At 38.7% G+C, this 288,358-nt stretch overlaps 2 protein-coding genes across 6 annotated transcripts in view; both read right to left on the reverse strand.

Moving 5' to 3' along the window:
- LOC117416550 (UDP-glucose:glycoprotein glucosyltransferase 1-like) overlaps window positions 1-4,041 on the reverse strand; it is a 51,387-nt gene extending 47,346 nt beyond the window's left edge. Inside the window, exons 1-3 of one of the 5 annotated variants that reach the window (XM_034027693.3) lie at window positions 3,858-4,039; window positions 2,791-2,929; window positions 2,064-2,146 (exon numbers count right to left, since the gene is read on the reverse strand). In XM_034027693.3, coding sequence (XP_033883584.3) covers window positions 2,064-2,146; window positions 2,791-2,929; window positions 3,858-3,891 — 256 coding nt within the window. In that variant the 5' untranslated portion in view covers window positions 3,892-4,039. Of the gene's footprint in view, window positions 1-2,063; window positions 2,147-2,790; window positions 2,930-3,250; window positions 3,535-3,592; window positions 3,831-3,857 lie in introns of those variants that run through there. The other 4 variants (XM_034027692.3, XM_059034592.1, XM_059034590.1 and 1 more) reach the window with 4 other exon arrangements.
- Window positions 4,042-17,034: 12,993 nt separating this feature from the next.
- LOC117417269 (heparan-sulfate 6-O-sulfotransferase 1) lies at window positions 17,035-183,485 on the reverse strand. The gene is made up of 2 exons (XM_034029271.3): window positions 182,652-183,485; window positions 17,035-20,340 (listed from the first exon to the last, which is right to left on the reverse strand). Exons 1-2 carry the CDS (start codon window positions 183,167-183,169, stop codon window positions 19,635-19,637), a joined length of 1,224 nt encoding a protein of 407 aa, XP_033885162.1. The 5' UTR covers window positions 183,170-183,485; the 3' UTR covers window positions 17,035-19,634.
- Between the last annotated feature and the right edge of the window lie 104,873 nt (window positions 183,486-288,358).

The following is a 288,358-nucleotide window of genomic DNA, read 5'->3' on the forward strand; positions in this document are numbered from 1 at the left end:
CCCAAAACATACCTCCAGGCTATGTCAGAACTACCTTAGAAGAAAAGAACAAGACGGTAGGCTTCAAATCATGGAATGGCCAGCAGTGTCTCCAGACTTAAACCCCATCGAGCTGGTTTGGGATGAACTGGACAGAAGGGTGAAAGCAAAGGAACCTACAAGTGCAACGCATTTGTGGGAACTTCTGCAACAGTGTTGGGAAGAATTTTCCGAACAATATTTGATTTCCATTGTAGAAAGAATGCCACGAGTGTGTTCGGCTGTTATATCTGCAAAAGGTGGCTACTTTGATGAGTCAAAAATGTAGATTACATTTTGTTAAACAAAATGATTCCATGATTTCTTTTTTATCTCCAATTGTTTATTTGTTCTGTTTTTTGTTTTAATTTCTACATTGAGATATTAAACTGCGTACATTTCAATAAAAACTGGAAAAATTGAGGTGTTCTAAAACTTTTGTATATATATATATATATATATATATATATATTACGGCTAGTTGGGCAGTCCTTCATTCTTCAGCAAGATAATGACCCGAAACACACCTCAAAGTTGTGCAAGAGCTATCTGGCGAAGAAGGAAAGTGAAGGACAACTCAATCTAATGACCTGGCCTGCCCAGTCTCCAGACCTCAATCCCATAGAACTTGTATGGGACGAACTGGACAGAAGAGTTAAAGCAAAGCTACCCACAAGTGCCCTACATCTCTGGGAATTGCTGCAGAAGAGCTGGGAAGACATGTCGGGCGATTTCCTGCTGAAACTTGTTAACCGAATGCCTCGTGTTTGTGAGGCTGTTATTAAGGCAAAAGGTGGCTATTTTGAGGAATCCAAGATTTAGAGACAATTTTCAATTTTCTTGAACATTGCTTTGATACTCCTTATGTTTTGTTTTGTATATTGTAACGTGTTTTCATTTTCAAGTATTTACAGAAACGTATACAACATAAAACATTGTCATTTATGAAAAAAACCTAGTTTCCAGCAAGTGTACTCAAACATTTGACTGGTACTGTATGTATGTATGTATATATATATATATATATATATATATATATATATATATATATAGTACCATTATCCATGCTTTCATTAAATTGGGCAGGTAGTTTCATATAGCCTTACTGGCTGAGGAATATGTGACACATGATCAATTTTTCCAGTTTCTACAAAATAAAACTACCCATAATCACAACAAAGTAAGAAATAAAATCATATTTATTATACAGTAAATGTGTTTTAATCATTCTCAGATACTGAATTGTAAGGCTGGGGTGATGCATTGATTCATTGTATTGTTTAATCGCCATCAATGGTCAAGCACGTGCATAATTGTATTTATTTTACAATTTTTTGTTACATTTGACACCGTTTCCCACATTTTCACCCCTTTCATAAAACATAAAGTAATTGTATTTGGGCTCATTTTACACCACTACACATAAATGAATGGTGGATAAACAATCAAGGTCGCTTTCCAAAAGTAGCCCGCTTGGCTGGAAGCATCTTAAGGATCCCAAGAACTTCAGTCTCCAGTGACGGGTTTTCGGCTAAGCTGGGCAGATTGTAAACAAGCTCCATTCGTCTTTAAAAGCAAAGTATACGGATGCTAGCCTGTTTCTTAAATACAAAATATAATATTTGGACACTAACATACAAGGCTGTTGTTGCCTAAGATGAATATGGGTTTACTTGTTTAAGTATTCAACTGATTATTTTCGTGCTTTTGCTACTAGTTGGCACCAACTGATTAAAATAAGGTAAGACATTTAACTGATGTAATAGTTTGATCATTTAATAGTATATTATCAGTAGCTCTAAATGTATTACTTCTGTTAGTTTTGGTGAAATTCTTTAAGGAACATGATGCATCAATGGTATAAAAAAGGAGGCATCTTCCCAGCCTTACTGAATTGATCATAACTCTTGTCTAGCATGTCTGAAACAATATGGCACAACAGCTCACAACCCAGTAATTGTACTTCAAATTGGCTAAATAAATAAAAGGAAAATGGGTGAATAAAAAAAATACAGTATATGTTTAGGTGTTTAGGAAAACAGTACCTCCATGTTCATTGGGACCAATTTCTTGATTAACTTCCACAAAATCCCAGAAAATATCCTGGCTTTCTTCTGCTAAAAATTCACTGTAGTGTGGGGAAAAAGGATGTCATTGTGGTTGCTCGTACTTTTCATTAACAAAGAGAGAACCGACTTTACTGCTCAGTAAATCCAGAGACTTGAGAGAAGGTAGATTCTAAGTGTTTCTAAAGTGTATCAAAACTTGAGAAGTCTTGTAATAATCGATTTTGGTTCCAAACTGTTGCAGACAGACACCATGCAATCATGGCCGTAACTAGCTATGAGGACACTGAGGTCATGTCCTTGATTGTTTTTTTGCATTATCACTACTGATGCTTATGTAAAAATTCTGGTAAAGGACAAAAGACTCCTAATTTTCTCTGTTGGTTTGACGTACAACATAGAATAGTAAATACCATGCAGTCTTATACATACTGCCAGCTATAGCTTGAAACCCATTTGAGCTCAGTACAATGTCAGCTCTGGTTATGACGCTGCATGCAATGGCCCACCAGTTGTGTTGGAAACAAAATTATTTTTATTATTATTTTTATTATTATTATTATTAGTTTATTTAGCAGAAGCCTTTAAAAGCCAATGAGCAGCACTTGCAAAATACAACCAGATCCATTACTTCTTGTTTTCTGTAGCCAGCAGAAATCAGTTAACTGGAAGCAGATGGAAACTGTTTTTGACAAGACAATCTTACCTTGCTTCAAGCAACAACGGAGTTGATGGCCATTTTGCGGTTAGACTAGTTGTTACACCTTTGGAGTCACCCATTACAGGGGCAGCACAGAGCCAAGTCAGTACCGAAGCCGTAAGGATCCCTATTTTAGAAAACATACCTAGAAATGAAATAGCAAACATTTAAATAACCGGTTTGCCGATACATTTTTATAGTTCATCCTGACGTGTGTGTTTTCTGGCTCTTGGATGTTACTCCTGATCTGCAGATTAATATAAAGAAGCTCCGTCTCTCTCATACAGCACCATTCACGAGCTATCATGCAGTTTTTATATAACCCAGCAAATAGAATGCCGCCAACGGTCACTGAGATGAGACGTTGAGAGTTGCAACTTTGAAAAATTAATGCAAAAAGAGGACGTTACTCTATTTCTACTTTCAAATACTTGTTGTGCATTAAAAGTCCCAGTCAGCCACTCACTCTCTCATTCTTTCAATCTGCACGGGAAAAAACAAACAGAGCTCCAAAACCAATCAACGCAGCAATCGTGGCTGTCATGTTTATCCAATAAGCGTCAAGCTGCTGTACATCCTGTATTGCGAATTAAGCTATGATAGACTATGAAGTTTCAACGATTTTTGCAGGTGTATTGAATCCTGAATGAGCAATTGGACATAAGAGGAATCCCACAATCTACAAAGTATGTTAAATCTAAATATTTTGTTAAAACGTCACAGTGAAAGAAACATTGTTGTACTTTCCAGACATACACGGTGATGTTTGTAAAAAATAAATAAATACATAAATAAAATAAAATGTAACCTTGTTGTTGTTTCTAAATTAAATCGTTATCTCTGCTGTAAAACTCTCTCTCTCTCTCTCTCTCTCTCTCTCTCTCTCTCTCTCTCTCAATAATTGCACGATGTCTGTAGAACATAAAAACCAGTGTAATGTAAATATTTAAGTGAAACTAAATCTACGATGTTTGAAAGGTTTAAGCTTGATTTCTTTTTGAAAAGCATTCTTTATTCGCTTTACTTTACCGAATAAAACTTGCATAGCTTAGTTTTAAATCTAATTTACTCACCGAACCCGGCTTTTACTCCTTTTAAAGCCGCCATGTTTGGTATGTATTAACGGGGTCCTGCGGTGCTAGAGTGGCTCAATATTTGCCATTTAATACATCATTTTCTAAGGCTGTATGAAATGTAGTCTTTAAAACGTTAATTTTATTGTTGATATGGTATTTATTGTCAGATAGAATCATATCAAAATGTAACCCGGATTTCTGGCATTATCTATAGCCACCCTGTGAGTGGAGCTAAGCAAAGAAAGGAAATTGCATGTTCCAGACAGTTGCAGCTGCGTGCATGATTTATTAAAGACTGCTGTCTCTATGACAGAGCCAAAATGGCGCCAGATGTACTGAAGCAGCATTAACCCATTTTAGCTACTTAATTTCTGTTATATGTTATGTATACATTATATATATATATATATATATATATATATATATATATATATATATATATATATATATATATATGTGTGTGTGTGTGTGTGTGTGTGTGTGTCTACATTCCCTCTTGAAACCTGCTTGACAGAATGACACTGACTGACAAATTGGCAAGCTACTAAATTGCAGAAGTGGTTACAAATTATTTCAAAAAGCTCTGTTGTAGATTAGGAAGAAAAACAGAAGCAGGGAGCCACTGTCTCACTGAGGTACTTACTGTTTATTCCTAAAGTAATACATAGAGGGTTCAGTCAGTTATGAGCTGTGCTGCTTCTGCTCTGATTCAGTCATTTGCCTTTGTTTATCAAAACAGCAGTGTGTCCAGTTATCGTGGGATAAAGTGAATATTAAATACCTTTCACTTTCCACTGTTAAACATGCAAACATTTGTTTCCAAAACCTCATTGTATTGTGATAATTTTCTGTTTACAACTATAGCCTACTCATTCTTTCTATAAATATGTATATGTATGTGGGTCACAGTTGAAATTAATGTTTAGGACTATCCAAGACCCTTTGATTAGATGAGGAATTTTAACAGGAATAGGTGTGCTTTATTAGTATTGAACAGCCATTTCAACTATAAAAGAACAGCGTGGAGTGATGTGACCTACAATATCCATCCGATTTCACCACAAAGCAGGCAATGCTTTGCACAGTGAAACATCTTTGGACCTGGGTAAACGATTTCCACATATGAAAGTGGGTATGGATTTTCTTTTTATTGCCTTCTGTGACTTAAAATAGGACCAAAAAACTGCTCCTTTAATTATCCTATCAGTTTTGACCTTCATTCAGGGAACAGGTGAAATTGTTTGTCCATTTGAGTGATGTCAACTACAGGAAAGGTTGCCAGTCTTGAGCTGATATATGGGGCAAACACATAGAAGTAATTCACAGTGTGTCATTACAGAGCTCAGTCATTGCGGGTTACACGCAACACACTCAGATGAATTTCAAATAAAGCCCTGCATTTGAACTATGAATACATTATTTGTACATGCTTAGATATGAGAGTAGATACATTTTAAACATAGCCTATATTTTATAACACTTTGAATCACATTTTAAAGGTGTTACAAAACTTAGGAACACAATAACTGGAGAGGGCTTAAGAGGCCTTGAATCATACTAGCTACTTTATTGTTTGGTTAGTTTTATAAAATTACCAGATTTTAATTACAGACTGCAGCAAAAATGCTCTAATGTACCATGTGTCAGCTGTAAAATACTGCAATAATAATAATAATAATAATTGTTGCTCTTTGGTGCATGAGCCAATGTTGGCTGTACGTCTCCGGAGGGCGCCAAACGATTAAAACACATGCAGTTATTCTAACCTAATGTTTTTCACATGTTTTTAGTGCTGCATATAGAGTGTGCATTCAAATAACCAGTAGACAACCATGCATTCTTATTGTATAAAGAAAAATACTTAAATGGTGACGTATAGTATGGCATTCTACCACTTTGTTAATAATACCCTTATCAAAGTTTACCATATTAAAATCATTGCAAAGTGTAATAAAGTACAGTTAAAGCATGATAAAACATAGGTAAGCATGGTAAAGCCCAGAGAGGTATGGTAAAACATATAAACCGAATTTCACTCTCAAATGTAATTATTTACTGTATTTTTAATTTTCTCTCATTTGAATTTGCTCTTATTTACTACTTATTTTATTGTATTTTAAAACTGCTCTTATTTTTAATGTGATATTTTGTAATGTGATACTTTGTAACAACGGTAAGTCGCCCTGGATAAGGATGTCTGCTAAGAAAGAAAGAAAGAAAGAAAGAAAGAAAGAAAGAAAGAAAGAAAGAAAGAAAGAAAGAAAGAAAGAAAGAAAGAATAAATATGACCAACCATGGTAAAGTATGTAAATGCATAGTATTGTAATGGGGAAAAACATGGAAAAATGGCAAAATGACTGTGGTAAACTGTTATAAGGGTATAGCCAGTAAGCAATGCAACTGCTATGATTTTGACCAGACCAGCTGAGCTCATTAGTCCTATACAAACTAATTTGAATTGACTTCCAATTAAGTTCTGCATTATATTTAAGGTACCAGTTCCTTTACCTCTTGGCATCTGATGCTGGTTGTCTTGTTTCACCTGTGAGCAGGTGTCTCTTTGGGTTGTCACTTTCTTAGCCATCTTGTGGCAACCATTTGGAGTGCCCTACCAAAATCTATTTGTGATGCAAACTCCTCATCAATTCTAAAACCATTCTGTTATGTTTGATACCTTCTTATTAAATAGAAACCTGTTGTTTCTGTGGTGCAAATCTTTGTAAATGCAGTGAATGCGTGTAATTCAACTGTGCAATAAGTTGTGAATGTATTGCATGCTCCTGGTTGGTTGCAGGGATTTTTGCCCATGCTAAGCGAAGGTTATAAATAGGGCAGCATGTTCTTTTAGCGCTAGACTACTCCAGAATACAGAAGCGTGGAGATCCTACCATTTACCATGAAGTGCCAAAATAAATGTGGATTGCTGATTTCTTATTTACCTTGTTGACTTGTTATACAACGCACAAACATTTGGTAAATCCATGACACATTATTTTCTCTCAGAAATTTTAACTGTGATTTTTTTTTAACTTTATTAGTATGGTGGACCAGCGAGAACGAGGCTAAGTTGCTTACAGTTTGTAATCTATGTTTTGTTTTTGTTTTGTATTTATTTAAATTATCTGTGAATACAAATGTATCTGCATTTGCAACACCCAAACCATAATGAATTATAGTCAAAATAGGGGGCTATGTCATAAATGGGAACTCCAGGGATTAAATAGCACTTCCATTCAAAGTTATATTAAGATAATTACTGGGGCAGCAGTGTGGAGTAGTGGTTAGGGCTCTGGACTCTTGACCAGAGGGTCGTGGGTTCAATCCCTGGTAAGGGACACTGCTGCTGTACCCTTGAGCAAGGCACTTTACCTAGATTGCTCCAGTAAAAACCCAACTGTATAAATGGGTAATTGTATGTAAAAATAATGTGATATCTTGTAACAATTGTAAGTCGCCCTGGATAAGGGCGTCTGCTAAGAAATAAATAATAATAATAATAATAATAATTAAGACAGTCATGCAGATTTACACCTTTACAGGTCCATTATCAAGGATATCAAAACATGGGATTTAAAAAAACTGCTATACAATGGGAGTCTAATCTCTGGGCTTTTACAAGAGTGTATCTGATACTTTCTATACGCAAAGGCAGTCTTAAAACAGAAAACATTTTACAATGAAGTTGATTAAACTAAGCCCACCCATGTCAAACTGGGTTCTTAACTTAGTTCACAGAAGCTACAACTAATGAGCAGTACTTAATGTGATCCTGGTAAAGTTTAGGATGACAGCAGAGGCAAAGTATATCAGCTGGCTAGAGCGTACTACAGTAAATCAAATCCAAGCACTTACATTTCTTTTTTTTTTTTTTACATTTGAATAAAATGGCTATAAATTGTAACTGGAGATTTTGTGGTGAAAGGAGGTTTAAAATCGAAACCCTTTCAGATGTCCCATGAGGTTAGCAATCCTGGTAATGCTAATGAGACCCCTCCAGTCTGGCACAATACATTTTGAAGGAGTAATGTTTCTAATGCTCTTCTATGGAATAGGGAACAATTGTTTATATAAATATTAACTTAGTATGGTTATTGTTTTATGAAAACCTCTGGAGGTGCAAAAATACTGTAGGCTATACCAGATCTCTATTGTAACATCTGCATGTAGGGTTTGAAAGAAGAAAAAAAAAACAGAACCAACATTTAATTTGAACATGGTGATGCTCTTAAATGATGTCAAGGTTATGCAGAGTGCGTTCGGTTCAAAGGGAATTGTCAGCTTTTAACTGGCCAATTATCATCATGTATGTTTTGCTGCATCTCAATTTAAAACTTTTGAACCTCAACATCAATATTGTAACTAGAGGGATTTTTTAAAAACCCTACCTGAAGACGTTACACTCTATTGTTATGCTTGTGTGTCTATAATGTGGATCTGCATCGACGACGCAAAAGTCACCTGTTTACAGATTAAAAGGCGACAATTTGTTTTTAATTGAAAGCACTTTGGAGATTATACACACAGCACAACCTAATTGTGTAATTTAAAAGTTTAACCGGCTTTGAATTGAAATTCGGTTCAATGAGACCTTAAAGGAAAATTATTTGGAACCGCTGTATTCGTCCCATCCCTATAATATAAATTGATTTCCATTACACGAGAGTAGATGTTAAAACTTCATGCTGATTTGAACTCGGCTCTCGCCAAGATAAGCACCAACTAAGACGTAGCTTTACAGTAAACTAATGTGATCCATATGCGTCTCCATCCATTTACGTTTCCTTCCATGTGATGATGTAGATATCCTTCTGTCTGGTGTTAATGGCTGAAGTGTAATGCTGGCTCCAGGGATCAGCTTATTTTGCCTCCCTGGCGCATCAGCACACACAACGGCTGCGATGCTGGCTCCGGGGATCAACCAAAGTGCGGCCTCCCCAGCGCATCAGCATGACAACTGTCTGGATTGAGCTAAGTAGGGTACATCTCTGGGGTTTTCAAGTGGGCACCTTCCATCCTCAGTGTTTCGTCGACTAGCCCACGACACCTCAAGAGGGCTCGACGGTGATTCTGGCGTCCCAGCGTCACCCCCCTCCGTCCCCCACTCAACTCAGCCCAGCTTACTTACCTGTCCCCAGCCAGAATCTTTCCGTCTCAACCACAGCCAGTTGCTGCTCCTCTCTGCTGCTTCAGATAAGTTCTTCACTGTGCGACGCAACTCTTGGCCACTGAATATATATATATATATAGGACAGTAAAACCTGTAAGAGCACATGTAAGCTACGCAAATATATTTGTAAAGATAACAATGAAATCACAAATAGAGAAAACAAGTACTCAATCTTAAAAAATCCCTCATGCAAAACTAGCAACCTTGTTTATGGTAATAAAATTTAATATGTAGGAGAGACAGGTACAACATTGTACAAATGCATACAGAATACAGAATCACCTATCAAACATAAGAAATACAAAAGTAAATGAACCAGTGGTTCAGCACTTTACAAAGAACAAGGATGACCTAAAATTCATAGTTTTAGAAAAAATTTAGACAATGTACAATATAGAAGACTAAAAGAAAATAAATGGATACATAAACTCAGTACCATGATGCCTGAAGGTTTAAACAGAAAGGAATAGTAGATCATTACATCATCAACTACAGTATGTGGTGAATGACATCACAATCACATTAATAGATTTAAATGTTAGCCTTTAGGCGTAATTCGGGAGATGACGTAGAGGTCTCTCTCCCGCTTTGCGCTGCTTTTTTCTTATCCTAAATCCTTTTCTTTAGCCAGTCTTACCTTCCCTCCGTGGCGTCCTGCCCGGTAAGCGTCCGTCGATCTCTTCCGGGTGGAAGCTGATCCCAGTTCAGCCTCATTTAGCATTTCCAGCCAACCACACAATGCAGCACTTGCCTCGTCAATTATTAGGGCATGGCCAGCGCTGCTCCACGTATGTTATTGGCTTCCCCTCCTGTCTATCTCTCTCTTTTTCTACTTTAACCCAGCACTATTTCCGCTTCCTTGTCTGTGTTTGTTTTTTGTTCTTCCTCCTCCTTCCCACCTCTGCTCCTTTCTATATCGCACTGTCCGCACAGGGCTCCCTCAGGGGGGGAAGTGAGTCTCACTCCCCTTGTTGTCCGGGTCAGCCTCTCGTCAACCACTGCCGCCCGGCTGTTCCTCGCCGGCCTGAGGGGACACCCGGCCACATCCTATTCTTCTGCTGCTTATGCGCTAAGTCTTCCACGCCTCAACCTTGCTGTCCCATCTCCTGTCTCCCATTTCAGCCCCCTCATGCAGTAGGCCAAGCCTCCACCTGCTGAGCGGGCCCCAACCGAGGGGGGGGGGGGGGGGGTTCTCTGTTTTCGTCTCTCCTAAACGGACCCGAGACACTTTTCCTAAGCTCTCCACTCCGCCCAGCTGCCAGCTTAGCTGCCTGAGGATGCTGCACTAATGTTGCGAAGGATCTTTTGTCCTGTTCGTCCCCTTCCTGTCTCTTGCTCCACTAAATGCCCAGCAGCCAGAGGATGCTGCCTGACCCGACGAGAAGGAAAAACTCTTCGTCCACCCTATCTCGTCCTGCTATCAGTATCTAACCTCAATGTTACTAAGCACCATTCCCAACTCCATCCCTTAATCTCGCCATCCCTCTCAAACTCGTCTCACTCTTAAACTCTCAAATATCACCACCCTCTCAAGCGTCATAAGCAACCAGAGAAATCCTCTCATTTTGTCTCACTCTCAATATCTCACTCCCAATTTCGCCTCCTCTCAAGCTAACATAGGCAACCAGTGAAATAGAAATAAATGAGTGTTGTTGCCATGACATCCAAAGCCTATAAGTACCTCCACTGTTTGTTTTCAAACACACTTTCCCTTGTCAAAGGTATGTAAACATTCCGAAACTTTGGGAAGTTGGGGATATATTTAATATCCCCAATTTAGAATGTCCAAACACAGCAGCTCAGTAGAACTGAAGGTCCGTGGGCGTCCTTCCATCCCTCGACTCAGTGAAGTGCAGGTGTCCACGTTGAGCTCACAGGGTGTCTGGCCAGTAGAGTCCGCTGTAGGACATTGAGGAGAAACAGTCCCTGCCAATTTTGCCTTACTAACCTGCATCATCTAATTCCTGTTGTGTGTGTGTGATTAACCAGCTACTGTAAGAGCTACTGTGTAAGAAGAGGTTTCACAAAGGCAAAGATCTATTACATTTTGTAACCTATGAAAGTAAGATGGGAGTTTTTGCTAGAGAGAAGTAGCCTCCCACATTCCAAATTAAAAAGGCATACAAATGTATGTTGTTGATGTTGTTAGGTTTTTTATGTTCTAGCAGTCACATGCAATCACTAATTGTGGATCGAATTCCAGCAACAACATAAAATTGTATGGTTTTCATTGTTATTTTGGTATTTCACCGTGCACCTATCTGTAAAGGATGAAGCTCAGGGCTTGTGGCGCTCTCAGAAACTGCTGATGAATCACAGACAAAGCCAAAGGGATCCCTGTTGCAGTTTATGACCTAGAGCCAAAGCCTGGATCCGAGCATCATCAAGGTCATCCCTGTTATTTATAACACAGCACTCAGTATGGAACAGGACAACCTTTTAACATTGATGGTGAGGCGGAAGGCTCTATTCCAGGGTTGAATTGAACTATATATCAACTGGGTTGGATATTGCCATTTTGGGGAAGGGGAGCTTTATATGATCATGGGTATAAATACTGTAGATAAGGCACGAGGACAGGATTTAGAATTCTAACCCTACATCAAGGAACTATTCATCTGATTCCACTAATCTTGGATTACTGCAAAACCAGATATTAGGAGTGCTGTATTGCTATATATGACTATATGACTGCTCTAGCAGATTCTGCTAAAGGCTTTGGGATGCCTGTACTCTCCTAGCTGATTCTGTAATACTCTGTATCTTCAGTCTCTGTGTCTTGTGCGTTGCTGAGTATAGGTGTTTTGGAAAAGCCTAAATTAGATTCATCCCATAGGCTGTTGGCAGCAATGCCATAACTTCTCATCCCTCTAATAAATTTCACAGCATTTCAAGTTGACAAGTTGGCAAGATGGCTAAAGAAAACATTGAGGTAGATAAAATATTCAAAATACTGTTAATTGCATTTATGGAATTTGGTATTAGGACATACTTATAAGGTAAACTGGGCAGCTAATGAAGTTCCTTTCTTAAAAACCTGTCTGAATATGTTTTATTATAATTCTCCTAAGCATGAAATTAATCCGGTCATGCCAAGTCAATAACAATACCACATTGGAGGAACCACAGACAGACTAATTGCAAAGGTAATAACCTGGATTTGTTTCTTTTTCCAGTTAATACATTTTAGTAAGGGTTAAGTGGGGGCCTATGAGTAAGGCAATCCAATTAATTATTCCTAAATGACCTGGTAATGCTTTATAAGGGTGTAATTATTCCCTATTATTGTCTAGTTAATATAAATATAAAGCATGGCTGTTCATTCCTCTACACATTTTCTGTGACGTTCGCTATACTTTCCACTCTAAATTCACAATTATGTAATTAAAAAGTTATTATAATCCACATAAATTAAGGGTCCTACTGCATTTTAAAGCAAGTTCAGAGGCAAAGGCAAGTTTTCAAAGAGAAAAACAATAATATGTAGCAGTACATATAAATCTAAACCACGCAGAGCTGCTTTTTCCTGTGTTAGATTTTCTGCTAGTTTTATGCTGTTACTTTGTTTTTATTCCTCTCAGAAAATGTTATTTGACTTTGTACTTGCTTAACACCCACAACACACCCCATAGACCCTCCTTAGGACTAATCTTGGACTACCTAATGTCTTACAGGGATTGCTGTTGGTATGTGCCAAAGATTGCGCAAGACAGAAGAACTGACAAAAACAGACTGTCTGAACATAGGAAGGTGACAGACATACAGCAGTGCGCAAACCACCTACGAGATTCAGTATTATGGCCTTTTCTCATTATAAAAATGTTATAAAAAAATAAGGTGAACACAAGTAGTGGTAGTGACACTAAAAGAAGAAAACTGTAAAGTTAGACAGCAGGATTTCAAAGAAAATGGAGCTAACAGATTCTGTAGAAAACAAGGAAATCCTTGGACGATAACACACCTTTTTTAGGACTGATGTTAGTATATTAGGTACCTGCCAGTAATTAGCACGATAAAGTGACTTCTCTCAAAAAAGACAATTTTAAGTTTTTTAAGAGTGGGCCATATTTCTAAACAACAACAATAAATGAGTGTGCATTCATTTAATTAGTCGCAGCTAATTCTCTCAGGGGCTGCAGTTTTAGACACATTTGTTAATTTCATAAAGGCTGGTCACTAATCGCTACAAAAATGAATTGAAATGAGTATGATAAAATACGTTCATGTTTTCAGATTACTGTCTGTGGCAATGTGCCCCGTCCCTGTGTGCATTTGTGTGTTGCGTGCGTGTGTTAATGTTGGTGTATAGTCATTGGTACACGGGATATAAACGGGTCTGTGTTTCACGTGTATTTAAAAAGTGTATATTTGTATTTAGGCACGGGATGGCACATCACGCACGTGCATTTAAAATGTAATATGTGAGCACGGGGTTGCACAGAATTAATTCACGTGCTGGGATTCAAGTGAATAATTAATTAGTAATTGAATCCCAGCACAACAGTATATATAGATGCACATTTTCACTCAGTGGGGGTTGGTGTTCGGTGAGTGGAGAACGGGTGTGGAGAGGTAAAAGTAATAACAAGAAGAAGAAGAAGAAGAAGAAGAATATTAGTTGTATCTGCTCACCGTGTTTTGTTCGTCTGTCTGTGCACTGTTTAGTTCGTTTCGTTTGTCTATTTATTTTGGCGCAAGTGCCGTGTCCCGTGTTTTCTGTTTAAACCTTTTATTTTGTCATTAAACGCTGAGTGCAGCCATTGCACTCAGCATTTCTCATCACCATCACCGTCTCTGTGTATTCCTTTTCTGGTCTGACGCCACCCACTCTGGCCGTCTTTGTGACACGTGGTGTCTTCGTGGGATAGCCGCGCCTCCAAGCGTCAGACCAGGAGGGGTCTGGATTAAAAAAAAAAAAAGATTACAAATATTGTTTTGGGGGAAAAAAACAAACAAAAAAAAATCAATGGCAGAAGACGCCATCAAACTGCGGGGCTGGTTCCTGGAGAATGCTGGGCTGGAGGCCCAGTCTCTGCCCATAGTCGTCCGGGCCCTGTGGATGATGGACAGTGAGAGATGGGAGGCCTATCAGCAGGAACACACCCCAAACACCTTGGAGGAAGGTGTGGAGTTTCTCCTCAGCTACCTGGAGGCAACCATAAACGAAACAGCAGCCCAGGTAGCAGGACCACCAGCAGAGGAGTACCTGCTGTCCCCAACTCCACCAGCAGAGGGTGAGTACCTGCTGTCCCCATCTCCACCAGCAGAGGGTGAATGCCTGCTAGTTGAGCGTCCACAGCCCAAGCGGAAGGAGCCTGAACGTCCTACGCCTGAGTGGAAGGAGCCCGAACATCCTATGCCTGAGTGGGAGGAGCCCGAACGTCCTACGCCTGAGTGGGAGGAGCCCGAACGTCCTACGCCTGAGTGGGAGGAGCCCGAACGTCCTACGCCTGAGTGGGGGGAGCCCGAACGTCCACAGCCCAAGAGGGGGGAGTCGGTGCGTCCACAGCCCAAAAGGGAGGAGTCGGTGCGTCCACAGCCCAAAAGGGAGGAGTCGGTGCGTCCACAGCCCAAAAGGGAGGAGTCGGTGCGTCCACAGCCCAAAGGGAGGCAAGTCGGGGCTTCCACAGCTCTGGGACCCAAGCCACCAGCAGAGGGAAAATGCCTGCTGGTTCAGCCCCAAGAGCCGGAAGGGGAGGAGTTACAGGCCCAACCCCCTGAAAATTTTTGGGGGGGAGAGGGGCAGGAGGCTGGTGTCCCCCAGCAGCCTCTCGCTATGCTGCTGAAGGCAGCACGGCGCGCACATGCCCAGCCGCCACAGCAGAGGGAGCCAGCACCGCCAGGAGCAGAGGAGCTGGAGCTGCCTCTGCCTCCACCACCGCCAGGAGCAGAGGAGCTGGAGCTGCCTCTGCCTCCACCACCGCCAGGAGCAGAGGAGCTGGAGCTGCCTCTGCCTCCACCACCGCCAGGAGCAGAGGAGCTGGAGCTGCCTCTACCTCCACCACTGCCAGGAGCAGAGGAGCTGGAGCTGCCTCTGCCTCCACCACCGCCAGGAGCAGAGGAGCTGGAGCTGCCTCTGCCTCCACCACCGCCAGGAGCAGAGGAGCTGGAGCTGCCTCTGCCTCCACCACCGCCAGGAGCAGAGGAGCTGGAGCTGCCTCTGCCTCCGCCACCGCCCGGAGCAGAGGAGCAGGAGCTGCCTCTGCTGCCCGTACCTCCGCAGGGAGTACGGTGGCCGGAGCCCCAGAAAGGGGAGCTGCCGGCCACGAAGAAGGGGGAGGAGGTCTGGAGACCACTTTCCCCAGCAGCAGTTTCGCTGCAGGAGTTCTTGTGGCCGGAGCCCCACAGGAGGGAGCTGCCGGCTACGAAGAAGGGGGAGGTCGGGGGACCACCTGCCCCCGCAGCTTTTTCGCTGCAGGACGGGACCAGCATGCTTTCAGCCGTGCCACTACCGGCAGGGGAGCTGACAGCATTGCCAGCCATGGGCCTACTGAAGCCTCCCTTCCCAGCCCGAGACTTTGTCCTGGACTGCTGGATTTTTAAAGGGGGAGGTGGCCGTTGAGGCCATGTGTGCTGCGCACAAGGGGGGGTATATGTGGCAATGTGCCCCATCCCTGTGTGCATTTGTGTGTTGCGTGCGTGTGTTAATGTTGGTGTATAGTCATTGGTACACGGGATATAAACGGGTCTGTGTTTCACGTGTATTTAAAAAGTGTATATTTGTATTTAGGCACGGGATGGCACATCACGCACGTGCATTTAAAATGTAATATGTGAGCACGGGGTTGCACAGAATTAATTCACGTGCTGGGATTCAAGTAAATAATTAATTAGTAATTGAATCCCAGCACAACAGTATATATAGATGCACATTTTCACTCAGTGGGGGTTGGTGTTCGGTGAGTGGAGAACGGGTGTGGAGAGGTAAAAGTAATAACAAGAATAATAATAATAATAATAATATTAGTTGTATCTGCTCACCGTGTTTTGTTCGTCTGTCTGTGCACTGTTTAGTTCGTTTCGTTTGTCTATTTATTTTGGCGCAAGTGCCGTGTCCCGTGTTTTCTGTTTAAACCTTTTATTTTGTCATTAAACGCTGAGTGCAGCCATTGCACTCAGCATTTCTCATCACCATCACCGTCTCTGTGTATTCCTTTTCTGGTCTGACGCCACCCACTCTGGCCGTCTTTGTGACACTGTCCTGTTCTTTTTCTTGATCAAATTGCCCAGATTTGTGGGTAACCGTCTTGAGGAGTGCATCACATGTGTTAAATAATTGCCCTTTTGTTTTTAAATAGATTTTCTCATACATATTGCCAAACAATGTTCAACACATACATACAACTGAAAAGCAACAGTCCTCCTATATGTAACATTTGAAAAGGAAACTGTCATGCACACATGCCAATAGTCCCTATATGGTCGGGACAGTCCCGATTTCCTAGCAAATGCCCCACTTACTGATGCATAGGAAGAAAGTCCCGATATTTACCCATAGAAAAAAAATCACTTATTCTGCACAGTAAAGTTAGTGAAAACCACACGCTGTGCTCTTCGTGGCAGCTGACACATCTACTGATCACTAACTTATACAAAGTTAAGAACGCTTTATTGTGTCTATTTTAACTGTCATGATGGTTGTGTCGTGTTGAGTTGGGGGGGGATATGTCTATTATACGATATTGAGTGTTTTTTACGTGTGACTCCTCCCATGTGTATGATGCATATGACCCCCCCCCCCCCCCCACTGCCCTGCCCCCACCCCGAGACGAGTGTCCCGCTAAACAGTTTCCAAATGTTGGCAAGTATGGTCATGGGTGAATACAAATTTTAGGGTTATGAATGTCAGAAATCAGTTCGGCTATTCCAACAGGCCATGATATTTCCTCTTTTCTTCACCAGTGATTGTTGTTCCCTATATTATAATGAGATTCTGTGAACCAGTGTTGGATTTCCATATTAATACTCTCCAATGGCACTGAATAACAGAGAGACATGCACATCCCATTAAAAATGAAATCTCTTTATTGATGGCTTGATGATCCATTCTGCATGAATAACAAAAATACTTGGAGCAAGTACACTAAGAGCAGTACACGATTAGGAACACTTGCTTGCTTTCACCTAGGGCTTTCACCAACAAACCCCACCCATAAACCCATCTCCTCCCATAAAAGTTCTGAAGCACATAAATATGTGCTTGAAGCCAGACAACACATGTTGAAATATAGCAAAATGTCTGTCTGACTGGTTATATGACTGTTGAACTGAAGTACAGAGACTGGTCCTTGGTAACAGCACTTTTCTATAATCCTACTAAAGGACTTTTGGTGAAAAAGTTGGTTTAGGCCCTGTTCAGTCAAATCTATCAAAAATAGACTCTTAAAGAAAGGCTTTTCAACGTGGCAATATTGATATATGGTAGTTGATTAGAAAATGTGTTTTTGTTTCTAAGAAACATTTGCAGTGTATTTATGAACCTTACAAAATATGTTATATGCCTCTCAGCAAGTGTCTGTTTATGCAGATCTTACTGTCTACAGATTATATTCAGTTTTCATGAGCATTGGCCTTCCTTTACCAAATCTGTATAGAAATGCAAGCAGCATTCAGATTTATACTAGCTTCAGCTAAATCAGTGTTGTAATGCCCATCATTGCTTTTGTTTTAAGGTACATGGATCTGGTTAGGTGGTCAAATATTAACATTGACAATCTGTAAGACACAACAGTTTGTACTGGCAAGAAGGATGAGAGAAACATCTATACTCAGTCACAGTCAAGGTTTGGCTCCAGTGACCTGGGCTGAATAACCTGTGTTGAATGGCACAGGGGCATCCTCCAATAACTTTTCACTGGAATGTTCTTTACAAGCTATAATAAATAACAACAAGGACATGCCTTATCAGCCCTGCCACTTAGTCTGCCTTGACCATTCTCTCTTTGTTGTTGATAATGAAAGCTCTGCTGACCATCCATGACATGGCCCAATCGGTATACTTCCCATGCAGACATCACTGTATTTCTATGGGAAATGGGAATGGGACGAAAAGCATTCGAGGAAAAACATGGAATCACATTAGCTGACAGCGATTGTAAAAACCTCTGTAAGACATAATTCAACCCTGAGAATGACACAGTCCAGGATTCTGTCTAGAACAAGCATCAAGGAGATTTTACACATTTATAAAAAGGCAAAGAAGTACATTCCCCACAAACGACTGCAGCTGTTCCACATCCCACCTTGAAACTGTATCACCCTCCATCAGTAGAAATAAAAGGATGATGCAGAGCATGTTATACAATTGTGACAAGACCATTAAGGTCAAATCATTGTCTGGAGATGAATGGCAGTTCTGATGTTCAGAAGGGAAAAATTTAAGTGCTGTTAAAAACACAAGACAAGGAGATGATGGATTCATTTTTTCTAATCTGCTCCAGATTGTCCCACTGTAGCTCGATGGAAGGGCAATGGGGTCAACCTCCCAATGAAAGTCAGCGAGAGTTGAAATTGTATTTTTCATTACGGATGGTTTCCTTATGATGTGTGCAAGGTCATCTTGCAGATAAATACTCCTAAAAGTATGAGCATCAGATTTCAATTAAAATAGTTTAAAAAGTTCCCAAGGTTCTTTGGGCCAGCAGTTAGAATGGCTTGTTTCTCTGCCTTCAAAATACATGGCGAGTGTCACAGCCAGAGCTCCCTGCAATCTTCATACTGGTTACCGGAGGGGCATCTGTTAAGTGCCTGTACTGATAATGGGGCATAATCCACAATGATCTGCACCACAATCCACTGTTCAAACCTCCGACAACACTGCAAGATTTGACCCTAATTACAGTAGGTTACAGACGGAATGGTGTGGTCATCACACAGCTGCAAAAGAAATTCATAAAAACAGAAATGTCCATAATCTGTTAGTACAACGCAGAGTATAACTTAAGTGGATTCAGAAAGTCGTAACATTTTATACAACTATGGTCAATCAAGTTCACGACCTCTATCCATACACCATTTAAAAAAAAAAAAAAACTGTTCTAAAACAAAACAATTAAAGTGATTACGATTCTGCCCCAATGATTGGAGAGCACTAATAAATGCATTTAAAGAGCTTTGAACAAACTGCCTTAGCAGTTCTCTTGGTATGCTATGATTTATTTTTTGTTTTATGTTATTAAGATCAAGTGGTCCTGTTGAAAACATTGTGTTTTATCTATTTATTTTTTAAGCAAATCAGTTCTGTTTTACAGAAAATGTTCTTAAATAATGTTTTTTATTCAACTTCCTTGGTATTTCCTAACCTGGAAGACTAAATGAAGTAATTGTGGGCCCATAGTCTTAAAAAACACATTTGATGGATAGAGGTGATCCTCTTTCACATTAGAGTCTTGAGTAAGTTGCTCATGTAGTTCTGATGGCATTGCGAGGAACTCAGGTGGCAACCACAGCCAACACACTTCTCAACTAAGCAGTGACTTCTGTAGTCCTTTATACACAGAGAAGATGGCCAGAGATGAACACCTCCACCTCCAATACCAGTTCTCAATAATGTATTTTATTATACTTTAAGGACATTGTACTTGAAAGGGGTAAAAACATCACGTTGGCTACCATTTTTCAATTATGTGACTCATGTAGTCCTCTGTGGGCAGGCGCCCTTGCTCCTCTGTTTCTTCCCTTGGTGATTCGTTAGACCGTTGGAGTCGCCGCTCCTCCCTATTCTTGATCCTCTGCTCCATACGTTCCAGCTGCCGTTTGTACTGATACCGCTGTTGAAAGAGGTCCTTGGCATAGTCATAGAGCTGCATGTCAAGGTCGTTGAGTTCTTCGATGCGCAGGATAGTGTCGTTGTCAACGTCCACTCCGGCCGCTCGTGTGCTGTTATACTGCATGAAAGGCCGGATGAACTTGAGGTTGAAGGTCCGCTCGAACAAGTATTGGGTCTTACGCTGGAACTCAGTTAGCCCGAAGAAGGCCATGTCCCTTAGGTTCTTTTTGGCGCTCTCCAAGAGGACCTGGGCCCGCTTCTTCTCAGGGATGAAGGACATGTTGTAGCAGCCTACCAGGCTAAGGTCGGCCAGCATCCTCACTTGTCGATTGTTGGCCAGGTTGTAAGGGCAGTCTGTGAACTGCTGTAGGCTGCAGCCAGACCAGTCCGTGCCCTCATAGCAGGAGGGGAGCTCCTCTGGGGTGGGAGTGCGTCCATCGCACATGTGCAGGGAGGTTTTCCAGGTGGCCCCCCTCTGAACGTGCCTCCACTCGCTCAGGTATCGTGACACCGGGTCTCTCAGAAGGGTGATGTAGTAAAATTTCCTACAGAAACAAAACAGAGATTTGTTGTTAGAAGATGACCTGAACCGCACTAACCAATCTCTCACTCTTTTGCAATATACCATATGCCGTTTACATCAGACTGAAACATTGGAGAATTGTTAATGAGTGTGCTATTAGAATCTACTTAAAAAAAAAAATACATCCTATGGAAACTGACCAGGTACACATGTAGACCAATACATCACACACTAAATCAACTCACACAAGAGACTAATAAACCATTTCTGTGGTTTCTGGCATTCACATACTGACACACCACACATCCTTCTCCAGACAGGGATTGATAAGGAAAACCAAGCTCTCTATAGGGAGAGGGGAACTTGTTTGAGACTGCGAATAATCATCAGCATTTTTTTTTTAATACAGTAGCCCATATTTCCTGAGCATATTCTTTTTGTGCAGTTCCAGCTGCTGTATAAATCTGGTTCACACAAGCTATTTGGCTCTTGGTGCAGGAAGACTAGAGGCTGCTCATATTTTCATTTAATTTATTATGAACATGATAAAGCTGTAAAATATTTGGTTGACATTTGTATTATGCATTGCATTAATACAGTACTTACAAGCTAAACTTTCAATGACTTTGAACAGATCTGTCAGCACATAACTTTGAAGATAAACTACTGGTGCCTATAATATAGTTCAAAACATGAACTAACAAGTATGCTACTAACATATAGTACACACCTAAAATTCAAAGTATCAAGACAAAGTGGACCACTATCTACTTCTAAGTGTGACATATGTACTATAGTGGGGTGACCCTGGTCGTGTCAGGCTGGTCTTATAAGGAAGGCGCTTTCCAGACAATAATTCCAGTTTTCAAAGTTTTATTTACAATTCTACAATTATTTACAATTGAAAACACAAAAGAAAACCTAACTCTACACAGAGATCTAAAATAACACTCTTGTCTGGTTTTCCATTTCTAACCGGGACTGCTAAGCTGTTTTTCTGTAATGTTTTTAGTTTTGTATAGTTTCTCACTGACCATCACATTCAAATCTCACTTCTCCCCAATACCCCAAACACAGCTCAAACTGGTGTTTTTATACCCACACATGCAAACCAATTATAACATTACTGTCCTTCTAATTAAGTAATAATATAATTCTAATTTGCAACAGGCGTGCTGTTGAGAGCTTGGATTCACTGCGCAGCAGCGACTCCCCAGCGGTCATCTCGCTGGAACTGCAGGCTAGCACCCAGAAAGTTATCCAATATGGGAATAATGTTCTGCTCAAGCAAAGACTAATGTATCTGCCCTCTGTTACCTTACCACAGTACATACAGACAGACAGACTCATACATATAGCCCCATATGTTCTCAATAGTTTTAAAGATTCTGATATCCTCAATAACTTTCACTAAAGAATGTCTATACCAAGTCTTATCACAACTGAATAAGTGGTTCTCAAGATACTGTATACACTTGACAACATACCAAATGATAAAAAGGTGTCTACAAATTAAGCAGTCATATGAGGGACAGCCCATTTATGCTAAAGTGGATGCTGCATTTGTTGTCCAATCCCTAGACATCGAGTCTAAAGCTCGCTATATCGAGTAGGAGATCTGTAGCACTTTCAGCAAGCTTCCAATACAATACTCTATGTGCCCACCCTGGAGCTTTCCTTTCTGAGCATGTTACTAAATTCAATTCCCCACTGAATCCTAAGCAGCCTAATAAGTTTAAGATACATCATAATAACTTTATGCCCGTATTTCATAATTTAATCAGGGAGGGAATTTAATCGGGGCCTGCACAATATGCCAATTCATAAGAGTGAGAAAACTAATAGGATAAACCTAAACAGTTTGCTGCTTGATTGATGCAGTTTTATCTCACTGCACACAGAAGCTTTTATAAAAAGAACACGGTCAGATGAAAGCCAGGCTCTGGCAGCTTCTGTACCTCATTAGTTTAAATACACACTGCGTAGAGATGACAGAGCAGCTTCACTCGTCCTGCTAACTTCACCGAAGGACACCGTTTTCATAGAGGAATACAGAAGAAACAGGGCCCACTGCTGGTTGCTGTAAAATGATAATATTTCAACTTCCAATGCTACTTTGGTGAACACATTATTATAAATACACAAGGAGTAGTGGGCTGAACTCACTGTGATCGTGTGTCAAATTTCTCTGAAGGCAAAAACTGCTTTGATACTTCATGAAAACGTCAACAAAATATACAGGTAACAAAAAAATATATACAGACGTGCTCAAATTTGTTGGTACCCCTCCACAAAAAACGAAGAATGCACAATTTTCTCTGAAATAACTTGAAACTGACAAAAGTAATTAGCATTCACCATTGTTTATTCCATATTTAATAGAAATCAGACTTTGCTTTTGATTTTTTATTCAACATAATTTTGTAAATAAGAAAACAAATGAAAATGGCATGGACAAAAATGATGGGACCGCTAACCTAATATTTTGTTGCACAACCTTTAGAGGCAATCACTGCAATCAAACGTTTTCTGTAGCTCTCAATGAGACTTCTGCACCTGTTAACAGGTAGTTTGGCCCACTCTTCCTGAGCAAACTGCACCAGCTGTCTCAGGGTGCCTTCTCCAGACTGCAAGTTTCAGCTCTTTCCATAGATGTTCGATAGGATTCAGATCAGGACTCATAGAAGGCCACTTCAGAATAGTCCAATGTTTTGTTCTTATCCATTCTTGGGTGCTTTTAGCTGTGTGTTTTGGGTCATTATCCTGTTGGAGGACCAATGACCTGCGACTGAGACAGAGCTTTCTGACACTGGGCAGTACGTTTTGCTCCAGAATGCCTTGATAGTCTTGAGATTTCATTGTGCCCTGCACAGATTCAAGGCACCCTGTGCCAGGTGCAGCAAAGCAGCCCCAGATCATCACCGATCCTCCACCACATTTCACAGTGGGTGCGAGACACTGTGGCTTGTAGGCCTCTCCAGGTCTCCGTCTAACCATCAGACGACCAGGTGTTGGGCAAAGCTGAAAATTGGGGGTGGGGGTGCTTCAGCAAGGCTGGAATCGGGCAGATTTGTCTTTGTGAAGGATGCATGAATCAAGCCAAGTACAAGGTTGTCCTGGAAGAAAACTTGCTTCCTTCTGCTCTGACAATGTTCCCCAACTCTGAGGATTGGTTTTTCCAGCAGGACAATGCTCCATGTCACACAGCCAGGTCAATCAAGGTGTGGATGGAGGACCCTGAACCCCATTGAAAACCTCTGGAATGTGATCAAGAGGAAGATGGATGGTCACAAGCCATCAAACAAAGCCGAGCTGCTTGACTTTTTGCGCCAGGAGTGGCATAAAGTCACCCAACATCAATGTGAAAGACTGGTGGAGAGCATGCCAAGATGCATGAAAGCTGTGCTTGAAAATCAGGGTTATTCCACCAAATATTGATTTCTGAACTCTTCCTAAGTTAAAACATTAGTATTGTGTTGTTTAAAAATGAATATGAACTTATTTCCTTTGCATTATTCGAGGTCTGACAACACTGCATCTTTTTTGTTATTTTGACCAGTTGTCATTTTCTGCAAATAAATGCTCTAAATGACTATATTTTTATTTGGAATTTGGGAGAAATGTTGTCAGTAGTTTATAGAATAAAACAAAAATGTTCATTTTACCCAAACACATACCTATAAATAGTAAAACCAGAGAAAATGATAATTTTGCAGTGGTCTCTTAATTTTTTCCAGAGCTGTATATATATATATATATTCCACCCGTGAGCCCAGCAGTGATTTCTAATCTTGATTTACCCTGGGAATAATGTTAATAATGTTAAGATTTATAAGCAGGACAGAGAAAATTGTAACAGAGATATCAAATTACAGTGAGCAGACTTGTAAAGCAGTGATGGATACCATATGCTCTCTTAATAGACATTGATAGTAAACATAACGCAGCTTTTAATCCCAATCCTGTGAACCATTTCTGCTCCAGCCCAGTCATAAAGAAATGAGACAGACCAGTCTATGTACTCTCTGCGGCAGGCAGGACCCTCTCCTTGACAAGGAAAGCACCTGTTCCAAGACTATTTCAGTAACCCCAACTGTTGTAGATGTTAAAAGCCCATCTAATGGCTTCATCCTATCCGACCGATGACTGTTACAGACAATACGTTTCTCTGCTTGACTTGAGTTCCGTAAGTTTTACCTCAAAATGTTTTTTTTTTGTTTTTTTTTGCATTTGTACTGAAAACCACAAAACTATTATAGAAGCCTGTGGTGCTGTTGTCTTTGGCAAACCAACACCCCCCTTAACCCTTTGCGGTCCTATTATTCCTATCCGGTCCAATGTCGGACCCTGTCCGACATCATCAAAAAGACGCAAAAATGGGTTTCGAGTTGTTTTTTCTCTGGAAAAAGCCGAGAAAACCATTCAATGGCCGAGTGGGAGCGACAGGAGCCGAGACAAGCCGAAAAAAAGGGTGTATCTCATGAACAGTCATACTTGCCCCTGGCATCAGATAGGGGCGGCAATAAGGAAACAAACTGGCTGCCACTGCATCAGCGCTCAGAGAATACCACGGACATTTGCAGAGCTTTTTTGAGATGTTATAGTAATAAAATAATGACTTGGATCGCATTATTGAGTCATTTGGTGATAAAACGAGTGATCAGGAGATGATTGATCGGTATGTACGACTATTATTATTATTATTATTATTTATTTATTAGCATATGTGAAAGCTATAGCGAACGAAAGGGTGGGGCAGGGCTGGAGATGCTTAGTGAGTGCTTTGTTGATATGCAGGGCCTTTTAAACCCGTTTGACTGTGGAAAAAAAATACTTTTAAACAGCGCGTCTAAAATTAACTGCGCGTGTGAAAATAAATTGGACCGGACGCGCCGTCACGCACTTAATAAATGAACTGCAAAGGGTTGAAGACAGAAAAACATGGGTTCAAATATGAACTTTTTAAAATCACATGATGGCTTTCCCAGTTTTCCAAGTAAGGGGTCCCTAGGGCAGGTAGGGCACATTAGGGAATCACTGGGGAAAAAACAACAGGGAAAATTAGACTAATCCACTAATCTCGTTCCATTACCGTATTCCACATATACAGTCTATCTGTCTGATAAGGAATAAAAAGAGAATCGGGACCAGGTCAGAATCTGAAAAGGGGAAAATCACCCCTTGATACCAAAAGAACAAAAGGGACTAGCTGCCTTAAGCATCTGCCAATTCCAATAAATGAGTTGTTCCCCAGAATGAATATGGAGATGCAGTTAGGATGCAGTAGCAATCCTTGGAACACAATTATAATTGATATATCAGTAGAATTATTTTGATCTGAGGTAATCGTTTATTTGTAATTTTTTTATATCCAATGGTAATAATAATAATAATAATAATAATAATAATAATAATAATAATAATAATAATAATAATTGATTGTAGGAAAAATTCTGCAGGAAAGTTACAGTACATATAGGAAGGCTTCCAGAAAAGTCTGAAAACAGTACCATTGTGATATCATTATAATACCAGTGTGCTACTCTGAAGATACCCAAGCAGAACCATTACCATACTGTAACACTACCAGCAATGGAAACCACATTGATTTGGTACTGCACAGCAGGACATTGTTTCTTATATGGTACTGCAATGGATAAGCAGGGTACACTGTATAGGTAAGTCCATAATGCTGTGATACTACTGGTAATGTATGTGAAAATATAGTAAGGATACCCCTGCAACATCTTTGTGGCTGCCCATGTACTACCATTGTAGCATAAATGAATTTCCATAGAAGACCATCGGGTAAGGGACTGCAGAAGCCCAATCAGGTGAACTGTACCTGGTAAAGGAAGGAAATGACTTCAAATGACTTCAAACTGATACCGATGATCAGTCAAGCTTTCTGCTTATGACCACATCTCCTTGTCAGTAAACTACACCTCCCCCACCACCCCGCCCTCAAAACAAGAACCTAGCAGTAGGTAAAGCCGCCCCCCAGAATCACTGCCTACCCATTGGGTCATGGCTTCAACTACATACCCTTCCAAGCAGACCCCTGCTTAGCTCACAAACCCAGTACTTGCTTGCCTTGCCACCTGATGGCTTTAAAAAAAAAAAAGATGAATAGGTGACTGCCTTTGAAAAATCTGAAAGGAAAACTGATCTGATTACAACAATCATGCATAATTCATTCAATGTCAGGGCCAATCTCTGGTGCTATCTGACTATTTCCAGCAGCCACCCTTTCCTGCAGTCTGCTTAGAAGGATGAGATATTGCATCTCTAATCCAGTGAGGCAACTTTAAGGTTCCATCAAGCTGAACCATAAATAACAAAAAAGGTATGCGGCACACTGTAATATATTCTGAAGCAGACTCTTTTTTTTCTTCCTACAAACTGTAATTTCTGAAGACGGAAGGATTTTGCATTAATCAGTAAAATGCTGGAACTTATGAGAGGTAAAAAGGAACCTGACAGGAATGCAGGAGGTAGATGATTTAAACAGCGATAGAGGATAACATGTGAGCAATTAAGTAAAGGTTGTGAATTCCGGTGTATATTTTTGGCGGATGCACTAAAGAAAAAAAAAAAAAAAAAAACTATAAAAGGTTATTGATTTTATACAGTATTTTGTGCACTCTTTTAAACAAACTTCTGTGAAATAGTACACCACAAAACAGGGTCTGCACAGCTAGGCACAGGGTGACTGTGGTTTAATGGCCCAGGAAAAGTCCCTTGAAGAGTAGAATAAGACAGGGAAAAAAGCAGCAGTCCTCAATCTTGTGGGTTCAATGAGGAGTCACTCAGGGTAAAACAGACTCGCTCCTTGTTTCAATTACCTGTTCTGTTCTCTGTGAATTATTGTTTGGAACACAGCCTGCTCACTGCCACAGATGTTACTGATAATGAATGAAGTGATAAAAAGCTGGCATTTATAAGAAAGCATGATGTCTCACTCCACAAAGCATGCTGCTTTACTTAAAGAAACACAACCCTTTCCCAGACATAACAAGCTGTGGTTTCTATCCATAACAGCCTAAGTATTGCCATAGGGCACCGGTAAATATTTTCAAAACATTTGCAAAAAAAAAAAAAAATGCATCAAAAACATTCATCCATCCACCATCCATCCATCCATCCATCCATCCATCCATCCATCCATCCACCAATCTATTAAATTGCCTTACTGACTGAATGGTACAACCAGGCTTTTTTGTGGCCTGTTCTGGGCCCCATTTTGAATGAAGCAAGTTGATAGCAAAGCTAGATTTGCAGGGAAGAGTGAAATATGTTTAATGAAATAAAACAATCAGAAAACAACTTAATTGCAGGAAGAAACAGTTGGACTATTGTTCTCAGTAGTTTCTTGACATTTTTCTCTGAAAAACGGCCTGTGCACCTGCTTCAAAAAATTGGACTCTCTGTATTTAAAATATTAAAACAAAACATATGAATAAAAACATTTTTTGTGGTAGAGCACCTGCATTCCCTTGCAAATACAATTCCCTAAGTCATACATGCCAACAGTCCCTATATGGTCGGGACAGTCCCGATTTCCTAGCAAATGTCCCGCGTCCCGAAGCATAGGAAGAAAGTCCCGATATTTACCCATAGAAAAAAATAATTTATTCTGCACAGTAGAGTTAGTGAAAACCACACGCTGTGCTCTTCGTGCGGCTGACACATCTGCTGATCACTAACTTATACAAAGGTAAGAACGCTTCATTGTGTGTATTTTTACTGTCATGATGGTCGTGTGGTGTTGAGTTGGGGGGGATACGTCTATTATATGATAATGAGTGTATTTTGCGTATGACCCCTCTCATGTGTATTTATGCGTATAAAGTAGGTCAATTATCCACCAATTAACTAAATACACCTTTAGAGAAAACAAACTGCTGTGTAAATGAACAGTTACATAATTGCCTGCAAAAACCCACACATCACCACTCACAAAAACATTGCATTTAAAACACTCCCTGTCTACAGGCTGAATTCAAATGTGTTCTGATGTTTATTTATTTATTTATTTTAAATTGTATTCACTGGAAAAGCCATGAGAGCTGCAAACAGCTCTTTTACAAAGACGTCCCAAGGGAAGACAGTCAGCAAGTTACATTCAAGCATACAGCAAGCATACAGTTTAACAACTCATGCATTATTGTAGCAAGCGCAATCACTAGGCAGGTTCAAACATGGACGAGAACAAGACAAAAGTTATTGCTGATTGTGAATAAAAACAGAAACACTGAAAAACCCATGAGCAAAAAACGATGACAGCTTGTTTATTTAAAATGTATTACAGCATTTCATAAGGGCACAGGGCAGCGAGCAGCACGTTCATTCAGCAATTTCTGCCCTAAAGTAACCAAGAACAGCCACTAGGGGGAGCCCCATCCCAAGCATACCTGTTGTCTTCAGAATACCTAGTCTTGACATGTGGAATTCTTGCAGCTTACAATTGATATAGTTACTGTGGTCAGGGACTATGTTTACAACTTCTGGTTGACCCTGCTTTTTTCATTCCCTTATACATTTGCCTAATTATTTCTGTTCCAACTATAGTACAGCACTTTGTGATCTTGCCAAAATTGTAATCCACATTATAGCCCACATATCAAACCAATGGACTTGCTGCTGTAGCAGCCTTGTAAAACCATATAAATAGTACCTATTTCCTTTTAAACGATAATCCATGACTTATTTTTCACCAAGTCACATAAACCGCCAGTCTATGACTGCTGGGTGCTTGAGGCACTGTTAAACCACGCTCGTTTACGAGTGCCAAATTGAATACTTTCATTTAAATGGGCTGGAAATATCATGGAGTTACCAAACAGACAACAGAACTACTTCAGTGAAGGTCCTTTTAAAGACTCAGGAGGGTCCATATGGTGTTTGTTGCTAGTTCTGTAATGGAATGGGGCTTATTTTAACAATGATGCATGTTGGGGTTTGAATTTGTATTACAGGATAAGTCCATGTGCTGGAACTTGTACAATATCAGCTATGTTAATAAGATTCACCAAAGATTTAATATATCAATCAATCAATCATTCAATCAAGCTTTATTTTATATAGCGCCTTTCATATATAATTTTTTCTGCCGTTTTTGATACTGCATCTTTTTTTCCCCACTGCTTTCAAAAGGAAAATACACATGTGCAGCATCTGTTAAAAAGAATAGATCAGCAGGAAGCTGGTAGTAAATCTAAAAAAAAAAAAAAAAAAAAAAAGCATAAATAGTGACAAGGAGCTACTAGTACTACAAGGTCCTATAAAAACACACACAAAGGAGCCACTGTGATGCAGTGCAGGACTGCTGGTTAGAGAATGCTGGCATAAGCACATCTGAGAGAAAAGTAGATTTGCAGGGCTGTCTGACACAACATAAAACAAGGCCATTAGAGTGAAAGATTTCTCCGCAGTAAGGTAATCACTCGGCTTGAAGATGATGAATTTGAACAAGTGGCTGAAATGGTCCTCAAAGCTCCTGCTTGAAATTCCAGCACAGGCAGTCACCCTTTCGGAACAGCATTTCTGACTGAGAGCTTTGGCCCATGACTTTGCAATAAGTCATAAAGGATGTATTGATTCAAATATATCGTGAAATAGTTAATACAGTATCACTTCAAAGCAAGGGTTAATTTGTAAAGAAAAAGGTACCAGATCTTATAATTGAGGAAGAGGGATAGCATTTTTATTTCTAGACCTGATGTACTGAAATTGATTTACAGTAGCTTCTATGTATGCTTGGTGTCGGTAGCTGTATGCTGACCTTTGCCTTGCCACATTTGAGCAATCTTAAGGTTTGAACAATACCAGTGGCAGTCCGTCTGATCTGATGAACAGGAGCCACGACACTGATGTTGTTAGGGTGCTAGTTTTGGGGCATTTTGCTATTTGGGTTGTTAAAAAAAAACAAAAAAAAAACAGTAATTTTCTTACACATAGATGTTGCATCCTAAGTGTTACAGAACACTTTCAATTCATGGAACAGGAAAGCATTTTTTATTGTACATGTTATGTATATGGAGTTTATTTTTGCAACAACACATTATTATTATAATTATTTTTTTTCAAACAGTTTAAGAACTGTTTACATCTTGCCTGTCAGACAGAAAAGTACAGGATCTTCAAAATATGGGTTTGTTTTGCTGTGGAACCTTACCGGTAAATATACTACAATGTATTACTTGGATTTCAATACATTTTCATTCGGTATTGTAATGTATATGTACATGTTCAACACATTGTAACAATTCAACACAAACAGGCTGTGAACACATACTGTACAGTGCACAGTGTTCTCAAATGCGCTTTTAAAATCAAGCTAGCAATGGCAGTTTGGCATTAGATAGTTGAACAGCATTAATTTAAGCTTGGGCTGCTGCACTTAACATTAGTTTTACTGCAGAAAGTTCACAAAAAAAAAAAAAAAAAGACATGACAAGTCTGCCAGGGCACACACAGTAAGACCAAATCCTGCTGCTTGATTTCAGTTCATTTTAAAAGCTGACTTGAGCCAAAAAAAAGCCCACCTTTTAACTGTTATTATCTAATGTGCCTTATCTATTCAAACCCAAAGCTTAATCCTCGCAGTTCAGCCCCCCGAGATCCGGGGATTTTCAGTCCTGAGGAAAACAACAGACAAAAAATCCAAACTGCTGCAGTGCCGAAAACATTACTAATGAACCACCTTCAAATGAAACACACAGCAATTTCAATTCTGCCTCAAGGATTACCCATTAAAAACACTGTGCATGGAGGGTAACAACTGTTTCTGAAAAGCACTTGCTTTGTGAATTATTTTTAAATCGCCCAACTCTACAAAGAACTTGAAAGCAGAGGCAGGAAAGGACACAGAAAAGGTTCACCGAAGACTCGGAATGCATAAACCTTTGGAGAAATGTAGCTTTAGTCTTATTTTTAAAACAGTACATATCTATTGATTTTAGAAAATAGCTGTTGATATAGATGCTTAACCAAACCTGTAGGGTCTTTTTGAGAATGTGGAGAAAAAAATAACTTGAGGTGAAGGTTTCTATGATTTTTTCATATGGTACTACATAATGTGCACATTAAATGACAGCTTCTCTGTTTTCTACATGGACTTGTTTTGTATTAAATTTCCAAATATTTGTAACAACTTCTGCGATTATGTTTTATTAACCCTTTATGCTTCACCAACAATGGCAACCAGTCATTTGACAAAACGGTCAAGATGTACTTCTTAGTGACAGGTAATTCATAAGTGGAGTGGGGGAGTTCTCCACAAGGAGAAAAGCCCTGAAATTAGGTTACAAAAAATCCACTCCATGAGAGATCTGACACTGAGTGGGCACAAATATGCTTGTACTGCATCTAAAACACCCAATATTATATTATTTAATGCAAGTTTATTTCCATATGAAACTATCTCCAAAGTAAATATACTGCAACACTGAAAAAAAGTCAGCAAACTAAATCTGAGGTATGCTTTTAATGATACTCTACATATAAAAAACATATTTACAGTATTTAGTTATTTAAACAAATTCATTTAGTAATATACTGCAGTAATTAGGCTGTTAGTGAAATAGTGTATGCAGCGAGGCATACAGTCAGACACATGTAATGCTGTAAAGGAATTACTAGTATACTGATATTTCCAACGGTATAGGGCAAATACAACAATAAACAACACAGGCATGTGCTATTTTACTGGCAATTACTTATGAATGTCTGCTCATAAGGTCAGCCTAATGAAAGACTGTGGTATTAATTGCAGTATATTGAGGCATGAGACACTGGAGAGTACACTGAAGGCAGCAACAGCAGAAAATGACAGAAAAGTCAGGGGGTGTGCAATAATTTTACGAATCAAAATACGCTTTTCCAAAGTTAATTCCAGCAGTGATAAATGTCAAAGCTAAAGGCACAATCAAGAATGAGCCAAGAGTAGAATTAAACCACTAGAAAGTAATCCTTTAATTAGTCTTAATTACCGGCCTGTATTTTAAATGTGATTCAAACTCCTGCTTGGTGTGTGTCAAGGGGATTTTATTGTTAGACAGTGATGCATTACTGTTGAGAAAAAGAAAGATATAAAAATACCAGTGTCTGCAGTGTATGGCATGCATTTAAACATGTATTGACTTTTATAAATTAAGCTTTGGCAAGAGGTACTGGAAGGCACTCATGGGTAACCCACTGCAATAACACAGACGAACCAACCAAAACTAAAAAATGTGGCCATTAATAAAGGCAAAAAGAATGTTTGGTTCCATTGGCAAAGTGTGGAATACAAGTCTAAGTCGATTATGCTAAGGCTATATAATGCTCTAGTTAGACCCCACACAGAATACCATGTCCAGTTCTAAACTAAACATGCATGGACTACCAGGTGAAGTCGTAACATATAAAAACACTATGAACATGAATTAAAAAATAAATAAATAAATAAATAAATAAATAAAATGTGATTCTGTCCTATTAAATCAGATCCCCTTAATAGGACCAAATCAAGTTTGAGTTTAATAAAATTGTTCAGTCAACATGTTGTAGTCAGATCGTTCCCATCAGGGTTCAGGCACTGATCAGGCACCTTCCCTCTTCCCTACATGCTGAACTCTATTTGGGTTGCTGCTGCCATTGCTTGCATTGTACTGCCATCTGCATATACCTGCTAAGTTTCATAATATTTACTCTGACATATAGTAAGCACATATACAGTTTACAGGTTAAAAACAGGTTAAAACAAATCACCCTACATTTATTTATTTCTTACCCTTTTTCCTTTTGGTTGCAAAAATATGGTCTTTTATTTCCTCCCCCAGCCAAAATGATTGTGGTTTTTATCTACTTAGACCCTGGTCTCTCTTTTCAGTTCAATCCAGTGGCCTTGTTCAGTAACCTAAATGCGTTGTAATTAACGTGAGTCTCATTTCAAACCAACTGCAATGAATCTGAGTAATAGCATTTTTGCTATAGAGAAAACTGGTTTACACTGAAGAGGCCATTGAACATCACCACAGTCTTCAAATTAGTCTTTTCAGAAGGGTGTTAAAACTAACCACTGTATAGCAATATTTAAAACTAGAATTTATTTCACCTTTAAACGTAACAGCATATTTATAGACAGACCTGGGGTTAATTATAATTACAATTAGAGCAAAATTGTTTTGTTGAAATTGCAATTGCAATGTTAATTATAAATTACAGTTACAATTGTGCTACAGTAATTACAATTATTAACACAATTACACTCAGAAACCATACAAGAAAAGGGTCCTCAGAGAGTACACACTCCCCAATGGAAATACTGTACAGTATGCTTCTTCTCACCTTGAAAACTACTTTCCACTACAGCATGACCCACTGTGAGCCAAATGTCCATTTGTTATACTGGACATATTTTCCATGAAACATACGGCTATACTAACAATTTCACCTTTATAACTCCAAAAAGTTTAGTTTCTATCAACATCCTCTGCACATTACTGCACCTTCGCTGCACAGCACTGTGATCCCTTAACATATTAGGAACTCCAATGTGTGTTTACTGATATTACATACAAGCATTAAATGTGTAAAAGCTACACCTTTAAATTTGTCACAGCCCTATTAAGGAAGACTGCTGAACTAGGAGTCATGCTATAAAATGATCCTAATAAAAACAACACCCATCTGATCTTTTTAAGACATCGATATCCTGGCAGGGAAAGTGTATTTGATTTTGCAGTTCTGGTAGCAGAACACTTTGGATTAGTGCAGTGGTTTTCCTTCCTGGATTGAGATGGGGAATAATCAATTTGAAATGATGGCCCAATTAATTTACATTACAAAGCTAATTACTGCAAACTAATCAATCACCACAGACTAATTCGCTTTGGGATCTTCACTTAACTTCCCTATATGAAGCCTGGCTCAGCAAGGTGACCGAGAAAGGTCTGCAGAGTGTGGTCATCCTGTTTTTAATTAAAGCCCCTCATCTGAATCTCTTTGAATTGATCTGAGGAACACACAACTTCTTTTTTTAGCTTTATATTTGTATTGAATGTAATGCAAGTTTCAACAGAAACAAGAGTAACTCACAAATTGAAAAAAAAATTGGTCCAAAAGAAAACCCCAAAACAAGTTCCCACAAGGGGATCAAAAGTTAACAAGTACCTAATATCCAGGGAATGAAAAAAAAAAGGCCCACACTAATAAAGAAACCTCATGACTGCGGGGAAATATCTAGTGCTTGATTTCCCAAGCCAACTGAGTTTATAACGATGTCAAACTCTGGTTACTTGTTGCTGGCTTGCTTTTAGTTGCTGGGGGCAACAGCACGAGTCGTCTCATCTGCCAGGTTCATCAGGTACAGGATTGTCTGACCCTGCTTAATGGGTACTTGTGGGGCTGAATTAACCTTTGTTTTCTGAGGCATGAAGGCAAGACTGTAGTCGCTTCCATCCTGCCACGGTGCGCTCCTAAATTAGGCTAAAAAAAGGGTTTGTTGTGTGACATTGGAGAGGGACCACCTGCAAAGTGTGTTGTTTTTGTAGATAGAAAGCCTTAACTGGATTAAAAACAACACATACAGCTGTAGTCAAATGTTTACATACCCCAATGGAAATGTATAATTTCTAGAAATTGCTCATAAACAAAGAATTTTAGGAAAAATCTTTTGTAGCAAAGGTTTTGCTTTTGTGTACAAGGAAAAAAAAGTTACAAGAAATAGGTGTCTACAATAATTTATTTCAGCAATTGAGTCTTTTTCCTTTGAGACCTTCACCAGGCAATACTCAACCTATGGTTGAAATGGAAACCCCTGTCCCACTTGCAGCCAATTCACTTTGAATATCTTTGACAGTCAATCTCGGATTGTTAATAGAAACAGTAGTTGAAATTGGGAAACTCAAATGCTTGGAAATCTTGCATCTTTCTCCAGCTTTATGACAATAAGTAATTTTCTGCCTAAGGTTTTTACTTTTTCCCATATTGACTTATTGGTAATGACAGTAGTCATCCTATGGCTAACCCTTTTATACTCTCTAAGAATGTTCACCTACAATTCAGCATTTTTTAGACTTTTCTAGAATTAGGTTCTGCATTATCATATTGACATTTCTAGCACCTTGTAGACAATATTATCATAACATCAAAGGGTATGAATTAGCATTTTTGGAATTTTGTAAAATATAATTGCTGAAATAAATAAATTGTAGACATCTATTTTTTGTAACTTTTTTTCCTCATCCACAAAAGCAATGTTTTCTATGAAAGATTTATCCTATAATTATTTGTTTTCAAGACTTTTCAAGAAATTATACATTTCCACTGGGGTATGTAAACTTTTGACTACAACTGTATATGTCAGTGATAGTAACAAAATGTAAGCTACAAGTAAGATAAAAAATCCCCATGAACTACTATATAAAACAAAATGCAGTTGCTTCCATATACTGTAAACCCAGATTCTGATTAATAATTTGTGGACAAGCGGTTCTCTAGCAATACCGTAGAGCGCGACATACAGACAGGAGCAAGAATACCCTCAATAACAGCTACATTTCAATTTTTCAAAATGTAAATCTGATATGTATGCAGATACTACACATATATTCTTCACTTGGGAGATTTTATTGTAACCACGTATGTTTGTTTGCTAGAAGTTTACAGTGTGGCTCATTGTGCTGTAACTGGCCACATCCCAATGCTAAGGTGGGGAAGGTAGGCTTTTAAGGTATATCCTGGCAACACCCAAGCTCTGGGCATTATAACACATGCAATACAGGATGCACCTCAAACAGCTTACCAGGCTGGGTATGCCAAGTTGAATCTTGGGAAGTTTAAGATTTAACCTCAATGCTAGAATACATGTGAAACCCACTCATTGGCCCTCCAAGAGCTTTAGCTCAGGAAATGTTTTCTTTGTATGCCACTTTAAACAAATACTTCAACAACATGAAGACAGCTAAAGCTTTAAAGAAAAAAAATCATGAAGATGTTGCATATCTAGCTTGAAGAAAAAGTTTCCTTTACATAATTTATACAGATGCATGTTTGACATAATTGGCAAATTCTCCAGTTCAAAATAATCATATTCCTCATTAAAAAAGAAACCACTATCGGAACAGTGAGGAAACATCAGGATTTTTTTTTTTTTTTACTGTAAAAATGATACTTTAATGCTTACATTTTTCATGTCTAATAAAATCACTGTTTTATTACTCAGGTATGCCGTATGGTTCAATCTCTGAACAACCTGATAAAGTAAAGCTTGCCCTAAAGGAAAGTTTATTCAATACCCTTCAGTTCTTCTTAACCAGGAAAAGACGGCAACAGAGAAATTCAATAAGATCTGAGAAATATAACGCAGAACCATTGCAAATATCATAAAGAATGTAACATAAAATAATTAGGGGTCAGAAGTATCATTGATCTGGGGCGACTGGAGAAAGCAAGCAGGAAGCTGGATGTGATCTTCATAGTAAGACAAGAAATCCAAACACACCTCACAATGGACTGTATGACATAATTGCATCTTCTGATACAGCTACATATACATCAGAACCAGGGAAATAAACTGACTGTGGATTTGTGACTCCATCGAGTCAGCTTCTGACACTGCAGGAACGATTACCCTGCAGAGCCCTGCAGTAATGTTATATAATTTTATCTGTACAGAAATAATCCCAATTTGTAGATGCTTTCCAGCATTGTCCAAAAGCAGCAGAAAGATTTTTCGTAAGAGAAAGAAACACACTTTACAATACACAGCTGTCAGGGATAAACCTACACTTGATGCCAAGGTTATAGTAACTCTGGCTCCAGAAGAGATTTGTCATACAACACTTCAACTTTACAGTATTAAAATACAGCATACTTTATAGATGAAAGACTAACATTCAATAAAGCACCTACTGGAATTAGTTTAGAAGAGAATACCATTTTACAGCTTTTCTGTCTTGTGCCACGTATCTGTTGAGAGACTATACTAAACCATATTTGAAAGAACATATCAATCACTTCCTAGCTGAGTAAGCTAAGAATCTGTGTTATTGAATAAAGACACCTGACCCTGCACACCCCAATGGAATAATCCTTGCCCTGCCAAAACTGCGCAAGAGCTCAGTCCTGCATACGACACAAACAAAACTCACAGACTACAATACAGCATTGAAAATGACATGAAGGACTGTCACAAAGCCACACATTACTTTACCTTGCAGTTACTGTGAAGCTATGTGCTCAGCAAACTTCCTCTCACGAAAGCATACATTTATTTTCACGGGATAGTTTACAGCACTGTACTATTCAATTAACTGCAATACATGTTTATACTGATCTGAACCAACTGCATGCTTTTCATGATAAAAAAGGTATAAAAAAAACTGAGCACCCTCGTTGCTTTTATGAAAAATGCTTTTCTGTTAAATATGTACTGACGGTATGCCTTTGCGTCTTAAAGAACAATATGGAACACATCGTGATCTCTATGGAATGCCCATCTGGGTCAAAAACGCATTGTGCTGCTTTACAGCGAGTCAGAATCTCATGGGACAGAAAAAAGGCAAGCACGTCATTCTGAAATGCCTCGCTTAAAATAGTGCCCAACTTGCTGGAAATGTTGTGTAGTGATTTTTATATAGATTGTATATATTATATATTTTTTGTTGTGACTTTGTTATGTGGAATGTAATAAACGAGAAACAAAATGGTGATCTTTTCCCCCTTCATTTTACAACGCCATTTCCACGTTTGTTTTATTTTAAGTGTTTCAAGTTAAATTTCAGCTTTCGTTTGCTTGGTCAGCTACAAAGAGGCCCAAGTAAACCTCAACTTTATGTACTATTTATTTTGGGAATAAACAAAACAACGTTTTGAACTGCTATTTGGCATCCTTTGTTTTGTTGTTAATTCACTGGGGTAATGTAAGGCCTACACAACGTATCCTCTACTCCTCCAGTTTAACGTGTTACATTTTGTAACGTCTTGCTGCAAAATAAAGGCACATACACATAGGCCATGTCCCCTGCCCCTGCTTCTATGCGGTCTCTGCCTGCGTTCTGAGCAATATAATGGCTTTTATTACTTTCTGAAAACAAACAAATATCCAAACAAATATTTAAATCATGAGCAAATATCTGAACATGAACATCCGAACATGAAAATCCTATGCTTAACAACTAAGCACAGGGAATATACAGTATAACCTGAAATGACCCAACAAAGATATTTCTTGTCCTAATGGTAAGATTCAGGAAACAAAAAAAACAAGTATTGTATGGGAAAAAAGGAAGCCAAGCATTGTATTTCCATTATAAAAGAAGCAGCAACCCCCTTAATTGCAACACATTTTATTAATGTGTTGCTTAATATATTCCGTCTCAAAGGAGAACTGCAGACACTATCTCTGTAGTTAATGTGGATGAATGGATGAGCTGGCTGAAAACTAACTGTAAAAAAGGCACTTTAAAAAGATATGAGGTTTCCAGTACTGGGTACAAAACACAGGATCAAACAAATGTACATAAGTTTACTAAATGCAGTTGTGGACACCACAATTTCAGTCTCAGCTTCTGGTTCAGTTAACTAAGTAATATGACATTGTTTTTGGCCTTAAAGCATGACTTAGTGGTCCTAAAGGCAATGCATTTTGGTATTAGATGTATTTGAACATATTTCTTACCTTTTGTGCATCAATTGGGGTGTAGGAATTGGGGTAACACAGCATGCAGAAATTCCAAGGCATCAGGAAGATAGCGTGGGAAGAAAAGAGAGAGACAGAGAAAAAAAATCAATTAGATTTATAATTGTGGAAGAGGAGCCGATAGGAGTCAGCAAAATTTATCAAAGTTATTGCTTCTGCCAGTAATGAGAAAAGATGTCACACGCATCTTCAGAAAAGCGACCCTTGGAATTTCACATGACTCGCTTTTACTAAATTAGCCATTTCTGGAAAGCTCTTGTGTTATCTACTTCTCTATCCATGCTGAACTATTAGTGGCACTGCTGAGCGAGGATGGGCTGCAGCATAACCCTATGCCTACACCCTTACCTAATTGTGTTTTACTGCTAAGTTGTTATTAGTTGTACTAAACTTTCATCAAGACGTGTTAGAGAGAGAAATGTACAACAAAAGAAGTACAAAAATAAACTAAACACTGAAATTCAGGCAACATTTGCATATTTATGTACACCTGTTTAATATATATATATATATATATATATATATATATATATATATATATATATATATATATATATATATATATATATACACAGTGCCTATAGAAAGTCTACACCCCCTTGAACTTTTTTCACATTTTGTTGTGTCAGTGCCTCAAGAGTTTCATGCATTTAAATGAGGATTTTTTCCCACTTATCTACACAACATACTCCACACTGTTAATGGGAAAAAAAGTTTTTACTGAGACAAAAATTAAAAATACAAAACTGAAAGATCATAATTGGATAAGTCTCAACCCTCCTGAGTTAATACTTGGTGGAAGCATCTTTGGCAGCAATTACAGCTGTGAGTCTGTTGGGATAGGTCTCTACCAACTGCACACCTAGACTTGGCAATATTTGACCATTCTTCTTTACAAAACTGTTCAAGCTCTGTCAAGTTCCTTGGGGAGCGTTGATGGACAGCAATCTTCAAGTCATGCCACAAATTTTCGATTGGATTTAGGTCAGGGCTCTGACTGGGCCACTCAAGGACATTTATCTTTTTGTTCCTTAGCCACTCCAGTGCTCCAGTAGCTTTGGCTGTGTGCTTTGGGTCGTTGTCATGCTGAAAGGTAAACTTCCGTCCCAGTTTCAGCTTTCTTGCAGGGGGCAGCAGGTTTTCCTCAAGGACTTCTATGTACTTTGCTCCATTAATTTTCCCTTCTATCCTGACAAGTGCCCCGGTCCCTGTCGACGAGAAACATCCCCATAACATGATGCTGCCACCACCATGCTTCACAGTAGGGATGGTGTTCTTTGGGTGAAGCGCTGTGTTGGGTTTGCGCCAAACATAATACTATGTAACACAATTTTTGTTCCTGGGTAGTAAGTGTTATTTCCTAATTGCTTATGCCTCAAAAGTATAGAAAATGGCTATTATACCCACAAACTTTGCTTTTGTGACCAGACAGTGATATTTTGAAATTTACCTATTTCCAATGAGAAAATGGGCGAATTTGTGTCTTTTCGTTCACATAAAGTCAGAAAAAAACAACATATGAATCCAAATTAACATGTATTTATACTAAAGTAATACAAAAATGACTACAAAAGATTTAGAAGTGAGTAGTTTTTCGAGATTTACGATTATACTGTAAATCACTTTCACGAATCAGCCCCCAAATGTAGTCTCCCATCATGTTCTCGTTATACTGTCCTTGGTAGCGGCGTTCAAAGTCCAATATATCCTGGTGGAAGCGCTCGCCTTGCTCCTCCGAGTACGCTCCCATGTTCTCCTTGAATTTATCAAGATGAGCATCAAGGATATGGATTTTGAGGGACATCCTACAGCCCATTGTGCCGTAGTTCTTCACCAGAGTCTCAACCAGCTCCACATAGTTTTCGGCCTTGTGATTGCCCAGGAAGCCCCGAACCACTGCGACAAAGCTGTTCCAAGCCGCTTTCTCCTTACTAGTGAGCTTCTTGGGGAATTCATTGCACTCCAGGATCTGCTTTATATGTGGTCCGATGAAGACACCGGCTTTGACCTTTGCCTCAGACAGCTTAGGGAAGAAGTCATGAAGGTACTTGAAGGCTGCCGACTCCTTATCTAGAGCTCTGACAAATGGTTTCATAAGGCCCAATTTGATGTGCAGTGGTGGCATCAGCACCTTCCGGGGGTCCCAGCCGTACTCATCATACTTCAAGGCGTCCAGCAAGGTCTTGATGCTGTTGTAATCCTCTTTGAGGTGCACCGAGTGAGCCAGGGGAAGAGACGGGTACTTGTTACCATTATGGAGCAGCACGGATTTGAGGCTCCTGGATGAGCTGTCAATGAAGGACAGTATAACATTTGGGGGCTGATTCGTGAAAGTGATTTACAGTATAATCGTAAATCACGAAAAACTACTCACTTCTAAATCTTTTGTAGTCATTTTTGTATTACTTTAGTATAAATACATGTTAATTTGGATTCATATGTTGTTTTTTTCTGACTTTATGTGAACGAAAAGACACAAATTCGCCCGTTTTCTCATTGGAAATAGGTAAATTTCAAAATATCACTGTCCTGGTCACAAAAGCAAAGTTTGTGGGGAATAATAGCCATTTTCTATACTTTTGAGGCATAAGCAATTAGGAAATAACACTTACTACCCAGGAACAAAAATTGTGTTACATAGTGTAATCATTATGTTTGGAGAAAGTCTTGTGAGGCATACAAAGAAAAGGTTCCCTGAAAGAGAAGACGACCACTAAAACATACTTATGGGATATGCCTGCCTTAGGTAGGTATTCACTGAGCTCTCTATACCAGAGCTGCCGATAAGCCCATTCCTGGATGACATCCTCTGTCCCGCCTACCGAGGGATTAAAACCGTCATTCCACGGAACCCATGAGGGCGACTGATGCGACCTCGCGGTTGGTGGTCGTCTTCTCTTTCAGGGAACCAGGGTTATGATAAGAAACCTAACGTTCCCTTTCAATTCGAAGACGACCACCAAAACATTACGTATGGGAAATGTATACCAGAGCCGTCGCGAGGGAGAAGGAACAGCAGCATACGAGGGGCGTGTCAGAACCGCTTAACCCTAGGTTAGCAGTACTAGCGTGCAACCTCAAGGACCCTTGTGACTATTGAAGGCAAAGAAGGATCTACCGCATTCAAACGGTAAAACCTGGAGAATGTATGCGGCGTAGCCCAGCTAACTGTCGTACATATATCGGACAGTGAGGCCCCTCTGAAGTGGGCCCAAGATGTAGCCAACCCTCTAAGAGTGCGCAGCTACTCTCCCAGGTGGGGGTAAGCCAGCACTGTCAATGCTGCAGAGACTGTCCGCAATCCAACTGCTTTGAGAGGGGCTGTCCTAGGGTCCATATACCGTGACAGACAAAGAGCTGGTCAGTATGATGCGGAGCTCTTGTCCTATTCACGTAGTACCTCAATGCCCGCACCAGGCACAGGAAATTCAATCTCCTATCCTCCCCCGAAGCAAACGGAGGTGGATGGAAAGACTCCAATTCACAGACTGATTAATGTGGAAGGCTGTGATTACCTTAGGGAGGAAAGCAGGGTTTGTATAAAGTGACACCCTGCTGCCATCATCCCAAATATGCATACAGGAGCTGTGCACCGACAGCAGCTCATTGACCCGCTTTGCGGAGGTGATAGCCAAGAGGAAGGCTGTCTTCATAGACAGTTGCTTCAACTCTATGGAGTGTATAGGCTCAAAAGGGGCCTTCGTGAGAGCCTCCAGTACAACATCAAGGCTCCATTTGGGAAGAACCGCCCTCCTGGGAGGGCATAACTGCCGAGTGCCTTTGAGAAACCGGGCAGCCAAAAAATGCACACCCGTAGATACCGAATCTACGGGGGCATGGCATGCAGAAATAGCCGCTAAATACACCTTCAATGTGGAAGGTGACAAACCAGCATCAAGCAGTTCTTGCAGAAACTGCAAGATAACTGGCATGGAGCAAGAAACTGGGTCATGACTTCTAGTCAGACACCAATTCTGAAAATACTTCCACTTACAGGCGTACAGTGATCTAGTGGAGTCTGCCCTAGCGATCTTCAGAGTACCCACAATAGCCCCAGGGTTGTCCAGCGGTCCCGTTCAGGGGCCAGACCCCTAATTGGAACCTGCCCGGTTCCGGATGCCAGAGAGTGCCTCTCGTCTGACTGAGGAGATCCAGGCGAAGCAGGATCTCCCAGGGCTGGTCTTGTATGAGCTGGCATAGGGTCAAGAACCAGATTCTCCTGGGTCACCGAGGGGCCACTAGGAGAACTGTCGCTTTCTCTAACCAGACCTTCTCCAAGAAGGCCGCACTGGCAGGAATGCGTAAAGGAGCGTCCTGGGCAACGCGTAAAGGAGCGTCCTGGGCAATGCGTCATCTCTGCTGAGGCGAAGAGATCGACCTGCGCCTTCCCAAACCGTTCCCTAATGCGCTCCACCACTTGCGGGTGGAGTCGCCACTCTGACGGATGCGCACCCTCCCTCAACAGGAGGTCCGCTGCTCAGTTTGCCACTCCTGGAAGATTCGTTGCCCGTAGGGACAGCAGGTTCCATTGTGCCCAAGTCAGGAGCCGGAAGACTATGCGATGCAACCCCAGGGACCGGAGGCCGCCGTGGTGGTTGACATACGCCACCAATAATGTGTTGTCAGTTTGGACCAGCACATGTTTTCCGTGCAGCTCCGGAAGAAAGTGCTGGAGAGCCAGGAAAACAGCCTGCAGCTCCAGTATGTGCAGGGCTATCCAACAGCCCGACCAGGTGCCGCCTTCCCAGTCCACCCCCCCAACCCAAGTTGGAGGCATTGCCCCCCCAATCCGTCATCACCACTTGGCGAGATAACACCACTCCCATTTTCACGCCCTCATGCAGGTGAGAGGGCATCCTCCACCAATCGCAGGGCCGCGGAGCACGTGTGAGACACTGCCAGCCGATGGTGTCTGTTGCGCTTGGGGTGTAAATGGAACGCATTGAGCCACGCTTGGAGTGGGCGCATGCGTAATAGACCCAGCTCGATGGCTGATACGGCTGCGGCCATCAGACCTAACAGTTTTTGGAACAGCACCCTTCGATCCCTGTTGGAACAGGGAGAGGCAACCCTGAATAGCTGATACTGTTGTCCGACAGGTATGCGCACATCGTACTGTACAGGCGTGGAACCGCGGAATGCTCGTCATGGCTTGCTATGTGCACCGAGTGTTGCGTGCACCAATCGTCGAGTTGTAAACGCATTGAGTGCATCAAGCACTGTGCGCACTAATTACACTGCCTTGCACAGAGTAGCGTGTCTACTGGAGTGCTATGTGCACCGAATGCGCTATGCACACCTAGTGAACCAGCACTGTGCGCACCGAGCACCGTGTACTGTACTCACCAAATGCACCGAGGTGCCATGCACCGTGCGCACAGAGCACTGGGCACACCGAGGCACCGAAGCACCAGGGGGCAGCTAATCCAGCTCTGTGGAGGACAAGGCCTGAAAAAACGCTCAGATACCTGCACAGAGTGTCTTACCTTACCGTCTTTAAAGGCAAAAAGAGAAATGGCTTCTGTGGAATGACGGTTTTAACTCCTCGGTAGGCGGGGCCGAGGATGTCATCCAGTAAGGGGCCTATCGGCAGCTCTGGTATAGAGAGCTAGTGAATACCTACCAATAGGCAGGCATATCACATACGTAATGTTTTGGTGGGCGTCTTCGAATTGAAATGGAAAAACACCATAGCTACTGTCAAGCATGGAAGTGGCAATATCCTTCTATGGGGCTGTTTTTGCTTTAATGGCACAGGAAATGTAGTTCTAATACATGGTAAAATGGATTCCATAGCATACCACAAGATATTGGCCAATCATCTGAAACCCTCTGTTACAAAACTTGGTTTATAGCGCAACTGGATGGTCCAACATGACAAAGATCCAAAGTACACATCAAAATCTACTTCAGAATGGTTAAAGAAAAATAAAATCAACGTTCTGGAATGGCCTAGTCAAAGTCCTGATCTAAATCCAATTGAGAATCTTTGGTATGAGTTGAAGAAGGCTGTGCACAAGAGATGTTCTCGGAATTTCAATGAAATTGAACAATTTTGCGTTGAAGAATGGTCAAAAATCACTAAAGAATCATGCCAAAAGCTCATTGACAAATATCCTTGTCAGGGTATGTATAATTTTGAATTAGCATTTTTAGAGTTTTGCAAAAAAATTGCTGAAATAAATAATCTATTTCTTGTAACTTTTTCCTCATCCACAAAAGCAAATCTTTTGCTATAAAATATCTTTCCTATATTACAACAAAGGGTTACAAAGACCAAATTACAATAAAAAATTAAGAGAAAAGTACATTGTAACATTAAAATACACAGGCCTAAACAGTTGCAAATGCTAAAGTATAAACATCTTCAAATTGATTTTGAAGGACTGAACAAAATATATTCTGGAACTGAGTTTAGGCATGTAGTTTGAAAAAAGCTCCCTGAACTCTACCAAAAAACCAAGCTCTACAGACTGCAGGGCACGACTGGGGACATATGGAATGAGCAGGAATAAGCAACCAGATCATGAAGATATTAGACACATTTATTTCTATTTAAAGGTTTTTTTAAAAACACATATCCGTACTCAACCCTGTAGCAGTCCTGGGTAATCTGATATGCATTATTAGGTCAAACATTTGTGGCAATGCTAGTTTGTTTTCAGGTATGGGGTAAAAAAAAATGTCAAAAGACATGTTGTACTGTACAGTATTGCAAGTGTAGTCATTTTTAAAGAGTGTGTATGTGCTCTACCTGACCTGTGAATAATCAGACTTTCAGTGTCTTCGTGCTGCCAAATCTTTTCCCAAACACGTACAACAATACATGACAGGAAAAAGAAAAATAGCTGGGAACCGTGGCCAGATTATTTAAATCCCATTGCCTCCAGTTGCTCACAGACATTCTCCACAATGATATAAACACTTAAACATATTCTCAGAAGGCCGGAGAATTAGCTTACTTGTCAATAAATTCCCATTAAAAACCACATTGCACTGCAGGGAGGTCAAGTCTTGTCAGGTTGTTTACTGTCTCCTGAGCAGTAATTATGAAAAAAAAAGGGGGGGACTGGTTTAACGCTCAACAGCAAGGAGCCTCAATAATCAGTTTCCAGGAATCACTCATAATGTGTCAAGGAGGCTGCAGACTGTGAAGGTAATGTTTCAGGAGAGCTTTGGTGGCTGGCTTCAAGCATCAGTGTTTTTTTGTTTGTTTGTTTCTCTTAAGGACAAACCAAGTGGAATTTTGGTTGGCAGTTGCACCTTTTCTTTGGCTGAGGTTTAAGAAGCATGCATTTAAGTATATAATGCGTTGCTCTTTGGATTGGTCCTTGCATACTTAAAGAACCTCCGAGACTTGGTCTGAATCGAGTCTCATTTAGACACACACACAAAAATAGTACAAGAGGCTGAAAGTGAAATTTCTACTTATGCCTAAGCGCTCCTTCCATCCAGCATCTACACTTTTTTCAAGTGAAAACGTATATTTATTTATATCCACGATAGTATAAATAAAGAATAGTGTAAAACTATAAAAATAGAAAAACACTGTTGAATCATGTAAGCTCTGTGCTGCATCAGATTGGATTCCTGAGGGGTGTATGCAGCCTGCTAAGATTATATTTAAAAGCTAGACCACGAGAGGCTTTTTGATTTACATAGTTTTATGTAGGGTTTAAATTTAGAAAACACATATCTTGTTTTAAATCAAGTCTGAATGTTGTTTTTTTTTTGTTTCTTTTTGTAAAACCTATTTGACAGGTAATAAGATCACTGTGTGACTGCCAGGGCAGTACATTTGACACCTTTGCGTTGCATGGCAGACTTTGTTGCCATAAAAAGATGTAATAAAAGGCACTGAAGGGTTACAAATGTATCTCAGAAACATTTAAACCAGACAAAAGAACACCAGTCACAACCTGTGCCATGGCATTGCTTATATAACATCTAAACAGCACTTTGAGCAGGTAGACTGGAGAGCCTGTGAATGATAGGAATGCTAACATTTAAAAAAATATCCGCAGTTAAGCTGAATTATGATTGTGTGCAACGCTCTGACTTGCCACCTTTTGCTCGAGGACGTCACTGAAAGGCAACGGCATATCTCAATTGTGCATTATTTTCTGGATAAAGAGTTTTGAGATTAGCAAATAAATATGTGAACTCCTATAGCTCTGGAAGCTTCAGCAATGTAGATGATCAACATGGAATTGCAAGGGATCATCCAATGTTCACCATTTTTGCACTGGGAGAGTTTGAAGGCTGGGCAACAGTTTTTCAGCCTTTTAATGCTAACCAGAGTATTGTACGTTGTGAGCGAGCTTGCCACTCACTCAGGTTTGTTGCCCCTTTAAGAACTGAGACCCAGCACACAGAAATGGATTTTCAAAGCGCGGTTGCGCTATTTTTAATAATACACAAATCAAAACACAAACAAACTCCTAACTCCGTTTTTGGAGCGCTTACTATACACACTGGAACCTGACTCACTCGCAGGACGGCTAAGCCGTTTTCCTGCCCCCAAACCTTAACAGGTTTAAACTGTACCTCTTTCTCCAGACTGCTCAGAAGCAGAGCACCTCTCCTGCTTCCTTCTACTCAGCAGCCCGGAAGCACACTGGCTTCACTCCTTAAATACCCTGCACCTGGTCCTAATTTAACAACAACACCACCAGGTGCAGGGGATAATTAAACAATAAAACAATTAACCAATTTAAATTAACAATAAACAAATACAATTAAACTAAAACCAGTGTGCATTTTCACATGTTTTCTGCGCAGGGAGGTTTTAACCCCCTCCCTGCTGTCTCACAACGTTCTTTAATTATTTATGCCTCTTAACCTAGATTATTTCCAGTCTTGTATATACTTAGGTCAAAGATTAAGAGCAGAAATAAAAAAAAAAATTTAAAAAAAGATCTGGAAAAACCCAATGATGATGAACATGCTAGCCTGCTGCAGCACTGAAAATGAAAACACAACGCACTGTAGGAGTGCATTGCAGTATAAACCAGTAAATGCAATTCTTCTAAGCAGGTTCTTGACAGTTATGACCTTTATAGCCATTTCATCCCTACCACAAAAACAGCTGATCCCTGTCAAAAAACTTTCTGTGCTGCCTTTCCGATTGCAGCTCTGCACAAACAGCTGCCACTGTAAGCCCTGGGGGCAAACACGGCCATTCTGTCGGGGTGCTCAGAAATGCCTTTGTCAAGGCTAATGTCTGCTGAAGCTATCAAGCTGCACTCAGGGCCCAACTTGCTCGCGCCCAGTATGTGTCTTGCATGTACCTTGTGTAGGCTTAGCCAACCGCTTGATTCAGCTGTTTATTTAGCCAGTGAACCATGCCCATACACAAGTTCTCCGTATTACAAAATGCCAGCTTGTCATATCGATCTTATAGCAGACAGCAGCTCTCTCCAGCGACTGCCAAGCCTCTGCGAACAACCCAGTTTGGCCAGAGTGTGAGGCTTTTAAAAAGGAGAAAGATATTCCATTTTTCAGTCCTTGCAGTTATTGAAGTTGCCAACCTGCGAAATACCACAGATTTCTTTTAGACTGTGCTCTGTGAATGCGGCAAGATGGAAAGGCACTCTTTTAACCTTTCTGTTAGAAATACAACTAAGCAGCATAATTACAAACAGAAAACGCAGTTATATAACAGATCTATTATTTGTCATGCTGGTTCACTTATTTAAAAGGACAGGTTTCTGATTTATATATACATATATATATATATATATATATATATATATATATATATATATATATATAATGTGGAAGGTAATTCACTGACACACGGGAGACACGGATGATTTTGACAACACCGCACTGGTGCCCAGTTTTATTATTAGTGGGGCAGTTCCACGTTTTGGCCCGCAGAGGGTGCTGTTGTCTGTGGTCTGCCTATCAACAATGATAAACAGAGCCACAGAGATACCAGGGGCGGTACCATTGTAAAGTATAGGCGCACTTGCAGGTGCTCAAACCAAAAATAAGCAAAAGGAGAAAAGAAAGTAAAATAAAACACAGTAATCAAAAACTACAAATAAAAGGTGCTGCACTCGGCAGCTTCACCCCGACCGTCGCTACCCGCACGGTCCGGGTCTCCATCCTACCCTCGCCGCTCCCTCAGACTGCTAAAACAAATACTGATGGGGTCTGCCCACGGTTTTCCCCGCTAACCCTGTTTTCTTTCTTTTCTCTTATTTCTCTTGGGGTTTTCCTCCCCGGCCGTGTTCTGGATCGGGACCAGTGCGTCTGCACGTTTTTTTTCTCTCAAAGGGGCAGACCTGAGGTAACAGCAGAATGTTATTTTATAGGGCCAGCAATCCCCCCAAGACCCGCCTCTCAGCCATTCAGAGGGAAGGAAAGCCCGCATACCCACTCTCCCACCTCTCCGTGTCACTGCCATGACTGCCAGGCGAATATTGACGGGCTGCTGCCCTCTTCCTGCAGCACTTCAAACACATCAGAAGAGTCAGTACAGGTCTCCCCCTGTTACAATATATATACAGTATATATACACACACACACACACATACACACACACACACTTCTTATTTGACTGTGGATTCATCTGATTAGGTGTGTCATGTTTCAGCATCCAAAACACAGTCACTAGGAGAAAGTTTTGTGGCTCTGGCAGAATTGTCTCTATAAGCTTTGGGATGCTTCATGTGAGGTTTAAAATGAGCTTAAGCACCCAAAACACTGCTAACCTTCAACCGCCATACATGAATGTACATCTGAGAATTAGACTAGGCTGCCAACTCACAGAGCTAAAATCATGTTTTCTTAACTTTACGTACAGATTTCGTGCAAATGTAAGTAGTGTTTGACTGCTAGCTGTCAAAAACTACATTATAAATTACTTCTTTAAAATTGTATACAGGCATTTCTTAAAAAGACCTTCTTTGATCCTGAAATTCTGTAGGCGCCATTATAAACTAAACTATTGTTTGTGCTCCTTTAAGATACTCACAAACATCCCAACACACCACTTCATCCAAACATTTGACAGGCCTAGCACATGCTGGGTCTGCTTGAGTCGCCGGTAAAGAATGTCTGGTTCCCTAACATTGAAAAATATCTAGAAGCATTGATTTTAGAATCTAAACTCAGGACACAAGTAACACTTTGCATACACAACCTTTTAGCCAGAGAATGAGAGAAGATTTCCATTTAAATGTGTTTACTTAATGCAAATTGCAACCATACACAACATGTTCAATGGGCCAAAGTGTACGGCTGAAAAAGTTTGGTTCCTGCTGGTTTTTGGCACAGCCAGCTATCCCTGTCCCATAACTGCTACTTGATGTCATTGTCCTGGCCAATTTACAGCCTCTTTGAAGTGCCTTTAAACATAACTTTAAACAATTTTCTGAAATGCTCTCAGGACCTGATAAACTGCAGAAAAGTCCTCGAGACCTTGTCAGGCAATTAGGATGGTTGAAAGAGAGAGTAAATCTTGAAAATGAACCCTGAGAAGTGTATTCACCTATTAATTCTTGGACCTTGGTTGTTTTTCAGCGCTGGTGGAACAAAGTCAACTTGGGAGTGCTGGCATCTTTAGATAACGTAATTTATATTCTCCTACCTCTAATGCAAACCACACTGTGGGTTCTTACATTTTTCCATATGTATTGAGAAACCTAAGTAAGTATGTCCAAATAAAATAATTCAAAGAGCTTCACTGGTTATACGTATTCAGCTGCCTCAATGATCCCATGATCTAAAACAGGCGAACTTTGTGGTTCAATCTCTCACATTTCTTTAACATCACTTTAAAATGACTTGTCAGCTAGTTAAGGGAAACTGCAGTACACAACAGTGATTTCTCTTAATGAACCAGTAATCCAGAATTACAAAGAATATTAATATTTATCCATGTCAGGTACCCCAGGGAAAGATGATCTATTTCAGGAGATTCAAACCAAGAAACTTTATTAAAGCTTCAGCTATTGGCATGCTTTAAAACAAACCACAATACATTTGATATTTGTGATGCTTATTCACACTTAAATATAAGCCTGAACCAGCATTGATTGTGTTCAAGGTAAGAGATAATTAAATACGTAAGCTTGTAAAGAGATAGAACATTGACCTTTTGACCTAGAGGTTTCAGGATCAAACTCTGCACAGTGTAGACTGGAGGTACTCAAGGATCGATCAACACACTCCCATAAGATGGCCTTGGTTCCCTCTACATTTCAGCCACATATTTTGTACACATAAAGGGATAGATTCCAGCAAAAGTTGAAAATCTTTTTTAAATGGTGTTTTATGTGAATGTATTGCTTGTGAAAAAAAGTCAAGGCTATGGCACTGACTTAAGCACTGTGTCAGCAGCTAAAGACAGCTGCTCCTCACAGCTCTGCAAATGAACCTCAATCACGACCTGAACACTCAAGTGGTTCAGTCTTGAGCAGCTCTCCAGAGCAATGACCAACTGTGCAGTACTTCAAAGAGCTATCTTGAACTCACCCAACTCATTTTGGTTGAACAGCACAATAGGCAAATTAATAAGCCCACTATGCCACCAAGCTCCATTTATTTTCTTTTTCCTTTTTTAAAAGTTCCTTACGGTTTGTCTCAGACCAAACTTCAACTCACTTGCCAAGTGGGCCCCCCCTTGAGAATCTTTACTTGAGTTTTATTCAATAAAATAAAAACTAAATATATTTTTGCAGAGAGAATAACCAATACAGTTGCAAGATATTACTTCAGCAGCAGTACACTGCCGGTCTTATTTCCCTAGTGTGATAGAGCCAATAAGTAACGATGAGCAACACAAACTAGAGTTTATTGAAAGGTATCTACATGGAGCTAGCAAGATGGCTGGCTTCAGGGGAGCCAGAACTCATATTCAATTCAAACCTTGTCCTACCTTCTGTTCCACTGGCTGTCTTCTGGCCCTGCTGCCTGCTGCAATCCGCGCTACCTACGGAGTCCCAGGCGGCAAGTGAACCTCATCAGCCCTGTCTGCGTGTTCATTGAACCGACCCTGCCCTGCCGGTCTGCTGTTTCCTGAGCTCCTGCTCGCCGTGGCGCCTCGTTGGTCCTTTTGCCAACTTCCTGATTCACAGTCTACCTGCAGCCGCCAGATTGTCCGGCATTGCCCGGCCGTTTCACAGAGCTATTGCCTGCATGTTTCATTGATCTGACCGTCGATCCCTATCATCTGCTTCACTGGATCGACCCTGCTCCCAGCAGTCCGTTGTTCAGCTCTGCCTTCCTGTGGCGCCCACTGATTTGTTGCCAGCTTCTCCATCGGTGGGCCGCCTGCAGACAGCGGCTGATTGTTCCAGTCTGTCCTGTTGAGCCCCTCTGCTGTTTGGGATTTTTTTTTGTTAAATGCCCAGACAACCAAAAAAATAAGTTGAAAGCAAACTGCTGTGCAAGCGACTGTTGATGTATCATGGAGGCACATCCAATCTCTGGGGTCACTTTACAATCGTAAGTTCATATTATTATTATTAGTAGTAGTAGTCGTAGTCGTAGTAGTAGTTGTAGTAGTAAAATGTGACTGTGACCGATAACCTGCTTGGAATGGTGACTGTTAAAATTAAGTTTGTTTTTCCTAATTGATGCAAGCAGCATCAATTACATGTAAATAAACAATGTGTATTTTTATTTTTATTTAAATTATAAAAACATGATTAGTGTTCTACATGATGTATTTTTAAACTACATATGAATGTTTTATTCCATTTATATGGCTTACCTGTAAAATAGGATTTTCAATCAAATAAACAAGTAGCTATAGTGATGTCACCAGTAAATTATGCAAATTAGTACCATCGAAGGTTCGAACCTTTGAAGGTCAAAATGTACCCTTTGTTGCAGCCCTACTTGACGCAGATATTCTTTGTAATTATAGGCCCATCTATAATCTGCCCTTTATGTCTAAAATCCTAGAAAGCGTTGTGGCTCAGCAACTGCAGAGTCATCTTCTGGAATGCAACATTTATGAACCTTTGCAGTCAGGTTTTAGATCAAGACACAGCACAGCACCTTGTTAAGGTTGTTAATGATCTGTTCATGGCCGCTGACTCGGGTGCACTGACCATTTTGGTCCTATTAGACCTTAGTGCTGCATTCAATACCGTACACCACACCATTCTAATGGAATGCTGTATGGGTATTACTGGCATTGTCTTACAGTGGTTCCGATCATACTTGTCAGATTGTAGGCAGTGTGTTTCTATGGGCGGCTATACATCTGACCCTAGGCCAGTATCTACAGGTGTGCCACAGGGCTCTATTTTAGGACCCTTACTTTTTAATATCTATATGCTGCCGCTTGGACAGATAATACGTCGTCATGGTGTGAGTTTTCACTCATATGCAGATGACACACAATTATATTTTAAGACACCTGATACAAATGTGGCCATTTCGGCTCTTGATAGTTGTCTGACTGAGATTAAAACTTGAATGTGGCAAAACTTCCTACAATTAAATAGCGATAAAACCAAAGTAATGCTGTTTGACTCTCCTCGACAACTTAGAGATTTTGACTCTTTTAGCATAGTGATCGATGGGCTTGAAGTTAAATCTAGCTCTGTAGTTAGGAATCTTGGTGTGGTCTTTGACCCTAGCCTTACTTTTGAGTCACATATCCGCAATGTCACTAAGGTTTCCTTTTTTCACCTTCGTAACATTGCTCGTCTGCACCCTATGTTGTCTGTGCCTGATGCAGACAGGCTAGTTCATGCCTTTGTTTCTTCCTGGCTCGATTATTGCAAGGCTGCTGTCAGCAGGCTACAATATATTCAGAACTCCGCTGCTCGCATTTTAACTGGCACTAAACTGGATGCCCATATTACACCGGTTCTTGCTTCTCTGCACTGGTTGCCATTTGAGAGCAGGATTGATTTTAAAATGCTGTTGTTAACCTACAAGGCTTTGAACGGTTTAGCTCCATGTTACATTGCTGAATTGCTTACACTTTACACACCCGTACTTAATGTACGTTCTTCATCTTTGGGTTTATTGGCAATACCCAAAACTAAGCATCGCTCCATGGGCAATAGGGCTTTTTGCCCTATGCGCCCAAACTTTGGAACAACCTTCCTCAATCTATCAGGGATGCTAAGACCATTGATGCTTTTAAAAAACAGTTAAAGATACACTTTTACGTTCAGGCATTTTTTATCATGATTTGATTTTTGATTTGTGTAATTTCTTTTTATGTTATGCTGTATGTATATATGGTTTGCTGTGTTTTTTTTGTTGTTGTTGTTTGTACAGCGCTTTGAGATGCGTGCATTTAGACGCTTTATAAAATAAAGATTATTATTATTATTATTATTATATTTAGTAGGATACAGGTTAAAATACTGTCTGCCTTTACAATACAGATGATACATGATTAATATACAGAAAGTACAAAAGCTATCTTATTGTTATTAAACTGTTTTATAACACCATAAGCATGTCCAGAGCTTGAAACTTGCCCAAACACTAGGTTTCAGAACGACCTACAGTTTAGAATGTTATTTAAATTAGCTGCATGAACAACTCTTAGTAAACCTACAGACTCAGGTGTGACTTATTCATGTTGAGAAAAGAGTGATCAGTCCAATAACATACCAACCCACACAAAGGAAGTTCTGAAACCCAGGACTGCGTTTAGATCTAAAGAATAATTTAAGTTAGCATAATTAGGTAAGGGACTAGTTGAGCAACCTACACATTGATTAATGTATATCCCTAACCATGCTACTTAATATTAGCCTTCTCCCAGATAGAAAATGTGATAAAATCTGTGGACACCAACCTATTTCACAAGCAACCCTGGGATGTGCTTGGTGTATTTTCCTCAGTGTTCTGATTAACACCAATGCACAATGTTCTTTGCAGTTTTATTTTGGATTTTAAGAACATGGTTAAGGTTACTACTGTTGACAAGTCACAAACAGGATATTGTGTGTAAGTGTCATACTCCACTATGTATGCAATCATGGTATAAATGAACAAACAACACTTTACAGCCTGCTTTACAACACTGCTTTTGTTATTCGGTTTACACAAGGTAATCAGACAAAGGGGTTTAAATTGTGCTTTGCTGTGAAGACAGTATTATTTAGTTCATCTGTTTATATCAGCAGCTGTAACAACGAATATAACAAAATAAAAAATGCATTCACATAATTCCAGCAAATAACATGTATCACAATTTCAATATGATAAAAAGACCCCCCTTTATGAAATCAGACACCTTGATTTTCATGCAGTCCAACTTGTATACCAAATACAATGGCCTGTATTCAGCGCCAGTAAGTTAAATCACTGCCTTGCACATTTAGCAGTTGGCAAACATTTTAAGAATACAACTTGATAAAGCTTTTAAAAGGTAACAGTATCCTACATTTTACCTACACATAACCCACATCTGCAACACTGCTTTGAACAAGCTCAGAATTAATTCATTATTCCATTTTGTATTCCCTTATATTACAAAGATAGGGGGTAGCATATTCCAAAATTACATCCATAAATCTCATAGAATATAATTGTGTTTAGCCCTGGTGACTTGACCTATGACTTATAGGACTCTCTCTGCCGGGATAATAAGGGCACCAACGCCACCCCCTGGCTCTCAAGCCCCCTGACCCCATCTGATCTACGGAGGAAGAATGCTGGCCTGAGCACTTTTTTTGCACATCCAAACATAGGTTGCCATAACTCACAGCGAGGTGAAGGGTGCCTCTTGCTGTAGAGGAGGTCATCCTTGAGGGGGAACAGACAGTCTCTTCCTAGCATCCATCACATCACCAGTAAATTAAACCAGTTGACTGCCTTCCAATCTGAAGGGCAAAGCTGAAGTCCCAGTCACATAGTTAGTCATTAGAGCAATGGTTCCCACCTCCATAAGGAGGATTACGTACTTGTTGGATTGTTTAAACATTTGTATACATAATGGTGGCAAAATGAAAATTAAAACTTTGCGTTCTAGCAAAACACTGGCTGTCACAATATCTTTGACCATAATAATTTGCGAGCAATGTTTTGATTCAAAGATTGACATTTTATTACCTTTTTATTGTTGTTTATACAGCGTAAACTATATTTCACTAAAAAATATTGCTTAATGATTTGCGAGCACACATTGGAGTGATTTGCTGTGTTAAAAACACCCTTCTATACTAGTTCTCTTATCTTTACCTCCCCCCCCCCATTTACCATGATGTCCTTTATTGAAGAATACAAATGTTTTGTATTACCTTTTTTATAATGGTTATAAAAGAGCCTACACTTTATATCATACAGTATTCAATATGAAGTGCTTTATAAGGTTGATTCATTGATTTATATTTTCACTTTTTAATTTTTCACTGTCTGTTTTCACACATAGTGTTAAAGCACAACAGGGTACAATATAACAAGATAAAAAAGAAAATGTGTGTGTGTGTGTTTTATTTTAATAGGTGATAACTACTGTAAACGCGTGTAATGTGTGGATTCTACATTAAAAAGCACCTTCAGCATAAACAAAAGTTGGAGGTATTAGCTAAACTTAGCTATTAATAAGAATATAACATAATTCTTTCAATGAACAGTATTCTCTGCCAAAACCTGGTTTTACAACTTGTATGCCCCAAATAGACATTAAAAACGTATATAGTATTATAGTGTAATGAAAAGCATGTCCTAACATTTAACAAAATAGCCTGTGTTCGGCAATGATAAAAAAAACACACAATAGTAATCATTTTTTCTATCTCCCACAACCAGTAAATGGTCAATTTGAGTTCCTCCAGTTACTTGTCAAATGGCTTGTTTTCTATACCCCATTAACTTGACATTAAATTGGCCATTTTGTGCCACCTATCTAGTCTATTTACCTCTTGTTACAGCAAAAGAGGCCATTTTCGTTCTTTTCTCACTAGAAAAAGGACAGTTTTCTATTTTCTTTAATTACAGTTATCCAAAATGGGATGTAAACAAGATTGTTATTGTAAATAGCACTTATCAAGCATTCAATTTCCCAACACATCATTATTTGTCATTATTAAATGCAATACATTGTGTAGATTATGCATTTCTCAGAGGTGAGGCTTTACACTATAATGATGAATATCCCTTTCTGGTCTTAACAAAACAAACCTATTTCCGTAACCCATAGGTTAATCCATGCAGCACAGGCCCCCATCTCAGTATCTGTAGTATTATCACTTTCAAAGCGGAAGAATTGGTTCTGTGTGTTCCCAGACTGCTCATTCTCTCCCAAGTGTTTTTTTTTTTCCTTCATTCGTTTGCATGCTATGCAAAAAACAGTCCCTATGAAAATGCCACCACAATTTTTTAGTGACATTTAAACAGCCTTGTATGGGACTTTTCAGCACCAAAATGTTGACAACACAATTCATCAAACACTAGCATTAGCAAGATAATATACTTTACATTAAAAAGCCATTATGGTACACATTAAAGCATAAACATTGGTATTATGCAAGTGCTCTTTATATTTAAGTGAACACACCAAAGTTTCACACTTGTTAGGAGAGAAATCTTTAAGCCTTGTGAAAATATGAAATAATGTGAGTCGATATTGTCAAGCTAGAAATAGGCAGTGAAAACGGGCCTAGGGGGTTATTTTATATTATGCTTGTTAAAAGAAGCAGTTGTGCTTTAGAAGACCACTGTAGGATACAATTAAAATGTATAAAGCAGAACACTTTAAAAAAAGAAAGAAAAAAAATCCAAACATACAGTACTTAAATTAATATTCTCCTGATTCATAGTGACAGTTTTTAATTCAACCAACAGTGCCAATGCTGGTTTACTGTAGCATGGTATTTCAGTAATGTGTGGTGCGCTACTGCAGGAAACATTGCTTATCAGCTGGTAACCACTTCTGAGTTTGGCCCTGACAACACTATGGCTTTAACCCATATTAGTTGCATTTAAACCAGCTTAAAAGTGCAAAATACGGTTAGCGTCCACACTGCGCAGTGTTTACTACTGTACTCGAGACCAGACTCCAGACCACCTCAGGGGGTAGTCTCGAGTCTGGTTTGTAATACCAAACTAAATTTTGTGTATCCTCCAATATCCCAAAATGCTTTGTGGTATGTTTGGCGGAATACTCAGAGCAGGCGCCTGAAGGACTTGCTGTAAGTGTGCAGCACAAATGAATATCTACTAGAAAGTGTCCTGAGGGCATCAGATGATTTTTAATGGTTAGGTATTCGGTTAGTGTTCGGTTAGTGTCTGCAGCTGATGCATAGTTCACACACCTTAGTCTCTGTAAATCGCCTTGGATAAAAGCGTCTGCTAAATAAACAAATAATAATAGTAATAATAGTGTTAGGTTTTAGGGCTGGGGTTGCTTAAGGTTAGGGTTGGGGTAGGTTAGAAGTAAAAGGTGGGCGTGCTTGGCAAATGCCTTAGAATCATCTGATGCCGTGGCAGGATAACCACAGAGGGAAGACTCAGAGTCAGAAAATGCAGTGAAATAAAATACTTTAATTGACCAAAAACACAAATAAACAGGCACGAGGGCCGAAAAAAAGGTATTAACACTAAACAAAAGGTTTCAAACAAAGCACTGGAACAAAATAAATCATTCTACAGACAACAGTTACTCTGTGTCTCTTCAAAACAAAAACACTCCAAACCACCCTTCTAACAAAGGGTTTCAGCTATCTTTTATACTCTGTGGCTGGAGCCCAATTAACTAATAATTAACAATTAAACACTTAAGGCTCCAGCCACATTCTCGCATGTATTTTTATAGGGAGGAATTTAACCCCCTCCCTGCCAATCCAAAACAAACAAGAATTATAATAAAAACAACAGTAAAAATAACAATAATACACACAAATTATAGGGGCGAGCTGGCACCCCATCACATGCCCTCAGAACACTTTCAAGTGGATATTCCTTTACGCTGCTGTCAGTGTACACTCTGCACTACGTATTCCTTTTTATGCTTAAAAAAAAAATCTGTCAGGACATCTCTCTATTGAACTAGTTGGGAAAATAAAAAAGCACAATGTTAAATTATAGGCGACTGCAAAAATGAAATGCAAGTTAAAAGTAGGATCGGGGATGTAAAATTCACGTAATTTGTCAGCTCTGTTTGAAATAAATTTAAGGGCACCTTAAAGGGAATTGGGCTCAGGCAAGATACGAAGGTAAAAACAAAGATCGTTTTAATTAACAGCTTTTTCCTGAGTTTAATTATGAAAACAGAATCAACTCAATTTGTTTGAAGGTCACCTGATTAAAAATATAACCCCAAAACTTCACGCCCTACTTGTGTGTGTTCGCATTTCCACATGAGAATGAGAATGAATTTCTGCATCTTAATCATGTTTCCGGGCAACTGGGAGGAGACTCAGCTGGTAGTGGATAAAGATGAACCAGAAGCTACTCTACTTTCGCGTCCCTTTTGGCTACAGCTAAACCAGTATCACAGCATGTGTTAAGGGCTTTATGCTGGGAAGTTCTGTACATGACAATGAACAGAGGTCTGGTCTACATTCTGTACATTATAAAAGTCCCCGTGACAAAAAGATAAAACGTGGAAACTTCTTGTAAATATGCAATATGTACAGCAATGAAACAAAACGATACAAGTCTAGGCAAAATACTTTTTGTCCAATCAGTGCAGAGGTTTAAATGGGAAAGGATATTGTTTTAGATGTTTGCAAAAGTAATTATGGATGAAGTGCATTCCAAGAGGAGCTGGAGTCAAATGGCTATATATGGGTGCAAACTGTAAAAACAAGCTTTTATGTGGAAAAGCCAAAAATGCATATAAACACATTTACCCAGAAGTGAAAGAGACAGATTACCAGTACGCTGTAAAAAAACAAAACAAGACTTCCTGTTTATGAAATTAACTCAAGAGCCTGCTGCAGGTTGCACTGATTTCTCTCCCCTTTTGTACTGCTTTTCAGAAAATAGTAAGCACTATGCCTTTTGAGGAATAACTCAGCGTCATAGTCATGGAATTAATGCCCACTATGGTATGACCTTGGAATATCTGGCTTTATGTACTACACCAAAAGCCTGTGTTTAAGAGCCTTTCAAGGAAGCAATGAACATCAGAATCATCTATTTACAAAACATGAAAACAGACTTTGTTATACTCCAAATTAAGCTTCAGTCCCACACAAAACATGAGGTTTGAGAAAGCAGGGGGTGTGGATTTGAGCTTTAAATTCACAAAGACTGTAAGGTCTTGAAATCCATTGCTTTAACCACCCAGCTGCCCATTTATTTTGTGAATATATATGTCAAAAATTGGTATATTAGTTTTTGCAGATTTTTCATCCGTAGCCCTCAAATAAGCAATTTGGACAGTTTTCAAAACAAGTTTTGCCTTATTTTTTTAAAAACACGCTTTTTTATTATTATGAAAACCAGAAATATATTATTTCAAATAACAAAACAACAACTTGTTTACAACTGTAACATTATAACAATATAAATAAGAAAATAACATACTTTTTTCCCCCAATGGCAGCATTATGCAAATATAAATAACTTATATTTTGTATTTTTTTCTATTAATAGTGAAAAGCAGGCGCCAGCGGCAGCTGTAATGTAGAAAAAATAAAGTGTAGCAAGCGAGTATTGGCGGACTGTCAATCAAAGCAGAAATTCACAAATCACAGCTAACAGATTGCCTACCTGTAGGCGGGATGTAAAGCGAGAGCTCTGACAATAGGGCAGTGTTAAGGTCATGTGATCGCTCTGCTGGCAGATGTAAACAGTGTGTTCAGTATTTTATAAAATTACAGTATGTCGAATCTGCTACCAAAGAATATGTTTTGCAGAGTATAAAGAACATAAAAGGCAGCTACAGGGGTTTGGGTGCATTTGTACCGTAGGCTCAGCTTTGAGGTGCTAAAATGTTTTTTTTTTCTTTTGTAGAAACGTTTTCATACTAACTTTTGTACTTGATAACATTAATTTAAAAATTCAATTGATGCCTATGATGAATATGTTTTTGTGACTAATTAGCTATTAACATTTCAAATATTGAGTACTTTGATGTAGGTTTCAATATTAACTAAATCAAGTTATTAATCAAAATGATAAATCTTGTTACATACCGGTAATTGATTTATGAAAATGTTTGGATATAGTGCTATTTTACTGATATGAGAATGGAGAGTACTTCACAAAAGACTAGTTCAAGATCAGCAGTTAACAAAGACATTGATCTCCAGGTTTGTGATTGTGGCTGGAGCAAGGTGACAACGGTCAGGGGTTTGAAGATTCATCAAGGGAGAATGAAATGCTTGAGGGAGAAGGGACAAGGGCCTCGCATTGATCAGTACTTCTTACAAAGTCAGTCAAGTCAGTTGAATGAAATCCAGCGACAGGAAGCAAAGACGTGAGGAGGACTTGCATGGATACAGCTAGTGATGAGTCTAATGATCTTTGTGAACCCGGTCAGACAAATCAGCATAAGACACTTCAGTACTGCGAGGATGGAGAGTCTGAGTTTACCCAGTGGAGGTGGGTTGTCGAGGATTTGTGGCACACTCTACAAGCCATTAAGCACTTGTGGGAGATTAGAAATACTGGGCCATACAAATATAATGAACTGATGTATGCTGTTTTGTGGCAGTAGGGGCATTAAATTGCTTTACCATTTTTTAAGGCTGCAATCCAAGATGTCTTCCAAGATTTTCTCCTGCTAAAAGAACGTACAGCCACTCAGGGTATACTCCTGATACACAGTGAAAAGATAACCTAAATCATCAAATCCCACTTAACACGACTGATCCCACCCAACACCTCAATCTTAAAATCAGCAGGCCCCAAAACTGAGAGCAAGCTGAACGCTAACCCTTCCAACAGTTACAGCTCTCACATAAGTGACATAACTGTTGGCAAGCCACCATGCATAATACTAACCCACTGAACTTTAATATGCCATGCAACATAAAAAAAAAAAAAAAACAAGAGAGAATTCTATATACTGCAGAAAGAATACACATCAGGGATTCCAAGACACGCAAGAGATTTATAAAAGTGTGTTCTATAAATGGCAAGGCTTTCTAAGTTTGGCAGCCCTTGTAAGTTAAGCACTTTTGGAATGCTGCATATATTTTCTTTGTAAGGGCCATGTCATGTCATCTGTTGCAACTCCAACAGACAATAAATGTGGGTGTTCAACCCACTCAAGGAGAGCTTTGTAACTGGGTAAGTGTCACACGGCTGGCTGAGCGGTGCCATCATATCCAGGAAATGAATAACACAGGACAGAACAGATGAGATGAAATGATGAAGACGCTTGCTTGCGCCGGTTTATTGCAAATAAAAAGGTTTTAAACAAACAGAAGACAGGACACTGCACTTTATGCCAAAATAAATAGACAAACAAAACGGACTAACATTAACAAACGGTGGACGGACAGACACACAAACACGGTGAGTTTAAACACCACTACTTCTTATTATTATTCTTTTTATTCTTTTTACCTCCTCTCCACATCCGTTCTCCACTCACCGAACACACCACCCCGAGTGAGTAAAACGTGCATCTATATATACTGTTGTGCCGGGATTCAATTACTAATTAATTATTCACTTGAATCCCAGCACGTGAATTAATTATGTGCAACCTCGTGCTCACATATTATATACTTTAAATGCACGTGAAGTGATGTGCAATCCCGTGCCTAAATACAATTATACATTTTAAATAACTTGTGCTGCACACACCCATTTATATCCTGTGCAGCCATCTCTATACACCAACATTAACACAGCACATGCAACATACAAAACAGAAATGCACACAGGAGCGGGGCACATTGCCACAGTAAATCAAACTGTATTAAACAACAATAAAAACTGTTGGAAAACAACATATAGGTGTTTTATTCTTTTAAGAAATGTTTCGTCGGACCCTGTATCTCTTGAAAGCAAGAGCCTGATCAGAGTCTAATTCCTTCTACTCTCTTTGTAGAGAAAGCCCTACCTATCCCTAAGATAAACCCTAAGGCCCTTGTTCAAGCATATTTTTTGTCATCCTTTTAATCTAACTTTATTGATATGCAGCATACAAAAAGAAACAGACAGAAACACCTGTCAGTTACAGCTTTGCTGATCCACTTTCTTACAGTGTGGTTTTCGCTGGGATTGAGTTGTATTTTGCCTTGAAGAAACTGTATCTGTCCAAAGTTACTCTCCCTGGTTCTATGGGAGCGCCTGCTTTTTAAAAACACTGCAGGCCAACCTCCAGGTCTGTTCTTACATATTCTCTCTATTCATCAACACAGGCCACTCTAAATGTCGGACACTTATAATACATTTCAAATACATTTTAAGCTTCGGAAAGTAGTTTCTCACATGGGATCCCCCTGAAGGCTGTAATATAAGATCCCCCACAAGAATAGAGACCAAGCAGAGAACTGTGAATACTGGAAAATAAAATAAAACAAGAGATGCCACAACGCAGCATTAGCAGTAAGGTCCTGCTAACCACCCAGTTAAAGAGAGAAGGAGGGGTACAAATACAATCATAGGTTTGCTTCATTCATATTTCCTTCCTGTGGTGTTTTGTGTAGCTAGTTTTTTAAAACCAAAACACTCATGTTCAAAAAACATGTTTAAGCACCTTGGTAAGGCAGTCTAATGTCCAGCCTTGCCATTTCTTTCCTTGATAGTCAAAAGCATAATCAATACAGCCATTGCAGTACAGCTTTTTTGTTTGTTTTGCCAATGAGTGAAGGCTGCAGCCTCTGACTCATAGCTGAGTTAGCCTATTGTGGAGTAGAGCTGCAGACTACAGAGACAGATAATAATAATTTTTATATCGTGCCTTTCATAGTGGACCACCATCACAAAGCGATTTACAAGACTAAGGTGTGTGAACTATGCATCAGTTGGAGAGTCACTTACAACAACGTCTCCCCCGAAAGACGGAGCACAAGGAGGTTAAGTGACTTGCTCAGGGTCACACAATGAGTCAGTGGCTGAGCTGGAATTTTGAACCGGGGACCTCCTGGTTACAAGCCCATTTCTTTAACCACTGGACCACACAGCCTCCTAATGTACACTTTGGAATAGTATTCCTACATAGAAGGAAAACACGTGAGAACATGCATAGCAATCATACTTCTGAGTATGCATTTATGAGATATTGGCTGACCATGAATTTTTACTTAACCGTGTCTCTGCCCATAGTTCCTTCTGGAATAACTTGGACATTCCCCTCGAACAGCTCCAGAGGACATAAAAGTATCTTCAAACTAATCAGCTAAATACATTTTTTAAAAATTCAATTTTTGCTCTTTCAATGTTCAAGACGTGCATCTTTGAAGAAGATTGTATCAGAAGGAACTAAACATATAAAACCAAATGTAAAAGTTTCCAACAATCATGTCACAGCAGTATGTAATATGTAATGCATCACAAAAAACCAATAAACTAGCCTAGGTACACAGAGGCAGACGCAGTGATTAAATCAACCTTGGTCATTAATAAGGCTTAGTTTCAAGAACCCTGGAAGGGAGGGAAAAGTAATTAACCTAAAAAACTAACGCATTCCATGTCTAGTCTTAGAAAGCTAGAGAAAGTTAACTTTCCTTTCTGCTTTTCTTCTTTTTCACAGACAGGTTGTCATGGGAAAGGTGAGGGCTGCGGTAACAAAATACTTCTGCATTTGAGTTGAAGAGAGAAGAATTATAGAAAACAAATGATTCCTTCATTTTTACAGTTTGTGAAGTGAAGCAAGCAGCAGATGCCTTTTTTATATTTTCTTGGAATACGGCCAATCCTTCAAGGCCTTCTCTCCACTTATCGCCACACTGTGCCAAACAAAATGGAGAGTGGGTGGGCTTCCCAATGCAACAAAAACAGCCACAGTTTCTACAGGGTATTTTCCTCTTTAGGGAATATGTCTTCAGCATTGTTTCAAATGTCCAAAGACTGACGGGTCCAGCAGGGAAGTAGCCCCAAACATTCTCCACCAGAGAGGGGGATTTATTTTTTTCCCAGGTCAATTATGCAATAACCCAGGGGAGGGGGATAAGACATGAGCCCATCTCTCCTCGTAGAGAGAAGAAAATTATCTGAATACCACTCACCATATCAGTTATATTGTGTTAGAGACTGCTGGGCAGCAACCTCTTAGACCCCCACAATGACTCAAGAGTCTTTTATTTCACTGATGGATCCCTCAATACTTAATTGACTTGGCTTTTTTAAAAAGCATCTTGCTCTCGCTTTTGTCCACCAGAGGAAAAAAAAACAAAACATTCCCAGGCAATGTCCTACATTTAGATACTAGAATCTAAAACCGAGAATATCACAGTACGGAATCCCTTTTCCATTTTTTTCTGGGCAATGGGCACCTTAGAAAACAGGAAGGAGGGATCATATCAAGCCCACCTGTCTAGCTACAGTAGCTAGTCCTTTTCAGTTTGTGTCACTCTTTGTAGTCACAATGCTCTGTGGGAAGACCAGTGAAATGCTGCGTAACTTTCTTCCACAAACTGACATCACCAACACTGCATAATGATGTTTAACAGAGCAATTCATGCTTTTACCAAGAGCTGGCTCTGCTTCTGTGCAACTGTAAATTACCTGCTTTTTCTAAGAGGTAGTTTGTGGGTGGGCTGGAGAAGGGAGTTCAATGTACAGCAGTAGGAACTGTAATAAAGAAGCATGTGGGCATCCACAGGTGTGCAGTAGATGAATTCTGCACTAAAAGCTACCCTAAAATCTAAGGTGAACATGTTTTTGAACATCTTGTGTAAAACTGAGAGTATGTATGCATAAAATAAATGTAAAAAATGTTACAAGGAAGGGATGAACTTTTTTTTATATCCATTTATGACAATCAGCACATTGACCACAATGCAATTTTAATAACTCATTTTTAACACATTTTTTACCACATGATACTCAGGGGCAGATGTTTGAAGGTCTGTAGAATTTGCACCATTTTCTGTGACTTCATAAATCAGTTAACGGTTAAGGAGTGCTACCCAATGTTTCAAAGTATTTTCCCTTTTATTAGCATTGGCATGATTATCACTGCCCCCTTGTCTTGTGTCTTGTGTTTTGTGTTTTTTGAGACTAATTATACAGATATACTGGATATACAGATTTTAAAATACAAATATAATATCTTCTTTCAATCGTCTGTTGTGCTGTACCGACTTCTTTTAAACTTAATCATTTACATTTACTAAAAAAACAAGATAAATGCACACTACTTAAATGGAAATGGCCCATGGTGGTGGACTATGTGATGTTTTTTGGACAAAATGTCACTGAGACCACCAATTTAATTTTACTTGCAATCTGTGCCGGATTTGAACACCTCCATAGATAAGACAAGTGAATTGCACCACTTCCACTTAATGTGTGACTGTCCTTTAGGCTGGGACAATGGGAATAGGGTTAATCCACAACTGTAAAACTCCCTTCCTCGTACTAGCCAGAGTACACCAGGATGCAAAATTACATAAATCTACAAGCGCTCTAGATTTAATAACAGGTACCATTGGCTCCCACAGCCATGCACACGTTATGCACTGCTTCATAAGTGTGGACTCGCATATAATCTTGTGCGATCGGTTAAGTGAAACAGACATTTTAAGGATTGTACTGCTTATTTAGTGGTAGTAATGAGCAAATAGAAGCAGATAAGTTTGGTTGAAGCCTCGAAAAATAGCACAAATCTTTCTTCTGATGACCCAGTTCCAGTTTTAATGCAATTTACTGTTACCAAGGGTTTCATAGTTCAGATGTAGTCGGTCTCTCACAAAGTAATTACTAACAAAGCAATTGTAACTAGAATTATATATATATATATATATATATATATATATATATATATATATATATATATATATATAAACAAATACAAATTTTAACGGTGTACTAAAAAAAAACAAATATTATAATGAAAGGACAAACAACTGAATATAAGTCGTAGTTGTATTCAGGAATGTCATATAAAGAATCTACACAACCAAAACACTGTAAATAAACAGACATTTGAACTGAAATGTACTTATATAAAGACATTACATAAAGCGCAACCTCAAAAAATGGTAAAAAAAGAAATAAACAAATATTGGAAAATAAATGTGTGTACATACAGGTATATCATGTACATACAAAACTGTACAACTGAATAAATATAAAAAAATAATTAAATAAATGGGTTTATATTGCCTACATAACAAAGCGCATATATGCAACCGAAGCTATGCGTTTATACACAAACGTACTATAATCAAAATGACATTAATAAAAAAACATTTGAATAGAATGGGCTTCATTTACAATCGTTTATAAAGTAAGTGCTGCCACAAATCACATAGATCATGTGCTCTTCAAAATATGCAGTGCACTAACCGCAGACTGTCTTTGTGCATTTGGCACAGCTATCAACAGTAACCCAGGCTTCTGGCACCAAATGCTCCATGCGCATATACCAGTGCAATGAAAGCTTCTAATTCCTCCAAGGGCATTTGACCAGAGATCATGTTGTAGTTATCGGTGGGCTTCTGCTTCAGTGCAGCGTTGTATGTGGTGAAGCGTATGCATGTCAATCAATAGGTGAAAAGCACTCGATGTGCTCTCATCATTCAGTAAGTTTACATGAGAAAGAGTTTTCCGAAAACTGAATCAGAAAACTGATTTTCTTAAAACGTCACTTTTCTGTGTTTACATGATTAACAATAGAAAATCTAATTAGAATTCAACTGTATACATGGATTGAAGCTTTCGGAAAACGCAGTATATTTTCGCATGCAAAGTACTGTAGTAGCCTTAGTACGATTTGAACATACCGGACATTTCTGCAATAGAACGGAGACCAATCCAATATAGTGCTTTATCGAAGTGTCAGGTCTTAAATTCAAAGATTACTATCCTATACCTCTATTCAGAGTTCCCACAATGTGCAATCAACCTTTCCAACAGCTCATCCTGTACCAGTTTCTTTTGCAGACATTCTTTTAAATTCTCACGTCATTTTAAAGCTGGAAAACATGTGCTGCTTCAGTATGGGCTATTAACAAATACATATGGACTTTAACAAATGTATTAATTTATCCCTAACTAGACAAATGGCTGCATGCAGACTGACTACAGATCATTTTCTCTGTTTTCTAAAACCACGTGCAGGAATGAAGGTCAAAGTTTACACATGTGCAGTACGCTATCGGAATACGTTTTCCGAAAAGTGTGTTTACATGACATACATTTTGTTAGTTTTCGGAATTTAATCGGAAATTTCTAGGTGCTGTTTTCCGAAAACTGACTTTCGGAATATTCCGATACATTCTCCGAAAACTGTGTTTACATGACTTTAAATATCGGAATTCTTATGCTTATGTAAACGCAATGAATTCTGCGTTTTGCACATGGTGGTGCTGGCATTACCGCTGGAGAAGCTGCTGTCTCAGGTGAAGTAGCGGCTGGATTAGGTATAGGAGGCTGTGTAGTCCAGTGGTTAAAGACAATGGCTTGTAACCAGGAGGTCCCCGGTTCAAATCCCGGCTGACTTACTGTGTGACCCTAAGCAAGTCACTTACCCTCCTTGTACTCGGGTGAGATGTTGTTGTAAGTGACTCTGCAGCTGATGCATAGTTCACACACCCTAGTCTCTGTAAGTTGCCTTGGATAAAGGCGTCTACTAAATAAACAAATAATAATGCAAGTGAAGTGGCTGGCATCCTTGCAGGGGCTGCCACAGGATCTCCTGCACCCGGAGATCTTTGTGCACTCGGTCCTGGCACTTCGCTGGAATCCTCCTCACTGTCACTGCTGCTGGAAGATTCGTTGTTTAGTAAACTTCCAAATACTGCTTATCTGTCCTGCATCTTCCACGATCCATTTGCAATGTGTATTAGGGTAACAATGAATTTCTAAGAAAAACGAGTGACTTGTATAGTAACCAGAGTGCAGACAGACAGATGGGTGCTGTGAGCTGTCAAGGCAGACTGATAGGCTATCAGGAGGCTCACTGAAAGAATAGAAATGTCAGAAGACCGCTCACTTGAGGAATGCAGACTGATATAATCAAACTTCAATACATGGCGCCAAGTCCTGACTGATAAATACAAATAATACAGCAACATTTAATTGTTATAATATGTTTTATATGTACTGGTCAATTTGACCTCTCCTGGTCTGCATAGGTATGACAGTATTTTATTGCCCTTATTTTTGCAGCTATGCGATTCTTTCTTTGTCAGGGTAATTCGTGCATATACTTAGGAAAAGTCAGGAAAGCACAGCTCCATATCTTAAACACACGCACTGCTATTTAAATTTAAATTCCAAAAACGGTTAAAATGACCGCCTTGGTCATTCTAGTGTTGACTGAAAGACTATAGACAGACAAGTACCAATTGGGGGTGGTAAACGTTAAATATTTAGAATGGTGTCTAAACGTTATCAGAAACATGCATGTGGAATATTGCTGTTGGCCTTAGTGTTTATACAGTAGTATTGTAGTAGAAGGTTATTTATTTTAATATTTAATATTTATTCATAGTCTTTCCATAAAAACATGTTCTGTAGTTTTGAACACAATAATATTGTAGTCATTTATTTTAAACTATATTAATAAATAGAGTTAGTAAACAAATACATAAGAAAATAAATACAAAAATAATCATATAAAATAGGTGCAATATAATATGGGTGCCATATTAGCTCGCACTTAAATTATTTCAGTTGCCAGTGCTTTTGGAGCTGTTGGGTTTCCAGATTGACAAACACATGGGCGCCCCACATAAAAGTCCTCTTTCATGTCTGGGATTTGGGAGGGTTTCTGTTCTTGATGAAAAAGAGGCTTCAGAACAACAACCTGCATCCCAACCTTTAATATTTTGAATATTTTTTTTTTTTTTTAAATGGACTGATTTAATAAAGGATTTGAAAGCATGGTCGCAATATTACCAGCCCCTGTGATTAAACTATATTAATATAAACCAGAGCTTACTCCTTAATCAACCGAAATGCTCCAGAAATGTCACAGCTACATGCAATGATAGAAGGCTTTTAAAAATATAAGTCCTCTGCTTCTTCCTTGGTCTCCCTGCAGTTCAGCTGGAAAGTTCATTTTAAATTAACAGAACGCTACTGCTGTCTGGGACAACTTCATAATGGTATTAAATAACAGCAGGAGAATCATTTGAGTGTTATTGCTTCACTCAGCCTGATTATAGACCACTGTGATTTACCACGTTAGCATGTCCTGATCTACCAGCAACAGACATCTCTATTGATATACCTTCTATAATTTAGATGTATATTGATTTCAGTACAATAGTGTTGATCAGGAACAGGACTTGATGCTGCAGGAGAGATGTAGTGTAGGCCCTGCTTTAATACCCCCGACTGAGATTCTCCTGATCCTGTAACAGAGTACAGATTAACTCAGCAAAGAGCCAGCCCATCCCATCCCATCCCTATCATGTGTTTGCTGTTGAGCTACACGCTACATTGGAAAGCACAGCTGCAATGTTATTGTGTGCCTGTTATGTAATGTAAACCCAATGTACTAATATTAAACAGGACACTCCAATTTTGTATTTCTACAGTGACAACTACTGTTAAACATCTATTTAGTTTTAAATTATTTGGAAAAAAAATCACTTCATAAATTGGGAAATTTTCCAGGACCTACCTCAGGTTTTGAATTCAAATGATATGATGACTATCGGGTGCTTTTTTGTCATCAAGTCTTTGACAGTTTGTAATATGAAGTCTGTAGGTGTGTATGGTAGGCTGAGGCTTTCTTGTACAAAGATAACACCAAGAACAAGGGGCATTTTGTTTTTCACTGTGTATGAATTTTACTTTGCAGCCACCCAAATAACTATTATGTACAAACAAAAGGAACTTTTTTGTTCCCTGTATTAAAAGAAATGACGTATTCCTTTTGGAACGGCAGAAATAATGACACTTTGATTATATCAAATTTTTCAGTTGTTTATACAACATGGTTCGCCAAAACTCATTTATTACTGTTCTTTAAAATGCTGCAGGCCACTTTTCAAAAATCCAGCTCTTCCCTTTGAAAGGGCTCTGATTCCATTGTAAATATTTCACTTATCAAAAGAAAGAGAGCTATAATATCAGCCACCGAACTAAGTCAACATGGCACCACTTGGGAGTCTTTCGAGATGCGGTATCCAAGTAGGAACAAATCCTTGTGAAAATGTTGAGTATTGTTCCAATCCAATTGCTTTTGAGCCCGGCCAGGTGGCTACAACCCCAATGCTTGTTGTTCGTTTATATGCAAACTTGTCAAGAACAGGTTATCAACTGGAAACAGGGCACAATTTTGTGACTTTTAAATTTTCAACTTGAACAAAACATAAGTGAGGTACTCAGTCACACCCACCTGAGAGCACTCTGGTGCAAAGCACACAGGAAACGGCCATCTGTGCAATGTTCCCTTGGTTACTTACTTCACAAGTAATAAAGCGTACATCACAGGTGTGCTACCACTCTCCTGAGTGCCATCTGGACAAAAACAGGCTAGAGAACACAACCAACAGGCTGTTTCCGTGCCCATTTTTAACAATCTACTGTAACATCATTTATTATGCTTCCACCTCAAACAAAGAACACATTTTCTGTCTTTCATGGCTGTGTACAGCAATGTCTGTGTATCCTTTAACGCAGGGCTACTCAACCCTGGTCCTAGAGGGCCGCTGTCCCTCCTGGTTTTTGTTCTAACTATACACTAAATTGATTAATTGGACCAAGTAAGCTTCTAATAAGCACTTAATTGGTCTAATTAAGTAATTTAGGGTACAGCTGAAACAAAAACCAGGAGGGACAGCGGCCCTCCAGGACCAGGATTGAGTAGCCCTGTTTTAACGTATAGGAGCACTACTCACTGAATTAAAAGAGATGCTCTTCAAGCTGGAACATGAATGGCTGTGAACCAAATGTGCCCTTATGAGTGGTTCCATCTCTACTGGTTTTAATAAAAAATGAAAAAGGAAATGACTACCTTAAGTTAGTCTAGGGAATATGTACTTATGCAAAATTTGGGGGAATGGGAGAGCTTAGACTACAAGCCTGTAAAAGGTGGCTGGAAAGTGCCAACTTAGCTGTCTGCTGTAGCCAATATTTTATGCTCGGTGGCGTTACTGACAAAGTTAAATTCAGACACCAATAACTACGCAATGCAGAACCAAAAACCATTTACTGACAGTTACTAAGCTTATCAGTGACCTAACCTTCCAGCTATCAGCTGCATACCTCTTTTGCAGCGGAAATGACAGTCCTGTAATCTTTAATCTCACACCAATAAACTGACAGTTTTCCAGGGCATTCCCATTATTTGCCTCAGTTCTCTAAATACTGAAATTGAAAACCAGACACCAATAAAAATGTCAGGCTTATCTGTGCACGAAATCCCCCTGGGCATTCTTCACTGTGTGCCTGATAAAGTTTAAATGACACACTAATTCAGGGACTCCAAGCACTCACTCTGAGATTTTGCAAGTTAAAAACTATAAACTTATAAACGAAAGCCACATATTTCTTTAAATAACCAAGCTAAACTCAAACAATGAAACAGTTTATCTTCTGCCCTGAAGCACAATGAAAAGAACAGCCATCCATTTTTTTTTCACCCATTTGCACAAAACTTGCAAACCAAGATAAACACATGAAAATGCCATTTTAACATTGAACATGACCCTAACAACCAACCCACTCAACTGCAATGTCCATTCTGCAGAAGGGGGTACCCTCTTAGCACCACGGTAACCATTTTACACATAGACACACAAAAACAAATCAATGAAACAGCTCTCCTACTTGAAGGACAAAGCAGGCTCCACGCTGCAGCACTTTGGGGTATCGCGTCTACACTGAAGACAGCCCGTTTATGATTGTTTTGAAAAAAGAAAAAGGTTGGCTGCTTTTTATGTTTTCCTTGGGTGATTTCCTGCTGTGCAAGTAATAGGAGCAGCATTTAACAGGTAACAGTTGACAACCTCCTACTGGCTTGACGATTAAGAACCTTTCAAAACTCCTACATTACACAGCCATTGAACAGACTTGCTTGGGTCTCCAATGCTTGTTTTTCACTTTTATCCCCGCCTGGAAGTAATGTCTGTATAAAAGCACAACAACTACTGCATGGATTGTGTTCATTTCCGGAGTCCATTCACTTTATTCTCTGTGTCTGCTGCTTCGCTTGGCTGGGATTTGTTACAAGGACACTTTAATACAAGTATATGGTTATTTTTTAAATAACCATATACTGCTTGTCCAACTGGTGTGCTTCCACTGTAGTGGTAAGATAAAAGATCAAACACAGTGTGCCACCTATAACCCCTGTGCATGCACTTATTTTGTGATGTTGGGGTAAAATAAATGCAACAAATGGAACCAGAGATTAAAACAATTCCATCTAGGCCTTGCCCAAGACAAAGATGACACAACAGTTTTATTGGCAGGCCTCTATGGAAAACTGTCCATATTAATAGTTCATCCAGACTACAGGAATCTTGGATCCTGAATCTTTGGATTGTATTCGTATAACCGCGTGCTTCCCTGGCTCTTGACGCATGCTCTCAGCTGACCACTTCAAACTCCATCTCCAGTTACATGAAATTGCTTTCCTTTTGAAATGTGTGCAAGCTGTGTATGCTATAAGCTAGGTTTACCTTAATTAAAATGCATTACTTTTACAGACCCTGACCCTCGTGCCATCAATTACTGCAAGAATGTCTGTTCCTTTGTGTGGCTAGAATAGGCATTCCTCTATTGTAGGGAGCTATCTAAAGTGACTCTGTACGACCAATAGCTTGCCAGCCATACAGAATACAGCTTTAACTCTTCAAAATATCTGCAGTGTGACATCTTTTAATTGAGTCACAAAGCAAACCGGAAAAATACGATACAGATGCAATTACCTCCTTTAAATGTTTTGAGACAAACAGTACTTTAATGTATGCCATAGGAGGAAGAGTGAAATATTATACTGGTACCTGTTTGGTAATTTTGAGCTCCTTCTTTAAGCAGTGCAATTAAAAAGCAAACACACTCAAGTCAGGGGCAAGGTATGCAGAATCAATAATGGGATAGAGCAGACTAACAGTCTGTTTGGAAAATAATTAACTGATTAAAACCTGTTGAATTAAAGGCTCTTAATCTCAAATGGCAAGGGCTCTTTAAAAACTTTCAAGTTTGTCAGCAAGGAATAACAAAAGCATCTTCAAAATGTGTTTTTCTGTGTTTTTGCTGATTCTGTATTCGCTCATGTGTTGTTTATATGGCCCTTATGATTTAAAACCATCAGGGGTAAAAAAAAATACATAATTAAAAATGATAGCAGTCAAGTAGTTGTGTGAAAGCAGGGATCATAAAAAAAGATTTATATCTATTCAGATTTCTAGTTGTACAGATTAGGTATAACAGTCACTTAAAATGTACAGTTATTATTATTATTATTATTATTATTACTATTATTATTACAATTTTTTCCTAATTCTAGCTACCTGAAGTCTTCCTGAAATTGAAACAGTGCTGAATTGTTGACACATTCATTACAATGACCGTGTAATTCCCATATACTATTTTGTTGCATTTAATCCCAAAATATTAAACACGGGAGAAACGTTAACTGCAAACCTGAAATGACAAAACCAAAGCGTTTGTGTTTTTCTTTATAAAAGACACTTTAGGGAAATACTAGAGTTGTAATGACTCGAGTCAATGACTCGACTCGACTCGGAATCAAATCTCAATTTTATGTGACTCGACTCGAGTCACTGCCATCAAATGACTTGACTCGACTCGAGTCACTGCCATCAAATGACTTGACTTGACTCGAGTCCCTGCAAGGAAAGACTCGACTTCCTGTTCAAAAGACGTGACTCGACTCGAGTCATGCAAAAAAGTCTCCATCTGACTCGAGTCATTGTCTTTATGATAAAATCAATAACAAACTTATTTAATTTTCAATACATGCAGCCCCTCTCTAACGCTGTCATCTTGTCATTTTGCACATAAACAGATTCCTGCAATGGTTGTTAAGACCATTGCTAAGGAAATAGAAAAACACCTTTCTAGCCTATAGCACCGTTCTGTGATTATAACGTCACAAGCAGAAGGGAGCCCGGGAATCAAAATGTGTAGCCGGGAAGCAAGGACAGATTTCTGATCACAGAAAATCCTGAGCAAAATAGTAATTTTTTAGTTTTGTCACAGACAGCAAAAAAAATGAAAATCTGAATTAATTAAATTAAATTTTCCAAAATGAGTAGGCAGTCGATATTCAATATTGGAAAATTAAACAACACGACAGAAAAAGCACTGATTAGGAGTTATTTTTCAGGTTTTGTTAGCACACAAATAAAGGTAATGAAAACGTTTCTAATAAGTAAAATTTTGCCTAGTGAAAGCTTAAAAGTAAATAATTTGGGAAGTATTTGGTGCTCACTATTTTCTTTTCATTTAATGTACGTATGTATGGTTGTATGTATTTTATCTATTTATTTATGGACACCATATCTCTTTTTTCTTTCTTTCCGGTCACATCTTATACTTTAACATACATATACATAAAACTTTAACTTAAATGTATATTAAAGTGTAAGATGTGACCAGAGAGAAAGTTTAAAAGATTCATTTGTTTTTGTACTTTTTTCAGTACAGTATTATGTTTTGTTATGACATTAGGACTCTAACAGACACCTTTTTATTATGTTTTGTGCTTTTGTGTAACAGTATCTGTTACTCAAAAATGTCTAGTTGACATTTAATGGAAAAAGACACTCCACAGCTCAGCTTACACTGAGATATGTAGTACAGATTCTATGTTACCTGTGGATTATAGAATCAAATTCACTAAATGGAGAGATGAAAACAAAGCAGAAACCGTGGAGTTTTAATGGTGAATATAAGTGGCTCAAGTATGACCACATTATTGTGCATCCTAATTTTGTATTTAACAGATTTTTTTAAAAAAAATCTCCTGTAAAACTAATCAGATTAAATCAAGTTATCTTGAACTCAAAGTGACTTGAGCCAGATTGGTGACTTGAGCCAGACTGGTGACTCGACTTGACTCGAGCAGTTTAGTGACTCGACTCGATTCGAGCTTGGCATGTCAAAGACTCGACTCGACTCGACACTCCTCAATGACTCGACTCGAGTCCCAATTTTGGTGACTTGTTACAACTCTGGGAGATACTCTTGTCTGAGTGTGTCACTGTTAGGCACCGCTCCAAAATTAGGAATTTTTTTCATTAAAAACTTTGTAATATTTCATTGACCAGCCTTTGTTCCGGTGCACAAAGGCTTCCACTAAATTCAAACGTATTGACATTACGTGTTTCTCCACTTTCTGTGCTCTTTTTAAACAATCTTGTGATTGTGACCTGCTTCTCTGGTAATTGTTTAGCCTGAATTTCAGAATTGATTTTCTTGTTTTTGTGTACAGCACTGTCAAGATGCTTGTCAATAGTACTTACTGGGGGGCTGTCACAAAGACGGCCGGAGTGGGTGGTGTCAGACCAGAGCCAGGAAATAAACAACGGAGACTTGGGGTTTTGGTGAAGCTGAGCGCGTGATCGCGCTCAGCATTTAATAATTAACAAACAGAACAGAAAATAAAGGGTTGAACACAAACACTTATATTTACGCTTTCTTTCACTATTTAGTTTCTCCTTCTCCACACCCGTTCTCCACTCTCGAACACCCAACCCCGAGTGAAAGAAACGTGCATCTATATATACTGTTGTGCTGGGATTCAATTACTAATTAATTATTCACTTGAATCCCAGCACGTGAATTAATTCTGTGCAACCCCTTGCTCACATATTACATTTAACCAGCACGTGAAGTGATTTGTGCCCTCCTCGTGCCTAAATACAAATCTACACTTTAATACACGTGAAACACAGACCCGTTTATATCCCGTGTACCAATCTATACACCAACATTAACACACGCACGCAACATACAACACATAATATGCACACAGGGGCGGGGCACATTGCCACAGGGGCTTACCTCGTGCAAAACACGTTACCACTGTTTAGTGAATGAGGCCCTGTATCCCTTATATGAGAAGTGGGTAAACGCTATATTGCCCAAATTAAAAGTGGGTAAATACCGTTTACCTGCGTATACCCTCGACTACACCACTCCTATACTGCATGTCCTTTACAGAAAATAAGAATGTGAATCTTTTTGTGAGCTTTTGCAGGCAGAATTACAACATAGAGAGAATGTCAAAATGAGTTTTTAAAAAAAAAAATTATTTGTTTGCATAGCTATTCAATGGCATTTTTAATGTAGAGTTCTGAAACGTGCAAGTTGTTTTAATACAGTGTTATAGATTGTAAAAACAACAAAATATTTGACAGCTTTAAAAGGGGTAGAAATTACATCCACCAGAGGGAGCCCTGGTGCTTGACACCACCGACATTGTCATTGATGGAAAAAAAATACTGTCTAAATACAGAACCTGGATCTAAATGCAATACAGTTAAAAGGTAAAGTGCTCAGTCTGTACAGCTGCAAGTTCTGTTGGTTTCTTACCTTTGTAATAAAATTAAATTTGACACCATTTACTGGTATGATCAAACCTAAGCCTTATACAAGACGAACAGCAAGTCAGGGGGAAGGCTGCTTTAACCTTTTAAACTCTTGATGAAGACGCTCAAATAGTACAGAAGAGAGAGACTGCCCTGCCATGAGAAGGCACTCTCAATAAAGGAAGTGAAGGAGTTTTAGATACAGCAGAAAATTGCAAAAAAAAATAATGAACAAGAGATTTCTGAAATAAGACATGCAAGGGTAGCAAAGTATGTAGAAAAGAACATTTTAGCAAGCTAGTGGAACACTTTTTGTCTACTAATTGGGAGGGATCTTAAATGTATATAGCAAAAACAGTTCCATGAATGTTATTACTTGTGCCCCCTAGTTCACCCCATCTATGCCAAATTTAAAATAATTACTTAGTAAATAGTTATGCTTTCACAGACTCCCCTCAACTTCAGCAATATATATATACTCATTTTGATTAAAAGAAAAACTCAAGATTTACTGAATTAAATTGTTTGCAAAAACACTGCTCTCCTCAGCAGGGTTTATAGTGGACTTGACATTTACAGATGAGACCCATTACTACAATTCAGTATGAATTAATAAATACAAATAAATAAATAAATAAAACACTTACCTGTATTTGCAGAGTGAGCAGGCATCAGGAGAAAACCAAAGACAGTAGGTAGGCACATGAAAGAAAAAGAACACATATTAAAATATGATGAATGGGATGTCACTGGCCATCCTCAGGCACATGTTCTTTAAATTTAAATACATTTGGTCTGTCTAGCAAGTTATTTTAAATTAAAAATAAATACATAAAAAAAAAAAAATATATATATATATATATAGATAGATAGATAGATAGATAGATAGATAGATAGATAGATATACACACACACAGTGGTTTACAGAAGTATTCACCCCCTACCAATAATGTCACATTTTGTTGAATTACAAATAGTTTATTCACAGTTTTTCAAACAAACTTTTTTTTATTAAAAAATGTAGTAGTTAAACTGAACACGGTTATATGAGGAGGAGGTTAAATGTCAGTAAAACTTGCAAAGAAAATGTGCAAAATGAAAATTACTGGTTGCATAAGTATTCAGCCCCTTAAGTCAGTACTTGGTAGAAGCACCTTTTGCAACAATTACTGCTATGAGTCTTTTTGGATAGATCTCTACTAGCTTTGCACTGTAGAACGGTGACATTTTTGCCCATTCGTCACGGGATTGGGGATTGTCGATGGACTGCAATCTTCAAGTCTTTTCTGGGCCACTTAAGAACATTAATTCTCTTCTTGTTCAACCACTCCAGCGTGGCTTTGGCTTTGTGCTTCGGGTCATTGGAGAGGAAATTCACATTTCAGCAGGACAGTTACTGATTCAAACTCCATACGTGCTTTAAGATGAGGCTTCTTTCTTGCCACCCGTCCATAAAGGCCAGCTTTGTGTATGGACTGGTTTATTGTTGATGTGTGAACACTGACTCCCATCTCAGAAACAGAACTTTGCAGATCTCTCAAGGTCATTGTTGGCTTCAGAGTGACATCATGAACCAGTTTCCTGCTTGCCCGGATGCTCAGTTTGGGAGGGGGACCTGATCTGGGTAGTGTCTGGGTGGTATGATGCACCTTCCACTTCTTAATGATGGACTTCACTGTGCTGAGAGGGATAATCAGCGCCTTTGACATTTTCTTGTACCCTTCTCCTGCTCTGTGCCTATCTACCACTTTATCCCTGACTTGTTTCTTAAGCTCCTTGGTCTTCATGGTTGCTTTGTTGGATCACTATGTGAGTTGCAGCTTGAAAGTCCTTATATACCTGAGGGAAATTATCTACAAGTTAAACCACTTTGAGTACACACAGGCTGAAACCATTTCATTTATTTTGTGACCTTTCAACCAAATCATTTGTACCTGAGCTGATTTAGGGCTGCAGTAGCAAAGGAGTTGAATACTTTTGCAGCTAAGATTAATATGTTTTTCTCTGTAAATCTTACTTATTTATATTCTATATGCATTTTTTAACTTTATCAATGTGGAGTAGTTTGTGTAGATTCTACATGTAAAGTCTAATTTGAAAGTGTCGTGGAGGACACTCAGGTGCCAACAAAATGTGAAAATTTTGCAGGGGGGTATATATTGTGAGCCAGCTCACAAGTTTACCACCAGGAGTCGTTCATGGCAGGCTTGGTATGAGCCCACAGAGATTGCCAGTAATGATCAGATGGACCTGTGGGAAGCATACATGCCTGCCATAACTTCAAGGAGTTAACGGGCCAACAGGCTGCAGGTGTGGTTAGGTAGGCAATTATGGTTTGACTATTGTTAGACTATCATTGGCCTTAATTGGCCCACACCTGTAGCCTGTAATAGCCAAATGCCTGGCTGGTAAAAGGGAGCATGTGCCGCCAGTATGGTGGGTTGTTTGTTTTGTTTTCCTGCCTGAGAACCTCTGGGGTTTATCTACAATAAGACCGGAATAGAATAACTGGAATCAGTGTCGGATAACGTTGTGGTCCTTTGCATCTGCAATTCCATGTTCTCTACAGGGGCTACGAGGAACGGCCCGTCCGCTGCTGGGATTCATAAAGGACTGGACTGCAGAGTAAGGGTAGGAGAAGGGTTTCCTAAAGAAGAAGCCAAGCAAGCTAGGAAAAACCCAAACCCCAGGTGGAATTACCTATTCACCAACTGGACGTGATTATTGGTCCAGTTGGTTTACATCGGTATTTTTGTTTTGGTGGTTTTGTTTTGTTTGAAATCTTGTTTGAACTGTTTACTTTCTTTATGGACACGTCTCGATAACGCAGCTGACATTGCAGTATAAGAGCAAGCCTTATAGAATACTGGAATAAAAACTTGCTTTGTTTTGGAAACTACTGTCTCTACTACTGTTTTCTCTGTGTGCACCCACCCGCTCACAATATATATATATATATATATATATATATATATATATATATATATATACACACACACATACACAGTGCCTATAGTAAGGATTCACCCCCCCTTGGAAGTTTTCAGAGTTTGTTGTTGTTACAACCTGAAATCTTGATGCATTTAAATGGGATTTTTTTTCATTTGATTTACACAACCTACTCAACACTTTGAAGAGGCAAGATAATTTTTATTGTGAAACAGTTAATGAAAAATAACAAAAACTGAAATGTCTTGGTTAGATAAGTATTCACCCCCCTGAGTCAATACTTGGTAGGACCAGTCTTTTGAAGTAAGTCTCTACCAGGTTTGCACATCAGGATCGTTGTACCCATTCTTCTTGGCAAAATTGTTCAAGCTCTGTCAAGTTGGATGGGGATCGTTGGTGGACAGCAATCTTCAAGTCTTGCCACAGATTCTCAATCAGATTCAAGTACAGGCTTTGACTTGGCCACTCTAGGGCATTCACTTTCTTGTTTTTAAGCCACTCCAGTGTTGCTTTGGCTGTGTGCTTGGGTCATTGTCCTGCTGAAAGGTGAATCTCCGTCCCAGTCTTAGGTCTTTTGCAGACTGAAGCAGGGTTTCCTAAAGGATTTGCCTATATTTAGCTCCATCCATTTTGCCCTCTACCCTGACAAGCTTCCCAGTCCCTGCCGATGAAAAGCATCCCCATAGCATGATGCTGCCACCACCATGCTTCACAGTAGGAATGGTGTTACCTGGGTGACGTGCTGTGTTGGGTTTGCGCCAGACATATTCAGGCCAAATAGTTCAATTTTTTTTTCATCGGACCACAGAATCTTTTGCCACATCTTTTCAGAGTCCCTGTGACAGGTTGGACGAGTGGTCTGACGTCAGGCCAGAAGCAGGAAGGAAAACTGACACCAGGGACTGCAGTTAAAGGCGCTCGCGCCGTTTTATTTTTAAATAACAAAAATAAATAAAATATTTTAGCAAAAAGAAACTTGCTCACAGAGCGAAAATAAAACAGGTAAACAAAACAAATCTCGAACAAAATAATAAATACAGGTCAGGCTGGGCAGTCGCTGTCACCGTCACTGTTCCTGTATATTTTTAAATAACGTTTCTTTTTTCTCTCGCTCCTCTCGCTCTCTCCTCTCTAACACCCACCCCGAGCGCAGAGAGCTGCAGGCTTATATACCGTGGCCGAGGGGTTTAACTGGTTAGTAATTATCCTATTACTCCTCGGCCACAATCTGCACAAGTTTATTAATCAAAGTGCTGTGGATGGGGCTACCCATTCACGCTAAACAAAACAAACAAACAAATCGGCTACGCCGTCCTAAATACATAAATAACAAAAACAATAACCAAACCCGCTGCGTTTCGCCGTCATATTTACAAATACAATAATAAATCATAACGACAATAATAATAATCAAATACAAAATAACACAGGGGCAGAGGGGGAAACCCTGTTCTAAAATAAACAAACCCTGTACAGGGCTGCTCGCCCTGTTAGTCCCCCACATGCCTTTTTGCAAATTCCAAGCGGGATTTTACATGAGCTTTTTTCAGAAATGGCTTACTTCTTGCTACTCTTCCATGCAGCCCAGATTTGTGGCGTACCTGAGCTATTGTTGACACATGGACAGTTTCTTCCATCTCAGCCATGGAACGCTGTTGGTCTTTCAGAGTTGTCATTGGCCTCTTGCTGGCTTCTCTGACCAATGCCCTTCTTACCCGACTGCTCAGTTTGGGAGGACGGCCTGCTCTAAGCAGATTCTGGGTGGTGCCGTATACCTTCCACTTCTTAATGATCGACTTGACTGTGCGCCAAGGGATATTCAATGCCTTTGAAATCTCTTTATACCCCTCCCCTGATCTATGCCTTTCCACAACTTTATCCCGGAGTTGTTTTGAAAGCTCATTGGTCTTCATGGTGGTATCTTTGCTTTGAATGCACTACCCAAATGTGGGACCTTACAGAGACAGACATATTTAATCTGAAATCCCCCCCCCCCCCATTTTTTCGCACATTGAAAGTGTTGAGTAGGTTGTGTAAATCAAAGGAAAAAAATCCCATTTAAATGCATCAAGATTTCAGGTTGTAACACAACAAACTGTGAAAATGTCCAAGGTGGGGTGAATACATACTATAGGCACTGTATATAACATTACCCATCTGTGGCAATGTGCCCCTCCCCTGTGTGCATATTATGTGTTGCGTGCGTGTGTTAATGTTGGTGTATAGTCATTGGTACACGGGATATAAACGGGTCTGTGTTTCACGTGTGATTTAAAAAGGTAGATTTATATTTAGGCACGAGGAGGGCACAAATCACTTCACGTGCTGGTTAAATGTAATATGTGAGCACGGGGTTGCACAGAATTAATTCACGTGCTGGGATTCAAGTGAATAATTAATTAGTAATTGAATCCCAGCACAACAGTATATATAGATGCACATTTCATTCAGTTGGGGTTGGGTGTTCGGTGAGTGGAGAATGGGTGTGGAGCGGAGGTAAATGTTAATGAAAAGAGTAAGAACTAATAAGTGTTTTCACTCACCGTGTTTGTTCGTCTGTCTGTTTTTAAGTGTAGTACGTTTTGTTTATCTGTTTTATTTTGGCGTATAGTGCCGTGTCCTGTGTTTTGTTGTTTCAAACCTTTTATTTCCTGTGCTGTTTATTAAATGCTGAGCGAAAGCATTCGCTCAGCTCCACCAAACCACAAGTCTCTGTCTGTTTATTTCCTGCTTCTGGTCTGACGCCACCCACTCCGGCCGTCTTTGTGACACCATCTCACTGCATTAAAATCACACTAAGGGGACTCCTGAGTGGCACATCCAGTAAAGGCGCTCCACGTGGAGTGCAGGATGCGCTCTATAGTCTGGACATCGCGAGTTCGAGTCCAGGCTATTCCACAGCCAACCGTCGACGGGAGCTCCCAGGGGGCGGCGCACAATTGGCCGAGCGTCGCCCGGGGGGAGTGAGGGTTAGGTCGGCCAGGGTGTCCTTGGCTCACCGCGCACCAGCGACCCCTGTAGTCTGGCCGGGCGCCTGCGGGCTTGCCTGTAAGCTGCCTGAGAGCTGCGTTGTCCTCCGACACTGTAGCTCTTGGGTGGCTGCATGGTGAGTCCGCAGTGTGAAAAAAAGCGGACGGCTGACGGCACACGCTTCGGAGGACAGTGTGTGTTCGTCTTCGCCCTTCCGAGTCAGCGCAGGGGTGGTAGCGGTGAGCTGAGCTTAAAAAAATAATTGGCCATTCTAAATTGGGAGAAAATAATAAAAATAATTGGCAACAACTAAATTTATAAAAAAAAAAAAAAAAAAAAACATACTATATCGGTACTTACAAAACCAGGTACATCTGGCATCATTTCAACAGGAACAACAAGATCAGTCTTCAATACATTATAAAGGGATATGTGACTATTCCTCTGTGATTAACAACTATAGCACATTTCTTCAGAATGGCCCTACGGTATGTTCATTATAAAACTCTAATTGGTGGATACTGAAGCACCTGCTAACTAAGCACACAGGATGAGACCTCTATCAAAGTCTGTCTGAACTGCTGTCTTGCTGTCCCCATCGTGAGCCAAACCATCTTTCAACTGGGAGATGCAGCTTATATATTCACAAATACAGAATACGTTTCAGCGCTGCCATCATCAAATGAAATAATTCATCATTGTGTTTGGACCTTCCACTGATGTTGTTAAACAGTCCAGTAATACAAGCTGGGGAAGCTAACGTTTACACTTAGGTTCTGTGTATGTAGTTGTTGTCACAATTTCAATCAAAGACATGACAGACAGACAGACAATCTTATTTGAGAAATGCATTTGCAAAGTCGCTTAAACAGATATCAGAAATCTGGAGTGAGTAATGCCCCAGTTTTAGAATGTCAATCTTTTAGATAAAACAAAATCAAAGTCTTTCCTTCCTCCCTGGGTAAATGTGTTTATGAAATGTCAAGCAAGTAGCTTCTTGTTAAGGTCAGCATACCAAGAGAGTGTAACACCTACAGGTAAAGGGATGGGTTGGTACAAAAAAAAAAAGAAAATTCCACGTACATAGGCACAATGACAGACACCTGAGGTAGGCTCACGCAACAGGAAACCAGGAATCCATGTGCCAAGCACGAAAAAAGAAAATGAATAGTGATAGCAATAATCATGGGGAAATCAAAGCAGTTGCCTCAATGAGACATGACGTAATTAAGTGCAAGTTAATGAGGCTAATGATTAAACAGATGGTGCTGTAGGGAGCAAGACCACAGTTTGCAGTCTTCCGTCAGGAATTAGAACAGGTCTTTGGTAGCACCATGGCAACAGTTGTAAAGCAAAATCTGTGGCTGGGGATCTTGGAATTGTCTAAAGCACTCATTTTTTTAATATCTGTATTTGTTATTTAGTGCTGTCCTTCCAATCTAAAAGTAACACAAACACTGTGTTATGGTGTTACGTTAGTGCTTGTTAAGACACTTGTTTAATAAAAATAACCTAAAAATGCAATTTTAATATTTCCTTAAAATACTGTCCCACAAATTTCTTCGAGAGCGGTCTCTATTTTTAATTTTTAATATTGTGTTGAGTATGGTACTTGGTAATATGAAAATAGCAAGAAAGATATTGTTAGTGTGTGGTGTTTAAACTACAAATAATAATTTTAGAAGGAATAATTTACAATAGCATGAATTTTCCATTGACAGCCGTCCCATTTAAAAGCACGAGCACTGACTAGAGCCTTTATTTTCTTCAAAAAAACAGCTATCATATTTTGCTCTTTACATAAACTTTTCATCAGGCTGAATGATGAACACGATTCTGTGTTTCTCAATTAAAATCTTATATACATTTTGACAAAAAATCGAAGTTCTGCATATCTCAAAGAGGCTTTAACACTGAAATTTGACTGATAAAAAGAGACCCTTTCTTTTTTTAATTTCCTCTGGCTTCACAGCACTTCTCTTTTTGATCTGCTCATGTGACAGCGGCTTTGTTGCATGCCTTACTGAATAACGATTTTTCCACCTACATGCAGCTGCCACATTTTGTCTTATGTTCAAGAGATGGAAAAAAATGTGTTCCATAATGTTGGCTTTATCTTGCTTACTTTTAAATAAAATCCAGCGTTTAGGGGGTTAAAGGGTAAGTGAATGTTGTATTCAGCTGTGCTGTACCTCCATTAATACAGGAATGAAAACTGGACCACAGAGCCCTGAATAGCAGCAATCTGGGACAATGCAAATAAGCTTAGGGGAGCAATCTTTTTAGTTACATTTCAGACAACTCAAGTCAGTCAATGGTGGACAAGGGATCATGATTGCTCTGTAGTATACGTACCAGGATAAACACGCACGCTGTTTGCTTTACCTTCAGTGCACTATGTGTTTTAGCTGTTAAGTTATCTTACCACAAATCACCATCAAAATTGCCTGGTGCAAGCACAGGTGCCTCGTGAAGATTTGACACCGGACAAAGGATGACTCACCTACATTGTTTACTGAAGCAGTGGGGCCTATGCCTGCCTGAATCCTTATTAGAATATCAAGGTTCAGAAGAAAAATCACCATGGCAACTAACTTTGGTTGCCAAGGTGCTGTTTTTTTTGGTATTAAGAATAACTTGAAGTAACACAGCTGAACTAACCCACCCATGGCATCCCAAAGGGATCATTTACATGATTATGTGTTTATTTAAAAGCGCTCAGGTAAACTTGGTGCCTGCCTGTGTTTACCGCCAGTATGAGATTTATTGGCCATCTTTATCATCACAAAATACAATAGAAATATAGTGTGGGCCACTACATTGCCAGCTTACCACAATGGCCTTGCAACAGGGTTTTAGCTTGTCGTAGGGGGTGTGCCCTCTCGGGGTCAGTGCATAAATCAGTCTTCATTGTTCTTGGATATACAAGAACTACTACCAAATATATATGTGTGGAGTTGTTGATACCTCAGTCTAACAAAAAGTATTATGAAAGCATCCAACAGGTGGCAGCAACTTAGAAACTTGCAGATTTACTGTAGAACATGATGCTGTGAAACATATTTACGTTGTTATATATTTACTACATTCTTCCAGAGTTTATCTTTCTGCAGTCTTATTTTATCAAAGAGCAGGCAACGCTGACGTTCAATTTGTTTGCATCACCAATGGGATATATATATATATATATATATATATATATATATATATATATATATATATATATATATATATATACAGTACTGTGCAAAAGTTTTAGGCAGGTGTGAAAAAATGCTGTAAAGTAAGAATGCTTTCAAAACTAGACATGTTAATAGTTTATATTTATCAATTAACAAAATGCAAAGTGAGTGAACAGAAGAAAAATCTACATCAAATCAATATTTGGTGTGACCACCCTTTGCCTTCAAAACAGCATCAATTCTTCTAGGTACACTTGCACACAGTTTTTGAAGGAACTCAGCAGGTAGGTTGGCCCAAACATCTTGGAGAACTAACCACAGTTCTTCTGTGGATTTAGGCAGCCTCAGTTGCTTCTCTCTCTTCATGTAATCCCAGACAGACTCGATGATGTTGAGATCAGGGCTCTGTGGGGGCCATACCATCACTTCCAGGACTCCTTGTTCTTCTTTACGCTGAAGATAGTTCTTAATGACTTTCGCTGTATGTTTGGGGTCGTTGTCATGCTGCAGAATAAATTTGGGGCCAATCAGATGCCTCCCTGATGGTATTGCATGATGGATAAGTATCTGCCTGTACTTCTCAGCATTGAGGAGACCATTAATTCTGACCAAATCCCCAACTCCATTTGCAGAAATGCAGCCCCAAACTTGCAAGGAACCTCCACCATGCTTCACTGTTGCCTGCAGACACTCATTTGTGTACCGCTCTCCAGCCCTTCCGCGAACAAACTGCCTTCTGCTACAGCCAAATATTTAAAATGTTGACTCATCAGTCCAGAGCACATGCTGCCATTTTTCTGCACCCCAGTTCCTGTGTTTTCGTGCATAGTTGAGTCGCTTGGCCTTGTTTCCATGTCGGAGGTATGGCTTTTTGGCCGCAAGTCTTCCATGAAGGTCACTTCTGACCAGACTTCTCCGGACAGTAGACGGGTGTACCAGGGTCCCACTGTTTTCTGCCAATTCTGAGCTGATGGCACTGCTGGACATCTTCCGATTGCGAAGGGAAGTAAGCATGATGTGTCTTTCATCTGCTGCAGTAAGTTTCCTTGGCCGACCACTGCGTCTACGGTCCTCAACGTTGCCAGTTTCTTTGTGCTTCTTCAAAAGAGCTTGGACAGCACATCTGGAAACCCCTGTATGCCTTGAAATTTCTGCCTGGGAGAGACCTTGCTGATGCAGTATAAATACCTTGTGTCTTGTTGCTGTGCTCAGTCTTGCCTTGGTGTATGACTTTTGACAGTAAACTGTCTTCAGCAACCTCACCTTGTTAGCTGAGTTTGGCTGTTCCTCACCCAGTTTTATTCCTCCTACACAGCTGTTTCTGTTTCAGTTGATGATTGTGTTTCAACCTACATATTGAATTGATGATCATTAGCACCTGTTTGGTATAATTGTTTAATCATACACCTGACTATATGCCTACAAAATCCCTGACTTTGTGCAAGTGTACCTAGAAGAATTGATGCTGTTTTGAAGGCAAAGGGTGGTCACACCAAATATGGATTTGATTTAGATTTTTCTTCTGTTCACTCACTTTGCATTTAGTTAATTGATAAATATAATCTATTAACATGTCTATTTTTGAAAGCATTCTTACTTTACAGCATTTTTTCACACCTGTCTAAAACTTTTGCACAGTACTGTATATATATATATATATATATATATATATATATATATATATATATATATATATATATATACACACACACACAGTGCCTTGCAAAAGTATTCAGACCCCTGACCAATTCTCTCATATTACTGAATTACAAATGATACATTGAAATTTCGTTCTGTTTGATATTTTATTTTAAAACACTGAAACTCAAAATCAATTATTGTAAGGTGACATTGGTTTTATGTTGGGAAATATTTTTAAGAAAAATAAAAAACTGACATATCTTGCTTGCATAAGTATTCAACCCCTGTGCTGTGGAAGCTCCCAGTTTACACCGATGAAAGAAATTGCCCTAACGAGGACACAATTACCTTACCATTGGCCTCCACCTGTGAACCATTAAAGTTGCTGTCACATTTTCTGGATAAAAACCCCACTGTTGAAGGATCATTGTTCAGGCTGTGAATCTGAAGGAAAATGAAGACCAAAGAGCATACTACAGAAGTTCGAGATAAAGTAATACAAATACATAGATTAGGGAAAGGGTACAAAATAATATCCAAGTGTTTGGATATCCCAGTGAGCACAGTTGGATCAATAATCAGGAAGTGGAAGCTGCATCACACCACCCAGGCACTGCCAAGAAAGACTGTCCCTCAAAACTCAGCGCTCAAACAAGAAGGAGACTTGTGAGAGAAGCCACAGAGAGGCCAGCAATCACTTTGAAGGAGCTACAGAGTTCAGTGGCTGGGAGTGGAGTAATGGTGCACCAGTCAACCATATCAAAAGCTCTGCATAACACTGGCTGGAAGGGTGGCAATAAAGAAGCTGTTACTCAAAAAGTACCATCTGAAAGCACGTCTGGAGTTTGCCAGAAAGCATGAGAGTGACCCAGCTGCGATGTGGGAAAAGGTTTTGTGGTCAGATGAGACCAAGATAGAGCTTTTTGGCCAAAACTCAAAGCGCTATGTGTGGCGCAAACCTAACACTGCCCATGCCTCAAGACACACCATCCCTACAGTGAAGTATGGTGGTGGCAGCATCATGCTGTGGGGATGCTTCTCATCAGCAGGGACTGGGCATCTTGTTAAAATTGAAGGAAGAATGGATGGAGCAAAATACAGGGAAATACTGCAAGAGAACCTGCTTCAGTCCGCTAAAAAACTGAAGCTTGGGAGGAAATTCACCTTTCAGCAGGACAATGATCCCAAGCACAAGGCCAAAGCAACATTGGAGTGGCTCAAGAACAAAAAGGTGAATGTCCTACAGTGGCCCAGTCAAAGTCCTGATCTCAATCCCATTGAGAATCTGTGGCACTATTTGAAAATTGCGGTCCACAAGCGTAGTCCAACCAACCTGAACAACCTGGAGCAAATCTGCCAAGAAGAATGGGCCAAAATCACTCTGACACTGTGTGCAAAGCTGGTACATACTTACCCCAAAAGACTTAAAGCTGTTATTGCAGAGAAAGGTGGCTCTACCAAATATTAATGTGTGGGGGTTGAATACTTATGCAAGCAAGATATTTCAGTTTTTTATTTTTCTTAAAAATATTTCCCAACATAAAACCAATGTCACCTTACAATAATTGATTTTGAGTTTCAGTGTTTTAAAATAAAATATCAAACAGAACGAAATTTCAATGTATCATTTGTAATTCAGTAATATGAGAGAATTGGTCAGGGGTCTGAATACTTTTGCAAGGCACTGTATATATATATATATATATATATATATATATATATATATATATATATATATATATTAGGCACAAGCTCCCTCCTTCCTTGAAAATGTATGTTGCCTTCAAATAGACATGCTCCTGTTACTTCTATTAGTTAAATTACATTTCAAGATCCGCGGTTGTTCAGAACGCAGAAACATTTTAAAAGAACATCCCCATTTTTTCCCCCAAATGACATTTTTTGTTTCATGGATTACTTTTAACAATAAGCACCTACAGTTATTTCAACACAATGGAAGAAAGAAATAAATATGACAAGTAAGGTATACAGCTGACAAACACCATACATAATGAAAATAGACCAATTATATTGTTCTATGACACTACACCAAGCATTTCACGCACTTACTCCATCTCCTTATAACACACATAAAGTCCAAACAGGATGTTCTTCAAAACATTACTCTGATAAAATAAATCACTGTTTGCTGCAACCAAGCCTTAAAATAAGCAGCAGAGTAATAACCAGACATCCTGAATACTTCCTTCTAGGATGTTTCCATTACAAAAGAGCTGGTGACAGTTAAGTTCCTTCACTCAATTATTTATGTATCTTTTGAAAACTACTAATGCTTCTGAAAATACAACACTGTAAATAATCCCTTTCCCCCCACGTCGGGCTGCAGGTACTTTAGAGTCACCTATGATTTCTAGGCTATATTTTAGGATATACGATTGTAGGCTATAAATTAATATGCTTGAAGTGTCATTTGTGTTTGTAGTTGTTAATTATTATACATGTATACCATGTATGTTACACTTCATTATACATTTATTAAGCTTTTAAAATTACGATACAACTTCCCATCCCAATACACAATTTGTTCATAGTTAATTGTTCGGTGAATTCCTCTAATCATGCATTTTCTCTGGTACTGTTTGCTTGCCTCCGTGATAACATGAATAGAAGTAGCCACCGAACACTTATAGTATTATAAGAAGATGTTATAATACGTTCATACAGACGTGTGAAGGTGAGAGTATAGTTTACCTTCACTGTAAATAAAAAAATGTGATTTGGTATAATTTAACGATAGCGCTATTAATAATAAATTAATCATGATTATAGCAGCAGTTTTTAAGCATTCTGTAAATATTTTGGCTAAATAGTTAAAGTACAATGTGGGGCTGTCAGGTCTTATTTTCAAAAAATATCGGCACAGACATTATATAATCCAATAAAGCCTTATCTTTTCGCCTATTGATTCGCCGCATTGCCACTGTACTTTATGCATCCATGCATCCCTTCCTGCGATGTCATCGGGCACTGTGTTCCGGGCTTAAGGTTACAAATTGTTAAAACAAGTGAACACATTTCATACATAACCACAGGTATATAAAAGTCTAAAATATTTCCATAACTACAAATATAGAACTATCTCTGTATTGTCAGCGTCACAGTTGCGGTCTGTTAAATGTGAGTTATAGACTTTCGTTAATTAAAACCCTCCTTTTCCAAGTGCAAATTAACTCCAGATAAATTATGACAATTAACACGGATTTGGTTTTAAATTCCCTCGCAAACAAAAGAAATAATCACAACAAGCACGGCTCATTAAGATATTAACATTATTTTGTAAATCAACATAATTTCGGAAATCACACTACGATTATTTAAGAACAAAATAAACATAACTTCCGCTTGAAAATGCCAAAAACAATGCTACATACCGATTTCTTGATTAACACTGGAGTTATCATTTATGACCTTTTGAAAATCCTGCCCAAAACCTCTTGAACTGCTGTGTCAAATCCTATCCACACCACAACCAGTAATGCCAACAGAACTGCAGCCACAGGCTACAGTATGTTGTTAATCATCAGGTCCGGCAGTTAGAAGTGTGAAAGGCAGAAAAGAGGATACAGATGTATGTAACGTGACATACGTGTAAACAAAAATGTCTGCACTGGTTCAAAAGGTTGCAACAAAATGTATTCCAACCAATAAATACAATTGCTTCTTGACTTGTTAACTATTAGAATTTATGATTCAGTCTTTAAAGTTATGAAAATACATATTAGTTTCTATTTTAAAGACAAGGAGGCTGTGTGGTCCAGTGGTTAAAGAAAAGGGCTTGTAACCAGGAAGTCCCTGGTTCAAATCCCACCTCAGCCACTGGCTCATTGTGTGACCCTTGAGCAAGTCACTTAACCTCCTTCTGCTCTGTCTTTCGGGTGAGACGTAATTGTAAGTGACTCTGCAGCTGATGCGTAGTTCACACACCCTAGTCTCTGTAAGTCGCCTTGGATAAAGGCGTCTGCTAAATAAACAAATAATAATAATAATAAAGACAGAGGGGTGTTGACTCCTGGGCAAATTCCAATATAAGTCATAATTATTGGCTTGACTGAACTTCCCCTCCCTTTGCTAATCAAAAGACTTCAATTCCCCAAACCCTATAACTGGGGCAGGATATCCATAGAAATAAAAGGGTGTATCTCAGTGGATCTGTCTGGTTTAAATATCTTTCAATAAACTGCATTAAAAAAAAAAAATCTAGTGTGCTGCTGATATATGGAACAGAGTCCTGGATATCATGTATGCAGTGAGCTGACACGCAAACATCACACCCGAGCAGCTTATATTTCTGGACATGACACCAACGGGCATTACAGGACCTACCCATACAGGACCTACACTTTCCATAGCAAAACCTGGCATCTGCTTTATCTTGGTAAACATCATATCAAATCAAGGAGGTTGCACCCGAGAGCATGGTAACCCTAGAAGGTGTACTGATATCACAATGACCTGTAATAGTCCTCTTTTCCTGAAATACTTCAATATTTCAAACTTCTTACACCTTGTTAACTTTTTTTTAATTTTAGTCCTCTTATTGTGCCTTCATGTTTTTTTTTAGGTTTAAAATGTGACAGTTGCCACCTTGTTGGCAAGACTGACTTTGATGGTCTGGTAAGAAGCTGCCCCTCCCTCTCACACACATTGGGTTAGGGATCTTCTCTATTTCATGAAATTGGAAAAACAATTTAATACACTCTGATGGGATCAAGAGAGAAAATCTTCAAGGCATGGCAACCTTTTCTGCTGTATGTTGACCAACTGAGACGGACTCCAATCCCATAATCTTACAAGCTCCTGTCATTGAAAAGAGTGACTCTCTCTCTTATCTTTCCTTCCTTCTCCCTTTTTTCTCTTTCTTGCGATATGCTTGTTTTTCATCCGTTATTAATTATTTTTGTTATATCTGAATGAAAATTAAATTAAAAAAATTAAATACAAAATGTGACTGTAACTAAAGTAAAATTATATACAGGAAATGTGACAGCAAATGCCCAGCCTGACCAATTTTTTTAATTTTTAATTTTCTCTCTTGCTCCGCTCGCTCTCGTTCCTCCTCTGAACACCCACCCTGAGTGCAGAGAGCTGCAGGCTTTTATATCGTGGCCGAGGGGTTTAACTGGCTAGTAAATTATTCTATTAACCCTCGGCCACAATCTGCACAAGTTTATTAATTATTCTTGGCAGAGGACGAGCACCAATCTCGCCTCTGCCAGAACACGTTTTAAAATAAACAATACAATAACAAAAACATACGGCTCTTCGCCGACATGTATTTAAATACAATAAATAAATACAAAAACAATACACATGGTGCCTCGCTGTCATATAAATACATAAATCATAAAACAAATACAAAATATAACGTTGTAAAAATAAATAAACAATAAGTACAATAAGTTACAATGACATAGTTAAGCAGCTGCATCCTTTGCTGTAGGCGATATGATCTGATTGCAGCTAGACCACTGGAGTAAATTTGAACTAATACTATTGATTAGGAACCAGCAGCAACTTTTCATAGTGCTGCATTTTAAATATCTACAAGAATAAAAAAAGTTGATACAAAAGATCGCCAAAGAGTGGCATTAACGGATGTTAAGCACCAGTTAGCACTTCTTTAAGGAAACTTGGTGGGACAGCAGACAGTAAGAGTGAGAAAGTACATAAAGAAAAAAGCAAGTGGATGCAGACCTAACACTAGATGTTCTTTGTGATTTCAGTTATGTGTGTATCAATGGGCTATCATACGATTTATGTATTGACTTTGTGAACGTAAACTTCAATAACACGACTTACACTCGGACCTTCAGAAGCCTTCTGAGCATCAGGGTGTGAACAATCATTGTTTAATGTTCCCGAGGAAGAGAAGTCACTTCCAAACCCAAACAAAGATTTTGCTCTTTCTGGTTTTCTGGCAATGCATTTATTTTAGTTTTTTCTGTCTCTTGACATGACTTTTTTTTGGAGGCTTTACAGATTGAAAGGCTTTCATTAGTTTTCATATTTTTAATAATTCAGTTCAGTTTTCTTAAAGGAATCGTCTCTATTTTAGATAGAAGGGATTGGAAAACTTGATCCTGAACCTGACCTTTTTTTTTACTGGGTCAGACTGTTACATGGCAGAATTTTAAGCATGTCAGTGAGTCTGTGTGTGGTAATTTTGCAGGCTAGCAGCTGATCCAAAATGACACCCACTAATGTTTGCATAAATTGCACTTTCTGTTGTTACCGGGGAGTGTTTCTAACATTTGTTTCAGTTTTTTTTTTCTTTCTCTAGCCTTCTACTATTCTTAGGCAAAAAACTGAGGTTACCAGACACAGCTCATATCAGCTGGCAAACTGCTGCCATTGAACCCTGTTGAAAAACGAGCCCATTTAAAGGAAAACAGAAACATGCTGCATTCTACTGTTTTTAATTTTGATGACCAAAAAAAACAAAAACACACAATTGGTGCTATTAAATAAGGTGGTCCCAGAGTCTTGTTGCCTGTTCTTCCACCAAGCTGTTAAACTATAAACGTATTAAAAAGACAAATAATGCAACATTTTTTTTTTTTAACCAAAATTCATCCTTACAAAATGAATCAGCTCAAAAGATTTTTGCCATTTATTCCCCATGTCTGTTCAGTAAACCAAAACTAATGAATCCATCTTGCCTAACTTCCCAACACCTGAGTAAATGTGTTAATATTATCCTAGCAATAAATGCAGACACTGTCCTACAATCCAGGCCTCGCTTGCATATCTAATTCCCATTAATGTGATTCTGCGGTTCTAATTGTTTGTGTAATCATGTTCTTATTGTGCTCCTGCCCCTGTGCGGTTTGTAACATTTTGTTCTCATTTAAAACAAGGAGGCCTGTCAATGCTGCCAATAAGAAGCTGTTTCTCAGTGACTCGCTTCTCGTAAATATTTCCATTAACTCTGGCTCAGAGTCGTATTTCCAAAGGAACTGGTTTACTGCACAGGAATCCGTGAGGCGGCTAAATCCTTGCATCTAATTTCAGATAGAATTGACTTCGGGGTTGATTTGTACTGTATACACCACCAGCCAGCTATTGATTTTCTCACAGCATTTCACAGAATCAGAGAATCCCCCTGGATGCATTGACCACCTATTTTTATAGGGAACCCAGGTATAACCACAGGCTGTAAAAATGCTCCAATAAAAACTCTTAAGCTGATCAAATTCATCTCAAAGCTATCTGTCTTGAGTTGTTCAGTTATTATTATTATTATTATTATTATTATTATTATTATTATTATTATTATTATTATATATAATTATTATTACATATATGCAACTTAGAATAACACTTGTTTTTTTTTAAATATTATTATTAATTATTATTATTATGATTATTATTATTATTATTATTAATTAGTAGTTGTAGTCGTAGTACGATACATACAGTGTTAGTGTTTTAATTATATTAATGTTTCTGGAATACAAACAAGTCTTAATAGCACATCACTTCACAAGAATTTGTTCTCAATTGACTCATCTGGATCAGTAAAGGTTCTGATTGATTGATTACAACTGTTATTTAAAACAAATAATAATAATTAGCATTCTCTGGTCTAAATATCAAAACAGTATTTGTTACAAATCATAACATATGACAAGTGTAGTCCACTATAAAAAAAATAAAAAAAGGACTACATACACCTATAACCTTGAAACCTGCAGTTATCATCATCATCATCTTTATTCCATGAGACCACTCATATTTTCACAGAGGTGTTTTTTTTTTTGTTTTTTTTTTAGGTTGGCTTCCCCTGTCCTATTAAAACTGCTGTTAGGCAGTCCTTTGCCAAGTCCTTTTCGTTTTCTGAACAAGCTGCTTGGGTGAGCAATTGGTGCTTTGAATGACCAGGGACTGCCACTGTCCTCAGTTTGATAGTGGCGGGGGGGGATTTGTAATGCCCACAAAGCAAAAGGAAAGTGGAGCTGAACATCTCACTTGAAGGGAAAGCACCTCACACCATAGCACCTTCACACACACAATGCTGGGGTGTTGATGGATGAATACATGCACGCATCACACCAGGCATACTAGACTCTCCATGAACAAGGATTTTGAGGATTGCATCCTGTTTTAAACAGTAAAAGCTGGAATCAAATTTGGTGTCAAAATGAGTTGAAGATCTAATTGTACTAGAGCACAAAAGCCTTTGCAGATCTCCTTTGTTGGCCTGTTATATAATTCAATATGAACTAAACCAAACATGCACCTTCCCCCCAAGGTGCAACCAGGAGCAACTAGGCCTGTGTTCAAATTCTTCATTCGACCAAAAGAGAAAATATTCTATTATATAATGGTGAGCTGCAGAACACAGAGGGGAATGGACTTGTTTTTGAGAATTAGTCAGGGCAGGAGGAATTTAGGCAAGCCAGAATGCATTGACCTTGAATGTACAGATGTGAGACAAAGGCTCGAAGTTAAAGTATTTGGTACTATTTTGCTACCCAAAACTCTTAATTTGCTACTAGTTTTTTTATGCAATAGCATTTTTCTGATACCTTATGCTGCAGTTTATACGACCGACCCTGAGTGAACACGCACATAATTACCGGTATTAGTTTTTTTAAACTCGTACATTATTAGTATCTTTCATAAAGCGGGAAACCATTGTTAATAGAGCTTCCCAATTTGTAGATGACTGAGGTTTGTACCGCCCCATGTAGATACGTGTGAGGCCCACAATGCAAATCGTATTGGACAAATACTGTTACAAATCACTGCGTGGATACAATTTCAAAGTATGAAGTTTATTTTCTAGACCAAAAGTAAATTTAAATAACTGTAAACACATTGCATTTTTTTAAGAGAACAGGCAATGACCTAACAGGATATTAAGTTTATTCATTGTCTATAAAATGCTTATTTAATCTGTCATGGAGAATGTGACTACAAAAAAGGCACAAATAGCTACTGTATAACATTATCATGATCCAAGTAACAGCTGCCATGTTTTATCAGTACAAATAACATACAAAATACAATCTTGAGGTGTATTAATTGATCTATCAGTTTTCTTTTTATAATAGATTATCACTATCTTGCATACTTCTCCTGTTTGACTAGTGAAACATGTGCTTTAACTACCCCAATGGAAATGTTATCATTTCTAGAAATTTCTCAAAACCAAAGAATTTTAGGAATAATCTTATGTAGCAAAAGTTTTGCATTTGTGGCTGAGGAAAAAAAAAAATTTAGTCTAGTTATTTATTTCAGCATTTTTCTTGTAAAACTCAAAAATGCAAATTAAAAAGTCTTCATACCCTTTGATGCTATGATAGTATTGTCTACAAGGTGCTAGAAATTTCAGTATGATAATGGAGAACCTAATTCTAGAAAAGTCTAGAAAATGCTGGATTGTAGGTGAACATTCTTAGAGAGTGAAAAAGGGCTAAGCATAGGATGATTGCTGTCATTGCCAATAAGTCAATATTGGAAAAAGTAACGAGCTATCTGAAAATGAATTATTGTCATAAAGCTGGAGAAGGATACAAGAAGATTTCCAAGCATTTAAGTCTCCCAATTTCAACTACTGTTGCTATTATCAAGAAGTACAAGACTCATGGTACTGTCACAATGCTCCCTCGGTCTGGATGAAAAAAGGTTCTTTCACCAAGAACAAGTAGAAGAATTGTGAGGAAGGTTAATAACAATCTGAGATTGACTTTCAAAGATATTCAAAGTGAACTGGCTGCAAGTGGGACTGGGGTTTCCATTTCAACCATAGTCGAGTATTGCATGGTGAAGGTCTCAATGGTCACAGGCCAAGGAAAAAGCCACTCTTAGGAAAATGTCACAAGGACAAACGCTTAAAGTTTGCAAAACGGCATTTGAATGATGGATATGAGTTCTGGTCAAGGGTTTTGTGGAATGATGAAACAAAAACCGAGCTACTTGGTCATGCTGATAATCGTTACGTTTAGAGAAAGTCTGGTGAGGCGTACAAACAAAAGAACACCATATCTACTGTCAAGCATGGAGATGGTAATATCCATCTAGGGGGTGTTTTCTTAATCTAATGGCACAGGAATTTTTGATCCAGTACACGGTAAAATTGATTCCATAGCATACCAAAAGATATTGGCCAATCACCCTCCACTACAAAACGGTTTAAAGTGCAACTGGGCGTTCCAACACAACAACGATCCAAAGCACACATCAAAATCTACTTCAGAATGGTTAAAGAAGAATAAAATCAAGGTTCTGGAATGGCCTTGTCAAAGTCCTGATCTAAATCCTATTTGAGAATCTTAGGTATGAGTTAAAGAAGGCTGTGCACAAGAAAATTGTGCACAAAGAATCATGCCAAAAGCTCATTGACAAATATCCTAATAATTTAAAAGAGGCTATTATATATAAAAATAATTTAAAAAAAATAAACACCTACCTACTGATTTAAATAGGCTGAATATCCCAAACTATCACATAGTAGGCCTGTATTTAAATCAGAAAGTATTTATTGAAACCACCTTGTGCTTAGCTAAGTAATGGAACTACAGTGCTCCCTCGCTATAATACTTTTCTGCTGCGAGACTGTGGCTTTCTCTGGCAGACAAGACACTTCAGCCCCGCTCCGGTAGCCAAACCTGGGGCAAGCCCATTCCCTCTTCCCCTCGACTCGCACTTGGATTTGCTTGTCTGTCGCTTCGAACTGAACTTCCGACCGCTGTTTAGCCAGGCTATTTATAGTTTAAAATAGGGAAAAGAAAGGAACACCTGCATTATATATGATGAATTTAAAATATGCCCCTTGGCTTACAGACTTAAGTCTTGTACATTGTAAATGAATCATACATTACAGTTAACTACACCCAAAGCAAAAATGACCTTCTGTAACTGCACCTGTTTTATGTTTTCCTTAAATTACATTAATTTTCATAATTTAACTTAATTGAAAGACCATTTTTAACACAACTTAATGAAGTGGAAAATCCACAACTTTGTTTTCTTGTCTACTCAAAGCAGCTCAGCTTGCAGGAATACAGGAGTTGTAGCCCAGAGGTTTAATACCCCAGAGCTGCAGCTGCTCTTGGTGTCACTGTGGAGGGAGGGATCAGTGGCAGGAATCTGTAGCATGGGATTTTCTGGAATTCCTTCCAAGCAAAACATATAAAAGCGTTTTTTTTTTTTAAAGAATGCTATAGGCAAGGGGATATAGATGGGGATAGGGCAGTTATCAAATGCAAGAATTCTCTATTGAAGAATATCATATGCCACTTGAAATCTAAAATACACAAAAAGTAAATTAATGGAAAAAATACACATTGAACTAGAAGCTTACTACATTTTTGTACTGGTTTCATTATATAAGCAGATGATTCAAGTGTTAATTGAACTAATACACATACTTGTACCTACAGGTTTTGAGCAGAGAAAGGTGCATATTGATATAGATTAGACATGTAATTATACATTTCCCCTACTCTAAAACATTAAACAGCTTAGCCAATTTTTTTAAAAGCTTTTATTTGAACAGATGCTCCATCCTCCTCCTCTTCCTGCTCCCTTCTCAATTTGAAATCAGATGCAGAGGAATTTCAGGCACAAATACAGCTGTCAGCTTGGCTCTTGTCCCCTGCAGAATCGCTATTCAACGGATAGATAATGCACTTGGGCCAGGCTGCCGCTGCTGAGGAACCCCAGGTGGGCAGACCAGGCCTTCCCAAAACTAGCCACCCCCGACTGGCTGAGAAAGAGGCTGGGGCTTTTAAAGCACCTTCACGCCACATTAACACCCCGCGTGGCGGGGCGGGCTGGAGAGGTAATATTGCAAATCCTCCCCCCTCCTCCTCCCCCTCTCCCCCCCCCCCCCTCCTCCTCCTCCTCCTCCTCCTCCTCCTCCTGAAACTCTCTACACTGCCCAGAAAATTAAGGCCCCTCATACTGACAGCAAAGCCTGCCTGGCTCTGTAATTCAGCCAGAACAATATCCATCCTCTTGCAGTGGAGAATGGAAATGACACCTTGAGCTCTTGCTGGGATTTTCACTCAGATAATAGCCATCTGCAGCTACCCAGACCATCTTTATGCCCTCCAAACTAAATCCCTAAGCCTGCTTTGAAAGGGTGCTTTCCATAAGGAAGCTACCCCCAGCCCATCTCTGTGCACTATGCTATTATTCTGATTATCATCATCTCTACCCCAAGAGAAATCTACAGAGTAAACCGGTTTTACGGTTTCATGTCACTTTCCAAAGGAGTTTTTTTTCCCTCCATGCTGGGTTGGGAAGGGAAGGGGGGGCACATTGATTTATTACATCTGCTCTGATAAGCACTGCAGGACTATAGGCAAAGTAAGCTGAACCAGCGAAAAACCTTGCTACAAATTACTGAATCTAGGGAGGGTGTGTACCAGTTTATTTCCCCCTTACTGAACAACTGATTTAGTCTACAACATGCTGTACCAAGGTATGCATTACAATGCTGTGTGTTTACTACAGTGGTGGTTCTGTTGAGTTTTTCCCCAATACAGCTGACTGTAAGTGCACTTAAAATACAGTCAAGCCACCTGTATTATAATATCACTCTGATCAATCCCTGGGTTATATAATTTGCATTAAACTACAGAAATATGAAGACTATGTCTATTAGCAACATATTTTAAACAGCCCCTTCAATGGTGGTTGCAACTTGTGTCTAAAAGTCGGACCTGAAGTTCAGGTTTCGTTAGTTTTAGTCCACTGATGTTGCAGTTATTCAACTTTTCCATAAACCCTACTCCCCTTTCTAAGCTAAATCTGTTCACTGTATTATTTCCTGATTTCCAGATAATTGGTGAGGTTTCAGAAAGATCTGCCATGGCAGAATATTATGCATATCTGCTGCACAGTAGGGGCTTTCTAATCTGCCCACACTCAGTGGACAAATGTCAATACATCCAGCCAAGACACAGGAGACAGGGGGCCAGGATGATGCTTCAGGAAAGAAATGCATGTTCACGTCCAAATAAAAGCTGCAATTATCACAGGGTTTAAACAGATGACATTTAAGGGCTTAGGAAAGACAGTTAACCATTGAAACACTTGACACTTCTTATAAACCTCATGGTATACAGCAGTTATTGTTTCACTGGTAGACCCCCAATACAAGTTTAGAATATTAAAATGGCCCTGGTGACTTTTTACTCATCAAAAGACACTACGTTATGTGTGCATTCGTGTACTCTGCCTCACAGAACAATTAGAAATAAGTAGGTAAATAAATAAAAAAAAAGACAACGTGGCAGCAATTTTGATGACATTTTCTTCAAAATAAAACCAAGACGCATTTATATCAAGCGTAATTACAAAAATGAACCCTTGACCATATGCAGTTAGGTGTAAATGTACACTAAAGTGTGTATATAATGGACAGCTGTAGCCAAAGGTTTAGCATCACCCTATAGAATGAACAATATAGAATAGAATATTGAATTACATACCACTTTGTAGTTTTCCATATACTTAATGGAAAACATGACGTTAAATAAAAGACCTAAATTATGTTCATATATATATATATATATATATATATATATATATATATATATATTATTAATAATAATTAAATCCTAAAATTCTAGTTGATGCAAAACTTTTGGCCATCGCTGTATGAGCAAGTGATGGCTGTATTATAAAGTGTGAAACAATATCATAGGCTAAACCCACTGACAAGCGCTGTAAACGAGACAAAGCTCTGTCTCTGTCTTGCTCTTTTGTTTGAAGATGAAATCTGTCCAAACCACATGTCATAATGATGTCTTTAAGTACCCCATTCACTTAGTCAAGAACAGCTCACAGCACAATCGTTGTATCTGTGGACTGGACAGAAGCAGGGGTTGTGTGGCCACTGTTTCCAGTTACAAATTAAATTACCCAATCACAGTGGTGTACAAGCATCTGCTGAGGGCTTAGACACTAAAACCAAGCTTGTGGAGCAGTTTAAGACTATGAAGCTTTAAAAGAAGCTGAGATCTCCATTAAAATGTGAAATCTGTGGCAGGCTGCATAGCACATTATGCCCCCAACTCTGACAACAGCTTCACACAAAAAAGGTGGTGCGATATTATTTAACAATCAGAGTGGTAGAATCTGGGATATGTGTGATATACAGGAAATTAAGCTATCCAAGTCTGGGGGCTATACTGTAAAATGGAAACTTCAGCAACACAACCATCAAGCGGAAATGAGAGAGGTACTAAACCTACTGAAATGCAGTAAAATGTTTATTTTAGTAAAATGTAACAGTTTAATTTATTCTCGAATTTTAAAAAAAGGCTACCCTGATATAAAAGACATGCCAAGTTCTAAAAACCTGGAGGGGGTTTTGTTGAGTCGGTTTTTTGTGTCTATTCTTGAATTGGCTTGGTATTGCACTTGGATAATACAAATGAACAAGGAACACAAATAGAGATCTCTGGAAGCTTTGATTCTCCAGAGCCTAGTAAACCAATATTAAAAAGAAAGCCATAGTAAAATCCACATGACACTGGAAGCTGCAGGAGTGCTGTCTCCTGTGCTGGTTATCTATCACTATATGTCTAAAGGTACTAAAGATAAAACTGGGTCCTTTGTCCAACTTCTGAATATGGAAAATGAATCTTTTAAAAACTAAGGTAACAACATTTTGTGTTCATGAGGTACACACCTGTACTAATTACAACTAATATGGGTAGACTTCAGGACTGATCGATATAATTATGTATTAAAGAAACCTCTTACCTTGAGTTGCAAGAGTCAAGCAGCAACAGGATGGAAGGTGGCACAACAGAAACATGAAAGAGAGAAAAAAAGGATGTTAGAAAACAAATCCACGGAATATATTATATACATTCACATTTACCTATCCATGAACATTATACATATTAATAAGACATTAAAAGCAGTCCTAGCAATGAAGGGGGTAGACTGGGTGATAGTGCTCTCTGTATGTTTCCACATGTGTACAAAATACAGCATCATGTACAGTAGCAGTTAAGACACCAACAGAATTAGTGGAAAAAATAAGTTGAAACTAAAATGTGTGTGCACCTACAGTACAGCTCACATCCATAAAAGATACTGTAGCAGTCGCTGGACACTTACACAATAGCATATAGTTAACACCCTATTTCCATTAGTCTCATTGTGCAAAAGTCTCCTTTTACACTAGAAAAAAAAAAGAAAGCTACGTGACTTGCATTGGTAACTTCATTCTCCTAATGCATCACTTCAAAAAAACACCCTGTGTCTATGACTGTCTAAAGTACAGGCTCATCACTCTCTCATCACAGAGGAAGCATCACTACAACACCTGCTATATGTAGTACAGCATCCTTGATAAAAAGGCCTGCAGTGTTATTGGGAAGTGTTTCACTGGCCTGGACTGCATGTCATTTATTCATTTTATCTTTGAAGACTTCTCAACCACTATGCTCTTATAACTCTTGCCGTCTGTCAATCTTGGTTCTGCCAGTGTCCTCCCTGGTCTTCAAACAAAATATTCATCACCTTCTAGTTACAAGCAGCCTTCTGCTTTCAGACCCTGAACTAGTGTCACTGAAGAGCAGAGGGCAAGTCAATGCCCAGAGGCGGTGTGTTAAGAGATTTGTAGCATATGGTGATGACTTATAGTGTCCTCCCCAATGGCACAGAGTCACGTACAAATTCAGCACAGTGGACAGTATTCATTCTAAGCACAGGTTAAAAAGTAAGGAGGGAAACACTACAATCACATACAGTATATCAAGTTCAGTATGTCTTTGACAAACAAGCTGTGGCGCTCAGCCATAATGACAGTGGATTAAACCACTAAAGATTTCTGTTTTCAGATTGTTTTGCCCTTCCTTGTCACATTTTATTTGTATGTGTGTTTATCAGACAAGTGGCAATGATACTGAATACATCCAGACACTGTACTGGTAGACGCCATGTGAGATTCTCCTCACGGCTCTGCAAGCACAGTTCTGTTCTCAGTGACATGCAGGCTTCTCTCAAGAACAAACTGTCAATTAAAAAAAAAAGGCCTCAATAGGTGAAAAGCAATTGGGGAAGATTTTTTGAAAGATCTATAAATGCAGATTGAATACATTGTTGCATCAGATTTAAAAATAATATGAATTAAAAAAAAATGATTTAAGAGACTTCACAAGATTTGAAAATAAATTGAAACATTACGTTTTTGGGGGGTTTTTTTTAAATTTGAGAGGATTGAGATATTATACAATTTATTTTTCTTCCATTATCGGTGACAATGCGGTCGTGTCTCCTTTGGCAGGTTTATTCTCTGACAGACGGAAATAGAAACCTGAATGAGGTTGTGACCCTTAGGGAAGTCCTGCATTGCTTGTTATTGTTAAGTATTCCCATCAGCCCTTGCGTGTGCAACACAAACACATAACTGATGTGCTACTTTAAAAGCAGCAGTTATTTTTCATGGTCTCCTGATAGCAATGATGCATGAATACAGGGGAGGTATAACAGCCTTGCAGAACTACTCTACAGGGTTTATATTGTGGAGTCTACACAGTAGCCTGGAGGTTAGTGCAAGCAGACAGGTGGGAACTGCACAAACCACAACCAAGGCATTTCTTGGGATGCTTGTCTAAATGCCGTTACTCTCTACCTGTGTAAATGTTAATGTTAAAGCTTTTTGCTTTTGTTTTTATATTTATTTATTTGTATTCACTTATCCTGGGTCATAAATCATGTAGTCATAAAACAGATTGCAGTACATATTTTTTCTATACATCAGATGTTTGTAGAGTCACAGCATCCACAGTAGGCAATTAAGATCCCTTATACAATGGCAGCAGTGCTGTACACAGTACCAGTTCTTTATTAGTGATCTTTATTGGGATATAAATATGTTCTTACGGGCTTGAGCGTTGCACAATTTAAATAGCTGCTGCAATCTGTTTCTAGAGCAAGTTTGGCAATCCTTTAACACAGTATTTTAATATATATATGCAGGATGGAGAACACCTTGGAGTTAGCAAATAAAAAAATATTACCAATTCATTTAGCTCATAATGATAAAGATATGCAACACAAGTTATGACTGTCCACACATATTTAATACATTTCTAAGTTAAAAGCAGTGCCAAAATACAAAGCATCATGCGAAATAAACAGGTTTACCATCTACTGGAACACAGACAATTGGAACACTGGGTCCTATTAAATAAAAAAAATGTTAAATGGCACAAATTGTGGCTGATCCAGAGCCGCCTTTTATCTGAAGGAGCCCTGAATGTGTTCCCTGGTTGCTGGCATCCCTTCTGCAGCCTTGTGCCTGAACCCTGCCAAACCTCTGCTTCTCTCTCCACTAATCTGCAGTTCTTACAGAATCTCTGTTGCAATTGGTATGCGCCAGGCCTCCACAGCACCACCAGTGCCAAAGGGTTATAATTAAGCACATAAACTAGAGATTCCACCACAGCTGTTAACTGCCTTGAATGGACGATGACTTTGGCCAACAGATGTGAAGAGGCATTTAGAGGCGCCACACCTCCTTGTTTAAAGTCTATGGGGATTAGCACATGGCAGTGTACCCCTCCTATGCCCTCAAACAGTAGAGCTTTTTTTTATCCCAGTGACAGTGCAGCCAATGTAATAGGAATACATAGTCAGGTACCAAACACAGCTCACTGTGTAAGGAAGTGTGCAACTTTCCAAGCAGTTGGGTACATTCTAGGTCTAGGTTAAAGGGCAAGGGTCTACAAGATGGGCATTTGGCCTACATGTGATGGTCAAAAATGAAATATTGACAGCGTTTCATTTTTAATTGATCTACTATAGGGTAACATAAATTAAACTGTCTATTGCCACTTACTTTTTCCCCCATGTGTATTGAATCATTTGTAGGCTCACCTGTGCAATCTTTCTCATGTTAAAGGCATTTTTATCTCACTTTACTGTCAATTTTTTTAATGTGAACTCCATTTTGAACAACTTCAGTCTTCAGTATGTTGTTAAGCATCATGAGGCGTGATACATTAACCAAGCATGAGTTTCAATAACCATTTAGACAATGCCACCAATTATGAGGGGACAACAGATAATGTGGATCCCCATATTCCAGAGACTGTAAGGCCATTGCAATAGTCAACATAAAGGCATACTGCATATATGCATATATATATATATATATATATACAGCTGTGGAAAAAATTAAGAGACCACTGCAAAATTATCAGTTTCTCTGGTTTTACTATTTATAGATATGTGTTTGGGTAAAATGAACATTTTTGTTTTATTCTATAAACTACTGACAACATTTCTCCCAAATTCCAAATAAAAATATTGTCATTTAGAGCATTTATTTGCAGAAAATGACAACTAGTCAAAATAAAATTCTGTTTTGAAGGCAAAGGGTGGTCACACCAAATATTGATTTGATGTAGATTTTTCTTCTGTTCACTCACTTTGCATTTTGTTAATTGATAAATATAAACTATTAACATGTCTATTTTTGAAAGCATTCTTACTTTACAGCATTTTTTCATACCTGCCTAAAACGTTTGCACAGTACTGCATATATATATATATATATATATATATATATATATATATATATATATATATATAATCTCAAAAGATTTACTGCAGGCCTGCAATACTATTTTAAGAATGGACAGATCATGCCTAGTAGTGTAAATAGTTAACAAACCAATATATAGTTTATTTCCATACATTGCTCAGCTATTTACTGCAACTACAACAACATTGACCTCACCACCTAAATAGCTGTGGTATTAAATCATGGAGTCTGAGTTTGGAAATTGGCTTTCGTGGGAATTCTTGGTATGCCCCACTAACAGGAAAAAAGGATTAAAACAGGATATAGAAAGGGGATGGTGCAGTCCTGATTTTTGGTTAGAGTGTAAATCTTCCACTGTGTCCAGTCAACCTGCATTGCCAGCTGCCTCCACCTGGGAACAGCTGCAGCAGAGCTTCAGCCCACATCACACACCCGCCCCAGCGTTCACAAATCAGCCAGCAACCATGGGGCTTATGGGCTCGGTCTGTTGGGACAGTTGTTGAGCTAAATTGGTAACCTATGACCTTTCCTGCAGCTGGAAGATAAGTACAACACGTTTTTGGATGGCTGGTGTATCAATAGACAAGAATGCAATAATAACCCTGCTCCACTAGGAACAGTCTCAACAGTTATGACTCTATGAGCCCGTTCACACTACTGTGCTGGCTTAGGACCACCTCAGGGGCCGTCGCATATTTAGGTCTGCAACCCCGTTTACGTATGCGGTTTAAGGCGCCTTTGCACGTTCACATATGTGACTGAAAAGGCAACTTTGCAAGAGCTACAGGCTTTTATGGCCAAGACTGGTCAAAGTGCGCATGTGACAACAATATCCCAAGCACTCCACAAATCTGGCCTGTATGTTAGGGTGGCAAGAAGGAAGCCATTACTCAAGAATCCCATTTGAAGTATGCAAAAAAACACTCAGGAGATTCTGTAGCCATGTGGCAAAAAAATTTTGAGGTCTGACGAAACAAAAATGGAACTTTTTGGTCCTAAATGCAAAGCGTTATGTTTGGCGCAAACCCAAAACAGCGCATCACCCAAAGAACACCATCCCTTCTGTGAAGCATGGTGGTGGCAGCATCATATTATGGAGATGTTTCTCATCGGCAGGGACTGGGGCACTTGTCAGGATAGAAGGGAAAATGAATGGAGCAAAGTACAGAGAAGTCCTTGAGGAAAACCCACTTGCCCCTGCAAGAAAGCTGAAACTGGGACGGAAGTTCACCTTTCAGCATGACAACGACCCAAAGCACACAGCCAAAGCTACACTGGACTGGCTAAGGAACAGAAAGGTAAATATGTCCTTGAGTGGCCCAGTCAGAGCCCCAACCTAAATCCAATCAAAAATTTGTGGCATGACTTGAAGATTGATGTCCATCAACGCTCCCCAAGGAACTTGACAGAGCTTGAACAGTTTTGTAAAGAAGAATGGTCAAATATTATATATTTGACCATATTTATATATATATATATATATATATATATATATATATATAGTTTAGTAGCAATTTTACGGTATATATTACAAATATACATATATATATATTATTGACTATTTTGACTTAATGTTATGGTGTGTAACGGGGTGACGGTCCAAGCTTACCCCACCCACAATCACATTATTCTCTGAAGAACACGGAGGTATTTAGAACGCAGGAAACAGCAACTTGCTAGTGTTCACATGTAGGGCTGTGTTCGAAGGTTCGTTCACTTGCTAGGGATTCGAAGATTGTTTTAAACCTTTGAAGGTTTGTCAGACGCCATTCACGCACTGTAAGTTTGACAAAGTGTGAATACTATAAATCACACATTAAATGTCACTCACATGCAAAATTCGATCTTTTGATTTGTATAATGCATATTACATAAATATTGTTGTATTACTTGTATAAACTCCACTACCAAATCGTTATACGCAGCAGCTCTATATGGCACAGCTGCTGTGTGTGGAGCAGGGTATAGTATCCAAAGCACTGGAGGGGGGGGGGTACCTATAGCGGTTGTAGTGCTTCAGTAAAATATGTACTGAATACCTAGTGTACAGGACAGTGTATGAGAAGTGCAATGGTAAAATATGTTTGAAACATACAAAATATACACTAACACTAATCATTTTAATTTAAAAAACTGAGCACCATCTGCCCCTCTCCCTCCAGCTCGTGTTATCCAGAGGCAAACATTTCATTTATTCATTCCCCATCATGACAGCAAAGCGTTTTATAGCGTAAAACTGCATTAAAAGAAATGTCTCGAAACCTCTCTGCTGTTTGGGTTTTTTTTGTTAAATGCCCAGACGACCAAAAAAAAAAGTTGAATGCAAACTGTGCAAGCGACTCGTATCATGGAGGTATAACCAATGTCTGGAGTCACTTGAAAAGCGTAAGTTCATATTATTACTAGTATTATTAATATTTATATTAGTAAAATGTGACTGATAACCTGCTTGGAGCGGTGACTATTAAATAAAGCTTTGTTTTGCCTCAGTCCGCTGCAGTTGGTGCTGCTGCAATGCAAGCTTACCGTATATATCACAAGCAGACTCAATTATGAGTAAATAAACAACGTGTATTTTTATTTAAATGATAAAAACATGTTCTATATAACATATTTTTAAACTACATGTGAATGTTTTATTCCATTTATATGGATTACCTGTAAAATAATAGGATTTTCAATCAAATATAAACTAGTAGCTATGGTGACGACACCAGTAAATTATGCAAATGAGTACCATCGAAGGTTCGAACCTTCCTTCTGTAATATGTTCCGAACCTTCAAAAGTCAAAATGTACCCTTCGTTGCAGCCCTATTCACAGGTATGAACATGTCCGTAACTAGCTATGAAGACACCGAGGTTGTGTCCTCGGTTGTTTTTTGTTGCATCATCAATGCTGATGCTCATGTAAATTACTCTGGTAAATTGGCTCTGGTAAAGTACAAAAGACTTCTTCATTTTCTCTGTTGGTTTGCCGTGTAACATAGATTTGGAGGTTGAATAGTAAATACCAAGCAGTCATATAAATACTGCCAGCTACAGCTTGAAACCCAAATTTGACCTTGGTAGAATGTCAGCTCTGTTTATGGCCCTGGGTATAAATGTTTATTTTTGTAATGGATACTTCACTCAGATTGCAAATGACTAACAAGTTGTACATACAATGACTGACATTCACAAGACAAGCTCACGACTGACCACCTAATACTACTGCTCCCTCCTAAGGAAACACACGGCATTAAATATTAATTAACTCATTATTCAATAACCGGTTACACCTGGAATAATTTTATACAAAAATAAATATCATTTAACATTCCATTTACAATAAACAACAATAATAAATTTATATATTTTACATTACAAATGTTTCTTCTCATTTATACATATTTGTTTAACCTGCATGAATACCGTCTTTGTTTACAAACACGATTGTTAAACTATTTTATTGTTTACTCGTTTTTATTATTATCATTATTACTCTCTAGTCCCTAACCATTACCAGTAAAGACTGAACATTAGCATTACCCCTTCTCTTGGAATATTACAGAACATATGGCTATAACAAAACCCTCATATAACAAAACCTTCATTAAGGGAAGCACCCTAATCTAAATACAGAAATCGTCATATATCAAATACACTTTGCTCAACAACATGCATGATATATAATAAATTACTGCTCTGTCGCCAGTAGAATAACATTAACAATAATAATCACAACTATAGTTGCACGCAGCAATGATTGGGGTCCAAGAGCCAGACCACGAGACCTATGACCGTATTTCACATGTGGCCAGGTAATATATGTGCAAATTAATCACAACTAAAATGTGATTGGCTCACGGCAGCCATAGCTCAAATTTGATTGGCTTGCGGCAGCCATGTTGTTTTTTTTTTTTATGTAGTGACTTCCTTTGAACAAACTTGAGACAACCTTGCCAAGGCTATGTATGCAAAGTGTCGCTTAAATCAGCATAACAGTTTCAGAGAAAAAGACGTTTGAATATTTTTGACAAATCCAATATGGCTACCAAACCATGTGACCAATCAACTTGTGTTGAACAAGTCTAAATATAGGGCCAAAGGGTAGTATGTGCCCCAAGTTTCACATCTGTACCATAAGCGGTTTCTGAGAAGATTTTTTTTAAATTGGTCAAAATTCACGAAAAATCCAATATGGCTGCCAAACCATGTGACCTTTGTTTTCGCTCTGACACACCTTACCATAGGCCTCTACCACCCTACCAAGTTGTGTGACTTTTTGTGAAATGGTGTTGATTTTAAAGACATTTGAAAATTTTGCTGGAAAAATCCAATATGGATGCGAAACCATTTGACCAATCAACTTCATGCTTATGTTGACATTAATTCCCCATAGGCCTCTACTACTTTATGAAGTTTCATCACTCTTCCACAGGGGATGGGCAAATCCGATCCTGGAGGGCCGGTGTCCCTCCTGGCATTTGTTCCAACTGACCAATTAAGATTCTAATAAGAATTTAATTCATCCAATTAAGTAATTTAGGGTACAGTTGAAACAAAAACCAGGAGGGACACCGGCCCTCCAGGATCGGAATTGCCCACCCCTGTTCTGTCACATTCTACCATAGAGAAACACTGCAATATATGCAAATTGAACATAGATGAAATTTGATTGGCTCATGGCGGCCATGTTTTTTTATCTAGCGACTTGCTTTTAACAATGGGCCTGGAAGCCTAATAAGAATAATCCCAGCAATAACAATAGGCTTACCAGCCATATGGCTCTGGAAGCCTGATAATAATCCTAACAATATGGATGCCAAACCATTTGTGGTCCAGTGGTTAAAGCAAAGGGCTTGTGACCAGGCGGTCCCTGGTTCAAATCCCACCTCAGCCACTGACTCATTGTGTGACCCTGAGCAAGTCACTTAACCTCCTTGTGCTCCGTCTTTCGGGTGAGACTTAATTGTTAGTGACTCTGCAGCTGATGCATAGTTCACACACCCTAGTCTCTGTAAGTCGCCTTGGATAAAGGTGTCTGCTAAATAAAATAATAATAATAATAATAATAATAATAATAATAATAATAATAATAATAATAATAATAATAATAATAACAATAGGTTTCCAGCAACTGTGTTGCTTGGACCCCTAATTACAGGCATTGAAACATTACAGTTACACTTTCAAATTCTAAGCAAGTTACAAGCTTACCAGTGTCATTAATCAATAAAACAAACACACTTATGTTTTTTGCTTTTTTTTTTACTTCAAATATTACAAAAATATTGCTTTGGTTATTATCAAACAAACAAAAAAAAAAAGCCTTGCATGTTTTTTTTACCCCTCCCCAAATGAAAATCCCAGTTTTGCCGTGTTATAGTAGAAAATCCAAGTTTTTCCTTGTTAGCAAACAGATTCCTGTGATCTCTGCTACCAAGTTACATAATCAAATTGGTAATGTGATACGAAAAGGTGGCCCTAAATATGCTTTCCGTTCTTATATATATGTAAAGGCCAGCCCTGGTCCCGGATTGCAGGCCTTTTTGTTTTTTGGAGCATTCACATATGAGAAAAGGCAGCCCTGGAGCGCCTTAAATTGCAAGTGTGAATGGGGTATATGGTCCATTTAGGAGACCCATTTCTGAAGATGTCTACCTTCAATTTCTTTGAAATAATTAGAAGTACCTGGGTGAATGGCCATGTCCTGTTAAAATTACACACAGCATTATGGCAACTGACAAACACACATACATGGTGCTTTCGCTATAACGATCCCCTCGGTATAACGAACAAAAGGATTGGACCCCAACAGGTTCGAGGGTGTACTATACTTAATTTTTTTTTTCTTTTTTAAATCAGAATGCATATTTTAAGTGTTTTTATGGCCTTGTGGGAGAAACACTTGTCAGACATTCTCTTAATTCTCTTTGCACCTCCAAATCCACAAAGGATTACATGGTGGGATAATGGAAATCCTCAGCTGGAGATTTAACACTATACAGGGTTCAGAAGAAGTTGACTGCACAGTAATGTGTGCCTAATGATGCCACACATCAACCAAGCTACCTATGCAAAGATGCAACAACATTAAAGCATTTAATTCTACCTCAAAAGTGTTTTTAATACAAGTTAATTTGTAAAATAGACCCTCTGTCAGTCTGAGACCAAAACTGTGAGTGACAGGATTTGCAAGTTAAAAAGGGTAAATTGAACATATTATCGAAATTACTTTTGAAGAAAATCAATGGAAAAAAAGCAAAGGGCCTTTATTAAAGTATATTCCTTAAGAAACTTACTTCCTTTAGTAAATCCATTTTTTGTATTCAATTTATGACAAATCAGTTGATTGTTTTCCATGCACACAGAATCACTTAAATGGAAAATGAATATGTTCTGCAATGTTTGTGAATCAGACTGGCTAATTGGAGTGACTTTATGATTTTCATAATGGAAGCTGTAGTGAAAGTTTCAGTGCGACAGGGAAAGGAATGTGAAACTGTCTTTTTATTATTATTATTATTATTATTATTATTATTATTATTATTATTATTTATTTCTTAGCAGACGCCCTTATCCAGGGCGACTTACAATTGTTACAAGATATCACATTATTTTTACATACAATTACCCATTTATACAGCTGGGTTTTTACTGGAGCAATTTTAGGTAAAGTACCTTGCTCAAGGGTACAGCAGCAGTGTCCCCTACCAGGGATTACCAGGGATTGAACCCACAACCCTCCGGTCAAAGAGTCCAGGGCCCTAACCACTACGCCACACTGCTGCCCTTTTGTTTCCAAGGGTACCATTGAGAAGCCTAACTGCCCCCTCTGAGTAAAATCCCTAAGCAACTAAAACCCACTTCAGCAATTTATACCATCATGCTACATTATGTCAGCCAGCTACTGTACTTTTAAAATCATAGCATTCGAAAACACTGGGCTGTTTAATCCACCAACCTGCAAAACACTGGGTTACTAAAACCTATTCTCTACCACACAGTAATCACACTGCTTAATGGTGTTCCACTGTGCAGGCCCCTCTACTGCAAAGCTCTCTACCTTACAGTGTTAGAGAAAATAGATACTTGACACAGATGGTGAGCATCATACACCCCAGAATAATGCAGGCAAAAAGAACAACATTTTACACCAGACAAAAGTGTTTTTCGGTTCCTGATATACTGGCAGATATCTCCTTTAGGAGCAGTTAATTATTATAGTTAGTAGTTTCTTGTTAGTTTTATACCAATAATACTCTTCTATATGAGTGGTTTATCTAACAAAATTAGGCATCTGATATCAGGAACTCTTTGTCTTTTGACCTTCATCTAGTTTTTACAAACCACGAGAGTGCAAAATGAGGTGCCACATTCCTGGGGTTTTAATTCCTTGTCCAGGACAGCTGATAAGCTCAAAATTGAAATCATTATGCAGCCCATCCTGACAGACCACCATGGTTTACCTCATTGCCTGTGACTGGCCTTATTACAGCGAATGATACACAAGCTAATTGAATTAGACAAAGGTATTCCTGGACTTCACACTAGGGCACCGTCCACTGAACAGTTCCTTCAGAAGCCCTGTTCTCCTGGAATGCTAAATTCTGTCAGCCTGCTAGCAACTGGCACTGTATCGAGTTATCTTTAAATTGTGTTGCAACGCCTCCCTGCTTTCAGGCAAAAGGACAGAGAAATAAGGTGGTCTCTCCAAAAAGCCAGCTGCCTTACACACCTCTTTTCGCCTGCCCGCTCCTTGCTCCCAAACAGCTCATCCCTTACATTCAAGGATGTCCTGCTAAATGTCAGTCAAGGGAAGAATTTTTAACGGCAGATGCCACTTTTCCATTATACAAGGGATCAGCAGTGCACAGCAAGCTGTCTGGCGGCACCAAAGCCTAACTGGCTTTGGAAAGCTTAGCTATGGTAGTCCCATTGCTTTGCTGAGGCTGTGACTGAACCACTTAGACTGAAGTCCTTCCAAACCTGCCAAAAAAGCTTTGTCAGAGGCCCCTGTTTATGTTGCCTTAGTACACAACAGCCCAAATGAACTGACAGAGTTTTTTGCTGAAATGTATTTCATTAAAAAGCCTTTAACTACCTCAAGGGCTGCTGGGTTCTAATCTAAGTGAAATCAGTTTGCTCATCTCAAATGGTCATTAGTCTGTACCACAAACCATGCAATTAGCAGCATCACTTGAGAGAGCGCAAAGACTGCAGTGCAGCAGGTGGACTGGCCAAGACTAAGGTGTGCTCACAGAGCAAATAGAACACTGGTGAAGGGTACATTTTTTACATTCATTGGTATTAGCACCGAATCTGTGCTTAAGAGTTTGAAGTTATCGATGTTTGCAGGAGGACACAGAAGTGTAAGACATGATGTCAAAACCATTGTAAACATTTAACTTGTTGATCTTGGGCTTCTGGTGACATTATAATAGACATAGCCGAGCTACTATAGTTGTACAGTTTTATCCTACTAGACCAAGATTGAGAGAAGTAAAAAAAAAAAAAAAAAAATACACTAGCAATATGGGATAAAAAAATGACCTGACATAAATCAACCCAAAACACATGAATGGGGAGTGAAACTTAACATAGACATCACCCCGATAACCCACAGATAAGCCTGTTTGTCAGATAAAAAGATAAAATAGCATTGCAATAAACAACACATGGTGCTGGTAGCCATCAAACACCCCTGTGTGTCTCAGATCTGATTGGTCACAGTCCATTTTGTTTCCGGCAATGTTTTTCAGGGGCTTTCTGAATTGGCAATGTAAAATGAACCCATTCACCTTCAGGAGGCGGATTAAATTCCATTCCTGTCAGAAGTGATTGAACGTCCGATATTCTAATACGTTCTGGGGGTCTCAGTCTTTTTTGTGTATAAATTAAATGCTTATGTGTGTATTTATTTATTATAACAAACAAACCAACAAAATTTGTAACTATATGAGTTACAAACATATATCATTTCCTATTCAGAACTTGTTGATATCTGATAAATAAACAGTAATTAAATACCCTTTTCTTATTTTTTATATTTGTCTAAAATAGGGTTTAGCCAGTTAAAGAGGAAGATGGTGTAACTATTCTCCCATAAATCTTGTGTGATGGGTCAAGTGGGGGCCTTATCTCTTGTTACATTGGCAGGTGCTTGAGGTGTCAGTGCCAAGCCCATGCTGTGTTCAGTACTCGGCATGTGAAGGGAGATGGTTCCCCGGCCCATAACCAGGTCAACAGGACCCGGAGGGCTGTGTTGAACTGCCCTCCCTCCCCTTATGAAATAAAAAGTCGGCTCCCTTTTGTTGTAACTGTATGATTAACTGTGTGTGTGTGTGTTAAAAGAGCCCAGTCTTTTGAATATGTCAGGAGCAGTTCATATGTATGCAGACAGGGAAAGGAAATCCATGTGCATGCACCGGTTGGGAGGTAATTGATTAACTGACCCCCAGTTGGAAAATGAAGGTACTGCTGCAGGGATGTAAGCGGGACTGGGACATTCAATCAGGCAGCTGGATGGCTGCTGTCAGAAAAAAAGTGTAGCAAGCTGATACAAGTGTGGTGGTCAAAAAATCTTGATTTCATGTCATGTCTGATTGATGAATCACGGCTATTCTAGCACACCTTGTCTCTACACATTTTTTTGACAACAAACTATAGCTAAAGCTCAAAGGTTCAGCTTCTTAGACCATCATTGCCATTAAAGTTTCACAAAATAACAGTCAGATCTTATTATGGAGTAGGGAGCTTGCATTGTCCATACCAAACCATTTTTTGTGAGTGCTCCGTCTGGCCATCACCTTTGCCCAAGCCCCAAATTCATTGCTTTTTTGTTATTTTAATTCCACCCCATAGACTGGAATGCGTGTCTCAAGACTGCTGGAGCCATCTGAATCACAATTTCCCCAGTCCTGTTTTTTTTTCCCCCCAGGGAGGCTAATATTTCAGTCAAGTCAAATCTCTATCTTTTGATATGCCATAAAACAAAAGTTCAGCTGATACTGTAGCTGATGACATTACCGAATACCCCCTCTAATGTGTAATAAATCCAGAGCTGGAGGGGAGAAGCAGAAAATGAAAAGATGAATAATTCAAAAAAAGTAAGTAAAAAAATAAATAATCCTTTGTTCCATATTAACCAGACTCTTTTACAGTATAAATCCAATTCATATCCCAGGGATTTAGACTCAGTTACCCAACCCCAAATGTAACCCCGTCCACTGCAACTGAATTCAAAACACAGTAACTATCCACGACATGATCCAATCAAATTTGTTTTTCCTCACACACACACACACAGCACAGCAAAGCAAGGTGATAAGACAGCCAGACACAAGGAAGCATCTGTCCACTTCATTCAGTCAACCTGTGCCTGACTACACTATACCAAGCTTCTCATTTCAATTCACAGTCCTTTCAATCCCATTTTTATTTATTTATTTATTTATTTTTTCCAGATGTAAGTCTGCAGGATTTCTTGATTTGGCAGGCTTCAGCAAAATATATCCTCTTTTTCAGCAACCGATACCCATTTCTAATGTCCACTTCCATTCCCCGGAATCATTTCAAATTCAATTCCATGCATACAATCTTCACTTCCATGAAGGAGGCTTTAGCTGGTTGAGTAGAAACATGTATCTAAAGACGCAGGGTATAATGTTTTTTTTTTGTTTGTTTGTTTTTTTTAAATAACAAAAAAAAAAACACATTACTGGTACAAAACTGAATTCCCTGTAACTTTTACAATGCTGTTACAAGATTAATGCTGCTACAACCACAGATCCCACTGCTACTTACTTAATCCCACTTTACAATCTCACATCACATTAAATAATACATACAAGGCTGCTTTGCACTGTACAGATTCCCCTTCCACACAGAATAATGTTTTACAGCTCAGCTTGTACTTGCCCTGGATAACATCAGAAACAGATACCTGTAATGCCACATTAGTTGGTTCATCTTTCTCCACACTACTATCTGAATGCTGCAGCATGTCTTCTTTACAATTCTTTGAATTGTTCTGCCTATAAAAAGACTGATCACCTTACTCCTGCCAGATCTTCTTGGTCTCCCTGTTGATTTTCACATCACAAAGCAAAATACCAGTAATTCTCTTGGCTTACAGAGGAACATGCCACTGTAAATCAGTGCATTTAATGTATCATCCCTACACTTTGTTCTTGTGAAGCTGTTGTACTTTACATTCACAAGACCTGTATGGATTATGGAGCAGTGTCTTTTCATGTCCTGTAATACTCGTGTGCTTTTGAACTTGCCTTCTTGTTTCATTTGTCAGATTGATTCGATACAAAAACTTCTTCAGGGAATCAAGTGCCTTTCATTAATCAACTAAACCTTAGCTTTTTTCTATTTTTTTCAGGAATATTCTGCAAGCGTATTGATTGTACTCTTGTCATAAGTAAATAGACACTTCATCTTCCATCAATCCTGTGTAAGCAGTCTGTAAACTCCATCATCTCGTTCCATTAATCAAACTGTTCGGCCTTTACAGGTATTTTTTATTTTTTTCATTTTCTTTTGCCACAGTCCTCAGTCTGTTAATGGAACATAAGAGATTTAAAACAGTTTTAAACTCTATCCCATTGAATGTGATGTTTTTCACTTGACAAGATTATATGCAGTACTTATTTTTTATTTATTTAAAACAGCAAGAAATTATTTCAGTTAGTTAAGAAAGCCTTTGTATAAAGATGATAACAAAAACACTTCATTTCACATTGTTATCCTAACTAAATAAAACTGTTATTCTATCTCATATTTTCAAAGCATTTCTTCAATCAACTGCTTTTTTAAAAGGAGAAAAAAACATGTTAATGTTACCGAATGAAAAACAATACACGCTGAGAGTACATAAGAGGACTTAAATAGAACTTACTTGGTTGGTTCATTTCATGGCCTTCATATTATATATATATATATATATATATATATATATATATATATATATATATATATATATATATATAGACACACACACACACACACACATACAGTGCCTATAGAAAGTCTACACACCCTTGAACTTTTTTCACATTTTGTTGTGTCAGTGCCTCACAGTTTCATGCATTTAAATGAGGATTTTTTTCCACTTATCTACACACCATACTCCACACTGTTATGGGGAAAAAAGTTTTTATGGAGAAAAAAATGATATATTAAAAATACAAAACTGAAAGGTCATAATTGGATAAGTCTCCACCCCCCTGAGTTAATACTTGGTGGAAGCACCTTTGGCAGCAATTACAGCTGTGAGTCTGTTGGGATAGGTCTCTACCAACTTTGCACACCTAGATTTGGCAATATTTGACCATTCTTCTTTACAAAACTGTTCAAGCTCTGTCAAGTTCCTTGGGGAACGGTGATGGACAGCAATCTTCAAGTCATGCCACACATTCTCAATTGGATTTAGGTTGGGGCTCTGACTGGGCCACTCAAGGACATGCTGCCACCGCCATGCTTCACAGTAGGGATGGTGTTCTTTGGGTGATGCGCTGTGTTGGGTTTGCGCCAAACATAACGCTTTGCATTTAGGCCAAAAAGTTCCATTTTAGTTTCGTCAGACCACAAAACTTTTTTCCACATGGCTACAGAATCTCCTGAGTGTTTTTTTGCATACTTCAAATGGGATTTAAGGTGGGCTTTCTTGAGTAATGGCTTCCTTCTTGCCACCTTAACATACAGGCCAGATTTGTGGAGTGCTTGGGATATTGTTGTCACATGCACACTTTGACCAGTCTTGCCCATAAAAGCCTGTAGCTCTTGCAAAGTTGCCTTTTCAGTCACATATGTGAACGTGCAAAGGCGCCTTAAACCGCATATGTAAACGGGGTTGCAGACCTAAATATGCGACGGCCCCTGAGGCGGTCCTAAGCCAGCACAGTAGTGTGAACGGGCTCATAGAGTCATAACTGTTGAGACTGTTCCTAGTGGAGCAGGGTTATTACTGCATTCTTGTCTATTGATGCACCAGCCATCCAAAAACGTGTTGTACTTATCTTCCAGCTGCAGGAAAGGTCATAGGTTACCAATTTAGCTCAACAACTGTCCCAGCAGACCGAGCCCAGAGCATCTATACAATTATATAAATTATATGAAATAATACAGAATATATTTGTGTTAAATATAATGTACTAAATACTATTATTTCAGAGAATTTATACAATTAAGCAAAGTTAGACATTACTCAAGAACTTGACTAACTTAAATTAACTATACTGGTATATATTTTTCACATAATCTGTCATCTTTTTGTAACTACCTCTTTTGCTGTTGTATCGTCTGATGAATCTGAATCCCTGTCACTGTCACTTTCTGCCTGACATTCTTCATCCTTACTACACTCAACACCAATGTCACTGTCAACTAACAGCTCTAGAACCTCGTCTGCACTCATTCTAGAATAAACATTTCCCCCAAAAAACGGAAGAAATATGCAATTTATCAAATGAATTCCCTACTTTATGTGTGTCACATGTAAAGCATTCTAACAGGTTTAAAAGTCCTTAATTCCAAATGTCCAGATTACTGGACTGCATTTGTTTCGTCGAAAAAAATATTACTAAATACCAACATCAAGACGTTATTTACATTCCCGTAACATCAGCAGGCTCTAATAAAAAGACTAATGTATGAATGTAAAAAAATATTGAAGGTAATATTAAAAAAAAAGTCAGCCAAGACTGCTGTAAGTCTCCATTTCCACCTTCTTTTGATTGCCGTAATGCAAACGCCTTCCGGCAAACAGCACACCAATAGGAAGCCTAGGTGTCCAGCTATCTGCACACACAGATCTGGTTGCTGTACTGTTGATCTGTGCAATGCAAATCTCAACCAAAAAATGTACAGTATACTGCACGGTTGAAATGAGGATTAAACAATCAGTAGTTCAGTCTGAATGAGGGACACGAGAGAGAAGAGAAAAAGGAGGCTTCACATCATTTATTTAAAGAAAGAAAGGACTACAGTGGCCGACTGTAGTTTTTACATTATTAAAAAACTGAACCCACAGCACGGATTGGATACGAGATCAAGGAGGTAAGAGATAATGAAAAATATAAACCAGGAACAAACACTTCAACCCACAGTACTACTGGGGCGTGTCCCTCACATTGGAAAGCACAACCTTACCTCGTGGCACAGAATCATCTGAGTCACCCTGTACATGAAAAGCAGTGGAATTAATGTAAAATTAATGGTCAGTTCAATCATCCAGGCAGTGATAGCAGGATAAGCCAGAGGATTTGCCATCAAAAGCAGTTCCCAGCTAATCAATTCTGGGCTATAAACTAATTCATTTACATAAAAAATGCTTATAATTATGAAATTGCTAATCAGTCTCTGAAGCGTCATTCACTCATTCCTTGGTTTTTAAGTGAGGACTTAAAAAAAAGGATGTATTCATATATGGCTAGAGCATTACTAGTGTCTTATCTAATAATTGCATCACATTAATTGAGATTTACATTCCCACTCACACATATTATTATCTTTACTATTCAATGACTCTAAGCTTGATATTGATGTATCAAAGGAGTCGGCTTCGTAATCTGAGCTGATCTTATCAGTCTCTTCATTAGTACGGCTATGACTTCCATTTGCTTTTTTAACTATATAATTTAATTTAAAATAGCATAGGAAATACGGCATACAGAAAGCATTATGTTGCCCATTGATGTTCCAGTCAATGTTTTTGTGAACTACCTTTAGTTCACCAAGCCACATAATTTGTTGTAGCAGTCATGTTTGCATATACTGATTTATAAAAGTACATACTCAAGTTTAAACAGGACTTTTATTGGGGGCTCTTGAGTGGTGCATCCAGTAAAGGCGCTTTGCGTGGAGTGCAGGATGCGCCCTAGAGCCTGGAGATCGCAGGTTTGAATCCAGGTTATGTCATTGCTGACCGTGACCAGGGGTTCCTAGAGGGCGACGCAAAAATGGCCGAGCACCGACCAGGTAGGGAGTGCTTAGGTCAGCAGGGCAATCCATGGTTCACCGCACATCAATGACCCCTGTAGCTGATAGGATGCGTGTGCGTCTGCAATGGAGCCATTCAGATCTGTGTTGTCCTCCGGCACTATAAGTCTGGTGGCTTCGCTGTGGATTCACAGTGCGAAAAATGACAGCTTGATAGGAACATGTTTCGGAGGACGAGTGTGTCAGCCTCCGTTTCCCGAGTCGATGGGGGGTTGCAGCAGCAAACCGGGATAAAAATAATAATTGGGAAGAAAACCAGGGTAAAAACCGTTGGCGATGATTAAATAAAAAAAATAGGATTTTTATTTAAAAAGTTTTATTGATATCATTTAAAATAAGCAAGATAACCGTTTTCTTTTATTCCTCAGTTGATCAGGCATATCCTGAGTAAAATCAGTCTCTGGCACCCATTTGCTAGTGTTTGCTCAGCAGTTAATGTGTTGGTTTAGCTTGTTGAAAAGGCGACATGTTAACTCTGTTTGCACAGTTTGTGTCGTTACATTCTCAGAGTGTGTGTTTGTGTGCGTTCAGACCAGGCTGGGGAGATGAGACGAACAGCTTATTATCACATAGACGCAGTGTTTTGTTTTCCTTGCGGCTGATAATGTGGGAACTGGAAAACGGCAAAGCACTGCTGAGGGAAAGAGAGAAGCAGGAGCGGTTCCCCTGGTGAGAAACAACAGCCTCCAGTACTCGGCCAGAGAGGGATCACAAAAAACAGACGTCTGGGCTGCCGTTTCCCATAGACAAACGGTTTTAGTCTTGAATACAAATCAAGGAAAAATGAAACGAACATTCAGATAGTACCAGAGTTTGTGAAAATGAACAACAGATGCAAACACAAGAATGGGAACCAAGAACCCTAATCCTTAACTTCTAACATCAATCTAACTCAGAGGTAAAACTTTAAGTCAATTAATGGCAAATTTATAATATTCAATCTTTTGATTGATACCATACAGAAGGTGTAAACCTGACTAAAACAGAACATGTGTCAACATTGTTGGGATGCAGATACTACTGCCCTAAAGAGGCCTGCTTTGGATGCTGGGCCTAAAGCTTAACATCCCGGTTTTAACCTGCATGACTTTTGCAATTATGACAATGGCTTTATATAGGCAACTTGCAGTGTTTCTGTATAGTCACATACAACTGCACACAGCTGCATCCTTCCCCCTTTTTTTCTCAGCATGAATGGGTTAAAGCCTATTACACAGCAATCTACTGTGCTGTGGTACAATCTATTAACACTGATACTCTATTATGGGTTGTGACCATATCATCTTTTAATCCACTGGTGTCAATTGCTCAAAGGCAATCCAGTGGTCGCACAATAGAAATGAATGGATTCCAAGATAAGATGGTGATATTTCCATAATAGGCAGTGGCCACAGGTTTACAAGCACCAGATTGTTGATCTCTGATCAATGCCATAGAAAGTAGGTACTGTTGTTTCCAATCAGTGGGACATGTTGACCTGCTCATCTCGCTGTGTAATTTGATTATTAGGAAGGCAGGGGTGTGACAAACTGCTAGTAGTCAGGTCTGTGTTTCTCAGCTGTTCTCCCTCGCCACACAGCAGGAAACTATGGGACCTGCCAGGAGTCCCTCAGAGGGAGCTGGCAACATGACACAAAAACAACAGGGCAGGAAGCAATCCTCTGCATTATTGAGTGCCCGTTTTCCCCAACCGTTAGCATTAAACATATAAAACAAGATGCACCGGGCTGTACCTCTATATGAATTTTCACATTGATAACATTACACACAGTCAACCACACAATATTTATTTAGATAGCAATGAGTGAAAACACACTGTGAGCCTGTGTCACAGATTGCCTTGGTTGGTGACGTCAGACCAGGGAGGAGACAGACAACAGTCAGCACTGGAGTAATGAAATTAATGTGCTGATGCTCAAATTTATTGAAAAATAAAAGGTTTAAAACAGAACACTGAACTCAAATCAAAACAGCGTGATGGCTAAAACAAACAGACAAAACAAAACGCTGTACAAACAAGTATCGTCCTGGTCCAAATCCAGCACAAGTAGCAATTGTTATGATTTTAATTATTTTTCTCCTACTCTCTCACGTTCTTTTGAACACACCAACCCCGTGTGTGTGAAACTCACTCTTTTATGCAGCTGTGCCGACACGCGATTGCTAATCAATCACTCAATTGAATCTCGACATAGTCTGCACGAGAACTAATTGTGCACTCCCCGTGCCCCCGTACAAATACAAACTTTAATCTGCACGTGAAGTGATTGTGCAATCCCTGTGCCTAAATATAAATATACATTTTAGATCACCTGTACTACATAACCCACACTTCATGCGCCACTACACACATACATATAAACATCCCACATACAACATAAAACACAAAATACGCACAGGTGCGGGGCACCTCGTCACAGCCTGATATAGAATCTAATTTTGGTTTGCAAAGATTGCACTGTGATTGAGTTTAGAATAGTAAATCTTTTATACACACGAATGCGTCAAGATGCATTTAGACTTGGAATGGTATTCAATATAAATTATGAAATCTCTGAGCACAGATGCAGAGTGAAGAATCGTAAATCTTTAAAAAAAAAAAAGATAAAAAAAAGAAAAAAGATACCTGCTTCAAAAGGCTTGTCATGCATATTCATAAATGCGTTGAAAAATCTTTGAACCCGTGTAATACACCAACAGTTACTAACTGCTTTCCTGCTGCTGTGGCAGAAATAAGAGCAGTTGCAGGTTGATCTACTGCAATTGATGGGCTATCAATTTCTGCTTATGGTACAGCACTATACTAAGATGTTATCTGTATACAGTAAAACATACCACGTGTTAAAAGCAAATGCATTTTGAAGAGAGTTTTGCTAGCAGTATCACAGATAAACCCACTTGCAACAATATGAGGAATACAAATAGCTTTGTTTCCTGTTCAAAACTAACAGTGGTTGGCAGGGTTACTATATGTACTATCAATAATAGCTGGCTGGCTGTGCGAAGTAGGCCAGTCTTCGTGGGGGACTCTGAAGGGAGCGTCGCATTCGCTCTGGTGCTCCCGTGGGTTAGGGAGGTAAAACCGGGAGGGACTGTTTCTCCTCATTGCTCTACAGCGAACCCTGCTGGCCAGGCGCCCAGTGAGCTCAGAGCAGACATCTGCAGGGCTGGCCTTGGTCGTTAGCTCGCTGACATCCGCTCTCGAGTTCCTGGGTGAAAAAGGAAGCTGGCTTGGTCATGGGATCGGAGGACACCCACTGAACTTTCGGGTCTCTTGAGCCATGTGGGGAATTGCTGCGGTGAGGGGAAAAGCAATTGGGCATTCCAAATTGGGAGAAAAATCAGGGGAAACATTATAATTGGACACACTAAATTAAAATTGTTGTTTATTTTCTGACACATGCTTTTGTTTTTATTGTTACTGTAGTTGAAGTAAGAAAGCCAACTTTCCTCTGCCACCTCAGTAGGGAATCAATTTGGCCGGGGGACCTGAAGCAGGCAACAAGCTTGACTGACTCATCACCTTGTGGAGCAACTCAACTCAGCTTCAGTGACTTTAGAACACACAAGCCAACTGTGCCCTGATATGTACTATAAGATACAGGGCAGCAAAATAATGTCACAAACATCACAGATCATTAGAAGTCCACACTGTGTGATAGACCTCTACCATTAAACAAAACGGAGAAGGCAAGCTCAGTGAAATACCAGGAAGAAAAAAAACAAGAAAACAAACGAGAGAGCAGGATTCTGTTTTTCTGCCAGTTTACAGTGTATTATGAAGGGAAGGCAGAGTTACATAGACAAACTTGTATCATTAAAATAAAACAGCAGAAGACACCAACATATACCTGACCAAAAACATTTACCCATCCAAAAACATTTCCCTTGTACAAAAAGAGCCAAACAATCAGCAATGAAACACATTTATCTGAGGTGCTCTGTGATACCTGCTAAATATTTCAGGTGTCAGTACATGGCATGTTTTCTTTTAAATGCATGTGAATTAATATGTAATGATTTATTAATTATAAAATGTATTTAATGCAGTCATATTTATAATTAAAGTTAAGAGCCAGAACGAGTCAGCTTAATTCATGATTAATCAAGAAGCCACTCAGTTTTATATAATTCTCTGAAGACATATTTTGTTCTGATAACCAGGTCATGCTGCATACAAGGTTTTTTTTTTTTTTTTTTTATAAAACACTGATATTACCCTTGTAATATTAAGTTAGAATGAATATACTTTTCTCTTTAAAAAACACACATTTGTCATGCATCCCTCATAATGTACAGTACATGCATAATCCATTCTGAATGCCTCTTTCTCTCTCCACAATTCGCCTGCCACCTGTGTAACCCTCATTAGTCTCTCTATTTGTGTTTTAAAATCTCTTTTACGTGTATTCCTGAATCAAATCCCCTTTCTATGATCTAGGTTTCTATTCTTGTTTAGATCTGTGTATAATCTCCCCGTCTTATTCAAATATTTGTCTGACTGCCTGATCTATCCATGTTTTTTATCCATCCAGCACCTGTCTTTTTGTCACATTTGCCTGAATAGCCTCTCCATCTGTCCCATGGCTAATTCATCCCCCAGATGACTTACAGAGGGTGAAAGTACTCTAGATGTTGTTTTTTTTGTTTTTGTTTTTTAATTCTATGCATTTAGTGATGTAAGGTTTTGTGAGTATGACTGGGAGATTGTTTTATGGATCTTTTCTTGAGGGTGCAATATTTAAATCACATGTCCCACATTTTAATGTAACTTTTTATTTGTAATCCTAAGCTTTTGGTTAAAGCTGAATCTGGTTGTTACGTGGCAGTTTAAAGTATACTAAAACCAACCACTGCCAGGCATATTCACAAAGCATTCACCCAAGTGCTAAGTTTGTATCATTCTTTTATACAAGGTCAAATTGTTAATATTACACAACTAGCCAGAAATAACCACCATGTATTTTTCTTTATTTAAAGCATAGTAAAAACTTAGCAGTGTACTGTTTACAGCAGGCAATGCTGTCATCAACACTAATAGAACTACAGCAATTAACTCATAGAAACAGTAAACTAGGGAAACATATTCAAATACTTGATTTGATTATGATGACAAAACTATTGTACTGTATATAATCTAAAAGCATCAAATGTATATGCTTAGGACTTAATGTCATCTTACGGTAAAATGGCTAGTTATGTTCCTGAAAGTAACCATTTTATTATATATGTGAGGGTTAGCACTTTGTTCTGCCAGCACCATAATTTTTAACTATATGGTATATTCTAACTACATACATCACTACTAATGTTCTAACAGAATCTCTATTCATCAGTTACATATATTTAATATTAATATTTTCCCATTACGCCAAGTCCCAGCTGTGAATTTGGGTTCTTTTTCTTTTATATCTCAGGATTATCTTCCTCATGTATTGTAATATCATGTGTGACAGATCTGCTTGATTTTAATGTGTTCCCACAAGGCAACCAAGGGTGTAAAATCTTTTTTTTTTTTTTTTTTTTTTAACAATTATGTTTATTTTTGATTACATTTAATTAGGAAAAAAACATACCAGAGTTTGAATAAGATATTTACTATCAAAATAGCAATATAATTGATGAAGCAGTAATTCTTTACCCTGCATGGAAAGATAACAGACTAAAACACAGCTTCACATTCATACTGGAGTGTAAAATCTTGAATAGGTAAATGTTTTAGCTAATGCCTTAAAACAGTTTTACCTCAGAATGATTTAACTAGATACATGCAAATGGACAATTAGTAATGTATTGGAAGCGAAACATACTATTTAATATGTAAAAAAGCTTGTCATTGCATATTGTAATGGTGTAATATATCCTGTGTGCAGAACACAATGCAGTAGAGAGTAAACTTGTAGGCCTATATCTCTGTATCCATCTGCCTGTACCTTCACTCATCTACCTGAGCTATACACGATTCTCTATGCTCCTGCCCTGTCAGGGAACACATTCATCGACTGGGCTGCATGTCATCTGCGACAATATTTCATTGGTGCGCAGCCAGCCCTGGTACAGCCACCACCACTGCAATCCGGGAGAGGTGCCCAACTAATCTCTGTAAATACAGGGCCACGCACACACTAGACAAGGGATCGGCCAGGACTACACAGTGAAGTAACAGGCTTGAACCACACTGCGTAATGACTACTCTACACAAACTATTCGATCTGTTGGAAACAAGTCCAGCTTCCAATCTAATGGAACAACTGTAATGCAAAATAAAATGACCTCTTTATAAAAATCAGGGAACGTTCCCACTGCCCCAAGCATTCCATCTTTATTTAGCAATGTATTAAAACAATCACGTTTTACAAAAACAGATGATAAATATGTTCTGTGGCTATGTGCTGTATTACATGTTTAGACAAGTCATACGCTGAAAGGTTTGGGAAAGATGATATGGCTTTTTGCCCATCATGAAAGACATTGGCAGCCACTGGTCACAAAGGAACTGCAGGCTATACAAACAGCCTCTGTGGTAACATTGTTAACTAAGGAACAATGAAAGGAATGCAGGGGAATTTAAACACACTTGTAACAAGTATGTTATCAACATATGTCCTCAGGAACAGCTTTAAATGTACATTGACTTGCATTCTCTGACTGTAAGATGTAAACGTAACATACCAATGGACCGACCGATGGACAGGTTCCTTACATACCCAGATTTTGATAATCTCAATATCCTGTGTTCAACAATGCCATGAACAAAATGGAATGAGAACGAGATAAGTGCTTCTCTAGAATTACGTAAAAATGTAAGTGTATAATACTTACACTATTTGCCGTTACTTCTACATATTTTCACAAAAAAATTATAACTTTTTCTCAAAGTTAGAAGACAACCCAGTTTCAAATCATATTCTGCAGACTAAATTTGTTTTGAGCCCTACAGGGCAATGCTTGACATAGGATGTGTGTGTGTGGTATTATTGCCTGAAGTTTTCACCAATAACAAACAATTATTATTATTATTATTATTATTATTATTATTATTATTATTATTATTATTATTATTTAGCAGGCGCTTTTATCCAAATTGAGTTACAGAAAATTAAACCAAATATAAAAGCATATAAATTACAGGCTATAAAAAAAGCAAGTACTCAGATACAAAAATCAGATGTTCCTATTTGCTACAAATGACAAAAATACCTTGCACTTATTTACAGTCTCACCAGAATGTGTGCAACAGTTTCCAAACATGGCAAATGAAAAAGAGCTCTGTGCGATATGTGAGATTAATAAAACACAGGATCAACACAGCAGCTCTTGAGCCTCTATTTACAAGTTTTAGACAGCAAAAAGTAAACAAACCAGATTATGCGCGCCCACACATAGTGATCTCTATGAAAAGCCATCTGGGAAAAAAATGCGTTGTGTAGCTTTAGAGCGAGCCAGAATCGCTTGGGACAGAAATGCCTTGCTTAAACAGTACCCATCCTCCTGTAGTGATTTTTATATATGTATATTTTGTTGCGACTTTCTGTTATGTGGCATGCAATAAACGAGAACAAAAACTGTGAGTTTTTTTCACTTTTCAATACCATGTTTAAAGTTAAATTTCAGTTTACTTGTTCAGCTACAAGGCGGCACAAGTAAACCTCATGTTATCACTGTACTTGATGGAAACGTGTCTATGGCCACTGTTTACTGTGAAGAAAATGGTAATGGCAAGGAATGAAAATAAATAAAAACTTTATGTACTGTTTATTTTGGGAATAAACAAAACAACGTTTAACTTGATCTGCTATTTGGCATCCTTTATTTTGTAGTTAATTCACCTTTGTAAAGGAAGCCCTACACAACTTATTCTTTACTCCGGGGATATTTTTCTATTTTAATGTTACATATTGTAAGGTCTTGCTGTCAAATAAAGGCACACACACAGGGGCTGCACCCATGCCCCCTGCCCCTGCTGCTATGCTGTCTGTGCCTGCGTTCAGAGCAATATAATGGGTTTTATTACTTTTTGAAAAAATGAACGAATATTTAAATAATGAGTGAATACCCGAACATGAAAATCCTGTGTTCATCCCAGCACTAAAACAAACACATATATACAATATATACTAAACAATTATAAATCAAAGAAATACAGAGAGTGTTATTACTATGCTGCACCGTAAATCACTGTTCTTTACCATGCTTAAGCTTTACGTTTAGAATTGTACATTTTAACCAATTTTCAAAAATACGCAGGTCATAGGAGAGCCTCAGTGAGTGGCCCATTGATCCCAATAGATCTCTTGATCTACCCCTCCTACTACGCACTGGATTTGCCTGACCTCAGCACCACGTTACTAGATCCTCAGCTAATGCACTATCCTTGCACTATTGCACTACTAATATGTCATTGTAGATATAACTTGTTGTAATCCTAACTTGTTGCATCATATGAAATATCTAAGGGTGTGATTAATATATACATCACTCTAAGCCCACAGGTGTACATGCACGTATACATAATGATATTTATACTATAAATATCAAATGTCTTTGGAATAGAGACTGCTTGAGAGACTTTCTTTTGTTTCTTGTAAAAAAAAAAAAAGACTTTGTTCAATTAGCTGGCTTCAATCCATTTCATCACTATTTTACAGTCTCCTGAATATTTGATTCATCTGAAAACCACCAGAGCATTAACAATTGAAGAGTTGCCTATACTCTTTTTAGAGGCATCTATGAATCTGCAGCTAGGTGAGAGAGAGAGAGAGAGAGAGAGAGAGAGAGAGAGAGAGAGAGAGAGAGAGAGAGAGAGAGAGAGAGAGAGAGAGAGAGAGAGAGAGAGAGAGACATGTTAACAAAAACCTGCTTAACAGAAATGGACTGTTCTGCATAGCTGAACTGCCCAGTGATAAAATGTCCCTGAAGAATTGTCTCTGTCTCATCTCTCTCAACTTGTGTCTTCAGGTCAGTGAGCCAAAACCTAGAGTGGATATATGTTCTGACTGTCTCACTCTCAAAGAAAGGAGAGGGAGGTCTCTTTGCAATTAATTGGGAAATGTTAGACAACCCAACAGCCTAAAATACAAGTGTGTTGACCTCAGGGGACATAGAAGAGTGTACCCAGTTCAGGAAACAGCAGTTATGTGTTTCAAAACACAACACGAGAGGCAATTTGTCTCTGCATCCGAAGACAGAAATGAATTCACAAACAGAAGGCAGTTTCCTGATGCGTAAATGTGGTTATAGCGATGAAAAGTAGTTAAAGGTTCAAAATTTTCACATTTGTGTTACCACAAAGCTGGAGAATTGATTGTCAAATGAAAACCTTACCTTAGAAGACACAGGTCTTGTTTCAGAGGCTAAAAAAACCTATTCCTAATTCTAAGGGTCACCAACTAGTTTAATTTTATTCTAACAGGCTACCCGTTTTAGAAAGAACATTATTTGGTTGGGTATGGAGACAGAAGTTCCCTCAAAAGAAGGTGCCGCTGCAGCTGCCTGCACCTAAACAAATTATTTTACTCTCCAGGGTTTTCAACTGCTTCTTTCATGCCAGGTTCTTCAATGGTTACTCTAGATTTGCCTATTCCAAACATTCAAATGGTTCTGTTAAAAGTAAATTCTCAAAAATACTGAAATAAAGAACCAGTGGGTGTACTGGACTAGTAAAAGAAAAAAAAAAAACCACAACATTAAGAGACCAGCTTACGACATCCTCGTCCACATGTTCAACTGGAGATCACTTCCAAAGCACAGTGCCACTGTTCGTATTAACTGAAGTTTAAATGGGGATGTGGAAAGTGTCTCTTGTCGCTTACTCAACTGGAGCTTAATAAAACACTAATTTGTTTGTTGTGTGACAGCTGGTGCTGTTGTTTCAGTTGTTCCCCTTGTTCACAGTTCAGTACGCACTTGGGGACTCAGACACGCTATGAAGCTCCTGGAGGGAATACAGTAGACTACCAATCTCCGCCCCCCTGTCTTTTCCATCTCCTCTAGCAGGTCACAAAGGACAAAGGAGCTTACCAAAATTGTGCTAATTGCACCACTGTGTTGTTCACCTCCTCCTAACCTCCATATCCTCACCTGGTGGTCCACCATGGTTGCTCATGGAAAACAAACAGCCAATCCCATGTCGAACTGTAATTTTGCATGCATATAGGCACAGGAGTCTTAGCTCTGAGATTACTAGGAGGGCATATTTGCCATCTGTCTACCTACCCCTAGGAAACAAGAGCTGTTATTTTTCCACTCAGTATACACATGTTTTTATTATTATTTTTTTGTACACTTTTCTCTCAGTGGGCACGCCTTTTCATTGGCAATCCGTGACTTGGTAGTCAAGAAACCATATGCCTGAATTGTATTTTGTTTTGCTGTATTATTATGTATTGTTTTGCAACAATGATGTATCTATATATTGCCATTGCTTAAATCTTTAAAAGAAAACCAGCGGTTCTAAAAACATATGCAAGTATCGTCAATGTGTGTTGTCTTTAAATATAATTAAAATGCCAGACTTTGTCCTTTCTTACACTTAAAAACAGTGGCAGTAATTAGGTCAGCCACTCTTCACATTCATTGAGTCAATCCTCCTAACAGACAGAATAGAAAGGTAGACCTTAAAATCTAGAGCATGTTCAGCGTTGTAATCATACAGCAGCACAGGTTTCAAAACCCCTCATGCTTCACTTCCATATGCCAAATCTCAGGCTGGACTGAAGTAAACAGAACTGGAAATACTGACTGCATCATTTTCTATTTGATTACAATCTGCACACTATTCCTGATCTCTGCAAAAACAAGGGTGTAGGATAGCAAAAATAATCTCTTAAATTTCTCACAATGTCATAACAAGTACGGTTGAGTCTGCTACCCCTCTGCCCCCCACTCTGCTCCACCCCACCACCCAGTAGTCTCTAGAGACGGGGTCTCCAACATTTCTACTATGAAGAGCTACTTCTGATTTGCAAAAACATTTGCGATCCACTCCTCAAAGAACTCCAAGCTAAAAATACAGACAAATTTTATTCTTACATAGATTTCAATGTGAGACTTGAGACTGCATGCTGTCTACCAGCCCAGCAAAATCTGACTTGTAATTAGAAAGTGCAACCCTGATGGAGTCATTCAGATGCTTGTCACTCAGACGGGTTCGAAATTTTGATTTGATAAAGTTAATGTCTGAAAAGACAGATTCACATAGGTAAGTGGAACCAAATCAGGACGCCATTTTCATTGCTGCTGTGCAGAGATTTCTGTACTAAAGTCCAGAAGTCAGACACTGGGTATCTTGCTTTCAACTGAAGGTTGTTTTGAAGATTAAGAGTCTCCATTTCTAGTTCAACACAATCCAGAATAAACAATGACCCAACTTGTTCAGAAATGTCACTTACATCCACATGCATGAAGGGATTCAGAGTAAACATTACACAAAAATGCTGCAGCAGCTTCATTTCCCTCCAATGTTTCTTGCACAATTGGAAAATACTTGATTTTTTTCTTCTACAGCTGTTGCACCCAATAACACTGTGTAACAATTTTTTTTTTTTTTTTTTGGTTCCTGGGTAGTAAGTGTTATTTCCTAATTGCTTATGCCTCAAAAGTATAGAAAATGGCTATTATTCCCCACAAACTTTGCTTTTGTGACCAGGACAGTGATATTTTGAAATTTACCTATTTTCCAGAACATTCCAGATAGATTCAGTGCCGAGTAAACTTGGAGTAACTTCTAGAACTTTCCAGTAATATAAATAGTAGTATAAATACAGGGGCCTTAAGCCCACCAGTTCAGTTTAGTTCCAGCTGCCTAAGTGGATACATATCTGCATTTTTCTGAGATGGTATCAAGGTCATAGGAGACTTCAAAATGGTGGCATTCCTGGTGGGTCTCCAAGGCGGTTTTACCAAGTTCCCCTGCTATCTTTGCCTTTGGGACAGCAGGGACACCAAGGCGCACTACCACAGGCGGGACTGGCCACAGCGGACCGAGTTCTCTGTGGGGAGGAACAACGTCAAGTGGGAGCCACTGGTGGACCCCCGGAAGGTGCTGATGCCACCACTGCACATCAAATTGGGCCTTATGAAACAATTTGTCAGAGCTCTAGATAAGGAGTCGGCAGCCTTCAAGTACCTTCAAGACTTCTTCCCTAAGCTGTCTGAGGCAAAGGTCAAAGCCGGTGTCTTCGTCGGACCACAGATAAAGAAGATCCTGGAGTGCAATGAATTCCCCAAGAAGCTCACTAGTAAGGAGAAAGCGGCTTGGAACAGCTTTGTCGCAGTGGTTCGGGGCTTCCTGGGCAATCACAAGGCCGAAAACTATGTGGAGCTGGTTGAGACTTTGGTGAAGAACTACGGCACAATGGGCTGTAGGATGTCCCTCAAAGTCCATATCCTTGATGCTCATCTTGATAAATTCAAGGAGAACATGGGAGCGTACTCGGAGGAGAAAGGCGAGCGCTTCCACCAGGATATACTGGACTTTGAACGCCGCTACCAAGGACAGTATAACGAGAACATGATGGGAGACTACATTTGGGGGCTGATTCGTGAAAGTGATTTACAGTATAATCGTAAATCTCGAAAAACTACTCACTTCTAAATCTGTTGTAGTCATTTTTGTATTACTTTAGTATAAATACATGTTAATTTGGATTCATATGTTGTTTTTTTCTGACTATGTGAACGAAAAGACACAAATTCGCCCGTTTCTTGGAAATAGGTAAATTTCAAAATATCACTGTCCTGGTCACAAAAGCAAAGTTTGTGGGGAATAATAGCCATTTTCTATACTTTTGAGGCGGTGTCACTCGAGCCAACAGATTCATCACACTGTATTGAAAACCACTGACGACATCATAAATCCTGGTCTAACTGCTCACAGATAATGCCGATACTCTCCTTGCTACAATGTTAGCTCCCAGTTGTCAGTTATAGCAGACATTATTTCTGACTTGTTTTTTAAATCTTTGAATAACGATTCGGCCATGACATTCATTGTGCCCTTTACCAATCTGTAAACACCATCTTGTTTTTTGCTAGAAAGTAAGCAACTTGGAAAGAGGCTTCTGTTACAGCATTTGCTTTTTTCACTGGTTTGGTAAATGATGACTGATGTTTCTGCAAAGTTGCCTTTAGCTTACTTGCATTTTTGACTGAGATTGCTTCCTGAAAGGAAATCTTTTTTCAAACTCTTTATGTGCTGCTGCGTAGTGTCTCTCAACATTGCTCATTTTTCCAACTGCAACTCCCGCACCACAAATCAGGCAAATACAATTGTCTTTCATTCTTGTAAACAAAAACTCATTTTCCCACTCTTTGTGGAAATAGTACATTTTTTTGTCTCTTTTTGGACCGACCTGCTTCCATGATTCACGCTGTACTGGATGAAGTGTAGTGACAGGCTTTTTTTTTTTTTTCGACATGTTGGCGACCCCTGCTCTACAGGCTTCACAATTGGTGGTAAATGTATTCTGATTGAACAGCTCAGCAAGTAGCTACAAATCTGTCAGTCCAACTTCCTGACAGTACCACAAACATTTAAAATGTCTCTTCCTAGTAAATAAATCCAAGGAAGCAGTTGTTTTGAAATCTCTCAATATTTTGCCTAGGAATTGAAGGATATAATCCTTAAAAAATAGACACATGGACTGAAAGAACAATGGTTATGGCAGCTTATAGTGCCCGAGTGTGTGTTTTCTAGCCACCGAAACCAAGTGCACAGTTACTGTATCTACAGTGCCTATAGAAAGTCTACACACCCTTGAACTTTTTTCACATTTTGTTGTGTCAGTGCCTCAGATTTTCATGCATTTAAATGAGAATTTTTTCCACTTATCTACACACCATACCCCACACTGTTATGGGGAAAAAAGTTTTTATTGAGAAAAAAATTATATATTAAAAATACAAAACTGAAAGATTATAATTGGATAAGTCTCCACCCCCCTGAGTTAATACTTGGTGGAAGCACCTTTGGCAGCAATTACAGCTGTGAGTCTGTTGGGATAGGTCTCTACCAACTTTGCACACCTAGATTTGGCAATATTTGACCATTCTTCTTTACAAAACTGTTCAAGCTCTGTCAAGTTCCTTGGGGAGCGTTGAAGGACAGAAATCTTCAAGTCATGCCACAAATTTTCGATTAGATTTAGGTCGGGGCTCTGACTGGGCCAGTCAAGGACATATCTATGTCTTCTAAGAAATAAATAATAATAATAATAATAATAATAATAATAATAATAATAATAATAATTTACCTTTTTGTTCCTTAGCCACTCCAGTGTAGCTTTGGCTGTGTGTCGTTGTTATGCTGAAAAGTGAACTTCCGTCCCAGTTTCAACTTACTTGCAGAGGGCAGCAGGTTTTCCTCAAGGAAATCTCTGTACTTTGCTCCATTCATTTTCCCATCTATCCTGACAAGTGCCCCAGTCTCTGCCACCATCATGCTTCACAGTAGGGATGGTGTTCTTTGGGTGATGCACTGTGTTGGGTTTGCACCAAACACAACACTTTGCATTTAGGCCAAAAAGTTCCATTTTGGTTTCGTCAGACCACAAAACTTTTTGCCACATGTCTACAGAATCTCCTGAGTGTTTTTTTTGCATACTTCAAATTGGATTCAAGGTGGGCTTTCTTGAGTAATGGCTTCCTTCTTGCCACCCTACCATACAGGCCAGATTTGTGGAGTGCTTGGTATATTGTTGTCACATGCACACTTTGACCAGTCTTGGCCATAAAAGCCTGTAGCTCTTGAAAAGTTGCCATTGGCCTCTTGGTATCCTCTCTGATCAGTCCTTCTTGCTTGGTCATCCAGTTTGGCGGGACGGCCTGATCTAGGCAGGGTCTTGGTGGTGCCATACACCTTCCACTTCTTAATAATCATCTTGACCGTGCTCCAAGGGATATTCTTTGATATTTTTTTATACCCATCCCCAGATCTGTGCCTTTTAACAACTTTGTCCTGGAGATCTTTTTAAAGCGCCTTGGTGCTCATGGTTGAGTCTTTGCTTTGAAATGCACTACCCAGCAGAGGGAACCTACAGGAACTGCTGAATTTATCCTGAAATTATGTAAATCACTACAATTTAACACAGGTGGAGGCCACTTAACTTGGGGAGTGATTTTGAAGGCGATTGGTTACACCTGAGCTAATTTAAGATTGCTATTACAAGGGGGGTGGACACTTCTCTAACCAAGCTATTTCAGTTTTGATTTTTAATTAATTTTCTACAAATTTCTAGAATATTATTTTCACTTGGAAGCTGTGGGTAGGATGTGTAGATAAATGAAAAAAAACTATTTTAATGCATTTTAATTCCAGGCTATAAGGCAACACAAGGTGAACATTTTGAAAGGGGGTGTAGACTTTCTATAGGCACTGTATATTGAATCTGATGCCTCTGGACAGAGCGTCAATAAATGATGGTGACAAGACTGAATTGAATGTCAATGACAACTAAATATACGACATAAGACTGAAGGAGGAAAAGAGTATAAAAAGAACCAGTTTGTTTTCTAGATTCACCACATAAAAAAGGACTATATAAAAACTGTAGGTTTGGCTTCTAATTAGTGAAATGTTCACCTTCTTTTAGAATTATTAGGTTAGGAAAGTCACCAAAAATACTGTTCTGGTTTAATCAAGACAGGTTCTCATGGTAACAGTACTACCCACTATATAGTTAGAACTATTAAGAAAAGGGTGGGGAGGGGGTCCTCTCTGACATAGGTCATCACTTAGTAACGTGAACGGAAAAAAAAAAACTCATGACAAAGCACTTCAGAGGTGCACACAACACTGAAACAAACTGAAAATGAACCATGTCCCAGAGACTCAGAGTCCAAAACTCAATCTCAACTGTCTGTGTTCATATGCATTCTTCTTAAGGAGGATAGAAAACAACTGCAATGGTTTATCACAGCTTGAAAAATCTTCCTCTGACTAAATGTCACCAACAATCGATTTGGTGTGTGTGTGTGTGGGGGGGGGGGGGGGGGGGGTGATAAGAAATTGTAGGCCACGCGTCATGCACCACCGTGTCTCAGTGAGACCCTGGAGTGGTTAACTAAGCTGAGCCAAAAAGCAAGATTCCAGGCTATTTCAAATAGTCATTGGGTAAGAGATGTTTTGTTACGATTTCTGCCATAAAAAAGGTAAAGCCAAAAGTCAAACAAAAGAAAAAAATAACTGTTGCCTAGAGAAATAAACATTTTGAAAACAGTGCAGTGTGGATAATAACATTAAAACATACAATACCGTTATGTTCAAAACTACCTGGTAGTTTAAGAATTTGCTAAAGCCGGTTTCCTAATCAGAAGCTACATTCTACACTCATGCTGTAACCTTCTGTGGCCTCCCTGCCCAATTACCCTGACTGATAACAGGTTCTGCAGCCAGGTTCCCCTGTGCTCTATTTTCCATGCCCTTACAAGTGATGGGACTTGTTAAGCAAGCTGCCTCCGGCCCCTGGGAGCACCCAGCACAGGAAGAGGACCAGACTTAGAACTGGATATTCCCAGACTAACAAAACTCAGTGTTAATGAGGTACTGTCACCAGCAAAATGATCACGCATAAAAAAAATGTGTGACATATCTGTGCTACCTTAACGTGGCTCATCAGTGGAGAAGAATGATGTGAGTTAATAAGCAAGTTTAGGAAAAAAAAATGTTTTGTCAGTTTAACAAAGGAAAGCTGCAAGTATATAATCATTTTGTATGCCTTTCCAAAACTGTTGGATGTAAAATGACAATGCCCTGTTAAGATAATGTGCAGTAACTACTATAGACTATGACACACTCACTCAAGTCTTTCCTTGCTACAGGTAAAAACATCACATTGTTTCCTATATTTGTTTCCTAATATTTCCCTTAGATCCATAATTTAAGATATTATCCCAGTTAAATACTCTGGCACAAGTAAACAAAACAGGCAGCATCTCAAATTATACGCGAGGACACAATTTATTACAACCACAACCAGGAATTAATCCTATAAAAGGTACAGACTACAGCTGGCCTTAAAGAGTGAGTAGCGGGGTTCTGAGAAATATAGCGTTACACATCCTCACGTGTTGCTACAACTGTTTAAATAACGTACCTGTAATTTTTCTTTTCACTGTTAACATCCTGACAACATTTTACACTCATAACTTTGAAGTCTGTTTCAAATCTCTTGTCAAAATGTTGGCTCTAGTGCACTAGGGTTTGAGATCTGTCCTCTAAATCCCTGCAGGAAGAGCAAATAAAAAAACAAACAAACATAACAACAAGTGCTCTGGCATTTCTGTTCCGTACCACAGCATGGATCGTTACTGTTGTGTTACCTGTTAGACAATGTGGGCAATAACACTATCAGTGCACTAGAGCAAACATTTTGAAAATAGCTTTGAAACTGATTTAAAAAAAGTTAAGTGTAAGAAGTTGTCAGGATGTTACTGAAAAGAAAAAATTACAGATACAGTCAGCACTCACATATCCGACCCTATAAAATTTTGACTTCAGTGACGATTAAACGAGTGTGACACATATCCAATTATTTCATCTGATTTGACATGTATGTAGGTGAGCACGTTGTAACCTACCCCTTACCACCAAAACAACCCCCTGCCCTGCACACATTATAGCGCGTATTTTTCTTTTCTTTGGCACTGTTGACGTTTTATGTCCTTTTTTTCTTATATCTGACATATCACAAGAGATGGCTTATGATGATAGTAGATTGTTCATGGAAGATTTGATTCAGCAGGGTCAGGGTAGGTTATTTACAGCAATCTGTCTCAAATGTTTAACTATCTGAAGACGGTCTTGTTAGTTTTGTTTTTCATCCAGAGGGGTCTTTCATTGATTCTTTCATTGAAATGTGTTAGCGCACGACTTGGGGGAATAACACAGCAGTAAAAGACAAACACTTGTCAGAAAAATACATAGCTGAAAGGACTGGGTTTTAAAATAAGTAGGCTTCCATTTAGATGTACTATAGTTGGTTTTGTTGGTACAGAACAATGGTTATGGCAGTAGTATTTTAATTCCGAATGATATGATTCTGAAAATATTACTTGCCAAAATAGACGACACATGGACTGTAATATGGTACATACTTTTAAATCCAGTATGTATTGTACTAGCATTATGTAAAATTCCCCGATAATGAAATGAAAATGTTACCTATGCCAGCACTGCATAAAACGTAAAAGGCAATGCAATTTAGCAAAAGATTAAAAAAAAAAAAACAGTTTCCAGAATTAAAACAGTATTCAAAATTGCAGAATATAGTGCTTGATAAGGCGTTAAAGTTGCAGTTCACTTGCAAATGAAAATGCACAAAAACAACTAAAGATCACAGATTTAAAGTATCTAAAACTGTTTAATGATTCACTTTTATATTACCGTAGCTTGTCTCGTTTGCTTTGTTTTTGGAGGAAGTGCTGTGTAACTGCACAATAATAAATACAGACTGATTTGCCATGCCAGGAATAAATAAATAAATAAATAAATAATGCAGACTGTGATGGTTAAACAAGTACATTGTAACACTGAAGAGCCGGAAATCACGTGTGACGGGTAAGTGCATTCATTTGTTACATATATATATTATGGGGATTGATTTTATTCTTAATACAAGGGCAGTAAAACGTGACTGACATATATCTGGGTAATGGATATCCAAGTGCTGACTGTACGTTATTTAAACAGTTGTAGCAACACGCAGGGACGTATAACACTATTTTTCGGAACCCTGCTACTTACTCTTTAACCACAGAGAACCAGACTCTAACATGTAGCTAAAATGCATACAGTATATCCCTCTTCATTACACTGCCACTTGCCATACATTTTTGGTTTATATAATTATGTAATAACATCCATTTGAACATACATTCAATGAATAAAACATCACAGAATAAATCAAGTAATCTCTTACCTGAAATTGCAGAGTGACAATCAAGCACGGCAGTTGGCAACATGAAAGAAAAAGGGGAAAAAATTACGATTAGTTTAAATTCACAAGTACTGTACTAATCTAAATTCTGCATCTGTGTGTGTTATGGGCACTGCCAAAAAGTTGTTTCCACACTGTTTGTCAGTAAAAGACAAAAAAAGTCTTTCGCAGGAAAACAAAGTAAGTTTCCATCAGTGCTACGGAAGAGGCTTTCATCAAAATCAAAATCCCCTACTTTGTTCTCAGCGTGAGAGACAAGGCAACAGGCAAGTGTTTTTTTTTTTTTTGTTTGTTTTTTTTTTCTTTTTTTAAGTGTGTTGACGGGGCTCCCGAGTGGCGCATCCAGTAAAGGCGCTCCTCGCAGGATGTGCCCTATAGCCTGGAGATCGCAGGTTCGAATCCAGGCTATGTCACAGCTGACCGTGACCGAGAGTTCCTAGGGGGCGGCGCACAATTGGCTGAGCGCTGCCCGGGTAGGGAGGGCTTAGGTCGGCAGGGGAATCCACGGCTCACCGCGCATCAGCGACCCCTGTGGCCGATAGGGCGCCTGTGGCTCTGCAGCGGAGCCGCCAGATCTGTGTTGTCCTCCGGCACTATAGGTCTGGTGGCATTGCTGTGGATCTGCAGTGCGAAAAATGACGGCTTGGAAGGAGCACGTTTCGGAGGACGCGTGTTCCAGCCTCCGTTTCCCGAGTCGGCGGGGGGGTTGCGAGCGGTGAGCCGGGGATACAGATAATAATTGGGCATGCTAAATTGAGGTGAAAACCGGGGTAAAAATAATTGGCGACGACTAAAATTAAAAAAAAAAAAAAAAAAAAAAAAAAAAAGTGTGTTGACAACGGTTCACCCCAAGCATCTTCAGGACACTGTCATCAATTCAAACAAATGTCTGCATTTCACTTTTGTATTGATGGGGTAAGGGAGCCATCATTTCTTACTTGCAACATGGACATACTGTTTTTAAATAAAAAAGGCTTAGTATTATTTTTCATGTCTTGCAGTTGAACGTTTCATTTATTATATACTTCACTCCACACCCCTCTCCTAGACATTTTGCATTAATTAGTCCCCACGCTTGGTTTCCAGTCCATTTCCAGTTCCTAACACAAGTAGTTCCATCTTGCTTTACTGAAACTATGGAACAGGTGACTCGAATAAACATATTCAATGCTTGTGATTCAATTTCACAACCTGGCAAGACAGTAAGTAGCATGAGTAGCTGGCTTGCAGATTTCTTTAAATAGCACCTTGTCATCTTTACCAGAATATTACCCTCCAAAAAGATTCAAAAGCCAAAGATGATTTATCAGCATAACCACAGAATGTTCCAACCTGAGAGAGCCAGTAATGATTTAATGATTTAAAAGATTTTTTATTAAGCTGAATGTTTGGTAAACTGGATTTAAAAGCTTATCTTTACATATTAACATGGCCAACTCGAAAGCAGGGAAAAAAATAAAACCAGAAGCCATATTATTATAATTTATCACCACCATCAGAAAACAGATTCTGGGCTTAGCGGAAGACCCCCTATCAGTAGATACACCCAATTACAAGAAGACCCATTAGAAATGTCAGCAGCCCAGGGGCAGAGATTTCTCCTCCCACTGTAGATGCTTCCATGTCCTCCTTCTTAACAGGCATTCAGAAGATCTAAAGGCTTGACAGGCACACAGTTGACCTTTGGCAACTTTCACCTACAATATATATATATATTTTTTGTAAGGGACAGTGTTCCAATGTGTATTAGGGGCTGAGTGGATGATGCTATAGGCCAGTTCAAGTGTTGGGGGGGACTGCAGCAATATCATAACCCCCCTCAGGTGTGTCAGCAATGCCTTCAATACATATCTCTACTATCCCCTACGGCCACTCAAACCCTTTTCACTCCTCAGCCTAGAACAGGGTTGGAACAAAGAGAAGGACTGGAAGGTCCAATTTTGGCCACCCCTGGCCTACACTCTTGTTGTCTTTGCTTACATCTTGGAAGTGCAGTTTTGCTAATGGCAGACAGCCTTAGAATCCCAAATAAAAAAGTACTGCAGTCTGGTTTGTAATGTATTGTGTAATGCCCAGCTTGAATGGAACATGCAGAAATTGGATGGGATTCACAACAAAGGCTGTGGTATGCGTTTCAATGGAACTTAATTACAGTCAGATAAATAGAATGTGCAAGCCATAGAAATGTAGATCTCTTCCTCTTAAAGGTATCTTTGGTTGCAGTCATTATCTTTTTTCCACCATCATAACAGCCAGTAACCGGACCACTGGAAATGATGATGCTTATCTTGATGACTTAGGGCATTCATTTCCAGTTATCTAGTTCATAACTGCTGACGAGCATTCTGAAGTCAAGCAATGAGGTGTTTCAGATGATTTGTGGAGATATGCTGAACAGTGCGGTTCCTGCAAAGACATCACGGCACGGAACATTAAAGTTATCTTAATGGTTTCTTTATGGTTCTCTAAACTTCCCACCCATGGAAGCTGACTTTGCAGGTTGTTCGATGGACCCATCAACGGTTGTAAATGAGTTTGATTAAAAGGTTGTTCAGACACTGCAGTTTCAAAACATTTTAATAACATTAATAGTTACAGGACAGCAACAATAATCTGACACTTGTGGGAGTTAGATGGTGCAGCAGATTGAGGTTGAATCCAGAACAGAGAAGGGAAAGGAGTGTGGTTGTCTGAGTTTAAGATGAGTCAACATTAAAAAACACCACACAATTGACAGTCTGTGTTAGAGAAGGAGGCCCTGAACTGAATGGCAGGGTTAGGGATGAGTTGCATGACTGTAGCAAGTTACACTAGGATGGATTTTTCACTACGTCTTATACACTTGATGAAAATGCTCATTTCATTTAACAAAAACAAATGCAGTTTAAGAGTAAAAGGGAAAAATACAGAAAGTGTGATAATAGCAATTCCTTTGTCTTGGGGCCCATTGTCTATTGCCTTAAACTAGTACCAAATTTAATTTAATTTAAAAATAAACACAAAATACAATAAGGATGTGTTTTTTTTAGTTAACTCAAAAGGGTTAATGGTTCATTTAGCACAATCAGTAGAGTTGCATAGTGTATGAATGGCACAGCCTGTTTGTGAACACCAGAGGAGCAGTGTATGCTCCAGGACTTACAGACTGAGGGTCAATGTGGCCCCCTCTCAGAATTTTAGGGGGACATTTTCTTCGGTGAGGGGGTCAATATGTTTGATTCGGAACCAACCACCATTTCTTATTTTTGTTTGTTTTAAATATGTCAACAGAGTTTACTGACCTTTTGTTTCTGAAGAACAAAAAATAAAACTGTAAAGCTGTAGATACAACCAAGGTGTCTCTACAATACTCACTTTCACTTTTGGGGTAAATATTGGGAAATGTGTCACAGTGATGCTGGTGTATCACTGAGTAGAGGTTATTAATTGTACCAAATCACATTAGAACAGGGGTTTTCTATCTTTTTAAGCTGCGTACCCCTTTCCAAAAAATGTAGTCCACCACGTACCCCCATCTGAGAGAGTCATAATAAAATGAAAACAGAAAAAAAGGTCTGTACAATAACATGACACAACAAAACGCACAAGTCTTGGAGTGTGTGATGGATACAATTATAAAAGTTACAGTATTATAACAGAAAAAATATATATATTATATTTACTTTTGGATAAAAATAGTCCCTCAAACAGGTTTCTAGTTGTTGGAAACATCATCATTTTATTGTAATTACTAATTAATTAAAATCAACAAAGCCTCTGTGCTAGCCTTCATCACTCAGAAATGACATAGGACTATTCCGTGATAGCAAATGGCAATCATGTATTTTTACTGATAATAAAATTACAGAAAAGGCAAAGAAAATTCACTATCCACGCATCTCTGCAGCTGACCTCATTACAAAAACATATTGGCATTTTTTAATTCTTGGTGAATAAAACGTACAGTACTGATGCTAATTAAAAATAAATAAATAAATAAAACTATTACCTAGTATCAGTGTGATGGATGTCCCTGCTTGTTACCATACAAATCACTGATGATGGCAGGGAAATTGAAGAGAACTTCAGTCGCAATACATTTTTGGCGTTTTTAATCTCTGACGGTATTTCGTCTTGATCACCCTTTGCTAGTAATGTTCTAGTATTGTGCCAACAATCCATATTTTTTCACTGGATTGAAAGCTAAAAACTTACTCTCACACCAGACGTAACGGCTTGTCAAATTAGACCGCATGGCAATACTTTGGTTTCTGATTGACCATACATTCTGTATTTTAAAATGAACCAACTGTACTTAAATTACAATAAACTTTAATCGGGTGATTGAAAAAAATAAATATTGATTTGCAGGCACGAACACAAAGGAAATAAAATGAGTTAAAGACTAGGCTTTTAGTTTTTTAAAATATGTAGGCTGCAGTAACCACCCAACTGTTTATATGACATTTAAATAACAGGGCTTATTTAAAACATACATATTTAATATGTAAATTAGTCACAGCACATCAGTCTGGTGTTAGCGATTAAACGTTGATTACATGACAAAAGTTTGCAATAGATTGGAAAGTGGGAGAACATGGGAGTGTACTCGGAGGAGCAAGGCGAGCGCTTCCACCAGGATATACTGGACTTTGAACAACGCTACCAAGGACAGTATAACGAGAACATGATGGGAGACTACATTTGGGGGCTGATTCGTGAAAGTGATTTACAGTATAATCGTAAATCTCGAAAAACTACTCACTTCTAAATCTTTTGTAGTCATTTTTGTATTACTTTAGTATAAATACATGTTAATTTGGATTCATATGTTGTTTTTTTCTGACTTTATGTGAACGAAAAGACACAAATTCGCCCGTTTTCTCATTGGAAATAGGTACATTTCAAAATATCACTGTCCTGGTCACAAAAGCAAAGTTTGTGGGGAATAATAGCAATTTTCTATACTTTTGAGGCATAAGCAATTAGGAAATAACACTTAATACCCAGGAACCAAAAAAAATAAATAATTTGTTACACGGTGTTATGTAGAATACTCCAGGTCAGTGCGCCAGTGGCCTGTCTGATCAGTTTTACTGGCTTGATTTACATAACAGAATGATAAATGGATTGTGATTGGAGGAGCTAGAAAAACCGTTGGTTGTAGCCAACAAGGAAGTAAACAAAAAAAGGATACAGCCTTTGTTGACACAGACAAAGAGGCCAAAGGCTTGTTGTGTTAGGCAATAAACTGGCCTTCAGTAATGTTCTACAACAAACAAACCATCTTTCAGTGTTCAAAGTATGGAAACTTAGTTTCCATCAGTATTACTGAAGTTCAGATATGGATCGATATAACTTCTACCATCTACTAAAATAAATTAAAAACAAATTAAATACAATTCAGCCCAACTGAGAACTAATATATCTGAAATACAATTGTGATGGATTCTTCAGTAGTCCCTAACAACATTTTTTGCCTCCTTTTTATTCCCTAAGGATGTCCCCTACAGTTAATATATGGCCAACTGGTGGATTATGGGAACAATGACCCCTTGCTGCCCCTTTCCCATTCATTGGCCAATACACAGCCTAGATGCATAACTGCGGTGTACTTTTCCACTCCAAGAAGCAAAAACAGGTACTAAAACACAAGAGGCACACAATATTTATTCCAACCTGCCATTCAAAGCCAGAATAATCAGCCTTCCCTGGTCCTCACTTCTTACAGTCAGATCGCAGTGCGAGGGAGATTATATTAAGACACCGGCTTGATAAATGACTGTATAGCACACAAAAGTCGCCTTTGAAGTCGCAATTTAATCACGTTAACAAGAGCTTAGCTGCATTGTACAACCCGATCTGGCCTCAGGCCTCATCCTGTGATGCAAAGCACAGTAGTGAACCATCTGACCTTTACCCTTTGACACAACCCCCCCCCCCCCCCCCCCCCCGCATACACACACACTTTTGCCCTGTCTAAAAGGAGCAATGAATCAAGACTCTTGCCCGATTCCTAATTTCCACTTGGAGGAACAGTGGAGAACCTTGACCTCTGTAATTCTGCTGGAATTTCACCTAAGTAAATAAAATGTAATTGAAAAGAAGAATGCACATACTGTTATCCTCCTACAAAAATTACTTATTTCCAATAAACACAAATTACCCTGGATAGTCCCCTGAAACGATGCAGTGTCTCCTTTTCAGAGGCCTGTATTGATAATGCTACAGTATTCTGGTGTATAGCTTCACAGACGTTCCTAGGGTGTCCTAGGTATAAACCAAGTATAGGAGTTCAGAAAACCTTGGTTTACTATAATAACACCTAATCTTTGGAAGATGGTTTACCCCCACACAGCATGCCAACACATTGGCAGATGGTGCAGATCCAAGTTTTCCCCTAAAGCACAGTATAACCTTCAGGCTCAGCAACATGTGTGCCACCTATCAAAATCCTGTTAGCCTTTCCTCACCAACAAAGCTGCTTTTCATATTTGTGCGTTAACAGAATAAAAGAGCCCTTGTGTAATCATGTAATTCTTAAAATAGGTTTTTAAACTGTGAACAGCTGTCGAGCACAGTCACCACTCCCAGTTTGTCAAAAGAAATTACCTCTTTGGCTTGAACAAACACCTATCACATCACATTGAGGAAACCTACAATTAATCTGAAACAAGCTATAATCTATTCACTGGTCTAAAGTAGGGCTCGTTCTGAACTATGTCGTCAGTAGTTTACTTATTCTTTGCATAGCACAGAACAAAAGGCACTGTACAAATATGTGGTTGGATCTTCTAAACAGAAATAAGCTTCCAAAAAACAAATAATAAAAAAAACACTTCTGACTGCATGGGTAATCTATTATTATTATTATTATTATTATTATTATTATTATTATTATTATTATTTTACTTTTTTTGCCTGCACTCCTTTGGATGGTTCTTTATATGAAATGGTTCACCACAGTGAGTTTCCCAGAAAATACAGGTGATATTTCATAGTTTATTCAGAGGCTGTAAACTTAAATATTTGGAACCAGTACAAAATAATTTCATATCTATATTGAAAGTGCCAATACATGTAATTGTAAGACCTTTACAACATCGTACAGAGACTGGCATAAAATGTACTGGCATAAAAAAAAAAAAAAAAAAAAAACTTCTTCCATTCACAGACAGCAGCTGCATACCACAAAAAAAAAAAAAAAAATATTACAGCATCACAAAAAACACTCCGAAGATGCAGTCGATTTTATCTATTTTGGTGTAAAGTCTGCCAGGTCTAAACATGGTAAATACGCGATAACATCTTCACCACTTACATCAGCTGAAATGTTTTAGTCACAGACAAAAAACGTTATCAAGGTCAGTTAGAAGATATCAAAATTTCAATCCTGTCTCATCATTGCTGAGTAATTTAGGAAATCCATGAAATCCCCAAACAGATGGAGAAGGTTACTATGAGCATGTTTAGTGTGCATTTAAGTGTGAGGTCAGAGATGTCATTGACTTAACCTTAGGAGGACTCCAAGAAAATGGAAACTCCCATCAGCCTGACTTACTCTCATTTGTATCTTAGACTATCAGACTGAAAACCACTGTAAATGTAACTGCTGCCTTGATTGGCTGAGATGAAAGCATAACCTTGGAAACCTTTGAATTACAATGTGAACTAATAGTCACTGCCAAGTTTAATATCGGGGCCCAGGACTACCAAAAATTGGGTCCGGACTACCGAACTGTAACGTTCCAAAGCCCGCAGGACTACCGGTGGCTTTTAAAGATGTTTTTTTTCTTAAGCAGTTACTTCAAAGATCTTCTATATAGAAGATATGTGGTTACTTTGTACAGACAGACTGATAAACCAGCTCAGTTTACTTCCAGTTTAGTACAGGCCTACTCAGTTGAAGCGGTAGCTATAGAAACCAGCGAATCCAATCGTGATTTGGTTCATGCATTAAGATTCATGATTTTTTTTTTGTTTTGTTTTTTTAAAATCACGGATTAGTTGCTTGCAAGATCAGTGACATGACAGATAAACCAGTCAGAGCGGGGAATTTGCTTTATACTCTACTAGAATAGCGCTGGCGGTAGTGATTGCAAGTATACAGTAGGCTACTGTATTCTACCGGAGTTATGGCTGAGATAATATACATATATACAGTGGTTTGCAGAAGTATTCACCCCCCTGCAAAGTTTTCACATTTTGTTGGCGCCTGAGCGTACTCCATAACGCTTTCAAATTAGACTTTACATGTAGAATCTACACAAACTACTCCACATTGATAAAGTTAAAAAATGAATATAGAATATAAATAAACACGATTTACAGAGAAAAACTGATTAATCTCAGTTGCATAAGTATTCAACCCCTTTGCTACTGAAGCCCTAAATCAGTTCAGGTGCAAATGATTTGTTTGAAAGGTCACAAAACTAGTGAAATGGTTTCAGCCTGTGTGTACTCAAAGTGGTTTAACGTAGATAATTTCCCTCAGGTATATAAAGGCTTTCAAGCTGCAACTCACATAGTGATCCAACAAAGCAACCATGAAGACCAAGGAGCTTAAGAAACAAGTCAGGGATAAAGTGGTAGATAGGCACAGAGCAGGAGAAGGGTACAAGAAAATGTCAAAGGCGCTGATTATCCCTCTCAGCACAGTGAAGTCCATCATTAAGAAGTGGAAGATGCATCATACCACCCAGACACTACCCAGATTGGGTCGCCCTCCCAAACTGAGCATCCGGGCAAGCAGGAAACTGGTTTGGGATGTCACTCTGAAGCCAACAATGACCTTGAGAGATCTGCAGAGTTCTGTGTCTGAGATGGGAGTCAGTGTTCACACATCAACAATAAACCGGTCCCTACACAAAGCTGGCCTGTATGGATGGGTGGCAAGAAAGAAGCCATTATTCAAAAAGCCTCATCTTAAAGCACGTATGGAGTTTGCGAAAAAGCATATAGATGATACTGCAGACGTGGAAAAAGGTTTTGTGGTCAGACGATACAAAAATTGAACTTTTAAGTTTAAATTCTAAGCGTTACCAAACTGTCAAGCATGGTGGTGGCAGCATCATGTTATGGAGATGCTTCTCTTCAGCAGGGACTGGGAAGCTTGTCAGGATAGAGGGGAGAATGGATGGTGCAAAGTACAGATGATTCCTTGAGGAAAACCTGTTGAGTCAGCCAAGAAACTGGGGAGGAAATTCACATTTCAGCAGGACAATGACCCGAACCACAAAGCCAAAGCCACAATGGAGTGGTTGAACAAGAAGAGAATTAATGTTCTTGAGTGGCCCAGTCAAAGTCCTGACCTGAATCCAATCGAAAATTTATGGCGAGACTTGAAGATTGCAGTCCATCGACGATCCCCAACAAACTTATCAGAACTGGAGCAATTTTCCCCATGAAGAAGTACTGCGTGACAATTTTGCACCTGAAAACCTGTTCGATACAGGTCGGGTCTCGGGTCTTAAGAAATAAAATTCATAGAGTTCCCTTTTAAGTCTTAAAAATTAATAAAAATTGTTGATATCTCAATAAGCAACTGCCACCTGAAACTCAATTCTTGGTTTGTTATCTGTACTTATTCATTTATTTGTTTCCTTTAAAATGTAATCTTTCCATCCATTAGTGTCCATTTGCTAAGCAATCAGTCCAAATTGAAACCTTCACTTAGTTCCCCTTGGAATTTTGCTGGAAAATCAATGGCAACCGTCACAAGATATTCCCAAAACCAGGACAGAGGCTGCAATGGTATCCTATAGCAGTCTCTGCTGGTTTGATGTCAATATCCCTGCATCGCAGGCCCCTGGTTCAGCCAGGGGGCTATTGATCCCATTTTGCAATGCTTTATCAGGCCCTGTCATTTCCAGTCAGTGGAGACTCCATCAAGAACTAGCAGTTCATGAGATATCTATAGGCTCGGAGGCCTTTTTGGCTTCACACAGACTAGGCTTATCAATAAAACAACATGAGTCTGCATGTGTTACAATGTCAGGGCTAGGACACAGACGGGGCAACACTATATATATAAGTATCCCTGCTAGGGGTTGAATTCCTGAAACGATAGCAGCTCCTGGGCTGTTCTTGTTTCAGACTTCACTAGCTTGACATCACAGTGCCAAACATTACGGGACATTTATGCAAAGCAGCTAATAAGAATCTGACTCAAATCATAAATGCTGAGGTAAACCAATATGAAACAAAATCAAGCAGACATACAAAAGACGCAAAATGAAAAGCAAAAGGAGTTTGACTAAATACTAGAAACACCTGCTATAACTGTGTTGTGTCAAGAGTGCCTTGGATCACCATGGTTAGTCAGGACGGCTGTAATTCATTGCAATAACAGGGGGTTTCAATTGTTCTGGATGCCTATGTGACCATTCATCTAGGATTATCACCTCTAATTTCCGTAGGGAAATGGGGGTGGAAATGTACTGTAAAGTACGTTCTGCAGAATGGTCCATCAGTCTTGGATACAGAAACACCTACTATACAACACGATAGCCTGCCATTATCCCTTAATCAAAGTCTATTAGATCTGCAATCTAGCCCAGTATAAATGAAAATGCAGCATTCATATATTACACAGTACAATATTGTTTGTCACTGATACAGTGTAATTAAATGCAATAACCAGTGCTTAATTTGTAAATCGGGAGGTCCCGGAACACATAGTGAGCGCGAGAGGGGGGGGGTGTTCCGTGGGGCTCTGAGGTACGCATGAGAAAAAAAGTGACAAACACAATGTAGCCAGACAATGTAACTATAACCTGTGTTAAGGTGTCATCTTTAGCCTTGGCTATAATGCTTGCTGCCGCTAAATGGGCCTTGGTTCGGGCATGTTCAGAAACCTTTTTTCTGAGGGCTCTTTGTTGTTTTTTTTACGTCAGAGGCAGAGGACGTTACTGTACATTCCACACACTCTTTTGCTAGTTTCATCCCTCCAGTCTTTTCCGGACCCATGCTCCCTATCTATTTGCATGTTGTACAGCCCAGCTTTGAATTTTGCAAGACAAGCCAGGGGTTATACGTTTGCTTTTTCTTGAACTGAGCCTCCGTCCAAACTGCACCTGCTCCGGGCACTTCGTCGGTGGATGCACTGTCATCCCTAGTGATATGTAGTTCGCGAACGAATCATTCTTTTTGAATGACTCACTAAGGTGAATGATGGGAATCGGATCAGAGTCCCCATTGAATCGGTTCTTTTGATTCACCCTATGAACAAGCTGCGTGGCGCACAGGAGTCGAGTTACCAGTCTATCAAAAGTCATGAAGTAATTCCTTATCTCTATAGTCTGGCTGGTTTGTTCATTGTAACAAGGAAACCAGGTTGTCTCTCAACTCGTTGAGTGTTATGAAACTGAAGACCGTATGTGCCATGTTGGATCCAAATTCCCGCTTACTTAGTGCAAGATAAGAACTCTGTGTGAGCCAAAATGGCGTCAGTTACATCCTCCAGACCATAGCTATATATCTATGATCCAGACGGTGTGAACTTTCTAGAGTGCTGCTTCACGCTGTCAGAAATTCAGATTACAAGTTTGTGCACCAGAATTATTATTTTTCTTACAGTTCTTCTTAGTTTACTATGTACGTAACCTTGTGTAAGTCTGCCACATAGGCTACTAGTGTATTTGTTATTTTTTATACACATACAAAATTAATCATATCTATAGTTAACTATTTTGCACAAATTATGATTAATACTTCTAAGTCATCTTGAGTAAAGTCAGCCAAATTACTAAATAATAATAATAATAATAATAATAATAATAATTGACTTTTTTTTTTTTAAAGATTAGATTAGATTAGATTGATACTGATGGCTAAACAATGCTAATGGTTCAAACTGTTATGTTATCTCCAGGATTATAAATATATATTATTATTTTTTGTCAAACTATATTTAATTTAATGTTTATGAACTCAGTCAACCAAATATAGATTCTCCCTAGCTTTTGTGATGTGCAGTTTGTGAACGACTCGTTCTTTCCGGTTCAAATAAACCTACGTAAACAATCTTAATGCGGTCTACATTGATTGGTTTTGTGTCATTGAATCAGTGAATCAAATGAACGAAATGAATCAAATGAATAGAGTCACTAAAAAGAATCGAACTGCCCATCACTTGGCCTTCCCGACCCCGTCCCCCTCTCCCGCCGAGTCTGACTCACTAGTAGGCCTTCTAGCTTGTGGAGGACGTGCCAGTGGTGATGCTGAACTGGCGGGATTAGCAGCGCAGACAGTGCTGCTAGCTAAGGCATCGCCATCAGGAGCAGTTTCCCCCTCATTTTTGATTTGGCTTTCCTTCCCCTCGACACGTTTCAAATTCAGTACCGACGACTAGCCTAGGCTACGTGACGTGATTACGTAGGGACCTCTCACTAGCTGACCACCACTGTTTCAAGATCAGTTACTTACCTCGCCGGCCCGCCCCATAACCTCTACGTACAAATAAGAGAGCAGGTCTGGAATCGGTGTGGCAGGATAGGATGCGCTTTTACGGGGGGCGGAAGAAATAACGAGGAGGCAGAAGCAACTTTAACTCTGATGGCTTTTATTAGAATGTTTACAGTGCAAACAGTGGAAAAAATAATAAATCATACTGCGAGAGGTACCGGATCCGGGCAAATTAGGTGCCGGAATGAAAAAAGTCAAATCTGAGGTGCCGGAGAAAACATATCTAAAGGCAGATAAATATTCATAATAGCATAATGCCACAAAAGAAAGAAATGCATCAAACTCAAGACAGAACAGAAATACGTAATCCCCTTTCATTTGTTTGATCTCCCTTTTTTTTGTAATTTGGAAACACAAAGCACTAACAAGTTTGAGCAGCAATTAAAATTCCATTTGGAAAATCCCTTTTTATTGTTAACTATGCTATTATAGGCACAGAGAATATTTCCTTTACAAATTGATGTACAATACAAGATAAGCAGAAATTACCACAGGGACTTACAGTACATACTGAAAGACTGGGGGTTCAATTAGAATAAGGAACGTCATTATTTCTGTGAATGGTGTAGGGAGAGACGACAGTTTGAATTACTTCTACGTGGAGAAGAATGTTACAATTTTACAATGGCAGTAGTGAAATGTTTCCATTGATAACTACTTCTAATGTATATATTTAAACTTTAAGCCTGTATTTATTAACCCACTGGAATATCATTATTATTATTATTTGTTTATTTAGCAGATGCCAGAGCTGCAGAGTCACTTACAATTACGTCTCACCCGAAAGACGGAGCACAAGGAGGTTAAGTGACTTGCTCAGGGTCACACAATGAGTCAGTGGATGAGGTGGGATTTGAACCGGGGACCTCCTGGTTACAAGCCCTTTTCTTTAACCACTGGACCACACAGCCTCCTATTGGAATACACGCAGGTAATGTCATTTTATGGGATAAAAAATGTATTGCATATTTGGTAACGTGATGTTATAATACAACTAAAAAGGAGGACATATTCACAAATGGGTAGACCAATACTTACAAAAAGCTAATAAAAAATAGCTGATTGGTTTGCACAAAGGACAGTTCATCAACCTTTCCTGTAGTCTAACAAAATGCTAAACAGTAGATTGTACCTTCAGTACTTACCCATTTTCAGAGCCAAAATAAATCACGATTCAGCTGGATAGTCAGCAGAAATATGTACAAGAATCAATTCTTCAGAAACTGGTCAGCTCTTTCCTCGCAAAGGAACACTAGGCCTTTCAAACTGACTGCATAACAAAATTAAAAAAAACTTTGTATCTATTAATTATATACACTTCATGTTAAGGAATACAATCTTCAGCTCTTTTTTCTTTTATAGATAGATAGATATTTTATACATTATATATATACATATACATATATCTTGCAAAACGGAATGAGCACTGAATTCAAAAGCGTAGTACACATTGTGTGGGAACAATTCACAACGTATGTGGTTAACAACATGCTATACAGCGAATTAAAAAAAAGCCTTTTCAAAGGTGCATGAAAAAGACATTTAATATCTCTTTCCAGGTAGAGTGAAATGACCCAAATCTAAATTCTTCTTGGCTGCCAAGTGTTATGCAATTCTTCCATAATCAGTGCGAATCAGGTCAAAAATGAAATATCGAAAGTGCTGTGATAGCAGAAAATTCTGCACTTGCAGATTTTTATCAGTTCATCCTGTTACTGGTTAGATCTCTCTCATAACACATACAATTGTTTAAAGGTCGTTCTTTCTAGTTATACGATACATCCTACCAGTAGGAATACATTACAGAAAACAGTAATTCAACTGGAGGATAATTCATTTTTATCACACTCCAAATAATAATTTTAGTGAAGCACACACTTTTTCTGTTGAATCGACAATACAGGAAATGTTTTACAGTTTAACAATTATTCTTTTTTATTGCTCAGTTAAAACCACTGGGCTTACTGGAATTACTCCCTGCCTGCTACAGGTGATCACTGAGCTCTTGTGATAAAACGTAAGATTTTCCTCTCTTCTCTTACAAACGAAGCCAGCAGATTGTTGTCCCTACCAATATAAATGTATAATTTCCTCTTCCAAAGCAGGGCCATCTGGCTGGCTTTGTTTTTTGATAGAAAATGATTAATGCAACAATAATAGTTTCCTAGGATATCTGAAACCCTGCAATCACAACCCTCTGCTATGCTTCCTTACTCCAAGTGCCCACTTCTATTCCATAACTCCTGTCCTGCAGAAGAAGCCTCATTAGAACGTTTCTGGAGGACACATACAGGAAAATGATTTGGTCAAGTTTGGAAACAAGCCATAAAATACATGTGTTGAAGGACTGGCACCCAAGAACCTCACTAGTTATATGGTGCCCTGTGTGAAAATGGATATTCTTTGTTTGTTTCTTTTTAATTGTTAGTGTGTCTAATTGCTTAATTTATTCAGTTGAGCTTTGCTTGATGAACGTGAGTAAACCTTAATGAAAATATGCCTTTATATAATGAGGAATGCCGTTTGCTTTGCAGAGCGTAGAAAACTGTCAGAAAGTGCACTGACTGCACTGGGACAAATGCAACATCACATGACAGAGCCATTAACAGATTTTTGACACAATACAGAGTACAGATAGATGGTGTGATTTATTTATTTTGTGGATCTATCAGAGAGCACTGCAATACAGCTCATAGAACCCTGCCTGGATTTAAGTCAGGCCCCAGAGGAGGAGGAGGAGGCCGGTGTTCTATTCAAGGAAAAGTGCACTGTAAACACAGGCCTATAATATAGTCATATCACATTGCCATTTAAAAAAAATGTAAGACTTTAAGCCTTTTGAAAGTCACAATGACATACCTTACCTTGTGTAAACAGAGCTACACTACTTTTGGTAAACAGGACAGTTATTCCAGTTAGCCACGCGGCCTCCAAATACCTTTTGATCTTTTGGTCCTATACACAGAAAACCTGTAAGAGAGTCCTCGAATCACTGGCTTATTTGTGCTTAGCTTTCCAAAAAGCTCACGGTGGATAGATTGCTTTTTACTACCATTTAATACTAAGTACAGTTGTAACTGCAGACTTAAATCTACACAGCAGCGCTTGTCAGCTTCAGACACCTGCTGTTTGTTTAGGCTTCACTAAACACACAAACCTGGACAAAGGAAGATAGTTTTAGATATAAAGAACTCAGGGAATAGAATATGTTGACACGGATTTCAAGCTCCACACGATTCAACTTGTGACACAGACTCTCACGCAACACTGCTGGAACCACAAATCCCACGAGTCTCTTTTTACATTTAGAAGTCTCTTTTGCAATATTGTGTGCATCAAAGGTTATTTATTTTTGCACGTACACATGTTTCAGGGACCCACATTTTCTCAGCATCCTTCCTGCTCCCATGTAGTCTTAAAACCACAGGCATACAGAAACTGCTGCTTTACAAAAATACAGTACAGAATTTAAAAATTATATACAGCCATCTATGTGACTTGTCAATAGCCTAAATAGAAACCCATCAATAACCATTAAACACTCAATAGTGCTGAATGTATAAATACTAAAATAAACTTAAATACAAGGACAAATGTTTCAACGAGAAGTCTTTTTCAATTTGAAGTCAGTGAAAAAACTTTTGGTTGAAATGTTTGTCATTGAATTTAAGTTTCTTTTAGCATTTCTAAATAGAAACTACATTGGAGTGCTATGGCTTTTTCCATATCCCCTAATCGTGTTCAATCTTCTAATAAAATACTCCAGTCTTTCATAAAAGGTACTTTTGGCTGCAGGCACAGAGGGTTCCTGTCATCTGTGAACTGATTTTGTTCCTTTAAATGAACTGCAAGGGCCATTTAACGTGTTTTACCCAATAGCGTCTCCTCTTGAGTAATAACACATCCCTGCGAAGACTGTTTTAAATAGGTGGGCACTATTGTCCTCCATTTTATACATAATACCGTGTGTGTTTCTAATGGGGATTAAAATGTCAATTGTAGAATATTCCTTTACTATTTGTGAGGGCAACATGGTTTCTGTTTTTAAGCCAATTTAAATCACAAACATGATTGACCGTGTTTTAAAAACAAATGTAGCATTTGCCTAGCATCGTCTGTATACAGTGTCATGATCAAAGAATGGTTGAAAAAAATCTGATTTGCGAATTTGTCTTTGATGACTATAACAATTATTGTAACAATGCAAGGCAAATAACGGACTGCATCAAATTGATTAGAAATTACTTGTATTTAAGATGCAAAGCATGTACTCTACGGTTTAAAATATCCAACGGTATAAAATACTTTGAGGTTAAACTGAGTCTGCATTGCAAGATGTCTTAAGGAAACTGACCTCCAAATAAATCAAATCAAAGCATTATGTTTGGAAATAATTAAATAAATACAGCAATATAACCTTCAAATATCATAAATGTCAATGTAGTTTATGTATTAAAAGGTAATTTCTTACTACTGATTGGGTACAACAAATTATATCCAGATTTCCACATGTACGTTAGTAACATTGTTTTGAGAGGATTGTAAACTAAAATAATTCTAAACATTTATTAAAGCTAAATGCATTTACCGAAGGGCACAGAAGAGACAGCTGGACCATACTACCTGGCGGATTTGCTTATCTTGTTTTAACTGTAAAGAAAGTCTGATCAATGCATGGTTTAGGTTTTGATTCTTTATCACTTGCATAAAAATGGTTTCCCTTGGGAACAGCAGTGCCTTATCCAAGATCTGCACAGCACAGCATGTCCTATTTATCTAGTGATTCCCATGCCACTCATCAGCTTAGCAACTCCAGAGCAGCATCCCGCATGCTGCACTGCAAAAGGTCTGACATGAGCGAAAGAACAGGCTTTCTCTTTGAGTTTCATACCCTATCCACCACAGGCACTCTGTAAAACTAAACCAAGTCTCTCTTGGCTTGGTACTGTATACAGCTGGCTGAACCTGTCCTATATCCATGTTATAGGAAATGAAGTGACAAACTATGTTCTTTTCTTAAAGAATCACATGTCCTTGGACAGTTACTTCTGAACCTGGCAGCAGTGTAGACAGTGAATGTATTTATGTATTTATGAGAAAGAAAACTGGGAGGCAAATACATGTGGATTTTGAAAGGACTTTCTAATAATAATTCCATAAATATTTAAGAATTTTATTTCAAGAATAAGAAGTTGTTTAAATAAATACATAGCTTCACTTCAACATGTCTCTCGCTCCCTGTGTCTCTATATTTTTTTAAATGTTTTGTCGGATGCAATATACATTTTTTTCTTTAGCTGTTTTCAGTAACATTTAGCAAACATGCTATATTTTTATGCAATTAACATTTAAGGGTGATTTTTTCTACGGAATCCTTTTAAAACATGACAATATTTTTTTTAAAAGGAATGTTGTATCATAGTATAATGTTGAACTAGTATTTTAAAATAAGTTTTCTATTTTTGAAGAAAAAGCCATTGGAAACCTGTCCCCAGTTTTCAATGTCATTACCGTAACAGAAAATGTACTGCCCCCCACCTTTTTTTTTTTTTTTTTTTAAATTTAAAATTTGTTTTTATTTTATTTATTTATTTATTTATTTATTTATTTATTTATTTATATATATATATATATATATATATATATATATATATATATATATATATATATATATATATATATATATATTAATTAATTACAGCACACATCTTAACCTAGGCTATACCATATAATGGGCGGATACTTTATTTGGACTTTATTGGCTATTTTGATTGGATCACCAATAATACTTCCACCAATCAGAGTGATGCATACAGTACTCGTAGCGATCCCACCCTCTGTCAGACTTGGTATACAGAACAGATTAAAGAAGCGCTGGACAAGAGAAATAATGTGTCAGATATCAAAGTGGATATGAGAATGGCAGTGATGAAGCCAATTTGCTTGAAAACATTAAAAGTAGACCGGACATTTCCATCAATGGATTTAAAAAATGTGGAACTGATGATGCGATCAGAAACCCAGAAGCAGTGTAAACTGCCTGCTAGTAGGACTGTTCTTTTTTATGTTAAGCATTTTAGTGTTCTTTTTTTAAAAGGGTTTAATTAAGTAATAGCCAAAAGTGTTTATGTCAGACTTGTTGAAAGTCTGTAACAAAATGGTTGACTGTTATTGTCAATACGTTGAAGATACAACTATTAATGCAGGCATCGTGCAGGTATCACAAAGTCCAGAAACAAAACGAAACTTTAAAACGTTTTGCACATATAAAACTGAGCTGATTTTGCCAGCGCTTACTAGTCTATTAACCGGTTTGAAATGATTTTGAAGCAATGTCACAAAGACGGCCGGAGTGGGTGGCGTCAGACCAGAGCCAGGAAATAAAACGACAGAGAGGTGTGGTTTGGTGGAGCTGAGTGAATGGTTTCGCTCAGCATTTAATAAACAGAACAGAAAATAAACGGTGGTAACAAACAACACAGGACACGGCACTTATGCCAAAATAAATATATAAACAAAACTGACTAAACAGTGAACAGACAAACGAACAAACACGGTGAGTGAAAACAACTATCAATTTAATTTACTTTATTTTATTTTATTTTCTCCTTCTCTCTCTCCCGTTCTCCGCTCACCGAACACCCAACCCCGGGTGAGTGAAAACATGCTGCTTTTATGCAGTTGTACCGAGACTCGACTGCTAATCAATCATTCAATTGGAGTCGCGGTACAACTGCACGTGAATCAATAAAAGGGAATTCCCCGAGCTCACATATTACATTTTACTTGCACGTGAAGTGCTGTGCCATCCTCGTGCCTAAATACAAATATACATTTTAAACACTCGTGTTACACAGACCCGTTTATATCCCGTGTACCAATGACTATAGACCAACATTTAACACACCACATGCAACATATAACAGAAAATACACACAGGGGCAGGCACTTCGTCACAAGCAAATAAAAGCATTTTCGTTTGGGCTTTATTGTTAATACTGCCCTACAATTACTGCTTTACTGTTTTAGCAGACATATTTAATTAAGTAAACATTTATTTAAATGTTTTTGGAATTAAACGTATAAATGCAAAACTGTGACTTTTTTTGTGAAAATGCTGTGAGAAAAATCCCCCAACGTATAAATCTGCCAAATTTAATAACAGCCAAAATTTCCCGTTATGCTGTCAAAGTTTGTAGATAGCGCTATGTATCTGACTGGTGCCTTTTAAGCTTGCATATTTTTGGATAAAGTCAGCTGCCATCTGGTAATGTATGTTGTTTATCAGCTTACTATGTAGTAAGCGTTGGTCACAATCGGTAAACTGTAATTTGCAGTGTTAAGTTTGCTCTCATTACAATGGATAGGTGGCTGGTTCGTGCAAGAAAAAGGTACCACAGACAAGAGGAAGGGGGGGAGCGGCCCAAAAAGTTTGAGAACCGCTGCCTTAGGCCATACCTTTGGTCATGTGATCATGAAAAGAAATTGTATCATTTCCAACATTGACCCATGGCGAGTAGATCAGTTTCAAACATTTTTTTTTTTTTAAATCATTTCATGATTTATATTTAGGCAAGTTAGGCAAGGTCAGAATGCTTACAATTGTCATTACCGTAACAGTCATTACCTTAAATGACACTTTTTAGAAATGCTTTATACTAAATTATTCTCTTTGAATGCAGAATGACTAGTGGATGGGGCATTAATAACCATTAAGTCCAGTCCCATCTGCATTACTAGAAAATGTATTATATTGTAGCAACCCCGGCACCGTTCTGTGTCTGCTGGACTTGCATGTTGTCCCGTTGTTTATCTCATCTGTCTTGTCCTGTGTATGTGCTGCATGTATTGTTAGGGTGCCACCACGCCACTTAGAATGGGGAAAGGAGCGAGGGATGGATCCGGTTGGTCGGTCTGGGTGGAGTGGGCGGGTGAAGAGAGGGGGGCGTGGTTGAGTGTTGAACGTCTGGAGGAATCAGAGCAATCAGAATTCTAGTGAGAGATAGACAGTGAGATTGGGCCTGTGAGAGACTGAAGCCTGGGAATGACGTGGGGTCACAGCCCGAGGGAGAGTGTGAGCTGGAGAAAGTGAAAGCGGGGATCATTGTTTTTGTGTTGCGGTCTTGGCCCCGAATAGGGACCATTACTGTATTTATCTTTTCTTTTCTGTGTGCCAAGAGGACTTTGCTGCCTTCCTCTGACATATTATTTAGTTTGCTTTGATTTTTGTGCTCCACGAATATCATACTGCTCTCTGCACTCCTCTGGGCTGTAAGTACGGCCGCTAAATACCCCGATGCACAGGCGGCGCTCATTACGACCCTCATTATCATGATTGTAGCTCATTATTTGTGCATGTTGAGTAATTTGCATTGCTCTTAAGTTTACATAGGCCACAGTGCAAAATAATTGCCTGGCCGCTAGGCAATTTGGATTTTGCAGCCACAATTGTTTGCACTACGCCTATCCTTACATCAGCCCCAATGTGTTTTAAAGTTTTACGATTTCTAATAAAACCTATTTTGGAATCTGTGTAGTGTCATTCTAAATGGTTTAATTTATTTACATATTTACTTTAAATCACTGTTTAAATCTTTAAGTGTCATTACCGTACCAAGAGTTATTTCTGTGAATGAATCTGCAGCAGCATTGGCAGGAGTGAAAGTTATCTTAGCAAATAGTTTGGTAGGAGGCTATGTGGTCTAGTGGTTAAAGAAAAGGGCTTGTAAGCAGGAGATCCCCGGTTCAAATCCCACCTCATTGCCACTGACTCATTGTGTGACCCTGAGCAACTCACTTAATCTCCTTGTGCTCCGTCTTTCAGGTGAGACGTAGTTGTAAGTGACTCTGCAGCGGATGCATAGTTCACACACCCGAGTCTCTATAAGTCACCTTGGATAAAGCTTTCTGCTAAATAAACAAATAATAATAAATAATAATATACTTTTAATCATTGGTAACTTATTTTTTAATTACAAATATCAGTACAGAACCTGATAAGTGCCAAAACTAAGTTTAACTTTAATTTTATTAGTCAATAAATATGAAAATTTAAAATTTAAAATTTATGAAAGTTTATCTTTTGAAAAATGAAATAAATGTTTTCTCTAATGTGTAAAGTTATAATGCCTAATCAATTTTATGTATATTTCTCTTTATACAATAGTTTTTAGTTATGTTACGGTAATGACAGATTTATGTGCTAAAACATTTAACAAAAATATTAAAAAACACATTAATTTCAGTTCGGCTGAGTTATGTTATATGCAGATAAGATTTTTTCTTAATTTATTTTGGTTGTTTCACTAAACGTCAATTTTTCATTCAGTATATAGTCAAGCAAATTCCCTTAAACAAATGATCTACACACTATTTTTAAAAGAACACCACAGAGATATTTGATATTTGTGGTATAAAGGAGCACTAGAGTGGGTCACAAATTACATTGGAATTTTTGAAAATATGCAGGGTGGCCTAGTGGCTAGAGCTAAAAGATGGAGCTGTAGTTTATAAATAGTATTGCCGTAGGTTACTTAATACATTGTGCTTAACTGGAATGATTACAGAAAGCAGTTTGGAGAACTTGCATCTACTTAAGAATAGCTACCATGCTCATTAGGTCCTCTGCAAATGATAGCATTCTTCAAGTAGACTTTTCAGACCACTGGCAGAAAATTGGAAGCTGGTTATCAGTGGAAATCTCTCCAAAGTGAAGAAAAAAAAATAACTAAAACCGCACTGGACACTGCCAAGGAAAAACTTAATTTCTCCAGCAGGATATTTTTTTATTACTGTAAACACTCTTGACTAATGCAAAGCCGACACGGGTGAGAGCAAACGATAGCGGCCTGTGCAGCAATACAGGAGGTATGTTATTCCAGCAGCGTGTTGAGAAGCCAATCCCAAGGACATGCCAGTGAACACAACTGTTAGATTTAATGCTTCACTTCCACCATGGAACTGGCATCTTTAGCTTCCGTACTTCACGTGTAGAATATTTAACTGTTTTGCTCCTATTAATATAGGAAGATAGATATACATGTGTATAACCCATACAAATAAGCAAATAATAAAATAGTTGTAAGAAACCCTTGAGAGACAAATAATAAAAAAGTTTGAATTAGCATGCTTCTGGTCTGGAACAACAGGTGTGAATAATGTAGAGAGGTGAAGGGAACCTGTATCTATGCCGTGCTAAGGTGTCAGCGTTTTACAATTAGATGGAATAATTGGAACAGTTCTTATTTTTAGACCCATATATCAGAAATCAAGTAGATAGAATAAGCTAAACATTTATTTAAAAGATAAAACTCAATCGCAACAAACAAATAAAGGATACCTGTGGCCTTACACAAATCTTTTTTGCAAATAACTGCACTTCTGTTTCAAAATCTCATTCGCTCTTAAGCGGCTGCAATAGGACAGCAAGACGAGACGATTCTGGACCGAACCATTCAATGTACGGGGGGGGGGGGGGGGGGGGGGGGGGGGGCAGAGTGTTTCGCATAGGATTATTAATATAATATAATAATAATAATAATAATAATAATAATAATAATAATAATAATAATAATAATAATAATATTTCCATATTTTATGTTATTCACTTAGTAACCATTCATAGCTTAATCCTTATTTTGTATGTTTAAGTAAATAACTTGAAAGTCGTGTATAATTTTAAGTGAAGTGATGTTATTTCGCTTTGTAGTCCCCCACTCAAACAGCACTATATTACGGTACATTTTTTAATATAGCTAAAGTTAGAGATGGAACCCATTATACATTCACTGTTGCGACCCGCAAGTTAAAGTTATGTAACTACTGTAGTGTGATAAACCGCTATTTGGTTGAGTGTATGGGGAAGTGGGGATGGCAGGCGCCATGGTAGGGTTGATGGAGGGAGGGAGGGAGGGGGGTGATCCCTCACTTCTAAATATAGCACTACACACCTGCTCATTATTGTTAGGCTGCTGTAACAACACAGGGATTCAATGCAAGTGTTATACGTCACACTTGCAGGTGTAATAACATGTGTTATATTCTGATTTCCCAGGGTAGCCCAGCTGAGGTGCAACATTTTAGTTACCTGTATAGTACTGAATGTGTCCTCCCCTCAGTTTGATCAAATACAAGCTGAAACATTTTTGAAAAATGTCCTGTCATGGGTGTTCCAATTACACTAAACAAACTTCTCCAATGTCTTGTAAGGTGTTAATACATTTGTATCAACACACACCTGCAACAAATTAAAAGACCAGTGCAATAGCGTGAACGATTACCCAAACCATGGTCATCTGGAGCAGAGGAATGGAGAGAACTGGACAGCAACAAGAGAAGGGTTCAGCATGTTTTGTGGTGAATATTCAGCTGTTAATCCTGAACAACAAGTGGGAGGATGTTTACTCTCTGCGGGCTAGGTACTTTAAAGAAATGAGTGCAGTCTTTAATGCTCAACATGTTACAGGCATATTACCAAGAACACATACTGTAACTGGTGGCAGAAAGGGCTGCTGTTGAAAGCCTGACATTATATGCACCTGTAACGGTAGCGCTGAAATTAAAGAGACCACCTTCTAGCTGGAATATCACAGTTTTAAAAAAATACATTTGTATGTTTCACAGTCAAGCACAGACACTTTACAAGACCTCACTTTCAAGGGCAACCTAAGTGTTAATGAAAGGTAAATGAAAATTACACAGGCTACAGGCATTGTGCCCATGGGAGCCATTAGAGCTTACATCAAAGCTCTGCCAGCAAGTGCACCTCCTGACCTGAACACCATTTAGTCAAAGGCTTCTCTCAACCAGCGACTGACAATTGTGATGAATTGTATGGCAGATTTATGATATGAAAAAATGTGAGGGCTGGGGGCAGAGATTATTTTCACATGACCCAAGCCGGATTCAAATGCAGGCCTTCAGAAGGAGAGAAGCATGGGGGCCTAGTGAATTAGCCCTCCTACCATTCCTCAATCTTAGCTAGCCAGTCAATGTTCCATACAGAAGTTCATTTACTTATGACCACAGCCTATTTTCAATAAAACAGAACAGTATTACACATGCAAGAAACAACATATTTGCAGGAAGGAGTAGTCAAATTGTTCGTCCGAGTACTTCTTTGCTAGTTTTATATTGTTAAATCATTTTATTCCTTCTTCAAAATAGGTCTCAGTGGGTTTTTTTTAAATACATTACACCAGCATGGAGCCAAGGTGTAACTTTCCAGATAATAAAGTGCTTGCCAGGTTTCTCTGGCCCTGTTATTAGATTGAACTTTCGACTTGCTGAGACATAACCCCTCACCCTAAACAAAACACAACGTAGATCTGATAAGAAGCTTTGTGCCCTTAAGGTATAAAATCCTGGGGTTGTGTCAGCTTCTACATTATAAGCTATTTTGTTGTCAGGGACTGAGAGTATAGAGATTGTGGTTGTAAGCAATGTGATCATTTATTTCTTAGCAGACACCCTTATCCAGGGTGATCATGGCTTCAGGTGCATTCTGAGATGAACGATCCAGGGCAGAACAGTTTTTTTTTTTTTTTTTTTTTTTTTTTTTCTAATTATTAACATCATGCTGTCCAGAAAAAGAATGTGACAAAACAAGAATTCCAAACTTCCCTAAGCATTTTAGAGAGGTAACAAATTCTCATTTAGCAGGTTTGGCAGATTATGTTCGGACATGGTTTGCACTTGTCCTTTCATGCTTCACGTTATTAGATTCAGCTGGTAGGGTTTTCATGGACAGTCACGCATATATATTTTATCTCTCTGCTTCCTCCCACCATTCCACCTAACTTTTCTCCATGTCAACAGGATCCAGACTGTTGAAAGAATGGTGAAATGTACTCTTATATAAAAAAAGACTGATAAATCGGACGCAAAGTGCCAGAAAAAGATTGCTACTCAAATTAGAAGTATTCCAAACCTTTTTTTTGTAGCCAGTTTCTGTTCATCGAAGCCTGGGCTAGTAAAACAAAGCCTGGGCTAGTAAAACATTTGTCTGCATGCATCAAGTGTTTGCCACTGAATCAATAGGCATGCCACCACAGTACTGTATGTTGGAGATGCAACAGCCTTGTATTAGCATTTTCCCACAATTCAATTAACACGGTTGTTAGATTCCTGGTTGGTTCACATGCCTTCTTTACCGCCTAGCACTGTGTGCGGCATGTTGATCCCTTTCAGACTTTCTTAAATTATACTTTATTTTATTTTTTAAACCAAGATATGTTGCCTACTGCCTGCCACTGCCTGTGAAGAAAAGATAACTGTTACCCTCCACATTGTATCAAAGCCAAACCGAAACCCATGATATACTTGGGGCAAAAAACAAACTTTTGAAATAATAAAGAAATTACAGGGTTACTTTCCTTGTTTGTCAGTTTACAAATAGTATGCCTTTTCTCAGTCCTTCTAGATGAATCTGTGCTTTAGCTCCTTTGTTGAAGAGAGGTGGTGATGGTGAGGAAATCCACCTTTCATATTCCAACACCTCCACATAATAATATGCAAAACAACAACTTACATCCATACCCATAGTAGCCCCCCCCCCCCCCCCCCCCCTCCATGAACAGGGAGGTACTTTAATAGCTAGCCTTCTACATTTTCTATTTGAGGTCTATTAAAAGAAAATTACAGGGAACTTCTGGCCTTCTAAGCTGCTATTAAGCACGTCTTATAGCCTTTTGCTGCCAGAGTGGTCAGGCACTGAATGTTAATTTCACCTGATTCCAAAGAGCAGCTGTGAAGAAGGGATGCTCAGAGAGATTGCAGGAAACATGTTGAGCACGCGTAAGCAGCTCTCTTTAAGCAGATTATGGAATTAAATCTATTGTACATTCAGGTTGAGTGTGCTGGAAGTCACTCTTGGCTTCAGAAAACCCCTGTATTTACCCTGCAGCAATTTACCCCCAGCAGATATCCACTTGATTTATTTGGCTTTGCTTACCCAAACCTACGCTGTTAATAAAAAACTGTGGCAGTACTAAATCTTCCCATAGACAATACAGTGAAGTTCTTATAGTATACACATTGAGGCTACACAACTGCAGCTACACAATTTCAGTTGACAAAGAACCAGAATTTGACACTTTAAGGGCATACATCTTTTCATCAGTAAAAACAAATCAAAACAAACAAAAACGCATGCATGCACGCACACACACACACACACACACACACAACATACTTCTCAACAAGTCAAAAGTACAATCTAATAACAGGGCCAGAGAAATTTGACAAGCACTTTATTCACCAGCTTTTCACTCCTTTCACCTCTGGAAGTCTTGATCTAATCTGGCTCTGGCCACAAGTGAAATAAGTTTAGTGCTCTCAATTTAGCCCCCTGTGGACAAATTACAATATCTAGGCATTTGAAGAACTACGTTCAGAATAGAGCTCACGAGGAAGCTTGCACCTCCTGGTCTTTAGCTATTGCCACTGTGCCTTACCTACCAAACACTGAAATTGAATGCACATAAAAATGAAAAAAAAAAACAAAAGTGTGGTTGCTTTGGTTAAACTATAAAACTTGTTACAGCAACATAATACTGTATATCAAAAGTATTTATGAGTAGGCCTACTCACTCCCTAAGCATTATACTGCTCCAATATTGTCAAGTATACATTTTGATCATTTGTTTTAAAGCCAAGCTAAAGATGATACTTGACACTTTTGCATGCTCCATTCTTATTTTAAGAACAGTTACAAATACTCCACACATGCTTACAGTAAACTGGTATTTGGTTTTCAGACATCATCTGGCTTAGTGGTTTAACCAAACCACCTTCTGCCTCCTCTGAGGATTACTCAGACAAAATGCAAGCCTTGTGCATCAGTGTCAGTAGTATAACCAAATGAAGTCTGGGAGATGGATGATACACTGTAATTGGCCATTTCCGTATTCAGTGGGTGAATCGATTGAGAACCCATTTCAGCAGTAAATGTTTGTGTATACTTTTTTTAATTTCAAGCACTTCTCTATAAAAAAATATAGCTGATTTTATTGTGTTTTAGCTATGACAAGTACAGAGAGACTGTGAACAGGCCTGGGATGGGTCTAATTTAAGAAATGCTATTTGCCTCATAAAAGTCCATAAAAGTTAATAAGCACTGCATTCAAGAAGATGAATGGCAGCCTGGTTTGTGGCTAACGATGATTAATTTTTCAGGTTTGATACAAATATACTGGGGCTGCAATGCCAAACAAGGTGCTCTGGTTTTATCTAAATGACAAGCTGGGGGGCTTGTTATTTTCCCCCCATGATTTAGAATAATCTTGTTAATGTAGGATTTTTTTTAGAAACAGTGTCAGATTTTTTTTATTTTTTAATTCCAATTAAAAGTCTTGTAGCTGGGCAGCACCAGGTGTCACACCTGTTTTGGTACTTGAGCAGTGGTTCTCAAATACAGAAACAGGGAGCTTAAAATCCAGGTCAGCTTTCCAAGCTGTAAAGTTATATTTGGGTAATGAGTAGAATGTTAACAATCTCCATGTCCTCAGGGGTAAAACAACACCTCTGATTCCAACAATACTTCAATTCCAAGGTCTGATAGGATCAGAAGCCCATATGGAATGATGCATGTCCTGGGGCATGTCCATCTCATGACCACATTGCATTACCGAGTTAAAAAAAAGTCCTTCTTGGAAACAGGTTTAAAAACACCTGGATTTGCACAACCATTTGCTATTCAAATTCAGCAATAGCACCAATTAATCGTTAGCGAAGTCAATTAATATTCATTAGTGCATCGGCTTAATTATAAACTTTTGCTAAATCAGTCTCCGCAAACTAATTTGCTCTCTGCGTATCAAAACTCAATTTCATGTGATCAAACAACTAATTTAGCATATGATCAGCACAATTTGTTTATCGTTATTAAGTATATCTGCAAAATAAGACCCTTAAACCAGGTTGAAGTTGGAACATTTCAGCAGTCCAGCGTCTCTACACTGGCAATTGAGTCTGTGGTCTGTTAACTAGGATGACATTGAAATTCTTCAACAGCAAGTGACGGAAGTAGCATCATTGATCTTCACATTTATTCAGACATGCAGTTTAGCCAAGTGAAGTTTAAGCGGTTAGGGTTTCTTAGTTAAAGACGCATCTCTGTATTGAAAACTCCTGTTCAGAGGCAAAACGAGCATTCCAGAATTATCCATCTAGTGTCACAGCACCCGCTTGAGAGGAAACCAGGAGGACAGGCAAGCCCAAAGGAACACTGCAGCTGTTAGTTGTCAAACCTTATAGTATAGACCGAGATCCTCTTAGAAAAATCCCAAAATAATCTCCTGTAGTGAATAAAAACTAACATTTAATTGCGAGTAATTCCACTCAATTCAACATTGTCTCAGCAGAATTACCAAGAAGCAAAAACAAAATTCTGCATCCAAAAAAAAGTAAATAAATAAACAAAAAATCAATGGTTGGTCATAATTGTTACTATACAACACCGAGAACTGGGTGTCATATTGAGTGTTACAAGATAGAAATCACTATCTGTATAGAGTCGTCAGTCTGAATATTAGTGATCTACTTTACAGAGATGATGCAAGTGGTAGCAGAGTAATATTCTGGGGCATAATACTGTGTTTTTGCTGTAACTTACACTGAAAACTGTTGTTCACTGCACGAACAGATATTATTTTGGAGAATCATTACTTCACTCTGCAAGCCACAACACACAACTGAGAAATTTTCCAACACTCAATGTTTATTAAAAGAAAAAATTAAGAAAGAACATTAACTCACCAACAACAAATTTCCAGTGCATGTTATGGTGCTTAATGTCCTACCTGGCATCATTTTGATCATGTTACAAGGCAATGAACCCAAGATCCCTTCAAACCCAGCCAGCCGTCTAGAGAAAATACTGTGAATAATGTGACCCTGTACTGGAAGAATTCTATACTAACAATTCTGTAAATTAACCTGTTTTCAAGGAAAGACAGACAATCTTGTACAGGTCCTTTCCATCTCAGGAAGGCACTTAGAAGCAATGGAAAATCTATTAATTAGTGTTTGGCGATGACCACGGTTCTATTCATCATTGATTGATCAGCATGTCTGACAATGGTCTTGCCTCCTCAAACCTTATTTCTCAATATACTGTGAAAAAGGAATGTTACCTCAGACTATTTACTTTGGTTGAAAAAGGTTTCAACAAAATTGTACAGAACAATAAAAAATGTGTGGCATGTCATGCTGTGGAAAGATGCTAAACTCCAGAGCTGAATCATCTCATAGTGCATTTTCTTCGAATGTTAAATAAACTCAATATTAACACTTACTGCACAGCACGCCAGTTTCATAAGGATACTAAAACAAACTAAATAAATTTAAATGCTTATAAAAATGATTACAACACTTAAGAAGTTTAGATATAATGCAAATAAACTGGTAGAAATGTATTTTGCTTACAGCAATATATCTTTTTTATTATTTCAGAGAAAGAGTAGTGTACATTCACAGCAGATTGTGAAGCAGAATTGTCTTCAGTTATCTAACACATCAGTGATCTAGACTGATTCAATAGTCGGGATTCAAACAGATAACACAAATGAAAGAGTTCTAACCGCATAGGAGGCTGTGTGGTCCAGTGGTTAAAGAAATGGGCTTCTAACCAGGAAGTCCCCGGTTCAAATCCCACCTCAGCCACTGACTCATTGTGTGACCCTGAGCATGTCACTTAACCTCCTTGTGCTCCGTCTTTCGGGTGAGTCGTAATTGTAAGTGACTCTGCAGCTGATGCATAGTTCACACACCCTAGTCTCTGTAAGTCGCCTTGGGTAAAGGCGTCTGCTAAATAAACAAATAACAATGAACACAATTCATCATTATCTAACATTTACCCTAACCTTGTTGATAAAATCCAGATATAAAAGATCACACGCTTTCAAGAACAACAAGATTCCTCTTTCATTATACCATACAAATAAAACCAAGTGATTTCCAGTCACATGTTTAAGCAAACACAACTTTATTATTCTCCCCATGCTTAGATAAACAGGCTCTTACTCTACAATATAAAATGCTAAGATTATGGATTGCAGCCTTTTCCAAACATTCCATTACCACACTAAATATTTCTGTTTCAGAGGAAAAAATTGTGGAATTTCAGCCAAGTCATTTGACTCCCATTCTCATCTCATTTCAGAATACAGGACAGTTCTAATTTAGAAACACAGATCTGCATTTAGCTTCCGAAAAGAGATGTGAAAGCGACTTCTTTATTTTGTGGTTCATTTATGGTTTACCTCCCTTGTTTTGGCACCCCTGGGGGACGATGAGGTCACCAGTGGTCTAAATCCCACTCAAAGTAGTAGGCCTGTTCATTCAACACTCACTTCACATCAGGGGCCCATTCTGGCAACATTCTCGACATTCTAAATTCCAATGTCATTTCACATTGGGCAGCCACTCGCCATGCTCCTCGGTACTTAAGAAAAAAAAAAGGGGCAAAGTGGCACAGGGGTCTTGTCAATTTAACCCATCCCACATTTGTATACACTCCAAAGAGTACTTGAAATATAAGTACATTTATTATGATTTTATCTCTCTTATTGGCTCCATAAAAGGTTTACTTAAATGTCTTTATCATTGTGCGTTTTAACGGGAAAAGGATTGTACCAAACACATAAATGTGAACTTGTTATTTTAAGAACACTTTCAATCTTACCCAGTAAAGGATCGTTTTTTCAACAAACTAGCATAAGGGTACTGTCCATTGCTTTTACTGCTTCTAAGAAAGTAACAGCCAGCACATTCAATGCATTGAACTGAACCAAATTTTGGGATCACAGAGTCAGTAAATGAAATCCAGTGAACTTGAACATCAAGGAGTTGACCTACATCAGCGTATTGTCTGATACAACTCCCAGCCCCTCTCCCGATACCCCCCTCCCATTACAGTAGCATAAATTGGACCATTTTACCTTGCAGTAAATCAGAATATCAACAGGCCATCATTTGCAGCACCTGCACTGCCAAACCCCCTTAACCACGTTTCAAAACATGAAATACAATAAAGGTTAATGCACACCGCCAGCAACTGCTAATTCAATTCTAAATCTATAGACACCCCCTACCCAACGTGCACACACACACACGGTTATTATATACCATGCAGTTGTCCATTAGCCGAACTAGCCATTTTCGAAATTGCAGCAAATTTTCCATGAAAATACATTTCCTCTAATGTTCCAGTCACACTCGGGATGATCTGCAGCCCATATCCATAAAGCCACAGGGTGGAAAATTGCCTCGGCTCTTTGATTGGAATGACAAGATTGGAAAGAAGAGGTCTACGTGTGCGTGCAGGGGAGCTGGATGGTGAGTGCAGAGGGAGTGTAGGAGCAGCACTCAATTTAACAATCCACCCCAAAGATATAGAGAAGAAAGGTACAGGTCTGAGGGACAATACCACCAAAGCTCTGCAATGGGGTTATTTTCCTGTTTGTTATCAATTCATTACTTACCCAGGATGAATCTCTTCACAGGGGTTCGAGGAGTTCACTTCGAATGGGATTGAAACTCAAGCAACTTGCACAAAGGTGTCAAGTCTGTGCTGATTTATTTTTATTTTTAATCTGATTCTCCCATTGTAAGTGGTGTCACCAGTGATCAAACATTGAAAGAACATTAACTGGGCTATTAACAAATTGGAGACTAATGTTGAAGACATGGATCCTAAGGATCTATTTTAAATGAACAAACCATAATAGCAATAGCAGTCCAGCATATCTCTTCCTGGCTGTAATGACATGTCTCCATTTAGACAGTGTAATACCCAGCTTAGACTGTCAAAAGCTTAGAAATCCCTCTCTAACGTTTAGAGATGCCCATTATTAGCCAAGTCTAGCTATTTGAGACCTCTACAAATAAGCCAACAACCTCTTCAGTGCTTAACTAAAACCCAGCGATTATCTTGGCTACAGTACCTAGCAATTGGATTAAAGTGCAAGCAGGTCACAGATTGTACATTGTGCTGGTATTTACTTTTACTTCACTTAACAGCTTTTAAAACCAAACTACCGCCCATTGTTTTGTAAAAAAAAAAAAAAAAAAAAACAGGCCTTGCAAAAGACTTTAATAAAAGCAATTTCCTACTTAAGCTTGAACTAATGGGGGTGTTATCTGAACAGCCAATTCAATATTATTAATATTAAAGAATGTGGAAAGTTTGCCTTACCACCTTGCCAGAATTTGTGTGACTAAAATGGCTTTGCGAAAGTTCTGTCTGATGTGTGGGATTAAGATTATATATATATATATATATATATATATATATATATATATATATATATATATATATATATATATATATATATATATATATATATATGTTTGCTGGGATTCACTAAGTAACTGCCTGAGGAGAACTAATTTTACAGAATAGGCATCCTTCTGCTGTTCATACCAATAAATCAATCCTCCCATCTGCAGTGCTGCTGTCTTCCACAGGTTTTAGACTGATGCATGCATTGTTATGTGTGTGTGTGCTCCGCGGGCGGTAAGTCTACATTGGCAATAATGTACTGCATTTCAGAGATAAAACTTGTCAGGGAGCCGTGGATAATTGAAGTCGTGGATGAATGGGGTGGGATTAAACAAGGTTATACTGTAATATATATATATATATATATATATATATATATATATATATATATATATATATATATATATATATATTTGGTTTGCCTGTGTCTATTCAAAACACACTTGATTATATGACCTCCTTCTACATACAACTCAAAAATGAGTCAATTACAGTAATTATTATCAGACAACCTAGCACTAATCCATAACCAGTTTTGAAAGATTTTCCATGCATTTTGTTTTCCTCTGGGTTGCCAATCTGTGGAGAATTTTTTCCACCAACTTACCACATTTCACAAACACTCCCTGTGGCAAACCTACATTCTGTTCAATGTACCAAAACATATAGCAATAAAATACTAATAAAAAACACATTCATGTACTCTCATTTTTCATTCTCAAAATGATAAATCTGCTTTCTACTTGCAAACTAAATTAGCAGTCTGTCTTGCCCTGTTATGTCGTTAAAGCAATTATGCACAAAATGTAATTTGCCTTTTTTGTTTCATAGCTTACAAATAGTGAATAACTCAATCAAAAGTTACCAAGCTCTGGCAATACTAGGGCTGCAATGAAGGGTACATTTTGACCTTCGAAGGCTAAGAACACATTACCAAAGGAAGGTTCAAACAAACAAACATTCACATGTAGTTTAAAAATACGTTATATAGAACAGTAATCATGTTTTTATAATTTAAACAAAAATAAAAATACACAATGTTTATTTACACGTACTTGATGCTGCTTGCGATATATACAGTAAGCTTGCATTGCTGCAGCACCAACTGCAGTTGACTTAGGCAAAACAAAGTTTTATTTAACAGTCACTGTTCCAAGCAGGTTATCAGTCACAGTCACATTTTACTACTACTACTACTACGACTACTAATAATAATAATAATAATAATAATAATAATAATATGAACTTACGCTTGTCAAGTGACCCCGGTTGCTTGCACAGTTTGCATTCAACTTTTGTTTTTTGGTCTTCTGTGGATTTAACAAAAAAATCCCAAACAGCAGAGGGGTTGAGAGACATTTTTTTCAATACAGCTTACGCTATACAACGCTTTGCTGTCGAGATGGTGAATGAATAAATTAAAGGTTTGCCTCTCGATAACATGAGATGGAGGGGGGGACGGTGCTCAGTTTTCTAAATTAACATGATCAGTGATGGTGTATATTTTGTATGTTTCAAACATATTCTACCACAGCACTTCTATTACATGGTCTTGTAAACTAGGTATTCAGTACATATTTTACTGATGCACTACAACCGCTATAGGATTTTGCTTATGTAATAATATGCATCATACAAATCAAAAGACTTCTGCATGCGAGTGGCATTTAATGTGTGATTTATAGAATTCACACATTGTCAAACAGTTTCTGTTAACAGAGGGGGAGAAAAAAAAAACACGTGAATGCCACCTGATGAACCTTCGAAGTTTAAAAACTACCTTTGAATTCCTGGCTAGCGAACGAACCTTCGAACACAGCCCTAGACAATAACCCCTGTGTATTTTTTGAAGGATTCAAAAAAACACTCAAATGAGTCATCTCAACTTTCTCCTTTCCTGCTGTAAAACACAAGGGGCTCCAGTTGAATTCCATTAGTCCTGAGCTGCCGAAACACAAGGGCGTCACCACAATTGCAATGGTGCCCAGGCCCAGGGACTTATCAGTGTTCCTTGCTCTTTCACAATACAAGCCCTGCCAGGTTCTCTTTGTGGTTCCAAGATGAGATATTTGAAGGCTTATAACGGTGGTCAACGGAATGGAGTAACATAAAGGAAGCAATGGAATGTGGAAGTGCTGGGGTTTGAAACCTATGAGAAAAAGAGAATCTTAACAAGCAGCAAATGATAGTGCAGTACGAGATGACTTTTCACTTTCACTGTGTCCTTTTGGGCTCCACCAACTGCATCGCATGGTTCAAACCAAAGTTCAATTAGCTTAATGCTCTGGGTGCAGGAAGCGTTATTAATAATAATAATAATAATAATAATAATAATAATAATAATAATAATAATAATAATAAATTAGGAAATATGTCCGTCTCAGCTGTAAAGCCAGACCCACGTATGTTTCTTCTTTAAACCCCAGCTGGAAAGCCTAAGGATGCTAACAGAAATGTACATTCTTCAAAATTAATGAAAAAACTACAAGGCAGACAAGTGATTTTACCTGGAATATTGTGTTAAGTATTTGATGAGGTCACAAATAAGTTTGAGCAAAGCTAGAGCACCAAAACATGCAACAGTATGACAGCAAGCTATTCAACAAGGTACTGTGCCCGGTGGCCTGCATTCAAAAGTTTTGTACATGGCATATTCCAGTCAACTCTTACATATAATCAACCAGGAAATATATTTCAGGATGTTTGTGTTTGTGTCTGTTGTTCATTAAATGTGATAAAACTAAAAAAAAGTACATTGGCTGAATGAACTGGCTTACAATGTGATTTTGTATAACCTGGTCAAAACAGCACATACCAACCAAATAAAGTCTTTCTAAAATAACTTTACTATATGAAACACCTACCTGATGAAGATTAACAATAATGTTCCTTGTGCTTATAAAATGATTCTCGTCACCAACTTTATATTTGAACAAAATAATTAAAATGCACACTAAAAATATGTCTCCTGTAAGGTTTCAAAACAAATGTACATTTTACTCAGCTCTTGTTGAGAATCTATTATGGCTTCTTTCTCTCAACCAGGCAGGTTGGACTTTGACAGCTATTAAAAAGCTCTGCAATTCAGTCCAATTGTGGGTTTCATGTAAATGTGCTTACAGTATCCTGGGACTCTATGGAAAGGCGCTTTCTGAGTCTGCAACACATAGATTAGTAAGTAAAAGACTAACCCGAGGTTATGTATAAACTCAAGGATTTATAATCACTGAAGAAGTTCTCAACTCTAAATGTATTGTGAAAACCACACAAACAGAGGTATAGCAGGCACACAACTATACAGACACTGAGTTACACATAGATTGGTCTTAAAGAGTGTGTTATTGTGCTGAAAACTAACAGTAATTCAGGATATGAAAATATTTCAAATACAACGCTATAGATAAACTTCTGCATCCTGGTACTTTTGCTTTAGGTAACATCTCCTGAATGCAGCTAGACCATTGAACTGCAACACATTAAGTCATTAAGCAACATTTCATATTCAGTGTGCCTTAAAATATCTTCATATTCCAAATTGGGACCAGAGAGGATATTACTACTACTGATAATGGCAATAAAAGATGTAATAACAACATGTTAATAAATGATTTGAACACTCTTTTAAATGATGCAAGGTCTCACAAATATATTCAATCTTCTAGTCAAACTGTGCATTTCATTCTGCCATACTAAGTGATTTATTGACATTTTACAGTGAAAGGCAAATCCTATTGAACAACTGCCACGCCCATCAATCTTTAACCCCTGCTTAGGCTTCTATTAAAATATTAACCATTATATATATATATATATATATATATATATATATATATATATATATATATATATATATATATATCAAGATTGGATTTCAAAATCTCCAGAAATAACCCACAGATGTTCATGTTCAGTATGCATGTGTGTACCCATCTCTTACATCATTTTAAGAAACCCCAGAGGCTGCACATACAATTGATTGAGCATAATGGTTGGATGTTGCATGCTAGTTCAGGCTGGGGAAGGTGTGTTTTCACTCTAATTTTTGTCATAAGATCTTTGATAACCACCAGGGGTGCACAGCTATGAATCGTATGGTGGTATGCCCTACAATATATAACTGTTATATGACATAATTCTGTACAAGACACTGAATCTATTTAATTAGTATTAAAAAAAAATTCCCCCAGTCTTAATTGAAAATGTAATTTCAGTTGACTTTAATAACAAAGAAATGTGTTTATCATTACATAACATTATTGACAGAAGAGGATTAGCATTGTATTACAATAAATGAGAATATCTTGGAGGTCATAGAAATGATCCATCAATTAAATTGTTAATTATAATTGGTGCATAATGCATAATGCACACATTTGGTAGCAAACACTCAGTGCTCACGAATTTAGAACGTGTGAAAGCAATGGCACTGGCTCCATGGGAGCTTCTCCTTGCAGCTCTGTGACGCACCTCAGTCATGAACTGAAACACTATCTGGGTCATTCCACGCCAATTCAACCAGAAAAGAGGCATTTTGTTGCCCGACCGTCTTAGATTTTGCTAGAAAAAATCACCCAAGTTCAGAAATGCTAATCATTTTTTTTGCGTTTTTTTTTTATTTTTTATTTCCCTTTCGAGCTGTGACCTGGCAAAGGTCAACCTAAAGTGAAAAAGTGACCCTGACCAGAAAAATCACCCTGGGCTCAACTTAGACGCTACCATCATGTGTAGCACCTTGTTTTCGAACTTAAGAAATAAATACCAGGAGTACCTCACTCACTTCTGGCAAGTTGCCAGATGAGGGGTAAGTGACAAGTTTTATTCGAACTTCAGCCCAATCCTTTACTCTGTAGGGGATGCTGGTCCTGAAATGTTAGTATTGCTGTAAGAACCTTAGGGGCCACTCTTCCAAATTTTGTGAAACACTTTTGGTTTCAATTCCCCCCCCCCACTGTTAATTTTTGGTATTTCTACCAAGTTTAGGCCGAAATAACTCACGTGGGGGGGGGGGGGGGGGGGGGCTCCAAAATTTTTCGATAGATGTTGATGAGATCTACAAGAATCAAGCAAATCATTTTGGTATCCACGGATTTGGGATTTTTGGCAGAATGCATTGGAGCATTGCTTATGGCCACTTTGGTGAGGCTAAAGTACCACACAGTCCTAACCGAACTAGCATTATTCTTCAATTTTGCATTGTCTGGGGTTAGATCTAGAGTAAAAGGTGACAGGGTGTGCTTCCAGTGGCACTAGCTTGGAGTTGAGGGATTATGAACTTGCGTGTGGAACTTAGATTTATTTGTTACAGTGACACATTTGAAACTACCCAAACCTCAATTAGTTGTGTTTTAAGAACTGCAAGTAAGTAACTGGGGTGTTTCAGGGGATAAATCGCTTTGAGACACTTATTTCAAAATTGATTCTCACAGAGGGGGAACCCATCTACGTCATCCATATGTATTTATCCCGGCCCAAAACGTATTTTGATGCACTACTACTACTTAAAGTTACCAACTTTCCGAAGCCTAAACCCGGGAGTCATAATATGCAAACCCTGTAACTCAGTAAGAGTTTCTGTGCTCATCCAGTCTGCACAACATGTCATTTAGTAAGAAAACAACCTCAAGTGTACTTTTATTTAATATATAAGGCATTCGAAATACAATCACAACTTTCTTTCAAAAGCTTTTCCTCACCTCGGTTTAATAATATTTAATGTGCGGAGTGTCTAGATGAGTCACTGCGAGCTGACTTTTTAAGTTGCAGTAAGTGCAGTCGATCTGCGCTGTGTGCTGAACTAATATTTAATCTCTCTTGTTGTTCTGCATTTTATTATATATATCTGAGCTCCCATATAAAATACTAATGTAAATAAAAAGAGTCAATGTGCATTTTACTATTGTATCGTCATGCTACCTCGCAATAAGCAACACTATCAATGTTGAAACGGTTTAACACTTAATTTAAGGGTCAATTTTATAAACTTGTCCTGTCTTAAAGTGTCTCTAGGATTATGGGGCCAGTTAGCTTTAGATTTAGGGTGCTGCTTAATTACAGCTGAGCCTACTGCCAAACACAGACGTTCATGAAAAATGGGACAACTAGCCAAATGCAGGACAAAAATAAGATTTGACTAAACTTGTGGGGACACTGGAACATTTTACCTAAAAAGAGGGCTATTTCCTAATTTATTACTACTAGTGCTACTACTACTGCTACTAATAATAATAGTAATGATATTATAATAATAATAACTTTTGAATATTTCTGAATATTGTATTTTCTATTGTAATACTTGTAAGTCACCTTGGATAAAGGTCACAGCTAAATTAATAATAATAATAATAATAATAATAATAATAATAATAATAATAATAATAATAATAATAATAATAATAAACACAAATGTCTTCTCAGTTCATAATAATTAGTACTGTGTTATAATTAAATGTAATTCTGGATCATAAGGCATATATTTCCTCATAGATACCTTTAAAATAGTTTTTATACATTTCTGAAAGGTTAATGAACCATGGTAAAATATCTCATTTGTAAGTTTAAAACCTAATCGTATAACAAAAACAGCAGATGGATAAATCACTCTATTTTTTATTTTTGTTTGCTTTCATGAACTACAGTGGCAAGATGACTTGAAGGATGGAGGAGGTTTGTGTACCTACAGCTGATAGTACCTTTAGGGCAGTGGTGCACAACTCGGTCCTGGAGGGCCGGTGCCCCTGCAGGTTTTTATTCCAACTGCACCCTAAAGTACTTTATTGGACCTTATTAGAAGCTTAATTGGTCCAATTAACTAATTTAGGGTATGGTTAGAACAAAAACCAGGAGGGACACCGGCACTCCATGACCTGAGTTGTGCACCACTGCTTTAGGAAATATAAACAAACTGAAAAGCCAACAAGGTCTGCTATCTGACGGTGAAGAGTGTGCAGAATACCTAGTCTAAGGAAGAATGTAGTAAACAGTTACCAAGACAGTAGATTTTAATGTAAAACTGAAGCTGAGGGAGGGACGGTGGCTTTTTTGTCTGCATCGGGTCATCTGCAGAATGACAGTAGTTACTGTCTTGGTATGATGATGATTGATTGGGAGGAATGTGGCCGCAAATCAATTTCCAATCAGTCAATCATCCAACCTACTGTATAAAAGAGAGCTGATCCTCAATAACAAAGGGCAGCAGGTAGGAACCAGGTACACACAGAAACTGACTTGCAGAAAATAACTTGATTATGGGATTTTGCAAACCCAACCTTTGAAAATACTGGAACTGAAAATGTCTTGATCAAGACAATAATTCTTAATCACAGCTCAGCTCTAATATTCTGTGGCTTTTAGAGTGAGCTGTTTAAAGTAGTGAAAGCGTACTGAGACTAATTGACAAATCATCAGTTTTATGCATGAGAACCTGCTTCATAGTAGTACTATATAGCACAGCAGTAACGTGCTGAGGACATTAAAGGGCAGCGGCTCACTGAGAAAAAAGGTCACTTTTAAAGCATCACAATATTTTTATGACTGAGAAACAGGGCACTTTTGGGGCATAAGTGTAACAGGGTCATTTTTTTCACGTATATATTTGTCACTTGTATGTTTTATTTTTATAATTTTACATTTAGATTTGATTAGTGCACGTTTTATATATTATTGATTTAACACTATGTAATTGATTTATCACATTTTAGTAGCTTTTCCACCATGTTCACCTTTTGTGTCTTATTGGGTATTGACTAATATAATAATTAATAGTTTTAGGCACCTGAATATAAATAGCACACACGCTTGCAAACTGGGTGGCTATCCTGGGAGTTTGTGTGTGTCAGTTTTTCATTGTGGTTTTGTTTGTGCAGGACTGGTAACACATGTAGTATTTGGAGCGGACAGTAACAGAGAGAAGCGAAACGAGCTTGTTGTACATGGACTTTCTTGACGATAAGTATTCGGCTGGCGTACAGTATGCCGGTTTAAACCTGGTTAACAAACGGCACTTTTCCTAAATGCACTCGGCACTTCTTAAAAGTGCCATACTGCAGTTTGTAGTGTGGCGTTGTGATAAATCTTAATTATGATGGAAAGTTTAAATGACTACTCGTATATTTTAACAATGCGCTGATACTCTTAACCGTAATGTCCAATAAAACCGGTCTCATTGCTTTTATATGTATATTTAGATTTTTTTTTTTCTTGGTGACATTGTTTCCCGTATTTTAATTCTGTATCCTAATAAAAAGAATTTCATCATGTATCTAATATTCTGTGCTTTATCGCACTTAACTGACGTAACCGGTCTATATCTATAAAAAAAAATAACCCCTGGTTTTGTAGCCACTCTGACGGAGCGGGTGTTGCAGAAGGGCAGGAAGGCAGGGGCTTAAGTCAGTTATTTATTCAATTTGCGTTATTGGACAGCTTGCTAGCTCTGCTATGTGTGTTTGCCCACTATTTTTGTATAAACAAAATCGTGACCCAAAGCGATTTAACCCCCGAAATACCCCAGTTACTTATTCAATTTGTACATGCCAACTTGCTACGTTTGCCCGCTGTTTTTGTATCAAAATTTGTTTGGGGCCATACAGATGCTGGACGTTGAGGGGTTGCCTCTCTGGGAGAATCAACTTTGCAATAAGTGGCCCAGAGCGATTTAACCCCTGAAATACCCCAGTTACTTATTCAATGTGTGTTACATTTGCGGTATGCGAATAAAGAAGCCAACTTCAGCATCGTAACTAACAGTAGCTTTTTTCAGTTTCAATCCGTACCAAGCGGAATGAATTAGACAAGCATAGGCACAACAGAAAGTGACACTTCAGACACATTACTGCGTTGATTTAAAAAAAAAAAAAAAAGATGCTTCAAAGTTAAATGTAAAGCAAACGTCACAGCATTGTGAAAAGAGTCCACTGAAAAACGTCAAAGGGATGCCATTCACAACAAATTGTTTAGACCAGTGCAAAAAACATGTTAACGTAAGAGAAGCTTAATATATAATATATATACAACGATTCCCAGGTACTATATGTTTGAATTTGTTATGGTAGCACTCTGCAGAATAATGTAAACTGTATGGAATTTTGAATATCTAGGTAACACACCCTCTGTTCCATACTGTGACGTTGGGTCCAATAAAAGTTGTTTTTAGGGAAGACACGGAACACAATGAATGCACACCCTACCGTGGATTTTTCAATGTATTCTCTTTCTTGTTGAGCACTCCGGGTACACAGTTTGTGAGTTCGGTCCAATCGGCATGCAATCCACAGCTCCAGCCGGTAGAGAACCGAGAGAAAAGCCAGGTCTCTTTCCTGTTCGGCCGGTAACAGGTACACTTCTTCTGTCCAGGTCTGCAATCGCAAGGCACCTCCAATCTCACATTCTGCACCAGGTGCCTTCCAAAGGTGGTCCCTCCGGTTTTCTGGATGTGGAGAAAAACGATCACGTCTTCCCCCTTGATCTCAAAATCAACAGAGCGCTCCAGGTCCCTGATCGGAAAATAGTACTTTTTTACATAGTGTGGATCTGGGGTCGGGAAGATATCCAAATCGTCTTGAATAAGGTACCGGTGCGGGGACCCAAAGTTTATCATCCCCGGTCCCACGTACTGGTACAAGATTAACATGAAACAGATGGATCCGAGCACGATCAAAAGAAATTTACTGGTCCTCTCAACCATGTTCTTTCCAATGCGCTTCATATGTTAACATCTCCCAGTAACTGTGGTGTGGGGAGTTTGTATCAAATGCTACGGCTCCGCTTCCTATACAAAGCAAGAAAGGTCAGAGAAGCAGGAATGTAAAGTTGTTGTCTAGATACATTGTATCCCTTCACAGCGTACACACAGGGGAAACCGACCAATCCAGATTCCAGAGACAGAACTGATTAAAGCTTGACTGTTTTTCTACCCTTTCTTCTAACTACTGTAAACTGCGGTGTTTAAAGTGCTTCCTCCAAACCACCATCATGATGATCTGAGCCCAGCATGCACAGCGACACCCACTTTTTCAACACAAAAACACAACAGAAAAAAGATCTCAAAACATGTTTAATACGTTGGTTGGTATGTGCCGCCCGCACCAAAAACGATGACAGCTCTGAACGCATTCTTTCTAGCAGCTGTTATGATTTGTTGCTCAAGCTAATATATTGTAGTAAGACACACTAGCTTAGCTCAGCAGTCAGCAACAGAGCTACAATTACTGGGCAAAATCCAGTATTTTGAAAACAACAGTCTACAGTACAACAACAATGAAAGCTATTGTTTAAATAATAAAATATGTTTTCAAAGCTATTTAAAATGTGTACTGATTCTTCAAACCCCTGTATAAAGCATACACAGTTCAACTTTAATTCCTGTAAATGTTGACACGTCTTTATGACAGAAATTTGGTGTGTCAGAATTTAAATGGTGCAAGATCTTAAACTTAAACTTAAATATTCACCGTACAAGCCCTGCACGGTTCTCTTAATGTTTTTTTAAGATGAGCTAATGGAAGGTTCAGAACAGGTCCTGAGGGTGAAGTATATAAGCTGGGGGATGAAGTTTGCTTGTCTACTTATATAAGGCTTCACAGAAAGGTGATGATTTCCAGTTAGAGGTGCGGTCCTTGAATGAAGCATCAAAACAAGGCCCTCTTCTGCTCTCAACTCCTCAACATGTTAGCTAGCTGCTAGTTGAAAATAAGCTATAGCTTTATTTAACATTATTGCTGTATTTTATGACAAATCAGTCTGCCATTACTTTCAATGGGATTCTAAATCATGTGTGTAACACACCCGACAAGTGCACATTTAAATATGCTAAAATTCTCAACTGTCCGTGAAACAGAGAATCAATGGTGTAGGACGCTCAATGTGTGGTATGTGCAAGCTGCAATGTTAGATTATTGCGGCAGGGGGCAGCATTGGGGAAAACCAGCAGAGACGTGCTTACAACTTGTTTGACAAAACCCAATTGTGTGCTTGTTCTCTTAAAGGGGAAGTAAGATTCCTCTTTTTCTGTGCAACCATGTTTACACTGCGAAATGGGTGGAATGTGGATATTTTGTGTTCACATTCTCCAAATGAAGATTTATCTTACGGACCCTAAGTTTTCAAATGTGGTGTGAGCTAAATAAATATGCCGTTATTGTGTTTGCAGCAGTAGGTGGTTATCACTGTCCACCTCTTTCCTACAGCTCAGAAACATTTACAAAATAAGGTAAATGTACTAGTACTACAAGTTGTATACTTCTTTTTAATTTGTTATTAGCCACATGGCACATGGGAGCCTGTACAAGTGGCTGGTTAAGTGTATCCAGTGTAAATTGATCACTTCAACTCAGGGGAGATGAAACCAGTCGGCTGAATTGACGCTGTGGCACACCTCCCCCCGACTCCTGAATTTACATAGTTCATAACTTATTAATGTGTTCCTAATATGAATAACTAATGATATTGCATGAATTGGTATTGCTTAAAGGTATTTTTCACAATTAACAAAACTTGACATCACCACGTTTCGTTGTTTTGCACCATATTCATGTTTATTATTGTATAACCAATGTCTGGAGTGTTGTATGGGTAGGGGTGCCCCCTGTAATCCCCCTTACTAATAACCCTATGAAATAAATTATCTGAAAGCAAGATGCGTTTTTAAGAGTTTTATTTTATGTAATGTCTATTCATTTGTAAATATTCCAGTCTCATTCAAAACTTGGCTCTACAACTTGTAATGATCGGCTTGGTATTTATTTCTCCTTTTATAATCATTGCTCTGCATCGACAAAGTGACAAATATGAAAGTACAAGCTGGCATAGCCCTCATTCATTAAGATGAATGACTGCCTTCAATCAATCAATCAATCAATCAATCTTTATATAGCGCCTTTCATAGTGGACCACAATCACAAAGCGCTTTACAAGATGCAGTAACAACAATAAAATCCATAATACTTTAAATACAAATAAATACATAATACATGATATACAGTAAAAAAAAAAATACACAATACATTAAATACAGTGAAAAATGAATAATACATGATATAGTAGCATAATACATGAAATGGTAGCAACAACACAGCAGCTAATAGCAGATACCAGGCTTAGAGCATGGAAAGCAAGAGAGAATAGTGGGTCTTGAGAGTGACGGTGGGAGCATCACGCACCAAAGCTGGGAGAGAGTTCCAGAGAGGCGGAGCCATGAAGCTAAACGAGCGTTCTCCAAGTGTGGTGCACTTTTGCTTGGGGACAACAAGCAGGCTAGAGTTGGAGGACCTCAGCTTGTGGGCAGGGACATAGCGGGTCAGCAGGTTGAGAAGGTACTCTGGACTGTTCACCAGCAGAACGCAAAAACACAGACTGCTGAGGAACCTACTTTTGGCTGTCAGATCCAAAGCTGGTCCCCCTGTTGAAACATTCATTATTTATAAGGGTTTTCATGTCATTTCATGCCTCAACTTCATCTAACATTTAGACATTTAGATATTTATTTAAGTTGTGTTATCCCAATATAATAGCCGTGTGTTCTTAAACAGCTCCCTTCATGCCTTCATCCCTCATCCCAAAACACTAACACCCACTGGAATTGTATGATACTGTATGACTCACTTTTACAATGAGAGTTATGCTTATATTGCGGCTGGAGTATACCACATGCCTGGAAAATCTAAATAAACTTGTGCCCCTCAGCCCTTAACTGAAAACCTACAAATATGGTATTGAATTGTAATTGGAACCCAGAGCTGAGTGGAACCAAGAGTGTATATGTTTGGTGGCTGTAGTTTGATCTTGGCTTTGTATGGTCTTAAGCTCAATATAGCCTCCCTGTTTTGTACACTAAAAAAAAAAAAAAAAAACTAATAAAAAATTATAATAGCTGGTGAGCAATCTTTTCACTGGGCTTATCCAGTTGACCGGACGGTTATTAAGGGAAACACACGGTCATTAACACCAGCAACAGAGGGCGACCCCAGCACGAGCTAATAACTCACTAACACAGACTAAATAGAGTAAGTCCCACGCAACAAGCAATATTGTCTATATAAAACCTGAGAGACTTACAGCAAACAAAAGAAAGTATTTGCAAAGTATTTGCATTGCAATAAACATGGAAGTGGATAAATATCATTTTTATTTTTTATTTTTGAAATTGCCAATATAAAAAAATCAGCATAATTTGACGAGTGCATTATTATGTTTTGTCAGTCAGATATCATACCAGCTGTTTTATATTATTACATTCCAAAATTACATGAAGTGAAGATTCAGAGCTATGCCTTTCATTTACTGCAAATTGTAGAAATAATTGTGGAGGAAATTAAAATAATCCACTTGGCATAATGATAATGCTTGACAAGTAAATGATGTAGTCTGAAATAAAATGTTAATATTTTCCATATTGCACTTTGTGTTGATCTTTTCATATCATTTGAGTTTAGGATATATTCCCCCAGTTTCCTTAACATCAATGCATGTATTATTCTGAGTGATTTTGTTATTAAGTTAAATAAAACAACATTGCTCTTTTCCCGGATGACAGGTTTTCAATAACTGTTTTCCACATTATTACAATATTAAATTATTTCTGCTTATCAAAATGTGAGAAGCATTTCAATATATTCTGCTGGGAAGATGAATTTCAGTCAATGTACAGGCTATGTTTTATGAACAGAAAGTCTCCTAGAAGAATGTTTCAATCTTCAACCAAAAAAAGTAACTATTTAGAATATATTAAAGATGGTAAATCTTATCTAAAGATGCAACAACACTTCACAGGAAGCATGTATTTGATTTTAAAAAGCAATAATCTTTTTTTATGAGGAATTTATTTTAGTTTGCATCTTTAGTTCTGATTCCTGATTGCTTGAAATCCTGGGAGTCATGCAATTATGAAACTCATAAGACCTACAATTGTTTGAAAAGTTACCCAAGACGTCCACCTCCCAGCTGCCCTTGGAACTCACAATAGGTGTGATTTATTTCATGTTTGTCTACTTGACTACTTGAGTTTCTTACTGTGTTTCTCATTCCACTTTTATGTAAAAGGTTATTATGTCCAGCTGTCCCTAAAAAATATCTTCTAAAAACTTGTGCGTCAGGGAAGGTATTAAAACGAACCCAACAAGTAATGTTTGTGGCACTTGTTTTTAGGTGTCTCCTTGGGGGTGGCAGTGTATATTTATGCAGTGTGTAAAATTAAGCCCATTGATTTGTACACCCCTGGATTACGCTCCATCTTTTTTTAAGGAGTAAAAGCATATATGTCACTATAATTCCACTATGGCTATAACAAAACTGTGAATGGTGTTGTGCTATTCATGAATGTCTTACTATCTTCATGCTGTTGTGGTTGCATGTTATATATTTGCACCTAACTGATTAACGGGACAACTCAGAAACCGCTATTTAATCCGCAAAATAAGCCATTCTTTCTTCTGAAGGGTTGTTGGGTTGGTATGCAGGAAACTGCAGGATTCTGTAATTCAAAAACGAAAATGGTGACCTCCACTTAACTATTTACTAACAGTGATATTTTCGTTATTAAAGTATTATTATCCGTTTAAAATTGGGTAATTATCCTTACAAAACTGTATTTCAAGTCATCACTTCCAAATAGTTATGAACTTGTAGATGCCTTCTGTTAACTGGGTGCCATGCAACTTTCAGGCAATGTACCCAAGCAATATTCCTTAAGTATACATGGGCATACATAAAATACTCCAGCCTCTCCATCTTTCTAATTAGCATGTTTGTTAACTTTGGGCCTCTGGTATAAAGCATGTGGGAATAGGCACACATCATAAATAACAAGCAAGGAAATGGTAATTATGGAAAAGCAGTTTCATGCTAAATAATATTTTCCAAAGGCAGATATTTTCTTTGGATCAGAGAAGAAATATAGAAGTATACATTAACTGCATTTTTGTCTGGAAGCCTTCCTATTACATTATAATGTAGTGGAAATAGGGAGGTCGAAAGTAGTATTTATTGATTTAGCAATAGCTGCTGGTTAGACTCCTGAAATGACTGAGGACCCTCTAATGTAAAGGCATAAAACCAGTTAAAAACAGTGAGAGATTCTGGGAGAAGCAGACAAATAGAAGATACAGTCATTGAGTGTAGTTATTCCACAAATGTTTACAGCCATTCTCCTAAGTGAAATAAACGTTGCACTGCATGTAAGCACTCAGTATATTTTGTTTATATAACAACTACAATATATAGAAAAGAATGTATGTTTAAACCGAAATTAAATTCTGGGAATTACTTTCATCAAGCTCAGTATCTTCTTAGCAAAGCGGGATAATGGCACAGTACTATCCAGCCAGTCATTCTGTCCTGGGGTTTGAATGACTGTAAGATACATTTCAAAATGAGACCTGGAAAAAAAAGTTGATGTATTTTACATAAGAATGATCACTTCTTATATTGCTTATAATGTCAAAGATGCATTGTTTTAATTTTAATGAGACAAAGTGACACATATGTTTTATTAGTTCTGTAGGCTAGTAGCTACCATGAACACACAGGTTGGCACGCTGGCGTCTTGGATTTGAGCCCTGGTCACTAGATTATGTATCAAGCGTCTTATGTACTCTATTGCAGCTGTAGGATTTTAATTTATTTTCAGCAAGGAACACCATTGGACAATTTTTTTGGGTAAATCCACATGTGCCCTGGACCCCCTCCCCACTCACCTCTTTCAAGCTGCTGCTCCTGCTCTACTTCCCTTCATCTCCTCCCTTCTCAACACCTCTCTCCTTTCTGGTCTCTTGACTGGCTGTACCTCCTCCACGCCCCCCTGCCTCCAGAGCCCGCTCCTTCTCCACCCTCGCCGCGCAGTGGTGGAATGACCTTCCTACAGATGTCAGGACTGCCCAGTCCCTGACCACATTCCGGCGCCTCCTCAAGAATCACCTCTTCAGACAGCACCTGTAGAACTCCTCTTTTCCCTCTGAACACTTTCACTCTTTCTTAATGCGCTTTACTTGCTCTTATCTGCTCCCTATTTTACTGCATTGTCCTGTACTTTAGAGTACTGTAATCTGTCACAAGTGTTATTTAATCTGTAGTATTTTGTATTTAATTATATCCTGATGTAACTATCACTGACACTGTTATCTGCTCTGTTATTGAATCGTATTTTGTCATATACTTGTACTTGCAAGAACCGAAGTCATTGTATTTTATATTGCTCTTAATTGTATTAATACTTGTACTGTGATTCTTGAAATGTATTTTTGTTTACGACTGTAAGTCGCCCTGGATAAGGGTGTCTGCTAAGAAATAAATAATAATAATAATAATAATAATAATAATAAATCCAAATACACAGATATGTTTAACTATTAATACATTTAATCAGCTCAGGCAACACAATTCAAATTTATAATACAAACTTTTATTAAATCATATAACACAGGTTATTAAAAGTGGTGTTAAAAATGCAAAAAGCCTTACTGAAATTTCTTTGGCATGATTTTTGTTTGCAACAATTAGCACAGTTTGGTTTTTTAATTTGAACCATGCATTTTTTATCATGCCTTTATAATCAATCCTTCATTTGGCAATTGACATATCAGGATTAGGGCACAACCAAAACAACGCTTAAACATAATTGTAACACTGAAAAGTTGTATTTGATCATATTAATGCTAATTGCATATTCATAAGGCAGGGCTGTCCAATGGATGGCTTTGAGGCATGTAACAACACATTCACATTTCTATTGCGCTTTTCATCACAAGGATCCCAACATGCTTCACACACAAGCACGCAAATGAACAATTAAACCATTACATTAAAAATAGTCTAATACAGGATTTGATAACAACAGAAATTAAAAAAGATAAAATAGTAAAAAAAAAAAAATAGTTTGTAGAAATAGAAGAATTAAAAGAGTTTTAAACAAAACATTTATAAAATTAGAATTAAAAAATGTTAAAAAATAAAATGCGGTTTTGATTGTAAAATACAAAAACTAAGATAGAAAAGCTATTTTGTACAAATACGTTTTCAATCTTGACTTAAAAACAATAAGAGTCCCAGCTTCCCAGACAGAAGACAGCAGAGCATTCCAGGATGTAGGAGTTTTAAATGACTCATTGAGCTCTGTGTTTGTTTTTTGGTATAAGTAAAAACAAATGTTGTTTAAGTGTTACAGTGCCTGTTTAATAAGCACATAATCCTTAATTTCTTTTTTTTCTTTCATAAATAATCTGATCCTGATTATAGGCCGGACCAAATCAAACCCCGCTTGCTCTTGCGAAAGAGTGTTTATGCGATAATGTTTCTAGTTTCCATATCGCATTTTCTTTATCCCAAAACCAAAACGTTAGGTTACCTACCGTAACCCTGGTTCCCTGAAAGAGAAGACGACCACCAACATTAAGTATGGGATATTCCCTGCCCTTGAGGTAGGTAATACTGAGCTCTCTATATCAGAGCTGCCGAAGGCCCCTTCCTGTGATGACGCACTCCGAGGGTATAAAACCGTCACTCACCGGAAGATCTCCCTCTTTTTCCGCCAAACCCATGACCGGAGCGACCTAATGGTTGGTGGTCGTCTTCTCTTTCAGGGAACCAGGGTTACGGTAGGTAACCTAACGTTCCGTTTCAAGTCGAAGACGACCACCAACATTAAGTATGGGATAATGTATACCAGAGCCGTCGCGAGGGAGAAGGAACGGCAGCATATGAGGGACGCACAAGCGCTGTCTGACCTAGAGGTTAGCGGTGTGAACTTACATCCTCAAGGACCCTTGTGCCCACAGATGGCACAGTACCACATTAATGCGGTAGAATCTGGTGAAAGTATGCGGCGTAGCTTGTCCTAGCACGTAACATCTCAATACCCGTACTGGGCAGAGAAAATTAAATCTCTCATCCTCCATTGAAGCAATGGAGGTGGATGAAAAGACTCCAGTTCCACAGACTGGTTAATGTGGAAAGCTGTAATCACCTTGGGGAGGAAAGCGGGGTTGGTGCGCAGTGACACTCCGCTTCCATCCTCCCACACACGCATGCAGGAGCTGTGAACAGACAGCCCCTGCAGCTCAATGATCCACTTTACGGAGGTGATAACTAAGAGGAAGGCTGTCTTCATAGACAGATACTTCAGCTCAATGGAGTTTAAGGGCTCAAACAGGCTTTCGTGAGAGCCTATAGCACAATATTAAGGCTCCATTCGGGGAGAACAGTCCTCCGAGGAGGGCATAATCACCGTGCGGCTTTAAGGAAATGGATAGCCAAAAATGCGCACCCGGAGACATAGAATCTACAGGGGCATGGCAAGCAGAGATAGCCGCTGAGTACACTTGCAAGGTGGAAGGTGACCGTCCAGCACCAAGCAGTTCCTGCAGGAACTGCAATATGACTGGCCTAGGGCAAGTGATGGGGTCATGGTTTCTAGCCAGACACCAAGCTTGAAAATACTTCCACTTATAGGTATACAAAAAACCTAGTGGAGTCTGCCCTAGCGCTCTGCATGGTACCCACAACTGCGTCCGATAGCCCTAGGGCTAGCCAGCAGTCCCTGACAGGGGCCAGACCCATAGCTGGAATCTGCGTGGCTCCGGGTGCCAAAGAGAGCCTTCCGCCTGACTGAGGAGATCCAACGAAGTGGAATCTCCCAGGGCTGGCTATGTAACAGCTGGCACAGGGTCGAAAACCACATTCTCTTGGCCACCTGGAGAACTGACACTTTCTCTAACCCCACTTTTCCTAGAAAATCAGGGAGCAGCGGTATAGGTGGGAAAGCGTACAAAAAACACTTTGGACCACTCGTGGGCTGCTCTCAGTTCCCACGCATTATATCCAGCGATCCGACCAGGGTCCGCGAACTCCTCCACCTGCCCAGACCGGCCCCCCAACAGAGTTGCGTCTGTCATCACCAATTGACAGTTGTGTATCACTCCTATGCTTGCGCCTTTGCTCAGAAGAGAGGCTTGCTTCCACCAGCGTAGGGCTTCCCAGCCTAGGCGAGACACGGTCATCTGACGGTGTCTGTAGCGCTTGGGGTGCGGCCTAAGGCACTGAGCCACACTTGGATCGGGCGCTTGTGGAGTAACCCCAGTTGGGTGGGTGATGAAGCCGAGGCCATCAGACCCAATAGTTTTTAACACAACACCAATTATACTGTGAACCCTTGCTGAACAGGGCCAGACAGTTGAAAATGGCAGCCACTCTGTCGTGCGACAGGCAGGCTTGCACTGTGTGGGCTACTGCTCCTTCCTGCGACTGGGCAGATCAACCAGTCGTTCAGCTAATTCATCCTGATCACTTGCAGCCGCAAGGGAGCTAGGATGGCATCCATGCACTTTGAAACGTGCAGGGGCTAAGGAGAGGTTGAACCACAGCACAGAAAACTCAGGACGCTCCCCTGTAAGGCGAAGCGGAGATACTTCCTGTGCACTAGACGAATAGCAACGTGGAATCTGTGTTCTTTCAGTCCAGTGTGATAAACCATTCGCCCGGCCAGACAGCCTGCCGAGTACGGCAGATGCCAGCACGTAACATCCGGGGCAACCACCGGTGCAGACGGGGTCAGCTCCGGGGCCGGCGCTATTGGCTGAGCTAGGGCCACAGCAAGGGCTTGAGCCTGCTGCCTGGCCAGGCCCAGCACCGCATACAGCTCAGCCATGTACTGAAGCACTCAGGCACCAAGGGTGCAGACGCACCGAGGACACTGAGTGAGGTAGAATACAGTACTGGTACACCGAAGCATCGGGGCACCGAGTGTAGGTGTTATTCACATGCTGTGGTGCTAAGCACTGAGGCATGGAGCATCTAAACACCGAGGGCGCCGACTGGGGGAGCCCAGCCTTAACCGCGTGAAGTCAACACAACCTGGGGTAGCACATAGCATACACCGGGGTGGATACCCAGACTCGAGTGGCTGCGGTAGGCAACCAGGAGAGCAGTACAGGGGAGCGCACGGTGCTGCACCATGGTGCAGAGCAGCGATAACCTGGTTCTGGACCGTGTGCAGTCACACAACGCGGATAATAATAATAACGTGGCAGCGCATAGCGTATGCCAGGGTGGAGCACAGGCTCAAGGAGCTGCAACCTGTTATTTCTTAACTGCAAAGGCAGTAACCCAGCCATTCAGCTATGGGAGAAACACATTCACCATGCCAGGCGGGTGACCAAGCGCGCCGAGTAGGCGGGCTGAAACAAGCCGTGGATTCAACTCAACAGCGGGACACAGCAGAGCTGGGTCCCCATGGAAGAATCAGCTTATTATTTATTGCTAACTGCAGGGCAGTAAGAAACAAATGCGCACACACCACAGAAGCTGTGTGGATAAAAATATCAGTCACCACGGCAACGCGGTTAACTGATTTTGTTTTGTTTTTCCAGCCCACCGAGTATGCGGGCTGAAGCAAGTCTGCGTATGTAACTCAACAGCGGGGCGCAGCAGAGCTGCCGGTTAAATCATACTACATTTTATTTATTTATTTTTCTAAACTGCAAGACAGTAAAGAAAAAAACACATCACACACACACACACAACAGCAAGGTTGTGAGGGTAAAATAGCGGTCACCACGGCAGCACGTGTGATTGATTTTAAACAGCGCACCGAGTAGGCGGGCTGAGACAAGTCAACAGAAGCCGCTCAACAGCGGGGCCAGCAGTGCTGGGTCCCGGTGGAAATAACACTATTTCTTTTTTTTCTTCTTTTTTTAAACTGCAAGGCAGTCAAGAAACGAAAATACACCCTCCACGCAAGCTGTGCGGGTAAAAATAGTTACCACGGCAATGCGGGTAACTGATTTTGTTTTGTTTTTACCTGCCCACCGAGTAGGCGGGCTGAAACAAGCCGGCCTAAGCATCTCAACAGCGGGGCTCAGCATAGCTGGATCCCGATGGAGGAATCGCGCTTTTATTGTTTTTTATTATTTTTAAAAACGCATGGCAGTGAAATAAAAACACACATACATGCCCACAACAGCAAGCTGTGAGGTTAATAAAGCAGACACCACGGCAACTTGGGTGAACTGAATATTTTAAGCGCACCGAGAGGGTGGGTTGAGGCAGTCCAGCAGAGTCAATTCCACAGCGGAGCACGGCGGAGCCGGAGCCCGGTGGAGGAATACGTGTCTCTTTTTCTTTTAAACTGCAACACTATTATTATTATTATTATATTCCTTAGCAGACGCCCTTATCCTGGGCCACTTAATAGCAGAGGAAAGCAGAAAACAGCGATCGCTGTAAGGCTTTCAGCAGACTGCAATTGCAAAGTGATGTAGGCTGTTAAGCAGAAAAAAGAGTAAACACAGCGTAGTAACTGGACAGGGGTGTCTAGCCTGGACTACGTGCAGTCACACGACCGGGGCAGCGCGTAGCTTACCGTGGAGTGAAGCACCTTCTACAGGCAGAGGGCAACGAGGCACCTTGTGCATCGAGCACCTGAGGCGCTATGCGCCCTGATGTACTAAGCACCTGCCTACCGAGCACCATACGTCCTGATGCGTATGATGCGTCGCAGGCCGTACAGGGAAGGACCCTGATATGGTGCTGACTCTGTGCATTAGCACTGAGGCACTGCTCGCACTATGTTGAACACTGGAAAGTGTTAACGTAGTGTGTCCACTCACTAGCGTTACAGCAAGGTATGCTGAGCCCCGTGCGCACCGAGTATCCTGTTTTCACAGATACTGTGCAGCACTGTGAGCTATGTGCCAGGTTGAGCAGTGCTTACGCAATAACCCGTAGGTCCCAAGCGCACTGTGTACCTCATTCGAGATGCTAGGCAGAGTCCTGAGACAGGACGTCTGGCTTGTGCATAGCACTAAGCACTGCTGTCACTGCGTTTGACCCACAAGTACTAACACAGTGTAAATTTTGCTACCGCTACAGCTAAGGCCATTAACATTGCCTACCCTGTGCCGGGTACCGTGGGCACAAGTGCACCATGTACTACGCAGCGTATGGGCACTAGTGTACAACCAACTACGCCTGCACCGTGTAATATGTACACTGCGTGCAGCGCTTGAGCTGAGCTCAGTGCGCACTGGTATTACCGTGCAGCACCACGAGCTATGCGCTAGTAGAGCAGTACTTACGCAACGAGCGCAACGTGCACAGAGGGTATAGTTATCCTCTTGTGGGATACTGGCGTTACAAGCCATACAGGCATGGAACCCCGGCATGGGTCTGTTCATAATCAGCATCGTTTTTTTATTTTTATTTATTATTATTTATTTATTTATTTTTTTAAAACGATGCACAACAGACTAGGCCTGCACTATACCGTGCAGTACCACGAGGTATGCGCTAGCAGCTCAGTGCCTACGCAATGCGAGCAACATGCACAGCACTGCTGGTCCTCGAATGTTCCAGACGCCTTGCGCAGCGGGAGCGGAACTGCGTACACTGCGTTCTGTGCGTAACTTTTTGGAAAGGAGCAACGAACATCTGCGCGTTGTATGCGCTGTGAATACTATTCTACGTACACTGTGTACTGTGACCAAGTACCGTGTGCGTAAAGCTCCTACGCTGGCGTCAGATAATACGCAGCCTGTGCCAAGAGAATCAGGCTATGCGTGCGCCACGGTACCGCAGCACCGGAGAGGACGCTACGCAAAGTGCGTACCCAGACCGCGTGGTCAACACACACACCTTGTCAGCGCGAAAGGTGTACCAGGGGGGGAGGACTGAGGCCGAAGCCGCGGTGGGTGAAGTTTTTGTCAAGCAAAAATTACAGTTTATAAGAAGGAAGAAAAGGAGAGAGAGCACACCGAACGCACATGAACCGACACACTGCAGCGGTCAGGTTCGGCCGGCGACTCCGCTCGGACGGGGATACGGTAGTACCTAGCCCCGAGGGAGGGAGCGCGGCTGGGTCACTCGACAGCGGGGATACGGCAGGCCTAGCCCCGAGGAGGAAACTTGTGTGACTCTCTATAGGAAAAGACAACTCATTCGCTGGTGGCTGCACAGACAGCCGCTCACATACAACAGACAGCAAAGAGAGAGCGGCCCGCCCAGGGGGGCGGGGGGGGGGGGGGGGGCGCTGAAAGACAGAAAGACAAAAAACTCTGTCTTTTTCAAGAGTCGTTGATTCCGGGAAAGCGTCAAGCCAGCTCTCAGCACGAATGCTAGGAACTACAACAGACCCGAATGGACTCGAGGGCTCTTCCTATCAACACGCTCAGTTCTAGACGCAGAGGTCTTACCTTACCGTCTTGAGAAGGAAAAAGTGGGAGATCTTCCGGTGAGTTTTATACCCTCGGTAGGCGGGTCCGAGTGCGTCATCACAGGAAGGGGCCTTCGGCAGCTCTGATATAGAGAGCTCAGTATTACCTACCTCAAGGGCAGGGAATATCCCATACTTAATGTTGGTGGTCGTCTTCGACGAAAGGGGCGGAGAGAAGTTTCGCAGGAGTAGATGGGACTGCTAAAAGCAACAAGGCTGTGTGGTCCAGTGGTTAAAGAAAAGGGCTTGTAACCAGGAGGTCCCCGGTTCAAATCCCACCTCAGCCACAGACTCATTGTGTGACCCTGAGCAAGTCACTTAACCTCCTTGTGTTCCGTCTTTCGGGTGAGACGTAATTGTAAGTGACTCTGCAGCTGATGCATAGTTCATACACCCTAGTCTCTGTCTGTAAGTCGCCTTGGATAAAAGGCGTCTGCTAAATAAACTAATAATAATAAAATGAAAACAGCTGTTGACCAATCCCTAGATGGTATTTGTGACATTTTGAAGGGGTGGAAACAAGGTGGTAACATGCGAAAAGGCAGGCGAAGACAGCCAGGGCAGAAAAAAAATAAAACTACTGTTTCGTTTGAATATCAGTGAATGCTATTACATACAACTACTACTACTAGTAATAATAATCTGCTTTTATTTTTATTGTGTAAAATATTGAAAAATACGGACACGAGTTTGAAAGAAACACACACACACACTTGGCAATTACCTCGTTTCCACGATGTCTGCAGCATGGTGCAGCATTGTTCTGTCACTGTTATGAAAGTGTGCCACATTGTGTGCTTACCTAAATTCAACAGTACTGTTGAGTGATGACTCAACAAAAACGTCACTATTGTCACAATACTTCTGGGTATTTGGGAACGCTTACAAAATCTTAAATACAAGTTTTTATTAAATATGCTGCATTACTTCGTAATTATATATATATATATATATATATATATATATATATATATATATATATATATATATATATAGTTACGTTGCAATATTTGCTGCGTTTTATTTGTTATACAATAATACATAAATAAAATAAATGATATTATATATATATATAAGTGTGTATATTAACAATACAATTACCATTTTGAAGGCGGATTGCGGTATCAGTATCCACATTTAAATCCCATTCATAATTTTTATATAGCAGCTTGATCGCGGTTGTGGGTGTCACCATCTTTCTGTTGAGCCTCTCACCCGCTCTGAGAGTGAGTGAGTTAGTTGAGTCAGCGTTGAGCCAATGCTGCGCGTCACTAGCTCTCAACGGTGAGTGTAAGAACAATTTGTTGCTTCTCAGCATTGAATTTAGGAACGCAGCCATTGTTTTCATGATTTTTGTAAAAATCCATACCGTGCCTTGGCTTGTGTCAGCATCCTCATACTCGACTGGCATGGTGCTGCCCAGAGCCCTGTTGTTCACAAGGCTGTATGGTAGGCTATAAGTAACGGCACAAGAACGAAGATAAAAAAAAAAAAAAGATGGTTATCAAAGAAACTCAGTGCGAGTATTATAAAATTAACAGCCACAGACAAACGTAACACAGTCATCAGGATCAGTACCGGTGTCACAGGAAATGTAAAAACTTCATCTTGATGCTTCTTAGATGACAGTTAGGCTACCATTATAGGTATTACGTAATTTTGTTATCTACGCAGATTTATACGTTTCGAGGGGACTGCTTGGCATGCTGACACGGTATAGCCAAAATAAAATTTGTGCTCCCTTGTACTGGAATGGTGGGCTTGTTCTTGAGTACATGGTATTTTGCCAAGAATTTGGGCTTTATGTAATGTTTCTGTGTAGTCCTAAATGTTGAAATACTTTATGAGAGTAACCAAATGTTAAAAACTAAAAGTTAATATCTTTGAATTGGAGTCAACAAGTGATAGTTGCTTTTTGAAGGGTGAAAAGGGCTTGGTTTGGTTCCGCGAGATTTCGCTTGGAATTTTTCTTGTGTTTTATTACCGTGAATGCTTTCGCGTCCTTGTTCGCTAAGTGCTAACTTTGATTTGGTCTGGCTCTAAGTCTCTTTTCAAAAAGTCTGGACAGCTAAACATTAAAACGTTACTCACAAATCAAAGTGTTAATAAGTTAAGAATGTAAACATGACAAATATCAACCTAGCTCTGTGAATCGGGTGCACTGTGTATAAAATAAACTACCATACCGAAAGATTGCATGTTATACCTTACTTATACTTCAGTATTTCTTCCAAACAAACTGGTCCATACATGTTAATGCAGAATAAAAAATACCTACCATGCTTCAAAACAAGATACAATAATGTACAATCCACTGGAGGTGCTGTCATTAAATCAATGCTGTTTTAAAAATGCACTAATGGCCACACAGAAAAGCTGGTTGCGATGTAGGAAACCACTGATACAATAATTATCCTCATAGTTGAGTCTCAGAACAAATGGAAGACGCCAGGAGGTATGCACATGTTCGGAAACTCAAATGTATTGTGACTGACAAATACAAGTTTCGTTAAACTGCTAATACAGTTATGCTAGAAAGCTTCAGTTTGCAATTTGGCAGGTACAAATTCCCCCTACATTGCCTGTCTTCCAGTATTTGTGTAACATTAAAAGCAATGGAGATTCCCTAACCATTTCCACATTAAACCCAAGCATGTTTTTTTTTTTCTCTGTCAAAATAATTGCCCGGACTATTCAATCAAAAAGTAAATTCTCAATTTTTCATGCAACAGGAGTTTGCTTGTGAGCTATAGAGGATGTGAATACATTGTGTAATGAACTTTCTCCAGGAACTGACAGAGCAATACTGGAAAACTGCAAATGAACCCATGCTTTTCTGGCATAGCAGAGAGCACGTTGGTCAATGAACTTGAAGACTGGGGTTCAAGCTTCAGTTGCTACCTCTATATAGTTAACAAAATCATTTCATAAATCTTATGTGTTTTGTACTTCTATTAGCTAAATAGGTCTCGATTGTGCTGTGATGGGCCATATTTTTAAAGAGTTTATTCTAGTCTTTAATTAAATCCTGTATCTAAGTTACTGAAAGACTCTTAAGCACTCTCAAGTTGTATGCCTTATTGTTGATTTTTTGTCTTTTGGAAAATAGGAATACATTAAAGACTGGAGTAAATGCTTTGCAAGAATGTCCCTTTGTCTGGTATTATTTTAGGTTAAAGGGAGCTCTCAGTTTCTGTGCTTTATTCTCAGGCTATCTGTTTGCACATATATTTCTTGGGTCATTAATTTTACCCGAGCTTCTGGGTCAAAGCATGTCACTGGCTGAAAGCATGTCAGAGTTGGTTGGTTGATGACAGGAAAGAAGCCACTGAAGGAGTGAAGACAATTTCACTAGAGTATTGCAGGGGGACAATTCGAGGGTTAAACACTGGTGTGCAGATATACTTGGAGGAAGGACATGATTCTGGATGCTTTCCATTCTCCTCGTTCACCCAATTTTAGCATGTTAACACTTGTAAATTATCTTTTATGTAAACTGCAGTCTGCAGAGCATTAATTAACCACCTGCTCTCAGTTTCAAGAGCAGGCAAATGAAGAAGGAATGCGAAGAGGATCATTAGCATTTGAAAAAGTAAGTCTAATTAGCACTAAATTTAGAATTTATTTTAAATCTTGTCATATGCAAAATGTAGTGTGAGTAACACACACACACATATGGAATAAGTCCTTGCACCATTGATGACAAGCGCACACTTCATATTTTATATTTTTGACCCTATGCTCTAACAGATTCTCAAAGATTGGTTCTGTTAAAACACAATGCACTCAAATCTATGTTTTACTGTTATTTCTAGATTGTAACATTTAAAGTTGCAGTTCAATCTATTGATAATGATAACTTAAGGGATCATCAAATAGAAGTGAACAGTATACAGGGGATTTAACATGGAAAATATAAAGAGTGATTGATAAGCAATCATACAGACTGACAAGACTTTCCCAGGTCATTGGATTGGTCACAAAGGCCCTGTGGAGTGCCCTGCTTTATCATGCTTGGCTCCAAAATGCTTTCTTGCAGGATCACTGGACATTCTGTTCAATGACATAGCTAACTGGAATCGAAGAATTGTCATGTGTCAGGCCAACGGCAGGGCTCAATTAAAATGGTTCTTTATAAAATTATATTTATTATTATTATTATTATTATTATTATTATTATTATTATTATTATTATTATTATTATGAGAACAACATTTTACTATAGATTACAGATTTACAGCTTTAATATTGTTCAGTAGTTAAATAAAAATGCCAGTTGATATGCAACTTAAACCCAAGCATTTATACAGTTGTAATATTTATTTATGCATTTATTTGTAACAAATAAAATAAACCAAAGTTGTACATTCATGTTGCAATTCTATCTCAGGATATAGTGCCTGTATATACTGTATGTATCTTAAACCCTTGATGGAATAACATCATTATCATTTTTTATTATTATTATCATCATCTATTGAATCCACAGTATATCCAACATTTCGACAAATAAGGCAAGAAACAGTTCGTAGTTTGGATTAAACGTTCTTGCAGTTTCTATTCATCAAGCTTTAATGAAGCAGCAATTAACAGCAAGTAGTGTTAAATTGAAACAGATTTTCAGAAAGTTTTTGCTCATACAGTACCTGTGTGTCCGCCTCTTTAATTTATTAGGGAAAGCCTGAATACATTGAGAGCTAATTGTTGTTGCATTCAAATAAACTAGAAATGAGGGCTTTTTAAAAAACAAAACAAAAAAAAAAACACCCTTTTAGCATGATGAAAAAAGACCCTGCATACAAAGTACAGAAACAGCAAAAGAAAAGTTTAAGGCAAGCAACAGATACAAAGAAAGAAGATACAACAGTGCCACTGAAAAAAATGTTATTGTAGCCAACTATAGTACATTGATGGGGTTATGCATAAAACGCACCGTCTGTCTTTCCATGGTGGTAGAGGCTGTTACAGCCTAGTGCTTTTTTCTGATTCATAAATTGGGTTTACTGTCATGGTAGTTCCATTATCGTGATGAGGGCCAGTACAATAGCCCATTTTTCCTAATTTGCATACATTCAATAGATTCATAAAGCAATTTGATGACAGTAAATGACTTTTACTGGCTTACAAAATACCATGTACTCAACTGCTGAAACTATAGGCTTCTCAATGGGAAAAGGTTGAAGTTGCTTTTATTCCATTTTTGTTTGCTTGATTTACTGGATTTCTGCCATGGTCAGTTTCTATTTATCAATTTGAATTTAATGTATGTGTTTTGTGATGTCAACGATATATTATAGTTACATTTTCAATAAAGGCAAACTTTGCTGCTGTGGCTTGGGTAGTGCTCCAGAGTGAGGGTGATTTAATTGAAGAAGATGTTCTTCCAAGGCGAGTTTGCCAGCACCTTCAAACTTAGAGATGCCAATTTGGGTGTGTCTTATGATGAGACAAGAAATTGGTTTCAGCTCAATATACAAACCATTTAAAATATTTCTCAGTAGCTGGAGTCTAAACCTTGTGTAATAATGCATGCACGTTCTTGTAAAAATTACCAGTGCCCACCTGTGGGTGTGCCATGATATGACATGGATTTGGCAGATGTGTCATGTCCTCCAAATCCAATAATTGTTTTAGGTGGAAAAGCACAAAATACAGCAACCTCTGCTGGGGGTTAAAACACCCGTGGAATAGCCAACACCAGTGCCAACAGCTTCTCTATGGAGATGTGCTTCTTTTGGTAACTCTACATTAAGTGTCTCTAATTACTGTGCATTTACATAGTAGTTACATAGTAAATTCATGTGTACTTGCAATTAATTACATTGTTATGATGTAAATCTTTTTACACCATATATAAGTACACAATTGTATCAGAAAAGGGTTAGGTTTTGAGTTAGGGTTAGTGGGGTTAGCCAGGAAATAAACAACGGAGACTTGGGGTTTTGGTGAAGCTGAGCGCGTGATCGCAATTTAATTTACTTTACTTTATTTTACTTTCTCCTTCTCTCTCTCCCGTTCTCCACTCACCGAACACCCAACCCCGAGTGAGTCAAACGTGCATCTATATATACTGTTGTGCTGGGATTCAATTACTAATTAATTATTCACTTGAATCCCAGCACGTGAATTAATTCTGTGCAACCTCGTGCTCACATACTATACTTTAAATGCACGTGAAGTGATCCCGTGCCTAAATATAATTATACAATTTAAATACTCATGCTGCACACACCCATTTATATCCCGTGTACCAATGACTATACACCAACATTAACACACGCACGCAACATACAACACATAACACACAAAATACACACAGGGGCGGGCACTTCGTCACACATACAAAGAAAAATGTGCACATTAAGTACATTGTAACTATGCATAATAGCATTACAATTATGTATAAGTACACATGCATTTACTATGTAACTACAGCGCTCCCCCTTTATAAGGTAGCCCTTTATATTGCGGAAGAGGTTATAAGGCGGTACGGTCATGGCTCCCATTTGGCCCATAAAGCCATTACACTAACACTAGTAGTCTCGTTATAAGGCGGAACACAAACAGCACAGTCTCTTAACTATAGCTCATGGCTACAGGGTTATAAAGGTGGAGCACTGTACTATGTAAATACACATAATTAGAGACACTTAATGTAAAGTGTTACCCTGCTTTTTTTTCTTTTTTTTTAATAAATTTAGTCGTTGCCAATTATTTTTATTATTTTCTCCCAATTTAGAATGGCCAATTATTTTTTAAGCTCAGCTCACCGCTACCACCACTGCGCTGACTCAGGAGGGCGAAGATGAACACACACTGTCCTCCGAAGCGTGTGCCGTCAGCCGACTGTTTTTTTCACATTGCGGACTCACCATGCAGCCACCCAAGAGCTACAGCGTTGGAGGACAACGCAGCTCTCGGACAGCTACAGTCAAGCCCGCAAGCGCCTGGCCAGACTACAGGGGTTGCTGGTACGCGGTGAGCCGAGGACACCCTAGCTGACCTAATCCTCCCTCCCCCCGGGGGACACTCGGCCAATTCTGCGCCACTCCCTAGGAGCTCCCGTCCACGGTCGGCTGTGGAATAGCCTGGACTCGAACTCGCAACGTACAGGCTATTCTGCTTTTTTTCTTTTTTTTTTTTTTTTTTTTTTTTTTAAATTTAGTCGTCGCCAATTATTTTTACCCCGGTTTTCACCCCAATTTAGCATGCCCAATTATTATCTGTATCCCCGGCTCACCGCTCGCAACCCCCCCGCCGACTCAGGAAACGGAGGCTGAAACACGCGTCCTCCGAAACGTGCTCCTTCCAAGCCGTCATTTTTCGCACTGCAGATCCACAGCAATGCTACCAGACCTATAGTGCCGGAGGACAACACAGATCTGGCGGCTCCGCTGCAGAGCCACAGGCGCCCTATCGGCCACAGGGGTCGCTGATGCGCGGTGAGCCGTGGATTCCCCTGCCGACCTAAGCCCTCCCTACCCGGGCAGCGCTCAGCCAATTGTGCGCCGCCCCCTAGGAACTCTCGGTCACGGTCAGCTGTGACATAGCCTGGATTCGAACCAGCGATCTCCAGGCTATAGGGCACATCCTGCGAGGAGCCTTTACTGGATGCGCCACTCGGGAGCCCCCTTCTGCTTTTTTTCTTAACCTCACGTCTTTTGTCCTGCCAGCTGTTTTGGCAATCTAGGAGGCTTTGTTTTACAAAAGAGATAGCGTTAAGGTGAGCTGTTACCTATTTTCAAATTTGATTTCTCTGTTTTACTGATTAACTTTTTTCTCCAAATAATTTCTCTGCATTTGCCACAACCTCTTCTCTAAGACTATTAAGTTATTGAATGGAGAATTCAGGCTTTCTGTGCCATTTTCTCAGAATGGTTTGATTTCCACAAGCCATAGTGCCTTTCCTGTCAGCTCTGTTGTCGTTATAGGAATGTCGTTATAGGAGTGAAAGAGTAAAAACAGAACATTTAAACTACAAACCAAGCCAAGAGGTAAACATAACCTGTTATACAAAGAGGCACTTGAAAAGGTACACTTGCAATAGGTCTTTCCACACAGACAAGCCATTTTAGCTGTAAATCATATTCTTTTAGAATATTCTTACTTTCAGGATGCAAAATTAACTCCACTGTTGTCACACATTTGTGCTATTTGTAAAAGTCATAATTTCTTGATAAAACTGCCATGTAGAGTTTTAAAAAAATTGCAAATGAAAATCAAAGTCAATCATCTGATTATAGCACTTGCTGTATTACACCCTGATTTGCATAGAAGAATGCCTAAAGGGATCTGATTTGGACTTTTTAAAATGTGTGTTTAACAACATATCGAGTTACAATCGTAATTAAAATGTGTTATTTCCTGTAATACCCACTTGCATGGTTCTGCCAGCTGTGCTGCAAGTCTCTGGCACATTATGCTCCCGAGAGCTTACATAGGATATGATGTGACATTTTATTATGTTGGCCAATAAAAAAATAACTGTTTCTGGAAGGAAGAAGAAGTAGCTTTTATTCATAGTAGTGAACTTGGACTACGTTCTGAGAAGTTTATTGCAGAAAATATTCACTATATGGTCCACAGTGATGCAACACCTTGTTTATAGATGTCTGCACAGCCACAGTACACACTATCCCACCACCAGTTACAATGTAGCCCTTCATACAAAGCAGCAACAATATATATATATAAGAACTGACGCAACCATTATACGAGTTAAAAACAAGATGGTTTATTTACTTTGCCTGTAATCACAGTTGGTTTCCTGGTGTCAAATGTACCCCTCCCCCTCCCCCTCCCCCTAATAAATTAATCAGTGGAAGTATCCTCAGCAGGAGGAGCCATCTCTTCTTCTGACAGGATGTAAAGTGGCTCTTAGCCAAGGACGGTTTACTTGGCGCCATGCCAGGTGCTGCGATGTTTGGCTTTAGCATTGGAAGACAAGCGTAACATGACCAATAAGTTGCCACCTGTTCCATCAAAACATTACACACAAAAGACAACATTCCTCCGCCCAGGAGAGCAACCACCAAGAAAAGGTGTTAAAACCAATCCTCGCCCAGGACAACTGGAAGCTGCTAGAGACTGGAAAATGCTGGCAGATGTTGGTTAACGGCTTATTTTTCCACCTGAGATTGCCACCACTAACCTTCGACCAGATATTGTCTTGTGGTCTGGATCAGCACGCCTTGTTCACCTGATAGAGTTAACAGTGCCATGGGAGGATGCTGTAGATGAGGCGTATGAGAGGAAGAAACTGCGGTACGCTCAACTAGCCACTGAAGCGGAACAGCGAGGATGGAGAGTCCGGGTTTACCCAGTGGAAGTGGGTTGTCGAGGATTTGTGGCACACTCTACAACCCGGTTTCTCAGAGACGTCGGATTCAGTGGCCAAGAGTTGCGTCGCACAGTGAAGAACTTATCTGAAGCAGCAGAGAGGAGCAGCAACTGGCTGTGGTTGAGACGGAAAGATGCTGGCTGGGGATCTCAAGCACAATAGAAAGAAAGAAACGCTGATGTACAGGTAAGTAAGCTGGGCTGAGTTGAGTGGGGGACGGAGGGGGGTGATGCTGGGACACCAGAATCACCGTCGAGCCCTCTTGAGGTGTCGTGGGCTAGTCGACAAAACACTGAGGATGGAAGGTGCCCACTTGAAGACCCCAGAGATGTACCCTATTTAGCTCAATCCAGACGGTTGTCATGCTGATGCGCTGGGGAGGCCGCACTGTGGTTGATCCCCAGAGTCAGCATCGCAGCCGTTGTGTGTGCTGATGCGCCAGGGAGGTAAAATAAGCTGATCCCTGGAGCCAGCATTACACTTCAGCCATTAACACCAGACAGAAGGATATCTACATCATCATATGGAAGGAAACGTAAATGGATGGAGACACATATGGATCACATTAGTTTACTGTAAAGCTACGTCTTAGTTGGTGCTTATCTTGGCGAGAGCCGAGTTCAAATCAGCATGAAGTTTTAACATCTACTCTCGTGTAATGGAAACCTAATGGAAAGGGTCTCAGCAAGTTGCGTCTGAAAGATAAAACATGCTGTTGGTTTAGTTACATCCTCTTCCTGAACTGAACAATATTTATGACCAGGAGAAAACACAAAGGTTATCTAACATAATGAACCTAATGAAACTCGTTTGTTTCTGAGAAGAGGTTATGAATTCATTGGAAGGGACAGGTATCCAACTCAGCAGTTCTAACTGAACACAGACATTTGTAATACAATCTTCTCCTGTAAAAAAAACAAACAAGAATGGTGGATTTCAAATCAAAACAATTTTGCTGTGTTCATCTTCAATGGCAATGACTCTGTGCTAAGGGACAATGGTAGCACAAGGCCAGCAGCAATGGAACATATACTGTACAAAATGGTACAAGAGAGGTATATTTACATATCTGACATATTCCCTAATTTGTATTATAGTACACTGGTAGCATATCAGTACCACTGTACAATATGAGATACACCTAAGATTACATCAGGGTAAGACAATGGTATCCTGATAGATTTTTTTTTAAAGCGTGTTCTATCAGTTAATGTTATGATAGGTTTTTAGCAGACCACAGCATAAAGAAGATAAACATACACAAATACAATTTACAGTAGAACAAATATTATACAGTTGCCCAGATGAGGTAGCACACTGATATTGATATAATACTCTACTGTATATGTGCTGGTTCATAAAGGTTACTGCTGGTACTTCACATTATGAATATGTGTACTGCTGGTACTTCAAATGTTGTGTTATCATTGGGATAGCCTATTTCTGCCTGACCCATAGTATTATAGGTTGTGGGTTACTATAGTAATTGCCGTTGTCCAGATATAATGTTTTTATGGATACAACAGGGTAAGACACTGGGAGAGGATGTGGCAGAAGGGCGGAGCAGGGGTTGTGTAAAACCAAGGTAACATGGTGCAATTATAAAGCTAGGAAGTGTGTTACTAAGTGAAGCATGATTGCAAGCAATTAAAACAGCTCTCATGTTGAGACTAGGCACTAATTCAAAAAGGGATAATCAATGTCTTCTTTAAGGAAGAATAAGTGCCAAACACACTGATTTGCAAAGCCCTAGGGAAAAGGGCATATATGCTCTAAATTGCTATTATTCTTGGATGAAGTATTTCATAATGACCCGCTCCCACAGGGAAAGAAATGTTAAAAGGTTACTGCTAGGGGTGTGCAAACAGCGTCACACTATTGGTCCCTGTGAGCAATCTTTCAACGTCCTTAAAAAATGAAAAACATCATTAAGGACCTTAGCAAGAGTGGCTGAATAGAAAAGCAAAAGGCAGTGAAGTTAGCTTAATCCAGGAAATTCAGTAACCCCAGTGAATCACAAATAAATTGTATGAATTGATTGTGCAGGTTACATGCATACCTTGCTTCTCTGCAGACATGCTTATGTCTGGCCATAGGACTAGGACAAGACAATTGCAACCCCTCTCTTTAGGAAAACAAGACAGACGAAGCAATAGCTGCAAAAGATATTGCGTTGGGAATGAACATGAGGGGTTAGTGGCTTATTTGTAAAGGGACATGTGCTACTCTGTGTTACACAACTAGAACTAAAACTTCTGAACAGCTTCTGAACTAAATTTCTACCACAAATAAATTTTTGCAATTACATTATTATTGTTTATTTAGCAGACGCCTTTATCCATGGCGACTTACAGAGACTAGGGTGTGTGAACTATGCATCAGATGCAGAGTCGCTTACAACAACATCTCACCCAAAAGACAAAACACAAGGAGGTTAAACAACTTGCTCAGGGTCACATAGTGAGTGAGCCAGGATTTCAACTGGGGACCTCCTGATTGCAAGTCCTTTTCTTTAACCACCGGACCACACAGCCTACATTGGTATGTAATTCAAATATTTTGAGACAGTTTACAGGGAACTAATCAACTTGTCATTCCCGGATCTCAATCACAATGGTTTCAGGTTTGTCTCAAACAAAAAACAATCAGGTATTTTGATTTTGTGCCAGATGATGCCATTCTGTATTGAACATTCAGGCAACACAGTCAACTACTTGTCTATGTCACAGGTGGGGTGACCCGAGATAACCTTGACGATAATACCATGTAGCTGACAACTACACCACCTTGTTTTTAATAAGGCAAGGACCTTAGTAACCGAATGATAATTATACTCTCCCGTTCAGGTTCTTTGATCCCCAAGTCCCCACACACACACAATGAAACCGTATCGGGGAAAACAAGTTTTATTGTTCGACAGGGTACTAAAAATACGGTATAAAAAGAGATCGCTAAACTAAAATCCAAAAAAAGGACCACACTAGGGAATGCCAAAAACAGAACAAAAAAAAAAAAGCAAAAAATCCACAGCATACCAAGGCAATCCCCTCCTGTCGGTCACTGGCTCAGAGAAAAAAATAAAAACAAGGTCCACATAAAACATCACAGTCACGGACGTAACACAAAGATGGGACGAAACAGAAAGAAATAGTCCGGGGGTAAATCCCACTCTCCTGGGGTCTCCCCCTCCAACTCGCTTGGTCCGTAATCGGACTCCTCGTCGCTGGTAGGACAGCCGCTCTCTGCTGGACCTCTCCCGGCCGATCGACCACCACCCCGAAGAACCTGCGACCAGGAAGCGGGGTAAAGAAAAAGGGTCCGTCAGGAACTGTACCACAGGTAAGTAAATCACTACTTCCACCCAGAAGCTCTAGTCACGTCCCTTCAGCCAGTCTTTCACTTCGCGTTTCTCTCCTCTCCCACGTTCCTACCACGCCCTTGGACCTCGCCCGATCCTCTGTGTACTGCCACCGACCTGGAAGCTGGACTGGAAAACCTGGAGGTAAGGTAAGTAACATACCGTAGGCCTCGAATACACCCAGAAGGGTGGTACGGGGCCAAACAGCTTAGGAAAGTAGTTTCTTTTTTTCTGCAATAAAAAAAAAATAGACTAGGAATTTGTCCGTCTGTGTAAACAATAACATAAGTAATCTTTTTTTCTTATTTCTTTCAGTGCGGGTGGAATTCAAAATATAACCCCTCTCCCAGATTCGTGGGGAGAAAAGCCCAGGTGTCCAAAAGCTGGGACACCAACCAATAACCCGTATCTTGTTCCAGAAACAGTGCAATAACAAACGCGAGTGAACAAAAGAAAACAGAAAAAATTAAAGTGTCCAAATTAAATCAACAATAAAGTAACAAAAAAAAACGTGAATGTGAATCCCTTTGTTTTTTTTTGTTTAGATAAGATAGCTATGTTAGTTATCACATATAATAACAGCCACAAAATACAGCCTTCTGTCCTATACTGTCCCGCACAAAAAGATAAGAATAAAAAAATAGTTTTTCCAAACCCGTTGGATCCAATGATTGAAACTCTGGCCAGTTCCCTCAGCAGCGTTCCAGCCAGAAGAAAAATAATCCAGCAAACAGTCGATTTCCCAAGATGATTCCTCCAAGGCTACACGCTTCTGCCTGCACTCACTCCTGTTGCCCTGTCCAGTCTTCTGTTTCCTGCCTCCAAATCTCTCCCTTCCTGTGTCAACTCCCTGCCTTATATAGTCCCACCTGGAGCGCCATTTGCCGTGGCACTAACCAGGCGGGGCTTCCTGTTGCTAGGCAGAACAGCACCCTGTCCATGAATCAGCACAGTAAAAAAAAACAGCAGGGGTTTAGAGGAGCAGATTCCACACAATTTAAAATATACAATATAAACACACAGGAACCCATTAAAATTCGTCACTTGACACTTACATAGCTGTAGTACAATATATATATATATATATATATATATATATATATATATATATATATACACACAGTACTGTGCAAAAGTTTTAGGCAGGTGTGAAAAAATGCTGTAAAGTAAGAATGCTTTCAAAAATAGACATGTTAATAGTTTATATTTATCAATTAACAAAATGCAAAGTAAGTGAACAGAAGAAAAATCTACATCAAATCAATATTTGGTGTGACCACCCTTTGCCTTCAAAACAGCATCAATTCTTCTAGGTACACTTGCACACAGTTTTTGAAGGAACTCGGCAGGTAGGATGGCCCAAAACATCCTGGAGAACTAACCACAGTTCTTCTGCGGATTTAGGCAGCCTCAGTTGCTTCTCTCTCTTCATGTAATCCCAGACTGACTCGATGATGTTGAGATCAGGGCTCTGTGGGGGCCATACCATCACTTCCAGGACTCCTTGTTCTTCTTTACGCTGAAGATAGTTCTTAATGACTTTCGCTGTATGTTTGGGGTCGTTGTCATGCTGCAGAATAAATTTGGGGCCAATCAGATGCCTCCCTGATGGTATTGCATGATGGATAAATATCTGCCTGTACTTCTCAGCATTGAGGAGACCATTAATTCTGACCAAATCCCCAACTCCATTTGCAGAAATGCAGCCCCAAACTTGCAAGGAACCTCCACCATGCTTCACAGTTGCCTGCAGACACTCATTCGTGTACCGCTCTCCAGCCCTTCGGCGAACAAACTGCCTTCTGCTACAGCCAAATATTTCAAATTTTGACTCATCAGTCCAGAGCACATGCTGCCATTTTTCTGCACCCCAGTTCCTGTGTTTTCGTGCATAGTTGAGTCGCTTGGCCTTGTTTCCACGTCGGAGGTATGGCTTTTTGGCCGCAAGTCTTCCATGAAGGCCACTTCTGACCAGACTTCTCCGGACAGTAGATGGGTGTACCAGGGTCCCACTGTTTTCTGCCAATTCTGAGCTGATGGCACTGCTGGACATCTTCCGATTGCGAAGGGAAGTAAGCATGATGTGTCTTTCATCTGCTGCAGTAAGTTTCCTTGGCCGACCACTGCGTCTACGGTCCTCAACGTTGCCTGTTTCTTTGTGCTTCTTCAAAAGAGCTTGGACAGCACATCTGGAAACCCCTGTCTGCCTTGAAATTTCTGCCTGGGAGAGACCTTGCTGATGCAGTATAACTACCTTGTGTCTTGTTGCTGTGCTCAGTCTTGCCATGGTGTATGACTTTTGACAGTAAACTGTCTTCAGCAACCTCACCTTGTTAGCTGAGTTTGGCTGTTCCTCACACAGTTTTATTCCTCCTACACAGCTGTTTCTGTTTCAGTTAATGATTGTGTTTCAACCTACATATTGAATTGATGACCATTAGCACCTGTTTGGTATAATTGTTTAATCATACACCTGACTATATGCCTACAAAATCCCTGACTTTGTGCAAGTGTACCTAGAAGAACTGATGCTGTTTTGAAGGCAAAGGGTGGTCACACCAAATATGGATTTGATTTAGATTTTTCTTCTGTTCACTCACTTTGCATTTAGTTAATTGATAAATATAATCTATTAACATGTCTATTTTTGAAAGCATTCTTACTTTACAGCATTTTTTTACACCTGCCTAAAACTTTTGCACAGTATGGTATATATATATATATATATATATATATATATATTACCTGTTGATTGGCATGTGGTCTTTACAATTAAACGGTTGCCGGGTAACGTAAGGACTTGAATTGTGGAAACTATACAAGAGGAAACAAAGGCATTTCAAGGCAGGTATTTGGGCCACAATGCTATCTCAGCATTCAGCTCCCATTATCTTTATTAAATTAAAAACAGATTTACGATACTAAACCATTATGTTTTCTTGGATATTATACACATGCTAAATGCCAATGCAGTAAATTGCTATAGGGCCTTTCTGGTGTCAATATGAAAGACGTCCTCAAAAATTACTGCTGTGATGAAGAAAACTTATATGACATTATAGTGCATTAGAGAACTTCTGGTTGTTACTTTAGTGTGGAATACTTTAGTGCTGTAGCCTAGTGCTCAAATAATGCAAAACCATAACTTAGAAATATGTCCACACGATCTCTACTTGGAGCCTTTAAAAATAAGGGATCAATAAAATATACATTTCAGTTCTCATTATACCATTATCTTTATAATTGCTTCAAACAAGTTGTACAAGGTTCAAGGACTGATAATATTTCTCCTAGCTGGAACAGAGTGGGCAAAAATCTGTTGACTTAGATTCTTACCACTTTATGGAGGTTTCTCAACATCAGATGCTCAAACTCAACATTTAATAAGAAACATTCCCCTTTTAAAAAAAAGAAAAAACATGCATTCTAATCTCAGTTTACATTTTTAAAACAATTTTAAACAACTTCTGTAAACACACTATTCACTTCAGCAGAAACAGTTAAGTCTTTTTTATCAGAACATATGCTTAATTTTTCTTCCCTAGTTTACTGAATACAATTCATTTTAATGAATGAAATAAACTGTGTGTGTTTTGGGGACTTATATAAGTAACAGTGATTGAAATTAAGACTCTCATTGCATCATTAGCCACACCTGAACTCAAATAGGCGAACCATAATGAAGGAATAGCTAAATTTGGATATTGGAGATGTCAAAAATTGGGGATCTAATTAAAGAGTTTGTTAATTGTCAATAACTGTTTGGTCAGTGCTGGCTCATTTAATTATGCGTTCAGCTTCACCCGCCCCTCCCTTGTTTTGGTTTCAGTTACTTCCTGGTCCGTAAGGTCACCACATCTCACCACTGCGAGGCATCCTGCCACATACGCCCAATAACTCTGATCCAACATTGTCAACCAACCATGGTTCAACATCACCAGTTCAGTGGACCAACATAAGACCTCAAACCCTGGCTGTGATACAGCATATATCTGTGTGGAAAACAGTAAATAGCAGAATGTTTCTCAAGCCAGATACCTTAATAGACTCTTACAACCTTTTCAAAGGTTTCTTCCACATTCACCTTTATTTTTATGCATGACAGATATGCTGATAACACATAGTATTGATTAGTTGGTGTCTTGGTTCTCACACAAAGACAGATTTTCACTGTTGCTTTACTAATGAACAGCTTCTGCTAACATTCTGAAATCTGACAGAACCCGCTAAACAAGCACTGCATTCCAAGGAGCTGCATAAAATCTGGTGAATCTGTCATTTAAACATGAACACGGGACAACAAACAAACTTCAGATTATGAAATAAAATCAGTAAGCCTCCTGAAGTGAATTATTTACTGTTTACTTTAGCTGTTCCATATTCCACACCAAATTATGTTGTCGCCTTTCTTCAAACCCCCTGAAGGGTATATTGTGATATATCAGCTACTTCGTTTCCCTTGTTTATCTTTTGAAATATTATCACCACCTATATAACCCAATTAAGATTGATATTTTTATACTGGCAATTATATATTCAAGACACTTAAAAGTATCATGTGAAAAGCACTTAGAGGTGTCCGCTTTTATAGAGTGCAGCAAACATGTACACTAGTATTGAAAAGTGCTGAGCTCCCCCAGATCACAACAACAATGAAACAGTAACTCACTGCGGTGACACAAAAAGCTTTCATTATGCATATAAAGAGATTTCACATCAATGTTGAATGGCATCTCTGCATAGCATCTGCCACCTGTGATCATAATGCCTAGACTGTCCTGTGCTTTAAACCCACTTGATATTTGAGTATAAATAAAAATGTAGCTCACATGCACTGATGATTCTTTGCAAAATTCCTGTTTGCTGAACCAGATGATGACACCTCATTGGAAATCACTGGCTTGTCTATCAAGAGGACTCTATAGACCGACTATATGAAAACATGATTGTCGAACAGCATGTGGAATTTTGGAAAATGAAATACTCTGAAGCTTTTGCCACTGTCACGGGTAAAAGACTCTGGTTTATTAATCAGAAAATTGACTAATTCCCTTGTTTGCTGACTTGTCATGGTTGGCCAAAAAGACATCTGGGAAACGCTGGCAGACCATATTTTTCCTTCCAAATGCACTGTTTTCAAAATAAACCTGAGGACATGATCCTGAGATAAATGTTTTTTCACATATTAAATCTTGCATAACCTTGACAAAGGGAACTCATATAGAACCAGAAACCAATAACCAATTAGAAGAAATTTTGGTCATGACAATACTGATGAAGGCATTAGTCAAAACTTATGTCTTAAAGTTTTTGCTTTTGGTCACTGCTTTTTTGCATGGATGTCTGAATCTTAAATTTAACTAGTTATTTGTATAACTGTGGTTGACAGTTATCAGAATCAAGCAGTGCTGTTTCAATGCTTTCACTGCAGTTACAGAGAGGATTAACAGTTGGCATAATGACCCCTTCAGTTCACCAGGATGTATTCTATTAAGATCCAAGACTGAAGCTTGACTGACACGTTTCCTAACCAGAAGAGGCATTGAAGCTCACTGAAAGTGACAGTTACTGTCTATCTTATCAGCTGCTGAATCACATGATTAATGCAGCTGTGTACAGACTTTTACTTGAAGCTTTTACTTCCATTTTGCTGCATTTTCAGGGCAGTTTAATACTGAAACCTAACACGTAGGGGATGCTGTGGTGCGGTGAGTCAAATGGATGCCAGCTGCTTTTCACACCTGCAGACTCTCGAGTCTGCAGGTGTGATAAGGCCAATATTGAGCTTCTGATGGGTCCCTTCTCAATATCAAACTGATTCAAACCAGCTGCCTAATCTAACTTGTCATTTTCTCTGATTTATTATTGAATTAGTTATATTAATAATCAATTAGCAGTATTTTGTTACCGAGGAACTATTTAACTAGCAGCATAAGTAAGCACATGCCGAAAGAGCTTGCAAAGTTGAATTATTCTGAGTTTACCGGGCACGAGAACGAGAACGAGAACGAGGGCGGGCAGGAAGTCGGCCATGCTGTTTGGACTCCAGCAAAGGGATTGCAAGGGAGACAATGTGGACACTGAATAAAAAAGGAAACACAGTGGATCAATAATTACCTGAAAAATAAGGGAAGTACTATTTTTGTCATTGTTAAATAACAAGACTAAACTTTTGGCAACCTGTAGTAACAGAAGGAACAGGATGGTTAATGTTTTCTGGAATCAGAAACATAGCACTGCCGCAGTAAATCAAAACCTTGCTTAAAAATGTATTGAATATGATTTGAGCACTGCGAAGGTAATTAGAAGAAAGAAGATATTTGGGGAAATAATAAAGATATCACAAGGATTACAATTGTTGGAGATCAGTTTGTGTGTAATTCTGATACCTGCTTCTTTGTTTACTTTTGCATAGGATCCTTGCTCCTCCCTAAGGGGTGGAGAAGGGCCGAAGAGGATTAGTGGTCCTATTTCCAGGGTCACCGGGACTGTCAGTATACGCATAAATCAGGATTACAAATTGCAGCACGGGACACAAGTTTTGGATTGTGGTCATTTCTCCCCGACCCAGTCAGACTGATTGGACTTGGCTGGGCATTTCAAAGACTCCTAGCGTTACAAAGGCTTTGGTTCAGGTCTGATGCATTTGTGATGTCTGACTGTATATATTACTTGTGGTGCATGTAGTTAGGTAGAAATAAGTATTTAGTTTGTAGTAAAAATATAGTAATGTGTGTGCTAATAAAGCTAGGAATTTAATAGGAATAAAGATAATTATAAGTTAAGGTTTTAGCAATTACTAGTGTAACATTTAGATTGGTACTTATAGTTTTAGCAATTATCGCGGCTTTTTAATGTATTAAATAATTAGTTAATTTATATTGTCTTTTCTACTTAATTAGTTAGTGCTCTGCCCCCCTTGTGGCTTTTTACCCAAAATTGATTTGTGCTGTGTCATTGTTCAGCATTGTGTGTTGAAAAATAAAATCATTGATTCTTTCTTGTGGTGGCCCCTCCTCTCTCATTGTCCAGTGGTCTGGGTGAAATCCAAAGAACCTATAAATTGGGAAAAAAAGTAAAAGAGAAAGAGTTCATTAAGATGTGTGAACAGGGCCGGCCTTAGGACAAGGCAGCAGCCTAGGGCCCCACACCTAAAGGGGCCCCGCGCATGTCACAAATTGTATGACTTCTTCAGAGTCGAAACAGTCTCGCTGGTATTATGTCGGCCCCTCGCAAGTACGAGTCAGGCCATTGTAAAAGGAAAATAAAAAATATAAACAAATTCAAGTCAAGCGACAACAAGGAGCTCTGAGCCGTATCTAGACAAACCAGCAAATAAAAATCTACTTTGGGATGCAAATGAATCCGATTCAGACAATAATCATCTCCACAATATTGATTTCTATTTACCAATGTAATGTTACCACATTTGCACTTTGTAACTGACAAAGTGGACGTCCTCATGTGAGTGTACTCGATCATAAGAAATTTAGGTAACATTTTATATTGCGTGGCATAAATTAATATTAAATAGATATGCAATTGCATATTCAATTTACATTAAATTATTCCTTGTTACTTTCCATTAGCATTTAAGTCAGATTAACTATTTTCAATAAGGACATGTAAACAATGGGAAATTATTACATATTTTCAAGGGTAACAAAACATATTATAAATGGATGTGATATGCAATTACATTTTCAATCAACATTTGGTTAACATTTAGCAAGAAACCAGCTACTTCATATTTATTAAATATTAATTTAACATGAATTTAATATGCAATTGCATATCTATTTAAGATTAATTTATGCCACGCAATATAAAGCATTACCGAAATTTATTTTTAAAAATGCAACATCTAAGTTAGCTGTCTGATCAATAGCTTGTCCCTCTTTACATTCCACCGAAGAAAACCAAGCCACGGCTCAGGACAGTGCAGCATCGTCTTTTTAAGTTTTACTGGAGACTTTTCTTAAAGTGAGTAGTCTACTATTAATCGAAAATGAAATCGAGATTGTGTGTATTAAAGTAAGATGGAACACCACACCAACGGTCTGAATAGGTATCTGCAACAAATTAAATGTTTGGAAGTACACTCGTAAATGCAGCGCGGTATAAAATAAAGCTGCTTCTTGGCTAGAATATTCAGAAACAAACATCATGATGTTTTGTTGGGCATGTTGTTTTAGTGTAATTTACACAGCAAAAATTAAACACTCAAAACTGCAGCTGAATGTGCAGTATCCAAATGTGAAATGTTACACGTGGATTTGAGAAGTAGATCGGTCAAATATAATTTTTGATTTATATAAAAAGGATAACGTTTGCAAACAGTTTTTATTTCACTTAAGTGACAGCACACACGCAGTATGGCTTGCCTACTTGATTACTGAAGGTGAAAAGTAGCCTAACATTTTATTGACATAATGTGTGGGGGTGTTTATTTTTATTTTTTTATTGGGATTTTGGGGGGGGGGGGGGGTCACCGCCTATGGCCCCCGTCTACGACCCCCGCCTAGGGCCCCCGTCTACGACCCCCGCCTAGGGCCCCCGTCTACGACCCCCGCCTAGGGCCCCACACAGACTAAGGCCGGCCCTGTGTGTGAAATTATTTATGTAACATTTTATATACCTTACTCTCACGAGCATTTGTATTCATAACAGAAGGGATAATATAATATGTTCTAAACTATTGTCATCACTTAAGTAATTTGACCCACAGTTTTTGGAATATGGAACCAGATGGACGTATTGATCAGCAGTTCTGGCACAAAAGGATGAAGTGCCTGTTTGTCTAACTTTGACTTGCTTTGTGTCTCCCGTGTCTTGTCTGTTTAATTTCCTCTGTACATCTATTGGTCTGTATATAGAGCTATCCTTCTATCTGTTTCTGTTTATTGCTGTCTGTTTCACTGTCCATCTGTTTCTATCTTCCACTTGCTTTCTACCTGCCAGTCTTTATATCCATCTGTCCATTGTTCAGTTTATTGATCTGGTCATTTGCCTGGAGCTTACTACAGAATCTATTTGTCAGCCTGTGACGGGGTACACCCGGCCCCTGTGTGTATACAGTATGTATTATTTTGTATTTGTGTTGTATTATTATATAAAATGTATTTTTAGTTTGTAAAAACACAATGTTTTGTGGTTGTTGTTTTGCAGCATGGATGGGGTTAAAATTCCCCATCCATGCTAAACTCGTGTAGAATGTGACCGTCTCCAGATTAATTAATTTATTGCTAGTTTGGAGACGGTCACATGTATAAAAACCTGCAGCTGTGGCTGAGTGAGTTTGGTGTTCAGAGGTGGAACGAAAGTCGCTAGGTAAAGCAAAGTAAAGCTTAGAAATAACAATTGCTATGCGTGTTGATTTAGACTAGCACGATACTTGTTTGGTTCCATGTTCTGTTTTGTCTGTTTGTTTTGGCCATCGTGCCTTTTGTTTTGTATAAGTGTTTTGTATAAACTTTGTATTTATTATTAAATCTGCGCACCAGTGCATTCATTACCCCAGTGCTGTATTACATAGCCATCCCTTTAATGTTTAAATGAACATATCTGACCACAGCACCATGTATATCTGTGGCCGTGGAACAGCACTATCTATAGATAACAGAAAAAAATGCACTTTGAAATCAGAAAATGAATGTTAACGATACCAAGCTGCACAGAAGGACAATACTTTAAACATTTTACTTTCAAAAGTAATTACAAAGCAGCTTTTGCCTAGAATTTCCACGACAAAACACTTCTCCAGGCATTGGAATCATTACACCAGCTTCTCTTTCACCACCACACGAAAAGAGAATGAATAGAAAAACTAATAGTTTGTTTAAACTGTGATACGATCATGCCATTACCACAGATAGCTCTTTATTGAAGAGTAAGCAGCAGGGGAAAATACCTACTCAATCAGGCTGCTTTACATGGTTTATGACATTTACACAATACATTTTTTATGGTAGATATTCCGCGCTTAAATAAATTACAGAGGTGTTTGAGTTAAATGCTTGTAATGCATCTTCTTTGTCTATTAGGACAGCACTTGGGCTTGTCAAAGTAGGACACAAAGTCCCATTCTCCTTGCTGTGACACCAGCACCTACAAGTACTGTGCAAATGTTTTAGGCAGGTGTGAAAAAATGCTGTAAAGTAAGAATGTTTTCAAAAATAGACATGTTAATAGATTATATTTATCAATTAACAAAATGCAAAGTGAGTGAACAGAAGAAAAATCTACATCAAATCAATATTTGGTGTGACCACCCTTTGCCTTCAAAACAGCATCAATTCTTCTAGGTACACTTGCACATAGTTTTTGAAGGAACTCGGCAGGTAGGTTGGCCCAAACATCTTGGAGAACTAAACACAGTTCTTCTGTGGATTTAGGCAGCCTCAGTTGCTTCTCTCTCTTCATGTAATCCCAGACAGACTCGATGATGTTGAGATCAGGGCTCTGTGGGGGCCATACCATCACTTCCAGGACTCCTTGTTCTTCTTTACGCTGAAGATAGTTCTTAATGACTTTCGCTGTATGTTTGGGGTCGTTGTCATGCTGCAGAATAAATTTGGGGCCAATCAGATGCCTCCCTGATGGTATTGCATGATGGATAAGTATCTGCCTGTACTTCTCAGCATTGAGGAGACCATTAATTCTGACCAAATCCCCAACTCCATTTGCAGAAATGCAGCCCCAAACTTGCAAGGAACCTCCACCATGCTTCACTGTTGCCTGCAGACACTCATTCGTGTACCGCTCTCCAGCCCTTCGGCGAACAAACTGCCTTCTGCTACAGCCAAATATTTCAAATTTTGACTCATCAGTCCAGAGCACCTGCTGCCATTTTTCTGCACCCCAGTTCCTGTGTTTTCGTGCATAGTTGAGTCGCTTGGCCTTGTTTCCACGTCAGAGGTATGGCTTTTTGGCCGTAAGTTCTCCATGAAGGCCACTTCTGACCAGTCTTCTCCAGACAGTAGATGGGTGTACCAGGGTCCCACTGTTTTCTGCCAATTCTGAGCTGATGGCACTGCTGGACATCTTCCGATTGCGAAGGGAAGTAAGCATGATGTGTCTTTCATCTGCTGCAGTAAGTTTCCTTGGCCGAGCACTGTGTCTACGGTCCTCAACGTTGCCCGTTTCTTTGTGCTTCTTCAAAAGAGCTTGGACAGCACATCTGGAAACCCCTGTCTGCCTTGAAATTTCTGCCTGGGAGAGACCTTGCTGATGCAGTATAAATACCTTGTGTCTTGTTGCTGTGCTCAGTCTTGCCATGGTGTATGACTTTTGACAGTAAACTGTCTTCAGCAACCTCACCTTCTTAACTGAGTTTGGCTGTTCCTCACCCAGTTTTATTCCTCCTACACAGCTGTATCTGTTTCAATTAATGATTGTGTTTCAACCTACATATTGAATTGATGATCATTAGCACCTGTTTGGTATAATTGTTTAATCATACACCTGACTATATGCCTACAAAATCCCTGACTTTGTGCAAGTGTACCTAGAAGAATTGATGCTGTTTTGAAGGCAAAGGGTGGTCACACCAAATATGGATTTGATTTAGATTTTTCTTCTGTTCACTCACTTTGCATTTAGTTAATTGTTAAATATAATCTATTAACATGTCTATTTTTGAAAGCATTCTACTTTACAGCATTTTTTCACACCTGCCTAAAACTTTTGCACAGTACTGTATGTAGATGTGTTTGAGTCAAAAAGGCAAAAGATATATCTCCCTCATCAGATATAACTGAGAGACAGGCAATCAAATTGCAATCAGGTGTTTTTACATACAAGTATGCAATTATTTTCTTAGCAGACAAGCACCTGCACTAGAACTTCTTCAGCACTGTAGATCAATAGTATAAGTGGCAGCGAGGTTGCAGCTGATTTTAACAAACTGTAAAATTATATAGCCACTGATTTCCTCAGCAGAACAACTTTAGGACCAAAGCAAATAATAGTGATGAACCTCTTGTTCCACAAAACAGACACTATGCAGGTGTTTTGATGTTTAAATGAAGAATGTAAAGATGTTAAGGGAGTTCTCAAGATATCTCGCTATAGCTAAAATAATATATTTGTATTACTACAGTGTTCACATTTTTTGTGTTTGTGAAATCTGAAGGATGATCTGTTTAATGTTCCTATACTTAAAACAGACACTCTAATTTTTTAAAAAGATAAATGTAAATCATTCAATTTGGTATTGAGAGAAACGGTAGTTCCTCGTACAAGTTAGAAAAACTTGTCTGAGACTACTGAGATTGAGAGGAACGGTAGTTCCTCGTACAAGTTAAAAAAAACTTGTTTGACACTACCGAGATTGAGAGGAATGGTAGTTCCTCGTACAAGTTAGAAAAACGTGTTTGAAACTAGAGTCTCTATACAGCTCCAAGAGTTTTGCTGTTTTCACCATGTTGCAGCGGCAAAACTAAATCACTTAGAATTACCATCTGTACCAGTACCAAAAGTCTGAAACTTTCTTACATGAAATGTGAAAAAAAAACATAAATACCTCTTATACACAATGGGATATAAGTCATCAAACCAAGGTAAAATTGTTATTCTCCTTCTTCTTCCTCTTCCGTTTACTTTTTTAAGGGTGTGTAGCGACTTTTCAAACAGAAAGCTAAATAACTGGACATCTACCAATCATGTGATTCCACATGTTGGTCAACGTCAAAATAAACCAGGGAACGCAAGCAGTTTGATATCCACAACATTTATATAAAACAATTTATTTGTTTTAAAACAGCACATATCGCAGGAAGAAAAAAAAAATTACCGTGGTTTGAACTAGCAACATGGCGTCCTTGAAGAGCACACGGCCTTGGCCCGCTGCGCCACTGCGCAGTTGTTGAAATGTGTTAATTTTTTAAGCTTACATCCATGCCTGACCAGCTTTTGCTGAAAACCTGAAGGTTCTGCTCGATTCTAGAAATGCTCTATTTCCTGTTTGAAAATATCTAGTTTCCTGTTTGGTAGATACCATAGAATGGAATTGTACACAAGAGTGGCATGTAGCTTCCTTGTCTAAATGTCTGATCTCTGATAAATTGTAGTTCCTCATTTAATTAAAAATAAATAAAGGAATAATTTATTAGGTAGAAATAAATAAATGATTTAAAAAATGCATAGCGGAATAAATATATTTAGAAATAAACATTTTTAAATAAATAAATGTATAAATGAATGTTTATATTATAAATGTATAAATTAATTAATAGATTAATAAATAGCAAGCCAGAAAAATATGTCATATTAATTGATTTGGCTGATGCTTGTATCCAGAGCAATTGACATTTGTATACCTATATACAAAAAGTATGTTTCATGTAAAAAAAAAAAAAAAATTGTTATACAATGAGACATTAGTGCGTCTTCACTTGTAGCATATGTGGAGTAGTAGTTAGAGCACCATGCTCTTCACTGGATGTTCCATCCCAGGTAGGGGACACACTGCTGCTTTACCTAGATTGCTCCAGTAAAAAACCCAACTGTATAAATGAGTAATTGTATGTAAAAAAAATAACATCACAATTGTAATTTGGCCTGGATAAGGGTGTCTGCTAAGAAATAAAATCATATTTTTTCAGGCCTGGTTGGTACTTGGATGGGAGACTGCTTAGTTTTACTCAGTGGTGTAGTCGAGGGTATGTGCAGGTAAACAGCGTTTACCCACTTTGAATTTGGGCAATATATCCTTTACCCACTTCTCATATAAGGGACACAGGGTTTACTCACTTCTACTCTCCTGTGATGTGCAAATCCTGTGTTAAAGACAATATGTTTTAACGACGAGCGTCTGTGTTGTGTTCAGAGAATGTAAGCGGAACGAAGCGGTGACAGTTCTGCTCACCGCTCATAATAATAATATCCTCCGCTCTGCTCCGTTCTTTCTTTGCTCCGCTCGACTCTTTCTTTCATTCCGCTCCGCTCCCCCTATCCAGACAAAATGGTATTAAAATATATATATATATAATAATAATTAAATAAACTAGCTGTTTTTCCCCCATCATGTTGCCGATTTCAGATGAATAGATGTAGTGTACATTCAGAAAGAAATACCATTTAATTGTCCTTATTGATCGCATACCTTGACTCAAGTAAAAAAATAAAATAAAATAAAAATAAAAAATCCCACCTATGACCAGCAAAGAAAAATGCTGACATAAAGTGCTCAGAGAAGTTATCTAATTGAATTCAAAGACGCTTTCTCATTATTATTGTTTGGTACTGAAAAAACGAAACTTTGCATATTACTGTTTGGTACTGAAAAATTTCAAACTTTGCTTATGATTCGTATCAAATTAGCTTTATACAGGGCATATTTGTATCTGAATATCTCATAGGGAGCTCAAAGCAACCCACGAAGCAGACAGATGGACACACACACACACGGATGACGTTTCTCACATTTTTATATGGCACAAATGCAGCTCCACAATCGGGAATATATATATATATATATATATATATATATATATATATATATATATATATATATAAAGAGTTTAGATGCAAAACGCGATATATGCCATTCGCACCAAAACTGAGCTAAAAGCAGGATCATTCATCTCACAATGCCTACTTTCTGGTGTTCAATGTCCAATGTTCTCAAAACACGATATACTTTCCATAACGCTCTATACGCCAGGCTTCTAATTTAGCAAAATCCGACATATCCACTGAGCCAATCGGCGTGCAGTATCGCAGTCGTGTAACCCTATTGGCAGCGCCCAGGAGGTGTAGTAGCGTATTTAATCTTGTAAATTGTGAATTTATGATTAAATGATGAATATTTTTTTTTAAAAATGCAACAAAGTCAATTTTCTAACGGGGTGTAGCAATGGTGAATAGGCATTCACAAATAATGCTTAGAAAACTGCCACTTGATCAGAACTGTGAAACCTCCTTTCATCTCCCTTGCAATGTCAACCCCACTTAATGGTGTTTTACGTTTGTGTTCTCCCTCTGCACGGGATGCGAAGTTTATCGTTTTAATTTACTGAAACGCGTTGCATCTTTAGAAGTGTAAAGTCATTTTACAAAAATGTGGAGATTTATACTTGGTTATGACCCTGACTAAAGATGTAATTAGCAAAGGGGGCCGGTTGTAGTAACAAGGTCAAACAATAGATCATGTTTTACTAAACATTTTAAAACTAATAAACAAACATTACCATAATTAACACTATCGTAGTATATTGCTTAAAACTTAATAACACAATATTCATAAAAAAGTTGAGTTCTTATCTATAAACAGTAACATGTTTAAAGCTTGGGACTCGCTGTCTGTAGCTTGGTGGTGTTTACATTATCATCAACATATTTTAAGTAATTGAAAGCTGAAATTACTTTTTTTAAAACACACTTTTCTGATACCAATACAGTATTGGTGAGCAATAATCAATTTGTTTGAAAACCAGGCTTTAATCACTGATAATAGGTACACAGGCACAAAATCCCAAGTTAGGAGAAGCAATTGGGGCAACCTTGTCAAGCATCAAGGAAATAGGCACAATTGGAAAGGTGCTGGGGCCCAACATTCACACAATTGTTGCTTCTAACTTGGCTTCTTTTTTTCATTGCTCCACTTTACACTGAAATGCACTTTGTACAACTTCATGGGGATTGTGATCATTCCATTATCAGTTCAAAAGTCACATCTTCAACAAAAAACATTGACAATGCACAACCAAAAAAAATGCTCCAACACCCCAGCCCTGGATCTGCAATGCCTGCCCCATCAACTGTCACTTCCCATACACTTACCTTGCATTCTCATTATCCCTTGCACTCATTGCCATTATTGGTCTTGTTCATCATCTTCATTGTTGGAAATATATTGCTTCATGCTCTTTCACGTATTATTTTATGTATGGGCTAAATGTCTGTCCATGTGTGCCTTGATCTACCTGTGCCTTACCTGCATGTTGTCCGTGTGTCTTCCCAAAGCATACTTGTCTGTGCCTGTGATGACGCCTCTCCCATTCCCTGTCTGTCTTTCTCTCTGTAGTAGTGCTTGTAAGGATAACCAAGAACACTTCAGTCTGTGTTGAGCACTTTCCTTGGCACATGTGTCTCAGCATCTTTATTCTGGTTAAACCCAGCTGATAATGGAATGAGCATTTCAATGTAAAGTGGAATGATAAAGTGGAGCGATCAAAAAAAGAAGCCAAGTTATAAGCAACAATTGTGTGAGTGTTGGGCCCCAAACCTTTCCAATTGTGCCTATGTGCGTGATGTTTGACAAGATTGCCCCAATCTCCTAACCTGGGCTTTTTTGTTTGATATCACCACTTTAAATGGCTGTTGCGTTTTTCTAACTTGTTTTTTTTACATTACATTTTTGTTATATATTTAATTCACTAAGACAAAGAGAAGTATGTCAATATGCGCCTTACCAGGGTCTCTGACTTAAACAGCTGGCATGTAATTGGGACACCTGGACACAAAATATTGGTTTGCTCTGAAATATTCCTAATAGGTCTTTTAAAACCACCAGTTTAATCAAAGTATTTTAGCTGTGGTGACCTCTGACTCCATACATAAGCAGCAGACTGTTCATTAGCATGGCTCTCTGTGGATCTCCCCTACTCCTATTGGCGTGACAACCATTTCCAACAGAATAGAAAACATATTTCCAAAGACAGCTGTTTCAAACACAGAAAAGCAGAATCAGTATCCAACAGGATATTCATCATTCACTAGAAATACTTAATGAAGATGAAAAGTAATTGATAAACTGGTAAATCACTATTGATTAGCTACACTGTTTTCGGCTTCCTCTTCGGATAGTATGGTAGAAATACCTAAGTAGAATGATATTCTTCTTTAAGTTTGAAAGCTGCACAGTGGGCGTGTTAAGTAACTGAGCCACTCAGAGCAGCTCAGTGCAAGGTTTCTGGTATTAATTCAAATGCACAGATCCAATTTGGTGAAGATGACAGGAACAACTGCATATGAACAAGTCCAGAAGTGAATACTGAATTATAGCTTGTGGAAAATACATAATATATGACATAATAATTGGAGCCACTCTCCTATGAGATGAGACCTATGACAGCTGTCCATGGTAAACCAAGGCTGGGAGATGGGACCAATCAACCCTTTAATGGGAGATGCAGTTGCAAAGAAGGCAAGGGGAGCACATGATGTACAGCGTGTAGAAGAGGGACTGTCATCTTGCCTCTAGGATAGCGGCAAGCCAGGAAAATATATCACTATGGTATGAACCAGTGCACACCGGTTATGCATTACAGCGCCAAGGTACCATATCAGTATCATTAGGCTACCACTGCTGGTAATGCTGTGAAAATAAATTAAAACTGGTCTAACCCACTGAAAAGTAAACATGTTTTAATTTAAAAAAACAACTTTGTGGTTAATGCCTTAAGCCTGTAACAGTTACATGTGCATTGCATATCAAGCAATCATACCGTGTCAATTGATTAAAATTAATAAATAAAACCAGGGTAATTTAAAATTAGATTTAAATAAGGCATTAATGATTAGCTTCACTAGCGTAAGCTGACTCAGTAATTTATAAAACACAGGATTTTATCACATTTTATCACAGAACTCCTGGCAAGTACAACCCAAGGTCATAGCAAAACCTAAGGGATGACACGAGCCAGAAGTTGTAGTATACACACAGAAAATTACCCACAACACTTCAAGCTGCCAAAGTAAACAAAAACAAAATAAATCTTATATATTTGTTCTGGTGTGGCTAACTCCACCAATAATTGGGTTTGAATCGTTCTTAGTTTAGGTTTGTTTAGACCATTAGTGTTGATACTGGTTGAGTCAGGTTTGCAAAGCAGCCTATTCTTTTACTATGAAAAGGGAATTTGGGCCGTGACAACAGAATGTCGTTATTGAATGATGATGACAGTACGGTTTAGATCCAGTAAAGCATGAAAAAGCTGCAGTGTGATGTGGGCGAAAAGAAATGGTAAACCAGGGTCAACTTTTATAATGGCCATTTATTATGGGATAAGTGTGTGTGCATTACCCACCGAATGAACAATTAATAATTGAATAGAAGTTAGACGGATCCTGCAGTATTTCCCAGAAGCAGAACAAACAAAATAACAAAAACCTCTTCTGAATTCTTAAAATCTATAAATAAATGCACAATAAAATAGGTATCCACATGGTATTAAAAAGTAATTTAGACCCCCGTTGATATGCTAATTTGTTCCAGATGCAGTAATTACAGGGTTAATTAAACACAAAATTCCAAAGCTCCTACCACACATTTGCATTGTAGATTACTCAAAATGGGGAGCTTGCAGAATTTCATTTTTAAGAGATAGGGAAATGAGTATCGTGAGTAATACTGATCTGACTAGGAAGACTGAGGCATTAAAGTATAATTTTAAATGCCTTGGCTACTTTCTGAGAGTAATGTGTTAACAGAGGGCTAGGAGACAAATGTACTAATGTAACTGCTCTTTCACATCTATAAGTCTGGGCTGCAATCCAGACACCCAGGTTATAGGTGAAGTAAGTTTGGTATTCTATAATTAGCTACCAGTAAACAGTAGCCCACATCATCATTATCCCCTAATACAGCTCAAGCTGTTATCACATCAGTTTTCCTGTTTATATTAGCAGTTGGATGAAATATAAACTGAGATAGCTAGCCTTTGTTTATCAATGAATGCAAGTGGTGTCTGTTTTTAATCCACCCCCCCCCTCCAAAAAAAATATATTGACATTCTGTTAGCATAGACTATACATTTACATCAGTGGCATGCCATCAAGACTTTCAAGGTATTCTATGCTGACCATACAGTGCCAAGTAAACCGTCAGTCAAATGACATTACGTTGCCTCACTCACTTGCGTACAGTGTGCTTGCTTATACTATGAAACATACTACTCTAATTATTATTTGTTCATTTGTTTGATGCCTTTATCCAAGATTACTTACAGGGTTTACTAGAGGTTTTTTAAGAGTCTAGGGGTTTCCTGACGGGGATGTGATCAGCCAATAAGAGATCTGCATTTCCCCTGCATAGGTCTAAAACAACGATCAGACGCTAGAAAAAAAAAAAAAAAAAAACAGTTGAGGGTATTCTCCGGTTCAGTTGAAGGTCTTGAGTGGGTTTAACCAATAGGCGAGTCGAAGAATGTCCTTTTTTTTAGACAGGCGACCAATCAGGAGTGAGCAGAGGAGGACCATAAATCTCCCAGGGTATTATTATTATTTATTTCTTAGCAGATGCCCTTATCCAGGGCGACTTACAATTGTTACAAGATATCACATTATTTTTACATACAATTACATTTTTTTTCTAAACACATTATTTTTACATACAATTACCCATTATACAGTTGGGTTTTTACTGGAGCAATCTAGGTCCAGTACAGCAGCACTGTCCCCCACCTGGGATTGAACCCACGACCCTCCGGTCAAGAGTTCAGAGCCCTAACCACTACTTCACACTGCTGCCACACTGATAACTCCATAATTACTTGCTAAAACCACAACTGAATAAGCGGTTCTCTACATATAAATGCAAGTATGACAAGTTCCATTCAGTAAGTTACAAACGTATTGCTGCCTCTACTGCTGTATGTCACAGTCGCTAGGGATATGCATGGTCAGCTGAGGATGATAAACCAAAAACAACACTGTGCTTCTTTTCAAATGACACTGCAGTAGTTCTGACTGAAGGGCAATGGTAGCATCGACTGGTATACCATGTCCATAAACGATTATGCTGTGCTCTGCTAATGGTTCTGCTAGGGGTTCATTACGTCACTGATATTAAAATGGTTTCCCAAGTATTACTATACCAGTAAATAGGAACACCTTGCTAAAGTGAAAATAAAAAAATAAATAGCCTTTACATACCAGTTTTTTTAAAGAAACATGTTATAACACACATGTATTTTCATTTTAAAACATATTATATCATATTATATTATATCATATATTATAACATATATCCTGGGTCATTTCACCTCGGCTGTGTCTTCTGGGCCAAAGCATGTCAGACAATAAGGGAATCAACTGGTTGGTTAATGGGGGGGAGGGGTTAATGACCAAGCAAGCTCAACACTAACTGAAAGCATGAGTTACAGACAGATTTCTTAACCAAGTTTTAAAATACAAATGGACTATACCATATAGCACAACCTGTCAAAGCTATGGGATTATTTTGTCAGCTACAATCACTTTAAAAACATCTGAAAATTATACAACTCCACCCCTTAGAGAAATTTAAAACCATTTTATTACCAGTGCATTACCCAGAAGAAATCTTACCAGAACCTAGCAGACAATTTGTGTTTTCATTTTAGCATCATGTCTCTTTGAATTGCTTAATGCAAAATGATTCAATAAATAAATAAATAAATAAATAAATAAAAATACATGACTGGGCCTAATCAGATACAAATCAAGTTTTTTTTTTCTCCTAAACTGATGGTTTTTGTCAGTAATGCGTAGCAACAAGTGCATTACCAGTCCAAAAATAATGAGCATATTATTATTATTAAGTGATAATATATTACTGAATGGCAGAAAAATAAACTATTTTATATGTGCTACATTTAAAAGTGTTTCTTCCTAATATAGGGCTACTGGTTTTCTGCGATTGGTAATAATCTGGCATGCTGTGGTACCATTCCACAAATACCATCTACTTGTTCCATCGCAGCTACACATGTGCTTCCATTGCATCACCATTATAGGACCACTGCATTGTCAGTGCATTTCATATCAGATTTAACTGAGATTCAAATTAAAATGAACATCCTCTAACATGTATTAGGTACAGTATTATTTGTTGGAGTAAAGTGTGTTATGTACTGTAGGTTGAGGCCCTTAACCTGTGCTACTGTATAAAAACACTTGAATTGTCAGATTTACCAAGCACTTGTGTACATTCTCCTCCAACAAAGACACAACATAAATAAAACAACCTAATACAAAAATGTATTTGTAGGATGTTAAAAAAAAAAAAAAAAAACTCTTTTGTTGGCCCATGCATATGCTAATTTAGCATCAGCCAGACTCACAAAAGCACTCTGTGGTACTGAGTAATAGAACATTACATTCCACTTTCATCTAGCTGGAATGTTCTCCAAGGGGGTTCTGTGCCTAGTAGGAAGTGTGCCTTCATATCTCAACACACCTCCCCATGGGAGTTGTCTGAGACTGATGGGATGGTTCAGTGAAGACCTCACTGACAACTACAGGCTCTGGTGATGGGATAGAATACAGAATTATTAGCTCACTCTGGGCTTAGTGCATGCTGAATAAAGTGTCAAAAAAACTAGGTCTGACTTCCCAGACATCTCTTGCTGCAGTAGCACATTGCCTGTAACTGGTATTGCACTGTAATACATTATAATTGCTTCCTGTATCTGTTAGTATTATGTTGAAATAGTGAAACCTTAGTACAGAACGCTTGCCATTGTAGTGCCACTGCATTGTCACTGACCTCCACCATGCTCCACCTGCATATTATATTACTGAGCACCCAATGACAGACATATTCTTTGGCTTTTTAAGCAGCATGGGATTATTTGATTAGCTGGACAACAAGTAATGGAAATACATACATTCACAACATATATTAATAATGTTCTTCTCCTGATCAAGCGCATGTAAACAATATACCACATGTGTAAATACAGTGTAGCTGCATGTAGTTCATGGGATAAAAACAGTATCAGAATTAATGGATAAATAACCTTTTTCTAAATCTGCCTCTGTGCCTATGTATTTTGATATATGTCCACTTTTCTTTCATTATTTTTTTGGTGTGGGAGGTATTTGTTCCAGTCATTTATAACAGGGTTCATCAGCCGTAAAAAAACAACAAAGTTAATTGAAACGCGTGGTTACTGAGCGTGCTTAATCAGCTTGTGTTCCACTGCTGATGGGTCCTCACACAAAGAAAAAGCAACTAGCATAAAAAATATGGTTCAACCCTTGACCCTGGCCCATGTTTTGACAAGCACATTGACAAATTGGTCAATAATATGTCTTTCAAGTGAAGTTTACTGCAGAGAGCAAAGTGCTGTGTAAATTCGAATTGTCATTTAGATATCATTTCAGCTGCATGGTTCAGCCTTTGTTTGATTAGAGGAGTGTCATATATCAAAATGCCAGTGCACCAGCATTTCCAAACCTACTGTAGATGTATAATGTGCACCACATTGTTCTAGATGAATGCACCATATAAAAGAAACCCACATTGAAAACACTGAGAAAGACATCTATTTGAAACATTTGTCAAAGAAATGCATACATTTACCTTTATAATGAATAAAACACCCTTATTTTCCAAAGCAATCTCTAAACACAACCTTGAAAATAAAAGAAGAAAATATATGCTAATGTATCATCCCACAGAAATAAATATAGGAGATCCACATATCTTAATTGAAATATTATAGTAATACTCCTGGTAACCCGAGTTCTCTAATTGCAACATTTACTGAACACAGAAGGAATATGATTTTAAGATACCATTCTAGTTTCCATTTTACTAAAGAGCAGTTGTTACGAGTACAGCACAGACAAAACAATTTTCAGGTTGATTACAATTCCCTTAACTGCAAATATGTCATAATCTGTCTGCATCACAAATGTGTTCCCATTTTACAATTACCATGCTAACAATTAGCCTTATCTACAAGTTCAATGCAATAAACACACAGTACCAACTACCCAATACTCCATGATTAAATAACATCTTGTTTTCTGTGCTTTTAATTGACAAGCATTATTAGCGCCTTTTTACCATATATTCTTGAGGATTTTTGCGGAACACATTTGCCAATTTGTGGAACAGCCACATTACTCTAATTATTTCACAAACACTTATCAACTGACCCAGATGTCATCTCTTAACTATTTTGTTCAGGAAGTGTAAAGTGCTACACTAATTGGCTGACTGCAGTATGTGACAGGATTAACCCTTTATTGACACTGTGATTGGTAACAGTTCAAATTAGCCAGTGCTCATTATCTTAAAAAATGTTTGGTAGTGTTGAAGAATATATAATAATAATAATAATAATAATAATAATAATAATAATAATAATAATAATAATAATAATAATGCACATAGCTTAATAAACTGTTCTTTATTATGTAATTTTGTTCACAAAGACGGCAATAGCAGTACTTTGTTTGACCACTTTTTTTTGCATTTTGTATTATAATATTTAAAATCAACTTACAGAACTTTTCTTGAGAAAAGTACTAAATTCATAATACAGTAAAACCTTGAAAATCCAAACCTCGATTATCAAAAAACTGTTATCCGAACCGCCCCTATTGCCATTATATTGAATAAAAAGTGATTACATTTAAAGTTTAAAAAATGCAACAAGGAACAGAGGCTTTAATATGCATTATTTATTGCACAATAATACAGCATCGCACAATGTGGCAGGCTTGATTCTCAATACAGGGACCCCAAATTGTCTTTCACTGTATTAATAGAACATCTGTCCTTCAGCTGATTGACAGGCAGAGGAATCGCTCCGTTCATAATAGCCAAAGGAACTCCCAACATGTTAATTTTACAGTTCCGTGAACATGTACTGAATATTTAAAAAGGGTACTTCAGTTAGGGGTTTTCTGTGACCCTGCAATGATCTTGAGATCGGTTGAAGGCACATTTAACATGTTGGAATATTTTACTTAAAACTATTTTTAGCACTTGTAAGTCATGTGTACATTTATACTGGCAATTTGTTTAAAGGTTATTACACAAGGATAATGTTTTCCACAATTGAATCTACTTGTAATATAAAGAACTGTAAAATTACTTGTTAATGTTAAAGTTTAATGATTTAAAGCCTTTACATTTATAATTGATATAAGCATATATTATATTTTCACAATTGGGGCCCCAAATACACAGCAATAAGTGTAAGGGCTTAAGAGGATATAATGGTGCTGTATTTATTGTGTGTGTGATAATAGTTATATAGATTGTGAGAAACACAAATACAAATAAAAAAAAGCTCAATTGCTTCTATTTTCTTATGTAATTCAAGCAGTATTTATCTAAGATCAGGGCTTATTGTCACAGCTTTAATATATTGTGATGTCATCTTCATGGCCCCCTCATGGTGTGGCAATGGGTGTTTTGATTAACAAAGAGGACATATTATAAATGGCTTCAATGAATTAGGTGTGGTCCTTGTTCTTTGGGGGAGAAATGGCTATTGGGTAACCTTCCTCCTGGTGAAAAGTATTAGGGTGATTATTAAGTGACTGACTTATGTTGTGAGTGGTGTCTTTTCTCCACAGTGCCACATTACCCTCAAAAGCCATCTTTACAGGCCTGTCAGTTGTCCCAATTGAAGCCCTTCAGATGTCAAAGCTTGTCATTTTAAGTTGCAACATCACAGCAGAGCAAAACAGTCACTTATATAAAGATAGATTAAATGAAATCAAGGCTAATGAGGTTGAAAAATATCCATAAGATACAAATCTGTGCATCTGTTTTATGCGGTTTATACCCACATGAAAATGTGCAATGGCCCAAAAAAGCAAATGTGATAAGTGCTTTCTGCTTCAGGTACTCTCATGTATAAATTTGTGATTTCTTTCACAAATCATATTTGACTCCCGTACATACATGATTCAGCCTCATTTGAAGAAATGCATAGTAGCCCTGGTGTTGTCTTCCCTAGTTTTGCAGCATATATTTTTTGTCAGTTTACAACCCTGTTACGGCAGTACAATAGTACAAATCTCAAAGCTCAGAGTGAAAGGAGAATTTGCTTTGATGAATAGGCTTGTTTGGTTTCATTTTATACCTGCTCATAGAAAATACAAGCATCTGCATAACCCTAGTATAAAAATATAATAATAAAGGTCATAATGGTGAAAAGGTCATTGTTTAAAGGAATACAGTATATCCTCTCATTAATATTTTCCCACTGAAACAGTGTTAAATGGAAAATATCAAACAAACCAGTTCTATTAATACAAGTAAAATATAACCATGTAAACTCCTAGTGCACCCTAGTGGTCATATTTATATTGGCCCCTTAATGTAAATTCCACCTTGCTCTGGCTTGCTCAGAGACAGTCCTTAAGGTGGCTTTATTAAACATTTAATATTATGCAAATTCAGGGAGTAAAACATATACCTTAATGATAAAAAAAATGAATGATAAAAAGTTAACCTTTATGCATTTTTTAAAATTTTATTATTTGTATATCACTCAACGGGCATGCATTTAAATAGTAAAAATGCACATCAAGTACTTGATTTGGGCAGTGAAAGGATACGTTTATACAGTAATAACATAACATTGGTTCTATGTGCCTGCAAAGAAATAAAAAGCCGATAGTAAGGAGCCATTATATCTCAAAAGTATCCATATATCATCCAAGTCCAATTTCTGTTCATCTCATCAACCTGTTCTTAGTCTGTCTCTAAATCTGTGAGCTGATCAGTCCCATTCAAGTTACTTGAAAGTCTTTACCATCTCACAGAATGACATAAAAGTATGTGAGACTCATCATTGCAACCCTGTATTCACACAGCCGGGATCAACATGGCTGAATGATGTAAAGTGGGATCTGAAGTTGTGGTTTATTAGACACATCTACGCAAACAATATAAGCAATGTTAAAGTCAGGTTTCCTAGATAAGTTTAAAAGACAATGGTACAAAAAAAGAAAAGAAAAACGCGTCATTGACCCTCATGCTATTTACCGTTGATGAAAACTCCAGAGGAAGACCATTTTATCTGGAAAATGATTTATCCATTTATTCACAGTAAACTGTTCTAGAAGTTACACTCTACAGTAAGAAACAGTATAACTTGATCTGCATGATTCCTGAATCCTGGTAATCATGATAAATAGCAAGATAAATAACAACCTGTAGAGGATAGGGATGTCCAACATGCACTGATGACAACTTTGATGACACACCACAGTCAAAGCACTCAATTGCTGTATGTTCAGTTATTATCACAGCTCAATTATTGTATTTTTTATAGAGGGCATGGGCAGTATTTACTGTAAATAGTCAGTTAATTAAAAAAGTGGGTGGCTGCACGTTTCTATTACTGCTACTAAGGAGAAATGGTAACCAAATTATTTTTCTGTTCAAGGTCTGTTTATGTCAAAATGTAAAAAAAATACAACAAAAAAAACCCTGATAATGTTTAATAAAAAATATGTAAGTAGTTAAAACATGATGTATACTATACTATTATAGATATACATCTATTTGAGTTGTTTTATTAATGCATATCTGTAATAAAATGAAATTTGTGAAAAAAAAAAAAAAAATATATATATATATATATATATATATATATATATATATATATATATATATATACTGTGTGTGTGTGTGTATATATATATATAAAAAATAATTTCACTGGGCTTTATGTATGAATAACTTCAAAATGCTCAATCATAAAACACAAGTAAAACGAGTGAAACTGGACTCCATACAGATTGGATCTGAATCAGAGACCTTGCAATCTGTAAGCCAGACTCTGTCAGTGTAATATTTAGTACATTACATACAGTATAGTGGTAGACTGTACTTTACACACACACACACACACACACACACACACGCACACACACACACTCCGTGATTTAGATAACGGACAATCGTCTTCCTACATAACCCATTCACACCACAGTTAGCAATGCGATAAAATTATGCTGGATCCCTGACACCCATGCTAATATGAATAATTATTCATTAATGTGTATAGTAAATGGAAGCAGTTTATTATCAGAAAGAGATTTCTGATCTGTTTGGTGGCACTAACAAATTATAGAACTATAACATAAAGCATTTACATAAAAGCAAGATTTGTAATGAAAACCTACAGTAGGTAGCTCTAGCACAGCCTTTAGTTGAGTTGAACTGTCAGAAACACTAAAGTATTTATCACATCCTTATTTACCTGTGAGTGAGCTTAATCACAGTGCAAGGTAGAGGAGCAGTAGAGACTTCAAAACTTTACAAGAGTTGATGCTGTTTGTATTTGTTTGTCTGGATATTTCTTGGCCAGGGGCTGCTTAAAATAAATCTTTTTTGACCTGTCCTGATTCCAAGGTGTTTGCAATTCCTGCACGGAACTAGAAGGCAAACACCTGAGAAACATGTTTGTCACACACATTTTACTTGCATCAGTAGTTAAGTTAGTCCAAGCATTTCAAATTGACTTACAGACGGCTTCATATGTGCGTAAAAGAGGGCAGTGCAGTGGCAGCTGTGTCTTCAGTTGTAAAGTTAATTGGAATGGATTTTTTTTGGCCCTGCTGTGAGGCAGTGATTTATTGTTTAATTTTGAATTCATATCTAAAATTTTAAAAAAAATTAAACACTTTCAATGTTTGTATATTCATTTAGAATTCAGCTCAATAACTTCTCAAATCAGTTGAAAGTCCCAAATATGGGATAATTAAAATTATTTTCACCTCTAAACACTCTTCACTATATGATACGTGGACCATCTGCGACTACAAAGAACATACAGTATATAAAGGCACTGCCAACCACATAAAAATAACATAATTATGAACCCACCTGCCAAAAAAAGACAACAGATTTAACATGATGTAATATAAATCATTAATTGGTTAATGAGAGACATCCTGAGAAATCACCACGTTTATGACATCACTTAGCCCATTGAAATGAATAGGAGGACGATCCCGGACATTGTATAATAACAATACAGATTTACCAGCTTATCATACAGCTCAGCCAAGTTGCTGTAGTCTGTGGCCAACGGTGAACGTGTGAAGAAATTCAACACAGATTTCTCCTCACCTGCTCCACCCTCATTCGTCCCCATTTATGATTATTAACTGCTCTGGAAAGGCAAGTCTGCTATTTAATCTTTTTTGATCAGTTACACAATGTTAAATACCGTTCATTCAAATTTAAATGGTTGGGAATTGCTGTCAAAGGAGGTCAAAGGACCTCCTATTCTCTCATTCAACCCCCAGTCTTGTCCATCACTCTCTTCTCCCTTCAGGGGAAAATCTCCAATTAATTAGCGATTGATGAAAAAAAAAAAGCGAGGCAGGTTAACCTCGTCATTCACAGATCAAAAGGGGCAGAGATACAATCCACAGTAATAAGATGCCACTGGGATGTCTCTGGGCTGGGAGGGGGGAAAGCTCTAGAGAGACAGATATCCCTCCTCAAATGAAACAGGGTAAAATGAATGTCCAGGGAAGCAGATGTGGCAGCCACGACAGGCTGGAGGAATTGTGATAGGCAGTGTAACGACAGGACCAGAAACCTTTTCTGTTCTGCCATTCAGCATAACCGTGCATCAGGAATGCAAAACAGGGTGGTTAATATAGTCAGAAAGCTATTTTTTGAGGCTTGCGAGGAAAACCGTTCATCGGACAACAAGATTCCTCGCCAATTATCATATGACATTACAATAAAAAAGTGGTATTCCAATATATCTGAGGTATTCAGTATATCTGAGCTGTGACAATATCCACCATATGTCAGTGTTATAAAACACACAACAACTAATCACAGAAAGGCACTACAACTACAATAAGGTTTTATTTGGTATCCCAATTGATAAGAGCAATACCTAGTTTGTAGTATGATACAAAAGGCACCCACATGTGTTTGTGTCTCCTTTCCTTTCAGGGATATGAATTAGTCAGTAGCTGCAATTTAAACATGGGTGCGTACTATGATGTCATGTCTAGTGTTTCTTGAAATGCCCACCTTCATTTGTGAGAGTCAATCACTATTGCCTTGTTGCTGGCTGTTAAAGAAGAAGTGACCGCCAGAATAATACATTATCAATACTTACTGTAAAAGCACTTCACAACCCACAGACACCATAGGGACCCGAGTGTGAACATTTCCAATCATGCTGTGCTATTATGGATTGCAATGTACAGAAAAACAACATCTTTCCTCACATATTAGAAACATAATAGAAATACTGTACAGGTGCAGCATACTCCTTATGATTCGGAAACATAAGCATTTAAAATGAATGAAACATATATTAACAGAATGTAACTTAGCACAACACAGAAAACAGCTGTAGTCATGTTATACTTACTAAAAGGGACACTAATGGCTCACTAAGCTTATTTACATTTATTTACAGTAAATATGTTTCTTGCAGGTTAGTTGGTAAGCCCAAATGGTACCAATGTGCAGCCTTTGTGTATACACAGCAAAAAGGCCAGAGTTGAACTCCCAGTGTTAGCAGTTAAGTGTTGATTTTAGGTGTTAAATTTCCACATTTGACAAAACACAGTGTTGTTTCATATCTAAACCACGTGTTATTTCACAGTGTAAAATAAATTACACTTATCCAGTGTAATTTAAACATCCAGGAAATTACATCTGGGCTGTTCTGACTCCCGCAGAAGATTCTGGTTATATGTTTTAATTTACTAATTTAGAAATTAAAAGTAAGTTAATTAGTTACATAAAAGCTTTTCGTCGCTTAAGTTTGGAAGTTCTGCAAAACATAATTAATTTAGTAAACGATTAATTTTAAGACATGCTCCGTAATATGAAACGGGCTGTTCGAATACGGTGGGTAAACTAAAAAATAAATAATTTCAACATGCACCTCTCAAAATTTGTATTCATGACTTAATTTTACACTTAAAACAAGAACATAAAAAAATTAAAAGAGAGAAAATGACTGTTTATATCTCGCTTTGCATGTCACCGTATTCGAACATTCTGTTTCAGATATTGTCCAAGGAAGGACGGTACATAACGGAAAGAGGGCGCCATTTTAATTTCAGTTTAAAGAGGGAATAAGGGACATTTTATGTAACTGAGGAATTGACGGTACTCATTTTAAACAGGTACTTGCACAGTGAAGGAAGATGCTGTTAAAAGTTCAGTATGGAAAACAACATTATATATCATGGTCGACGAGGCTGGATTAACCTTTTCAGGTTTTATTGCTGAGGGTGAGTAGATGTATAGTTCATGTAAACTGTTTTCTTGTGTTTTTTTTTTTTTTTTTTTAACTTGCTTCGTAACATTAACTATTGTACAGTAAATATCGCATTGGAAATTCATATATATTATCTCTGTGTTATTGTAGCCGATGTTTTTTTATTATTATTTAGAATTTGGTGTAAATAACCTATTTTTCTGGTAAAAAAGTTCAGCCTCTCCGAAGAGATGAGCTCGTTGTTAAATCAGAGGATAGTGTCAAGATACAGTTTACTTAATAATGTGTCTGAGATAGTATTTGGGGCTTTTGTTGCACTACGATTGATCTGTGCACAAGTAGGATGTAGACGTACATTTTGCACATACGCTGGTTTTAGAGAACACCTTAACATTGCACATAAACAGATTGGAGATTAACTTGTGTGCCATGAAAGTTCTACAACCTTACTCAATGCTCTGAGGTTCACAATGTCAGTGAACAACATAATATTCCTTTGCAAATGTATACAAACAGCACCACAGTGACCTCATAAGAGACCCACAACTGAAATCGTCCTTTGGAATGAAAAGATTTTGTTTACTTAACAGTATTTTCATGTTTGTGATAACTTTGTTTTCGAAAATAATACATTACATTATTGAGGGAGATGATCAATATGAAGTTAAATTGCTTTTTGGTTACCTTACTGACAACGTCATATCTAAAGAAGACTTGCATTCAAGAATGTACTCTTTCAGTTACGGCTACTTGGAGAAGAAAAATCGTCCAAAAAGGCTAAACTTGGAACAACCTAGTATACAATGTAGGACTAAATGTAATTCAGACATTTTGTCTTATTAGAAACATTCCACTTATATTTGGTGATGTTGTCAGTGAGGGAGACAAAAACTGGCATTTGTTGCTAATTTTATTGCAGATCTTAAATTTTGTCTTTTCTCCATTTATAACGGAGGGCATGACGGCGCATCTTAAACACTTAATAGTAGAACATCACAAGCTTTTTACAGAGCTATTTCTGCACAGAAATGTAATACCAAAACATCACTTTATGATTCACTTTGCGATTTGAGGCTAAACACAAGTTTTTCAAAAACACTCTGAAAAATGTCAAATGAAAAAATCACCTGCAAGAAAACATCGAATGGCTGTCGCATATCATTGGGAGTCTGTACCACTAAACCAAATTGAATATGGACCTATTAAAACACACTCAGTGATCTTTCTGATTGTGAAGTTTAAGCCGAAAAACTACAAAGTAATTTGTACACTAACATTAATTGTACAAACTGGATTAAGTATTCAGGTACAGAATATAGAATAGGAAAGAAATGCCAGTATTCAGCAAAATAACAAACATTGTCAAAGAAGATGAAAAGTGTTATTTAGTTACAGATGAGCTTGACACTGTGTGCTTTGTTGAACATCTTCACTCTTTCAAAGTGCTGTGAAAAGGGTAGTGATGCTAGAAGTTGAAAATTTGAAATACTTGAAGCCATTTGACCTCCAAATGTCATATGGTTTTGAGGAAAATTGTTTTTATGTGGTTCCGTCCTGTTGTGTAATATGAAGATAGTTATTTTTTATTCTGTTTTATCGGTTGACATTTACAGTTAAACGCAATGGGCACCATAACACAGAGTTGGGTAAAATGTTGGGTAAAATATATATTTTTCATAATGTGAGATTGGTATTTGCTAATTGTCTCTAACTGGTGATGCATTGCTTTTACAAAATAATAAAAAGAAAAGTGAAGTACAAATATTGTGGTTAATTCCATGAATTATGTAGTGATAAGTATTTTGAATGGAATGAAAAGATATTGGGTGACTAAAGCACACATTTAAAATCTGCACATTGCTTAAATTAAACTGAAGCTTTTATTAAGAAGGTGCTATAGCATGGTACAGTATTACAATTTATCTCTTGTTAAGTGTACATATTGTATGTACAGAGAGAACAATTATACTATAATTTGAGTAACACTGTCACCACACCAGTGTTAATGTCTTTCTCGCAGTGTCATTTCCCAACACTAGACGTAGTTGATTTAACAATAAAGCGGTGCTGATTATACACTCAAAGAGATGTACATTTAACTCCCACAGTGTTAAATGTTTTACACTGATTGTACACTAAAAGAGATGTACATTTAACTCCCAGTGTTAAATGTTTTACACTGATTATACACTAAAAGAGATGTACATTTAACTCCCACAGTGTTAAATGTTTTACACTGATTATACACTAAAAGAGATGTACATTTAACTCCCAGTGTTAAATGTTTTACACTGATTATACACTAAAAGAGATGTACATTTAACTCCCACAGTGTTAAATGTTTTACACTGATTATACACTCAAAGAGATGTACATTTAACTCCCACAGTGTTAAAGGTTTTACACTGATTATACACTCAGAGATGTACATTTAACTCCCACAGTGTTAAATGTTTTACACTGATTATACACTCAAAGAGATGTACATTTAACTCCCACAGTGTTAAATGTTTTACACTGATTATACACTAAAACAGATGTACATTTAACTCCCACAGTGTTAAATGTTTTACACTGATTAGGAAAAGTGTTAAATATAACTTCCACAGAAATGATTTCACAATGGTCTTTTTCCTGTGTATCTTATCCACAAAAACAAATCACGTAAGCAAAATACAATATATAAACACAAAATGTTTATATGTCATAAACTCTGTTTAGTGTATTCGGTAATTTGTAATAATGTATTACACTTAGGTACTGCTCATACACACTAATGACAAATTACTGTAGACATCCACCCTGTGAAACACACATTCATGTAATCCAAGATTTAGACAATTACAGGGTCAAGTTTTGTTTTATAAATTGAAAAACAAACTTATTTGGAGCTAAACCTAGGTGCATGTTGGTGAACTGAAATTATCTTCCACAGTTATTTATTATTCCCTCAGAAGATGTATATCCCCAGCACAAGGTATACAGTGGAAGAGCAGCTGTCCAACAGAGGGTGTCTGTCTGACCGTTTGACTTTAAATAATTAAAGGATATTTGGTTAATTCATCCAACAGTTTAAAGTCAAGTATACAAATGTTTTGATTAGTGCCTTCATCTGTTACCAAGTTAAGCATGTGCCCGTTAGATCCTTATTGGAGAATTGTGCTGACAAGGCGGGTTATAACATGAGATAGACATCTATCTTGCAGGCTTCAGTATTTTTCTTTTTGATACTCTGCTCACAGCTTGAGAGAAACATTTTTTAAAACCTTAAACCTGTTGCACCTCAGGTTTCACAGTGTTTCAGTGAATAACCCAAGTCAGTTCAACAGCAATAAGTTCCTCTAAAAGGATAGTTGTTTATTATGGTATTTTCAATTCACATCATATACCCAGCTCTACATTATTTCTCACAGAACTACCAGACAGTGTGTTTATTGTTTGTTTGTTTTTTTAGACCATCATTGTAGTATACTGTACTTTTATTAATTCATATTTTTGTATCTAATTGAATTGTGTCTATATTAATTATACGTTTCAAATCATATTTTTTCCCCCTGGGGCTGAGCAAGGCATAGATTTGTATAAACGTATTGCTAGCTACTGTTACAGCAACTAACTCCATCAACAGTAGCGTAAGTGTAAACCAAGACATGATAACAGCCATCTGCCATGTTTCTTTCAGAAGCAAGTCAACAATAAAAGCTACTTGTATTTGTGGCTTGAGAGCTTTAAACCTCATCTCACTGACGGGACAGAATCTGTAATGGCAGCGCATCACACAACACAACCGGTTAGAGGTGCAACACACTGTATAGCATTTGGTGTGGTTGACAAGATGTGATTTCACATATTTATTATACTTCTTTTGTAAGTGTTTAAGAGTGACTGCAGTCCAAGATAACAGGGTTTTTAGTGTGATTGCTGATACTCTAGCACCACATGAACTGTACTGATAAGGAAATTCAATAGTAGTGCATTGCACTTCCACTGCAAAAAATCTATATGGTACTCATATGGTTAAGCACAGTGTCGTAAATTGAGATGCCCAAATTGGACAGCAATTTAAACTTTAGCATTTTGGATTAGTGGTCTGTATGTGTTAAACAATAGGGACCAATTCGCCAACGTGATCAATGAAAAGAAAGCGTTAATTATTTTCCACATTTGACACTGTTATTGAACCAACTTAATGTACCAATTTACAAATGAAAATTGTAGGAAAAATGTACGAAAATGATTATGAAACCGATTAGATTGTGCTCAGACTGACTTTGGGTAAACCCAAAGCCTTATTTAGTAGAGACTCAAGCCAAGTTGTATGGTCAAAATTTGTGCGGAAACAAATGTAACTATACTGTGAGAAATAGCTCATTACATGGTATTTAAAAACCCTGCTCTCTGATTAGAGTTCTGGGTTGTGGATTTATCCCTACATAACACAACGAGTAAGAATCCGATGGGGATCCAGTAAACATCAAAAGACTTTATAACAGATGTGGAACTGCAATTATCTGCACCATTTTTTATTGCTTTCAAAATATATTATAATTCCAACACTTATAGATAATAAACACAATTGTATACGATTATATGGTATTCACTTTCCTTGCATTATATTTGCAACATCCTAATCAGGCATATACAGTTGCTTTGGATCTTAACAACATGGGGACTGGTGTATGAGAAAACAAAAACAAAATTAAAGCTTAGGTTGGGTTCAAAGTTGTTCCTTAACATTAAAGCACATAATGAAACAATATTAAAAACATCAGTGTGTATAAAAAGTGCAGTTTTGTGAACCATCCTATGCCACTGTAGACACAAACACAGACAATGTGATTGGAAAAATGAAAGATGCAGTGCGCATTTTTTGTACTTAAGGAAATGGTATGGTAACAATGTAAAATCCATATCGGGCACTGTAGCTGAAGGAAGTTTACCACATTTTAAATTAAAGAAATTACCAGACCATGCAATCCAGTTCTCATTATGCTTTATTGCAAGTAGACTCTAAGGCGTCCAAGTTAAAAGCAGTGACTGACATTTTAAAATCTCTGGTTCTGAACAACTGGCTTCCAGCGCTTTTGTTTCTATGAAATAGTAACATGAGTTCCTACCTGATGCCCGCCCCTAGGTAAACACAGCTGTGGATGGGGACCCATGCAAAAGGCAGTCAGGCATGGCGCAAAACATTTCACCCTGAGGTAACAAGGCAACAAGACAACAGGGCTGTGTACCTTTCATTAAATGACAATGGAAGAGAAAACAAGAAAAGGACTACATATATATATATATATATATATATATATATATATATATATATATATATATATTGTAATATAGCGGGTTGTGAGGGACGGCAGGGAGGGGGTTAAAACCTCCCTGCAAGAAAAAAACATGTGAGAATGCACCGTTTTGTATTGCTTTATTGTTTCATTTAATTTGCTTATTGTTTAGTTGTTTTATTATTAATTATCATCCGCACCTGGGCGTTATTAAAAATTAGGTCCAGGTGCGGGAGTTTAAAAGGAGAGCAGGCAGTCTGCTCGGGGCTGCTGAATGGAAGGAGGCAGAGAGGGGTGCTGTCTCCGAGTAGCCAGAGGAAGAGAGAGAAAAGAGTAAGTGCGGTACCAAACGGGTGTTTTGAAAGGACGGGAAAACAGCTTAGCTGTCCCGTGTTAGGAAGGGTTTCCTGAAGGTTGAGTTAGTGCTCCAAGAGGAGCTAGGTGTTTATTTTGATTTTGTGTGTTTTGTTTTATTTCCTGTTTATTAAAAAAATAGCGCAAACGCGCTTGAAAAAATCCACTTCTGTGTTCTGGGTCGTATTTTTAAAGGGGCAACGAACTCGAGTGAGTGCAATCCTTTTACAATATATATATATATATAAAGAAAAGGTTTTTTAAAAAATGTACACAAAAAGTTTAAAAGAATAAAACATATTTTATTTTCAGGACATTTCAGACAAAAACCCTTCTTCAGCTGTTTAGAAAGAAAAGTAAAGACAGTGCAGTAAACTTGTTGTTAAAAACACTGCTCTCTGATTAGATTTGTACACTGCAGTTTTATATATAGGAGGTCCTCGGTTCAAATACCACCTCAGCCACTGACTCATTGTGTGACCCAGAGCAAGTCACTTAACCTCCTTGTGCTCCGTCTTTCGGGTGAGACGTAGTTGTAAGTGACTCTGCAGCTGATGCATAGTTCACACACCCTAGTCTCTGTAAATCGCCTTGGATAAAGGCATCTGCTAAATAAACTAATAATAATAATACTACTATATATATATATATATATATATATATATATATATATATATATATATATAGTGGCAACACATAAACCTATACTTTATTACTTTATTTATAGTGCCTGTAAATAAAGTATAGGTTTTATGTGTTGGTGGTGGTTGGCAGGGATGGGGTTAAGGAATAGGAATTAACCCCATCCCTGCCAAAACATGTGAAAAAACATGTGGATTTTGTGGCTGTTTTGCACAGCCACAATGTAATTGGTTAATTGTTATATTAATTTAATTAGCGACACCTGCTAGTAACAGAGGCAGCTGTATTAAAGCAGGGCATAATGTTTGGTCTGTGTCTGCGTTAAGGCTAAGGCCTGAAGGAAGCCTGGGGGTGGGGGTGGGGGTGGGGGTGCTGTTATTTACACAAGAAGACAAGTGAAGAAGGTTCTGCATTTGGCAAACTCACCCGGCTTGTCACAATATATATATATATATATATATATATATATACACACACACACACACACAAACACACAGTGCTACCCTGTTATAATGTGGTTGTCGGAGTCCATAATTAGAAGATGGCATTATTTGTGTTTCTTACCGTTATAATGGATTTCTTCTTCTGGTCAAAGTCTCCTTCCACCACTCATACTCGGTAAAGCAGTGATTCAGCAGGGGGCGGGAGGGTTTGACCTGCTCCTCCAATTAAAACCAGGGATCAGACTACGTCATCTGCCATTGCTAGTACTGTACTGTATGTGGCTATAGCAGTTAGAAGTTTGTAACAGAGGCTTGCCTCATCTGATGAAAAAATATATATAATTAGTGCTTGGACAAATATCAGAATATTCTAACAAATAATCAGATGTTCATATTTGCTACAAATGATAAAAATACCTTGCACTTATTTACCGTCACGTCAGAAGTTTCAAAAAATTGCAAATGAAAAAGAGATTAATGTGAGATTAATATATATATATATATATATATATATATATATATATATATATATATATATATATATATATATATATATATATTGTAAACGAGCGGACCCACTCGGGTTCGTTGCCCATTTAAAAATACGACCCAGGACACTGAAATGGATTTTTCAAGCGCTGACGCGCTATATTTTAATGAACACAAAATCAAAACAAATACAAAAGCAAAATAAACACCTAGCTCCTCTTGGAGCACTAACTCAACTTTCAGGAACACCCTGACTAACACGGGACAGCTAAGCTATTTTCCCGTCCTCACAAAAACAACAGTTTGGTACCGCACTTACTTTAACTCTCTCTCTCTCTCTCTCTCTCTCTCTCTCTCTCTCTCTCTCTCTCTCTCTCTCTCTCTCTCTCTCTCTCTCTCTCTCTCTCTCTCTCTCCTCGGAGACAGAGCACCTCGTCTGCCTCCTTCTCCTCAGCAGCCTCGAGCAGACTGCCTGCTCTCCTTTTAAACTCCGTACCTGGGTCTCATTCCCATAACGCCCAGGTGCGGACGATAACTAATAATAAAACAATTAAACTAAACACTAAAGCAATTAACAAAACTAAATGAAACAATAAATCAATACAATTAACAATTAACAAAAGGTGCATTCCCACATGTTTCTCTTGCAGAGAGGTTTTAACCCCCTCCCTGCTGTCTCTCACAACCCGCTATCTTACACATCCCCCCCCCTTGTCTTTACAAGACACAGGCCACGAGACGGCCACCTCCTCCCCTAAAACACAACCACCCACCAGCCAGGTAGGCTCAGCCAGGTAGGGACCGCGCACCGGCGACGAGGGACCCCACCGGTTTGTCAGGGGCGACCGGAACGACAACCGGGGCACTGGAGGCTGCAGCAGCGGGCAGAGGTCTGCAGCTGGAACCCAGTGCAGCGACGTCCGGTCAGCAAGGGGGAGCGAAGCAGTGACCAGGGGGAGCATAAGCGACGTCTTAGTGTCTGGGAGGAGCGGAGCAGGGGACCAGGTGGAGAACTGTGCCCGATTCTGCCGACTCCTGGGCTCCAGGTCAAGTGACGGGAGGTCCAGGCTAACCGACAGGGTGTCCAGGAGCAAGGGGTGAGGGACTGGACGCAGCGACGCCGGACTGGACCGTAGGGGTGGTGGTCGGGGCTGTGGTGGAGGTATGCTTTTCACCTCCTCCCTGGGCTCCGGAAGCAGCGGCTCCTCCCCTCTGGGCTCTGGCAGCGGCAGCTCCTCCCCTCTGGGCTCTGGCAGCGGCAGCTCCTCCCCTCTGGGCTCCGGAAGCAGCGGTTCCTCCCCTCTGGGCTCTGGCAGCGGCAGCTCCTCCCCTCTGGGCTCCGGCAGCGGCAGCTCCTCCCCTCTGGGCTCCGGCAGCAGCAGCTCCTCCCCTCTGGGCTCCGGCAGCGGCAGCTCCTCCCCTCTGGGCTCTGGCAGCGGCAGCTCCTCCCCTCTGGGCTCCGGAAGCGGCGGCTCCTCCCCTCTGGGTTCTGGCAGCGGCGGCTCCTCCCCTTTGGGCTCTGGCAGCGGCGGCTCCTCCCCTCTGGGCTCCGGAAGCGGCGGCTCCTCCCCTCTGGGCTCCGGCAGCGGCAGCTCCTCCCCTCTGGGCTCCGGAAGCGGCGGCTCCTCCCCTCTGGGCTCCGGAAGCGGCGGCTCCTCCCCTCTGGGTTCTGGCAGCGTCGGCTCATCCCCTTCTGGCTCGGGAGGCTGCGGAGCTCCGCTAGCCTGCTCCCATTCTTGGAGCAGCAGCTCCAATCCTGTTGGCTCCCTTCTCTTCAATGGTGTCCCTGCTGTCTCTCACAACCCGCTATCTTACAATATATATATATATATATATATATATATATATATATATATATAAACACAGAATTATCACAGCAGCTCTTTAGCCTCTATTTAAAAGTTTTAGACAGCAAAAAGTAAACAAACCAGATTATGCGAGCCCACTCAGTGATCTCTATGGAAAGCCATCTGGGACAAAAATGTGTTGTGCTGCTTTAGAGCGAACCAGAATCTCATGGGACAGAAAAAAGGCAAGCATGTCATGCTGAAATGTCTCACTTAAACAGTACCCAACTTCCTGAAAATGTAGTGTAGTGATTTTTATATAGACTGTATATATTAAATATATTTTGTTGCAACTTTCTGTCATGTGGAATGTAATAAACAAGAACCAAAACGGTGAGTTTTTTTCCCCTTCACTTTACAACAGCATTTCCACGTTTGTTTTATTTTAAGTGTTTAAAGTTAAATTTCAGTATTCGTTTGCTTGTTCAGCTACAAAAAAGGCACATGTTATTACTTTATGAAAACATGTCTATGGCCACTGTTTACTGTGAAGAAACAGCAATGGCAAGGAATGGAAAATAAATAAATAAATAAAATGCGCTGTCAGCTTTATGTACTATTTATTTTGGAAATAAACAAAACAACGTTTAACTTGAACTGCTATTTGGCATCCTTTGTTTTGTAGTTAATTCACTGGGGTAAAGTAAGTCCTACACTACTCCTGGGGTATTTTTCTATTATAACATGTTACATATTGTAAGGTCTCGCTGTAAAATAAAGGCCCATGTTGCTATGCTCTCTGCCTGTGTTCAGAGCAATATAATGGCTTTTATTACTTTTTGAAAAATGAATGAATATCTGAACATGAAAATCCAGTGTTCGTCCCAGCACTAATATATATATATATATATATATATATATATATATATATATATATATATATATATATTAGTGCTGGGACAAACACAGGATTTTCGAGTTAAGGTGATTTTCGAGTTAAAGTGAGTGAAAGCAATAAATTCAAAAACAAATGGGTTGTAGGGAGATATGCAAATAAAGCATTACAAGAGCCAATCAAATCGCGTGAAAGTTGCTTTCACAGTGTTTTAAAACACATTCACAGTGTTTTCAAAGTCAAAATACAGTAGCTGCATACATGTACAGTAGCTGCATACATGTTAAAAAGGGCAAAACATGTATGCAGCTACTGTATTTTGTCTTTTAAAACGCTGTGAATGTAGAAGCCGTTAGGCAACTTTCACGCGATTTGATTGGCTCTTGTAATGCTTTATTTGCATATCTCCCTACAACCCATTTGTATATGTATATTTATAAATATTTTTTTCCCCCCATTAGTCTCCTCTAAGGAGCTTCCACTGATTCTCACATATTCCTATTCAACCCAACCCTATCATTAACTGATCACATAATGTGTTTGATGGTTAAAGCTATTTACTATTGATTATCAATGGCGACTAAATAAAAAAATGAAAAAAGCACCAATAAATTACAAAATGAATACGAAACAGCTTAAGACAACATTAAAGTCTCAGTTGCTTATTTCTAGTTTGGTAGCTTTATTGAGACTTCATTGTTTGGCATAAACAGTTTTGACAATCTATTCCAATGTATTATAAACCGTGAACAGCCATAATTAAAACTGTAACATACAGTGGTTTATTTGAATGATCCAAGCGAATCTTAATACCACCTAAGCCTCCTGGTGTTTTATTTGCCCCATCTCACTAACATTATTGAAATGCAGTTGTCTATGTTAGAAGCTGATTATTATGATTATATGAATAGGGTGGGGTATTTAGATTGTTAAAATATACCTACAACACTCTTTTTATAATTATCAACTGGCAGGCTAAAGGTTAACTACTAGTACTCCACAGTTCCGTGGGCATTCAAACCTTAATTTCTACCCTTCATATCAAATAAATGCCTGCCTGCACCTAGGCGAATGGGTGTTTATTCTGGTATCCTCTGGGCGATTCAGATAGCCCAATCAATTTATTTAAGCACAGCTCATGCTGCTGCTTGCAGACACGAATTAGCAGACACATATTGCGAGTTGTGGGAAAAGCAATACAGCTTATCTAAATTTGTTTGCTATGTGCATTTCCAATTCCCTCTGCCAAGCACTGAGGGTGTGTGGTTTAATCATTTATGACAAGCATATATGGGGCCTGTGAACAGGATGGCTTTGCAGGGGTGACGTCAGACCAGAAACACAGATTCAACACAAGGAATGGCGGGGCAAAACTGAAGTGCAACAGTGCTCAGCGTGTTTATTAAATAATAAAACAAACAAAAGATTTAAACACAAAAGACACAAAACAAAAGGCACGTTGACCAAACAAATAACAAATATAAACCAGCACGCTTAGCAATTGTTATATTCTCTTTACCTCTTGTCTCTACTCTCGTTCTCTACTCCGAACATTTTATAATTTGTGACAGAGGGAATAACTAATTATCAATTATTAAATTATCCCTTGGTCACATTCTGCACGGGTATACCAAGTCTGCATGACTGTCAGCTAGTTAAACAATCAGTAGCTGACAATCACGCATCCTCACGAGGTATTTAAAACAATAATAAATACAACACCATACCATGGCGGACGGCATATCGCTCGTCATTGCCAAATAATAAATCAAAAACATGGCTTTTCACTGCCACAGGGCCACTATTCAAGGTCTAATAATATGGTGAATAAAACAGTACATATACTTTAAATGTATTTATTTCTATGTTTCATGGTTATTATATTTATTGTATCATGCATACAATTATTATCATCCATTGTCATATACTCACTTATCAAAAGACCACTGCTATTAGGTGCCCTTTACAAAAATAAAGTAAGTGTGGATTATAATAATACTATGATATACTAATACTCCATCATTACTCCATCAGCTGGTTTGCACCCTAACCTAATGACCTTCATTGTCAATGCTGTGTCAAAACAACGGCAATGCATTTTTTTTTCTATTGTATGAATGGGTGTAACAAGGTCAGCTACAATAGTATGAGCCACTTCTATAATTCTACAACAGAGGCAACATTTGACATATTAATGGTAGCATAATGGTGTGAACCAATACACACAGGAAAATCTATTGCAGTACCATAGAACCACACTGTATTACTAACAGTGTTTAACATATAATGGAACAGTTGACAATACTTGTCTCATCTATTGCAGGTAATGTAGTGGTTTGATAATAGTTCTCCTAAGATTTATTCTGGATAGTGCACTGCTATTCAATCAGCTCCTGATACAATTTCTGAATTAATTTGTATGCTGATTGATGACTCTGGTATATGAGCCCAACCCAATAGCACAGCCTAAATGTGACAACACTATTTCTCCTGACAGTTTTTTTTTGGATGTGTCCATTTTCTGCAGTTGAACACATCCCATACCTAATGTTGTTGGTGGTCGTCTTCGAATTGAAAGGGAACTCAGAGAGTATTGGATTTTCCGAAGATCTTTATTAATGTGTTTCACATTGATTGATGACTTTACTTTACTATCTATTGAAATGTAATTACAAGATAATTAGAAATGCACAGAATGAGAATCCAAGGGGACTCTCCTCCCTAATGTTATCTCTGAAGTTAGCAAACAAGAATAAACCTTGCAATGGAGAACAGATTATTTACCTCTGAAATATTAATTCAATTTAGTATGAGAGGATAGTTAACATATTTACTTAATTTACTTAAAGTACCTCTGTGATTTTTCATAGCTGGCTACGGCCCTATATATATATATATATATATATATATATATATATATATATATATATATATATATATATATATATATATATATATATATATATATATATATATATATATATATATATATATATATATATATATATATAAGGAGGCTGTGTGGTCCAGTGGTTAAAAAACAGGCTTGTAACCAGGAGGTCCCCAGTTCAAATCCCACCTCAGCCACTGACTCATTGTGTGACCCTGAGCAAGTCACTTAACCTCCTTGTGCTCTGTCTTTCGGGTGAGACGTAATTGTAAGTGACTCTGCAGCTGATGCATAGTTCACACACCCTAGTCTCTGTAAGTCGCCTTGGATAAAGGCGTCTGCTAAATAAACAAATAATAAACAAATAATAATAATATATATATATTATTATTATATATATATAGAGAGAGAGAGAGATACACAGTTGGAAACACCCATTCATCTTCATCGTCAATACTGCAGCAATGGAAAATATATGTCTTTGAACTGCTGTTACTGCAAATAACATCTAGGGGCTACGAGTTTAAGTGTATTTGCTTGGAGGTGAAATTGGATGGGGAGCTGTCAAGTATGTATAGTCCTAATGTGTGACAGACTCTCCCTAAGATTATTGCGCCAACCAGTGTTTTTGTTTGGGCTTCTTTTTTGGTTTTTAGTATTGGTATTTTAATTCTCCCTCATCATTTTATTAAAAGTGATTTGTGTGTCGGTCTTGTCTTGAGACATAATATGTATTTTTGCTGCTTATAATTGTTTACTCTGCTCATGATTATTTATGGACATATATAACCAAAGCTACTATATTGTTACGTGTTGTTTGTGCTCCATGTTATCTAATGCAAAAGGTGAAGGCGCTCTTGTTGGAAACTTCATATCATTAAATTGGCCTGTGGCAGTCTGAAAGAGCAGGGGAAGGGTTTTCCTCCCCACTTTTCACCTCTAGCACAGGGAACTATTGTGTGGTGATTTATTTATTTATTTATTTATTTATTTATTTATTTATTTATTTCACTGGGTTGTTTCTTTGGTTATTATATTGTTTGAACGTTTGATCTTCCTTTTGCTATTAGTCACTTAAGTTAAATTTTTACATTGTCACGCCTTGTTGATTTATTTACATTTTTCTTTATTTTCACTAGTTCTGCCTGTGCTGTGGGCTGGAGAGGGTGGGCTGTTCTTAGATCTTGCTGTGCTTTTCCTCACCCTGCTCTTTGTGTACTTTGCAGCAGACTGCAATAACACCTTGTCTCTCTTGTTTAGGTTGAACACTTCTGGGAGTCCCAGGTTATTGTACTGTACAGAAGCAGCATAAAGTATTGTCTTTGTTTTATGTCTATGGGTGCCCTTGGAAGCCCCATGTGTTTGGACCTTGTGTAAATAAAAGTCTTAGTGTTTCTCATATACTCCTGCCTTATTGTCACTTCATTTGATTGAAGGGAACTGTGAATTGGGGAACTCAAACTTGGTCTTCAGATTCATATATTGTTTATAGGGACCCTCTGCCCTATTCAAAGCTCCATAGGGTGGCATAGTCTATATTGCTGCCCAAGCGATCTGTTCCTCTGTTATGGTTACAATATGACCGGGAGGAGTAAAGCAAAACCGTGAGTGTTTAGTGTTGTCTTGTCTGTCTGATTAACTGTTGTTATTTGTCATTGCAGATGGCTAAAATACACGAGCTGTCGCTACTAAGCCAGCATCAATCCCAGACTTCACTGCATCAGAGCATGTACCAGGACCCTTCATTCTTTATTCAGAACACCCTGTTTACATATGCATGGGAATGATTATTCCTTTTTGCTTAAAGCATGTTACGACTAAACTAAACAAGCAACCTTGCCTAATTTCTGTTGACCGAGTTCATCTGGAGCCACATTCCCTTGGATTTCAATCATGTCTGAGCTCAAATTAAGCAAGGTTATGCCTGGTCAGTACTTGGATCAGAGACAACCTTTGGAAGGAGCAATGAAGAGGTGTTTGCGTCTTGGTAAGGGCCCTCTTCCTTCTCTAAACCAAAGCTCAACCATTGCCTAAGTGAGGAGGCTCTGTGTCATTCCATCTTCTCACTGGACATTCTACTGTATTTTTTAAACACAAAGCAGGTGTTAACCATGGTGTTCTGACTGAATTCCAAACAGAGATCCCTGAAAAGGAATCAGTGCATTTGCTTTGGATTTCAAATCAGTTCAGATACAGTTCACTGGTTGTTGAGAAATCTGGTTTTCCAGATTATGCACATTCAATATGGGGCTAGGTGGTGCAGTGGGGTACCCTGACCTCCCCATGCCTTTCACGGAAAGAGACCAGGGTTCAAAGGTGAAATGAATTTGGTGGTCTTAAACTAGCCCCAAGTGAAGTTTAAAGTAATCGACATCCAGTAAATGCTTTCATGTAAGATATATATATAAAAAAGAAACCTGTGCACAAAACAAGTTAAACAACACTTTTCATTTCATTGCCCTTCCTGAGAACAATCTATTTTTTTGTAACTTATAATATATTGTGTATAGGGTGTCTCTTACTGTATAAGATACATCATTTCTCCCAGTTTGAGCAGCTCGTCTTTACAGTCCTCTCATCCATCTCTTATAACAATCATATACACATAAGTATTAACTTTTGACACAATTGTCAGTTACTGCAATGACTAAATGGATATGTCTAAAAGAAGGTTGCTATCATAATAATACAACAGAAGAAAGTTAATGTTTGTTGTAGGATGATGCAATGGGGTGTGATTCAGTGTGTTATATCTGTGTGCATTTTATTACATTTTTATTTTAAAGTCTATTTCTACAAAATTTTAAAAAAAATAAAAACACATGTAGTCTTTTGTAGCACACCAGTTTGCTGAATTGCCTGACATATTGTACTCAACAGAAACAATAAAAGTGCTTTTTTTATAGAATGGGCTCATGAAATCATACATTGGGAAAGTCACAGTAAGGCTTGGGGAAAAGGAACTTGTCTCAGTAGGCTTTTAGGGTAATAATCTGACCTGTCAGTTTGTACAATTTATGGAGCTCCGCTGATCAATGGAAAACAAGTCCATGCCATTTTGAAACAGGAATTCCCCACCATCCATTGCAATTTCAGGCCACATGGGAGAAAGGCCAGTGCAAATGAGAGAATGGAGAGGGGTTGGTGGGGGGGGGGGGGGGGGGGGTGAGAAAAAGTCTTCTGTAATGGAAAATATGTTCTGAGTCTGCTTTTTTATTCCTGTAAACTATCATTAATTCTGTTTTAATGAAGGTGTCGTGGTACACGTTAATGGCAAGGCAGTGAAAATATATATGTACTCTGCTTATGCCACCTGGTGGTAGTGGGCACCAAGACCCAGTATACAACAATAAAACCGTTAATTTGCACAGGTTCATTTAATTTGCAACATAGGTAGGAGAATGGAGACCTTCACGATAAGTCTTCCTTCTTCGCCAAACCGACACTAAAATGGCTGTCTAAAACACACTCAATTAAAATGCCTTATTTAAAACCTGTGCTAAAATCCCAATAAAAGCATGCTCTCTCTATGGAGACACCAAAAACTGTTAAAATATTAATAAAACCAGTCTGGATAAAAAAGACTAAACTTGCATAAAAACAAAGTGCAAAAATGCAACTGGGAATAAAATGGCTGTGCATGCACACAATGGACACTTCCCTTTATGAACCGGGGATTTTCTCTTCACTATCCAGGGTAGTTCCAGTGCCTCTTATGTCTCCAGCCAAGTCCAAGTCCAGAAAAATGATTTCCCACACTGCTTCCTGCTGCTCTCTGCTTCCAATCCATACTTCGTCTGTCTCCCGATTGCTTCTCTCCTTCTCTTGTCTGCTCTCTTGTCATCCCTCCTGTCTTCTCTTTTGCTGCTGCTGCATATCTGCTTATAAAGGGGGTTAACTCCTCCCCTCAAACCTCCCAACCAATGCACAACCTGGTTCTTCAATGAGAGCTCGTACCTGACCCTATAGCACCGCTTCACCTTGCCTGCTCAAATAAAACTACAGTTCCTGGCAGCCTTTGCTCCGCGGTCCTCCATTTCCTATGGCCTCAACTCTCAGAGCCCCGTGCTCCTTACACAAACAATCCTAATAAGTGCTCCGTATCAAAATATAAGGTAAATTCTAATACTATAATACTTTTATAAGTGTACTCAATAAAGGAATAAAGAAAATATACAAAAGTGCAAAAAGGAAACACACAGATACTTATTTATAACATGCAAAAAATAATAACAGTGCTCAACTGGGGCTTTACAAGGAGGCCAATGTCATCACGTGACAAAGGTCTCAAGAAACATTAGAAAACTCCCTCACAAAGTTTCCAGTTGATCACATTCAATTGCATTTCAGCAGCAACCAGTAATTTCCAACTGGGTTGGTGAACATCTCAAACTGTTTTATTAATGGTAACATGGGCATTTTTGGGGAGAAGTAAATTCTGGAGCCATTCTGTCGAGTGATGTTAAATTAATTTATGGAAACAGATTTAATAAACTTCAAACACTAATGACAGGTTGAATAATTTACTCAGTTCAAATGATATTAAGGACCAAGAGACCTAGCCTGTTATTATCATTTAGCTACCCTGTGTTCAGAGGTCCAGATAAGCTGCGTACCTGATGTTTTTACGCATTAAAAATCTGAAATATGCACAACATTTTTATTTAATGCGTAAAAATACGCATAGCAATTTTGCTGTACAGCTTGTCTGCCTCCCCTTCCGCCTCCTCTAAAACATCCACTAACAACTACATCTCCCAGAACACAATGTCTTCAGTTACTAGGAAACTGTACACAAGAAAAACTAACCCAACAACATTATCCAATCTCTGGCTAGCCCTGTTGTCTTTGCAGCCAATCACAGCGTTGAAGCGTTGTACCAGACAATTTGTAGCTTTTTCCCCAAGTTATGGATAGTCGCCACACATTATCCAAACCGCAAACATGAGTCTCATATAGGCTGATTCTCATTGGTTTACAATGCTGCCCCTTTGCAACTGACAGGTTGACAATTTCAGCTCAATTGTGCTCATCAATGTATGAGTGCTTCTGCTATTTTCTACTTGTATTTTTGTCCAGCAGCTTGTTAAAAATAGGCATTCCGTCTGTATAAGAGTGCTTGTAGCTTATAGTTGTTAATTTCCCACAGCATATTATTTATAGGGCGGCATGGTGACGTAGTGGTTAGCTCTGCTGCCTCACAGCGCCAGGGTCCTGGTGTCCCATCCAGGGTGTAGTCTTGCCTTGCACCCTGTGTATGGCGGGTTAGGCTTCGGCTCACCGTGACCCTGTAAAGGAGTAAGCGGTTAATGATAATGGATGGATGGATATTATTTATAACATAGAAAACGCATGTTGTTAACATATTAGTTATTTCACTTCTTTTTTTTCTTTTTCTTTTAATGGAAGCCTATAAAGCAAAAAATACATACATGTTCTTTTAGGGTAAAAGTGGTCCAAAAAAGACTTTTAAAGGAATTTGGACTTGATCTTTGACAGACTTAGACTCAAAAAATAGACTCAAAACTATGATTGGCAAACAAATAGGTTCTACTTATGAAATGTAGAAACAATTGTACATGTAGGCCACTTAACATTCCCCTGAGTTCAATCCTAAAACTGCTTGAATTGTGTGGACAGAATTAAAATAATGGCCTGTTCATGATTAATTAATTGTAGGTCTGTGGTTTAATAGGAATTATACACATGGAATGCATCATAGATGTCATGAACTTAAAAAATGTATATATTTACGCTAATGTATTTCACTGGAAAGCACGTATTATAAGCCATTTGCCCCATGATGAAGGATTCCGGGTAATGTCCATGAAAACAACTGATGAATCACTTAAGACTTTCACTTATGAAAATACAGCATGCAAAACTGGACTCTGAGGATGTCTTGATGTTACACATGTAAATTCTTGTCATTTCCAATGGGATTTCTATTTGTTACAGCGATTTCTAAGGGGAAAAAGGTTAATGTAATTGCTTTTTTTGCATGGCTGATTTTAATTCTAATATTTTCCCAGATGACGGATAGTGTAGTGATGGGCATTAAAAATTATTTTGTACTCAATCTTGCTGAACTACACAAGTCTATTATAAAGCGTGACTCACTCCAGTCCCCAGGCATGCGTCACTGTCTTCTCGCTCGTTAGATTCATTATACCAGCCCTCATTAAATTCCAGCTGTGTTCCATGTGTAACATGTCTAAGAAATATATCTGGCATGCTTTTAGCAAAGCTCGGCTCTTAGCATTCACCAGTGAGTTCAAGTCAGCAAACATATGTTCCTTAAAAAGACATGAGGGCCCAACAAATGAGTGTTTCTAGTGAATTAGCTATTGTCAGCTGTATACCATCACTACTGTTTTTCCCCCTTTTTATGAGATACAAGTAAAAATAAATAAGAATACGAAGATCAAAGCTTCCTGACTAAACCTTTATTTAAATACCTTTCTAAAGGTAAATGCTGTGGTAATCGGCACATCAGGAGGATGGATGTTTTCCAGATATAATTCTGAATGTAAGTGTGAATCACATGCCAATTGCATAAAGTGGAGGCGGATGTACAGACAGACTGACACCCTATACCTGTATATCTCCAGAATCTGATATTCTCAAGAACTTATGTTAAATAGTTGTTAAAACCAAGTTTCGTGACAATCAAATAAGCAATTAATTCTCCAGATATTTGAAAAATGTGTGACATCATTTTAAATGTTTTAATTTTAAATTTTAAATGTACAGCTGTGGTGGGTGGTGTATGTTACTGGCATACTTAGCGTAAGCTTTTTTTGGAGGTAGTTAGCTGACACAGGGGACTAGTTAACTAATGCCTTTCATCAATGAAAGCCAGTGTTCAAATCTAGTCATCCAGAACTCTGCTGCCTCATCCAGAACTCTGCTGCCCGCCTGGTGTTCTCTCTGCCTTGCTTCGCCCACGCTACTCCACTACTCCGCTCGCTCCACTGGCTCCCGATCACCGCTCGCATCCAGTTCAAGACTCTTGTACTAGCCTACAGATGCCTTGACCAGACTGTACCCAGCTACCTCCAGACCCTCATCTCTCCCTACACCCCCACTCGACCTCTCCACTCCGCCTGCACTAGAAGACTGGCTCTACCTCCGCTACGCTCCCCTGCCTCCAGAGCCCGCTCCTTCTCCACCCTTGCTCCGCAGTGGTGGAACGACCTTCCTACAGATGTCAGGACTGCCCAGTCCCTGACCACATTCCGGCGCCTCCTTAAGACTCACCTCTTCAAACAGCACCTGTAGAACTCCTCTGTTTGTATCCTGGGACACTATCACCCTTCATTTAAATGTGCTTTATTTTGCTCTTATCTGCCCCCTATTTTACTGCATTTAATCCTGTACTTCAGAATATTGTAATCTGCCAAGTGTTTAACCTGTAGTATTTTGTACTTAATCACATCCTGATGTAACTATCACTATTTAAATCATATCCTGATGTAACTATCACTATTATCTTCTGTATTATTGAATTGTGGTTTGTCACACTTGAACAAAAATTATTGTATTTCTTGCTCTTATTGTATTACTTGTATTGTAACACTTGAATGTATTTGTATTTGCTTGAGATTGTAAGTCGCCCTGGATAAGGGCGTCTGCTAAGAAATAAATAATAATAATAATAATAATAATAATAATAATAATAATAGTCAACCATGACTTATGTACAGTTTCACTTGCTGTCTTCAAAGTTTCGAATAACTTTTCTTATAAATGACATTTAAGAATTGTTTCTAGCTATTATTTATCTTTTATCTTATCTTATCTCTGTGACAAGGGTGACATTATATTGTTGACATCCGCCAGCCAGACATGGAATCTATTGGTACAACTTATAGATTACCGGTTTATTCCTCTCAGCACCTGAAGACAAGGCATTGATTCTTTTTCCTTGGATGTGGTTGTAACTAATGAAGTAAGACTATAGTACATAAGGATTTATTTATTTCAACAAAGAAAGGTTGCAGTATATATGTATTATACTGTATATGGGCTAGTTTTACAGACCCTTATTAGCACTAATCGTGGACTACATTACCCAATCTAACATCAGATTTTACAAGATTAGTGCTCATTAGGGTCTGGGAAACCAGCCCTGAATGTTTAAAAGTCATACATTTTAAAATATTATTTGTAAACTAATTATAAAGTTATCAGGAGATTTTTCGTGCAATTAACTGACCTCTAATGCATTTGATCTAGAGCCAGGCTCAGGTCACAAGTAAAGCCTAGCCTACATTAAATAAATAAATATATATATAGTATATAGGATAAATGGCAACATTTCAAAGGTTAATGTGTATAGAGGGTGAGCAATATATAAAATGCAACTTAAGAGTTCATTTTAAGATTCCATCACTATGGTTCAGTTTGAGGTTTAAGAAATTTCATATGAACAATATTAAATCTCATATGTTTCCACCTTTGTGGATCATGCAGTTTATGTCTCCGTCACGCTTTAAGATAATTAACAGGAATAAAGAAGTAATTGTTTGAGATAAAGTACGAATGTGACATCTACAGGAGCGTACACATTTTATGTGTTTACAATACTTTTTTTCTGGATAGCGGTTTTCTAACACTATTCTGTTCCTCAGATGCCAACAGCTATCACTTTAAAAACACCAATATTTTTTGGGGTTTTTTTTTTTGCTCAGAAAGTGTTGGAGGCAAGGAATATTGCAGTTATTTATAGAATCACACTGGAAAAGAGGAGTGCATTCTGTAAAGGCTTGAGGCATTTACAGAATCTAATTAAAACTAATATATTATATACTATATTACAGCAGCCGAGATTAGCTGACATGTAAGGGGAAGCCATTTGTTATTTGAAACACAGAGCAGTGGTCACTGTTAGGGTTCAGGTTAATGCAGAATTCTCGCTGGGTCATTTGCTTGTTTTACCAGTGATGAAAACTGGCTATGGCAACAACCAAGACACTATGCAAAGGAATGTGTTTTTTTTTTTTAATGACCATTAACTCTAAAATGAACCATTAACTCTAAAATATGATGCATTCTATTTGGCCTAATGACACAGTTGTTGACAATATTTCTTTCAAACACCAGCAATACTTATCTTGCTGTTGGAAAACCGGAGATGAAAGAATGCCTTGTTATGAACCCCAGGCAGAACTGTAATTGAAAGAATATTTCAGGAAGTCACCACCATATGTTTTCTATTGGATGTGGACTAAGCATTTCTCATTTTGTTTTTTTTACCCCCTTATAATGCTGCTAATGCCATTATGTGTTTGTTTCCCGTAGCTTGATTTGACAGTGACCTCTGCTGGCGGCTGACTGCATGTCCATGCTGCAGGTCTACACAACCTGTTGTTCAATCAGGTGGGTTCAATTTGGGTTGAAAGAACTCATGTAAGAGTGCAGTCTGGTGTCCCTTCTGATTTAAGAATAAATGTTTGTCCCAACTGAGTCTGGTATTCACAAAACCACCACACAATTCTGCACAACTTGCAGTTTTTGAGAGATTTCCAGGACTATGACTACATAGCCAACCTGAAAAGTATAAATGACATGCTTTTTTCATTATGGTTCCCCTGAGGTCATGAGAACCAAATGGAGATGTATAAGCTTGCTGCTTAATGCACGTGGCTGCCTTGATGATGTATGTGCACAGGTGGATATCACCCATACAATGGGCTTGGGGTGGGGGATATCTGCGTGATAAAAATGGAAATAGTTGCATTGAGTGGCAGGCCTTAGCTATTTAGGTTGACTTTTTATAAATTTGGTTTAGGGGAAAGGGCATGCCATGTCTCCATAAGTACTATGAAGCCAAATCAGTAAAAATTTGCAACATGACGTAATACAAGTCATATCTACATTTCTACATCAAGCTCCAATATTTTCCTGTTGAAATAATCAACAGCTCTCCTTTTTGTAGTTTGAGATTAAACTGCTAACTTCTAGCATGCTTCACATTGGATGATCATGAGGTGACTCGACTGATCACTGTACCCAGACTGACCAGCAACCTCCACTGTTGCTAAGAAACGTCTGCTTGGTCACGCCCACTCACTGTCTTTGCTTTTTAAGAGGTTGTTTAATGTTGACAAATACATTTCTGTCTCTGCAACTTCCGGAATCTCATTTTTTTTTATTGTATTTATTTTATAGTTTTGAGTTAGCCAAGGCCTGTAGAGGATCAACATGAAAAGCAGCAGCAAATAAAAAAGAGGAGCACCTGGAACACATATAAAGGTGCTTCCAAAAGGTAAGACATTAAAATTGAATACCTTTACAATAGGCGTTCAGGGTGCCAATGATTTTAAATTACCTATGCTTCAATACAATACTGAAATACTGAAAACCAGTAACCCTTCCTCATATATGAAAGCACATGCAGTGTTTCATTTCTTTAACATTTCTACTATGTACAAAAACACAGACAAGGGAAAGATGGCTACATCTGGTTCCTGCCAGAGCAATAAAATATCCTAGGTGCCTATTTTGCTAAACATAGTAGCTCACAACCACATTGAAGCCAAGGAGCTCTAAAATAAGGCCATTACAGCTTAGCATTGAAGCAATTTACTGAAATTGGTTAACATATTGTGGTAACACTAATCAAGGATACACACATACTGTCATTCATTTGCTCACTGTGTGGTCTGTTATTGTACAGAGTCCATTTCCCAGTGTGTTTATGCTGTGTGCTTTACCACACACGTATTATAAAAACAAACTGCAGACTTTATGCTGAAATCTGTTCGACTCACAGGGAACACTGTCCTGGGGAGACAAGACACTCTACATGTTTTTAAGATGACGCATGTTGTGATGATGGTGAGTTTATCGGATTACAATTTTTTATTGTTAAATAAAAGTGCACAAGAAGCGCTTTTGAATCTGCAACCTCCTGCTTCCTGTATCTGTTAGCCTTGACCACAACGCTAACCTTCCACAGTCATTCTGGGAAGTTCTGAATGGAAGTAAATGTTTAGGAAATTAAACTGAATCACAAATCCTTAGTTTCAGAGTGTTTGTAAAGTCAAGCTGAGTGTGACGCAGGAAATCTGAGCAGTTTGACACTGAAAATGAGGCCAGTTATTGTTGCTAATGTTTTGTATACATATATGAGAAATTTCTCCATGGGAAATGTGTATTACAAAATATGCAATATGGCATGTATATAAGTCAAATCATTTAAAAAATAAAACTGTTTACATTCTGAAACTTGTCTGACCCTCTGCCATTTTAAAACTCTACTCCACTCAACGTACCGTCCTGTGAACCAGATCAACAACAACAAAAATGCTCTCATACAATTTCTCACAATCTGGCATAAGCAAGCCAATGACAATGACAATGGACTCAGACCAAGGATTTTAAAAGCAAGCTCAAAGCCAGGTACATTTATTGGGAGAAAATAACTCAATATTTGATCAACTCTGAACCAACAGAAAGAACAAATATATAACGGAATTAAACCGGGATACATTTTAAGTGCCTACTGTTATAAGTCTGTGCTCTTTGGCTTTCTTGAAATAAATGTCAGTTATGAAGCTAGAAGATTAGTTAGTATATGACAGAGAACAGAGATGAGATGATTAGTCCACAAAACTCCCCCACTGCTGTACAGGAAATAGGCGAAACCTTAACAGTGCAACCCCATTTTGGAGCAGCAGGCCAAATGGCATTTCCTATGGACAAGATTAATGGATTGCATCTGGGGTTTCAACTTGCAGGCCATAGCTTCAGTCTTCATACATTGCTCCACAGCACTGTCTCTCGGCCAGGTCTGCCAGCTACATAATTACAATGCCATATGCTTTACAAAAACAGGACCTTAATATATGCACCTTTGAAAACTGGACTTTCAGACTTTAGACAAATGTTTCAACAAGAAACATTTGTCAATTGCAGAAGACTGCATTGTAAGAGATCAATACTGGTAGAGTCAGTGCTAACTTTTACAAGTCCTTGGATATCAGTGTTAATCCAGAGGATGGCATTTGATCCCAGTCTTCTTAAAAAAATAAATAAAAAGGCAATACTTTGAACATCTCTGCTGTTTAATCCATGAATGACAACAAAGAAAGTTGGCATCCTGTCACCTTTGATTTTCAATTAGTGGACTTGGTTCTTAGACAATCCAATTAATCTAATCAATAGATATGGTTTTCTCATATTGTCTTGGATACGTTGTATGATAAGGCAATGTGATTTTTCATTTTTGCTCGAGTTAGTATGATACCAGAACATTAGTCAAAAGACATTGCTGGACAAACTTTGTACTGTGTTTTAGTATCCCCTTTTAGAGGGCAACTGTAGTTACTTTGGGTTTGTTGCAATTGAGAATTTTTAATACGCACATAGGGACTAGTTTGAGCTGCTTAGTTTGTTGCAATTGCGATTAACTTGCGTACGAGTTTAGTACCGTCCTCCGTACTAACCAGGGGATCATCCGTAGTTAGTACGCTACTTTTAGTTTGTTGCAATTGACCCTGTGTGTCTAAAATACAGGGGTGCGGAATAAAGATGTTTCAGAATAACTTATTTTAAGTCCTTCTCAAACAAGTGCTAGTCCCTCCCTTCAGCAAGGCTGAAATGAAAATGGCACAGAGTCTCCTTGCACACGTCACCTTTTGGGCACATAGAATCAGAGCGTGGCGTTGGTGGCTGAGGAGGCTCAAACAAGCAACTTTGGCATACAGCTCAGCGATGGCAGTCAGCACATTGGCTTCCTGCAATGGTAATGGCTATGTCTCCATTTCAGGGAAACATAGTTAAGGTAAATAATCTTCTACAAGGACTCAAACAATTAAGGGATAATCAGATTTTTGTTTTATTTTCTAGCATTGTAATGCCAACAAACTAAATCAAAACAGTTCCTAACACCTTTGCCTGTATTAATGTTTCAGGATACCATACACCATATTGAGTCATGGAACTTTACCAGCTGAGGAGCTTAAAAGACATACACATCTTCGTTACATTTCTACAACATACCTTCAGAAAATTCTTATTACCGATTGGTTAGCTGTTAAATATTTTGCACTAAACTAGACTTGAAAGGAACTGTTTTGGTGTAGTTTATTGAGATTATAATGCTAGAAAATACAAATATCTGATTATCCCTCAATTGTTTGTCAAGTGCATTATTATCATAACCATGGTTCCCTGAAATGGAAAATGATATCTATTTTATCTTAAGGATGCGACAGCAGACCAATTCTGCTGAGCGTGTATTTCAAAGTTGCTTCAATAAGCCACATCTAGTGACATCACCAAGGTCCACCCTGCAAGGTAATGAGGTTCAGTATTTTAAGATTATAAAAACAGTTCTAATGTCAATAAAATAACCATATTTTCAGTTAAAATTACATTGACTTCATACAAAAACTTGTTATCATGCTATCTGCGGCTCTATTTTGATCGCAGCGCTACCACAAACATCAATAGACAATCTCACAAGAGGTCAATGTATGTTGTAAATACTTGTCAATTTACAATTTGCATTGTGTACCCACTGACCAAACAGCATTCCCAGTGTCACTCCTGGAATTTGGCCAGACGTCTCTGTGAAAGCTTTTGTATCTTGCTCTTCTCGTTGAAGATCTTCACTCTGACAGTTGTCCAATCGTGCCTTATATTTGAGAGCTGGACCAAAAATCTCTTTTTTACCTATAATGCAATTATATAAATATAGGTTAATCTATTGTAATATATGGAAAGACCTAAATAATACTACTGTGTGTCATAGAAAAAATAAATAAAAATCTTGTAATACAGAAATAGAATGATCTTTGGTGGTAAATCTCCTACCGACCTGTGACGGCGCTAAGTAATGGGAACAGAGTACCCTGGACTGTTTGGCCTGACACTTAATTCCCAGGGTTAACAGGAAATTGGTCATCTAGAAAGGGGGCAGAGCTTCGGTGCACTGACTCATCGACCCGGAAGGGAAATAATGTGGCAGCTGCAGACTGGAGGAGTGGCTGCAATCGTTTACCAAGGGGTCATGTGTGACGGTACAAATTGGGGGACGAAGCAATGCAATCTGTTCCTTTGTTTTGGTTAGAGAAATGACCCGGAAGGACCAGAGTGATTATTCGTACCGCAAGCATTTTGTTTGTTTGTCACTAATTTACTGCGTGTTATTATTAATAGATGGATAACACATTCCTGGAGTTGTCGCCAAGGAACAGCACTGTACTTGTATTACAAATTAAATTGTACCTGCACCACCAGCACTGTAACACGCACCCAGGACTGGTGACCGTGTTTTGTATTGTGTGTGGAAATTGACTGTGCTTATAATTGGAACTGCAATTCCTTTTCTTTGAACAGTGCAATACCCATTGCTGGGTATTGCCTGGGATTGTTATTTGCGGTCGCCAGGCCGGGATTATAATTAAAAAAACACTATTGAATTTGGATTCTTGTTGTTTGCTTTTTCATTAATCACCGTATCACCTCTGCACCTGTACACTGCAAGCCACTTTGCCCCATGAACGTTACGTTCCAAATGATAATACTGTCATTGGGCTCTGAACAATGGTATTATCACTTCAAGCACATCAGCTCAACGTGTGGCTTGTGCAGAGCCTGAAAGGTAAGACACATATTTCTAAGACTCAAATCCATATATTATAATAAATACCTGATTTAGTGTGTATTATTAGGGGTAATACCATCTGAAAGTTCTTGGGACAGGAGCTACTCTCGCCAAAACCTCTCTATGGTATTATTCCCTGGTAATACACACTGAACCAGCCATTATTCTATTTGTTAAATGATACAATAATTCACCTTTATATATAAAAAATAAATCAACCAATAACAATTACAAACTAGCCATAATCCCTGAACTGTTCCATTATACAAAGATGATCAGGGAAGGTTATGTCATGTTGGTGTTTGCTTTACATAATTTATGAAGGTCTTTACACAAATGCTATTTACACTATATATAGTACATCTGTACATGCACAAGTGGTCTCAGGCCGATTGGGTTTGTACAAATTCTGGAGTGAATCGATTTGTTTTGGACGTTTCATTTATGCCTGCAAATTAACTGAATCGTACTTCAGTATGCACCAAACGACCATATGTGAAAGGACCTTTACAGACTCAAAAGTACGGTATGCCTAAATTGTTGTTTGTTATGAGCACTATTAACAGGTTTTTTCTTCACAAAAAAGGGTGTAAAGCCCATTTTGATGCAAATACCTTGATAAATCTGACTGAAGGTACCCAATAAAATAGAGTTTATCTGCATATTTGGCAACCTGTTGAATATTTTATATTAAAAATGATACCACAATATAATTATATGATAATCGTCGTAGTTATTTCTGATAATTATCATACTGTGAGAATTTCATAGCATCCCACCTCTACATCTGACCCTGTGTCACACCTTATTTTATCAGTGGTGGACTGTAGCAAGATTGATTGATGTAGCAGTCTGTGTCCTCCAGTTTGAAAGATCCAGTTGCACACAATAGTGGGCTATATAACTTTATTTTGTTAGTATGCGTAGCAGTCCCCGGAACAATGAGACCATATAGAAAAAGCAATACTTTAATCTGCATTTTCATCATATAACTCTATACAATAAATTAATTTATGAAGTTAATAGTTTTCTGTGTAAATGTATGCAAAATAAACTTGGTTCAAGTACAAGTATTGGGGTTTGTTTTGAAACAAAGTCTGACGGGATAAAATTATAATATTTCTACTATTTTCCCAGCACCTGGAATCTGTGTCTGTTTCTCAAACACCAAAGTTGGGATTCATTAAAAAAAAAAAAAAATCACCAGTTTGTTTTATTGTTTCAGAATTGAGAATACAATTTCTAGAATACTGAGGGGTTAATGTTTCCCAGACCCTGCAACAAAATGCCTGGTATCACAAGAGATCAAGGTTTAGACTATAACTTGTGAGTTAAATAATAATATATTTCCCATTTACTTAAAAAAAAAAAATCATGTAACTGTCCAACTTTCAAAAATATGAGTTTCGTAAAAGCTATGAGGCTTTGATAACGGTTTTTATTTTCTATAGAAATGTCGCTTGAAGCCATTTATTCTTTAAAAGCAAGACATACCTTGTGCTTTCATATTTTACTTTTTAAAGGGGACTGCTTTCCTTGTCTAGGAGGCAGAGATCTTGCTAAAGGTGAAAATGTAGTACAGAGATCTTGTTCAGCTTGAACAGGTACATCTGTTCCAGCATCATGAGAAGTCTGATTTGCACCAGGATGGGCAACTGATGCTAACACCTGTTGACATTAATATGAACTTCAAGGCAAAGACATAACTCCACATGTGACAGAAAACAAGCACCTCTCACACAGGAATAATAATTGATGTCATTTATAAATTATAATGTGATTTACCACATCTATTAAAAGGATACAACTTAACTGCAGTTTATACTTATAATGAAAGTGTTTCCTCTACTCAAGCTCATTTATAAACTAGGCATCAAGTTGTTCCTTTCCTTTTGCCTATCGCCGTTTGACAGTGTTGCTCAGCACATTATTACTGTATCTTTTTTTTAAATTACTTTTGACCTAAATCAAAGTTCTGTAGGTGTCTCCCAACTTTCGTCACCTCAAGTAGTGCCAGTGGACTCTGGTATATATTTTTATTGATGTCCTCTGTGTGCCCCATATGTTTGTAAAAAATGTTTCTTTCAGATTCTGGCACGTCTAGTGCAGCATACAATGTGCTGATTATGTGTGTCATTTTTGTTGCAGTGAGTCTCACAACATGCTGAACATCAGCCTTTAAAGCCACACCATGCAATGCGTGCCAGCTACTAACATGGTTATCAGATTTGTTGGTGCTGGCAAAAAAATATATGGGTTGTCCTTTGCAACTCCAGCAAGCTCCCTAATTTCTTTTTCAGCTAGCTTCTTCATTGCATCTATAGTATCTAATGGTATCAGGATTGGAACAAGGTGGTTGTTCCCACCTACCTGTTTGGTATGTCACTTTAAGTCTGTTTGTAGAGCTTTTTCAGCTGGGTCATCCAAGCATTTCACTTGATTCTTATCAATCCAAGAGTCTTTTTTCTGCATCTTCCCAGTCTGTTAGTAGCATTCAACTCGTCTCACCTCCTCTTCTTGCATTAAACAGTGTTAGTCTACAGACTGCAGTGTCCCGCAGTGTTTTAAATGTGTGTGCATCGTAAGCCATGTATTCATCCTCCAACATAGTCACCATTTTGGCCACTGTGTAGTCCCTCACTTTTTTTCACATCATTATCCAAAGGTACCTGTTCTGGTTTTTAAAGCTTTGTCCGTCTTCCTTTGTTTATCGCTGTGGCAGGATGGCTGATGTGGTGATGTGTGTGATGTCAGGTTCCAGGAAAGCAGTACACCAAAGGCAGAATGCGCGGCAAAACACTGCGTGGCGGCGCAGTTTTTTATTAAACAAAATAAACTTTTCAAAACACAAATAAAAGGGCACAAGGGCCAAACACAAGAAAGCTAGAATACCGGAAATAAACAGAACGAATACCTTAACCAAACAAAGGTAGCAGTCGTTTTCTCTCACTGCTGTCTATCTCCTCCAAACTCTCTATCTGTTCCTTCTCCTAACTCCAACCAAACAATGAGCCTGGAGCTGGGCTTATATAGCAGGTGGTTAGGAGTTAATTGCACAATTAACAATCAATAAACTCCTGACCACCTGCACCTGAACAATCATCCCTGGATGGGAATTAACCCCATCCTAGCCAAACACTATTACAACTGCATTTGAACCAATACACAGTCGTTTTTCAAAACAGAAGAATATACAAAATACAATCAATAACAGTAAATCATAATACAAATATATAGGGGGAAGCGGGCACCCCATCACAGTGGCATATGTGGCATCTCCAAAAAAATTATTGTGGTTAATTTCAAGAACTGTCATGACCTATCGACCTCTGCTGCCTTTTCATCCATGTCATCCATGTTATCCATAAGGTAAGTGGCCTTCATTATTTTGCATGCTGTTTTCAGTTGATAATATAGAGAAAGCTTAAGTCCAGGTTTGATTCCATCTTTATCTCTTGCTGTGTAAGCTTGAATAGCTGATTCAAGAATAGAGAAGTATTTTCTTTTTAGCATGTCTGCAGCTGTTCCCTCCACATGTATGCTATTTCAGTTTTCAGACAGTCCTTGTTTTCTAAATACAAAATACAGTGATGACAAACGCCTCATGTCTGTCATGACAGACCTATGGACAGCAAATTTCTTTTCTGCCTTCCTCTTCAGCTTGTCCCAGAGTCTCTGCCCTGCTGTCAAAATGACTAGGTCTGTGCGACACAGGTGTCCAACATCTTGTCCTGAAACTGAAGCAAGAATCTCATCCCGGAAGTCATGGTCCATTTGTGTCTAAGTGTTCAGGAGAGAGACAGGAAGACTTACTGGCGTACATAAGGTCTCTCCTCTGCATCTACAGTGCCTATAGAAAGTCTACACCCCATTGAACTTTTTTCACATTTTGTTGTGTCAGTGCCTCAGAGTTTCATGCATTTAAATGAGGATTTTTTTCCACTTATCTACACACCATACTCCACACTGTTAAGGGGAAAAAAGTTTTTATTGAGAAAATAATTATATATTAAAAATACAAAACTGAAAGATTATAATTGGATAAGTCTCCACCCCCCTGAGTTAATATTTGGTGGAAGCACCTTTGGCAGCAATTACAGCTGTGAGTCTGTTGGGATAGGTCTCTACCAACTTTGCACACCTAGATTTGGCAATATTTGACCATTCTTCTTTACAAAACTGTTCAAGCTCTGTCAAGTTCCTTGGGGAGCATTGATGGACAGCAATCTTCAAGTCATGCCACAAATTTTTGATTGGATTTAGGTCGGGGCTCTGATTGGGCCACTCAAGGACATTTACCTTTTTGTTCTTTAGCCAATCCAGTGTAGCTTTGGCTGTATGCTTTGGGTCGTTGTCATGCTGAAAGGTGAACTTCTGTCCCAGTTGCAGCTTTCTTGCAGAGGGCAGCAGGTTTTCCTCAAGGACTTCACTGTACTTTGCTCCATTCATTTTTCCTTCTATCCTGACAAGTCCCCCAATCCCTGCCGATGAGAAACATCCCCATAACATGATGCTGCCACCACCATGCTTCACAGTAGGGATGGTGTTCTTTGGGTGCGCCAAACATAACGCTTTGCATTTAGGCCAAAAAAGTTCAATTTTAGTTTCGTCAGACCACAAAACTTTTTGCTACATGGCTACAGAATCTCCTGAGTATTTTTTTGCATACTTCAAACAGGATTCAAGGTGGGCTTTCTTGAGTAATGGCTTCCTTCTTGCCACCCTACCATACAGGCCAGATTTGTGGAGTGCTTGGTATATTGTTGTCACATGCACACTTTGACCAGTCTTGGCCATAATAATTGTCTTGACCATGCTCCAAGGGATATTCAAGGCCTTTGATATTTTTTTATACCCATTCCCTGATCTGTGCCTTTCAACAACTTTGTCCTGGAGTTCTTTTGAAAGCGCCTTGAGTCTTTGCTTTGAAATGCACTACCCAGCAGAGGGAACCTGCTGAATTTATCCTGAAATCATGCAAATCACTACAATTTAACACAGGTCGAGGCCACTTAACTTGGTGTGTGATTTTGAAGGCGATTGGTTACACCTGAGTTAATTTAGGATTGCTATTACAAGGGGGGTGGACACTTATCCAATCAAGCTATTTCAGTTTTTATTTTTAATTAATTTTCTACAAATTTCTAGAATATTTTTTTCACTTGGAAGTTGTGGGGTAGGATGTGTAGATAAATGAAAAAATATATATTTTTATGCATTTTAATTCCAGGCTATAAGGCAACAAAAGGTGAACATTTTGAAAGGGGGTGTAGACTTTCTATGGGCACTGTATATTTGTGTCTTCCAAAAAATGTCTTTGAATAAACCCATTGCAAAAGCCACACAACTAAAGGGTTCTATGTTTTTTGTTTTCACTGTCTTTCATACGTAGAGTTACTTTGTTTCATCTGCTTTTTATTTTTGTTCAAGATTCACTTTTTTTTAAATTTTGAGAACATTATGTTCTTTTCTTTGGCTGGGAGTTTAAGTGCATTGGCCAAATCTTCTTGTTCTTTGTGTTTAATTGTAATATGTCGTGATAGTTTGCTCTGACTAATGGAGCAGAAGGGACAGCTTCTGTATGGTTTTTTATATGGCTGGGGCTTTTCTGTAGATTTTGATGCAGGAATGCCATCGCCGGAAGGACAAGCAGCTGAATTAGTCATCAAATGTTTGGAAGAATTGAGGATGATACAAACTGTTCATCTGCAAATATTAAGGATTATATGATTCAGAATATAGCATGGGAAACTATGTCTATCATAAAAAATAGATACTTTCTTACACAATGTATCTTATTGCAAAAGAGGACTGCATCATGATACAGGAATAAAACAACTATTTAGCTCCATGTTATTAGCAAAACAGATCTTCAATTGTGGATAATGGTGATTTTATATCTGAATTGATCAATTAGATCTTTATCACAGAAATAAACCTCGTCTGGCGAACTAAGTGTCTGTTTTAATCAGCAGAATGAAAACAAGCTTGCTCTTTAGACTAAATGGCCCACTGTAAAGATCATTCTCTCTCATTATACACTGGGTCATCACATGTATCATGACTCATATCATAGCATGAGCAGCATATCCCAATACATATCCTATTGTGACTGAAGTGTATTATTACACCCCTACATGTGACAGCTCATTGGGGCAATGATTGCCACAGAAAAAAATTAAGGTCAAATTTGCATGTGTAAATTACCAAACCAATAGTTACCATATTTTCTTTGCTTCTTATTCTTGCGCAACTTATTCTCAGCATCCTGTGTGTTTATCTTCAAATATGTAATCTGGGTCATCATCTGAATCCACATCTTCAATATGTCTGTGTGACAGGCTGGCTCGCAGTGGTGAGGTGTGATGACGTCACGGACCAGGAAGTAACGAAACCAAAACAGTGGATGGGCGGGTGAAGCTGAATGCAATGGCACTCAGCGTGTTTAATAAACAAAACAAATGATTTTAAAAAAACAACAAAACACAAAACAAAAAGGCACAAGGGCCAAACGAATAAACAAATACTGTTTAGCAGTCGTTTTTTTAAATGCCGTTATTTCTCCTCACGCTCTCTCTCTCTCCGCTCCCCGTACTCTCCTCTGTACACTCCACCCCTGCAGTACGGACAGCTGCAGGTTCTTATACTCTGGCCGAGGGGTTAACTAGCTGTTAATTATCTTATTACCCCTCGGCCACAGTCTGCACGCGTTTGGTAAGGATGCATGACTGTCAGCTAGTTAAATAATCAGTAGCTGATCAGTCATGCGTCCTCACAGGGTTTTTAATTATAAATATAAAAAACAATAACAAAAGACGCAGCGCTTTTATCCGCACCGCAAACAAAAATACAAATAATAATACATAGGGGCGGGACACTCCACCACAGTCTGTTTCCTGCTTTCAATAGTAAAAAGAAAGGGTGTAGGCTTTAACAACATTATTGGGGAGTTGGTTCCATACCCTCACAATTCTCTGTGTAAAAATGTGCCTCCTATTTTCTGTTCTGTTCCCCTTTATCTAATCTCCATTTGTGACCCCTGGTCCTTGTTTCTTTTTCCATGTCGAAAAAGTCCCTTGGGTCGACATTGTCAATACCTTTTAGAATTTTGAATGCTTGAATCAGATCGCCGTGTAGTCTACAGAATATAATCAATTATTTTCGCTAATATTTCACAAATAATTCTAGTCGCTCTTCTTTGCACTCTTTCTAAAGCAGCAATATCCTTTATATAGCGAGGTGACCAGAACTGAACACAATATTCTAGATGAGGTCATACTAATGCATTGTAAAGTTTTAACATTACTTCCCTTGATTTAAATTCAACACTTCTCACAATATATCCGAGCATCTTGTTGGCCTTTTTTATAGCTTCCTCACATTGTCTAGATGAAGACATTTCTGAGTCAACATAAACTCCTAGGTCTTTTTCATAGATTCCTTCTTCAATTTCAGTATTTCCCATATGATATTTATAATGCACATTTTTATTGCCTGCATGCAGTACCTTACACTTTTCTCTATTAAATGTCATTTGCCATATGTCTGCCCAGTTCTGAATGCTGTCTACATCATTTTGAATGACGTTTGCTGCTGCAACTCCTCTTATTTTTGTGTCATCTGCAAAGTTTGCTTTCTATACCAGAATCTAAGCCATTTTGAGGTTTCTCCTCTAATCAGTACTGTTTTCTACATGTTAACCACTCTCTAATCCATGTGCATGCATTTCCTTGAATCCCTACTGGGTTCAGTTTGAGAATTAATCTTTTATGCGGGACTTTGTCAAAAGCTTTCTGGAAATCTAAATAAACCGTGTCATATGCTTTGCAGTTATCCATTGTCGATGTTGCATTCTCAAAAAAGTCACGCAGGTTAGTTAGACACGATCTCCCTTTCCTAAAACCATGCTGACTGTCTCTCCATGATACTATTATCATATAGGTAATTTTCTTTTTTGGATCTTATTATAGTTTCCATAGGTTTACATATAATAGAAGTCAGGCTTATTGTCTGTAGTTACCTGGTTCGGTTTTGTCTCTCTTTTTGTGGATCGGTATTATGTTTGCAATTCTCCAGTCTATCGGAACAACCCCTGTGTCAAGAGACTGTTGCATGATCTTGGTTAGCGGTTTGTAAATAACTTCTTTCATTTCTTTGAGTACTATTGGGAGGATCTCATCTGGCCCAGGGGATCTGTTTATTTTAAGAGCTCTTAGTCCCTTTAACACTTTGTGATGGAAATATAATGAGTTCTGGTTGTAAATCTCCCTCCCAACCTGTGAGGGCGCTAAGCAGCGAGGACAGAGTTCTTTTGACGGGCTGGACTGACAGTTCTTTCCTGGGTCGGGGAGTTGGCTAGTCTGGAAGAAGGCGAGTCTCTGTTGCAAGAACGTATTGACCCGGAAGGTAAACAATGTAGCAGCCGCTGATTGTAAAGGCAGCTGCATTAGTTTACCAAGGGGTTATGAGACTCGTAATCAGTTCCTTTGCTTGGATTTCAGAGATATATGAGAAGACTGGAAGGACCGTGAGATATCTGCAAAATCCAATTTCTTTTCTTGAAAAAATAACATTACACAACACATGCTGTTTAAACAGTTATGAAGGCACTGCATATTAGTGAAGGTTCAAACACATGTGGCTGCAAAACAGTTAATTTTATTGGATGACACAGATATTGATCCTTGACCAACAGCATGTGATAACGCAGTAGTGTACCAAATTTAAAGATATCGCAAAGCATGTGTCAACTATCATTGGTAATGGGTCTTAATTTCTAATGAACTAAGAAACCTTACCTTATCATTAAGCATTGGAAAAACGAGAGATTCTGTGCTTGACCTGGAATCTGAGACTCTCTCACAAGGATCTAGAATACAAATCAAAGAAATGAATTCTCAGTGCTAAAAATAAGTGATTTTTTTATAGGAAGAGAATAAACAGCCAAAAAAAACCCTTGGTCTTGGGGGATCATCCCACTGAAAAACACTTGGTCCTAAAAGGGTTAAATTCAAATATCACTACTTTTATAACTTATCAGCCTGTGATGCAACTCATATCTTGGGAAAATACTGAATTATTTATTAAGAAACAAAATAAAGCACACATAAAAATAGAAGTTGCGTAGTATATATGAAGCCAATATCTCAAAGTGTTTGGTCTATATTTTCCAGAAATGAAAGTCACATGACCGCAATTTGGCAGCCATCTTAGGTCATAGATCAATGTGAACAGTACTGTTAGATTTTGGTAGAGGAGTTTCCAAAATGCTGAGAATATAAATTCAACATTGCAATTAGTTCAGAAGATAAAAGCAGTTATAGGTGCGATGAGGCCGGTATTATATTTGGTTGGTAACACCTTGTATTTACATTCACTGCAGTATAATAAAACACAAATATTACAGTACTGTTTATATAGTAATATAAAACGTACAGTTGGGCCAATCCAATGTCAACGCTTGTGGCCCCCGCTGGACAAAAAGGAACATATTTCCGAGAATTAACTATGCTGAAGGATAGTGTATATATTTGGTAAAAGTAAAACATAAATACATAAATACATTAATGTAAATATTGAAATAAATGAATACATAAATGAATACATAGATATTTACAGACGTGCTCAAATTTGTTGGTACCCTTACAGCTCATTGAAATAATGCTTCATTCCTCCTGAAAAGTGATGAAATTAAAAGCTATTTTATCATGTATACTTGCATGCCTTTGGTATGTCATAGAATAAAGCAAAGAAGCTGTGAAAAAAGATGAATTATTGCATATTCTACAAAGATATTCTAAAACGGCCTGGACACATTTGTTGGTACCCCTTAGAAAAGATAATAAATAATTGGATTATAGTGATATTTCAAACTAATTAGTTTATTTAATTAGTATCACACATGTCTCCAATCTTGTAATCAGTCATTCAGCCTATTTAAATGGAGAAAAGTAGTCACTGTGCTGTTTGGTATCATTGTGTGCACCACACTGAACATGGACCAGAGAAAGCAAAGGAGAGAGTTGTCTGAGGAGATTGTCAGAAAAGAAAATAATAGACAAGCATGGTAAAGGTAAAGGCTACAAGACCATCTCCAAGCAGCTTGATGTTCCTGTGACAACAGTTGCAAATATTATTAAGAAGTTTAAGGTCCATGGAAATGTAGCCAACCTCCCTGGGCGCGGCCGCAAGAGGAAAATCGACCCCAGATTGAACAGAAGGATAGTGCGAATGGTAGAAAAAGAACCAAGGATAACTGCCAAAGAGATACAAGCTGAACTCCAAGGTGAAGGTACGTCAGTTTCTGATCGCACCATCCGTCGCTTTTTGAGCGAAAGTGGGCTCCATGGAAGAAGACCCAGGAGGACTCCACTTTTGACAGAAAAACATAAAAAAGCCAGACTGGAATTTGCTAAAATGCATATTGACAAGCCACAATCCTTCTGGGAGAATGTCCTTTGGACAGATGAGTCAAAACTGGAGCTTTTTGGCAAGTCACATCAGCTCTATGTTCACAGACGAAAAAATGAAGCTTTCAAAGAAAAGAACACCATACCTACAGTGAAACATGGAGGAGGCTCGGTTATGTTTTGGGGCTGCTTTGCTGCGCCTGGCACAGGGTGCCTTGAATCTGTGCAGGGCACAATGAAATCTCAAGACTATCAAGGCATTCTGGAGCGAAACGTACTGCCCAGTGTCAGAAAGCTCTGTCTCAGTCGCAGGTCATGGGTCCTCCAACAGGATAATGACCCAAAACACACAGCTAAAAGCACCCAAGAATGGATAAGAACAAAACATTGGACTATTCTGAAGTGGCCTTCTATGAGTCCTGATCTGAATCCTATCGAACATCTATGGAAAGAGCTGAAACTTGCAGTCTGGAGAAGGCACCCATCAAACCTGAGACAGCTGGAGCAGTTTGCTCAGGAAGAGTGGGCCAAACTACCTGTTAACAGATGCAGAAGTCTCATTGAGAGCTACAGAAAATGTTTGATTGCAGTGATTGTCTCTAAAGGTTGTGCAACAAAATATTAGGTTAGCGGTCCCATCATTTTTGTCCATGCCATTTTCATTTGTTTTATTATTTACAATATTATGTTGAATAAAAAATCAAAAGCAAAGTTTGATTTCTATTAAATATGGAATAAACAATGGTGGATGCCAATTACTTTTGTCAGTTTCAAGTTATTTCAGAGAAAATTGTGCATTCTTTGTTTTTTGTGGAGGGGTACCAACAAATTTGAGCATGTCTGTATGTATTTATTTATTTATCTTGATATTTATTTATTTATTTTTCACTATCATAATAACAATGACATTTAATACTGTATGAAACGAAAATAAATATTCAACAGTTCTTGTTCAATTGTATATTACTGATGATTTTTGTACATAAAGGTCCCCATGCTTTCATATGGTTTCTGAAAGAGGAGAATCACTTTCAGATTCTCCTCTACTGGTACATGTTATTAAGAACAAATACATTTTCAATAGTTTGTTAAAAAATACAATACTAATATGAATTATATACAGTATTTCTATGTTGTTCGTATATACATGTTTAACATCTTTCGTTAAATAGACAATTAAAACTATGAATATGACATATTCGGTATAAGAGTATCATAACTTTGTACAGGGATAAAAAAATTAACTTATGTTCTACGAAGCATCAGTAACTAGAATCTGTAAAATCAGCTCCAGTGAGTGACAGCTAAACGGTTAAGCTAAGCCAAGGAGACTGTACTAAAGGACTATGCTGTGCAAAAAGGAGCACAGCATGAACAATATGTAAGGTACATGCATAACGATTTCTGTTCATTTATCAAGGTGCCTAAAATTACAGGTAGATGGATGCTGTTTGCAATTATTGTGCTTTTAAATATGTTATAAATGATGATGTTTCTGTGATTTCATATTAGTTCAGTATAATAATAAATGTAGCATAGCGGTAAAGGCATATTTTATGTAAGGACTGGGAATCACCAACCCGCTTACTTGTGTTAAACTGTATTACTACCAGAGAGAGAGTACCTCGTGCATTGCTGTCCTCTGCCCTGGCAACCACACAGGCTGCCACACCGGGACCATGTCAGTGATTCCGAACCCGGGAAGCGTTTGAGTGGATGTCAGTGTAACGGCGGGTCAATTTGGGACTGCTTGGGACTGGACACGGGTGGGGGCGGGGGGGCGGTGCGGGAGTGTTAGTGTTAGTGTATTGCTGTCAGTAGAACCACGTTTTGTGTCTAGGCAGTGCTGGCGCGCTGCCTGGGGTGTCACGTGCACAGTGCAGCTGCATGTAGATGGGGTCTACATGTTGGCTGCATTTGTGCTCGGTTCCTTCAACCAGCTGTTTGCACGGGACCGAGGGTCTGAGTGATTGGACCGTGTGAATGTAAATGTACCCATGTGTGTGATCCAATAGGGCTCGAGGGGATCACTATTTAGGAGCTGCCTGCAGCTCGGGGTCGTGTTGTGGTTTTCATGTAGCTGTGTGTCCTGGAGCTGTCTATCTGAGCTAAACCATTTAATAAGAGAGCGTCCATTTGCACGCTTCAATAAAAATAGCAGTTTTCACTGCTTTAGACTGCATCCTGTACTGTCTCCATTTCTTCCTGCTGTGGACCAGATATGCCGCCGCTACAATATATAGCAGATTGTTAAGTATCTGGGATGTGAATTGAATGCATTGATTGTTAGATTACGGTACTATTTCTAGTACTCGGATAAGGTGTTAAATGACAATGAGTACCGGGTGCATTTAATAGATCTATTGAGTCCTGCTTTCAATACGCTCTGATGAAGAAAACATGTTGAAACACATCCTATTTTTACATTGTTTTAATTAATAAAGTATCAATAATTGACACACTTTTGGGACTTTTATTTAGCTGATGCACAAAAGAAATGCAAAACACTCAGGTCTAATGGACTTAATCAAACAGTGATGTCAAACAAAATCACAGAAAATGTGAACAAAAATACAGATCAAAGAATCATGATAAGTTTTGAGTATAAAATGTGACACACTGTCAAAATGAAAACATTACAAAGTTAGTATCGGGTATGACCTCCCTGAACATTAACACAATCCTGTGTTAAACAATGACACTCTTCCTGTGCAGCTGCAGCCAGCAGGAGAAGGTTGGCTGGTCGCGGTTGCCTCACCGGTTGGCTTGAACAACGCAACAGTCAGCATAACGGTCCTGGGCCGGTGTGGTGACCCTCTGCCTTCCAGGACATGGCCTGTCCCTCACAGAGCCAGCTTCCTGGTTTCTCTGGACTAGTCTGCTGATTGTTGAAGCAGAACATCTCATTCTCCAGGCAACTTCTCACAGACAGGCCGCCTTCAATCATGCCGATAGCAACCAGGCGATCTTCATTACTCAAGCCGGGCATGGTCGTATCTTTCACTGTTCTTGCATTAATTAAAATCATATATTTTTGAATGGCTACTTATATAGATTCTTAATCAACTAATTTGGGCAATTTTAACTCAACTCAAATAGCAAACACTGAGCACCTGCTATTTTTATTAAATCACTTGACTTGAGCTCAGTATTTTGTTATCCCAAGGAACAATACTACTCAAACAATCAACAAACCTATCTGAGCAGTATTTTAAATGTAAATAACAGTATGTATGTGCTCAATGAGCTATTGATGTAAAACTTAGACTGTTGCTTTTTCATTGTGCATCAGTATATATACAGTATACATATATAAGGCAGGATTTGAGCCCTTACTAGTCATACTTTCACTCCAACTACATAACCGCTATGCTACACAGATTCACATCTTAACCCTTTCAACAGACTAAGCTACTATTTACATTTACCCTATCCAAACGGCAAAATATTGCCTCAATATAAGTTGAACAATTTTGCTATGTGTGTGTGTACAGTAAATTACAGTACTGGTGTTGTTCAAATTGTAAACAACTTCTCAGTCTAACTTCTGTTTCTGTCTCTCCCTTTTGATACAGTATCTGAACTGAAGAAAAGCTGCGCTGGCACTTTATAACGCAGAAATCTTATTCAGCATTCGTTTTATAACTAAATACAGTAAATATTAGCCTATTACGTGGTTATCTTTCCTAATGTATTTATTTTTTGCTGGGAGAGGAGCTGTAGCTTTCTCCAGGAGACGAGACGCTTCAGCTTTGCTTCAGCTCCGCTCCAGCAGCTGAACCCGGGGCGAGCACATTCCGTCTTCCCCTCGCCCGACCCGCTCTCCTTCTCGCACTTGGTTTACTTGTCTGTCGCTTCGAACTGAACTCCCGACCGCCGTTTAGCCAAGCAATTTATAGTTTAAAAACTGCTAATTAAAATGATCCACGAGTGGGAATGTTACCTTTTTTTTTAAACTATAGCATTGATTACATGGTGCTTTATGCATGGTTAATTCACGGAAAGTGGATCAATCATGACACGTCTGGCCGCAAAGTCCATGAGCTAATAAGAACCAAAATAATTATGCTATTCAGTTGCCAATTAGACAGACTGATGCATCTCCTCAATGGAAGAACCATGGCCCTGGAGATTTCTCTCAAAAAGGATTAAATCAGTCAAATATAGTTACAGTAGGATGATACACAACTCAATGTGATAATAATAATAAGAACAGTTTTCATTTGATTTGTAGAATTATGAACAAGCATACCAAAGGATGTGTGTGCTTATACATCCATCAGCCTTATAACATTACTAATATATAACATTAAAGCATTAGACACAATTTTGTTATAGTTTCAGGGACAAGGTGGGTTTCAAGCTTGTGTCCCTACAGTTAAGAATGTACTGTAGCTGGTACAAGGGCTACACAATCTAAACCATTGCATTGGCATTGCTGGTAATACTGCAGTGTGATAATGGTTCTACAAACGTTTATTCAGGGTAAGAAACTAATGATATCCCCAAGCTATTTTTCAATCGTTCCTGCAAGGTTTTAGCCCAGTGGGCTTAATGTTGGTGCTGCACCAGAGAATCTAGTCCAAAGCCAACCAGTGTGTTTCTTGCAAAAGTCTCAATCAACAACAAGGCCTACTGGGACAGGTTGCAGGAGTTGCTTGAATCCCTGTGATCAATGCAGACACTCAGCCATGTAGTTATTTTTAAAGGAACTCCAATATTGTATGCTCAAGGGCATCCACTAACCCAATCACTGAGGAATGTGTTCCCTCCCTTGCACCCCAAACAATCTGGAAACATGCACCTTTTTCAGTATTAAGGAGGCCACTTGGGCTAAAGGTCATTGAGTCAGCCAATGATTTATCAACCTGGAAGCTGTTAAAGTGAATATAAACAGAGGCCAGCTGAAAATCAGAGTTCAGATTAACTTATGTAGGAGTAAAAGACAATTTTTGTAAATGTCTTTATTTAATTTCTGTGTATTTTCATCTCATGGAAGTTGAGGGTGAGTTGAACTTGCTACAGTCAGGTAAGGTGCAGACATATGAGAAAGTTTCACCTGAAAGGTCTGTAAGAACACCTGAAATCTTACCTTAACACATCTATTCTGGGACTCAAGAAGAAACCGATATTTTGCCAAAATGCATGGTGGTTTTATTATTTGGAATAATATTGACTGTATGATAAACTGAGACCATCAAACTCATGTCACAATGATCTAAGCCAGATTGGTACCTGGGGCTCCAGAAGGGGAATGCAGATTATAGCAAATTATCTTCTTTTCCATCTAGCCCCCATTCCTATGTGTATAGGTTCAAGAACAACATATTTAATTCTTAGCTTCTTCATCTGTGTTTGAACTATCAGCTCAATTGGTCCTGGATAACATGATAATACCAGTACAGTATATTACAAACCCAATCAAACCATTTCCAGACCTCAGCATTGCCAGCAATGGAAACGCAAAATATTTAGAACAAATATTGCACCTGATATGCTAGCACACTGGCTAATACATTTTGTGTTTCCACAGCCTCTTTGTACAGAGCTATTGAATTGTTATTGTAATTCCCCTTTTTTTGCTTCTTGTTGTTTCTTCATGTGTTTGCACCAACAAGGGAGTAAGCTTGCATGTCTGCAGCTGGAACTACATTTAGGGGTGTAAAGATTGCATGTCAGCTTCTAAAAAATAATGTACTGTGCTATTGAAATGAATGTGGAATACTGCAGGAACACACTACCTTTTTTTAACAGAAATCTTTTTTGTAGGAACCCAGTGCAGTACGGACACTTTGTTATCACAGTAGAATCTGTCAGATGGAGTGAGAGAGTCAAAGCGATATACTACGCTAATGTTCCTGTGACAAGCACTGGCATGACATGTTTTTGTAACACTGACTGCAGATCCCTTTGTAACTTCTCAAAGAGGAAGAATTGTTTGTGTTACTTTTACCTACATTCCCTAGTCATGTACTGTTCTGCAGAGCATGTCAGTGTCATTTCTCACCTGCCATTGGTTTAGCTATACTTTAGTTACTTATGGAAAGCTGTATTTCAACTCTTAGTACATAGATATAGAATTAAAAAGGTTAGTATTCAAGCTTTGTTGGGAAACATTACATCTTTAATAGCTACAGACATGGAAAGTGCTCATCCTCCGGATGAGATGTAAAACTGAGGTCCTATTGTAAGTGACTCTACAGCAGCAGTTGTGATGCACAGTTCACCCCCCAGTCTCTGTAAGTCACTTTGGATAAAAGCATATGCTAAATGGCTAGTTAATAATAACATAGTGGCCAACTAGAGAGTGATTCTAATACTCAGTTCATCACTTTGCTATGTTGTTTGTCCAAAAAAAAAACAACATACCTAACCAATTACGTAAACAATTTCTAGATTGTGTCCCAGTGAAAATGCTGATTTCAGCTTTTTTCTGTTGTCTGTGAGACACATTGTGCTTATGTAAAGCAATACATGCCTATACCACTGCAACTTTTTGACCCAGATATAGCCATTATTATTATTATTATTATTTTTTATTTAGCAGACGCCCTTATCCAGGGCGACTTACAATTGTTACATCACATTATTTTTTACATACAATTACCCATTTATACAGTTGGGTTTTTATTGGTGCAATCTAGGTAAACGTACCTTGCTCAAGGGTACAGCAGCAGTGTCCCCTACTAGGGATTGAACCCATGACCTTCCGGTCAAGAGCCCAGAGCCCTAACCACTACTCCACACTGCTGCCCTCTATATAATCTTTTTGCTCATTTAGTGCTTCCACCTGTCATTCAAAAAGCATTGCTCTGCAGTAAATGTTTTCCCCCTGTTTAAAAGTGGCCAACTCTCTAATAAACCTGCATTTATTTTCTGCAGCAGGAGAGACTGATTAACAACAGGGTTGATTAAGTAAGTCGTTCCATGCTTCAGAAGCTCTTTCTTGCTTTTTCATTTGTGAAAGCAGTTTCACAATGTGCTCTATGTGCAGTTTTGACAAGCAGAGGCTATACAGGTGAAGATTGTCTGAACTCCATCTGAACCCAACCCACAAGGGTCTGGTGCACATATCAATTCAGTATTCATTGGTTGTTAATTCTGAACTAATGAAGCAATCAGGGCCAAAGTAAAAATCAGAAAGTCCAAGATCAACAAACTTGAGTTTAAATCAAGTTTATATGAGACAAAATAATGTAACTGGCAACTTAATGCTGGTGTGACGCACACAAAAAGTGAGAATTCATACATGAAAAAGTATGGACACTTTATTTTTTTTCACTTACCTGTACCTTTAAAATAGGAACACGTCAAGTTCCTCCTTGAACCTAAAGGAAAAGCCTAGTAAACTGCACTATTTGATACAGCCACGAGGTGGAGCAGTCTAAATGCAGGACAGCGCTATCAGTTAGTAGTGATATCGTGCTTTCTTTCAGTAGTAAAACCGAGAGACTGCAAGCAACAACTGATTTAGTCCTGTCTTTACTTTTCCTATTTTAACAGGTTAGTAAGAGTCAATATAACATTAAAACGCCATAAATCACAAGGTTAAATGCTGTAGATTATTATTCTGTGGGTTTGGTGCATTATTTTGGTGGTTTAAATATGTATTTTTAATATATAAAAGTGCACATTTTGAATCGGCCGTTATAGTGGAGATTACCACGTGGGGATAATAATGCAGATAGTGTTAGTCAGTGAAGACAAGATGGCGATTATGTTTTCAAAGTGAAACAAACTGGTTTAAAAGATATATAAAATGCTTGTGAAATACTACGTTTGAAGGTGTTCTGATAATAAATTTAAGCTCATATTATCCTGATGCCAATAATAAATGTAAACTGATATTTCTGTGATGTTATTCTGTGTTTCGTTTTGCTAATTAATAAAAGGTAGAATTTAGGCATAGTATAACGTGATGTAAATACATGTGTTGAATTACTAAGACTTATACCTTATTGTGAGTTGTATGTACTATTATTAACACTGCGTTCAGAATGCTTAGACTTGAATGATATTTGTAGTTGAACTGATGATTAATAATAGTGCAACATTGCCATGGAAGTAGTCTGAACGTGTTAAAATAGTGATGCTAGTTATATAATATGTATATGGAGAATGCATAACTATAGAAATGACACAGACTATCCATTGTGGAATGCTTCTTTGTTGTGATTGTCATGTTTTATTTTAATATACTACAGCTGAGATAGCTATTGAATACCAATATGAAGACTATCTCAAAAGGCTTGTTATTTGTTATGATTATTATTGTTATTCTCTGCACTTCTTCAATGAAGTAATGGATTGTTTTATGTGTTTAAACTTTTCAGTAGTAAAACCGAGAGACTGCAAGCAACAACTGATTTAGTCCTGTCTTTACTTTTCCTATTTTAACAGATTAAACACTTTATCTTCTGTTTATGGACTCTCTGCCCGAGACCCGTAACAGAATCATGGGGGCTCGTCCGGGATCAGTCTCCAACGCCTTGCGGAACTGATTCAGTGATTTGAAGAAACCGAGACAGCGAGACCAACGCGGGTGGCAGCAGTGTGCATCCAGACGGCGAGGGGGGGACCAATCAGGACCTGACTGGCAGAACGTCGTGGTGAAAGGGGACCCTAGCTCCAGAGACGCAGCGTTGCTACTAGACCCAAGCTGTTGAAGAACCGCAACATGGCTGATCCTGAAAGAAAAGAGTTGGTGTGGACGATCCGGAAGGACTTACACAGACTGACTGCCAATGAACTCTATCAGCTTGCAGAAAACATTGGTCAGGTACCAGACAGAAACCTGTATGAGCTAGATAAAAACAATGAGGAAAGTTGTTTGGAATATGTGTATGGTCATGTATGTAGCAAAGCATTGCTAGACCAAGAGGATCAAGGAGTGGCACAATTGCTTTTTCTAAAAGATTTGATACATGATTTGATCACAAACCGTGAGAAAAGCCCAGAAATTATCCAACCTACTAAAGAGATTGAGGGGCTAAACGAAAACCAGCAAATGCCATCCTTACCAATTGATCTAGCTGGCGATGCCACTGAAATGTCTCATGGTGTTGAGCTTCAACAAATGGTAGCTAGTTATGAAGAACTAGGTAGTAAATTGGAGCAGTACAAAACTACTACAGCAACACTCACAACAGTTCGCCCTACTACAAGGGAGCGCACTAGTATGGATAGTAGTCCCAGCAATGAACATTACCAACATACTAGGAGTGAAAATACTGTGTATGCAAAAGAGGTCCCATTCCTGCAGCGTAGGGAATTTAAGATACACGGGGGTCAAATAGGTGACACTACCTCTGATATTAGTTTCAACAACTTATGTAAACAAATAGGAGAGGGCGTTAAAGAGCATTACAGTGAGAGTGAGATCATTAGGAGTGTCTTTCGTATTATCAAACCAGGAAACTTTAAAGACATGCTGATAAACAAAGATGACATGACACTTACTGAACTGAAAAGCTTTCTCCTATCACACTTAAGAGAAAAGAATAGCACTGAACTTTTCCAGGAGCTGATGTGCGCTAAGCAGTATGACCATGAAACTCCCCAACAATTTCTGTACAGAATGATTGGGTTGAAACAAAAGATCATTTTCGCTTCCAGACAAGCTGACACAGACATTAGGTATGATAACACCACAGTCCAGGGCGTGTTTTTGCACACTATCTACCAGGGGCTGGGTACAAAACATAACGATATACGAAGAGATTTAAAACCTCTTCTGTCTGATGTTGCCGTTGCTGATGAAGCACTATTGAGGCATGTAATTAAGATTACAAGTGAGGAAAGTGAAAGGCAGCGGAGGCTTGGCCAAGTCTCTCGCAACAAGATGGCACATGCACATAGTGCTCAATTAGAGGGTAATGCTGAGACGGTAGGGAAGGAAGCTGTAGATTCCAAAAGGACCGGTAGAACTATTGAAGAATTGAGTGCTCAGGTCGCAGCCTTGGCAAGCATGATAGACACCTTGAAAAATTCACAACAATCGGGACACTCATGTCAGTGTAACGCCAGTACATTACAAACCCTGAAGAAGGAGAGCCGTAGAGTTTGTCCAAATTGTGTGAAACAAGGCACCACTAATTGTAACCACTGTTTCGCCTGTGGAGAAGAGGGACACAGCGGTTGGTTGCCTCAAATCACCAGGCAAATCGGGAAACGGGAGCCGGTCACTGCGGCGGGACAAACAGTGATCGGAATAGTTGAGAAGTCCCAGCTGTGTGTTTTCTGTCAGTCCCAACCAAGGCTGAAGGTGTGCCCCAGGTGTAAGGTTTTGCTTTATTGCTCTTTCCAGTGTGAACGTGCTTATGCTTGGACACATGACCAAGTCTGTGGTAATACTGTAGCTGAAGTCTTCCCAGTAGAAGCACAGATGTGTCCTGACAGTATAGCTCAACTTGTTGGTGGCAAATGTCTGCTAAAATGCTACATGAATGGCTATGCTGTAAGTGTATTACTTGATACAGGGGCCCAAGTTAGCATTCTGGATCATGCGTGGAGGGAGAGATACCTGCCTAACCATAAAGTAAGACCGTTGGTGGAACTGATGGGAGCCGAGAGAGGCCTTGATGTGGTTGCTGTGAACGGGGAAGTGATACCGTTTGATGGTTGGATCGAGGTGCAAGTGGACCTGCCAGGAGATGGCCACTCCAATCCGTCAATTCGGGTACCTTTTCTAGTGAGTCGCATGGTGCTAGAAAGGCCACTGTTAGGATTCAATGTAATCGAGGAAGTGATTAGAAGACATGCAGGGGGAACACAGAAAGCCATGACAATGCTAGCCAACCTCCTTAGCAGAGCTATGGGAATTCAAGAAGCAGCAGCCAGTGTTATAGTAAATCTTGTACAGGACAGGTGCACTGTAGAGGAGGAGTGCGCTTTGGTAAAAATAGGGAGACAGAATGTTGTGATTCCACAAGGCCAAGTTGTCTATGTTAAATGCAGAGTGCCTTTTAAGCCAGAGACCGACAAGACTGCCGTGTTGTTTGAGCCTAAAGACGAGGGTATGCATCTAGAACAATTAGACATTGTTGATGGTCTTGTTGAAATCCACAATGTAGAAGCCCCCTATATTGAGGTGCCAATTGGCAACTATACTAGACACGATATAACATTGCCTCGCCGAACAGTAATTGGGAGTATCCAGCCTATCTCTATGCTGCCTCAGACCGATGCCCAGGTTAATGATTGCAAAGCTGATGTAAATACCATTGGTATGGACTCAAAAGC

The sequence above is a fragment of the Acipenser ruthenus genome, chromosome 12 (genome assembly GCF_902713425.1).
Source record: "Acipenser ruthenus chromosome 12, fAciRut3.2 maternal haplotype, whole genome shotgun sequence".
In the NCBI taxonomy this organism is placed as follows: domain Eukaryota; kingdom Metazoa; phylum Chordata; class Actinopteri; order Acipenseriformes; family Acipenseridae; genus Acipenser; species Acipenser ruthenus.

What these genes read in the sequence shown, in the direction of transcription:
- LOC117417269 (XM_034029271.3), bottom strand. Translation starts at nt 183,169, where the DNA reads ATGAAGCGCATTGGAAAGAACATGGTTGAGAGGACCAGTAAATTTCTT. An exon ending in AATACATTGAAAAATCCACG is followed by an intron (nt 20,341 to 182,651) that starts GTAGGGTGTGCA and finishes TTGTTTCTGTAG; the next exon opens with GAAATTTTACTACATCACCC.